Consider the following 288,358-nt stretch of genomic DNA (forward strand, 5'->3'; position numbering starts at 1 on the left):
AAAACCAGGCACAGCTCATCACCCGTCTAACATCATCCCTACCGTGAAGCATGGTGGTGGCAGCATCATGCTATGGGGATGCTTTTCAGTGGCAGGGACTGGGAGACTGGTAAGGATAGAGGGAACATGAATGGAGCCAAATACAGGTAAATCCTTGATGAGAACCTGCTTCAGAATGCAAATGACCTTAGACTGGGGAAAAGATTTACAACAGGACAAGGATCCGAAGCATACAGCCAAAACAATGCTGGAATGGCTTCAGAACAAGAATGTGAAAGTTCTTGAGTGGCCCAGCCAAATAGACTTGAATCCCATTGAAAATCTGTGGAAAGACTTGAAGATTGCTGTTCACCGCTGCTCCCCATCTAATTTAACAGAGTTAGAGAAAATCTGCAAGGAATAATGGGAGAAAATCCCCAAATCCAGATGTGCAAAGCTGATACAGACATACCCAAGATGACTCAAAGCTGTGATCGCCGCCAAAGGTGCTTCTACAAAGTATTGACCCGGTGTGAATACTTAAGTAAATTCTGTATTTTATTTTCAATAAATTAGCAACAATTTCTAAAAACGTGTTTTCACTTTGTCATTATGGGGTATTCTGTGTAGATGGGTGTGAACAAAAATCAATTTAATCAATTTTGAATTCAGGCTGTAACACAACACAATGTGGAATAAGTCAAGAGGTATGAATACTTTCTGAAGGGACTGTTGCTGTAAAATATAGATAGGATCTGTGCTGTCACAAGAAGTCCTGCAGAGGACAGTGTTTCTCCACAAAGGGTCCATGTGAAACACAAGGGATTCTACACAGTGAAATAGTGAAAGCTGTTTGAGAGAAAGCTGTGGGCCAGTGTTTCCAAACTCCAGTCCCCCAGTCAATCATCAAACCTTAAATTAGTTTAATCAGGTGAGTTTGTCTGGGGTTACAACAACAATGTGTGCTGTTGGTGGTACTCGAGGACTGGAGAGATGAAACACTGCATAGGCAATCAAACCATTCCTAATGTCACATATACAGTATCATAAAGAGGGATATATATTAACACTTTAAAAATTATCCTTCCTTCAATGGAGTCTATAGCAGGCTGACTGCAGTGGAGGCTGCTGAGGGGAGGACGGCTCATAAAAATGTCTGGAACGGCGCAAATGGAATGGCATCAAACACATGATTCACTGATTCCGCTCCAGCCATTACCATCAGCCTGTCCTCCCCAATTAAGGTGCCACCAACCTCCTGTGGCTGACTGATTTAGGAGAGAGGAAACACTGGATAGGCTATTAAACCATTCATTGTAACTTCTGGTGGATATTAGCAATAGAACCGACTGGATATAGACCTCCTAAATCAGTCAGCCACAGGAGGCTGGTGGCACCTTAATTGGGGAGGACGGGCTCTTGGTAATGGCTGGAGCAGAATCGGTGGAATGGTATCAAATACATCAAACACGTGGTTTCCATGTGTTTGATGCCATTCCATTTGCTCCGTTCCAGACATTATTATGAGCCGTCCCCCTCAGCAGCCTCCACTGCTGAGTCAGCCTACTATAGATTCCATTGAAGGAAGGATACTTTTTTAAGTGTTAATATATACCTCTTATGATAGTGTAATGTGACATTTAAAAAAATGGGTAGCACTTTATTTGGATATTCCATCTGTAGACACTCTACAGACTATCAGTAACATTTCAACTATCTACTAATCCTAACCCTTATTCTGATCCTAACCTTAGCATGTTTGTTGATAGTATGACTATCTGTAGAGCATCTACATTTACGTCATTTAGCAGACTGTAAAGAGCGACTTACAGTTAGTTTATTTTTCATACTGGCTCCCCTTGGGAATCGAACCCACAACCCTGCCGTTGCAAACGCCATGCTCTACCCTGGACGACAATTGTGCGCCGCCCCATGGGTCTCCCGGTCGCGGCCGGCTACGACAGAGCCTGGATTCGAACCAGGATCTCTAGTGGCACAGCTAGCACTGCGATGCAGTGCCTTAGAGACTTAGACTACAGATGTACTATCCAGACTATCCAAATAAAGTGTGACAACTATGGTGTGACCGTATTGCTTTCCAATTTTACTAATACATTCACAATATAGATGATTGTCACTCTGTGTCAAGTGTGAATCAGGTCTACATCGAGATTCATTTAAAACATTTTTATTGCCATCAGCCCTGGTGTCTGTGTGCGTCTCCTTTAAGTGTTTTAATCACACAGTTGATGACGCTTTCTCGTGCTGTAAACACGGCTGACGGTCAGCTGCGTGGCGGAGACAGCACAAACCAAGGACTCGATGTATTGTATTTACGTAGACTGAGCCATTAAAACGCTGTATTCACATCTCAAGCCTCATATGCCATCTCAAAAACAAAGACGGTGCAGAATCTCCTGTCTGAGGTGCAATGGCTAGAAAGACAGACATTCCTCCTTCATACTATGGTGAGTCGCCACATTCGTCTTTGTTTAACGTCGGTAACCTCAAGTTCTTTCTTCAAGACAACAAAGGGTAGCCTACAACGATTTGCTTCAAACGCTATTCTGACTTTCGTTATTGGGGGGTTCTCGCGCTAGCGCTGATGTACAAAATGTAACATTGAAGCAAGATACAATGTAACAATGTTTTGTCAATGTACCGTTCATAGAAAGCGCTACTTTGTTGCAAAACTGGATGCCGATAATTAATCATGAATGGAGCCTACCAAAATAGATATTGCTTAGCGACAATATTTTTATTTGAAAGTAGGCTACTGGATATAATAATGGCAAGCTATTGTTTCACTCACTCGAATAATGAAATGTTACACAACACAAGTGAAACACTTCAATTACAGTTTGCTATGGAACTCCGCATTTTTTTTTTTGTAGTGTACATAGCTAACCGTATTGGTACAAAATGATAATGTTACAATATTAACACATATTATAGCCTAATGCAAATGATGAAGACTGTTTCCATTTCCCCAACCCTTGACAACATATGCCAGACTTAAAGGTATTATTTTGATGAAGAAAAACATAGTGAATTGCATCTGAAAGACGAACAACAATACTCATAAACAATGTCCATTGTTATTTGGCAAATACAAGGCAAACAATGTAAAAGACAATAGATTTTTCCCTTTGTCCCAAAGTGAGAGTTTTCCCGAATAATAGGCATATAGATATTCAATCTCTGGGAAGATTAGCTGGTCCTCTTTGTTAGGTTGTCTATGAAAATCCGGGACTCGTGCCAGATGCCATAGAAACCACATTACTATAGTGTTTCAAGTGTGAAACTACAGCTTTCATAAGCAGTAACACCGTAATAACACAGTTTACCACAGATTGTCAGACAAAGGAGCACTGATACATAGCTATTGCTTATGTAATTACAGTATAATAGTCAATACACCAAGGGCTTTTTGACTCTTGTCTGTTGTTATTATAGACAGTACATGTCATGGCATCTTGTAAGTAATGGTTTTACATTCATGATCATAGGAGGACGACCCTCATTATAATCAATCATTTCTGTACATGATCAATCATTATAATTAGGGTCAAGCCATCCATATTATTTGTGAATTAGTCACAAGACCAGTAATTCAGCCAGCCCAATCCATGGGTGTCTTTATGTATGTTTAAAATTCTGTCTGTGACAACTGGCAGAGGTATATAGAATTGTCAGTGAGTGACATAGTCAGTCTACTCAGTATGACTTCATGGGAAAGCTGCAGTGTCTCTCATCTCTCCCTACACACTGACCCTGTGTTTCACTCAGTTCCCATGACTCCAGGCCCCTGCCAATCATGTTTGTAGCCTGTCAGCTGGAGGTGAGGATTGGCTGCAGCGAAATAGACTCTCGCTGCCATCTCTTGAGACCTCCAACTGCCCACTCAGGATTCAGCCCACACTTTAACATTGTGGTGAAGCAGAGAAAGCTGTACAGTACAACATTATGTTCTGAACTTCATTATGTTTCAGCATGTATAACGAATAGTGCATGCTTATGGTACACGTGAGCTGATCATGCTGGTGCCAATGCAACATTTTGGTGTTATTGTCAAAAGATTTGGGATAATCTTACGCTCCTCCATCTGAAAATGAAACAAGGCCTTGCCTCTTTAAATGCAGCCTGGGCAGTTGGAGACTTAGCCAGTGAAGCATGGGATGGAGTTGTGCTGACTCCCCATGTTCAGGTCAGCTGCTCTGTCCATGTGGCCTCTCTGGTGCTGTTGCTCAGTCAGCCAGCCTGTCCAAATGGCCTTTCACGGGCAGCTCAGGGCAGGGCTGTCAGGCAGAGAGGGATGCTAGGGGCAAAAACTCCATCGTCCTCGCCAACCTGCCTCTCTAGCAAATGGAAATGCGTGACAATGGTAACACACACACACACACATGCACACTAGTCAATTAAGCACCAATACACATTGATTCAATACACACTTGCAGACATGCTCAATTTGTGCACGTTCCATCACACACCAACATTCACACTTCTAGTGCATTTTCACAGACAAATCAAAATGTTAAATCATACATTTGCACAGTCATAGACCGTCCCTTTATTCATCCTCAACCTATTATAATGGATCCACAGCCAATACTTTACTCACTAATGCATCTTGAATATACCTTTTATGATGTTCAGTCATTCATAAAGGTAGAAAATACTTCATAATCACTCTCTAACAAGTTCGTAAGTGACTGTTTAGATCGAGTCGCGTTCAGCAACAAAAGTGTTGAGCTGGTCACCTTGGTAATTAACACATTTCTCACATTGTCAGATTGCCTGAGCGTGGCATTATCACACCCAGGCAATGCAGACTTTTCGCAGAGGCTGACAAAGAGCTAAGAAAACTTTTTTTCAAAGACTCTCCTCTCCTCACATCTCCTTATAAACTACTGCTGTCGTAGTTCCGATGCCTCATCCCTTCACACAGGAATGGGTGCCATGAATGGCTTTTAGGTGCCTCTGCTACCACACGTAACATGAAGACTGATGATCACTGTGTGGTACTCCTACACACTTTCATTTACTTTTTATGATGCTCCTACTCATTCTTTTGAATGAGGTTATGTTCTTCCCCTGTGAAATGCCGCAGTGCTTTTCTCTGGCTACTACAGTAGGATATCACGGTTCTCTGATGTTTTTAGAGACTACAGAAAGGTATTCACAGTAATGGCAGGCTTGAGTCAGTAAATACTTCCACAAACTCGCTTTGTATCGCGACAGGCAAACATGCACTGCCATTTGTAGACCCTGTGCAAATTGAGCAGAGTTGGCTCTAAATGTCCAGCTATGTCTCCTTGTTACAGGTGACGCTATGCACAGAGGCCTTGGATATCCAATTTGCAGCATGAATACAGTCCCTTTCTGTGTTGGGCTGGTGGGCTAACTGACATTATACAACAAGTGTGTCTAATCTAATCCTGGATGCTGATTGGTTAAAACGGACAATGATTTATTAAACACAACCCAAAGACAAACTGTGTATAGTGAGTGAGACAGCTGCAGTTACAGCACACATAGAAAACAGCTTCAGGTCTTTGTCTTTCGCTGAGTCTCTGCTACTGTGAGGTTGGTGATGAGGACTTTCATTGAGAGTAACACACTGTATTGAATGATTCATGTCTATCAACAGATTCCACACAGATGGATCATTATCCTGAGATGAAAGTCAACTATTGCTGCTCCCTGTGTTATTTATTCTGTATGTGGGGCTGCAGAGGTGAGGGCCTTGCATAACACCTCAGGGATGTGCTGCGTTGCACCGGTTTCTCAGCCAACTCCATGCTGATCTGAATTACAAAATGACTGAGATGAGAAAGAGAGAGTGGTAGAGGCATAAGCTTATGAGAATCCTTTCTCCTGAGGATAAGCACCCCAGTGTTCTTATTGACATTGACCACATTAAGAGGCTGATCCTCCCTCAAGGTCCCAAAACCAATTCTTACTGTCACTTAATCAGTGAAGTCAAGTAAGTCTGATTGCTTTGGGTCCTGTAACACCCCATGCAACCTCAGACAAATTGGCAACGGAGTCGCATTAGAGAATTGTCGTGCTCGACATTGAAGCGCCACTGTATTAGGGAGAGGGTGCAGTCTGAAATGCAATATTTAGTGTGTGAATGACAATAAATAAACATTGTGTGTGTGTGTAGCTAAGTATTTAAGCTGTGGTGCCTCTCCCCGAACCTACACATTACACAAGACGGAGATTAATAAACAGGCGTCATTCCCGCGACTCAACCTTCAAATCCATATAAACCCAAACCAAAGCCTGTTGAGCCTGTCACTGATCCAGCATGAGAGACTAATTTCACAGGAACACAGGGCTGCTACTGACATGCCTGGGGGCCTAGCTGCATTTCCCTCCCATCACACCCTGCTTCATCACACAAGTAGCCAAGGTCACAATCCCCCAAACACTGCTCTCTCTCTCTCTCTCTCTCTCTCTCTCTCTCCTCTCTCTCTCTCTCTCTCCTACCTCTCTCTCTCTCTCTCTCTTCTCTCTCTCTCTCGTCTCTCTCTCTCTCTCTCTCTCTCTCTCTCTACTCTCTCTCTCTCTCTCTCTCTCTCTCTCTCTCTCTCTCTCTCTCTCTCTCTCTCTCTCTCTCTCTCTCTCTCTCTCTCTCTCTCTCTCTCTCTCTCTCTCTCTCTCTCTCTCTCTCTCTCTCTCTCTCTCTCTCTCTTCTGCCTCTCTCTATTCTGCCTCCCTCTCTCTCTCTCAATTCAATTTGCTTTATTGGCATGGGAAACATATGTTAACATTGCCAAAGCAAGTGAAGTAGATAGTAAACAAAAATGAAATTAACAATAAATATTAACAGTAAACATTACACTCAGAAGTTCCAAAAGAATAAAGACATTTCAAATGTCATATTATGTGTATATATACAGTGTTGTAACAATGTGCAAATAGTTAAAGTACAAATAGGAAAATAAATCAACATAAATATGGATTGTATTTACAATGGTGTTTGTTCTTCACTGGTTGCCCTTTTCTTGTGGCAACAGGTCACAAATCTTGCTGCTGTGATGGCACACTGTGGTATTTCACACAGTAGATACGGGAGTTTATCAAAATTTGGTTTGTTTTCAAATTCTTTGTGGATCTGTGTAATCTGAGGGAAATATGTGTCTCTAATATGGTCATACATTTGGCAGGAGGTTAGGAAGTGCAGCTCAGTTTCCACCTCATTTTGTGGGCAGTGTGCACATAGCCTGTCTTCTCTTGAGAGCCAGGTCTGCTTACGGCGGCCTTTCTCAATAGCAAGGCTATGCTCACTGAGTCTGTACATAGTCAAAGCTTTCCTTAAGTTTGGGTCAGTCACAGTGGTCAGGTGTTCTGCCACTGTGTACTCTCTGTTTAGAGCCAAATAGCATTCTAGTTTGCTCAGTTTTTTTGTTAATTCTTTCCAATGTGTCAAGTAATTCTCTTTTTGTTTTCTCATGATTTGGTTGGGTCTAATTGTGTTGTTGTCCTGGGGCTCTGTGGGGTCTGTTTGTGAACAGAGCCCCAGGACCAGCTTGCTTAGGGGACTCTTCTCCAAGTTCATCTCTCTGTAGGTGATGGCTTTGTTATGGAAGGTTTTGGAATCACTTCCTTTTAAGTGGTTATAGAATTTAACAGCTCTTTTCTGGATTTTGATAATTAGCGGGTATCGGCCTAATTCTGCTCTGCATGCATTATTTGGTGTTTTTCGTTGTACACTGAGGATATTTTTGCAGAATTCGGCATGCGGAGTCTCAATTTGGTGTTTGTCCCATTTTGTGAATTATTGGTTGGTGATCGGACCCCAGACCTCACAACCATAAAGGGCAATGGGTTCTATAACTGATTCAAGTATTTTTAGCCAGATCCTAATTGGTATGTCGAATTATATGTTCCTTTTGATGGCATAGAAGGCCCTTCTTGCCTTGTCTCTCAGATCGTTCACAGCTTTGTGGAAGTTACCTGTGGGGCTGATGTTTAGGCCGAGGTATGTATCGTTTTTTGTGTGCTCTAGGGCAACAGTGTCTAGATGGAATTTGTGTTTGTGGTCCTGGCAACTGGACCTTTTTTGGAACACCATTATTTTTGTCTTACTGAGATTTACTGTCAGGGCCCTGGTCTGACAGAATCTGTGCAGAAGATCTAGGTGCTGCTGTAGGCCCTCCTTGGTTGGTGACAGAAGCACCAGATCATCAGCAAACATTAGACATTTGACTTCAGATTCTAGTAGGGTGAGGCCGGGTGCTGCAGACTGTTCTAGTGCCCTCGCCAATTCGTTGATATATATGTTGAAGAGGGTGGGGCTTAAACTGCATCCCTGTCTCACCCCACGGCCCTGTGGAAAGAAATGTGTGTGTTTTTTGCCAATTTTAACCGCACACTTGTTGTTTGTGTATATGGATTTATAATGTCGTATGTTTTTCCCCCAACCCCACTTTCCATCAATTTGTATGGCATACCTTTATGCCAAATTGAGTCAAAAGCTTTTTTTGAAATCAACTAAGCATGAGAAGACTTTGCCTTTGTTTTGTTTTGTTTGTTTGTCAATTAGGGTGTGCAGGGTGAATACGTGGTCTGTCGTACAGTAATTTGGCAAAAATACAATTTGACATTTGCTCAGTACATTGTTTTCACTGAGGAAATGAACTAGTCTGCTGTTAATGATAATGCAGAGGATTTTCCCAAGGTTGCTGTTGACGCATATCCCACGGTAGTTATTGGGGTCAAATCTGTCTCCACTTTTGTGGATTGGGGTGATCAGTCCTTGGTTCCAAATATTGGGGAAGATGCCAGAGCTGAGAGATGATGTTAAAGAGTTTAAGTATAGCCAATTGGAATTTGTGGTCTGTATATTTTATCATTTCATTGAGGATACCATCAACACCACAGGCCTTTTTGGGTTGGAGGGTTTGTATTTTGTCCTGTAGTTCATTCAATATAATTGGAGAATCCAGTGGGTTCTGGTAGTCTTTAATCGTTGATTCTAAGATTTGCATTTGATTATGTATATTTTTTTGCTGTTTGTTGTTTGTTATAGGGCCAAAAAAGATTGGTGAAGTGGTTTACCCATACATCTCAATTTTGGATAGATAGCTCTTCGTGTTGTTGTTTGTTTATTGTTTTCCAATTTTCCCATAAGTGGTTAGAGTATATGGATTCTTCAATTACATTGAGCTGATTTCTGACATGCTGTTCCTTCTTTTTCTGTAGTGTATTTCTGTATTGTTTTAGTGATTCACCGTAGTTAAGGCGTAGACTCAGGTTTTCTGGGTCTCTATGTTTTTGGTTGGATAGGTTTCTCAATTTCTTTCTTAGGTTTTTGCATTCTTCATCAAACCATTTGTCAATGTTGTTACTTTTCTTTGGTTTTCTTTTAGCGATTTTTAGATTTGATCTGGAAGCTGAGAGGTCAAATATACTGTTTAGGTTTTCTACTGCCAAGTTTACACCTTCACTATTGCAGGGGAACGTTTTGTCCAGGAAGTTGTCTAAAAGGGATTGAATTTGTTGTTGCCTAATTTTTTTTTGGTAGGTTTCGACACTACTTTCCTTCCATCTATAGCATTTCTTAATTTTATTCAGTTCCTTTGGCTTTGATGCCTCATGATTGAGTATTGCTCTGTTTAAGTAGACTGTGATTTTGCTGTGGTCTGACAGTGGTGTCAGTGGGCTGACTGTGAACGCTCTGAGAGACTCTGGGTTGAGGTCAGTGATAAAGTAGTCTACAGTACTACTGCCAAGAGATGAGCTATAGGTGTACCTACCATAGGAGTCCCCTCGAAGCCTACCATTGACTATGTACATACCCAGTGTGCGACAGAGCTGCAGGAGTTGTGACCCGTTTTTTGTTGGTTATGTTGTCGTAGTTGTGCCTAGGGGGGCATATGGGGGAGGGAATGCTGTCACCTCCAGGTAGGTGTTTGTCCCCCTGTGTGCTGAGGGTGTCAGGTTCTTGTCCAGTTCTGGCATTTAGTTTGCCACAGACTAGTACATGTCCCTGGGTCTGGAAATGATTAATTTCCCCCTCCAGGATGGAGAAGCTGTCATCGTTAAAGTATGGGGATTCTAGTGGGGGGATAGGTAGCACACAGGAGGACATTTTTCTCTGTTGAGTTCATTTCCTTTTGAATTTCTAGCCAAATGTAAAATGTTCCAGTTTTGATTAATTTAATTGAGTGAGTTAGGTCTGCTCTATAAAAAATTAGCATACCCACTGAGTCCCTTCGCTGTTTCACACCTGGTTGTTTGGTGGATGGGACTACCAGCTCTCTGTAACCTAGAGGGCAACCAGTGGGTCCGTCTCCTCTATACCATGTTTCTTGTACATTTACATTACATTTTCGTCATTTAGCAGACGCTCTTATCCAGAGCGACTTACAATGTCTGTATTTCCGATTTCTTTGGTGAAGTCCAGGTTCCTGCTCTTTAGGCCAAAGGCAGATGACACCTCTTTCTCTCGCTCTCTCAATTCAATTCAATTTGCTTTATTGGCATGACGTAACAATGTACATATTGCCAAAGCTTACTTTGGATATTTACACTATTAACATAATTAAAATAATAATAATCAATATTGTCAATGGGACAACAGTAACAACAATAACCAAGTGTCAAAATAACCATTGAACAATAACAATATAGAGGACATGTGCAGGTTGGTTGGTCTGTCAGACACTGTCCCTCATCTTATGGTAGGCTGCAATGTAGTGCGCTGCCAACCCACAGCTCTCTGCGTCCTCCCCCAACAGGACTAACAGCCTATTCTCATCAGAGATGTCCTTCAAATTTGGGGAAATTACACACTAATTGTTTTATATTTTTGACATTTTGTCAGGAAATGCAGCTCTGTCTCAGGTTCTGCTGTGGTACAGTGGTTGCACAGCCTTTCCTCTACAGGAGCCAGGTTGTCCTGTGTCTACCCTTCTCAATGGTAAGGCTGTGCTCACTGAGCCTGTATTTTGTCAAGGTTTTTCTAAGGTTTTGATCAGTAACCATGGTCAAATAGTTAGCACTGTGTACTGTCGATTTAGGGCCAGATAGCACTGCATTCAATTCAATTTAAGGGTTTTCTCTCTCTCTCTCTCCCTCTCATCTCACTCTCTCTCTCTCTCTCTCTCTCTCTCTCTCTCTCTCTCTCTCTCTCTCTCTCTCTCTCTCTCTCTCTCTCTCCTCTCTCTCTCTCTCTCTCTCTCTCTCTCTCCTCTCTCGCTACCTCTCAATTTCAATTTAAGGGCTTTCTCTCTACTCTGCCCCGCCCTCTCTCTCTCTCTCTCTCTCTCTCTCTCTACTCTGCCTATCTCCCTACTCAACCTCTCTCTCTACTCCACTCAGCCTCTCTCTCTCTCTCTCTCTACTCTGCCCCTCTATCTACCTCTCCCTCTCTCTACTCTGCCCCTCTATCTACCTCTCCCTCTCTCTACTCTGCCCCTCTATCTACCTCTCCCTCTCTCTACTCTGCTCCTCTCTCTACTCTACTCTACTCTGCCCCTCTCTCCCTACCTCTCCCTCTCTCTGCCTCTCTCTCTACTCTGCCTCTCTCTCTCTACTCTGCCCCTCTCTCTCTACTCTGCCTCTCTCTCTCTACTCTGCCCCTCTCTCTCTACTCTGCCCCTCTCTCTCTACTCTGCCCCTCTCTCTCTACTCTGCCCCTCTCTCTACTCTGCCTCTCTCTCTACTCTGCCTCTCTCTCTCTACTCTGCCCCTCTCTCTCTACTCTGCCCCTCTCTCTACTCTGCCCCTCTCTCTACTCTGCCTCTCTCTCTACTCTGCCTCTCTCTCTCTACTCTGCCCCTCTCTCTCTACTCTGCCCCTCTCTCTCTACTCTGCCCCTCTCTCTCTACTCTGCCCCTCTCTCTACTCTGCCTCTCTCTCTACTCTGCCTCTCTCTCTCTACTCTGCCTCTCTCTCTACTCTGCCCCTCTCTCTCTACTCTGCCCCTCTCTCTCTACTCTGCCCCTCTCTCTCTACTCTGCCCCTCTCTCTCTACTCTGCCCCTCTCTCTCTACTCTGCCTCTCTCTCTACTCTGCCCCCCTCTCTACTCTGCCTCTCTCTACTCTGCCCCCCTCTCTCTACTCTGCCTCTCTCTCTCTACTCTGCCCCCCTTTCTCTACTCTGCCTCTCTCTCTACTCTGCCCCTCTCTCTCTACTATGCCCCTCTCTCTCAACTCTGCCCCTCTCTCTCTACACTCTGGCCCTCTCTCTCTACTCTGCCTCTCTCTCTACTCCACTCAGCCTCTCTCTCTCTACTCTACTCTACTCTGCCCCTCTCTCTACCTCTCTCTCTCTCTCTCTCTCTCTACTCTGCCCCTCTCTCTACACTGCCCCCCTCTCTACTCTGCCCCCCTCTCTACTCTGCCTCTCTCTCTCTACTCTGCCCCTCTCTCTCTACTCTGCCCCTCTCTCTCTAATCTGCCCCTCTCTCTCTACTCTGCCCCTCTCTCTCTAATCTGCCCCTCTCTCTCTACTCTGCCCCTCTACTCTGCCTCTCTCTCTACTCTGCCCCTCTACTCTGCCTCTCTCTCTACTCTGCCCTTCTCTCTCTCTCTCTCTACCTCTCTCTCTCTCTCTCCCTCTCTCTACTCTGCCCCCATCTCTCTACTCTGCCTCTCTCTCTACTCTGCCTCTCTACTCTGCCTCTGCCTCTCTACTCTGCCTCTCTCTCTACTCTGCCCCTCTCTCTCTACTCTGCCCCTCTCTCTCTACTCTGCCCCTCTCTCTCTACTCTGCCCCTCTCTCTCTACTCTGCCCCCTCTCTCTACTCTGCCTCTCTCTCTACTCTGCCCCCTCTCTCTACTCTGCCTCTCTCTCTACTCTGCCCCCTCTCTCTCTACTCTGCCTCTCTCTCTACTCTGCCTCTCTCTCTACTCTGCCTCTCTCTCTTCTCTGCCTCTCTCTCTACTCTGCCCCTCTCTCTCTACTCTGCCCCTCTCTCTCTACTCTGCCCCTCTCTCTCTACTCTGCCCCTCTCTCTACTCTGCCCCTCTCTCTCTACTCTGCCTCTCTCTCTACTCTGTCCCCCTCTCTACTCTGCCCCTCTCTCTCTACTCTGCCCCTCTCTCTCTACTCTGCCCCTCTCTCTCTACTCTGCCTCGCTCTCTACTCTGCCTCGCTCTCTACTCTGCCTCTCTGTTTGCTGTAGGCTAGCTGTCAGAGGCTGACACTGAAATGCTAACCCAAACCCCCTAGGGGAGCCCACCCTGTACCCTGCTGCCTCTTTCCCCTACGGAGTGGATGTCAGTGTGGTGTGTTTACAAGGCTGGTAACAGGGGGCTTTTAAATACTACTCATGTCTTAATGTACTAACTCAGTGAGAGTCTACTCCAGATATTCCAGCCAAGTGTTGTTCCGGGGGCTCAGTTGGTTGGAGCATGCTGGTTGTAACATAAAAGTTGTGGGTTTGATACCTGCACGGGCAGAGGATTTATTGGGGAACCTAGTTAAGCTCAGGGAGGACTCAGGAGTTTGTGATATAAGTCCAGACATTTGGAGTTCTTGTCTCTCAAAGGAGAAAAAGCCTAGACAAGGGTTCCTCAACTGGCGGCCCGCGGGTGATTTTTATGTTTTCTGAGCAAATGATAATAAAACATTTTGATATATATATACAGACACACACACACACACACACACACAGTGCTGTGAAAAAGTATTTGCCCCCTTTCTAATTTTCTCTACCTTTGCATATATATACTGTATATAGACTGATCAACAACTACAGGAAGCATTGGGTTGCAGTCATTGCACAAGTTGCAGTCAAAATTTGTAAACTCCGGTTCCCTTTATCTAATATTAGGTTTTGGTTGAAGATCTGATAACATTCCGTATGAAAAGTATGCAAAAATAGAGAAAATCTGAAAGGGGGAAAATACTTTTTCACGGATATACACTACCAGTCAAAGGTTTGGACACGCCTACTCATTCAAGGGTTTTTCTTTATTTTTACTATTTTTTACATTGTAGAATAATAGTGAAGACATCAAAACTATGAAATAACACATATTGAATCATGTAGTAACCAAAAAAGTGTTATACAAATCAAAATATATTTTATATTTAAGATTCTTCAAATAGCCACCCTTTGCCTTGATGACATCTTTGCACACTCTTGGCATTCTCTCAACCAGCTTCATGAGGTAGTCACCTGGAATGCATTTCAATTAACAGGTGTGCCTTCTTAAAAGTTAATTTGTGAAATGTCTTTCCTTCTTAATGCATTTGAGCCAATCAGTTGTGTTGTGACAAGGTAGGGGGGGTATACAGAAGATAGCCCTATTTGGTAAAAGACCAAGTCCATATTATGGCAAGAACAGCTCAAATAAGCAAAGAGAAACGACAGTTCATCATTACTTTAAGACATGAAGGTCAGTCAATACTGAACATTTCAAGAACATTGAAAGTTTCTTCAAGTGCATTCACAAAACCATCAAGCGCTATAATGAAACTGGCTCTCATGAGGACCGCACAAGGAACGGAAGACCCAGAGTTACCTCTGCTGCAGAGGATAAGTTCATTAGATTTACCAGCCTCAGAAATTGCAGACCAAATAAATGTCACAGACACATCTCAACATCAACTGCTCAGAGGGGACTGTGTGAATCAGGCCTTCATGGTCGATTTGCTGCAAAGAAACCACTACTAAAGGACACCAATAATAAGAAGAGACTTGCTTGGGCCAAGAAACACGAGCAATGGACATTAGACCAGTGGAAATTTGTCCTTTGGTGTTTGGAGTCCAAATTGGAGATTTTTGGTTCCAACCGCCGTGTCTTTGTGAGATACGGTGTGGGTGAACGGATGATCTCTGCATGTGTGGTTCCCACCGTAAAGCATGGAGGAGGAGGTGTTATGGTGTGGGGGTGACACTGTCTGTGATTTATTTAGAATTCAAGGCACACTTAACCAGCATTGCTATCACAGCATTCTGCAGCGATACGCCATCGCATCTGGTTTGGGCTTAGTGGGACTATCATTTGTTTTTCAACAGGACAATGACCCAACACACCTCCAGGCTGTGTAAGGGCTATTTTACCAAGAAGGAGAGTGATGGAGTGTTGCATCAGATGACCTGGCCTCAACAATCCCCTGACCTCAACCAAATTGAGATGGTTTGGGACGAGTCGGACCGCAGAATGAAGGAAAAGCAGCCAACAAGTGCTCAGCATATGTGGGAACTCCTTCACGACTGTTGGAAAAGCATTCCAGGTGAAGCTGGTTGAGAGAATGCCAATGCCAGTTTTGATGTCTACACTATTATTCTACAATGTAGAAAATAGTAGAAATAAAGAAAAACCCTTGAATGAGTAGGTGTTCTACAACCTTTGACCGGTTGTGTGTGTGTACAGTGAGGGAAAAAAGTATTTGATCCCCTGCTGATTTTGTACGTTTGCCCACTGACAAAGAAATGATCAGTCTATAATTTTAATGGTAGGTTTATTTGAACAGTGAGAGACAGAATAACAACAAAAAAATCCAGAAAAACGCATGTCAAAAATGTTATAAATTGATTTGCATTTTAACGAGGGAAATAAGTATTTGACCCCTCTGCAAAACATGACTTAGTACTTGGTGGAAAAACCCTTGTTGGTAATTTTTACATTTACATTTTAGTAATTTAGCAGACGCTCTTATCCAGAGCGACTTACAGGAGCAATTAGGGTTAAGTGCCTTGCTCAAGGGCACATCGACAGTTTTTCACCTAGTCGTCTCAGGGATTAGAACCAGCGACCTTTCGGTTACTGGCACAACGCTCTTAACCACTAAGCTACCTGCCGGTAATCACACAGGTCAGACGTTTCTTGTAGTTGGCCACCAGGTTTGCACACATCTCATGAGGGATTTTGTCCCACTCCTCTTTCCAGATTTTCTCCAAGTCATTAAGGTTTCGAGGCTGACGTTTGGCAACTCGAACCTTCAGCTCCCTCCACAGATTTTCTTTGGGATTAAGGTCTGGAGACTGGCTAGGCCACTCCAGGACCTTAATGTGCTTCTTCTTGAGCCACTCCTTTGTTGCCTTGGCCGTGTGTTTTGGGTCATTGTCATGCTGGAATACCCATCCACGACCCATTTTCAATGCCCTGGCTGAGGGAAGGAGGTTCTCACCCAAGATTTGATGGTACATTGCCCCGTCCATCGTCCCGTTGATGCGGTGAAGTTGTCCTGTCCCCTTAGCAAAAAAACACCCCAAAGCATAATGTTTCCACCTCCATGTTTGACGGTGGGGATGGTGTTCTTGTGGTCATAGGCAGCATTCCTCCTCCTCCAAACACGGCGAGTTGAGTTGATGCCAAAGAGCTCGATTTTGGTCTCATCTGACCACAACACTTTCACCCAGTTCTCCTCTGAATCATTCAGATGTTCATTGGCAAACTTAAGACGGCCCTGTATATGTGCTTTCTTAAGCAGGGGGACCTTGCGGGCGCTGCAGGATTTCAGTCCTTCACGGTGTAGTGTGTTACCAATTGTTTTCTTGGTGACTATGGTCCCAGCTGCCTTGAGATCATTGACAAGATCCTCCCGTGTAGTTCTGGGCTGATTCCTCACCATTCTCATGATCATTGCAACTCCACGAGGTGAGATCTTGCATGGAGCCCCAGGCTGAGGGAGATTGACAGTTATTTTGTGTTTCTTCTATTTGCGAATAATCGCACCAACTGCTGTCACCTTCTCACCAAGCTGCTTGGCGATGGTCTTGTAGCCCATTCCAGCCTTGTGTAGGTCTACAATCTTGTCCTTGACATCCTTGGAGAGCTCTTTGGTCTTGGCCATGGTGGAGAGTTTGGAATCTGATTGATTGATTGCTTCTGTGGACAGGTGTCTTTTATACAGGTAACAAGCTGAGATTAGGAGCACTCCCTTTAAGAGTGTGCTCCTAATCTCAGCTCGTTACCTGTATAAAAGACACCTGGGAGCCAGACATTTTTCTGATTGAGAGGGGGTCAAATATTTATTTCCCTCATTAAAATGCAAATCAATTTATAACATTTTTGACATGTGTTTTTCTGGATTTTTTTGTTGTTATTCTGTCTCTCACTGTTCAAATAAACCTACCATTAAAATTATAGACTGATCATTTCTTTGTCAGTGGGCAAACGTACAAAATCAGCAGGGGATCAAATACTTTTTTCCCTCACTGTATATGTGTGTGTGTGTGTGTATGTGTGTGTTACGCACTCCTCTCGGAAGAGGGAACGCAACACCCTGCTACAACTCAACTCTCCGTGCTGTGAAAGAGGTATGGGACTGTAGGTGTGAGTAAGGATGACAAAAGGCAGAGAATACCGTTAACAGGGAATTGATTCCTTCGCACGGTAAGTTTGGGGAAAAGGGGCTGGATGGAACCAAAGCAAAGAAAGTAAATATCAAAGCCCCCTCTCCTACCTTACCTGCCTAACCACTACTTACTTAACTAGCACCACCTGGTGCACTAACCAAAATACAAGGGATGGTCCGCCCAGGTCTTTCCTAGTGTGCATAGACAGTTAACTTCTACGGGTAATGTATGCCCGCGGGCCTCTTGCCTAAGCACTTTCTAGGTGCCTTCCCCTTCCCCCCTTGGGAACAAATGAAACAAAATAACACAAACTGGTTCACAACAAAACCTGAGAAAAAAAACTAACTCAGGACACAAAACATTACAATCAGCTCTCACAGCAACAACTACACAGTACATACCAAATGTCTTAGCAACAACCAACATGCTATAACTCTCAGCCATTCTGGTTCCCCCCCTTCTGAGCAACAGAACTGGGGCTTATATAGCTTCAGAAGGAGTTGGTAATTGGAGACAGCTGCGTCCTGACGAGGGCGCGGGGTCAGCTCTCCAATCATCAATGTTCATTGACCAATCAGCTGCTTGTTGGGGAATTTCAGGAACCCATTTCCTGAAATACATACATGAAAATACACAAACCACAACACAGAAACTGGGGAACGTAACAGTGTGTGTTTGTGTGTGTATATACAGTGGGGAAAAAAAGTATTTAGTCAGCCACCAATTGTGCAAGTTCTCCCACTTAAAAAGATGAGAGAGGCCTGTAATTTTCATCATAGGTACACGTCAACTATGACAGAGAAATTGAGAAAAAAATGTTTTTAATGAATTTATTTGCTAATTATGGTGGAAAATAAGTATTTGGTCACCTACAAACAAGCAAGATTTCTGGCTCTCACAGACCTGTAACTTATTCTTTAAGAGGCTCCTCTGTCCTCCACTCGTTACCTGTATTAATGGCACCTGTTTGAACTTGTTATCAGTATAAAAGACACCTGTCCACAACCTCAAACAGTCACACTCCAAACTCCACTATGGCCAAGACCAAAGAGCTGTCAAAGGACACCAGAAACAAAACTGTAGACCTGCACCAGGCTGGGAAGACTGAATCTGCAATAGGTAAGCAGCTTGGTTTGAAGAAATCAACTGTGGGAGCAATTATTAGGAAATGGAAGACATACAAGACCACTGATAATCTCCCTCGATCTGGGGCTCCACGCAAGATCTCACCCCGTGGGGTCAAAATGATCACAAGAACGGTGAGCAAAAATCCCTGAACCACACGGGGCGTCCTAGTGAATGACCTGCAGAGAGCTGGGACCAAAGTAACAAAGCCTACCATCAGTAACACACTACGCCGCCAGGGACTCAAATCCTGCAGTGCCAGACGTGTCCCCCTGCTTAAGCTAGTACATGTCCAGGCCCGTCTGAAGTTTGCTAGAGTGCATTTGGATGATCCAGAAGAGGATTGGGAGAATGTCATATGGTCAGATGAAACCAAAATAGAACTTTTTGGTAAAAACTCAACTCGTCTTGTTTGGAGGACAAAGAATGCTGAGTTGCATCCAAAGAGCACCATACCTACTGTGAAGCATGGGGGTGGAAACATCATGCTTTGGGGCTGTTTTTCTGCAAAGGGACCAGGACGACTGATCCGTGTAAAGGAAAGAATGAATGGGGCCATGTATCGTGAGATTTTGAGTGAAAACCTCCTTCCATCAGCAAGGGCATTGAAGATTAAACGTGGCTGGGTCTTTTCAGCATGACAATGATCCCAAACACACCGCACGGGCAACAAAGGAGTGGCTTCGTAAGAAGCATTTCAAGGTCCTGGAGAAGCATTTCAAGGTCTCCAGATCTCAACCCCATAGAAAATCTTTGGAGGGAGTTGAAAGTCTGTGTTGCCCAGCGACAGCCCCAAAACATCACTGCTCTAGAGGAGATCTGCATGGAGGAATGGGCCAAAATACCAGCAACAGTGTTTGAAAACCTTGTGAAGACTTACAGAAAACGTTTGACCTGTGTCATTGCCAACAAAGGGTATATAACAAAGTATTGAGAAACTTTTGTTATTGAAACGGGGAGAAAGAGAAAGCGCAGGGAGAAACTGTGATACTGTGCTTATGTTGTATATTAGGACAATAACATACAAAATCCCAATAGGCCTATATCTCAATAAAGAGGTATTTAATAAAGCAATATTCTGCTGTTTTTGTGACCCGAAAAATGTTTTATAACAGACACAAATACATTCAGTCTGGCATCCCTTTGTAGCTTTTTATCAAGCCCTCTCATAGCCCTCTGCCAAGGACATCCAGTTCTACCAATGATAATGACAGAATTCAGTTCAGTACAATGTCACATTTGCAGTGCCCTGAAAGGATCCCTGCATAGAGATCGTCTAGTTGAAGCTGTCTTTATATCTTCAAGTACATCTATTGATTAATCACAGAATTATTGGAATTGGAATGTGGTTGGAGTAAACTATCAATCTGTTCTGGACAGTATGTCACAGTCAATGCTGTCAGGTCAGTTCTGTGGTGTACATTGACCCATAACGTTGTTGCTATGGCAGACTGAGGATGCAAATGTGATTGGAGTATGAGGATTAGTGACAAAGCCTCTGTCTGAACCTGATGTGTAATGCCATACCCAGTCCGCCCTCAACGCCCCAGAGAGTACCTATAATCACCATAATTAATTTGCTGGGCTGAAGTAATCCTATTGTTTATCTCCTACAGAAATGGAAAACATTAAGACATGAGAGATTTGCTGAGCCTGGCCAAACCATGACCATGTTAACCCCTCACTAGCCACGATATCTAGACTACAGCATCTGGCCCCTTTCTACAACACACATGTGTACATGTAGCAAGTGGGGATGTCTGAAACGTACTCCTCAGCCTGAAGTGTCCCCCCGCTAGCTTTTCGTGTGGCGCCGACTGGTAAGATGCTTGAGGAGGGCGGTCACGTGAGCTAGCAAGGCAGATGTCCTTGGTTCGAGCCTCGGTGTGAGCCGAATCAGGAGGAAGCGGTACTCGCTTAGCAAGCAGCGTGACTACAAATGGAGACCCAGCCGCGAGCTGCCCACTGACACGAGCCTACCAGATGAGCTAAATGACTTCTATGCGCGCTTCGAGGCAAGCAACACTGAAGCATGCATGAAAGCCCAGCTGTTCTGGATGACTGTGTGATCACGCTCTCCATAGCCGATGTGAGTAAGACCTTTAGACAGGTCAACAGATTACCAGGATGTGTTCTCCAAGCATGCGCTGACCAACTGTCAAGTGTCTTCACTGACATTTTCAACCTGTCCCTGACCGAGTCTGTAATACCTATATGTTTCAAGCAGACCACCATAGTCCCTGTGCCCAAGGACACTAAGGTAATCTGCCTAAATGACTACCAACCCGTAGCACTCACGTCTGTAGCCATGAAGTGCTTTGAAAGGCTGGTCATGGCTCACATCAACACCATCGTCCCAGAAACCCTAGACCCACTCCAATTTGCATACCGCCCCAACAGATCCACAGATGATGCAATCTCTATTGCACTCCACACTGTCCTTTCCCACCTGGACAAAGGGAACACCTACGTGAGAATGATGTTCATTGACTACAGCTCAGCATTCAACACCATAGTGCCCTCAAAGCTCATCACTAAGCTAAGGACCCTGGGACTAAACACCTCCCTCTGCAACTGGATCCTGGACTTCCTGACAGGCCGCCCCCAGGTGGTAAGGGTAGGCAACAACACATCTGCCACACTGATCCTCAACACGGGGGACCCTCAGGGGTGCGTGCTTAGTCCCCTCCTGTACTCCCTGTTCACCCATGACTGCGTGGCCAAGCACAACTCCAACACCATCATTAAGTTTGCCGACGACACAACGGTGGTAGGCCTGATAACCGACAACGATGAGAGCCTATAAGGAGGAGGGCAGAGACTTGGCAGTGTGGTGCCAGGCCAACAAGCTCTCCCTCAATGTGATCAAGACAAAGGAGATGATCGTGGACTACAGGAAAAGGAGGGCCGAGCACACCCCCATTCTCACCCCCATTCTCAAGTTCCTTGGTGTGCACATCTCCAACAAAATGTCATGGTCCAAACACACCAAGACAGTCGTGAAGAGGGCATGACAACACCTATTCCCCCTCAGGAGACTGAAAATATTTGGCATGGGTCCTCAGATCCTCAAAAAGTTATAAAGCTGCACCATCAAGAGCATCCTGATGGGTTGCATCAACTCCTGGTATGGCAACTGCTCGGCCTCCGACCGCAAGGTGCTACAGAGGGTAGTGCGTACAGCCCAGTACTTCACTGGGGCCAAGCTTCCTGCCATCCAGGACCTCCATACCAGGCGGTGTCAGAGGAAGGCCCTAAAAATTGCCCAAGACTCCAGCCAACCTAGTCATAGACTTTTCTCTCTGCTACCGCACGGCAAGCGGTACCGGTGCGCCAAGTCTAGGTCCAAAAGGCTTCTTAACAGCTTCTACCCCCAAGCCATAATACTGCTGAACAGCTAATCAAATGTCTACCCGGACATTTGCACTGAACCCCGACCCCCCCCCCCCCCCCCTTTTATGCTGCTGCTACTCACTGTTTCTTATCTATTCATAGTCACTTTACCTCTACCTACATGTACAAATTACCTCCAATTATCTCGACTAACCTGTACCCCCGCACATTGACTCGGTACCGGTACACCCTGTATATAGCCTCGCTATTTTATTGTTGCTCTTTTTATTTTTTTATTTCAGTTTATTTAGTAAATATTTTCTTAACCAACAATGCAGTTTTAAGAAAAATAAGAGTTAAGGGCTTGTAAGTAAGCATTTCACGGTAAGGTCTACACCTGTTGTATTCGGCGCATATGACAAATAACATTTGATTTGATTTCATCCTTTGCATATACACACTGCTAACATCCTCATTCCTAAACTCTGTTTGTGGATACATATTACAGACATCAACATATTTGTATGTGCTCTATGTACACAACCTGCATCATCATCCAATTTCTTATGTAACAACGCCTCAACATGAGATGAGCTAACACACAGTAGAGTGCTAGGCACCAGGCAACAGAGCCAACTCACTGACGTTAGCTAACTGCCACAGTATGCCTCGGAGGTATTTTCCAAATGTTGTTGACTACAGCCCTTCACACATCCACTACTCTCACTACACTGGTTAAGTCTAAGAACAGCACAGTCATCAACCAGGGCCGAGTCTACTGGTGGTCCAGTGTTACTGATGAATTTCAGGCCCCCCGGTACTGTATAATGGGACTGAAATCAGTTTTGTGAATCAGAGGAAAGCTGAGGCCTTCTGGGAGGAGGAAAAGGGCAGGCTTCTGTGGTGAGCCAAGCAGTCAGGTATTAAAGCCATGCAGTCAAGTAATAAAGCCAAGCAGTCAGGTAATAAAGCCAAGCAGTCAGGTAATAAAGCCAAGCAGTCAGGTATTAAAGCCATGCAGTCAAGTAATAAAGCCAAGCAGTCAGGTAATAAAGCCAAGCAGTCAGGTAATAAAACCAAGCAGTCAGGTAATAAAGCCAAGCAGTCAGGTAATAAAGCCAAGCAGTCAGGTAATAAAACCAAGCAGTCAGGTAATAAAGCCAAGCAGTCAGGTAATAAAGCCAAGCAGTCAGGTAATAAAGCCAAGCAGTCAGGTAATAAAGCCAAGCAGTCAGGTAATAAAGCCAAGCAGTCAGGTAATAAAGCCAAGCAGTCAGGTAATAAAACCAAGCAGTCAGGTAATACAGCCAAGCAGTCAGGTCTCACAGGTTGTGCCCAATAAGCAAATCCTGGTTTTGCGTGTTTGTATTGATGAGAATCTAGTGCATTTCAGCCACTCATGTTGTTGATTAATGTTCTTAGGTGTTCACTGAGTCCCCTGACAACTTGTGTTTTATGTCCAAGAGAGTATTCAGACAATAGTATGATGAGCCACTCGCTGCTCAGTGCATTAAACGCCATGCTGGTGTCCGCTCTTTACACCCTAACAGTTGGCTGAGGCCCACGGCCCCACATTGGTTCCCCTGTTGGACACAATGTGGTGTTTATCACTGACATGGAGAGTGATATTGCAGGCACTCCTGAAACAATATTCTCCTGCCCCTCGCTGTTGCGCAATCTGTCCTCTCAACATTGGCTTCCCTTCATCTCTGTATGAATTAGCTTCCGCAATCCTCCCCCCCATACAGACCAGTCTGTTTTCACCACGATGGATGACAAAGACCAGGGATCACTCAGTCACTTGAAATGTTCACACCGAGATCAATGAAAATGATTATTTTTCTATTTATATTCTACCTGGCTGCTTGAATCCCGGTCCAACAGATAGTCAGCTCACAACCTCCGGCAGCTTGGACCTCTAATAAGTTCTGATATTAATTAATGTAATGCAACCTGCTGGCCGCTGGTTTGTAGGAACATCCACCGGGATATAAAAACAACAACATGCGCCATGCAGACGTGCTGACACAGATCCAACCAATCTCTTAATGCACAGGACCTGTTTTTTTATATCTACTCTGAATCCATATATTGTAGGAATTGTCAATGGTGAATTTGTTTGGCCATTTGTCATTGGCAGTTAATTGAACTGGCTTTGAAAGTTCTGTTGAAACCATCTATAGGACCATGCTGGTGCAGGTGTCCTGGGGTCCATCCCGACATGTTGCACTCATGTAAGGGAAATGGTAAACATCTGTGTCCGGGTCACACAGATCCTAAGGTGGTTAGATGGTAGTTAAGGACAATGCTGTTGTTTTGCTGCTTTTGCCTGAGGAAATAGATGGTGTTGCTGTCATGACCTTCATATCTTGGAACATGGCAGGCTAAATCACACAGCCATCATAGTACAGTAATTGGTATGTCACTGCATCACTGATGTCTCATATCTTTATAGCACAGATGTGCATTCCGTGTGTCAAACATATCGATGTGGTTTGCCTATTAAAATAACTATGTGCTGTATAAGGAAATAGCTAACACACTAGCCTGGTCCCAGATCTGTTTGTGATGTCTTGTCCTGTGGTCATTGTCATGCAAAACGTGACCAGGCTGTTAACACACCTCTACATCTACGCTCTCCCTTTATCTGAGTTCCAAGGTTGCTGTAGTTTCCTGCTGACTGCACCTGGTCCTGTGACTCTTTGTCCTTGGCTGAGAGATGCAGATTAATCCTAGAAAATCTCCAAGGTCCTGGGCGTCTTTATTTAGAACCAAAACACAACGTCATTGCAGTAGAGAACAATAGACTGGATACTCAGTGGCTTGGAGGAGCACAGTGTCTCTGGCACAGGGGGATATGGGTTCAAGTCCCTTGAATCTGGTACTTTACATTTTGCTTTGGATAAAAGCATCTGCTAAATAATTAATGACCTCCTCCGAATGTGATGCCTGAATATCGGGACAGTGCTGATGGAGACGATGTCTTAAACCGGAAATGATGAACACCACAGCCACGTGATTAATCGTCAACATGAGAGCGGTGCCATGTCTCTGTCTCACTCTCCCTCAGCCAATGACATGAGTGCTCGGTGAGGAGGCCAAGTGCGTAGTACAGTGTCGCCAGTACTGGGTTCTGCCAAGTGGGCTGGATCTCTGAGAGCAGAAGGAGGCCTTCAGAGACAGATGGGAGATAGGCCCACTCATGTTTCTCTGAGAAATTACACTCTCTGTGTGATGATGAATGTGCTCACAGGAACAGTTCATACTGCAACTCCACGGGGGCACCGGCAAGCAGCACACATACAGTACATATACACGTTGGGATTTACACGTGGACACACTCTCACTCACACACTCAAGCAAGCACGAACACATACACATACATGAGGACTATGCACACACACACACACACACACACACACACACACACACACACACACACACACACACACACACACACACAGTAGCTTGGCATCATGTTAGCATCTCAGTACTGCTACACAGGATGCGTCTCAAATGGCCCACCTAATCCCTACATAGTCCACTACTTTTTACTGGTAAAAAGTTGTGCACTATTACAGGAATAGGGTGCCATTTGGAATGAAGACACAGGGAGGAGCTTTGAACTGACCTAGTTGGTGCCCGCCCCCCATCCCAGGCAGTTGGATGTTATGTTTACTGCAGGACCAGACACAATGTTATGTCTACTGGTAGATTTGTTGTTTGTTCTCTCATTGATCACCATTCCCGTCAGTATGGTCATGTGCAGTTACTGTATGCTGCTCGAGGACAGTTTTCAACCCTTTATTTCTGCTCTATAGTCTACATACAATAACTTCTCTTTTGATCTCATGCAGTGCTGTGAAAAAGTATTTGCCCCCTTTCTAATTTTCTCTACTTTTGCATATTTTTGATATTGAATGTTATCAGATCTTCAACCAAAACCTAATATTAGATAAATGGAACCTGAGTGAACAAATACCTACTTATTTCATTTCATAAACAAAGTTATGCAACACCCAATGCCCCTGTGTGAAAAAGTAATTGCCCCTTACACTAATAACTGCTTGTGCCATCTTTAGCTGCAATGACTCCAACCAAACGCTTCCTGTAGTTGTTGATCAGTCTCTCACGTCTCTGTGGTGGAATTTTGTCTCACTCTTCCATGCAGAACTGCTTTAACTCTGCGACATTTGTGGGTTTTCAAGCATGAACTGCTCGTTTCAAGTTCTGCCACATCATCTCAATTGGGATTAGGTCTGGACTTTGACTTGGCCATTCCAAAACTTCAAATGTGTTGCTTTTTAGCCATTTCCATGTAGACTTGATTGTGTGTTTTGGATCATTGTCTTGCTGCATGACCCAGCTGCGCTTCAGCTTCAGCTCACAGACGGATGGCTTGACATTTACCTGTAGAATTCTCTGATACAGAGAATAATTCATGGTTCCTTCTATTAAGGCAAGTCATCCAGGTCCTGAGGCAGCAAAGCATCCCCAAACCATCACACCACTACGACCATGCTTGACCTTTGGTATAAGGGTCTTACTATGGAATGTAGAGTTTGGTTTTTGCCAGGCATAATGGGACCCATGTTGTCCAAAAAGTTAAATTGACTCATCTGTGCATAGAACATTCTTCCAAGAGTCTTGATGATCATCCAGGTGCTTTTTGGCAAACTTGAGTCAACGTTTTGGACGAGATGGGTCCCATTTATGTCTGGCGAAAACCAAACACTGCATTCCACAGTAAGATGTGAGAGACTGATCAGCAACTACAGGAAGCATTTGGCTGCAGTCATTTCAGCTAAAGGTGGCATAACCAGTTATTGAGTGTAAGGGGGCAATAACTTTTTCACACAAGGGAATTGGGTGTTGCATAATTTTGTTTACAAAAAAAAAACACTTGTTTATTTAATTATTTGTAAACTCAGGTTCCCTTTATCAATGTTAGGTTTTGGTTGAAGATCTGATAACATTCAGTATCAAAAATATGCAAAATAGAGAAAATCAGAAAGGGGGCAAATACTTTTTCACTGTCTTATCAATATTATGGGTGCATTCTGGTTATTGGGAATTAATTAAATATTTCCTGTTTCTAAGCTGAGTAGTTCACCAAGGCACAGTTGTGTTGCATGTTGGTTTATGAATTGTATGATCTGCTTCCCTTACAGGTGAGCCACGCAAGTTTGACCCAAGCTTCAGAGGACCTATCCATAACAGGTACTGTACCCACTGGTCAACCCCCACTTCCCTTGCTTGTTAATTTTGACTGTTTCAGCTGAAGAAGCTATAGAGACATTACATTTACATTTTAGTAATTTAGCAGATGCTCTTATCCAGAGCGACTTACACTAGTGAGTGCATACATTTTCATTCGCACTGGTCCCCCGTGAGATTCGAACCCACAACCCTGGTATTGCAAGTGCCATGCTCTACCAACTGAGCCACACGGAACCAGACATGTACAGTAATATGCTGCCATGATGTACGTTCAACAGCCTTGATAGTAAGGCCTAGATTCTTCTTTACAAAAGTGTTGTTTTTCTTTGGCCCAAAGATATGCCTATAGTCATCTTCTCAAACTGACCTAGAATGGAATTGTGCATGCCCCCCCCCCCCCCCCCCCCCCCCCCCCATTAAAATACCTCACTGTTTCATAAGCTTCTTTGCGTGTCACACATTGATCGTTTGTCAGGCAGTGTTAATTGAGAGAGGGGCTGAGGGCTGGAAGCTCTCTTCGCTACATCACACAGATCAATGGCTATTAGTCACATGGTGGGGTGGAGTTAGCCCAATTACACACTCACAAGGAGTTTAGTCTGTAAACTGCAATATAAGTTCCTCTTTTGACCCATTTTCATTTAACCTCTGACTGCTTCCTTGTTGAATGTTTGACCTTATCTGGTCCATTGACCAATGTCATGTTGCTATGTCTTGTTTGCATTTGTTTGAATTTCATTGGCTCTCACTTGAGTATGTCATCTCACAAGGCAACATAGTAAACAAGATTGGTAACTTAGTATGCAGCTGCGTATGTCTTATAACCTTTCAATGTTGTGCTTATTCTCTTTAGACCACTGAAGCGTATCTTTACTTCATACTGTAGAATATATATATTCAAGACCAGTTTCACTGGTGGGAAAGCATGTTCAGGTCCTCCCGAGCGCCTCCATCCCACCCTCTCCATCTCCTCTCCATCCCACTTTCTCCATCTTCTCTCCATCTCCTTTCCATCTCCTCTCCCACCCTCTCCATCTCCTCTCCATCCCACCTTCTCCATCTTCTCTCCATCTCCTTTCCATCTCCTCTCCCACCCTCTCCATCTCCTCTCCATCCCACCTTCTCCATCTTCTCTCCATCTCCTTTCCATCTCCTCTCCCACCCTATCCAGCTCGTATCACTCCTACAGCTGTGTGGATTGAGTGAAGTCACTTTCATGTTTCTCTTGCTTATAGGCGTTTTTAATGACAACTGGGAGAGAACTGACTCCCTCCGGTCATCGCTTTTTTCTTCTCAGAAGCTCACTGCCTAAATGAAGTCCATATCTGTGGTTAACAGTTCTCCAAAGATTAGAGAAAATGGGCACATATTCTAGCTTTCTGACTAATTCCGCCTACCATTATGCTGCTGTACGAGTGCCATATCAATCTGTAAAGTATGTCTGAATAATGTATGAATTGAATAATGTCATTGACAGTGAACAGTGGACTGCACATCTCTTTAGTCAAGGCAGGAAAGTAAAAAACAAAAAAACATTCAAAACCCTCCTGCCTTCCATTGCTATCCCTGTTGGCTCTCCAGACCGTGAGAAACTTCCCTGTGTGTTCCAGCATGTGGGAATCCACTATTTCTCCCCCTTTCTCCCAAACTCTCTCCCTGTTAATTCTCATTATGTGCTGGAGACAGGCGGCCGGTGGTGACACACCAGAATGGCACCCATGCTATTCTGTAGCAGTCATCACCACCACAGCCATGGCAGCCATGTGGAGTCAGCTTTACCAATAATACACTCTGTCACACAGCTTCACATGGCACTGCAAGTATACCAGCCAGTATTCACTGCCTCACAGCATGTAGACTAGCAGCACACACACACACACACACCAACCCAGCAGGGGGAAATAACTTGTTCTAGCCGATTGGTTTTTGGTTCTGATATGGAGGGAGATCTAAGACTCTGGAGGCAGGCCAGGTTTGGAATCAGAATGAGTTTAGACTAGGACAGGAATTTGGCATTGGACCACGTTTGCATTCAGGCTGTGTTTGCTTCTTGGAGATAACAGAAAGAGACGTTGTTGTTTTTTCTCTCCTTTGGCATCTTCCTTTCAGTGTTCACCTTTGAATGACTCAAACGTGGTTATTTGTATTAGCTGTGTAGTGCTAGCTTTGACTTTGCCTTAATTAGGTAGTTTCTAGGCCCAGGGGGGTTGGGAAGAAGACTGTGAAGACTGACCTCACAGTAAGGCAGTGAAGAGGTGTCAGAAGGTCTGCTTCGGAGGCCCCCCCCCTGGATCTCATCGACTAATCACCCATGATTCCTAGCTGACCGCTTGTCCACTGCAGTACCTGACTCGACTCCTAACGAATGCCGAGAAATTCAGTCCACACCATGGCAGCCTCGACAGCTCTTGTTCCTTGCCTTTTGAATTAAATGAAAAAGTAATCCTTCATCTCTTTAATACCGTGTTTTAATATAAGAATGGGCAGTGCCTGAGGCGGCGTAGCTCCACTTCACACTGTATCACATTAGCCATCTCTACAGGAAGCGTCTCTACAGGAAGCGTCTCTACAGGAAGCGTCTCTACAGGAACGTAGTCAGTGTGAAGATGGAGTTCTGCCTCAACTCCCTTTGTCTGGGTTTGTTTTCTAAATGTGGCATAGCCTTTGAAGTCTCAATTCCATAACCATCACGCTATTTGAGTCTCTGCCATCAAATAAATATATTTATTTATTTAACCTTTATTTAACCAGGTAAGTCAATTAAGAACAAATTCTTATTTACAACAGCACAAATACAACAGCAAACAGTCTGTGTGCGTACGTGTAGTAAAACAACATGCTACCTTACAGAAGGCAACGCAAACTAGTGACATCGGGTGACAACTAGAAACAAATACATTGTCTCAACAACCTGTTCATCTATTTGTCCTTTGAACCCCTCCAGGGACTCCACGTCCTGGAGTTAGGTTGGCTTGGAGGGGCTGAGTAATGAAAGGACCCTTTTCCATGCTCGGGACTGTTAGCGTAAAACAAGATTGAAATCTGAGGTTGTATGTGTTTTCATTTTGAGCTAGATGAAATGCAGTTTTCCTAAAATGGCCTTCTAAATAACAATGTTTCAGTGTTTGAGCCTGCGTGTTGCTAGTGATGCACGGCAGCACTGTAGAGATCACAACACCATAGTGCCCACAAAGCTCATCACTAAGCTAAGGACCCTGGGACTAAACACCTCCCTCTGCAACTAGATCCTGGACTTCCTGACGGGCCGCCCCCAGGTGGTAAGGGTAGGCAACAACACATCTGCCACACTGATCCTCAACATCGGGGCCCCTCAGGGGTGCGTGCTTAGTCCACTCCTGTTCACCCAAGACTGCGTGGCCAAGCACGACTCCAACACCATCATTAAGTTTGCTGATGACACAACAGTGGTAGGCCTGATCACCGACAACGATGAGACAGCCTATAGGGAGGGCAGAGACCTGGCAGTGTGGTGCCAGGACAACAACCTCTCCCTCAATGTGAGCAAGACAAAGGAGATGATCGTGGACTACAGGAAATGGAGGGCCGAGCATGCCCCATTAACATCGACAGGGCTGTAGTGGAGCGGGTTGAGAGTTTCATGTTCCTTGGTGTCCACATCACCAACAAACTGTCATGATCCGAACACACCAAGACAATCGTGAAGAGGGCACGACAACACCTTTTCCCCCTCAGGAGACTGAAAATATTTGACATGGGTCCCCAGATCTTCAAAAAGTTCTACAGCTGCACCATCGAGAGCATCCTGACGGGTTGCATCACCGCCTGGTAAGGCAACTGCTCGGCATCCGACCGTAAGACGCTACAGAGGGTAGTGCGTACGGCCCAGTACATCACTGGGGCCAAGCTTCCTGCCATCCAGGACCTATATACTAGGTGGTGTCAGAGGAAGGCCCAAAAAACTGTCAAAGGTTAGAGTAAGGCTGTAAAAATTAAAGGGGTCTGAATACTTTCCGAAGGCACTGTATTTACATTGTTTTTACACTGCTGCTACTCACTTTATTATCTATGCATAATCACTTTACCCCTACCTACATGTACAAATTGCCTCGACTAACCTATACCCCCACACATTGACTCGGTACCGGTACCCCCTGTATATAGTCTCGTTATTGTTATGTAATCTTATTGTGTTACTTTTTATTTAATTTTTTACTTTCGTTTATTTAGCAAATATTTTCTTAACTCTATTTCTTGAACTGCATTGTTGGTTAAGGGCTTGTAAGTAAGCATTTCACGGTAAGGTCTACACCTGTTGTATTCGGCGCATGTGACAAATACAATTTGATTTGATACGCAGCTTGAGTTTCCTGACAAGGTTCTCTACATGGGTGGTGAAGCTCAACTTCTCATACACCCAAACTCCCAGATATTTGTACGTTTTGACTTGCTCTATAGCATGTTCTTCCAAGGTAGTAATTACATGGTTTACAGAGTGTTTAGTATTGGAAAATACCATGCATTTTTGTTTTAGTGGAATTCAGAACAAGCTTACAATCATACAGATTCTGTTAAATTATGTTAAAAGCGGTTTGAGCTTTTTCAAAAGCCAAAGTCAAACTGCTGCCACTTGAATAGAGAACAGTGTCATCCACACAATATGTCTCCCAATGTCATTGATATAGATAGTAAACCACAGGGGACCTAAAATTGATCCTTGAGGCACCTGAGCACAACTCTACGGTGTCCGACTTACAACTCTTGCCTTAGCACACTGGGTTTGAATTGACAGGTAGTTCACAAATCACTCCAGAGCATGACCAGTAATCCCAATACATTTCAGTCTCTGCACCAAGACAGTATGGTCCACAGTGTCAAACGCCTTTTGACAAGTCTATGAATACAGATATACAATGCAGCTTCTTATCCAGGGCACAGTGAATATCATTCAAAACCTTCAAAGTTGCTGTGACAGTGCTGTGGCTAGACCTGAAACCTGATTGCATACCACTCAAAATATTGTTTTCCTGGAGGTAGGCCTTAAGCTGCTTAATGATTAGGGTCCCCTGTAGCTCAGTTGGTAGAGCATGGCGCTTGCAATGCCAGGGTTGTAGGTTCGTTTCCCACGGGGGGCCAGTATGAAAATGTATGCACTCACTAACTGTAAGTCGCTCTGGATAAGAGCGTCTGCTAAATGACTAAAATGTAAATGTAAAAATTAGGGACTCCAATACCTTTGCCAGAAGAGACAATTTAAGTATGATTTACGGTCAGGGGTGTTTGTGGGTAATGGTGTCTTTGACAAGAAGATGCTGATCTGAACAGATGGTCTATGAGTCAGCCATTAGCTGGAGGGGATTTATGGGCAATGTAATTTGAGATGTTCACAATTAATGATGATGTCTCTACTTAATGTAATTCAGATGAGAGTGGTGATAGACTCATTTAATTCAGCAGTGAGAAAGATGTGTATTATAGGTACTGTACTTTTGGATCTCAACCATTTACAGTGCTTTCAGAAAGTATTCACACCCCTTGACTTTTTACGCATTTTGTTATGTTATAGCCTAAATTTACAATGGATTATTTTTTAATTTTTTTTTTTACTGGCCTACACACAATACCCCATAATGTCAAAGTGGAAATATGTTTTTTTACATTTTTACTAAATAATAAAAAATGAAAAGCTGAAATGTCTTGAATCAATAAGTATCCAACCCCTTTGTTATGGCAAGCCTATATTAGTTCAGGAGTTAAAATGTGTTTAACAAGTCACATGATAAGTTGCATGGACTCACTCCGTGTGCAATAATAGTGTTTAACTTGATTTTTGAATGACTACCTATAATAATAATAATAATAAGCCATTTAGCAGACGCTTTTATCCAAAGCGACTTACAGTCATGCGTACATACATTTTTGTGTATGGGTGGTCCCGGGGATCGAACCCACTACCTTGGCGTTACAAGCGCCGTGCTCTACCAGCTGAGCTACAGAGGACCACGACATACCTCATCTCTGTACCCCACACATACAATTATCGGTAAGGTCCCTCAGTCGATCAGTACATTTCAAACACAGATTCAGCCACAAAGACCAGGGAGGTTTTCCAATGCCTCGCAAAGAAGGGCACCTATTGGTAGATGGATAAAAATAAAAAAGCAGACATTGAATATCCCTTTGAGCATGGTGAAGTTATTAATTACACTTTGGATGGGTTATCAATACACCCCGTCACTACAAAGATACAGGCATCCTTCCTAACTCAGTTGCCAGAGAGGAAGGAAACCGCTCAGGGATTTCGCCATGAGGCCAATTGTGACTTTAAAACAGTTACAGAGTTTAATGGCTGTGATAGGAGAAAACTGAAGATGGATCAACAACATTGTAGTTACTTCAGAATACTAACCTTATTGACAGAGTGAAAAGAAGGAAGCCTGTACAGAATACAAATATTCCAAAACATGCATCCTGTTTGCAACAAGGCACTAAAGTAAAACTGCAAACAATGTGGCAAAGAAATTAACTTTATGCCCTGAATACAAAGCGTTATGTTTGGGGAAAATCCAACAAAACACATCACTGAGTACCACTCTTCATATTTTCAAGCATGGTGGTGGCTGCATCATGTAATGGGTATGCTTGTCATGGGCAAGGACTAGGGACCTTTTTATGATAAAAATAAACCGTTTAGAGCTAAGCACAGGCAGAATCCTGAAGGAAAACCTGGTTCAGTCTGCTTTCCAACAGACACTGGTGGACAAATTCACCTTTCAGCAGGACAATAACCTAAAACACAAGGCCAAATATACACTGTAGTTGCTTACCAAGACGGCATTGAATGTTCCTGAGTGGCCTAGTTACAGTTTTGAGTTAAATTGGCTTGAAAACAGAGTATTTTGTGTAGATCGCTGACAAAAAAATGACAAATCCATTTTAATCCTACTTTGTAACACAACAAAATGTAGAAAAAGTCAAGGGTTGTGAATACTTTCTGAAGGCAAGTTAATTGGGAAGGAATCTCAATCGTCTTTAATGTTGAACTCAACAAGCGCCACTTTCACATAACAACTCATTAGCATGGAGTGCTAATGCAGTGGCAATTACCTACAGTATTTATGTAGGACCATAAACATTCTGCTTAATTGCAACAGCACTTTGCAAAACATTCCAGGATAATTTGTGATGCAAAGCTTAAACTGTGCAACGGCATCTAAATCAGTTTAAGAGCCACATTTAGTTTCCTAAATGTTTTTGCATTTCTAGCACGCAATGACTACATCAAGCTTGTGACTACAATCTAGTTGGATGCATTTGCGGTTTGTTTTGTTTTTGTTTTGGATAGGGATGTCAAATGATTAAATATTTGAAAGTAAATCGCAGGATTTGCTGTGATTAATCGGAAATTCCGAATTTTAAGATTTTTATACGAAAAGCATTACAAAATATTGACTTCTTGATTTTGTCCGAAGTAACGGTAAGCAAAATCAGGTAAATTGATAAAGCACACTTTCTCAATGTCAACTTGTTTTGACATTGTATTGTTGTTTTTAGCTGTATAGGTTATGTATTTTGGATGTTTTCAGTGTATTTTGAATGATTTACGACAATGCGATTAATCACGATTAAAAAACAATTAGTGCAATGAAATTACTAAAAGTTAACCAGAGTTAACTGATTAACTCTGACAGCCCTAGTATGGATTACGTTTTGCCCAATAGGAACGGTGAATAATGCTTGTGTACTTCTTTGGAGTAAGAAGTAAGAATAGATGTTTCAGAACACTTCTACATTCATGTGGATGATAACATGATTATGGATAATCTTGAATGAGTCATGAATAATGAGCGAGAAGGTTACAGAGGCACAAAGATCATACCCCCCCCCCCCAAAATGCGAACCCTAATGGTGAGAGGTTAGCATGTTTTGTTGTAGCCTCTGAACGACATCTCACTCATCATTATTCATTATTCATTCGTGATTTTTCTTGATCATCGCATTATTAGGATTCATTTAGAAGTGTTCAAAAACATCTTATCTAGGATCCCCATTAGCAGCTACTCTTCCTGGGTTCCACATGAAACATGACATAATACATAGTACAGAGCATTATTAGTCAAGGACTGAAATACATACATTTGAAACGTCACACATAGCCTACATATCAGTACATACACACAGTATCTAGGTCTAATACATAGTACAGTGCAAATTACAATACAAGATATATCAAATGGCTGTGTCTCTTCACAGTCCCCTTTTGTGCAGTAAGGTGTTATTTTATCTGGGTTTTTTATCTGGTTTTATTGCTAGCTTGAGTTAACTGGGGTGGCAGAGTTCCATGTAGTTATGGCTCTATTTAATACTGTGCATTTCCCAGCCTCTGTTCTGGACCTGGGGACTGTGAAGAGACCTCTGGTTGCATGTCTTGTGTTGTGCCAATGAGTGTCCGAACTGTGTGCCACGTACATCTAAATGCGATACATGCTGCTTTGTTCTGGACCAACTACAATTTACCTATGTCCCTCTTTGCCTCTGATTTTTTTCCCAAATTTTGTTACGTTACAGCCTTATTCTAAAGGATTAAATACTTTTTCCCCTCAGCAATCTACAGACAATACCCCATAATGACAAAGTGAAAACAGGTTTTTAGATGTTTTTTGCAAATTGATTAAAAATAAAAACACAGAAATACCGTATTTACATAAGTATTCAGACCCTTTTCTATGAGACTTGAAATTGAGCTCAGGTGCATCCTGTTTCCATTGATCATCCTTGATGATTCTACAACTTGATTGGAGTCCACCTGTGGTAAATTCAATTGATGATTAGGAAAGGCACACACTTGTCTATATACAGTAAGGTCCCACAGTTGACAGTGCATGTCAGAGCAAAAACCAAGCCATGAGGTCTAAGGAATTGTCTGTAGAGCTCCGAGTCAAGATTGTGTCGAGGCACAGATCTGGGGAAGAGTACCAAAACATTTCTGCAGCATTGAAGGTTCCCAAGAACACAGTGGCCTCCATCATTCTTAAATGGAAGAAGTTTGAAACCACGAAGACTCTTCCTAGAGCTGGCAGCCTGGCCAAACTGAGAAATCGGGAGAGAAGGACCAAGAACCCGATTGTCACTCTGACAAAGCTCTAGAGTTCCTCTGTGGAGGAAGGATAACCATCTCTGCAGCATTCCACCAATCAGGCCTTTATGGTAGTGGCCAGACGGAAGCCACTCCTCAGTAAAAGGCACATGACAGCCCGCTTGGAATTTGCCAAAAGGCTAAAGACTCTCAGACCATGAGAAACAAGATTATCTGGTCTGATGAAACCAAGATTAAACTCTTTGGCCTGAATGCCAAGTGTCACGTCTGGAGGAAACCTGGCACCATCCCTACGGTGAAGTATGGTGGTGGCAGCATCATGCTGTGGCAGTGTTTTTCAGCAGCAGGGACTGGGAGACTTGTCAGGATCGAGGCAAAGATGAACAGAGCAAAGTACAGAGAGATCCTTGATGAAAACCTGCTCCAGAGTGCTCAGGACCTCAGACTGGGGCGAAGGTTCACCTTCCTACAGGACAACGACCCTAAGCACACAGCCAAGACAACGCAGGAGTGGCTTAGGGACCAGTCTCTGAATGTCATTGAGTGGCCCAGCCAGAGCCTGGACTTGAACCCGATCTAACATCTCTGGAGAGACCTGAATATTACTGTGCAGCAACTCTCCCCATCCAACCTGACAGAGCTTGAGAGGATCTGCAGAGAGGAATGGGAGAAACTCCCCAAATACAGGTGTGCCAAGCTTGTAGCGTCATACCCAAGAAGACTCAAGGCTGTAATCGCTGCCAAAGGTGCATCAACAAAGTACTGAGTAAAGGGTCTGAATACTTATGTAAATGTGATATTTCTGTTTATTATATTTGCAAACATTTCTAAAAACCTGCTTTTGCTTTGTCATTATGTGGTATTGTGTGTAGATTGATTAGGGAAAAAAACAATTTAATCAATTTTAGAATAAGACTGTAATGTAATTTCCTTTTGAAAAAGTCAAGGGGTCTGAATTCTTTCCGAATGCACTGTACCCTCAAATAAAAGGTGACATTCTGTACTGTCACCTCATATGAAATATTTGACCTCAAATCCGCAATCTTTAAACGTGTGTATAGCAACGACCAGCACACATCAGCAGTGTGTGTATAGCGCTGTCCGTGTTGCTGAAGCTGCAAAGTACAGTGGGGAAAAAAAGTATTTAGTCAGCCACCAATTGTGCAAGTTCTCCCACTTAAAAAGATGAGAGAGGCCTGTAATTTTCATCATAGGTACACGTCAACTATGACAGACAAAATGAGGGAAAAAAATTCAGAAAATCACATTGTAGGATTTTTAATGAATTTATTTGCAAATTATGGTGGAAAATAAGTATTTGGTCAATAACAAAAGTTTCTCAATACTTTGTTATATACCCTTTGTTGGCAATGACACAGGTCAAACGTTTTCTGTAAGTCTTCACAAGGTTTTCACACACTGTTGCTGGTATTTTGGCCCATTCCTCCATGCAGATCTCCTCTAGAGCAGTGATGTTTTGGGGCTGTCGCTGGGCAACACAGACTTTCAACTCCCTCCAAAGATTTTCTATGGGCTTGAGATCTGGAGACTGGCTAGGCCACTCCAGGACCTTGAAATGCTTCTTACGAAGCCACTCCTTCGTTGCCCGGGCGGTGTGTTTGGGATCATTGTCATGCTGAAAGACCCAGCCACGTTTCATCTTCAATGCCCTTGCTGATGGAAGGAGGTTTTCACTCAAAATCTCACGATACATGGCCCCATTCATTCTTTCCTTTACACGGATCAGTCGTCCTGGTCCCTTTGCAGAAAAACAGCCCCAAAGCATGATGTTTCCACCCCCATGCTTCACAGTAGGTATGGTGTTCTTTGGATGCAACTCAGCATTCTTTGTCCTCCAAACACGACGAGTTGAGTTTTTACCAAAAAGTTATATTTTGGTTTAATCTGACCATATGACATTCTCCCAATCCTCTTCTGGATCATCCAAATGCACTCTAGCAAACTTCAGATGGGCCTGGACATGTACTGGCTTAAGCAGGGGGACAAGTCTGGCACTGCAGGATTTGAGTCCCTGGCGGCGTAGTGTGTTACTGATGGTAGGCTTTGTTACTTTGGTCCCAGCTCTCTGCAGGTCATTCACTAGGTCCCCCCGTGTGGTTCTGGGATTTTTGCTCACCGTTCTTGTGATCACTTTGACCCCACGGGGTGAGATCTTGCGTGGAGCCCCAGATCGAGGGAGATTATCAGTGGTCTTGTATGTCTTACATTTCCTAATAATTGCTCCCACAGTTGATTTCTTCAAACCAAGCTGCTTACCTATTGCAGATTCAGTCTTCCCAGCCTGGTGCAGGTCTACAATTTTGTTTCTGGTGTCCTTTGACAGCTCTTTGGTCTTGGCCATAGTGGAGTTTGGAGTGTGACTGTTTGAGGTTGTGGACAGGTGTCTTTTATACTGATAACAAGTTCAAACAGGTGCCATTAATACAGGTAACGAGTGGAGGACAGAGGAGCCTCTTAAAGAAGAAGTTACAGGTCTGTGAGAGCCAGAAATCTTGCTTGTTTGTAGGTGACCAAATACTTATTTTCCACCATAATTTGCAAATAAATTCATAAAAAATCCTACAATGTGATTTTCTGGAATTTTTTTCCTAAATTTGTCTGTCATTGTTGACGTGTACCTATGATGAAAATTACAGGCCTCTCTCATCTTTTTAAGTGGGAGAACTTGCACAATTGGTGGCTGACTAAATACTTTTTTTTCCCCACTGTAATTACAGCCATTTCTGACTGAAAAGTTCTGTTACCGAAATCCCTAATTTGTTTAGGAAAAACATTCCCTATTCCCTCAAACCTTGCTCTCTTTACGTGACACATGTATGCATCGCATGCACATGACCAATAGGGTCTGACCTATAGCATATCATAATCACATCAATAAATTGGTTATAACAAACTCTGAACACCGTAACACATGTGACAGCAAAATGGATGCAGAGGACCTGACAAATAAACTTGTAACTGGGGTAATGTTTACTGGTTGCGCAGGAGGTAAAGGGGAAGTCAGATGTGTGGAATAAATTTGACTAGTTGTGGAAAATATTGGATATCAAGAAAAATGCGTGCATATTATGCGTATGTGTGCCAAACAGGTGCTGTTAGATCACAGTGTAATTTTTCTGACCGTTTGGAACAATGTAAACAACACAAATAAATTATAAGCGTACCAGAGTCTGTTGTAACGTTTTTTTGTAAAGCCTTTATTACAGCAAAGACTGAAATCAGTTGCGTTCATTCGTGAATGCAATTTCTGAAATGGAAGGGTTTAGGCCTATTTATTGTTTATGCTAATTATTCAATGGTCACTTTATTTTATTTTAAAACTAAAATGCTTGATTGCATTTCACATCATGAATTACTCGTATGCTGTTTGATGACATTAACAAATAAATTATTGATTGATACAGTAGCCTATATAAGTATTGAAATATAGGTAAGTAAGTTACAGTATTAAGACTAAACAGGATGTGCTCTTAGGCCTACAGCTCGATGGTGGTTCTACAAGGCTGCTATACTAAGCCTACTAATGATAAAGACATCTCTTTGTCACTGATTCAGCCGAGGCTGCTCCTCCTCCTTGCTCGGGCAGGCTTCGGCGTTGTCGTCCCCGGAGTACTAGCTGCTGCCGATCTATGTTTCGGTGTTTGTCTTGTTTGGTCTTTATTGTTTACACCTGTTTCCCATTATGTTGTATTGCGTTCCCTTTATCACCCTCTGTTTCTCATTGTGTATTGTGCGTAATTGTTTTTCGTCTTTTCGGCAGTTGCCCATGTGTGCGGGTTGTATTGTTCCTCTCTGTATGAGGTTGCCTTTTGTACTTCGGATTTGCACTGTATCCAGTAATGTATCTGCCAGTAGCTCGGTGTCCTGCCCTTGACTTCGCCTACCGCATACACGTCACATTGACAGAATGACGCACCCCAAGACATGGAGTCAGCAGGAGCGGCGGTGCCAGCTGGATCTATGGAAGAGCGCATAGAACAACAAGCGGCCATGATCCAGGCCCTCGTTACCGCCATGGAACGGGTGGTGAGCACCATGGAGCGATGGGAAAGAGGAGGTTTGCCTACACCTCCTCCGACGATACCACCACCATCAGCTATGCCCATCGCTTCACCTCCGGGGTCCAGTGGGATTCGGCTCTCGCTCCCGAGGGCTTATGATGGCACAGCTGCCGGGTGTCAGGGTTTCCTGCTCCGGGTGGAACTCTACCTGGCAACCATCCACCCGGTGCCCTCGAGATACGAGAGCGTGTCCGCCCTCATCTCCTGTCTGTCCGGCAAGGCGCTGGAGTGGGCCAACGCCGAGTGGGGGGGGAGGATAGACGCTGCTACTGTCAACTACGCAGAGTTCACCCGGCGCTTCAGGGCAGTATTCGATCATCCACCAGAGGGTAAAGCGGCGGGTGAGCGTCTATTCCACCTCAGACAGGGGAAGAGGAGCGCGCAGGAGTTCGCACTGGACTTCCGGACGCTGGCTGCCAATGCGGGATGGAATGAGAGGGCCCTCATCGACCACTACAGATGTAGCCTGAGGCAGGACGTGCATCGGGAATTGGCCTGCAGGGACACCAACCTAAACTTCGATCAACTGGTGGACATGTCGATTCACCTGGACACCCTGTTGGCTACCCGCGGACGTCCGGATTCGGGGCCGTCCATTCCATCCCCCAGCACTTCCGAGCCGACCCCTATGGAGCTCGGAGGTGCTGGTACTAGGAGAGAGACCAGGAGAGAGGCCGTCCCCTGCACCACACACTGCTGGTCGGTGCTGGGAAGGGTCTCCTAGGAATCGAGGCAGTAGGCCGCGCACTGATGAGTCATTCCAGGTGAGTAGGTGCCCAACTCACCCAGAGCTCCCTGTTGCGCATATGTATATTAAAGTTGTGTTTCCCGAGGTTTCTCCTCATTCCCAGCATAAGGCGCTAGTAGATTCAGGCGCAGCTGGGAATTTTATCGATCGCCAGTTCACCTATAAGTTAGGGATTCCTATTGTTCCAGTGGATGTGCCCTTCCCTATCCATGCCCTAGATAGCCGCCCTTTGGGGTCTGGGTTGATTAGGGAGTTCACAGCGCCTCTCAGGATGAAAACGCAGGAGGGCCATGAGGAGATAATTTGTTTGTATTTGATTGACTCTCTTGCGCTTCCCGTGGTGTTGGGGCTTCCCTGGTTGACGTCTCATGACCCCAACATTTCATGGCAACAGAGGGCTCTCAAGGGATGGTCTGATCAGTGTGTCGGGAGGATTGTGAGTGTTTCCGTAGGGGCCACGACGGTGGAAAGTCCGAACCAAGTTCCCACCATGCACATTCCTCCTAAATATGCCGATTTGGCTCTCGCCTTCTGTAAAAACAAGGCGACTCAATTACCACCCCATCGACAGGGGGATTGTGCGATAAACCTCCAAGTAGGCGCTGCACTTCCCCGAAGTCATGTGTATCCTCTGTCTCAGGAGGAGACGGCGGCTATGGAAACATGTGTCGCTGAATCGCTGAAACAGGGATACATACGGCCATCCACTTCCCCTGCGTCCTCGAGTTTCTTTTTTGTGAAGAAGAAAGATGGGGGTTTACGCCCGTGTATCGACTACCGTGGTCTCAATCAGATCACCATCAAATATAGCTATCCTCTCCCTCTGATTGCTAGTATGACGGAGTCATTGCACGGGGCGCGATTCTTCACAAAATTGGATCTCAGGAGCGCGTACAACCTGGTGCGCATTAGGGAGGGAGATGAGTGGAAGACAGCATTCAGTACCACCTCGGGTCACTATGAGTACCTCGTCATGCCATACGGTTTAATGAATGCTCCTTCAGTCTTCCAATCGTTCGTGGATGAGATTTTCCGGGACTTGCATGGACAGGGTGTAGTGGTGTATATTGATGACATTCTAATATACTCCGCTACCCGAGCCGAGCATGTGTCCCTGGTTCGTCGGGTGCTTGGTAGATTGTTGGAGCATGACCTGTATGCAAAGGCGGAGAAATGTCTGTTCTTCCAGGAGTCCATCTCCTTCCTGGGACACCGGTTGTCCGCGTCAGGGGTGGAGATGGAGATTGACCGCGTTTCAGCCGTGCGCAATTGGCAGACTCCCACCACGGTGAAGGAGGTACAGCGGTTCTTGGGTTTTGCCAATTACTACCAGAGGTTTATCCGGGGCTTTGGGCAGGTAGCAGCTCCCATTACCTCCCTGCTAAAGGGGAGTCCGGTGCGTCTGCAGTGGTCGGCTGAGGCGGACAGGGCTTTTAGGCATCTGAAGGACCTGTTTACCTCGGCTCCAGTGCTGGCACATCCGGATCCCTCTTTGGCGTTCCAAGTTGAGGTGGATGCGTCCGAGGCTGGGATCGGTGCTGTACTGTCTCAGCGCTCGGGTACGCCACCTAAACTCCGCCCCTGTGCTTTCTTTTCTAAGAAGCTCAGTCCGGCGGAGCGCAATTATGATGTGGGGGACAGGGAGCTGTTAGCTGTGGTGCAAGCTCTGAAGGTGTGGAGGCATTGGCTTGAGGGGGCTAAACACCCTTTTCTCATTTTGACTGACCATCGTAACCTGGAGTACATCCGGGCGGCGAGGAGGCTGAACCCTCGCCAGGCTAGGTGGGCTATGTTTTTCACCCGATTTGTATTTACGTTCACCTATAGACCAGGGTCACAGAACGCTAAGGCAGACGCCCTGTCCCGACTATATGACACAGAGGAGAGGTCCATTGAGCCCACTCCCATACTTCCGGAGTCTTGTCTGGTGGCACCGGAGGTATGGGAGGTTGATGCGGACATCGAGCGGGCGTTACGTACCGATCCTACTCCCCCACAGTGTCCAGAGGGTCGGAAGTACGTGCCGCTCGAGGTTCATGATCGATTAATATATTGGGCTCACATGTCACCTTCCTCTGGTCATCCTGGTATTGGTCGGACAGTGCACTGCCTTAGTGGAAAGTACTGGTGGCCCACTTTAGCTAAGGACGTGAGGGTTTATGTTTCCTCCTGCTCGGTGTGCGCCCAGTGTAAGGCGCCTAGACACCTACCCAGAAGGAAATTACAACCCCTACCCGTTCCACAACGACCGTGGTCTCACCTCTCGGTGGATTTTCTCACGGACCTTCCCCCCTCCCAGGGGAACACGACGATCTTGGTCGTTGTGGATCGGTTTTCAAAGGCCTGCCGTCTCATTCCTATGCCAGGTCTCCCTACAGCCCTACAAACAGCTGACGCCCTGTTTACACACGTCTTCCGGCACTACGGGGTACCTGAGGATATAGTGTCTGATCGGGGTCCCCAGTTCACCTCTAGAGTCTGGAGGGTGTTTATGGAACGTCTGGGTGTCTCGATTAGCCTTACCTCAGGTTTCACCCCGAGAGTAATGGGCAGGTGGAGAGAGTGAACCAGGATGTGGGTAGGTTTCTGAGGTCCTATTGCCAGGACCGGCAGGGGGAGTGGTCGAGCTATATCCCCTGGGCAAAGATAGCCCAAAACTCACTCCGCCACTCCTCAACTAACCTTACGCATTTTCAGTGTGTGCTAGGTTATCAGCCGGTCCTGGCACCTTGGCATCAGAGCCAGATCAAAGCCCCTGCGGTGGACGAGTGGTTTCGGCGCTCGGAAGAAACCTGGAACGCTGCGCATATCCATCTACAGCGGGCAATCAGGCGGCAAAAGGCGAGCGCCGATCGCCACCGCAGTGAGGGTCTGGCTCTCGACCCGAAACCTGCCCCTACGCCTGCCCTGCCGGAAGCTGGGTCGGCGGTTTTTGGGGCCCTTTAAAGTCCTGAGGAGATTGAACGAGATCTGTTATAGGTTACAACTGCCCATTAATTACCGCATTAACCATGTGTCTCTCCTCAGGCCGGTAGTAGCTGGTCCACTCCAGGAGATTGAGGTACGAGAGGCTCCTCCGCCCCCGTTGGACATCGAGGGGGCTCTGGCGTACTCAGTCCGTTCCATCTTGGATTCAAGGCGTCGGATGGGGGGCCTGCAGTATCTCGTGGAGTGGGAGGGGTACGGTCCGGAGAAACGGTGCTGGGTCCCTAGGAGGGACATCCTAGATCCCTCCATGTTGAGGGATTTCCACCGGAGTCATCCGACTCGCCCAGCTCCGCGTCCTCCTGGCCGTCCCCGAGGCCGGGGTCGGCGCACGGCTGGAGCCGCGCGTCAAGGGGGGGGGTACTGTCATGGATTCAGCCGAGGCTGCTCCTCCTCCTTGCTCGGGAAGGCTTCGGCGTTCGTCGTCCCCGGAGTACTAGCTGCTGCCGATCTATGTTTCTGTGTTTGTCTTGTTTGGTCTTTATTGTTTACACCTGTTTCCCATTATGTTGTATTGTGTTCCCTTTATCACCCTCTGTTTCTCATTGTGTATTGTGCGTAATTGTTTTTAGTCTTTTCGGCAGTTGCCCATGTGTGCGGGTTGTATTGTTCCTCTCTGTATGAGGTTGCCTTTTGTACTTTGGATTTGCACTGTATCCAGTAAAGTATCTGCCAGTAGCTCGGTGTCCTGCCCTTGACTTCGCCTACCGCATACATGTCACATTGACACTCTTATTATTATAATGATGATCATAATAGTAATAATAACAATAAGAAGGAGCTCAAGTAAAATACATGTCACATTGACACTCTTATTATTATAATGATGATCATAATAGTAATAATAACAATAAGAAGGAGCTCAAGTAAAAGGAGGGTTATTATTATTATAAATATAATTATTCTGACAATTTGGAACAATGTAAACAACCCTAAATTAATTATAAATAATACCAGAGGCTGGTCTTACGAAAAAAAAGTATAAAGCCTTTATTACAGTATAGCAAAGATTAAAAACAGCAGAATTTGTCAAATTGCTGCGTGAGACTTGATGCTCACGGAATAAGTAGGCTATTAAACAAACACTCAAACAGGAAACAGAAGCAGGATCTGTCTTATTTCTGTAGATAAATATGGATGAGTTGTAAAGCCAGGCACATTTAACAGTTAGGCTATTGATTATACACTATATATACACATTTATTTATTTATTTATTTCACCTTTATTTAACCAGGTAAGCCAGTTGAGAACAAGTTCTCATTTACAACTGCGACCTGGCCAAGATAAAGCAAAGCAGTGCGATAAAAACAACAACAACACAGAGTTACATATGGGGTAAAAAAACATAAAGTCAAAAAAAATACAACTGAAAATATATATACAGTGTGTGCAAATGTAGCAAGTTATGGAGGTAAGGCAATAAATGTATGTGGACACCACTTCAAATTAGTGGATTCGGCTATTCCAGCCACACCCGTTGCTGACAGGTGTGTAAAATCAAGCACACAGCCATGCAATCTCCCATAGACAAACATTGGCAGTAGAATGGCATTATTGAAGAGCTCAGTGACTTTACTGTTATTGTGAAGTGGAAAGGTTTAGGAGCAACAATGGCTCAGCTGCAAAGGGGTAGGCCACACAAGCTCACAGAACGGGACCGCTGAGTGCTGAAGCGCGTAGCGTGTAAAAATTGTCTGTCCTCGGTTGCAACACTCACTACCGAGTTCCAAACTGCCTCTGGAATCAACGTCAGCACAATAACTGTTCGTTGGGAGCTTCATGAAGTGGGTTTCCATGGCCAAGCAGCCACACACAAGCGTAAGATCACCATGCGCAATGCCAAGCGTTAGTTGGAGTGGTGTAAAAAATCTGGGTTTGGCGGATGCCAGGAGAACGCTGCCTGCCCCAATGCATAGTGCCAACTCTAAAGTTTGGTGGAGGAGGAATAATGGTGTGGGGCTGTTTTTCATGGTTCGGCTAGGCCCCTTAGTTCCAGTGAAGGGAAATCATAACGCTACAGCATACAATTATATTCTATTAGGTTCTGTGCTTCCAGCTTTGTGGCAACAGTTTGGGGAAGGCCCTTTCTGGTTTCAGCATGACAATGCCACTGTGCACAAAAATGGTTTGTCCAGATCAGTGTGGAAGAACTTGACTAGCCTGCACAGAGCCCTGACCTCAACCCCATCGAACACCTTTGGGATGAATTAGAACGCCAACTGCGAGCCAGGCCTAATCGCCCAACATCAGTGCCCGACCTCACTAATGCTCTTGTGGCTGAATGGAAGCAAGTCCCTGCAGCAATGTTCCAACATCTAGTGGAAAGCCTTCCCAGAAGAGTAGAGGCTGTATATGGGAGCAAAGTGTGGGACCAAATCCATATTAATGCCCATGATTTTGGAATAAGAAGTTCGACAAGCAGGTGTCCAGATAATTTTGGTCATATAGTGTAGACCAATTAAGTTGGGGTTTCCTCTCCTCACTTTTCTTAGACAATTAAGGCAAGGGCTATTTTCTCGTCTACTAACTCTGCTGCTGCCTCCGTCGCATTGTTCTCAACACCAATATGCTGGTTAACTTTGCTATTATGCACATAGCAACATGGTCTAGGAAAAGGCGCCAATTTAACAGCGTACTGATGTGTTTCAGAACCGCGGACAGCGACCACTATCCAACACGGGAGAAAGCGCATTTGTTATCAAATAATAATATTTTTATTAGTGTTGCACCATTGTTCTTACATAATATAACCATATACAATTTCAGTAGCACATTTCTTAGACTGATGGACTGTGCCATCCCCACGGCCTCAACAATGGATCAGTCCACTGAGACAGGTGAGAATCAGACAGGTGTCTTGTACACCATGATATTGCTCCTGCTCGACTAAAGAAATCAGTCGACCAACAGCCTATCATTTTACGTTTACATTTGACATTTTAGTCATTTCGCAGATGCTCTCATCCAGAGCGACTTACAGTAGTGAGTGCATACATTTTCATACTTTTGTCATACTGGTCCCTCGTGGGTTAGGCGCCATGCTCTACCAACTGAGCTACACGGGACTATCGACCAAACAATCGACGACTCAACTAAATGGGGTCAGCCCTAAGGCGTCCGCATGCTTCCCAGCCGAAACAGTTCGGAAGAGTTTGTGCATATATTATGACGACATTTTGTGACGTTTTTGTTGGTGTTGGACTTCGGTAAGGTTTTTTTTGGTTGTTCAGGCACACAACATTTTTTCTTGAGGCAAGCTGAAGTCGGTAGCCGAAGTCTACGCCCCTTCGTCAGTGATTGGTCAACAGTAAGGATTCTTCAATAAAGTATTTGTTGTCATTCAAATCAAATCAAATTGTATTGGTCACATACACGTGTTTAACAGATGTTATTGCTAGTGTAGCGAAATGCTTGTGTTTCTAGCTCCGTCAGTGCAGTAATATCTAACAAGTAATATCTAATAATTTCACAACATATACCCAATACACACAAATCTAAGTAAAGCAATGGAATTAAGAATATATAAATATATGGATGAACAATGTCAGAGCGGCATTGACTACAGTACAATAGTATAGAATGCAGTATATACAGTGGCTTCCGACAGTTTTCACCCCCCTTGGCATTTTTCCTATTTTGTTGCCGTACAACCTGGAATTAAAATTGATTTTTGGGGGGTTTGTATCATTTGATTTATACAACATGCCTACCACTTTGAAGATGCAAAATATGTTTTATATTTACCCCCCCCAAAGTCAATACTTTGTAGAGCCACCTTTTGCAGCAATTACAGCTGCAAGTCTCTTGGGGTGTGTCTCTATAAGCTTGGCACATCTAGCCACTGGGATTTTTGCCCATTCTTCAAGGCAAAACTGCTCCAGCTCCTTCAAGTTGGATGGGTTCCGCTGGTGTACAGCAATTGGATTGAAGTCTGGGCTTTGACTAGGCCATTCCAAGACATTTAAATGTTTCCCCTTAAACCACTCAAGTGTTGCTTTAGCAGTATGCTTAGGGTCATTGTCCTGCTGGAAGGTGAACCTCCGTCCCAGTCTCAAATCTCTGGAAGACTGAAACAGGTTTCCCTCAAGAATGTTCCTGTATTTAGCACCATCCATCATTCCTTCAATTCTGACCAGTTTCCCAGTCCCTGCCGATGAAAAACATTGGATGGTGTTCTCAGGATGATGAGAGTTGTTGGGTTTGCGCCAGACATTTTCCTTGATGGCCAAAAAGCTAAATTTTAGTCTCATGTGTTTGGGGAGTCTCCCACATGCCTTTTGGCGAACACCAAACGTGTTTGCTTATTTTCTTCTTTAAACAATGGCTTTTTTCTGGCCCAGCTCTGTGGAGTGTATGGCTTAAAGTGGTCTTGTGGACAGATACTCAAATCTCTGCTGTGGAGCTATGCAGCTCCTTCAGGGTTATCTTTGGTCTCTTTGTTGCCTCTTTGAGAACTGCCCTCCTTGCCTGGTCTGTGAGTTTTGGTGGGCGGCCCTCTCTTGGCAGGTTTGTTGTGGTGCCATATTCTTTAAATTTTTTCATAATGGATTTAATGGTGCTCCGTGGGATGTTCAAAGTTTCAGATATTTTTTTATAACCCAACCCTGATCTGTACTTCTCCACAAATTTGTCCCTGACCTGTTTGGAGAGCTCCTTGGTCTTCATGGTGCCTCTTGCTTGGTGGTGCCCCTTGCTTAGTGGTGTTGCAGACTCTGGGGCCTTTCAGAACAGGTGTATATATACTGAGATCATGTGACAGATCATGTGACACTTAGATTGCACACATGTGGACTTTATTTAACTAATTATGTGACTTCTGAAGGTAATTGGTTGCACCATATCTCATTTAGGGGCTTCATAGCAAAGGGGGTGAATACCACTTTTCCGTTATTTATTTTTTAGAATTTTTTGAAACAAGTAAAAAAAAATATTTCACTTCACCAATTTGGACTATTTTGAGTATATCCATTACATGAAATCCAAATAAAAATCAATTTAAATTACAGGTTGTAATGCAACAAAATAGGAAAAACGCCAAGGGGGATGAATACTTTTGCAAGGCACATATGAGATGAGTAATGCAAGATATGTAAACATTATTAAAGTGACTGGTGTTCCATTTATTTAACGTGGCCAGTGATTTCTAATATATTTATATAGGTAGCAGCCTCTAATATGCTAGGGAAGGCTATTTAACAGTGTGATGGCGTTGAGATAGAAGCTGTTTTTCAGTCTCTCGGTCCCAGCTTTGATGCACCTGTACTGACCTCGCCTTCTGGATGATAGCGGGGTGAACAGGCAGTGGCTCGGGTGGTTGTTGTCCTTGATTATCTTTTTGGCCTTCCTGTGACATCGGGTGCTGTAGGTGACCTGGAGGGCTGGTAGATTGACCGCACCACCCTCTGGAAAGCCCTGCGGTTGCGGGTGGTGCAGGTGCCGTACCAGTTGGTGATACAGCCCGACAGGATGCTCTCAATTTTGCATCTGTAAGGTTTTAGGGTTTTAGGTGCCAAGCCAAATTTCTTCAGTCTCCTGAGGTTGAAGAGGCGCTGTTGCAACTTCTTCACCACACTCTCTGTGTGGGTGGACCATTTCAGTTTGTCAGTGATGTGTAAGCCGAGGAACTTGAAGCTTTCCACCTTCTCCACTGCGGTCCCGTCTAAGTAGATGGAGGGGTGCTCCCTCTGCTGTTTCCTGAAGTCCACGAACATCTCCTTTGTTTTGTTGATGTTGAGTGAGAGGTTATTTTCCTGGCACCATACTCCCAGAGCCCTCACCTCCTGCCTGTAGGCTGTCTCTTCATTGTTGGTAATCAAGCCTACTACTGTTGCGTCGTCTGCTAACTTGATGATTGAGTTGAAGCGTGCTTGGCCACACAGTTATGGGTGAACAGGGAGTACAGGAGGAGGCTGAGCACACACCCTTGTGGGGCCCCAGTGTTGAGGATCAGCGAAGTGGAGGTGTTTTTTCCTACCTTCACCACCTGGGGCGGCCCGTCAGGACGTCCAGGACCCAGTTGCACAGGGCGGGGTTCAGACCCAGGGCCTCGAGCTTAGTGATGAGCTTGGAGGGTACTATGGTGTTGAATGCTGAGCTATAGTCAATGAACAGCATTCTTACATAGGCATTCCTCTTGTCCAGATGGGATAGGGCAGTGTGCAGTGTAATGGCGAGGATCTGTGGATCTATTGGGGCGGTAAGCAAATTGAAGTGGGTCTAGGGTGGCAGGTAAGGTAGAGGTGAGATATGATCCTTGACTAGTCTCTCAAAGCACTTCATGATGACAGAAGTGAGAGCTACGGGGCGATAGTCATTTAGTTCAGTTACCTTTGCTTCCTTGGGTACAGGGACAATGGTGGCCATCTTGAAGCATGTGGGGACAGCAGACTGGGATAGGGAGAGATTGAATATGTCCGTAAACACACCAGCCAGCTGGTCTGCGCATGCTCTGAGGACATGGCTAGGGATGCCATCTGGGCCGGCAGCCTTGCGAGGGTTAACACGCTTAAATGTGTTACTCACGTCAGCCACGGAGAAGGAGAGCCCATAGTCCTTGGTAGCGGGCCGCGTCGGTGGCACTGTATTATCCTCAAAGCGGGTGAAGAAAGTGTTTAGCTTGTTCGGAAGCAAGACGTTGGTGTCCGTGACGTGGCTGGTTTTCCTTTTGAAGTCTGTGATTGTCTTTAGACCCTGCCACATACGTCTCGTGTCTGAGCCGTTGAATTGCGACTCCACTTTGCCCCTATACTGACGTTTTGCCGGTTTGATTGCCTTGCGGATGGAATAACTACACTGTTTGTATTCTGCCATATTCCCAGTCACCTTGCCATGATTAAATGCGGTGGTTGGCGCTTTCAGTTTTGCGCGAATGCTGCCATCTATCCACAGTTTCTGGTTAAGGTAGGTTTTAATAGTCACAGTGGGTACAACATCTCCTATACTTCCTGATAAACTCAGTCACTGTATCAGTATATGCGTCAATATTATTCTCTGAAGCTACCCGGAACATATCCCAGTCCGCGTGATCAAAGCAATCTTGAAGCGTGGATTCCGATTGGTCAGACCAGCGTTGGATAGTCCTTAGCACGGGTACTTCCTGTTTGAGTTTCTTCCTATAGGAATGGAGAAGCAAAATGGAGTCGTGGTCAGATTTGCCGAACGGAGGGTGGGGGGAGGGCCTTGTAGGCATCCCGGAAGTTGGAGTAGTGGTGGTCGAGTGTTTTAGCAGCGCGAGTACTACAGTCGATGTGTTGATAGAACTTCGGCAGCCTTTTCATCAAATTTGCTTTGTTACAATCCCCAGCTACAGTAAATGCAGCCTCAGGATATGTGGTTTCCAGTTTGCATAAAGTCAAGTGAAGTTCTTTGAGGGCCGTCGTGGTATCGGCTTGAGGGGGGATATACATGGCCGTGACTATAACCAAAGAAAATGATCTTGGGCGATAATATGGTCTGCATTTGATTGTGAGGTATTCTAGGTCGGGTGAACAAAAGGACTTGAGTTCCTGTATGTTATCACAATTACACCGTGAGTCGTTAATCATAAAACATACACCTCCGGCTTTCTGCTTCCCAGAGAGATATTTATTCCTGTCTGTGCGATGAACTGAGAACCCAACTGGTTGGACGGACTCGGACAGGATATCCAGAGAGAGCCATGTTTCCGTGAAACAGAGTATGTTACAATCCCTGATGTCTCTCTGGAAAGAAACCCTCGCCCTGAGCTCGTCAACTTTATTATCCAGAGACTGAACATTAGCGAGTAATATACTCGGAAGCGGTGGGTAGTGTGCACGCCCCCTAAGTCGGACTAGAAGACCTCTACGAGTACCTCTCCTCCAAGTCAACAAGAGACAACTCGTTTTCATGCAAATTTTTTCAATGAGAAATACTGCACCAAACATCTTAGTTAGATGTAAAATTGCGCGACTAAGATCTCCTCTGCAAAAAAGTCAAAATTAATGACAGATTTCTTGAGTTATATTAGATTAATTCTGACTATTTTGAGAAAGTATACTGGCTAAAAATGGACAAACAGTTCTATTGCATATTTTTTTTGGTAAAAGGTCTTTTAAGGGAGTATGCGAGCATGCTCGGTTCGCTTAGCCGACTTCGGCTAGGTGCCAGCCGAACTGATGCATGTTGATGCCTTAAGGGGACACCATAAGGTTGAAGTTGTGGAGGGTTTTTGAAGACGGGCCATGGAGGGGCTCTGTGGAGAGCGTAAACTCTGTCGGAGGGGTCTCTGTGGAGATTGTAAAACCTCTGTCAGAGAGGTCTCTGTGGAAAGGGTAAACTCTGTTGGAGGCATCTCTGTGGAGAGGGTAAACCCTGTCGGAGGGGTCTCTGTGGAGATTGTATGACCTCTGGGGCTTTGTCTCATTAGAAATTCAGTGTAGCTCGGAATGTTTTTCTCTGAGCTCACGGTCTTAACATGCCACCTGGTCTGTTCTGCTGGCAAATGCTACTCCCAGCTTAGGAGTTCAAGTAAAAGCCTACTGTCAGGGAGGTATGCCATGGCAAGGGCAGAGCCCTGGGTACTGGTCTCATCTAATCAACTCTCTCTCTTTCTCTCTTTCTCTCTCTCTGATCTCTCGCTCTCTCTTTCTCTCTCTGATCTCTCCTCTCTCTTTCTATTTCTTTCTGTCTCTTTCTCTCTCTCTCGCTCTCTCTCTGATCTCTCCTCTCTCTTTCTCTCTTTCTTTCTGTCTCTTTCTCTCTCTCTCGCTCTCTCTCTCCTCTCTCTTTCTCTCACTTTCTCTCTCTTTCTCTATTTCTCTCTCTTTCTCTCTTTATCTATCTATCTATCTATCTATCTATCTATCTATCTATCTATCTATCTATCTATCTATCTATCTATCTATCTCTCTCTTTTTCTCTTTCTGTCTCTCGTTCTGTCTCTCACTGTCCCTCTCGCTGTCTCTCTCTCTCTCTCTCTCTCTATCTCTTCTCCCCAGGGGCTGCACGGATGTGTTGTGCTGTGTTATCTTCGTCATTGTCATCCTCGGCTACATCGCTCTGGGCACCGTGGGTGAGTTGTCATGTTGCTGCCTATTTCATCAGACAGGTTTCATAACAACACAGCCCGACCTATGGTGATGCTCCAGGTATGTGTGAGTCCCAGTGTCCCACACACATCCCCTTCCCTCTGTTCTACCTAAAAGAAGGATGTGGTCTAAGACCGTGTTTCCCAACCCTGGTCCTCCAGTACCCCCAACAGTACACTATTTCATTGTAGCCCTGGACAAGCACACCTGATTCAACTTGTCAACTAATCATCAATCCCTCAATGAGTTGAATGAGGTGTGTTTGTCAAGGGCTACAATTAAAATGTGTACTGTTGGGGGTACTCGTGTACCAGGGTTGGCAAACACTGATCTAAGCAGATGGAGTGAGGAAAGTTGGTGTGTGTGAGTTCATCTGTGTTCATGTTAGTTAGTTAGTGAGTTTCTGCGTGCCTAGCTCTCATCTAGACAAAGTCTTTGTGTTCCATATATTCCATTGACTGTGTTGCCGTATCGATGCTAGTGTTGTATTTGATCCCATTTTGCATTGAACAACAGAGCCTCTGATTGTGTAGTGTGTGGGAGGTAGAAATATGAGCGCCTGCATTTCCCTAGAGACAGACCCATTCCTTAATGAGTGGGAGTTGGTAACATCAGAGTCTGTTTGGACGTGAGGCTCTTTCTGTTTTCTGAGGTTACTCTATGGCATCTCCCTAATCTGTGCTTCTAATCTCCTGATTGGAGGTTCGTGCATGTTCTCTAGAGATATGGGTGACGTCCTCTGGCCTCCATGCCTTTTTAAGGCATTTAGTTAGAGCAAGTAAACAGAGTGTGTTCCTCTCAGTAGATTGGAATCAATCATGCGAATCTCCTCACACACACACCTCAGTCTGTACATACACACACACAAACACCTCTACACACACACACACACACCTCTACACACACACACACACACACCCTGAGTGAGTCAAATGAAATCAACGGTGATGTCTTCTCTCAAAGTGGAGTCCCTCTCAGACTCCCATTGGCAGTGGAGTCACGTCCGAGTCTGGGCAGAGGAAGGACTCTGTCTGTTGCCCAATTACTTTAAGAGGGCCAGAGCCATGAAAATGGAGGTGACTTCAAATAGACACTGGCATGTCAGCAATTATGTGAATAGCTTTTCATTCTTTCTCCTCCCCTGTGCTCTTCCTCATGCATAACTTCTGTTTCTCATCATCCCGGCTGTGTAAGGCAGGCTAGAAAATAATGTTATTGTCCTCCAAGTTAATTATTTGCTGTTTATGTTTTGAACAGGTTAGAAAAACCTAATGAACACAGAGGATTGCATCGTGAATTGTAGCCTCAAAAGATGCAGACTGGTGGAGAAAGAGTGTTGGAATGATTGGATTACCTTGGCCTTGGTTTTGTTAGTGCTTTTCACTCGTATTATCTCTCTGTATTCTCTAAGCATCTCACACAGACTTTTTCGGTTGTCCTGTAATGGCTGAACAGCCAGCTCTCAGCTTGACACACTAATCTGTTCATATCTGGCTTCTCTGATTGTGATTCATAACATGGATCCCATTTGACCTGCTTCTATACTGATGTAGCTGTGGGCTGAAATTATTATGGTAGTGAATCAAAACAATCCCATAAAGCCCTTTTTACATCAGCAGTTGTCACAAAGTGCTTATACAGAAACCTAAAACCCCAAAGAGCAAGCAATGCAGATGTAGAAGCACGGTGGCTAGGAAAAACTCCCATGAAAGGCAGAAACCTAGAGAGGAACCAGGCTCTGAGGGATGGCCAGTCCTCTTCTGGCTGTGCCGGGTGGAGATTGTAAGAGTACATGGCCATTAAGGCCAGATCGTTCTTCAAGATGTTCAAAAGTTTATAGATGACCAGTAGGGTGAAATAATAATCACAGTGGTTATAGAGGGTGCAAAAGGTCAGCACCTCAGGAGTAAATGTCAGTTGGCCTTTCATAGCCGAGCATTCAGAGGTCGAGACAGCATGTGCGTGTACATTACAGACCGTCAGAATATTTCAATAGATACACAGTCAGGCAGATCCTATCACTCATTCATGTCCAGAGTGATTGACATATGACAGGGCTGTGAATGAGGCTAATGATGTGGCCGTCTGTCTGGTTGCAGCTTGGATCCATGGCGACCCCAGGAAGGTGGTCTACCCCACCGACAGCCACGGACAGTTCTGTGGACAGCAGGGGACCCCCAACACGTAAGTAGAAAGAAAGACCACTATCTGTGTTTGGAAAAAAATGTATTGTATCTACTATGGATAGGTATAGTACTATATGGCTAGCATTCGCATTGCACTTTGGACAGGTGTGGCTTCACATTAATATCATCAAAAAATGTCTGCACTTGGAAGAGATTGTATGCAGCCTGGGAGGTGTGTCAGCTTAAACACTTTGGACACCTCCAATACAGCAGGAACAACGTGCAAAAAATCATACTGCTGAGAAACTGCTTTTCTCTACGATTAATATCCGGCTTCAGTATATGTCAGTTGTATTAGTCTGTAATATTTTTAAAATAGTTTATTTTAAGCTACCCTTCTAGGTACAGCAGGGCTCTCCAACCCTGTTCCTGGAGAGCTACCGTCCTGTAGGTTTTCACTCCAACCCTAATCTAGCACACATGATTCTAATAATTATCAGGTTGAGAAGGTGAATCAGGTTAGTTACAACTGGGGTTAGAGCGAAAACCTGCGGGAGGGTAGCTCTCCAGGAACAGGGTTGGAGAGCTCTGGTGTAAACCTACAGGAAGGTAGCTCTCCAGGAACAGGGTTGGAGCGAAAACCTGCAAGAGGGTGTGGCTCCCGTGTGGCTCAGTTGGTAGAGCATGGCGCTTGCAACACCAGGGTTGTGGGTTCGATTCCCATGGGGGACCAGTACGAAAAATAAGTACAAAAATGTATTCACTCACGGCTGTAAATCGCTCTGGATAAGAGTGTCTGCTAAATGACTAAAATGTGAAAAATGTAAAGGAGGGTAGCTCTCCAGGAACAGGGTTGGAGCAAAAACCTGCAGGAGGGTAGCTCTCTAGGAACAGGGTTGGAGAACTCTGCTTTACAGTAATCCCCCTTTTGTTTATATAGGGCTTTGCTCGGCATGTATGAAAAGTGCTTTATAAAGTAGCATTAACCACCACCACAAGGCTTCCCTGTACCCTGTGTGTTTACACTGTGGGATAATAGCCTCTGTTTGACAGGCAGCTCAATCTGCCATTTGTTTCAAGACAACATTTGTTCTCAGCGTTTTCTAATAAAACTGTTATTGTCTATGTGTTGGGAAAACTAATGACTATTCTCTCCATGTCGCTGTGGTTACAGCAACAAAGCCATATTATTATACTTCAACATATTGCAATGTGCCAATCCTGCCGTTCTTATTAACCTCCAGTGCCCTACAACCCAGGTAAGAGCTGCCTCTTTACGCGTCACACATTATGCTCTTATGTCCCCGCTCATTTTGTCTCGCTTGATTATACAAGGTCAGTGTTCTCTGTTGTTAAGCGTTGATGAATGTTTGGCTCTACCTCTGTTTTCTCAGCTCTGTGTCTCCAAGTGCCCAGACAGATTCGCCACATACCTAGACATGCAGTACAACTACAGGTACAACAACAGCTACTGGGAGTATTACAGGCAGTTCTGCAAGCCGGGCTTCGACAATCCTAGAAAGGTACCGAGACCTGATGCCTCCAGTCCCTTATGGCTTCACTTATCAAGTCCTTGAGTGTTCTGAACTGATGTAATCTGTAGTGGTTATCCATCTATAAGTCAGTAGCGACCAGACTCTTCCTCTTCCGGAATGGCAATGTTATTGGAATCAGTTAGTCATTTAGTTGCTGCATTAGAATATATCTTGTTGTACAGTAATGATATGGAAAAACACATGCCATGATATTGCTTTATAAGTACTAGGCCGGAGAGAGAGAGAGAGAGAGAGAGAGAGAGAGAGAGAGAGAGAGAGAGAGAGAGAGAGAGAGAGAGAGAGAGAGAGAGAGAGAGAGAGAGAGAGAGAGAGAGAGAGAGAGAGAGAGAGAGAGAGAGAGAGAGAGAGAGAGAGAGAGAGAGAGAGAGAGAGAGAGAGAGAGAGAGAGAGAGAGAGAGAGAGAGAGAGAGAGAGAGAGAGAGAGAGAGAGAGAGAGAGAGAGAGAGAGAGAGAGAGGAGAGAGAGAGAGAGAGAGAGAGAGAGAGAGAGAGAGAGAGAGAGAGAGAGAGAGAAGAGAGAGAGAGAGAGAGAGAGAGAGAGAGAGAGAGAGAGAGAGAGAGAGAGAGAGAGAGAGAGAGAGAGAGAGAGAGAGTACTAAAACGACAAATGACTCAGGAAGGGTTCCTACCAGTCTGTAATGTATGACAGTCTTCTGTTATGTACCTATTCAACTCAGCCAAACGCCCACTCTCCTCATGCTCCTTTTGGATAATGGCAAACTCATAGATGTCTTACCAGTCATCCTAACCTATGAGTTGGTATAAAAACTAAACTCTGAGGATTTGACGTCACTGAATGTACATTGTTTGACGTCTTCTTCCTCTCTTGTCTCCTTTAGTCAGTTGCACACGTGTTGAGAGATGAAGACTGCCCATCTATGATAGTGCCAAGCAGACCTTGTAAGTTAATCCAGGTTCTACACATAGCTCCTTCACTATGGTTATGATGACCTAAGATTCAGACTGTCTATTCTAAGACAAGATTCTGTGGGAGGGGAGCGTTATGTGTCAGGGGTTGGGAAAGGGAAAGCGATACATATCAACAGTGTATGACATTTAAACATTATTCTTAGCCATTAAATATTTATTTGTGTTTTTCAGTCCTTCAGAGGTGCTTCCCTGACTTCATCACCAGGAACGGGACGCTAACTGTCGCCAACAAGACAGACTTCAAAGACGGGTTAGGTAAAACGAGGAGCGTGATCGATCTCAGGGACGCTGCCAAGTAAGTCCTGCTCTGCTCAACGTCCCTTTGTTGTAGTCGAAATGTTGTCGAGGCTGTTTGGTGGAAAAACACACCACTGGATTATGTGGATTTTAGAATATTCACATGAACATCTGTCGCCAATTGGATGGAAACCTAGCTATTGCCATCTATTTATTGTGTCTATTTATGGACTGGTAGGCTACCATACAAATTAAATCAGGCTTACTGCCAATGTAATTCATAGCCAATTGAATTCAAGTAAACCAAGACTGCAACAAAATTAACATATTTAGCTACTTTCTGTTTATTAATTATATATCCAGTGCATTCAGAAAGTATTCAGACCCCTTGACTTTTTCCACATTTTGTTACGTTACAGCCTTATTCTAAAATGGATTAAACTGTTTTTTGTCCCTCATCAATCTACACACAATACCCCATAATGACAAAGCAAAAACAGGTTTTTAGAATTTTTTGCAAATGTCAAAAAATAAAATAAATGATATCACATTTACATAAATATTCAGACCCTTTACTCAGTACTTTGTTGAAGCACCTTTGGCAGCGATTACAGCCTTGAGTCTTCTTGGGTATGACACTACAAACTTGGCACACCTGTATTTAGGGAGTTTCTCCCATTCTTCTTTGTCCAATCAATTGAATTTACTACAGGTGGACTACAATCAAGTTGTAGAAACATCTCAAAGATGATCAATGGGAACAGGATGCACCTGAGCTCAATTTCGAGTCTCATAGCAAAGTGTCTGAATACTTATGTAAATAAGGTATTTCTGTTTTTTATTTTTAATACATTTGCTAAAATTTCTAAAAACCTGTTTTCACTTTGTCATTATGGGTTATTGTGTAGATTGATGAGGAAAATAAATAATTTAATCTGTTTTAGAATAAGGATGTAACGTAACAAAATGTGGAAATAGTCAAGGGGTCTGAATACTTTCCGAAGGCATATATAACAGGACAATTAGAAATGCCAGATGGGCTCATTTATTTTACTTGATCACTATTAAATCAGAATAATTAGAGACTGCTCTTCTCGACCATTGATGGCCTGTTAATCCTACCCCCGCAAAACTACAGTATGTGAACTTTCCTCCACATCTAAATGTGATGAGTTTCCGGAATATTTCAGAACATTAGGCTGGGTATCAGTCAAGCAAGACCTGATGAGAAGTTTGATATGTGCCTTAGCCTACTACGCAAAGGCATATGGATTTATTTTCCCTGGTTGACACAGACATGCTCAGGAAAGTGATATCACAATTTAAGCCCTCTTGATCCTATCCCCACCACCTTCTACAAAACAGTTTTTAATTGCATATCTGAAGAAGTGCAGGCTATTGTTAATCACTCCCTGTTTACAGGCACTTTCCCCACTGCACTAAAAACTGCTATTGTGAAACCCCTTCTGAAGAAAGGTAATCTAGATTCTTCAGCTTTTAGCAATTTTCGGCCAATCTCCAACATTCCTTTATTAAGCAAAATTCTGGAGAAATTGGTGTTCAAACAGCTAAAATATTTTTTTTAGTGCCAACTGTATATTAGAAAAATTCCAATCTGGTTTTCGTGCCCACCACAGGACAGAGACAGCCTTAGTTAAAGTGGTAAATGATCTTAGAGCCAACACAGATGCCAAGCAGCTCTCTGTCCTTGTACTCTTAGATTTAACATTTACATTACATTACATTTACGTCATTTAGCAGACGCTCTTATCCAGAGCAACTTACAAATTGGTGCATTAACCTTATGATAGCCAGTGGGACAACCATTTTACAATTTTTTTAAATATATTTTTATACTTTTTTAAATTTTTACAGTATATTTTAAATTTTCATTTGTTTTATATATATATATATATATTTTTTTTTATTTAAGTTCTGCATTCAACACTGTTGACCATGATGTCCTTCTGGACAGACTGGAGAGGTGGGTTGGCCTCTCCGGTCCAGTTCTAAATTGGTTTAGGATCTATTTAACCGGTCAAGAGTTTTTTGTCATCATTGGTGAACATAACTCAGAGAAAATACAGTGAGGGGAAAAAAGTATTTGATCCCCTGCTGATTTTGTACGTTTGCCCACTGACAAAGAAATGATCAGTCTATCATTTTAATTGTAGGTTTATTTGAACAGTGAGAGACAGAATAACAACAAAAAAATTCAGAAAAACACATGTCAAAAATGTTATAAATTGATTTGCATATTAATGAGGGAAATAAGTATTGCACTGGCTGCCTGTGAGTTTAATAATTACTTTTAAGATTATTCTATTGGTTTTTAAATCAATCCACAATTGTGCACCCCAATACATGTCAGACATGCTTTTAAGTTATGTACCCAGTAGGTCCCTCAGGTCCTCTGGTACTGACCTTTTAACTATCCCAAAGCCTAGGACCAAGAGGCATGGAGAGGCAGCCTTTAGTTACTATGCCCCCAGCCTGTGGAATAGCCTGCCAGAGAACCTGAGGGGGGCCGAAACTGTGGATATATTTAAAATAGATCTTAAAACACTTAAAACAATATTTTTAGCTTTGCATTTCCTCAGGGTACTTTTTAGTTGTTCAGTTTGTGTCATTATTTTGTCTTTTAACTTATGTTTGTTGTGTAGTAAATATTTCAGCTTTTATTTTCATAGTTTTTTCATAGTTTTTTTCTGTAAATCACATTGCGTTGCATTCCATGTCTGAAATGTGCTGTATATATAAAGCTTGATTTGATTTGATAGTTGGAATTTCTGTCCAAGTAAGTCCTGCTCTCCTCAACGTCCCTTTGTTGTCGTGGAAATCCTGTCGAGGCCGAGGGAGACTGTTGTGTAAGTGCAAGACCTATTACGGGTGGTGGTATCACATGGTTGAATATTTTTGACCAGCAGACCCGAAAGATTAACGCTGCACAAATCTGTTCACTGAGGCATCATTGATGTTTTGGATCACATTCCAATGATAAAACTGGGGGGACAAGAATGTGTCCCACCAGTCCACAGTGAAAGTTGCGCCCCTGATTGAAACTATTATATTGTCATAGGGATTCCACCCTTGAACCCAGAGTCAACTGGACAGCTATTGTAGGGTAGGAAAACTGGGCGATGAGACTCATGCCCAGTAGCGTGTGGAGTGTGGATCATTCATGCACATTGAAAGCCATCTATGCATGTCTGCATGAAAATACAACGTATGCTGTAGCTTCAGAGTACTACAGTTAAGTGACTTTCTTCATGCTTATGCATGTCAGTCTATAAAACGTTCAATACGTTTGGATTAACTGGTGGGACTGATTTAGAGGAGCAATTAAGACAGATGCAGGGTCTTGATAGTTCTGTGTCAATGAGTTGCCATCATTAGTGCATCAAATTCCATGGTTGCAGTGATTTAATCCCGTTTGCCTTTGAAACAAGGAATTGATGACCAGTTTAATGCTTTTCCTTCATTGCCAAGTTATCGCCATGCAGCAAGGAGTGGAAAGGTCTCAAACTAATTACAGTATTTCAACCTTAACCGTGACCTTCTGTAGCCCCAAGTTCACTTTCTGCAAACTAACCTGGGCTCCCGAGTGGCGCAGCGGTCTAAGGCACTGCATCTCAGTGCTTGAGGCGTCACTACAGACCCCCTGGTTCGATTCCAGGCTGTATCACAACCGGCCGTGATTGGGAGTCCCATAGGGCAGCGCACAATTGGCCCAGTGTCACGTCACCCCCTGGCTTTCATCAATGTGTTCCTTCTTTCTTATCATAATGTTTGCAAATATTTCATTTAGTAAAACTAGATAAGAGCACCCTCAGCGTCAGATTAGTGCAGTAATTAGCGTTATTACCACAGTAATTACCACAAGTTATATATAGCTCTTAGGCCTACCTCTGACTTTCATAGACTATCTGAACACAAATGGAGTTTCATAGCTGAAAATGAAGGTGGCACTTATGTCCTTGTCATGAGGTGAAACTGTTTTGAAGACAGTTTCTGACAGTGTGTTCTTTGCTTCTGACAGAGCAGGGATGATGTCCTCTAGCCTATCCCTCCCTCAGAGTCTCTGAACCAGAAATATTTATCTCCGAGCCTGAAGGCACCAGACTCAGTGGCACTTACTTTGTCTGCTGTCCTTCTGCCTTGATATTATGACTGCTCTATTGATATCCTTATTGTTGACTAGTCGTCTAATGTCATCTGCATTGTTTTGACTGGTATGCTATTGTTTTGACTGGTATGCTATTATTTTGACAGGTGTAATGCTATTGTTTTGACAGGTGTAATGCTATTGTTTTGACAGGTTTAATGCTATTGTTTTGACAGGTTTAATGTTTTTGTTATGACAGGTGTAATGATATTGTTTTGGCTGGTATGCTGCTGTTATGACAGGTGTAATGCTGTCTTTCATCTCACCCAAACGTTAAACTTTGTATGACCTCAGCCACTGTTGTTAAGGGTGACAGCTCCTCCATTTCCCATTTTAAAAATTACAGCAATTTTAAAGGCCAGTTTTTGTAATCTCTCATCTTTTCGCCTGGTGGTGAACCACTCAGGCATGGCTGGGCTCATCTCACCCTCACATGTGATTTGTCCACCCCAGTGCCTTTCCCATATTTCCCCCTGAATGTCAAGCACTTCAACAAGCTGTCCAAGGACAGAGCATTTCAGGCCAATTACACTTCCTACCACCAAACACTTCAACATAGCATCTATTATTTTGCTTTCGACTGGAGGTTTGGCCAAACTCCATCTGTTAAAGCCAGGTCTGTGGAACGCATTAGACACATTAGCACGGCACTTATGGTTTAATTAGTACTAATGACTGAGATCAGTGACTCCGTTTTCGTAACGACAAAATTACTTAAGTAAATTGTATTATGTGCTATTATAGAGATTTTTATAGAAATATGATGGTCTAGATTAAATGAACGCCTAGAGTGAGCAGATAGAGTGAGCAGACAGAGGTTGGTCCTCGACTCAGAAGGTAATCTGCACAGCTTCAGGGGAAGGTTGGTTCTAGTCTCATGCTACTGCTGTCCACCAGTCCTTTAGAGGCTGAGAATCTAGTGAGCAGAAGCATTGGGGAATACAGTGTATTCGGAATGAATTCAGACCCCTAGACTTTTTCCACATTTTATGTTACAGCCTTATTCTAAAATGGATTAAATTGTTGTTGTTTTTTCCCTCATCAATCATCACACAATACCCCATAAAGACAATGCAAAAATTTTGCTAATTTAATAATAATAAAAATAACATATTCAGACCCTTTACTCAGTACTTTGTTGAAGCACCTTTGGCAGCAATTACAGCCTCGAGTCTTCTTAGGTATGACGCTACAAGCTTGGCACACCTGTATTTGGGGAGTTTCTTCCATTCTTCTCTGCAGACCCTCTCAAGCTCTGTCAGGTTGGATGGGGAGCGTCGCTGGACAGCTATTTTCAGGTCTCTCCAGAGATGTTTGATCGGGTTAAAGTCCGGGCTTTGGCTGGGCCACTCAATGACATTCAGAGACTGGTCCCTAAGCCACTCCTGCGTTTTCTTGGCTGTGTGCTTAGGGTTGTTGTCCTGTTTGAAGGTGAACCTTCACCCTGACTGAGGTCCTGAGCGCTCTGGAGCAGATTTTCATCAAGGACCTCTCTGTACTTTCCTCCGTTCACCTTTTCCTCCATCCTGACTAGTTTCCCAGTCCCTGCTGCTGAAAAACATATCCACAGCATGATGCTGCCACCACCATGCTTCTCCATAGGGATGGTGCCAGGTTTCCTCCAGACGTGACGCTTGGCATTCAGGCCAAATAGTTCAGTCTTGGTTTCATCAGACCAGAGAATCTTGTTTCTCATGGTCTGAGAGTCCTTTAACTCCAAGTGGGCTGTCATGTGCCTTTTACTGAGGAGAGGCTTCCGTCTGGCCACTCTACAATAAAGGCCTGATTGGTGGAGTGCTGCAGAGATGGTTGTCCTTCTGGAAGGTTCTCCCATCTCCACAGAGGAACTGTGGAGCTCTGTCAGAGTGACCATCGTGTTCTTGGTCACCTCCCTGATCAGGATTCTTCTCCCCCAATTGCTCAGTTTGGCCGCGCGTCCAGCACAGTTTAGAGTATTTTTAATACATTTTCATACATTTCTTTCTATCAACCTGTTTTCGCTTTGTCATTATGGGGTATTGTGTGTAGATTGATAAAAAAAAAAAAAAAAACCACTTCCATTATAGAATAAGGCTGTAACGTGATAACATTTGGAAAAAGTCAAGGGGTCTTAATACTTTCCAAATGCACTGTACCTTGGTTCAGATATCTACTACTTAATTTATGAACAATATAACTTGTGTTTAATGTTGTCAGTTTACCAATGCAATAATGAGGAATCACAAAGCCAGTTATTTGCATGATTTTACAGAACCTCTGTAGTTACAGTGGGTCTACAGTGGATATCTGATCCAAGTATGTGATTTTTGCTATCACCTCTTTCTCCAGCTTGTACATTGAACCGTTACCATACCCTGCTTGTTCATGTCGTTTTGACAGAAAGAGATGCAAGGAATAATTAATAATCCAGACCCATTTGTATGTCTTTGTCCTGTTCTAATCAGAAGATGCATTGTTGTAGAGTAGTAACCTGCTGCTTCCTAGCACTTTGATAACGCTGATGTTGACTTGTGACATTTTATAAGGGAGGCCTGCCTACAACCTGTACTGTCTCCCAGGGTTGTACAGCCCCCTCATAAGCTGTGTGTACAAGCGAGTCACTGTAACACAACACAGGTCAGTATAGGCCAATGTTTCTCCCTCTCAGTGGACATGTTCCCCCTCTCTCTCTTTCTCCCTTCATCTCCATCTCTCTCTCTCTTTCTATCTACCTTTTTTTTTTTTACCCACAATTCTCCTTACCCCACTATCTATCCCACTCCCATTCTTCCTCTGTCACAGTGGCATTACCAGTCTGCTAGATGCCAAGGAGGTTGGCATGAAGATCTTTGAGGATTACGCCAGCTCCTGGTACTGGATTTTAATGTAAGACACGCATTTCTGTGCGTCTGTTTGCCTGTGAGGGAGTGCGTGTGTGTGTGCCATATGTGTGTTTTACTGTGGTTTTCACTCTGACATAAAGGTGTGTTTGTGTGTTTCTAGAGGTCTGGTGATAACCATGGTGGTCAGCCTGGCTTTTATCCTGCTGCTACGGTTCACAGCCGGAGTTCTCCTGTGGCTCATCATCTTTGGAGTCATCGCTGTGGTGGGCTATGGTTAGTAATACAATACAATACAGTACACTCTCTGCTGCTACTCTCTGTTTATTATCTATGCATAGTCACTTTACCTCTACCTACATGTACATATTACCTCAATTACCTTGACTAACCTGTGCCCCCGCACATTGACTCTGAACCGGTACCCCCTGTATATAGCCTCACTACTGTTATTTTACTGCTGCTCTTTAATTATTATTATTTTTTATATTTTTTTTTTTTACTGATCTATTTTTTACTTAACACTTATTTTTCTTAAAACTGCATTGTTGGTTAAGGGCTCGTAAGTAAGCATTTCACTGTAAGGTCTACACCTGTTGTATTCGGCGCATGTGACAAATAACATTCAATTTGATTTGATTTAATCAACAGCAACTTTAGCTTCAGTAAAAGAGCCTAATGCCGTCTTTAGTCTGAGTACAGTACCCACACTCCACCAGCCCATACTGTACTTAAGGTAAACATACCGCTACTGTATATAGATTTGTGGGAGACAGTGTCCACATCTTTTAACATCCAACTGTCACCAACACCTCTGTTGTCATAGCAAACCAAATGTAGCAGATATAAAGGAACTGTATCGTAACTTCTCACATCTCTCTCTTTTCTCTCCTCTCTCTCTTCTCTCTCTCTCTGCCTCTCTCTTTCTCTTCTCTCTCTTTCTCTCTCTCTCTATCGCTCTCTCTCTCAGGGATCTGGCACTGCTACTGGGAGTTCAGTACACTGAGAGGGAATCCACACAGTGATGGTGATGTAGCCATCTCTGACATGGGCTTTCAGACGGACTTCAGGGTTTACCTGCAGCTCAGTCAGACCTGGCTCATCTTGAGTGAGTGACCATATCCACTACCCCCTATTAGCTCAGTCAGACCTGGCTCATCTTGAGTGAGTGACCATATCCGCTACCCCCTATTAGCTCAGTCAGACCTGGCTCACCTTCAGTGAATGACAATTCACTGCCCCCCTATTTAAGCACAGGTGATACCAGCCTAGCGCAAGGCTGCCACAACTCAGTTGGTGCAGAGTCTCTAAGTTGCTAGGGGAAGCAGTTTGGTGCAAGACATGTCTGCTGGTTTTCTTCTTATTTGTCAATTAGCAAAATAATTAGAGCTGGGAAACCATTGGGTTTCCTGTTAACTGTATTTTATTTATTTATTTTATTTAACCTTTACTTTATCAGGGAGTCATACTGAGACCAATATCTATTTTACAGATGAGCCCTGAATTTACATAGAATACACACATCAAAATATAAATACAAAATGAAACCTGATATTGTTTAAATGAATTGGACAAACCCCAGGAGACGCTGTGGCCTGAGAGGATCGATTTTTGTCCACCTCTGCTGTAAAGGAATATAGATGTTTCTACTCAATAGTAATCATTTGTATTGCAGTGATCTCCCTGTCAGTCATTGAGGCAGTCATCATAGTAATCCTGATATTCCTGAGGAGGAGAGTATGCATCGCCATCGCTCTGCTGAAGGAGGGGAGCAGGTGAGTGGCAGTCTTCTGTCAGGAGAGTAAGTCTGACCTCTTGTTGTGTCACTTCGAATGAACCCAGCGTCTGTGAGCTCGGTGTTGGAACATGAACCAAACTTTTAACTATTATTTTTTCACACTTTCTCTCCCCTCTCTTTCTCTCTCTTTTCTCCAGGGCCATTGGTTACATCATGTCCACTCTCTTCTACCCGATCATCACTTTTGTGCTGCTGTCCATCTGCATAGCATACTGGGCAGTCGTCGCTGTGTATCCTCTCTATGTTGGTTTTCTCAGCCTCGTCCTCACTGTGTGTGGACACTTTACCCATTGTAGCTACACATGTGAAGCATCCTGAACTGTCATCAATGGCATCATAGAGATAAAGACTGGAATTGAATTGAACCTGATGAAACTGCTGAACCCTTAGTGGAAATCCCAATGTAGATGGCTCATAGGCAGGCACACATTTTGTTACTTATCACTGCTTCCATTCTTCTGTGTTGCCCTTGACTGGTTTTGCCCTCAGCTTCTTAGCGTCATCTGGCGATGCTGTCTACAAGGTCATGTCGACGCAGGACAAATGCATGTATGCCAACCTCACCTGTGATCCAGAGGTTGGCTTTTCTCTCTACTGTCTTCCTCATTGTCACGTTGACGTTATTGCTGTATTGCAAACTCCTAGAATACTGTATGTTATTGGCCTTGAAACCCTGAGTTAGAGCAGCTTAATGAAATTCTGCTCAGTGTGCTTGGCAGCAGTACACATCATACAGCTTTGAATAGCTAGCCAGTGACAACATCTGTGAACTCTGGCTACATTTGGTCTTTCATGACTAATTAAATCTGAAATGGTACCCTATTCCCAATATGGAGAATAGGGTACCATAGTAAACTCTGGCCAGAGGTAATGCACTGTATAGGGAATAGGGTGCCATTTCCTTCTAACCCAATAACTTTCCACTCTCTCTCCCCAGACGTTCAGTCAGACCAACGTGACCACGGTGTGCCCGGGCTCCCAGTGCACCTTTGCCTTCTACGGCGGCGAGAGCCTCTACCACCACTACATCTTTGTGCTGCAGCTGTGCAACCTGCTGGTGTTCCTGTGGCTGGTCAACTTCACCATCGCCCTGGGACAGTGCACCCTGGCTGGGGCCTTCGCTTCCTACTACTGGGCCCTGAAGAAGCCCCAAGATATACCATCATGCCCCCTGTTCTCCTCCTTTAGCAGGGCTGTACGGTAGGCTGACTCAGTCATATGGGGTTTTAACGCATAGGGAAGATGACGATGGTGTTGAGTTGTACACTGAACAAAAATATAAACGTAACATGAAAAGTGTTGGTCCCATGTTTCATGAGCTGAAATAAAAGATCCCAGATATGTTCCATACGCACAAAAAGTGTATTTATCTCGAATTTTGTGCATACATTTGTTTACATCCCTGTTAGTGAGCATTTCTCGTTTGCTAAAATAATCCATCCACCTGACAGGTGTGGCATATCATTAAGCTGATTAAACAGCATGATAAAGCACGATAAAAGGCCACTCTAAAATGTGCAGTTTTGTCACACAACACAATGCCACAGATGTCTCAAGTTTTGAGGGAGCGTATTGGCATGCTGACTGCAGGAATGTCCACCAGAGCTGTTGCCAGAGAATTGAATGTTCATTTCTCTACCTTAAGCTGCCTCCAACGTGAATTTGAATTTGGCAGTACGTCCAACTGGCCTCACAACCGCAGACCACGTGTATGGCGTTGTGTGGGTGAGCGGTTTGTTGATGTCAACGTTGTGAACAGAGTGCCCCATGGTGGCGGTGGTGTTATGGTATGGGCAGGCATAAGCTACAGACAGCGAACACAATTGCATTTTATCGGTGGCAATTTGAATGCACAGAGATACCGTGACGAGGTCCTGAGGCCCATTATCGTGCTATTCATCCGCCGCCATCACCTCATGTTTCAGCATGGTAATGCACTGCCCCATGTCGCACGGATCTGTACACAATTCCTGGAAGTTGAAAATGTCCCAGTTCTTCCATGCCCTGCATACTCACCAGACATGTCACCCATTGAGCATGTTTGGGATGCTCTGGATCGATGTGTACGACAGCGTGTTCCAGTTCCCGCCAATATCCAGCGACTTCACACAGCCATTGAAGTGGTGTAGGATAACATTCCACAGGCCACAATCAACAGCCTGATCAACTCTATGCGAAGGAGATGTGTCGCGCTGCATGAGGCAAATGGTGTTCACACCAAATACTGACTGGATTTCTGATCCACGCCCCTGCCTTTTTTTAAGGTATCTGTGACCAACAGATGCATATCTGTATTCCCAGTCATGTGAAATCCATAGATTAGGGCCTAATTTATTTATTTCAATTGACTGATTTCCTCAGTAAAATCTTTGAAATTGTTGCATATTGCATTTGTATTTTTGTTCAATATAGTTTATAATGGCACATCTTGCTTGGAGAGTAATCATAGTACTGCACTATAAAGCTATTTCAGATTCTCCATTAAGCATGCCTTTAAGTCCAGGACTAGACATAATCTGTGTCCAGGAAACTGGTCCTAAGTGTGTTGTGGTGTTTACACCAATGATGGGAAGGGGGAAGTGTGTGTGTGTGTATAGTGGATGTATAAGCTATATTTTTAATTGGTAATACAGTGTATTATGTATCTCCCAGGTACCACACAGGCTCTCTGGCGTTTGGCTCTCTGATCCTGGCCTTAGTGCAGATGTTCCGCATCGTTCTAGAGTATCTGGATCACAAACTCAAAGGTGGGTTTTCTGCTCGTACTAAACCCACTGGCTTTTATATGTTTATGTACAGTACTGTATATTTATATGCCATCTTTTCATGAAGATGATCATCATGTATTTTCAGGTGCTCACAATGCTTTTGCCCGCTTCCTGATTTGCTGTCTCAAATGCTGCTTCTGGTGCCTGGAACATTTCATCAAGTTCATGAACAGGAATGCCTACATCATGGTGAGTCTGGGTAGTTTCAGTCAAAATATCTTTCAAAACCATCCATCCAGTACCTTTGAGTCATTTCAGTAGTTAGCACACCGATTACTGTTGTGATCAGGCTATTTGATAACCATCTCACAGAAAGTGTTGGAATCGTGAATAACATGGTCTTACTTTTTGAATTTCTCACCCTAGATTGCGATATATGGAAAGAGCTTCTGCACTTCGGCCAAGGATGCTTTCTTCCTGCTGATGAGGAACGTAGTAAGGTAAGGCAAAGTCTTTGTATCGGATCGTTTGATTGTCTGTCCCTCAGACAGTTTTTGTGTCTGTCTGTCTGTCTGACTGTCTGTCATGGGTGGTGACTGTTTCTCTCTGGGCCTCTGGGCTTCTCCTCCAATGAGTTGTCTCCTCTGTAGGGTGGCAGTGCTGGATAAGGTGACAGACTTTCTGCTCCTCTTGGGAAAAGTGCTTATTTCAGGGAGTGTTGGTGAGTTCCCTTTCCCACACACTGGTGATAACCCTGTTGTATGTTTAACTACGAGGGCTGAAGTTAAAATTACTCAATGCATGAACAAGACTAAACAAACAACACAAACACGGGAAAATAGTCCTCCAGAACCCTCGACAGATGCGTTCTCTATAAAGACAATGTCCATAGATACTATGTTACACCAATTGTACATTTGTCAGTGTATGCTCAAGTTGTTATTTTGTTATTAAGGTGTCTGATTTTTTTCCCCCAGGTGTTCTAGCATTCTTCTTCTTCACCCGTAAGATTCCATTTATTCAAGAGGAGGTGCCATCACTAAATTACTACTGGGTCCCCCTACTGGTAAGAAATAGACTTACATCATATGAGTCAGCATTGCTTGTTAATAAATGCGCCCACCTACGTAGGTTCTGTTTGCTTCTAGCTGAGTTCGGCTAGGCAAAGCGACATCTGTGCTCTCATACTCCATAAAGACCTTTGCTTGAAAAACTTGAAAAAAACTGCAATATTACTATTGTTCGTCCCTTGTTGAGCCACCGTAGCAACAACATAGCCATATTTACTTCCTCAAAATAGTCTGAATTAATCTAAGATAAATCAAGAAATCTGTCATACATTTTTTTGTTTTTGCCGAGGAGGTCTTAGTCGCACAATTGTACATCTAGCTAAGATGTTTGGTGCAGTATTTCTGAAGTGAAAAAATGTGCAGGAAAACTAGTCATCTCTCGTTGAATGACAACAAACACTTCATGTTCCCACTCCTACTAGGAGTAGTACTATTGACTATTGACCAATCAACTTAACTTCGACTTGCCTCAAGAAAAAATGTGTGCACGAACAGCTGAAAAAAAAACGTACCGAAGACCAAAAAGATAAAAAACGTCATGAAATGTAGTGATAATATATGCGCAAACTGTTTCGACTGGGAAGCCTATGGTAAGCTTTAGTGTGCTTACTGACTTGGACTCTTCTGTCATTGTCAGACGGTGATATTTGGATCCTACCTGATCGCCCATGGCTTCTTCAACGTCTATGCTATGTGTGTGGACACCTTATTCCTTTGTTTCTGTAAGTACACCATTCATCTCTTTAAATACAGCCCAGGCTGGGGTGTGAGGGTGTTTATATGATACACAGTGAGTACACTACAGGGTTTGTGTTGGAACTGACAGCAGCTTTGTGAGCGAATTAAATGGTTTTCCATTATTTCATCATGTGACTCTCTATTATATAATTAGCTATGTATGTTTTTTTGTGCATAAGACAGAAAAAGGTTATTGCGCTGGGTGATTATTTATTTTTTACACTACTGTCATTGTTTTGCTAATTAAATCATTTCATTTCTATTGCATGTTCTTGCAGTGAAGACTATGAAAATATTAGAATTGTATAGGGCCTGTGCTTTATGCATTACATGTGTCAAACCTTACCTCCACTGCACACTAATCACTGAACCAGATGGCTATAATGCACTGACCATTTTGGCTGACTGAAACCAATATCAACTTTTTTTCCTAATTCCTTTCCCTGCTTGACTTTCTAAATCGTTTGACTCTAACTCCTCTCTTTCTCTCTCTGCTTTCCTACCTACACATTTTCTCCTCCTCCTCCTTGTCTCCTCCTCCTCCTCTCCTCCTCTTCTCATCCTCCTCCTCCCCCTCCTTGTCTCCTCCTCCTCCTCTCCTCCTCCTCCTCCTCCGCCTCCTCGTCTCCTCCTCCTCCTCTTCTCCTCCTCCTCTGTGGCAATGCTTCCTCTTCCGTTGGTCCTGGTTCAGGTGAAGACCTGGAGAGGAACGACGGCTCGCCCCTCAAGCCCTTCTACATGTCCCCTCAACTGCACAGGATCCTCCGCAGAGAGCGGGGCTCCAAGCTCTACGCTGCCTCCTGAGAAGCCACAACACTGAACCTCTTTCCCCTGATAGGCCACAACACTGAACCTCTTTCTCCTGATAGGCCAGAACACTGAACCTCTGTCTCCTGACAGGCCAGAACACTGAACCTCTGCCTCCTGATATGCCAGAACACTGAACCTCTGTCTCCTGATAGGCCAACACACTGAACCTCTGTCTCCTGATAGGCCAGCACACTGAACCTCTGTCTCCTGATAGCCAGAATGCTGACACACTGAAGCACTGACCCATTCACCGTCTGTGTGTGGGAGTGATTGTGGTCTGGAGGATACTAGATCAGGGCCTTATGGCTGGGCTGGACTCATGAATGGAGGTGACCTGACTGGTCCAGGACTGACCAGGAAAGCCTTGGCAGGACCCAAGAGGGTGGTGAATGTGGGCGGGGTTTAGAAAGAGGCGGAGCTCTATTCAACTTCCTCCCTCTCACCGCCGCTGATACTTCTGATATTTGCCTTTTTTTCTCTACCGTGCTTCTGTCCGTTTCTCTGCCGTGCCGACACTCTGCTGACCTCTGCCTTACTTAGAGAGCGCTGCAGCAGCCATTAGCCCCATACACTGCAAGAGGCACACACACTGCAGAAGGAGATCTGTGTTTCGGATGCAATTGGTGTACTTTTGAAGATGGTAAAAAAAATAACATTCTGGAGTTGTGGGGTGATGCAGGGCAAGGTCGCCCCCTTGTGACACTACTGTGTTTGTGCAATGGTTCCATGTACTGTAATGTAAGGTCATGTGTACGGTGAGGTTGCCCTTCGTCACTGATCTTGGGTCAGCTTAGCATTTTCCTCAACCATGGTTAAGGTTAGGATTGGGGGAGGGGAAGCTGATCCTAGATCTGTACCTAGGGGAAACTTCACCCCAGAGCTATTTTTAGGCGCTCTCATATGTGGGAAAATAACCCTGAGGTGACTTTTCTGTCTAGCATGATTATTTTAATGGCTGTTTAGGCTTAACATTGTTTGAAGAGGCACCTTTAGTCCACCATATTTATTGACACTGTTACAGACACTGTTACAGAGTCCAGGGCACAAGCACACTGCTCCAAACTTAACGTGCAATGCTACAGATAGATAAACTGAACACACTCCTAAATTCAGACATTTGAAGGATGTTTTGGTTTTACACTGTAAGGTGGAACACTGGATATTGGTTTTACACTGGATATACTGTAAGTGACAGTTCTAATGTAGGCTGAGGGAGGTCAAGACTTCTGAACACATTTTATGCTTATGGTGAATGATTTGAATGGACCCTGACACCTTTCAGGGATTCCGACTGCAGTTGCTAGTAAATGTGCCTAGTTCTACATGGAGAAATATTCCTATTTATTGTTGTGTGGTTTTACGATTTTATGCTGAGAACCTTTGAAATACCGTTTATAAAAGGATGTTAAAGCCATTTTTGGTATTTTTATATGGAATAGTGCAGACGTGCAGTAGTGCTGTTTTTAATACTAGGTACTGTAACACACATCTGTTTGCAGGATATTTAATGTTTTTGTACAGGATAACTCTTTTTGTATCGATGACTCCATGAACATGTGAAATCTTTTTTTGAAATAAATGTGAATGGTTTCATTATAGCACATTTTCTAGGCAATTCATATCTAATTTGTATATTTTATTTGTATATCTTATTTAAGGGTTGATGACATTTAAGTTGACCGTTGGTTTGGGGTATTATAGTTTTTGGGGTAGGCCTGTTGTCAAACAGTGGGTTTGAGGAAATCAAAGGTGGCTTGGTTGTGATCAAGAGGGCTTTTATGAAACAGTGATTTGAGGGTAAGTATCTAACATTGGGTTTGGTATTTCAAATGGATTTGAAGGAATTTACAATAACAGTGAGTTTGGGGTATATGACTGTGTTTGAGAATGTTTTATATTGTTCTAATTCTATACTGTTATTTGAATATTCCCCATGTAATGTTAATGGGGCGCTGCCACTGATGCCATAGAATGTTGTAGTGTCATGTAAATGCAACAAAATGCAGAAACCGCAATGGCCCAACTCTCTAAACACATGGGGGTACGCAACAGAGTTTCTGTGGTATGTGACTGGCTATGTGTTTCTGTCCCCAGTGGTGGATCTGGAGGTGAACAACGGCTCTGCAGCCAGTTCAATCTACATGAGCAGCATCCTGAGACACAACCTCAACAAGAAGACCAACAAGAGGAGGAGAGAAGAGAGGAGAAGAGAGGAACGGATACAGGGTGACTGGAGGAGTACGGATAGACAGAGGAGAAGAGAGGAACGGATACAGGGTGACTGGAGGAGTACGGATAGACAGAGGCAGGAAAGGTGAAGGTGATAGGGAAGACACCAGTGCATGATCAAGTAGAGATGGAGGACAATACTAATCCGGGTCCATATTGCTCCTGATGCCATTGTTATTATGCGTTTTGGACATAATAATATGGGAATTTTCATATCTTGCCATACAGTACTTGATGTACTAACAAACCATCACCTTAAAGAGATTCTCCGGTACTTTTGTATACTTTTTAGACAGTAGTTCTGAAAGTAGCGTTCACGAGCCAAAGGTGGTCCGCAAAAGAATTGGCATATAAATGGCATATATTATCATAAATGGCATATATTATTATATTATAAAAATTGTGAACTACGTCACGTGTGCAGATTTGTGCACCACGTCATTGCTATCTCTCTGCTCTGCTGTGGGTGCATGATGAGCCTCTTGCTAACAGTCACTCATATGGCGAGGGGCTGAAGCTCATTTGTTGAACTCCACTTGCTAGGGGGCTGGCCCACGTGGGGGAAAAGGGCGCAGCACAGCTTCCAGAAAAACTGTCAAACTAGGGATTTTGTGGATAACTGAGCATAAACAGTAATTAGGCTCATATATTATGCATGTATTCAGATTGACACATTCAGCCCAAAGCAGGAGGTTTAAAAAATACTTAGTAGTTGCCAAAGTTCCAGAGCATGTCTTTAAATGCACAATGTCATACCAATGACAACAGTATGGTTAGCATAACTGTGGCCAAATCATGCGTTTAAAGGCAACTGCAAGACATTGTTGATTTTGCCAATGTACTGTACAGCACTTACTTGAGTGAACAATGAAGTATATATTTTTATAACAATATGTTGCTCCACATATTACCCAGCAGGCACTTGTAACTATGTATGCAGTGACTCAAACCAGCCACAAGGTGGTACTAGAAATATTCAGAAAACTCCCAAGAGGTTACACCAAGTCAGCTGATTGAACGGCTGCTCTGGTTAATACTGGACATGAAATGTCCATAGTTCCCATGTATAATTATGCTCTTCAAGCTCCTTGGAGCACTAACTTTTATTTTCTCATATTGAGAAAGCTATTTGCCATACATTGTCCATTGTGCTAATTTCTCTGTCTCAACCCTCTAACGTTTCCAATTGTGAGTATGTAATAGCCCTACAATTGAAATGTTGAGTGCCCTTCTCTATAAGCATGCTGAAAGTCTGTTGTTAATTTGTTTACAAAAAAAAAATCAAACAGTTTGCTAAGAGCTGGAAGCAAGCTGATAGGTCTGCTGTTAGAACCAGTAAAGACCACTCTTGGGTAGCGGAATTACTTTGGTTTCCCTCCAGGCCTGAGGACAAAGACTTTCCTCTAGGCTCAGATTGAAGATATGTGGTCCTCTGTAGCTCAGCTGGTCGAGCACGGCGCTTGTAACGCCAAGGTAGTGGGTTCGATCCCCGGGACCACCCATACACAAAAATGTATGCACGCATGACTAAGTCGCTTTGGATAAAAGCGTCTGCTAAATGGCTTATTATTATTATTATTATAATGTTAAATTCTAATCTCCCTACCATCATATCTAAGCCAATATGACATCAATGTCGATGAAAATTCGCAAATCGACTTGGAGGTACACAACACACTCCTCACCTCTTGTCATGAGCCGTCCGGCCGTTACCGAGAACCACTCTACCGGATTTTTGACAGGGTCGTTGGCATTTGGGTCATCAGACAATTATTCTAGACGTCGAACTAAAACGAGGCTACAGCTTCCATAAGGTGACCGTTAGACTTAGATCCATTTGGACTGAGTAAGTTTGTAGGTGCTACAGCTTGTATTAAATTCACAATTTATCGCTCTCACGTGCAGATATCTGCCCAATAAAAAAAACGGTGCTACCTTTTTGTAGCATTTCTGACAATGCTAGCATATTTTCAGACAAATCTCAAAGTTCTAAAACTGGGTCTAGCAACTCGGTTGCTGCGCAACAGTAGCAGCTAGCTAGTAGAAGGCTAGTAACTGTAGCTAGCTAGCTTACACCGGTTGGATGAGAAGCAAACGGAAGGTAGCTAGCTAGCTAGCTAGGTATATAGGTATATTTTGCTATGGAAGGTTTTTCATATGGCTGAAGTCATCTGTGTAAACTGCTGACCTGGACACTTGCGTGTAATCAGAATACAAACAAATAAGCTAGCGAACATCCTTGGCTGCTATTATAGCCAGTTAGATACCAAACTTTGGGAAGTTTGGGAAACATCCATGCTGCTAATTTATAATACATGCACACACCAGACAGACAAGTCACCGCTATAAGATCCAGAGCAAATTCTAGCCCTTACCTTATGCATTCATTCAGTACGCTTCCTCTGTCAATGCAATTTTCTTCTTGTCAATGTGTTCCCAAAAACTTGAAGTCGCCATCCACAAGTAAAAGGTAGCAGGGGTGCGGGTTGCAACATCATAATGATCATTGCTTGCTTGCGCGACCTGTGCGCAATCAAAAAAAAACGCCATGCTTGCTAACTTGTTTAGCTATCTGATAAACACGATTTGATTTTTTTTTACCAAACGAGGATTAAACGTTCAATCTGTATTGAGTAAATGAACAAAAACAGTTTGGAATGATGAACACGTGCTGTCATCACCAGACTGTCCATTAAAATAGAGTGTCAAGTTAATGCATGTATAATAGGGTTCGTAGCGTAATGGTTAGTGTCACCACTCTGGGATTTGAAGGTCCAGGGTTCGCCTACCAGAGGGATAATTTGACCATTAACTTTAGTTTATATTTTTTGACACCCCTTTCCCTGCGCACACACGCACGCACGGTGTGTGCTTATTGGCCCCGTGTAGCTCAGTTGGTAGAGCATGGCGCTTGCAACGCCAGGGTTGTGGGTTCGTTTCCCACGGGGGGCCAGTATGAAAAAATGTATGCACTCACTAACTGTAAGTCGCTCTGGATAAGAGCGTCTGCTAAATGACTAAAATGTCAAATGTAATTAGGGGTCTCTTAAAAGAGCCTTTGGTTTCGTTGGGCATTGTTGAGTGGCAAGGGACAGGGAGTGTGACGTGTACTTGTGCGCTCGTCTTGCTACCATGGAGGAGAGAACAGTGGAAAGTCCAGCCACAGACACTGTAGACCAGCCACAGATGTGTGCTCTGACCGGAGTTGGACAGCTGTGTACAGCATTACTAAGAACATTTGTAGCTAAAGGATTTTAAAGCCCCTATCCAATGTCAGATTTGTAAATGTGTATTCTTAAAAGTGTTTTGTACTTACATCATTTAGCAGACGCTCTGGAGCGACTTACAGGAGCAATTAGGGTTAAGTGCCTTGCTTAAGGGCACATAGACAGATTTTTCACCTAGTCAGTTTGGGGATTAGAACCAGCGACCTTTCGGTTACTGACACAATGCTCTTACCCACTAAGCTACCTGCCACCAGCTACCTACTTGTTTAATGACTTTGTATTTTACTGGGGGTTTTCAGCAGTTTGTCATTTTGTCAGTGTTTGTATAATGAGTTACCAAAATGAATGTACATTTGATTGTAAATTGTATATAATAACTCACTATTGTTTACAGATAATGTAGTACTAGGCCTTTCTTCACTAAACTTTAAAGTACATTTTCATGTAAATAGTTAGAGATTATTTTGTGTATTTTTCCACAGAGCTTTCTCGATTGTCTCGATTTGTTTAACACTTTTTTGGTTACGACAAGATTCCACGTGTGTTATTTCATAGTTTTGATGTCTTCACTATTATTCTACAATGTAGAAAATAGTAAAAATAAAGAACAGCCCTTGAATGAGTAGGTGTGTCCAAACCTTTGACTGGTACTGTCATATATACACTGTCATATTTTTAAAAAAATGACATGTATTGTTAAAATAAAGGTTTAAGGAAATACAGGCAGGCACCATGTTACTGCAAGACAAAACAGATCACTCAATCAAGCCTGATGGTGTTGTAAGTATGGAGCAAAGTTTGCTTTAATATAATACAAAAAAGCTTGAGAAGGTAATGGAATGGGGTAATGTCTTAGTGTGGGTTGGGGAGAATGCAATACATTACCTTGTATGCGGTACATATAACATTATGTCGGGGCACCCCCTCTAAGAGTATGAATGAGGTTGTTTGAGAAGGTTAGAATCCTCAGCAACCGGCCTACACATTGTTGGAAGTACAATAGACCAACATAGCTTCTGTAGTAGGTCAAAGCTGTGTGCCGGAAAACCTTGGTAGAGCATGGGTGAAGTACGCATTGTAGGGGTCATGTACATTTCCTTTCTTTTTCGGCTTTCGACCAATGCCTATGTTTCACTTAAAACAGTCTTTGGTTTTTAATCAGATAACATTTTGAATGGATTATGACAGGCTCACACTGCAATGCTTTCTTGTCACCCTATGTTGCCATGAATTAACATCCCACTTCAATGCAATGATGCCAATAAGCTATTTATGGCTATCTTAACTGTATGACCCATTGTACCAGATGAGATGACAAAAGAATATACAGTGTGTAGAGTCATTTATCTTTCTGGTACTTACTGGCCAGCTTGTTTTCATGTAATAGGGTACGTTTTCAAACATCAGATAAGACTGAGGTAAAAAAAGAGGAATCCCTCCCTGTATGGGGAGTGAGTTATTTTGGTTTACCACAGTCAACAAGTAGAGCCAAGTAAAAGCTCATGGTGAGTTAGTGTGTGCCTTAGTTTCACCTCTACCGCTCAAGGACAACGCATGGACGGATCACTAACAGCACAGTGATAAGATGCTAAAAGGCTATTGGATAGAGAATAAAATACCGATTTCATTTCAAAGATCTATGACTGATGCATACAGTATGTATACTGTAGCGCCACTCCAATCATAGAGTCCTATCTTGGTTTTGAAATGTATAAAAAAATATCTATGCTTTCTTTTAAAAAACATTGAGATTGTAGGAATGTTTGTGCTGTATGTGTGCATATTATTAAATTACAAATATGGTCACCTGTTAGAATAGAGAACACATATTGAGGTACAATGCCCTTTAAGTCCCATCATGAGACAGCTTACTAGTCTGTTTCTTGTGTAACTTGCTCTTTATTAACTATTCATATGCTAATAATTAGGTTATTAAGGATTGGCCAGTAATACATTACTTAATGTTTGAATAAGAACACTTAAATGAAGGCCTAACATATGGCTAATTAGACCTAATAAAGGCATTATAAGCTGCTTATATACACACTTAGAAACGGCAAATTAGTGGCTAATACTTGTACCTTCAAATAAAGTGTTATTCAAACATTAGAAGTCATGTAAACTGGCCAATCCTTAATAACCTCATTATTGGCTACAATAAAGGCATATTAATACCCCCCCCCCCCCCCCCCCCCCCCCCCACCCCCCCCCCCCCACACACACAAAATGTAATTTATTACATTGACTGAACACATTTTAACTTTTTGCTTTGCCGCATACATTTGTGGTAGTTTACTGTTGGTTGTTGATGTGAGTAGAAAACAGTCACTATTTTTTATCAAATCATTTTGTCAATATATATTTATTTTCTTCACCACATACAATAAATAAATTAAACAACAATAGTTAAAATACTGATGTACAAATAATTCGTAATTTAAGATAAACTTCACAATGGTTTGTCAAAGGCAGTCTAGTTTCCCACTTTAGATCAAAGACCAGCATCAAACTGTGACACCTTGCAATAAGAACACAAAGGCCCCGCACACACTCTGCTTGTTCAACTGCTGTACAACGTACTTGACACAATAGTTGTGATACAACTCATATTTTCTGTGATACGACAGAGAGTCTGCCTGCACAAAAATGTTTAGGCAAACCATTCTGTGGTGTCTCCACAATGCTTGTGTAATTATTTCTTTTTTAACCTTTTATGAAAATCTCTTTGTTGTATCACAACCTTTGTGCCAAGTGCATTGTTTTACAACTTAAGTGTGTATGGGGCCAGAGAAACACACAAATCCACCAGATAACATCTCAGTCACCTTTCAGACACAAAACAAGTTTTTCACAGATATGTTGAAGTATTCTAACATGGAACTTAGTGTAACTTAGCAATGTTACAATGAATTAAACCTGCTAGACTGAGGTGTGTGTGTGTGTGTGTGTGTGTGTGTGTGTGTGTGTGGGGGGGGGGCTCAGGCCTGGGTCACAGGCTGGGAGGTCATGGTGTGGAGGGACAGCAGGGGCTGGAACAGCTTACACTGAGGAGAGTGCACTAGAGAGAGAGAGAGAGAGAGAGAGAGAGAGAGGGAGAGAGAGAGTTGATTAGATGAGACCAGTACCCAGGGCTCTGCCCTTGCCATGGCATACCTCCCTGACAGTAACGAGAGAGAGCGAGGACTAGCATGAGATGCTCAAATAATATTATAATAATGTTACAATAACGCTTTAATAATGTTATAGGGCACATACAGCTCTGGTCTAATAGGACACTACATAGGGCTCTGGTCTAATAGGACACTACATACAGCTCTGGTCTAATAGGACACTACATAGGGCTCTGATCTAATAGGACACTACATAGGGCTCTGGTCTATAGGGCACTACATACAGCTCTGGTCTAATAGGACACTACATAGGGCTCTGGTCTAATAGGACACTACATAGGGCTCTGGTCTATAGGGCACTACATACAGCTCTGGTCTAATAGGACACTACATAGGGCTCTGGTCTAATAGGACACTACATAGGGCTCTGGTCTAATAGGACACTAGATAGGGCTCTGGTCTAATAGGATACTACATAGGGCTCTGGTCTAATAGGACACTACATAGGGCTCTGGTCTAATAGGACACTACATAGGGCTCTGGTCTATAGGGCACTACATAGGGTTCTGGTCTAATAGGACACTACATAGGGCTCTGGTCTAATAGGACACTACATACAGCTCTGGTCTAATAGGACACTACATACAGCTCTGGTCTAATAGGACACTACATAGGGCTCTGGTCTAATAGGACACTACATACAGCTCTGGTCTAATAGGACACTACATAGGGCTCTGGTCTAATAGGACACTACATACAGCTCTGGTCTAATAGGACACTACATAGGGCTCTGGTCTAATAGGACACTACATAGGGCTCTGGTCTATAGGGCACTACATACAGCTCTGGTCTAATAGGACACTACATAGGGCTCTGGTCTAATAGGACACTACATAGGGCTCTGGTCTAATAGGACACTACATAGGGCTCTGGTCTAATAGGACACTACATAGGGCTCTGGTCTAATAGGACACTACATAGGGCTCTGGTCTAATAGGACACTACATAGGGCTTTGGTCTAATAGGACACTACATAGGGCTCTGGTCTAATAGGACACTGCATAGGGCTCTGGTCTATAGGGCACTACATAGGGCTCTGGTCTAATAGGACACTACATAGGGCTCTGGTCTATAGGGCACTACATAAGGCTCTGGTCTAATAGGACACTACATACAGCTCTGGTCTAATAGGACACTACATAGGGCTCTGGTCTAATAGGACACTACATAGGGCTCTGGTCTAATAGGACACTAGATAGGGCTCTGGTCTAATAGGACACTACATAGGGCTCTGGTCTAATAGGACACTACATAGGGCTCTGGTCTAATAGGACACTACATACAGCTCTGGTCTAATAGGACACTACATAGGGCTCTGGTCTAATAGGACACTACATAGGGCTCTGGTCTAATAGGACACTACATAGGGCTCTGGTCTAATAGGACACTACATAGGGCTCTGGTCTATAGGGCACTACATAGGGCTCTGGTCTAATAGGACACTACATAGGGCTCTGGTCTAATAGGACACTACATAGGGCTCTGGTCTAATAGGACACTACATACAGCTCTGGTCTAATAGGACACTACATAGGGCTCTGGTCTAATAGGACACTACATAGGGCTCTTGTCTAATAGGACACTACATAGGACTCTGGTCTAATAGGACACTACATACAGCTCTGGTCTAATAGGACACTACATAGGGCTCTTGTCTAATAGGACACTACATAGGGCTCTGGTCTAATAGGACACTAGATAGGGCTCTGGTCTAATAGGACACTACATAGGGCTCTGGTCTAATAGGACACTACATAGGGCTCTGGTCTAATAGGACACTACATACAGCTCTGGTCTAATAGGACACTACATAGGGCTCTGGTCTAATAGGACACTACATAGGGCTCTGGTCTAATAGGACACTACATAGGGCTCTGGTCTAATAGGACACTACATAGGGCTCTGGTCTATAGGGCACTACATAGGGCTCTGGTCTAATAGGACACTACATAGGGCTCTGGTCTAATAGGACACTACATAGGGCTCTGGTCTAATAGGACACTACATAGGGCTCTGGTCTAATAGGACACTACATACAGCTCTGGTCTAATAGGACACTACATAGGGCTCTGGTCTAATAGGACACTACATAGGGCTCTTGTCTAATAGGACACTACATAGGACTCTGGTCTAATAGGACACTACATACAGCTCTGGTCTAATAGGACACTACATAGGGCTCTTGTCTAATAGGACACTACATAGGGCTCTAGTCTAATAGGACACTACATAGGGCTCTGGTCTAATAGGACACTACATAGGGCTCTGGTCTAATAGGACACTACATACAGCTCTGGTCTAATAGGACACTACATAGGGCTCTTGTCTAATAGGACACTACATAGGGCTCTGGTCTAATAGGACACTACATAGGGCTCTGGTCTAATAGGACACTACATACAGCTCTGGTCTAATAGGACACTACATAGGGCTCTTGTCTAATAGAACACTACATAGGGCTCTGGTCTAATAGGACACTACATAGGGCTCTGGTCTAATAGGACACTAGATAGGGCTCTGGTCTATAGGACACTACATAGGGCTCTGGTCTAATAGGACACTACATAGGGCTCTGGTCTAATAGGACACTACATAGGGCTCTGGTCTAATAGGACACTACATAGGGCTCTGGTCTATAGGGCACTACATAGGGCTGTGGTCTATAGGGCACTACATAGGGCTCTGGTCTAATAGGACACTACATAGGGCTCTGGTCTATAGGGCACTACATAGGGCTCTGGTCCAATAGGACACTACATAGGGCTCTGGTCTAATAGGACACTACATAGGGCTCTGGTCTATAGGGCACTACATAGGGCTCTGGTCTAATAGGACACTACATAGGGCTCTGGTCTAATAGGACACTACATAGGGCTCTGGTCTAATAGGACACTAGATAGGGCTCTGGTCTAATAGGACACTAGATAGGGCTCTGGTCTAATAGGACACTACATAGGGCTCTGGTCTAATAGGACACTACATAGGGCTCTGGTCTAATAGGACACTACATAGGGCTCTGGTCTAATAGGACACTTCATAGGGCTATGGTCTAATAGGACACTACATACAGCTCTGGTCTAATAGGACACTAGATAGGGCTCTGGTCTAATAGGACACTAGATAGGGCTCTGGTCTAATAGGACACTACATAGGGCTCTGGTCTAATAGGACACTACATAGGGCTCTGGTCTAATAGGACACTACATAGGGCTCTGGTCTAATAGGACACTTCATAGGGCTATGGTCTAATAGGACACTACATACAGCTCTGGTCTAATAGGACACTACATACAGCTCTGGTCTAATAGGACACTACATAGGGCTCTTGTCTAATAGGACACTACATAGGGCTCTGGTCTATAGGGCACTACATAGTGCTCTGGTCTAATAGGACACTACATAGGGCTCTGGTCTAATAGGACACTACATAGGGCTCTGGTCTAATAGGACACTACATAGGGCTCTGGTCTAATAGGACACTACATACAGCTCTGGTCTATAGGGCACTACATAGGGCTCTGGTCTAATAGGACACTACATAGGGCTCTGGTCTATAGGGCACTACATAGGGCTCTGGTCTAATAGGACACTACATACAGCTCTGGTCTAATAGGACACTACATAGGGCTCTGGTCTAATAGGACACTACATAGGGCTCTGGTCTAATAGGACACTACATAGGGCTCTGGTCTAATAGGACACTACATACAGCTCTGGTCTATAGGGCACTACATAGGGCTCATGTCTAATAGGACACTACATAGGGCTCTGGTCTATAGGGCACTACATAGGGCTCTGGTCTAATAGGACACTACATAGGGCTCTGGTCTAATAGGACACTACATAGGGCTCTGGTCTAATAGGACACTACATAGGGCTCTGGTCTAATAGGACACTACATAGGGCTCTGGTCTATAGGGCACTACATACAGCTCTGGTCTAATAGGACACTACATAGGGCTCTGGTCTATAGGGCACTACATAGGGCTCTGGTCTATAGGGCACTACATAGGGCTCTGGTCTATAGGGCACTACATAGGGCTCTGGTCTATAGGGCACTACATAGGGCTCTGGTCTAATAGGACACTACATAGGGCTCTGGTCTAATAGGACACTACATAGGACTCTGGTCTATAGGGCACTACATAGGGCTCTGGTCTAATAGGACACTACATAGGGCTCTGGTCTATAGGGCACTACATAGGGCTCTTGTCTTATAGGGCATTACCTAGGGCTCTGGTCCCCCCCCCCCCCCCCCCTCCCCAACCCCCCTTAGCACCACCTTCACCAAATCCTGATGAGTCCAAATAACCAGTGACGGAAAACCAAAGCACCGGAACGACTGTTGCTCATTAGTCATTGCATCCCACAGTCTTTTGACATACATTACAATACAATTTTTGTTAAGTAGTCTGTCAACGAGAGATGGCTGTTCCTATAACTCTAAACCAGGGGTAGGCAACTAGATTCAGCCGTGGGTAGATTTTTGTCGGAGCGGAATGTCGGGGGGCCGGAACATAATTACAATCATTTGTACACTGCAAATTGACCATTTGGGCCGTCTTACTGGTATGCACTGTATCTCTACAGCCTAATGTGCGTCCCAAATTGCTCCCTGTTTACTTTACAGTGCACTACTTTTCACCTGGGTCCATAGCTGCCAAAAGGTAGTGCACTATAAAGGGAATAGGGTGCCATTTGGGATTCAGCCCATCTCTCCACTTACCATCTATGTAGGAGTGCAGCACAGTGAGCATGGATCCTTCTGGGGTGCCGTAGCCTGTGTACTGCAGCTCCTCTGGGGCTGGGGTGGGCTGGGAGTGGCAGCCGGGCTGCAGGGAGGACAGGGGGGTGTCTGAGGAGTGCTTCTTATGGCGTGCTCTGCAGTTCTGGAACCAAACCTGGATAGGATATAGAAAGTGCCATGTTTTTAGTACCAGCATTCAATAGTGACACACTTAATTGATGTGTGTTAATTAAAGGGGCAATCTGGGTTTCAAACAGCAACAAAGTGGTCACCTCATAACTTGTTTTGGTGAACAGATGTACCAATCCCAGATTGCTGTTTTTGAGAAAATGTCGGAAAATCAAGTTTTTTTTTAACACAACAAATCCTCATAAAGATTACAAATGTACTTTAGAAATGCAGTTATATCCTATCCTGATTGTGAGGCATGCGTTGATTCAAACTGTGTATGAATATCTAACCCAGGGATGGGCAACTTTGATGGGGGTGGGGCCACAGTGGCTCGCGGGTCTGCTTACCCATGCGAGCAAAAAATTGTTGCTCCTCTTGACAGCGGAAAGAGAAAATTGATGTTTGAGAGTTAATTTCCTGCAATTCTACACAAAAATTGAATTTATCTGCGCCGTGGGCCGCCAGTTACCCATCCCTGATCTAACCTGTATGACTCTCCTACTCAGGCCTGTCTGCTCTGCCAGCTTCTGCAGGGTCTGGGCATTTGGGTTGTTGTCCTGGGCAAACTGGGCCTGCATCACCTGGAGTGGTCATAAGGTAACTGAGGTCAATCACAGGTCAATCACATGAGGTCATCCATATGTTAATCACTTTCCCTGAACCCCTTGGCTGGGAACAGTCAGACAAGGCTTGGTGACATCTGCAGGGGCAGGATTTAAGCTCCCAGGAAGGATTTGAAAATGAACAAACCTTGGGTATTAATTCATATTGAACAATATGATGAACCTTGGTATTCAGCTTTATCGCAATGCTATTGATCTGGGGATGGTCTGCCAGGTAAGTTTGGGGGATATGTGATGCTCACCTGTAATTGGTCAGCGGTGAAGCTGGTGCGCGCTCTCTTCGACGGCTTGGGCTGATTCACTTCCTGTTCTGTTGGCATTGCCCCCTCTAGGTTCACACCACTTCCTGAAATGAGATGATTGCTCTTCTTAATTAATGAGCTCATAATCAGGCTACTCGACATGCAAGCCGTAGACATCACACTGGGCACAGATATCAATTCACGTTGGTTCAACGTCATTTCATTGAAATTACGTGGAAACAACGTTGATTCAAGCATTGTGTTCCCAGTGGGATTAATATGAAATCTCGACATCTATGCACTTAATGGCTTCTTATCTGTGAAATGGGAAGTTACTTTTGTTCCATATCAGAGACAATGGGCTGTATTTTTTGTATCAATTGACATAATTTAATTATTATCAAATGTCAAGGGGCTTTGTCTTAAGGTTTATGCATTTTACAGTATAGTAAAAGTATACATAGTGCCACAAAAAGTATTCACACCCCTTGACTTTTAACACATTTTGTTGTGTTACAGCCTGAATTTAAAATGGATTAAAGTGAGATGTTTTGTCACTGGCCTACACACAGTAGCTGGTAATGTCAAACTGGAATTATGTTTTTCAAATTTTTTACAAATTTTATGCAAAATGAAAAGCTAAAATGTCTTGAGTCAATAAGTATTAAAAAACCTTTGTTATGGCAAGCCTAAATAAATTCAGGAGTAAAAATGTGCTTAAGTCACACAATAAGTTGCATGGACTCTGTGTGCAATAATAGTGTTTAACATGGTTTTTGAATGACTACCTCAGAGGTACCCCACACATAAAATTATCTGTAACGTCCCTCAGTCGAGCAGTGAATTTCAAACACAGATTCAACCACAAAGACCAGGGAGGTTTTCCAATGCTTTGCAAAGAAGGGCAACTATTGGTAGATGAGTAAAATAAAAAAAGGCAGACATTTAATATCCCTTTGAGCTGTTAATTACAATTTGGATGGTGTATCAATACATCCAGTCACTACAAAGATACAGGCATCCTTCCTAACTAATTTACCGGAGAGGAAGGAAACCGCTCATGGATTTCACCATGAAGCCAATAGTGACTTTAAAACAGTTACAGAGTTTATTGGCTGTGATAGGAGAAAATGGAGGATGGATCAACAACATTGTAGTTATTCCACAATACTAAACTAATTGACAGAGGGAAAAGAAGGAAGCCAGTACAGAATAAAAATATTCCAAAACATGCATCCTGTTTGCAACAAGGCACTAAAGTAATACTGCAATGGATGGTGTTGAATGGAGTTGAAGGATGGGACTAATAACAAATAACAACAAATAATAACAAGATAACTAATAATGTAAGCATACTGTGTCCATAATAAGTATATAGGTTGTATGTTGGGAGCTTTTGGGAAAGAGCACAGTTAGAAAGATATGGCATATAGAAGCAAACCGGATGGACATCATGAAAATTATCGGAGAGGTTGAGAGTAGAAGAAGTTCAGGAGCAAAAACAAATAAAATAGAATTATTGTAAAATTGACTGTGTCCATAAAATGTAGATAGTAAGTATAAGCTGGAAGTAGAGGCCTAAGCATTGTTGTTCACTAATTTACCCCAAGTAGGGAAAGGATGGCGGGGTTGAAAAGTAATAAAGGGGAGTATATATATAAAAGAACATGGGGGATTGGAAGTGATGCAGACAATTACATTGATGGAAGTTACAATCTATCTGCAATATTAAGCTGATCTACCCCCCCCCCCCCCCCCAAAAATAAATAAAGTAGTACTGCAATACCAAACCTTTTTTGATGTGCTCAGAGGACCGTTATTAGCATGTCTTAACCACTCCTATAAAAATGTAGATTATCAGATACTCAACAAGGTCTGATTTCATTATTACTGAAACAGGACTCAAGTGGTAAATATTAACATCCAGTCCATTAAAATAATTGGAGGCCCTTACACTTCAGTGCTGTGATGCAAAAATTATATTAAAATGCATAGCGCATAGAATTAAAAAGCTATTGTCGGATATTATTAATCCTAATCAGACAGGTTTTTTTACATGGACGATACAATGGAAATAATTGTCACGCCCTGACTCAGGGGACTCGTATATGTTGAGTCAGGGTGTGTATATTCTTTGTTGCGTATATTCTATGTGGTGTTATTCTAGTATGTGTATATCTATGTTGGCCTGTGTGGTTCCCAATCAGAGGCAGCTGTCGCTCGTTGTCTCTGATTGGGGATCATACTTAGGCAGCCTATTGGCACTGTCTAGTTGTGGGATCTTGTTCCTGGTAAGGTTAGTTGTGTGTCTACCTTAGGACTTCACCTTTCGTTTCCTTTGTTGTTTTGTCGTGTGTTTATACAGTAGTTTAATAAACATGTACGCATATCACGCTGTGCCTTGGTCTGACCCGTCATTCAACGAACGTGACAATAATAGAATAGGACTGGAGACAATAGAACACTATGAACAATCTGAGAAACCAGGCCTGGTATTCATAGCTGACTTTGAAAAGGCTTTTGATAAAGTATGACTGGAATTTATATATAAATGCCTGGAATATTTCCATTTTGGAGAATCCCTTATACAGTGGGTTAAAGTTATGTATATTAACCCTAGGTGTAAAATAGTCAATAATGGCTACTTCTCAGAAAGTATTACACCGTCAAGTGGAGTAAAACAAGGTTGTCCACTATCGGCATATCTATTTATTATGGTCATTGAAATGTTAGCTATTAAAATATGATCCAACAATAATATCAAGAGGCTACAAATCCAGGGCTTAAAAACAAAGGTGTCATTGTATGCTGATGATTCATGTTTTCTTTTAAATCCAAAATTTTGATCCCTCCACAGCCTCATAGAGGATCTAGATAATTTTTCTAACCTCTCTTGATTACAACCACATTATGATAATTGTACTATATTACATATTGGATTACAAAAAAATTCAAATTGTCACCAGCAAAGCACCCACATAACACCTCCTCCTCCATACTTTACGGTGGGAAATACACATGCGGAGATCATCCGTTCACCCACACTGCATCTCACAAAGACACGGCGGTTGGAACCAAAAATCTCAAATTTCGACTCCAGAGCAAAGGACAAATTTCCACCGGTCTACTGTCTATTGCTTGTGTTTTTGGGACCAAGCAAGTCTCTTCTTCTTATTGGTGTCCTTTAGCAGTGGTTTCTTTGCAGCAATTTGACCATGAAGGCCTCTGAAGAGTTGATGTTGAGATGTGTCTGTTACTTGAACTCCTTGAAGCATTTATTTGGGCTGCAATTTCTGAGGCTGGTAACTCTAATGAACTTATCCTCTGCAGCAGAAGTAACTCTGGGTCTTCCTTTCCTGTGGCGGTCCTCATGAGAGCCAGTTTCATCATAGCGCTTGATGGTTTATGCGACTGCACTTGAAGAAATGTTCCGTTTTGACTGACCTTCATGTCTTAAAGTAATGATGGACTGTCGTTTCTCTTTGCTTATTTGAGCTGTTCTTGCCATAATATGGACTTGGTCTTTTACCAAATAGGGCTATCTTCTGTATAGCCCCCCTACCTGGTCACAACACAACTGATTGGCTCAAACACATTAAGAAGGAAAGATATTCCACAAAGTCATTTAAGAAGGCACATCTGTTAATTGAAATGCATTCCAGGTGACTACCTCATGAAGCTGGTTGAGAGAATGCCAAGAGTGTGCAAAGCTGTCATCAAGGCAAAGGGTGGCTACTTTGAAGAATCTCAAATATAAAATATATTTGATTTATTATGTGTTATTTCATAGTTTTGATGTCTTCACTATTATTCTACAGTGAAGAAAATAGTAAAAATAAAGAAAAACCCTTGAATGAGTAGGTGTTCCAAAACTTTTGACCGGTAGCCCCTTGACATTTTTCCTATTTTGGATCCGCCAAACCCAGATTCATCCGTCGGACTGCTAGAAGCGTGATTCATCATTCCAGAGAACGCGTTTCCACTGGTCCAGAGTCCAATGGCGGCGAGCTTTACACCACTCCAGCCGACGCTTGGCATTGCGCATGGTGACCTTAGGCTGTGCGGCTGTGCGGCCATGGAAACCCATTTCATGAAGCTCCTGACGGACAGTTATTGTGCAGATGTTGCTTCCAGAGGCAGTTTGGAACTCGGTAGTGAGCGTTGCAACTAAGGACAGACCTTGTGTGGCCTACCACTTTACGGCTGAGCCGTTGTTGCTCCTAGACGTTTCCACTTCACAATAACAGCACTTACAGTTGACCGGGGCAGCTCTAGCAGGACAGAAACGTGACAAACTGTCTTGTTGGGAAGGTGGCATCCTATGACGGTGCCACGTTGAAAGTCACTGAGCTCTTCAGTAAAGCCATTCTATTGTCAATGTTTGTCTATGGAGATTACATGGCTGTGCTTGATTTTATACACCTGTCAGCACCTGTCAATGCTGCAGAAATGTTTTAGTACCCTTCCTCAGATCTGTGCCTCGACACAATCCTGTGCCTCAACATAATCCTGTCTCGGAGCTCTACGGACACTTCCTTCAACCTCATGGCTTGGTTTTTGCTCTGACATGCACTGTCAACTGTGGGACCTTATATAGACAGGTGTGTGCCTTTCCAAATCATGTCCAATCAATTGAATTTACCACAGGTGGACTCCAATTAAGTTGTAGAAACATCTCAAGGATGATCAATGGAAACAGGATGCACCTGAGCTCAATTTCGAGTCTCATAGCAAACGATCTGAATACTTATGTAAATAAGGTATTTATGTTTTTTATTTTTAATACATTTGCTAACATTTCTAAAAATCTGTTTTCGCTTTGTCATTATGATGTATTGTGTTTAGATGGGTGAGGAAAAAAAATATATTCAATCCATTTTGAATTCAGGCTGTAACACAACAAAATGTGGAATAAGTCAAGGGGTATGAATACTTTCTGAAGGCACTGTATATCGTATGATCACTTTGACCAGAAAATATTAATCAAAGACAATCAAAGACATTGACAAATTGATTAATTGTATTGTTGTTTTTTTCTCTGTGGTTTCCAGAACATATTAACAAACATAAGCGAATAAGCAGTGTTAAAAGATTGGGAGCTTCTGGTGCAGTAGTCCTCCTGACATCACAAGAAGCATTCATTCATTCAGGAACAGGTGCAAATATCCGAAATTTAAGAAACACTTAAAACAATATCTATTGTGTTACTTATTTAGGCTCCACTTGACCTATGTCGATAATAAATAATAATTTGTTTAGGTTTTAATTGATAAATATTGCTGCAGATTATGATGAGTTTATAGATTTATTTTCGCTCACCATTCAGGTCCCTATATCAGCAGAAGTTGTGGATTTGTGTTACTCCAGTGCAGAACGCTCACCTTTCTCCAGGGCACATTTCAGGTTGTCCAGCATACAGTCGTAATGGACACGACACAGCACCTTCTCCTCCACCAGGGCAAACTCTTCCCCCGTAGACAACTGCCTCTTACAGGAGAAACAGGCGAAACACGCCAGGTGGTACACGTTTCCCTTCGCCCGGCGGACCCAGTCCGTAGAGTGTATATTTCGGCCGCAGCACGCGCACCATGTTCCATATCTTCTGCAATAAATACAGGTTTCAAAAGTCAGGTAAATAACTGCCCTGTTGGTTAGATGGCGGATGAATAGTGGAATTAAATGCAACATGTAATAGGACAACAAAAATAGCATATTGATAATGAAGCTGCAACATGATATCCAATCTTGTAAATTACGTGTTACAAATAAATTATGATGATAATATGATAATAATAATAATAATAATAATAATAATAATAATAATAATAATAATAATAATAATAATAATAGTAAGAAGAAGAAGAATGATAATTATAATAATATGTTCATTTATTGGTTTATTATACAGGAAAAATATTGAATGGTAGGCTATATAAATGCCAAAAATTATATTTAAAAAACACTTTTGATTTTATTTGATATGCATGAAGGATTCAAAAACAATTTGAAATACCTAAAGTAGTCAAATTTGCAGAAGACCTCTTTGTCTTTGATGTAACAACTTGTATGACTGCCAAGCGATGTTTGGCAAACGCTACAGGAGAGACAACGCACATGCCAGCACAAGTCGTTAACCTATGAAAAAACATACGATAATGAAATAACATAAGAATATTCAGACATGATTTAGTAGTAATGCGAGTGCTACAATATATTGTTGTACAGTAAGTCGACTAAAATCGAATACAAAAAGCACAAGCTGTGCACAAAAATGAGCACCCCAACAAAATGTAAAATGTTGCCACAAGATGAAACCACATATTTTACCTTCAGCAGGTATTTATCCACAATTTCCTCACTGCAACTTGCACAAACAGTTCTACCCAACAGAGGTGCAGATGCCATCGCCCGCAGCGACGGGGAGGATGAGCCGAGGGAGCATAAATCTTCATCCAAAACTTCAACTGTTGTGCCCTGAATAGAACAATGTACCGCGGTTAGGATGCATGCTGTGCCGAATCCTATAGCCTTTATAACCTACACGTGCATAGCGAAAACTTTGGCGCACATTACGCATTCGTGCCAATGTAGTTGCGCGGGAATTAGACACTCCGGTTATCGGGTTCATTCCAATAAAAACATTTTAGCGAAAGGCCTATTTTAGAGATGTTGACAGGCGCATGCGGTTAAAACAAAACAAACAAACATCTCTCCATATGTAAAAAGGAATTTAATGTGAGTAGCCTTAATGGTGAATTTCTAAGAAAACTAATATTTGTTTAGTTTTAGTTTTCAAATTATTCATTAGATCAAATTATGAAATGTTACCATTAATTTCTCTCCTACCATCACTGCACCTGCTGATAACCTCTGCGTCGCCTTTGCAATCTTCACATATGACGACAAGCTATACATGGCATGGGAGGAACAAGGGTTTTGGTCTGTCAAACAGGGTTTTTTGGTCTACATCCCATAACTATCATCCTCATCACCATTTCACCATGACAACCCCAGCGATTATCAAAATGACATTTAAAAAGGGAAGGATAGTCATTAGTTACAAAAACAGGCGACACGAGGTAATAGTTATCCAATATGCATTATTCTCTTGAGATTTGCATTTGGGGTTTCTGAACTGCTAAGCACAATGGTTGACTCCCTAACATATCAATTTCGCATGTCAATCAAAACCAGCCCGAGGTCGACAGGGAAAGGGAATTGATGTATTTAATAACACCAATTAAAAGCCTAAGTTTAACACAAACGTTTGTCCAGGGCAACCTAAAGGTGAAGAGGTCTTATTAACTATTTGAGTCTTAATTGCTGAATATTTAGGAAGTGAAAACACTGAACTTGCTGCTATATAAGACTGCCAATATAATATTGAGAGGTATAATTGGTAAGGTAATTTCAAGCAGTTTCATTTCAACCCCTTTTGTTATAATTTTGCGCCCCTTTTCCATAATAAACCTATAGCTATATCTGTTTCATAATAAACCTATAGCTATATATGTTTCATAATAAACCTATAGCTACAGTGAGTGAAAAAAGTATTTGATCCCCTGCTGATTTTGTACGTTTGCCCAATGACAAAGACATGATCAGTCTATAATTTTAATGGTAGGTTTATTTGAACAGTGAGAGACAGAATAACAACAAAAAAATCCATAAAAACGCATGTCAAAAATGTTATAAATTGATTAGCATTTTAATGACGGAAATAAGTATTTGACCCCTCTGCAAAACATGACTTAGAACATGGTGGCAAAACCCTTGTTGGCAATCACAGAGGTCAGACGTTTCTTGTAGTTGGCCACCAGGTTTGCACACATCTCAGGAGGGATTTTGTTCCACTCCTCTTTGCAGATCTTCTCCAAGTCATTAAGGTTTCGAGGCTGACGTTTGGCAACTCAAACCTTCAGCTCCCTCCACAGATTTTCTATGGGATTAAGGTCTGGAGACTGGCCTGTCCACTCCAGGACCTTAATGTGCTTCTTCTTGAGCCACTCCTTTGTTGCCTTGGCCGTGTGTTTTGGGTCATTGTCATGCTGGAATACCCATCCACGACCCATTTTCAATGCCCTGGCTGAGGGAAGGAGGTTCTCACCTAAGATTTGACGGTACATTGCCCCGTCCATCGTCCCTTTGATGCGGTAAAGTTGTCCTGTCCCCTTAGCAGAAAAACACCCCCAAAGCATAATGTTTCCACCTCCATGTTTGACGGTGGGGATGGTGTTCTTGGGGTCATAGGCGGCATTCCTCCTCCTCCAAACACAGAGAGTTGAGTTGATGCCAAAGAGCTCAATTTTGGTCTCATCTGACCACAACACTTTCACCCAGTTCTCCTCTGAATCATTCAGATGTTCATTGGCAAACTTCAGACGGCCCTGTATATGTGCTTTCTTGAGCAGGGGGACCTTGCGGGCGCTGCAGGATTTCAGTCCTTCACGGTGTAGTGTGTTACCAAATGTTTTCTTGGTGACTATGGTCCCAGCTGCCTTGAGATCCTCCCGTGTAGTTCTGGGCTGATTCCTCACCGTTCTCATGATCATTGCAACTCCACGAGGTGAGATCTTGTATGGAGCCCCAGGCCGAGGGAGATTGACAGTTCTTTTGTGTTTCTTCCATTTGCGAATAATCGCACCAACTGTTGTCACCTTCTCACCAAGCTGCTTGGCGATGGTCTTGTAGCCCATTCCAGCCTTGTGTAGGTCTACAATCTTGTCCCTGACATCCTTGGAGAGCTCTTTGGTCTTGGCCATGGTGGAGAGTTTGGAATCTGATTGATTGATTGCTTCTGTGGACAGGTGTCTTTTATACAGGTAACAAACTGAGATTAGGAGCACTCCCTTTAAGAGTGTGCTCCTAATCTCAGCTCGTTACCTGTATAAAAGACACCTGGGAAACAGAAATCTTTCTGATTGAGAGGGGGTCAAATACTTATTTCCCTCATTAAAATGCAAATCAATTTCTAACATTTTTGACATGCGTTTTTCTGGATTCTTTTGTTGTTATTCTGTCTCTCACTGTTCAAATAAACCTACCATTAAAATTATAGACTGATCATTTCTTTGTCAGTGGGCAAACGTACAAAATCAGCAGGGGATTAAATACTTGTTTCCCTCACTGTATATCTGTTTCATAATAAACCTATATCTGTTTCATAATAAACCTATAGCTATATCTGTTTCATAATAAACCTATATATGGTTCATAATAAACCTATAGCTATATCTGTTTCATAATAAACCTATATATGTTTCATAATAAACCTATAGCTATATCTGTTTCATAATAAACCTATAGCTATATCTGTTTCATAATAAACCTATAGCTATATCTGTTTCATAATAACCTTATTGCTATATATGTTTCATAATAAACCTAAATATGTTTTATAATAAACCTATAGCTAGATATGTTTCATAATAAACCTATAGTTATATCTTTTTCATAATAAACCTATAGCTATATCTTTGCAAGCTGCCCTGAAATGATTGCACAATTCTTGTTCCGAGGAAAGCAGAATAATCTTTGACACACATCATCTCTCTTTGAAGTAGGCATATAAAAAAGATAGAACTTACCCCATCTTTAGACATCAACATGGATCCGTTTTCATTCTCATCAACAACGTTGCAACATTCCTGTTTCTTTTCACTTTTCCAGTGCATTTCAGTTATGACTATGAGCAAATGCGCAAAACAACCCAAAAATAGTAACTTTTTGACAGTTGCAAATGCTCAATAGCCTATCCCTTTTAAGTTAAATGAGATGATAAGTTAATTCCTTTTGTCTCCAACTCCGAGTTACTTCTGGCAGTAGGCTATACCAAGCCAGGAGATTTCGTTTTCTTGAGGGCGGAACATAAATCATATTTTCCTGTGTGCTTTGGCCGCGCCTCCCTGACAAACATTCACTATCGTTATAGGCCTGTGGGAGGATGCCAAACAATGGCATAAAATTAACCATAGTGGGGTCTTGAAATTGGAGTAATTGTTCTTCAGTATTTTATATCTGTTAAACCATTTAAGTGTATGCCGAAGGGTTTCTTTAAATGAAATCACTTACGATAAAACATTTTTAAAGGGAAATGGGACAGAACATTTCGACCATAACTATAGGCCAGGCAATAGGCGAATTTGATTTCAAAGCACCGGCATTTGACAATACAACAGTTATTCAAATTAAGATGGCTATATTTTTCCATTGGTAATGATAGGCTGGTTGTATAGTGTCTGAATATTCTTTACTAAAAAGACGCACCAAAATGTCACCTTTTGATCAAGCCTGTATCTCATGTTTTTTTAAACAAATGAAATCTCACAAGATATTGGAATAGTAATTATGCACAAGGCTTGCTAGGATGTTGAGGGGTTTTTCGTATAGTCGATTGTCATTTTACAATCAAATTCTGCATATAGTTTAGGCTACCATCACATTGTAAAGAAATGCAATCTACATTTTCCCCTTAACATCTGTTCCGCTCAAACTGACCTCTAAAGTATTCTGCAGATTTTTTTTTTTTCCTGAAGTAGGAAGGTTCATCTTTCCGTTTGAAGTCATTGGCATATATAACCTTCAGTGAAACAAATGTTTAATGTTCAACTATGATCTATCCAGCTGTATGTCAGAATACACTACATGACCAAAAGTATGTGGACACCTGCTCGTCGAACAGCTCATTCCAAAGTCATGGGCATTAATATGGAATTGGTCTCTCCTTTCCTGCTATAATAGCCTCCACTCTTCTGGGAAGGCTTTCCATTAGATGTTGGAACATTCAGACACAAGACCATTAGTGAGGTCATGCACTGATGTTGGGCAATTAGGCCTGGCTCACAGTTGGCGTTCCAATTAATCCCAAAGGTGATTAATGGGGTTGAGGTCAGGGCTCTGTGCAGGCCAGTCAAGTTCTTCCACACCAATCTCGACAAACCATTTCTGTATGGCACTCGCTTTGTGCACGGGGTCATTGTCATGCTGAAACAGGAAAGGACCTTTCCCAAACTGTTGCCACAAAGTTGGTAGCACAGAATCGTCTAGAATGTCATTGTATGCTGTAGCGTTAAGATTTCCCTTCGATGGAACTAAGTGGCCTAGCCCGAACCATGAAAAACAGCCCCAGACCATTATTCCTTCTCCACCAAACTTTACAGTTGGCATTATGCGTTGGGGCAGGTAGTGTTCTCGTGGCATCTGCCAAACCCAGATTCGTACATCAGACTGCCAGATGGTGACGCGTGATTCATCACTCCAGAGAATGCATTTCCACTGCTCCAGAGTCCAATGGCGCGAGCTTTACACCACTCCAGCCAACGCTTGGCATTGCGCATGGTGATCTTAGGCTTGTGTGCGGCTGTTCGGCCATGGAAACCCATTTCATGAAGCTCCCGACGATCAGTTCTTGTGCTGACAGTTCTTCCAGAGGCAGTTTGGAACTCGGTAGTGAGTGTTGCAACCGAGGACAGACGATCTTTACACGCTTCAGCACTCGGTGGTCCCGTTCTGTGACCTTGTGTGGTCTATCACTTTACGGCTGAGCCGTTGTTGCTCCTAGACGTTTCCACTTCACAATAACAGCACTTACAGTTGACCGGGGCAGCTCTATCAGGGCAGAAATTTGACAAACTGACTTGTTGGAAAGGTGGCATCCTATGACGGTGCCACATTAAAAGTCACTGACCTCTTCAGTAAGGCCATTCTACTGCCAATGTTTGTCTATGGAGATTGCATGGCTGTGTGCTTGATTTTACACACCTGTCAGCAACGGGTGTGGCTGAAATAGCCAAATCCTCTAATTTGAAGGGGTGTCTACATACTTTTGTATATACAGTGCATTCGGAAAGTGCATTCACTTTTTCAAAAAAATGTTTTACCTTACAGACTTATTCTAAAATGGATTAAATGAAAAAATGTTCCTCAACAATCTACACACAATACCCCATAATGACAAAGCGAAAATGTTTTTTTGGAAATTTTTGCAAATGTTTTCAAAATAAAAAACGGAAATACCTTATTTATATAAGTATTCAGACTCTTTGCTATGAGACTCGAAATTGAGCTCAGGTACATTTTGTTTCCATTGATCATCCTTGAGATGTTCCAACAATTTGATTGGAGTCCACCTGTGGTAAATTCAATTGATTGGACATGATTTGGAAGGCACACACCTGTCTCCCGAGTGGCGCAGTGGTCTAAGGCGCAGTGGTCTAAGGCAGTGCAGGCTGTGCCACTAGAGATCCTGGTTCGAATCCAGGCTCTGTTGTAGCCGGCCGTGACCGGGAGACCCATGGGGCGGCGCGCAATTGGCCCAGCGTCGTCCAGGGTAGGGGAGGGAATGGCCGGCAGGGATGTAGCTCAGTTGACAGAGCATGGTGTTTGCAACGCCAGGGTTGTGGGTTCGATTCCCACAGAGGGTATGAAAAAAATAATAATGTAAGTCGCTCTGGATAAGAGCGTCTGCTAAATGACGTAAATGTAATGTAAATGTATATAAGGTCCCACAGTTGACAGTGCATGTCAGAGCAAAAACCAAGGCATGAGATCAAAGGAATTGTCGGTAGAGTGCCGAGACAGGATTGTGTCGAGACACAGATCTGGGGAAGGGTACCAAAACATTTCTGCAGCATTGAAGGTCCCCAGGAACACAGTGGCCTCCATCAGTCTTAAATAGAAGAAGATTGGAACCACCAAGACTCTTCCTAGAGCTGGCCGCCCGGCGAAACTGACAAAGAACCCGATGGTCACTCTGACAGAGCTCCAGAGTTCCTCTGTGGAGATGGGAGTACCTTCCAGAAGGACAGCCATCTCTGCAGCACTCCACCAATCAGGCCTTTATGATAGAGTGGCCAGACGGAAGCCACTCCTCAGTAAAAGGCACATGACAGCCCGCTTGTTGTTTGCCAAAAGGCACCTAAATGACTCTCAGACCATGAGAAACAAGATTCTCTTGTCTGATGAAACCAAGATTGAACTCTTTGGCCTGAATGCCAAGCGTCACGTCTGAAGGAAACCAGGCACTGCTCATCACCCGGCCAATACCATCCCTACAGTGAAGCATGGTGGTGGCAGTATCTTGCTGTGGGGATGTTTGTCAGCAGCAGGGACTGGGAGACTAGTCAGGATCGAGGGAAAGATGAATGGCGTAAAGTACAGAGAGATCCTTGATGAAAACCTGCTCCAGAGCTCTCAGGACCTCAGACTGGGAGCGAAGGTTAATCTTCCAACAGGACAACGACCCTAAGCACACAGCCAAGAAAACGCAGGAGTGACTTCGGGACAAGCCTCTGAATGTCCTTGAGTGGCCCAGCCAGAGCCCGGACTTGAAACTGATCGAACATCTCTGGAGAGACCTGAACATTTCTAAAAACCTGTTTTTGCTTTGTCATTATGGGGTATTGTCTGTAGATTGATGAGGGGGAAAAAATATTTAATCCATTTTAGAATAAGGCTGTAACATAACAAAATGTGGAAAAAGTGAAGGGGTCTGAATACTTTCTGAATGCACTGTAGTTGCAGAGGACATCGAGATGAGCACAGTAAAAAGGAAGACCCAAAGGAATTGACAACCATTCGAAAAATGGAAATCACTTGCAAACCTCTTGAGCAATGAGGCAGTGATATGCTGTAAAAGACGCACAGGCTAAAAATCAAACCAAATCAAATTATATTTGTCACATACTGTCACGCCCTGACATAGAGATCTCTAGTTGGTTTGGTCAGGGTGTGAATATCTATGTGTAGATCTATGTTATCTCTTTCTATGTTGGCCTGGTGTGGTTCCCAATCAGAGGCAGCTGTCGATCGTTGTCTCTGATTGGGGATCTTACTTAGGTAGCCATTTTGCCTACCTATGTTGTGGGATTTTGTTTCTGGTTTGGCTTGTTTATGTGTAGCCCATTAGAACTTCACGTTACGTTGCTTTTGTTGTTTTGTCGGTGTTTCTATAATAAACGACTATGTATGCATACCACGCTGCACCTTGGTCCAATCCTTTACTCAACGAACATGACAGAAGATCCCACTAACAACGGACCAAGCAGCGTGAACAGGAAGAGCAGACAACATGGACATGGGAGGATATTTTGGACGGTAAGGGATCCTGGACTTGGGAAGAGATCCAGGCAGGTATGGATCGCCTTCCTTGGGAGCAGACGGAGACAGCGAGGGAGGAGAAACGGCGACTCAAAAGGTCCCGATCACTAAGGAAGCCCGAGAGGCAGCCCCAAGAACATTTGGGGGGGGGGCACACGGGGTGGTTGGCAAAGCAGCAGGAGGCCCTGAAAGACCTGCAGGTCAGCACTCTGAGAGAGGAGACCACCACCTTACGGGGGCTGATAGAGAAGAGGGAGCAGGAGCTCTCCATTCAGAAGGAGGCGCTGCAGGAGGCCCACAGGGAGAAGGAGTCAGTGGATGCACGGAGAGAGGAGCTGGCTAGGCAACAGGAGGAGCTGAGAGAGGAATTAACCCTAAAGAAAATGAGAATGCAGTCCTTAGAGCAGAGGCTGGCGGAGCAAGGTTTCAGAGTAGAACCAACTCCCCGCACTCGTGTTAAGGAGCGTGGGACCATACAGGCACCCTGTTATGCTGTGATACGCACTGTATCTCCTGTGCGCATTCACAGCCCGGTGCGCTTGGTGCCCGCACCCGCTCTTGCCGGGCTAAAATGAACGTTCAGCCAGGACAGGTTGTTCCTGCCCCTCGCACCAAACCAGTGGTGCGTGTCCCCAGCCTGGTATGATACGGTCCATGCCTGCTCCTCGCACCAAACCAGTGATGCGTGTCTCCAGTCTGGTACGGCCCGTGCCTGCTCCTCGCACCAAACCAGTGGTGCGTGTCTCCAGCCCGGTACGCCCCGTACCTGCTCCCTGCACCAAACCAGTGATGCGTGTCTCCAGTCCTGTAAGGCCCGTACCTGCTCCTCGCACCAAACCAGTGGTGCGTGTTGCCAGCCCGGTACGCCCCGTACCTACTCCCCGCACCAAACCAGTGGTTGGTTCGCATAGAGTGCGTTCGTAAATTCACTCTGGCCATCTACTCCGATTTCAGAGCACTCTTGTCTGAGTGTGCCAGAGTGCAGAATAACTGATGAATTTACGAACGCTCAACACCCGTTGAATATGGCCGGTGTCGGTAAACGTGGCAAAAAGGCTAAATTAAATTGTTTCCAACAGCGCAGTTAGTCACCAATGCTCTGGATAACATGAAAACAGCCTAACCAGCTCTGCAAGGACGAATAAAATGGTCAGAGTGAGGTGTTCTCTCATTTGTGTTTTGAAGTAGCTAGCAAGCTAGCCAATATTAGCCAGTTAGCTTGGGTGCTTGTCTGCCGTTGTGAGGTCAGAATGCTTGGATCAACCCTGCTCCTCGACCAGATCGTCCAGTGTGCGCTCTGAACGCTCCGAGAGCGAAACACAGAATTTACGACCGGACAATCTGACAATGCTCTGAATTTACTCTGGCACTCCAGATTGAATTTACGAACACATACATAGTTATCGTTATAGTTATTAGCTTGGTGGATGGCCTAGGCCTTAACTCTGACACAACACAACTAACGTAATTATCACAACAGAACTAGCCTACTAGTAAGTCTAGCTAACGTTAGCGAACATGAATGAAATATGTGTAAAATTAGACTTATACACTTATATTTGTTTCCTTGACTTGTATACTCTATAAATTGTCAATTAATTTATGGGCTTCAGTAGGGAAGTAAAGCTGAAGTCGAATCCATCACTTCTGTTGTTTGGCTGTGCCCATAGCGACATTCGAAAATGAGGTGGATACCATGGCATTGTTGAATACTTGTTTCTGATTGGCTTGAAGGGCATTCTAGAGCGTGCATTATTTAAGTGATAATGCCAGAGAAGCCGGTGTTTGGAAGATATATTGGCGCAGGTGTTTGTTTCAGTATGATATGTTAGATTAAATAATAAAGACAGACACAAATGTCAAGTTCAATAGCCGTGTTCAAGTATTGTACAAGTCCCTACATATGGAGTCCGGAAAACAGCGCAGCTAGTCGATTACCTATCAACTAGACTCCCTAACATCATCCTTTTCAATAAAAAGTGTAAACGTAACAGCACAACCTTAAGTTCTTAACAGTCAAGTCATAACAAATGAAAATACATTAAATGTTATTTTCACTTCAGTTGTCGGCTTCCTTTTTAAAATATATATATTTTTTATAACAGAGGACAGTTTAACACAGTCCCTTGCTTACAGAGTAAGCGTGCCCGGTGCCTTACACAGCCGACCCACCCGTGAGTAAGTGTGGGCTCTGACAGGGGTAGGACTAGGGCCAGGAGCTGGAGAGCTTGGTGGGGGAGAAGCCTCAGTCGCAGTTGGCTCATGTCTCAGTTCTGCGCCCTTAGGCCTGGACTGTGATCTTGCTCATCTAGGTGAGTGTATGGCGTGTTCTGGTTTGTTGTCTGCTCTGCCACAGATCCACCAGATTGTGACGATAGAGGGAGCCACCGTCATCCACCAGGTAAGAACGTGGTGCAACTCTCTGTAGACACGTGCTCAGTCTCCAAAGTCCTGTGTGGTCTCCCGGCAGCGGTTTCATCCTTATCGTTTCCTCCAGCTCTGGTAGGTCTCGAGCAGTCCGGTCGTAGAAGCACTTAGCAAGCTGTTTTCTGTGGCGCAGTTTGTCTGTGACGCCAACCATGACGCAGGGCTCAAGTAACTTGTTGGTTACGGGGATGGTAGTCTTCAGACGTCTGACAGAAGGCGTTGCGCTGGGCTGCTGTCCATGTTTTCGGTGGGTGCGTTCCTCCACTGTAAGATGGCTTTCCAGGGGTCGTTGCTGTCACGCAAAGTCTTACGTAACAGTTTTTTTGCAATCTTGACAGATGATTCTGCCTTGCCATTTGCCTTTGGGTGCTTTGGAGAGGAAGTCATGTGGTCAAACTCCCATTCTGAGGCGAAACGCTTGAACTGTGTCGTGAATTGTGGGCCGTGGTCCGTGATGACTTTGTCAGGTTGGCCATGCCTTGCAAACTGTGCCTTGCAGCGCTTTATGACTGCAAGGCACAGTTTGCAAGGCATGGCCAACCTGACAAAGTCATCACGGACCACGGCCCACAATTCACGACACAGTTCAAGCGTTTCGCCTCAGAATGGGAGTTTGACCACATGAAGTCAGAGTAGTGATAAACGATGAGAAGATAGTCCTTTTGTCTGTGGCTGAATAAGTCTGTGCTGATGATTTGCCAGGTGCTTGTGGGCAGTTCATGCGACATCATGGTTTCCTTTTGCTGTTCATTAGTGTACTCGTTGCATGTGGTACAGCTGCTGACAAAGTCTTTAATTTCTGCCTGCATGTATGGCCAGTATAATGTTTCGCATGCCTGGCGGTAACATGAGTCACCTCCAACGTGACTGGAGTGTATGTGGGGATAATGACCTTCTGACCTCTGAACAAATTGTCATTTTGCACGCTGATCTCGTCTCGAAAGGTCCAGAATTATCTCACTGTGAAAGGTGTCTCCTCTTTCAACCTGTGAGAACCATGAACTTCAGTGACTGTAGGTGTTCGTCCTTGTCAGTGTGTTACCTGATATGGGCTAGGCAGTGATCTGTGATGTTCAAGTAGTCTTGCTGATTGATCTGTTGAACATCTTGTTGTTCCTGCTGTAGAGAACAGATGGCATGCCGCTGATAGGCAGTGCCTCTGCCTGTACATTGTGCTGTTGCCCTGCTCAGTGTGTCGCTGATGTACATCTCTGGTCCCGGCTTGTAGACGACCTTCAGGCTGTAGTTTTGCAGAGTCAGGAGCATGCTTTGAAGCCTCTTGGGCGCATTGAGGAGAGGTTTACTGATTATGGCATATGGTGACCAGCTCTCGACCAGATACAGTTGAAGTCGGAAGTTTACATACACCTTAGCCAAATACATTTAAACTCAGTTTTTCATAATTCCTGACATTTAATCCTAGTAAAAATTCCCTGTCTTAGGTCAGTTAGGATCACCACTTCATTTTAAGAATGTGAAATGTCAGAATAATAGTAGAGAGAATGATTTATTTCAGCTTTTGTTTCTTTCATCACATTCCAAGTGGGTCAGAAGTTTACCTACACTCAATTAGTGTTTGGTAGCATTGCCTTTAAATTGTTTAACCTGGGTCAAACATTTCCGGTAGCCTTCCACAAGCTTCCCACAATAAGTTGGGTGAATTTTGGCCCATTCCTCCTGACAGAGCTGGGGTAACTGAGTCAGGTTTGTAGGCCTCCTTGCTCGCACATGCTTTTTCAGTTCTGCCCACAAATGTTCTATAGGCTTGAGGTCAGGGCTTTGTGATGGCCACTCCAATACCTTGACTTTGTTGTCCTTAAGCCATTTTGCCACTACTTTGGAAGTATGCTTGGGGTCATTGTTCATTTGGAAGACCCATTTGCGACCAAGCTTTAACTTCCTGACTGATGTCTTGAGATGTTGCTTCAATACATCCACATAATTTTCCTTCCTCATGATGCCATCTATTTTGAGAAGTGCACCAGTACCTCCTGCAGCAAGGCACACCCACAGCATGATGCTGCCATCCCCGTGCTTCACGGTTGGGATGGTGTTCTACGGCTTGCAAGCAACCCCCTTTTTCCTCCAAACATAACTATGGTCATTATGGCCAAACAGTTCTATTTTTGTTTCATCAGACCAGAGGACATTTCTCCAAAAAGTACGATCTTTGTCCCCATGTGCAGTTGCAAACCGTAGTCTGGCTATTTTTGTCGGTTTTGGAGCAGTGGCTTCTTCCTTGCTGAGCGGCCTTTCAGGCTATGTCGATATAGGACTTGTTTTACTGTGGATATAGATACTTCTGTACCTGTTTCCTCCAGCATCTTCACAAGGTCCTTTGCTGTTGTTCTGGGATTGATTTGCACTTTTCGCCCCAAAGTACGTTAATCTCTAGGAGACAGAACGCGTCTCCTTCCTGAGCGGTATGACGGCTGCGTGGTCCTGTGGTGTTTATACTTGTGTACCTCCCGAGTGGCGCAGTGGTCTAAGGCACTGCATCGCAGTGCTAGCTGTGCCACTAGAGATCCTGGTTCGAATCCAGGCTCTGTCGTAGCCGGCCGCGACCGGGAGACCCATGGGGCGGCGCACAATTGGCCCAGCGTCGTCCAGGGTAGGGAAGGGAATGGCCGGCAGGGATGTAGCTCAGTTGGTAGAGCATGGCGTTTGCAACGCCAGGGTTGTGGGTTCGATTCCCACGGGGGGCCAGTATGAAAAATAAAAAATTAATAATGTATGCACTCACTAACTGTAAGTCGCTCTGGATAAGAGAGTCTGCTAAATGACTAAAATGTAAAATGTAAATGTGTACTATTGTTTGTACAGATGAACGTGGTACCTTCAGGCGTTTGGAAATTGCTCCCAAGGATGAACCAGACTTGTGGAGGTCTACAATTATGTTTCTGAGGTCTTGGCTGATTTCTTTTGATTTTCCCATGATGTCAAGCAAAGAGGCACTGAGTTTGAAGGTAGGCCTTGAAATACATCCACAGGTACACCTCCAATTGACAAAAATGATGTCAATTAGCCTATTAGAAGCTTCTAAAGCCAAGTCAACTTAGTGTATGTAAACTTCTGACCCACTGGAATTGTGATACGGTGAATTATAAGTGAAATAATCTGTCTGTAAATTTTTTTTGGAAAAATGACTTGTGTCATGCACAAAGTAGATGTCCTAACCGACTTGCCATCTAGTCAGTTGGATCAGTCACAGATGTCATGTGGACATCGGTCTCATACAGTACTTGTCCAGCTGGGCCTTCACAGCCTCTTTTATTGCAATGAGCACATTGTGAGGAGCACACTGGACTGGAGTGACGCTCTCATCCAATTCAAAGTGTACCTCCCCAGGTACTGATTCAACGGGCCTGTTGAATACATCGTCATATCTGCTGAGTAGATGTTCTTTGGACAGGGGTCCATGCTAGACATGCTCCACGATGTGCAGGTCATTTGGTACGGTGAACTGCATCAGTCCCAGGCGTTCGCATGTAGAGCCTGAGAGGAGAGGATGTTGACTGGTTTTCACGTTCTCAAACTCCAGCTTGTGTTTGTGTCCCCGAATAACACATTCGGTCTCAAAGATGCCCATAGAGCTCATTAGCTCCCCTGCGTACAGCTTTAATCTAGTATCGCTGGGCAAGAGATGTGTGTCAGGTGCCAGATCAATTTTGTCTTTGTGGCTCATTATGTTGCACGTAGCACTGGAATCCACATTGTTGCAGCTTGTTGTGTAATCGTAGTGTCATAAACCATTTCTTCCCTCGTGAGTGTACAGCCCCAATGGATTCATGCATGTAAATGTCACTTTCACTGTTCTGCTCTGAACACTGAGTAACATCATCAACACAGTGAATCTTGCCCTCACTTGTCCTTCTTTTTCTTTTGCAGCTTCCAAAAACGAACCGCTCGTAAATGACGTTCCAGGCAGGTTTGAAGTAATTCTCCAATTCATCCAGAAGAGCCTTTGCATCACACTGTTGTCTTGCTGTGAGGGTGAGATTGTGCCGGTAGATATACCTGCATTCGCTGCCCATTAAGCTCCTCAGAGTTGCCGCTTGGACCTCGTTGGGTTTTTCATGTAGACCGGTCGCCAGCGCATAGTCCTCGAATTCATCCCTGAAGTTGTCCCAATTATTATTCCAGTCCCCTGTGAGAACCATGGGTTTTGGTGGCGGAATGTTCACTGCCATAGCAATGGAATCTGAGCTCTCTTTGCCTTCAGTCATCGAGGCAGGTAGTTATGCTAGGTAGCCAGCTAACAACGAGTTGATCAGTGGTGTGACTAAGGTTAGCAGTAGACAACGGCGTGTGTTTGCATATGGAACATAACTGCGCCCATACTGTACTTAGCTACAAAAATAAATAAAAACATGTGGTTTTCGAGCCACTTCTGATTCCATGTTTCAGTATAATTGTCACGCCTTGACTCAGGGGACTCTTATATGTTGAGTCAGGGTGTGTATATTCTTTGTTGTGTATGTTCTATGTTGTATATTCTAGTATGTTTAGTTATATGTTGGCCGGTGTGGTTCCCAATCAGAGGCAGCTGTCCCTCGTTGTCTCTGATTGGGGACCATACTTAGGCAGCCTATTGGCACTATTGAGTTATGGGATCTTGTTCCTTGTAAGATATGTTGTGTGTGCTACCTTGGACTTCACGTTTAATTTGTTGTTTTGTCGTGGTGTTTATAAGTTAATAAACATGTACGTATATCACGCTGCGCCTTGGTCTGACCCGTCATTAAACGAACGTGACAATAATATGTTAGATTAAAGAATAAAGACAGACACAAATGTCAAGTTCAATAGCCATGTTTAAGTATTGTTCAAGTCCCTACACATGGTGTCCGGGGAACAGCCCAGCTAGTCAATTACCTATTAACTAGACTCCATAACAGTGTTGTTCATCGATGGGCCGGCAAACCGTACCAATATATCCTCGAAATATCGGCTTCGAGGGCATTATCACTTTTATACAACGGGTTACCAACATAATCAAATGATGATTGACATATTTTCATTAAAAACATTATTTTGATGAATTTATTCATACTATTTTATCCTTCCACAAGTTGGAATGACAGCAAACTAGCTGCATTTCGTGTTTTTCTATTGACATTTCCATTGTATATATCCATACAAATTATGTTGATTCATGATTTTGACTGGCTGAGAAAAGCTGCCAGCCTGTCTGTCTCCTCCTGACTCGTTCATTACCATAGGACAGCTGGAGATCGAATTTCAATATTGAAACATTGTTGCAAATGTTCCACGAGTTCCACCTGTCACCACAGGGCGGCAGAGAACGCCCTAGAGCAGGGGTGTCAAACGTCCGGCCCGCGGGCCGGATCAGGCCCGCAAACGGGTTTAATCCGGCCCGCGAGATGATTTTGTAAAGTATAAAAATGAGCTGCAATTTTTCAATAAAAGAAACTGCTGTTCCAATTGTGTCCACTGGATGGCGCAATAGCAATTGTGTTAAGCAAGCAAACTGTTTATACCGGGGCAGAGCAAATAGGTCAAGCAAGTGCAGCCAGTCCGGATGAGCTACTTTGTTTTGCCCGTGATATTTATTACTGCTTCTACTTTTAACATTATGTGCTTTGGCACCCTCATTGCCCCAATATGTCTCTGTCAAAAAAAGAGAAAAGTGGACGCAGAGTGCAGAGTGTTCCAAGAAAAATTGTCATCCTTCTATTTATTCACGGAATTGAATGGGAAAGCTGTATGTTTGGTGTGTTCACAGCATGTTGCAGTGCTGAAAGAATATAACCTTCGTCGCCACTATGTGAGTCTTCATGCCGACAAATATGACAACTTTCAAGGACAGCGGAGAAGAGAGAAGGTGAATGAACTGTTGGCGGGTCTGAAGAAACAGCAGTCTGTGTTTACTCACAGCCGAGACATCAGTGACGCTGCAGTGAAAGCTAGCTACCTCATTGCTAATGAAATCGCAGTGGCTTCAAAACCATTTAGTGAGGGTGAATTTGTAAAAACATGCATGATGAAGGCTTCTACTTTTAACATTATGTGCTTTGGCACCCTCATTGCCCCAATATGTCTCTGTCAAAAAAAGAGAAAAGTGGACGCAGAGTGCAGAGTGTTCCAAGAAAAATTGTCATCCTTCTATTTATTCACGGAATTGAATGGGAAAGCTGTATGTTTGGTGTGTTCACAGCATGTTGCAGTGCTGAAAGAATATAACCTTCGTCGCCACTATGTGAGTCTTCATGCCGACAAATATGACAACTTTCAAGGACAGCGGAGAAGAGAGAAGGTGAATGAACTGTTGGCGGGTCTGAAGAAACAGCAGTCTGTGTTTACTCACAGCCGAGACATCAGTGACGCTGCAGTGAAAGCTAGCTACCTCATTGCTAATGAAATCGCAGTGGCTTCAAAACCATTTAGTGAGGGTGAATTTGTAAAAACATGCATGATGAAGGCTTCTACTTTTAACATTATGTGCTTTGGCACCCTCATTGCCCCAATATGTCTCTGTCAAAAAAAGAGAAAAGTGGACGCAGAGTGCAGAGTGTTCCAAGAAAAATTGTCATCCTTCTATTTATTCACGGAATTGAATGGGAAAGCTGTATGTTTGGTGTGTTCACAGCATGTTGCAGTGCTGAAAGAATATAACCTTCGTCGCCACTATGTGAGTCTTCATGCCGACAAATATGACAACTTTCAAGGACAGCGGAGAAGAGAGAAGGTGAATGAACTGTTGGCGGGTCTGAAGAAACAGCAGTCTGTGTTTACTCACAGCCGAGACATCAGTGACGCTGCAGTGAAAGCTAGCTACCTCATTGCTAATGAAATCGCAGTGGCTTCAAAACCATTTAGTGAGGGTGAATTTGTAAAAACATGCATGATGAAGGCAGCGGAGATTGTGTGCCCTGAAAAGCACCAGGCTTTTGCAAATATCAGCCTGACAAGAAACACAGTTGCAGACAGGATTTCCGATCTTTCAGTGGATTTGGACAGCCAGTTGAAGCAAAAAGTAAAGTCATTTATTGCGTTTTCGGTTGCAATTGATGAAAGCACGGACATTACAGATGTTGCACAACTGGCCATTTTCATCCGCAGAGTTTGATGACACATTGACCGTCACCGAGGAGTTCGTGGAGTTGGTGCCGATGACAGATACAACGACAGCAGCTGATATTTTCACTGCACTCGTCAGCGCGCTGGACAGGGTCGGAGTGGACTGGTCCCGCGCTGTCAGCCTGGCTACAGATGGTGCGCCCTCAATGATCGGGAAAAAAGCAGGCGTTGTGACAAAGTTCAGAGAGAAAGTGCAATCTGCAAATGGAGGACGTGATTTTTGGACTTTTCACTGTATTTTGCACCAGGAGGCTTTGTGTTGCAAGTCATTAAAGATGGATAACGTCATGAAGGTGGTTATTATTTTTATTATATTATTATTATATTATTATATTATATTATTATTATATTATTATTATTATATTATCCAAACTGTTAATTTCATCCGATCCAGAAGCCTGAATCAATGTCAGTTTGACAGCCTTCTCAGAGAGAAAGACCACATCTATGGCCTGCCATACCACACTGAGGTAAGATGGTTAAGCCGAGGTGCTGTGCTGAGGCGTTTCTTTGATTTACGAGAAGAAATTGAACAGTTCATGGAAGAAAAGGGCAAACCAGTGTTAGAATTTCATTCCGCAGAATGGATGCAGGACCTTGCATTTATTGTGGATGTTACAGAGCACCTGAATAACTTGAACAAACAGCTGCAAGGGTGCAACAAAGTTACCACGCAGTATTATGACAGCATTTGTTCTTTCAAGTTGAAGCTGTCATTGTGGGAGACGCAACTCGCCGGTGGTGATGCAGCTCACTTCCCCTGTCTGAAAAATGTGTGCGCGACCCAACATGTGGCAGACATGAAGCGGTTCAAAGATAAAATAACGGGACTGTTAAGGGAGTTTGAGCAACGCTTTCAGATTTTTGGTGAACTGGAGAAAGACTTCAACGTTTTTTGTTCGCCATTAACCGTGAATCCCTCTGATCTGCCCGTCAGCATCCAACTTGAAATAATATACTTGCAGTGTGACTCGGATTTGAAGGGCAAATTTGCCGCAGCTGGCTTGGACACATTTTATCAGAATCTCTTGCCAGGTTACCCCAACTTGACAGCCCTCGCTGCAAAACTGTTGTGCATGTTTGGAACCACATATCTTTGTGAGCAAGTTCTCTGTAATGAGCATAAATAAAACAAAGCTGCGCTCAAGGCTCACGCACAAGCACTTGAATCACATCCTGATGTTGGCTGCCACTCAGGATGTGACGCCTGATATTGATGCGCTGGTGAAAGCTAAAAGATGCCAGGTATCAGGAGTCAAATAAACTATGCAACCCCACTTAAAGTGCTGCATGAGACACCCTGATATAGTTCTGTGATCTGTGATATACTTCTGTGAATCACTGAGGCATTGTGTGTTTGTGTGTTGTTTGTCCTCAGAATTTCAAATAGCTTGAGGTGTTTTATGATTAATAGTGATGTTGTGCTTTTGGACACACTGTCCTCAGGCTCCAGCTTTATGTTTATATGTTTTTATGTTGATGTGCTATTGTTTTTAATTGATTTTATTTTATTTGTATATTTAACCTATTCTTGACTCTGTGGTTCTTGCACTTGTTTGGGGAACAGGATTTCATTATTTGTATCTACATTTCTGCCTGAGAAATGACACCCTGATATAGTTCTGTGATCTGTGAAACAGTTCTGTGAATCACTGAGGCATTGTGTGTTTGTGTGTTCTTTTTCTTTAGAATTTTCAAATAAACTTGAGGTGTTTTATGATTAATAGTGATGTTGTGCTTGTACTATTTTGGACACACTGTCCTCAGGCTCCAGCTTTATGTTTTATGTTGATAGTATTAAAACAAAGAAAACAATCTGAAGTTGTTGTTTTTAAGTTATATATACCATGATTTTACCGGTCCGGCCCACTTGGGAATAGATTTTCCTCCATGTGGCCCCTGAGCTAAAATGAGTTTGACACCCCTGCCCTAGAGACTACTATGACACTCTCAGGTGTTTTCTATTACTAATTATAATTCCCTTTTAATGAGAGGTGTGTTTTCTGTTATCTTTTGCAGAAGCTTGATTTGTTTGCCGTGTGCTTGGTCTCCTGAGTGAGTTCGAGTCTTAGTGTTTGTTTTTTTCCCAGTTTTACTTTGTACCTTCTGTTGATCTTTTTCCAGTGACATTTTTTCTAAACCACTGGTTCCTCGTCTGGTTCTCTTCTCTGCTCCTGGGTTCTACCTCACCACATCACAGAAGTAGCTAGCAAGTTTACTAGAGAACAACAGTAGTTGCCACGGTAACCAAATAAACAGACTAGTTTAGCTAACTAAACTATCAGTCCTAGCTTGCCATTATGAAAATCGAATTCAACAATGCCAATAATGTTTTCAATTCCACTTTTGCTTTCAAAAGCAGCTCAAATATAGAACATGTAAGAATGAACTATAGCCATTGAATTCCACCATGCAAATATACTGTGCATTATAGGGAATTATACAACGGGTCGGTCTAATCCTGGATTGGTTAAAACAGCATTCCAGCCGGTGTCTATTCCACAAGTTACCACCAGCTAAATTTATGACGTTGAAATGCCTATTTACTCTGTTCCATCTGACTGCACAATCCACTGTCTCATCAGCTCAGCCAGGCAATTTATAATAATAATAATAATAATAATATGCCATTTAGCAGACGCTTTTATCCAAAGCGACTTACAGTCATGCGTGCATACATTTTTGTTTTGTTTTTGTGGTCCCGGGGATCGAACCCACTACCTTACCGTTACAAGCGCCGTGCTCTACCAGCTGAGCTACAGAGGACCACCATATACTAGATCCACACTGTAAAAAGCATCTAGACATTATCTCACATTTCTTTTAGACTAGCATTTGGTTTTCAACAGCGGAGATTTATAATAACCTTGCTGTCTGTCTCTCCGACATTTGCAACAGTGTTTCAATATTGAAATTCGATCTCCAGCTGTCCTATGGTAATGAACATCTCGGGAGTCGGGACGAGACAAACAGGCTGGCAGCTTTTCTCAGCCAGTCGAAATCATGAACCAGTATCATTTTTATGGATATATATAGACAAAGAAATGTCAATAGAAAAACACGAAATCCAGCTTGTTTTCTGTCATTCCAGCATCAGTTCGAAATGATTGGGCTAGCTGTGTAGTTGGCTATCTCTTCTGAACAGTGGAGAGAGAGCAAATGTTCTATGCCAGGCGAAATCAGACATCATTAACTCATTGTTATGGATGTATCCCAAAACAATTGATATATAACAGCTTAAACAAACACAAATGCAGCTACTTTTCTGTTATTCTGTTTGTTTCACGTGACTGTGTTGGCTAACTAGCAAGCAACGGATAAGAATGTTGCCAGCAATCATGACAACGGAAGATTTAGAATGAACGACTGGGTCGCATCCATAGATTTTGAACAAAAATATTTAACGACTGGGTCGTGTCTCTGGCAACCGAACCGATAGAACGAACGACCAGCCGGCTTGGGTAGCAACCCTAGATTTGTGTCGGGACTACAGCTCATGGAAGGATGAATAAATCCATGTAAATACGTTTTTTATGAAAATACGGTGCATTCGGAAAGTATTCAGACCCCTTGACTTTTTCCAAACTGTGTTACGTTACAGCCTTATTTTAAAATGTATTAAAACAAAAATTCCCCTCATCAATATACACACAATACCCCATAATGACAAAGCAAAAACAGTTTTTTCTTTTTTTTTATGCTTATTTATAAAACATTTAAAATAGATGACTTCGGTCATAAGTTAAACGGTGTTTCCTCCGACAAATTGGTGCAGCTGGCTTGGCGGGTCATGTTTCGGAGGACGCTTGACTCGCCCTTCACCTCTCCCGAGCCCGTTGGGGAGTTGCAGCGATTAGACAAGATCGAATGACGAAATTGGGGAGAAAAATTACGTAAATAAAAAATTATTAAAAAAACTAAATAAAAAAGGGGGAAATAACAAATTTACAAAAGTATTCAAACCCTTTACTCAGTACTTTGTTGAAGCACCTTTGGCAGCGATTACAGCCTCGCGTCTTCTTGGGTATGACGCTACAAGCTTGGCACACCTGAATTTGGGGAGTTTCTCCCATTCTTCTCTGCAGATCCTCTCAAGCTCTGTCAGGTTGGATGGGGAGCATCGCTGCACAGCTATTTTCAGGTCTCTCCAGAGATGTTCGATCGAGTTCAAGTCCGGACTCTAGCTGGGCCACTCAAGGACATACAGAGACTTGTCCCGAAGCCACTCCTGCATTGTCTTGGCTGTGTGCTTAGGGTCGTTGTCCTGTTGGAAGGTGAACCTTCACCCCAGTCTGAGGACCTGAGCGCTCTGGAGCAGGTTTTCATCAAAGATCTCTCTGTATTTTGCTCCATCTTTCCCTCGATCCTGACTAGTCTCCCAGTCCCTGCCGCTGAAAAACATCCCCACAGCATGATGCTGCCACCACCATGCTTCACCGTAGAGATGGTGCCAAGTTTTTTACATATTACTTATCTATCTTCCAAGCAGCTGTATCATTGCCAAGAAAGGCATAAAAGAAAAGCACAATGGCTAGATTTACGTAAGGTGCCTATCTCCAGTTTTATCTCGGTATTTAAATTAATTTCTGCTGTGATCAAGTTAGCCCTAACAACTTGCTGACAGATGCCGGTAACACTTTCTTAACTTTGTGAATTTGAATTATTCTCCTACTATATTTGACCTGCAGAGACCATCGGTAACTTCATATCCTAATATGGGCAAACAGTTGTGCATCCAAACATACTGGAGATTTAGTTTTTGTCTTGGCAGCGTTCCTCTCTGTCCGTCCCTGACTCTATACCTCCAGTAGCTGTGTCATGTCATTGGAGGAACAAGGGGGTCACAAGGTGTTTCCCCTCTCCCTACTCAGTTTCCAGACGTGATGCTTCGCATTCAGGCCAAATAGTTAAATCTTGGTTTCATCAGACCAGAGAATCTTGTTTCTCATGGTCTTCGTCCTTTAAGTGCCTTTTGGCAAACTCCAAGTGGGCTGTCATGTGCCTTTTACTGATGAGTGGCTTCCAACTGGCCACTCTACCATAAAGGCCTGATTGATGTAGTGCTTCAGAGATGGTTGTCCTTCTGAAAGGTTTTCCCATCTCCAAAGAGGAACTCTGAAGCTCTGTCAGAGTGACCATCAGGTTCTTGGTCACCTCCCTGACCAAGATCCTTCTCCCCCGATAACTCAGTTTGGCCGGGCAGCCATCTCTAGGAAGAGTCTTGGTGGTTCCACATTTCTTCGTTTTAAGAATGTTATTGGGGACCTTCAATGCTGCAGAGATTTTTGGTACCCTTCCCCAGATCTGTGCCTCGACACAATCCTCTTTCGGAACTAAACAGACAATTCCTTCGACCTCATGGCTTGGTTTTTGCTCTGACATGCACTGTCAACTGTGGGACCTTATATAGATAGGTGTGTGCCTTTCCAAATCATGTCCAATCAATTTAATTTACCACAGGTGGATTCCAATCAAGTTGTAGAAACATCTCAAGGATTATCAATGGAAACAGGATGCACCTGAGCTCAATTTCGAATACTTACATTTGCTAATATTTCTAAAAACCAGTTTTCGCTTTGTCATTATGGGGTATTGTGTGTAGATTGATGAGGAAAATGTTTTATTTAATCAATTTTAGAATAAGGCTGTAACGTAACAAAATGTGGGAAAAGTCAAGGGGTCTGAATACTTTCCGAATGCACTGTAGCTGTCAATGGGCCACACATTAGTCAATACTCGTGCATCTCCATAACATATAAATTAACAAAGAACCTAGTAATGGACCATGGTAACACTTTATTATAAGGTACACATATTAGCTACTCATTTGTAGTTTATAAGTGTGTATACAAGTAGTTAATAGGGCTTAATTATGCCATGTTGGACATTTGTTAGGCATTCATTAAAGGTTTTCTTGTTCAATTATTATAAGTCATGTGTTACTGGCCAATCCTCAATAACATCATTGTTAACAATAAACGAATATAATATTTAATAAAGAGCAAGTTACACAAGAAACATACTTTTCCTCCTCTAAGAGGGAGTTTTATTCAAGGTAAAAACAGCAACAACAACAAGAACAAAATATCAAACAAGAACAATTTATTTGTAAATGTTGAATGAAAAAATGACCTATAGGAAAGGAAAACCTGTTGCAATAAAATGAACATAGAACAGAACACCATGGAAAAAAGAAACATTTTCTCTTCTGTATTTTTAATACATTTGCAAACATTTTTCGCTTTGTCAGTATGGGGTATTGTGTGTAGATGATGAGGGGAAAAAATTATTTGATCCATTTTAGAATAAGGCTGTAATGTAACAAAATGTGAAAAAAAAGTAAAGGGGTCTGAATACATTCTGAATGGACTGTATGTCAATCATTATTTGAATATGTTTGTAACCCGTTTTATAAAAGTGATAATGCCCTCGAAGCCGGTGTGTGGAGGATATATTGGCACGTTTTGCCGGCCCTCGACTTTGGCTCGGGCCTAACAACACCCATGCCAATATATCCTCCAAACACCGGCTTCGAGGGCATTATCACTTAAATAATGCACGCTCTAGAATGCCCTTCAAGCCAATCAGAAACAAATATTCAACAATGTCATCGTATAAGTAAAGGATAATCAATGAGGGGCTATGCGTTCTATGGAAAATAATGAATGATGTGGAAGGTGTGTTCCACGACGTGCTAGCAGAGTGGAACTAACCTTCCATGGAGTTGCATTATTTTCCAGAGAACGCATAGAGGCCGGAGTTGATTATCGCTTTCATACCATGGCTATAATTTAACACATTTGCCAGTAGAAAAGCTACAGTATTTGCCATGGTAACCAAACAAACAGACTTGCTAGTTTAGCTAACCAAACCATCAGACCTAGCTTGCAACAATACTGTTTTCAATTCGACTTTTGCTTTCAAAAGCAGCTCAAACAAAACATGTAAAAATGAACTATAGCCACTGAATTCTACCGTGAAAATATACTGTGTGTTATAGGGAAATAATGCACGCTCTAGAATGCCCTTCAAGCCAATCAGAAAGGAGTATTCAAAAATGCCATGGTATAATGCTTAAGTAAAATCATAGAACTCTCAAACAACAAACAAACAAGCAGAACATGAAAGATCTCTGATCACAACATTCTACTGAAGCAATACAAAACAAATATACTAATGTATGGTTTTAGGTTTTGTTTGGTCCTTAGTATAACTATAGAGGTCACATCATTGTCACACGCAAAAACAAAATATCAGTGTAGTAATTCATTTGAGATTCCACAAAGAATTTCATTGAAATAAAACATTGTCATATGTCAATAGTTTTATTAAGGGGTTTTGAACAGATAATAATTCAGCTTTAGCAAACTAAGATCAAGGCGCATGATTTGGAATTTGGGACATCATCGATATGAGAAACAACAAGCATTGGCCCCAAATTAGTCTCCTAAAATCCCATAATTTGCTACTTTCACATACTCAACCGTTGATTTCTTTCAACCTTTAGGGCTGCAACTACTCATTTGCTTAATAGAAATTAGGCTAAATTTGGGTGATTTACAATCGACACAACGACCTTGGCGTGAACTTTTCTCCTTGCTGTGAATGGGCCCTCGTTGAGGCTCAAGGGGGCCTTGTGTTAGCTGGTGGCCGATGAGGGATTCAGTTGAAATCACGGCAGTGAAAGTAACATTGGCAAGAGGACCCTGATTGCATTGGGACAGCATGCGAGGGGAAAAAGTGCCCTTATCAGCCAGTAATGGCCCACTTGACAATCACACAGGCACAAAACTGCTCTATTTAACACTGATTGCAAAGACTGGTTGCCTCCCCCATCCCCAAACTGCATGACTCTTCTAGATCTCCCTGCCACCCCCCCTCCCCAAGCTTAAAGGCAAGCCCCCCCCTCATAATAACCCCACATCTATTTGCAGCCTAATTGTTATTTTAAGACTTTTATTAGGCGTTTATTTCCAGGGAAATGTTGGCCTTGATTACACTGTTCAGTATGGGCATTGGAGGTATTCATACACACACTATACCTCTCGATTCCACCAGCTTGACGAGAGGGGAATGTCTGTATGTCTGTCTAACTGTTTGTCTGTCTGTCTGTCTGTCTCTCTGTCTGACTGTCTGTCTGTCTGTCTGTCTGTCTGTCTGTCTGTCTGTCTGTCTGTCTGTCTGTCTGTCTGTCTGTCTGTCTGTCTGTCTGTCTGTCTGTCTGTCTGTCTGTCTGTCTGTCTGTCTGTCTGTCTGACTATGATTCCTGCTCCTGCATTAGCCTTGAAGTTAGAGAATAGGTCCAGTAACAGCAGGCTTGCTGGTTTGAATCCCAGGGCTGAATGGTAAAACTCTGGCGGGAATGAGCTGGCAACCAAAGAGCTGCTGGCATCAGAATATTAAGTGCCACCTATTGCCATTGTACCCTACTGCCCTATTCACCTACTGCTGTTGAGCCCTTGACCAAGGCATTTAACCCCTAACCTAGGCTAATCCAGGGGTTCTGCTCTGTGGACAAATAAATAAAATTGACAAATAAATAAATAATATTTTATTGTATTCTCAATAAATCCTGTAATGTAAGTATACATAGATATTATTTATCCTAGCTAGGATCACACTTGGATAAACTGATCAGTTGATTTATTATGTATTATTTCCTATAGTATATTAAACATAAATACATAATTCCTGATAATAGATGTTTTATTTATTTACTAATATTACAGTAATACATTCATGACCAAATTGTTTACAATTATTGATAAATAGGTTAGTAACTATTAAGTAATGGTTTATAAGCCATTTTAGGCCTCCTGTAGCTCAGTTGGTAGAGCATGTCACTTGCAACGCCAGGGTTGTGGGTCCAATTCCCACGGGGGGCCATTATGAAAAATGTATGCACTCACTAACTGTAAGTGGCTCTGGATAAGAGCGTCTGCTAAATGACTAAAATGTAAAATAAGCAGTCCTTCTAATATAGTGATCCCTAGTTGTATGTATTTAAATTAGTAATATGTACCCATTGATTCTCGAAGAATATCACTTATAAATGCCTAGTTCAACTTTCTAACCCCATCAGAACCCAAAATGTAAGCTTGATTTATTCCAATGTTTGTAAACAATGCAAATGTAAACAAACACCATGTAGCCTCAAAACATGGTTCAAACTAATTTTGATATCATGGATGGTCAGTCCATACACTGAAACAGGGATTTCACTTTGTTATTGTTTCAACAGCTGATTGCCGCTTTATCTGACATGTGCTCTGACAGCGTTTGTACACATACAGTATCATACCACTGAGAATGGTTTACTTTTTTAATCATCCTCTTGACTGACATTTCATGATATACTATATACTGATAATTTGGTAGGATATCCTTTTACAGTACTTGTAAATACATTTACATTTACTTTTGCAGATGCACAATTGAGAGCATCAACCACCCGAGCCACTGCCTGTTCACCCCGCTATCATCCAGAAGGCTAGATCAGTACAGGTGCATCAAAGCTGGGACCGAGAGACTGAAAAACAGCTTATATCTCAAGGCCATCAGACTGTTAAACAGCCATCACTAGCACATTAGAGGCTTCTGCCAATAGACATAAGACTAGAAATCACTGGCCACTTTAAGAAATGGAACACTAGCCACTTTAATAATGTTTACATGTCTTGCATTACTCATCTCATATGTATATACTGTATTCTATACTATTCTACTGTATCTTAGTCCATGCCGCTCTGACATCGCTCGTCCATATATGTATATATTCTTAATTCATTCCTTACTTACATTTGTGTGTATTGGGTATATGTTGTGAAATTGTTACATATTACTTGCTAGATATTACTGCACTGTCAGAGCTAGAAGTACAAGCATTTTGCTACACCCGCAATAACATCTGCTAAACACATGTAAGTAACCAATAAAATTTTATTTGAGTCATTTAGGAGACGCTCTTAGGGTTAAGAGCCTTGCACATCAACAGATTTTTCACCTATTTTTCACCTAGTCTGCTCTGGGATTTGAACCAGCAACCTTTCGGTTACTGGCCCAGCATTCATAACCGCTAGGCTACCTGCCACACATACTCAGTAACTATTTAAACTATCTTATAATTATGAGATTACGATAAATCACTACTCTGTGTTCTCAAAAAGAACAACAGTTGAAATAGCTTGATATCGAATGTAAACTCTGCAAAAAAAGAAACGTCCCCTTTTCAGGACCCTGTCTTTCAAAGATAATAAGTAAAAATCCAAATAACTTCACAGATCTTCATTGTAAAGGGTTTAAACACTGTTTCCCATGCTTGTTCAATGAACCATAAACAATTAATGAACATGCACCTGTGGAACGGTCGTTAAGACACTAACAGCTTACAGACGGTAGGCAATTAAGGTCACAGTTATGAAAACTTAGGACACTAAAGAGGCCTTTCTACTGACTCTGAAAACACCAAAAGAAAGATGCCCAGGGTCCCTGCTCATCTGCGTGAATGTGCCTTAGGCATGCTGCAAGGAGGCATGAGGACTGCAGATGTGGCCAGGGCAATAAATTGCAATGTCCATACTGTGAGACGCCTAAGACAGCGCTACAGGGAGACAGGACGGACAGCTGAACGTCCTCGCAGTGGCAGACCACGTGTAACAACACCTGCACAGGATCGGTACATCTGAACATCACACCTGCGGTACAGGTACAGGATGGCAACAACAACTGCCCGAGTTACACCAGAAATGCACAATCCCTCCATCAGTGCTCAGACTGTCCGCAATAGGCTGAGAGAGGCTGGACTGAGGGCTTGTAGGCCTGTTGTAAGGCAGGTCCTCACCAGACATCACTGGCAACAACGTCGCCTATGGGCACAAACCCACCGTTGCTGAACCAGACAGGACTGGCAAAAAGTGCTCTTCCCTGACGAGTCGCGGTTTTGTCTCACCAGGTGTGATGGTCGGATTCGCGTTTATCGTCGAAGGAATGAGTGTTACACTGAGGCCTGTACTCTGGAGCGGGATCGATTTGGAGGTGGAGGGTCCGTCATGGACTGGGGCGGTGTGTCACAGAATCATCGGACTGAGCTTGTTGTCATTGCAGGCAATCTCAACGCTGTGCGTTACAGGGAAGACATCCTCCTCCCTCATGTGGTACCCTTCCTGCAGGCTCATCCTGACATGACCCTCCAGCATGACAATGCCACCAGCCATACTGCTCGTTATGTGCGTGATTTCCTGCAAGACAGAAATGTCAGTGTTCTGCCATGGCCAGCGGAGAGCCTGGATCTCTGTAGCTCAGCTGGTAGAGCACGGCGCTTGTAACGCCAAGGTAGTGGGTTCGATCCCCGGGACCACCCATACACAAAAAATGTATGCACGCATGACTGTAAGTCGCTTTGGATAAAAGCGTCTGCTAAATGGCATATTATTATTATTATTTATCTCAATCCCATTGAGCACGTCTGGGACCTGTTGGATCGGAGGTTGAGGGCTAGGGCCATTCCCCCCAGAAATGTCTGGGAACTTGCAGGTGCCTTGGTGGAAGAGTGGGGTAACATCTCACAGCAAGAACTGGCAAATCTAGTGCAGTCCATGAGGAGGAGATGCACTGCAGTACTTAATTCAGCTGCTGGCCACACCAGATACTGACTGTTACTTTTGATTTTGACCCCCCCCCCCTTTGTTCAGGGACACATTATTCAATTTCTGTTAATCATGTCTGTGGAACTTGTTCAGTTTATGTCTTAGTTGTTGAATCTTGTTATGTTCACACAAATATTTACATGTTAAGTTTGCTGAAAATAAATGCAGTTGACAGTGAGAGGACGTTTCTTTTTTTGCTGAGTTGATATATTTCAATGTCCTTGAGACATAATTAAATGAAAATTAATTGAATTATTAGCGCAATTATTAGCATATATGGTATTAGAATAATACAGTGCCTTGCAAAAGTATTCACCCCACTTGGCGTTTTTTCCTATTTTGTTGTATTACAACCTGTAATTTAAATGGATTTTCATTTGGATTTCATGTAATGAACATACACAAAATAGTCCAAATTGGTGAAGTGAAATGAAAAAAATTACTTGTTTCAAATAATTATACAAAATAAATAATGGAAAAGTGGTAAGTGCATATGTATTCACCCCCTTTGCTATGAAGCCCCTAAATAAGATCTGGTGCAACCAATTACCTTCAGAAGTCACATAATTAGTTAAATAAAGTCCACCTGTGGGCAATCTAGGTGTCACATGATCTGTCCCATGATCTCAGTATATATACACCTGTTCTGAAAGGCCCCAGAGTCTGCAACACCACTAAGCAAGGGGCACCACCAAGCAAGAGGCACCATGAAGACCAAGGAGCTCTCCAAACAGGTCAGGATAAAGTTGTGGAGAAGTACAGATCAGGGTTGGGTTATAAAAAAATATCAGAAACTTTGAACATCCCACGGAGCACCATTAAATCCATTATTTAAAAATTGAAAGAATATGGCACCACAACAAACCTGCCAAGAGAGGGCCGCCCACCAAAACTCACGGACCAGGAAAGGAGGGCATTAATCAGAGAGGCAACAAAGAGACCAAAGATAACCCTGAAGGAGCTGCAAAGCTCCACAGAGGAGATTGGAGTATCTGTCCATAGGACCACTTTAAGCCGTACACTCCACAGAGCTGGGCATTACGGAAGAGTGGCCAGAAAAAAGCCATTGCTTCAAGAAAAAAATAAGCAAACACATTTGGTGTTCGCCAAAAGGCATGTGGGAGACTCCCCAAACATATGGAAGAAGGTACTCTAGTCAGATGAGACTAAAAATCAGCTCTTTGGCCATCAAGGAAAACTCTATGTCTGGCGCAAACTCAACACCTCTCATCACCCCGAGAACACCATCCCCACAGTGAAGCATGGTGGTGGCAGCATCATGCTGTGGGGATGTTTTTCATTGGCAGGGACTGGGAAACTGGTCAGAATTGAAGGAATGATGGATGGCGCTAAATACAGGGAAATTCTTGAGGGAAACCTGTTTCAGTCTTCCAGAGATTTGAGACTGGGACGGAGGTTCACCTTCCAGCAGGACAATGACCCTAGGCATACTGCTAAAGCAACACTTGAGTGGTTTGAGTGGGGCCCCGTGTAGCTCAGTTGGTAGAGCATGGCGCTTGCAACGCCAGCGTTGTGGGTTCAACTCCCACGGGGGACCAGTATTAAAAAATTTATGCACTCACTAACTGTAAGTCGCTCTGGATAAGAGCGTCTGCTAAATGACAAAAAATGTTTAAGGGAAAACATTTAAATGTCTTGGAATGGACTAGTCAAAGCCCAGACCTCAATTCAATTGAGAATCTGTGGTATGACTTCAAGATTGCTGTACACCAGCGGAACCCATCCAATTTGAAGGAGCTGGGGCAGTTTTGCCTTCAAGAATGGGAAAAAATCCCAGAGGCTAGATGTGCCAAGCTTATAGAGACATACCCCAAGAGACTTGCAGCTGTAATTGCTGCAAAAGGTGGCTCTACAAAGTATTGACTTTGGGGGGGTGAATAGTTATGCACGCTCAAGTTTTCAGTTTTTTTGTCTTATTTCTAGTTTGTAAAAAAAAAAAAAATTGCATCTTCAAAATCAAATGATACAACCCCCCAAAAAATCCATTTTAATTCGAGGTTCCAGGAAAAATGCCAAGGGGGATGAATACTTTCGACGAGCCACTGTATGAATATATATTTAGTCTTGTGTATATAATACAAGAGTATGGGTTGTGAGGGTGAAGGAGATGCTGAACTCAGAAGACATGCCATTGCTCTTCACCTCTGGACAGACTGACCCAACAATTCTGCCTGGCTCATTTCTAACACCCCCCCCCCCCCCCCCCCCCCCCCCCCCACCACTGGGCTAAAGATGGACCAGCCCATCTGGCATACTCATTGCTAGATGGGATACAGCTAACCCTAACCCTTTTTCTAACTTTAACATAATTGTCCTAACTTGCTACGTTAATTATCCTAACCTGCTGTGTAAATTCTCCTAACCTGCTACAATAAGTCAATTCTGGTCAGTTCTGACCCGAATAAAAACCATCTGGCATTTGCCAGTATTGCCCTAAGGTCAGTCCATCTTGCCTAGAGGGCTGCAGAATGTGCAGGCTCCTGTCTCAACTTAGCACTAAAACACCTTGTTCATGTAATCAATAACAGGGTTGGGGTCAACACCATTTCAATTCCAGTCAATTTAGTACACTGAAATTCCAATTTTCTTCAATGCTTTTCAATTAGGAGAATTTGGATTAATTTCTTAATTGACTGGAATTTAAATGAAATTGACCCCAACCCTGATCAATAATCATCAAGACCGTGATCGTCTGAATCATTAGCACTATGCTTGAATAAAATTTAACGATCCAACACTGCGGCCCCTATATGGTCAGTAGGGGGAACACTGTCATAATTCCACAAACATCCTTACAAAGACCTATGGCTCTCTCTACTGATCAACTTCTGCACTGCATAGGAATCTTCAGCAAACAGTTGCTCACTGACATTAGCAAGAAGCATCTTTTGAGGACCAGTAACTGTTCCCGAGCAAAGACTGGCAACCTTGACCTAAAGCCCCGTTTATACCTTGTGCTAACATGTGTCATATGATCTGATCTTATCCACATTCTGATTGTGCCCACATTTTTAGACAGGTGTAGATGATTAAGATATGCATTGTGACCTGATTGTGATCAGATCTTCCTGACCTCGGGAGGTAGTCAGGCACGCATTGTGTCTGAATCTCTTACAAGTGTAAACCGATCTGGACTCCAGCACTCCAAAATCATTGTCAGGTGGCACCATCAAAATGGGTCTTTAAATAAACAAATATTATTTTGGAAGAAATACCTGTCAAATAATTAGCATACAGGTAACAATGTGGACACAGTGGATTGATAAGAGACATATTTTAGTACCATGTGTAGACTGATGTCTGAAAATGTGGGCACAATCAGAATGTGGACAAGATCAAGGCATTTCAGTGCCAGGTATAAATTAGGCTAAAGAGACAGACATACACGGTCTGGCAGAAGTAAATGTGTAGCATGCTGTGACACCTGTAAAGCTTGTGCCCTCAAACCCCTGCAATTTATCCAGAATGCCGCAGCCCGCCTGGTGTACAATCTTCCCAAGTTCTCCCATGTCACCCTGCTCCTCCACACACTCCATGCTTCCAGTCAAAGCTCCCATCCACTACAAGACCATGGTACTTGCCTACGGTGCAGCAAGAGGAACTGCTTCTCCCTACCTTCAGGCTATGCTCAAACCCTACACCCCAATCTAAGTACTCCGTTCTACCACCTCTGGTCTATTGGCCCTCCCACCCCTATGGAGTCCAAGCTCTTCTCTGTCCTGACACTGCAATGGTGGAACCAGCTTCCCCCTGAAGCTAGGACAGCAGAGTCACTGCCTATCTTCCGAAAACATCTGAAACCCTACCTCTTCAAATAGTATTTTACTGTAAATAATCCCACAGCCCCCCCCCCCCCCCCCCTTCCAAAAAATGTATTTTGTTAACAAATGCTCGCACTTGACTTTTTCCCACCCTACTAAATGACTAAAAGGTAAGAAAACTTCCAATAACAGTATTTATTTTATATTCCTATATTACACCTATGTAGAATGTACCATAAATGTGGAGCTCTGCAACCTGCTATGTCTGCATACCATAGCATTACAGTAGGCCTGCCTAAATGTTGTCTAATTCGTCACTGTGAGGATTTGGGGTTATTTCCTATATCATGGGGCTGTTAGTAATTGTGGTAGTCAGTGTATCTGGTCTCTCATCTCCAGCAGAGGGACACATTGAGTGGGTCTTGGTGGTAGACCGACACTAGAGCATGAGTTCAACGCTATAATAATAATAAAATAAAACATGGAATAGAATAGAATCTAGGGCCAAGAATTTTGATACTTTCTATATTAGAATCGAATAGAAAACAGATCCTGCTGAAACAGAAAAATAATAATTGTAGCCTACTGTAGTTCTAAGTGGAGACCAGCCTCCTCGATAGCATCGTAACGTGACTTTCCATAGCAACGGTGAATGTCATTCAGTTCCACTGAGGAAGAAGTGTAGCAAGTAGTCAGCGATCACCCGTGTGTTGCGAGCCGGGCATTCGAATAGGGAAATGTTTTATCGTCTTGTTCTATGAAACAGTATCTGCATGTATTTGAGCAGAGCAGACAGTCTTCCGACCCGGAGCGCTCCGTTTATTATAAAATACTGCATCCCGAAATCATGAGCCACCTGAACGTAGGGTAGGTGCCATTCTTTTGACATTTTCTACAGATTGATGTATACTAGTGATGATAGAGGTGTTAGGGTAGTCTACAGCTGGTAATCATAGGCTACTTCTTGAGAATTGAAAATGTATAGCTTAATATTTGCGTTTGGAAAACATATACTTTTTATTAATAGGTTATTTGGCTCTTCTGTTTAGCACGGAGAAAAGCTTTGCCTTCTAATGCAACTGAGTTAAGTATGGAATATTGCCCAATATAAAAGTTGTCATGCACTTTATTGATAGTTAATGACAGTTTTAATCTGAGATTTCCTAAAACCAAATAATTGGACCACTCAGAATAGCTTGGGGTAGCAGCCTACTTTAGTGTTTAGGACGTCCCAAATGATACCCTATTCCCTACATAGTGCACTACTTCTAACCAGAGCTCTATGGATAGAGTGCCATTTGGGTCGAATCCTAAGTCTCTTGGACATGCTCGGATGACCCTATTCCTATGAAAAGTCCATACCGATGGCCTATAGCGCAGAAGAGAAAGACACGGTCACAAAAGCGTGATTGGGTTCCGTCTAATTCATACAGTAGCCTAACCAGACACTGGTAATAGAGCTGATAGCGTGAGGATACTGTTGCCCCACTGACAAACACTCTAGGAAATCAAATCTGTGTTGGAAAGAGCTGGGCAGAATTGAAGTTGAACATATCCTACTGGGCACACACTGGTTGAATCAACGTTGTTTTCACGTCATTTAAATGAAAGTACTTTGAACCAACGTGGAATAGACGTTGAATTGACGTCTGTGCCCAGTAGGATTCGTGGGTAAACCACCTGACACCATGGTAGCCTAGTTGATAAGAAAAACAACATGGAACAGTTTGTTGTTGTTGTTGTTACTAATGGTGCAGGTCACTCATTGGCCTACATTTAGGCTAGATTGTAATTAAATTCAGCAGACTTACTATTTTACATGAAGAGGTGATACAGAATGTGAATCACTACAATTCATTAGATGGGTTGTTTTCTTTAGACATATGGGCACCAGTCACAATCCAATTTACTGAAAAAGAACAAATTAGACACATTCAATTGATACAATTTGTATGATGTTTTCACAATGTTTTCTGTCATAATGTAATATACTTGATTTCTCTCTTTAGACTACTTTAAAACAGTCTGACAGACAAACACCTTAATGGATACTTCAACAACACCAGGATCAGAAGACATCTCCAGAGAGCTGGCCTGGTATGTCAAGAACACCAGTTGTTAATGCTCATCAGCAACATTCCCCTCAAAGTTTGTATTAGTTGATGATGATGTAGCTATGGTTCAGGGCGTTACCTGTGGCTTGAAGCCACACATAAGCCTTGGACTAGAGCTAATGATGATGATGGTGATGATGATTGTGGCGATTATGACAGTGTTGATGACAGAAGTGTATGGGACACAGAATGTGGTGGATATAACTATTATGATAAAATAGTAAAACTCTTCTTTTGAGGACCGTCCTGGCTGATAGTAACACTTTCTGATGTGTCACCAGGAGTGGGCGGATAGTCCCAGACAATGAGTTCAGACACAAGGTGATGCAGAGAGCCCACCGGGGACATGTGAGGGAATGCCTGGCCCAGGCCATCTTCCACAAGGTGCTGGACATGGAGATGAGAGGGGGAGTAGGGTGAAGTTGGCCCTAAATGCTGATCCTGGGTCAGTTCTGCAATCCCCCCACTAGTGGTTAAGCTTAGGATTGGGGGAGGGGAAGCTGATCCCAGATCTGTACCTAGGGGAAACTTCACCCCGGACCGGTGAGAGGGACATGGGTTCAGGAGGCCACAACATTTTAGAACATTCAGATATAGAAATATGTTTTGTAGAACATAAATACCTCTCTGACATTTAGAGAAAAGTATCATGTCAACTCTACTCATGACATTTCTGTGCTACTCGACTCATGACATAGAAATGAGTAGAGCTGACCTGATACTTATCTCTACTTGTCAGAGGCATTTCTGTTCTACATAACATATTTCTATCTGAACGTTCAGTACGTTGTGCTCTACTGAATGTGACCCTGTCCTAGTGACAATGATCCCACTGCTCTGATTGGTGGGTTGTGCCTGCCTCTGTGTAAACATTGTCCTCCTGTGTCCTTCCATCCTATCCAGTGTCTCCATCAGATCGAAATCAAGAGGTTGGAGGATTTTGCCCGGAGGGAGAGAGTGCATAAAATCAAGGTGCATCATTTGAATATAAATATTCTGTATTCCCTGTGACCGAAAGGTCGCTGGTTCTAATCCCCGAGCCGACTAGGTGAAAAATCTGTCGATGTGCCCTTGAGCAAGGCACTTAACCCTAATTGCTCCTGTAAGTCGCTCTGGATAAGAGCGTCTGCTAAATGACAAAAAAATAAAAAAAATAAAAATCAGGGAACAGGATTGCTGTAAATAGCAGATACATTCCATTACAGCTGCGCCATTGTAGATTTGAACAACAAGTTTCTCCATGAAGTTAAACACAGACTGCACATCTCGCCCACATAACTGACAACTGCAAGCAGACTGGTGGCACCATAGGTCCCAGAGTGGGGGGACAATTTTTTACCCCCTGGGGCCCGGGGGGATGAAAACCCTGTCAAACTGCTGCAACCTTATACTTGTTCATATGAATTATATTTAGACTAGATTAGGAGTGGGATTTCCTCTACCCAGACACAGAGACAACTGATAGAGTGGCTCCCAAATGGCGCAGTGGTCTAAGGCACTGCACCTCAGTGCTTAAGGATTGGGGCGGCAGGTAGCTTAGTGGTTAAGAGCGTTGTGCCAGTAACTGAAAGGTCGCTGGTTCTAATCCCCGAGCCGACTAGGTGAAAAATATGTCGATGTGCCCTTGAGCAAGGCACTTAACCCTAATTGCTCCTGTAAGTCACTCTGGATAAGAGCATCTGCTAAATGAAAAAAAACAACAACAAAAAAATATTGACGCGTCACTACAGACCCCCTGGTTCGATTCCAGGCTGTATCACAACCGGCTGTGATTGGGAGTCCCATAGGCCGGCGCACAATTGGCCCAGCGTCGTCCGGTGTAGGTCGTCATTGTAAATAAGAATTTGTTTTTATCTGACTTGCCTTGTTAAATAAAGGTTAAAAATAGACAATAGAACTCACAGGGCTGAGCTTGCTTTATGCATGTTTGCATCATGCAGGCCTATGCAACTGTAGGCCTTACAAAAAAATTTACTCACATCTGTCATCACTATTATGTTGATTGATTAATTCCAGTTAATAATTTTGGATTGAAAACGTATAGGGAGCCTAGCCAGCCCAATTTGGAATATAAACCAAATTTGATCACATTCACATTTTCTCCTGACACACAAATAGACTATAAATGCATAAAGTTACCAATTAGTTACCCTGACCAAATGGACAGGGCACATAGGCTGTATGCATCTGCTCTTATTAGTAGCCTACAGTTGATCAGACTGAAAGATAGTCTCGTTTTCATCCCATACAGCATGTCAGATCTCTAATGTTTAGGTGTAGCCTAGGCTGCTGCAACATTTATGTACTGAGTTTTTGCTTGTGTCTGTCCGGAGTGATTATGTGTTATCGTCTTTACTAAATAAATACCGGAGGAAAGTGGAAAGCCTACTTGAGCATGCGCGAAAAATTGCGCCGCGTCAACTGCTCTCTTTAATCTAACTTTTAATGGATGATGCGATGGAAGCTTTTGAATTGATTTCGACATCCCAGAAAAAGACAGTAGACAGTTCCATATGTTCAGCAAGTAAAGCATCGTAACGTGCAATTACCACTGCAAGCTCCTTGTATAGTTGCACTTGTTAGCGGAACTTTCCCTCTTGTCGTGTGCTCTAAAAGCCCATTCTTGCATGCCCAAAAATGCAGTGGTGTCGATAAGCCGCTTGAGAACATCCCTGTTTCTTCTTACTTTCTCGTTGTGTGGTGCAGTTTGAATACACAGACCTTCCTCATGATCGATGCGGCTTTTTCCCAGAAGCTTGAATCTGATGTGGGCATTTATATGCTCCCTGCTTTTGTTTTGGCGTTTAGCTGAATGATCGATGTTCTTCAGATCCCTCTTTCTCCCAAGGCTGACTTTCCAAAAAGCAGGCAATGCCAGCAATACAGGCGGCTTGATGAAAGGCTCCTTGTTAACCAGCTATACTTTTAATACCAATTGGTATTGAACACCCTCACCTTTTAATCAGCACAACCCCAATACAACACACTAGGTTTATTCGCTGATCCTAATCCTATGATTGGATGGACAACATGTCAGTTCATACTGCAAAAGCGTTGATTGGTTGGAGGTTGTCCTCCAGAAGTGGTCATAATTACCATGTAGGTCTATGGAAGTGGGTGAAGCCTACGAGCCTCCTAGGTTTTGTGTTGAAGTCAATGTACCCAGAGGAGGACAGAAGCTAGCTGTCCTCCAGCTACACCATGGTGCTACCCCAGAGAGTGCTGTTGAAGTTACTATAGACCTTAATTGCAAAACACTGTGTTTTAATCAATCATTTGGTGACATATGAATATATTTAGTATAGTTTTATCTAAAAAGGATAACTTTTTTAGTGTTTCACTATTTTTATTTTTTATGACATTTCACTGAGGAGGATGATCCTCCCCTTCCTTCTCTGAGGAGCCTCCACTGGTGCCAGGTCTTAATGGCTGAATAAATAAAGGCCTGCCCGGGTTTCCTGGCTTTGATTATTGTATTTACTAGAAGTTAGATCTCGCTTATTGTTGAAACTCGGCAAACATACATATCACAAGCATGTTGGGGCTTGTTCATTCCTTACTATGCGAAGTTGCCAAAAATACTTCAAATATCATAAAAAGCACTTGGTTAAACATAGTTAATGTGTACATGGATGTACCGAAGAGCATGTTTGAAATCCTCAAACATTCACATATGAGCTTTTAAATGTTGTAGGAAAAGTATACTTTTAAGTAACATATCCTGTGTCTTTTACACTGTATGCTTGATCCACCTAGTCTGAATGACACAGCTCTTCGCTGTGTAGTCACGTGGGTCGCGTCAACCACGCTATCATGCACCAATCATTTGAATACAAATGTTGATATTTGTTTGGCATTTTGATATTTGATACTAGGTAGCTTAAGACCCCTTGACTTTTTCCACATTTTGTTACGTTACAGCCTTATTCTAAAATTGATTAAATAAAACAATTTCCTCATCAATCTATACGCAATACCCCATAATGACAAAGTGAAAACAGTTTTTTAGAGAAAACAGAAATACCTTATTTACATAAGTATTCAGACCCTTTGCTATGAGACTCGAAATTGAGCTCAGGTGCATCCTGTTTCCATTGATCATCCTTGAGATGTTTCTACAACTTGATTGGAGACCACCTGTGGTAAATTCAATTGATTGGACATGATTTGGAAATGCACACACCTGTCTATATAAGGTCCCACAGTTGACAGTGCATGTCAGAGCAAAAACCAAGCCATGAGGTTGATGGAATTGTCCGTAGAGCTCAGAGACAGGATTGTGCCGAGGCACAGATCTGGGGAAGGGTACCAAAAAATGTCTGCAGCATTGAAGGTCCCCAAGAACACAGTGGCCTCCATCATTCTTAAATGGAATAAGTTTGGAACCACCAAGACTCTTCCTAGAACTGGCCGCCCGGCCAAACTGAGCAATCGGGGAAGAAGGGCCTTGGTCAGGAAGGTGACCAAGAACCCGATGGTCACTCTGACAGACCTCCAGAGTTCCTCTGTGGAGATGGGAGAACCTTCCAGAAAGACAACCATCTCTGCAGCCCTCCACCAATCAGGATTTTATGGTAGACGAACAGAAGCCACTCCTCAGTAAAAGGCACATGACAGCCCGCTTAGAGTTTGCCAAAAGGCACCTAAAGACTCTCAGACCATGAGAAACAATATTCTTTGGTCTGATGACACCAAGATTGAACTCTTTAGCCTGAATGCCAAGCGTCACGTCTGGAGGAAACCTGCCACCATCCCTACGGTGAAGCATGGTGGTGGCAGCATCATGCTGTGGGGATGTTTTTCAGCGGCAGGGACTGGGAGACTAGTCAGGATCGATGGAAAGATGAACGGAGCAAAGTACCGAGAGATCCTTGATGAAAACCTGCTCCAGAGCACTCAGGACCTCAGACTGGGGCGAAGGTTCACTTTCCATCAGGACAACGACCCTAAGCACAACACAGGAGTGGCTTCGGGACAAGTCTCAATGTCCTTGAGTGTCCCAGCCACAACCTGGACTTGAACCCGATCGAACATCTCTGGAGAGACCTGAAAATAGCTGTGCAGCAACGCTCCCCATCCAACCTGACAGAGCTTGAGAGGATCTGCAGAGAACAATGGGAGAAACTCGCCAAATACAGGTGTGCCAACCTTGTAGCGTCATACCCAAGAAGACTCGAGGCTGTAATCGCTGCCAAAGGTGCTTCAACAATGTACTGAGTAAAAGTTCTGAATACTTATGTAAATGTGATAGTTGAGTTTTTTGCTTTGTCATGGGGTATTTTGTGTAGATTGATGAGAGAAAAACTATTTATTCAATTTTAGAATAAGGCTGTAACGTAACAACATATGGAAAAAGTCAAGGGGTCTGAATACTATCTTTATAACAGCTACATGAATACATAACATCCATCATAGGCAGCCTTAAAGATGATGAACAAAGCATAAGTTACCTATATTTCTGTGAAATTGTTAATAGAAGCATAGTATATGCTCTGTCTACGTATCTATGGTACACTATCAAAATCATGTTAATAAGATAGTTAATCATGTTAATAAGATAGTTAATAAGATAGTTGATCATGTTAATAAGATAGTTAATCATGTCAATAAGATAGTTAATCATGTTGGTAAGATAGTTCATCATGTTAATAAGACAGTTGATCATGTTGATAAGATAGTTAATCATGTTGATAAGATAGTTAATCATGTTAATAAGACAGTTAATCATGTTGATAAGATAGTTAATCATGTTAATAAGATAGAGTTATACATGCTATTGCGTCATAAGTGGTGTAAAAGGTGCTACTGAGTGTTGCTTATGGGCTTGGGGGAAACCATCTCCTGCTGCGTGTTGGACCTGTCTGAGCTTTTCTCATTCTCCTTTACGCTTTGTAATTGTGATGAGAAATGAGATGGCTGTTGGAGTTGAGTGGTAACATGATTTTTTGGTCTCATGTGTGTTTGTATTCTAATGGTTGCCAGTATTTTTGGACTATCATTTTATAAACATAAATTCTCTCTACCGTAGGTAGTTCTTCCTCAAAATTGGTTTAACCTCTTAAGAATCTGACCCTTTTTTCTCAATTTTCACCTAAAATGACGTACCCAAATCTAACTGCCTGTAGCTCAGGACCTGAAGCAAGGATATGCATATTCTTGTTATCATTTGAAAGGAAACACTTTGAAGTTTGTGGAAATGTGAAATTAATGTAGGAGAATATAACATATTAGATCTGGTAAAAGATAATACAAACAAAAAAACATGCGTTTTTATTTTATTAAATTTTTTATCATCTTTGGAATGCAAGAGAAAGGCCACAATATAATATTGCAGTTTAGGCGCAATTTAGATTTTGGCCACTAGATGGCAGCAGTGTGTGTGCAGAATTTCAGATTGATCCAGTTAAGCATTGCAATACTGGACTATTTTCTATCAAGTCTGCCCAAATCTGCCGAATTGGTCAATTGATTCATTTTCGAGTACATAACTATAGAGAACATACAAAAATGATATGGTAATACAAAATGTACGTTTATACACTCCCAGGAATGTCATACATGATGGATCATTAGCTTATACGATAACTTTCACACATCTAGATGGCCGGGCGGGGTGGGTTTGGAGCCAGAGACAGCAGGGGTTCAAACTGTAGAACCCAGTTCCAACATTTGAATATAAAAATGGATTTTATCAAACAAAACTATGCTACATTTTATCCCTTCGGATAACAAATCAGAGCAAGATTACTGAATGTAACCACATTATTTACCTTCAGAGGTGAATGTATCAAACCAGTTGCCGTGATACGTTTTTTGTTGTTGTGCACTCTCCTCAAACAATAGCATCGTATTTTTTCACTGTAATAGCTACTGTAAATTGGACAGTGCAGTTAGATTAACAATAATTTAAGCTTTCTGCCCATATAAGACATGTCTATGTCCTGGAAAGTTTGCTGTTACTTACAACAGTCATGCTAATCACATTAGCGTACGTTAGCTCAATCGTCCCGTATACGGGACACCGATCCCGTAGTGTGATGAGGTGTGAATGACAGAGTCAGGCGCAGGAGGTAAAACACCGAAATCAAGAGTTTATTCAGTGTACAATAATGTAGCGTATATAGCGACAGAACGAAACTAACACAAAGGGAAAATCAACCTTGAGACAAGTAAAGAGTAGCTCAACCGAGCTACTCACTCCCACAATGAACAATCACTCACAAAGGACAAGGGGGCAGAGGGAACACTTATACACAGACTAATGACGGAATGAGTACCAGGTGTGTGATTGACAAAACAAGACAAGACAAGACAAATGGAGTGATGATAAATGGAGCGGTAGTGGCTAGTAAGCCGGTGACGACGAACGCCGAAACCTGCCCGAGCAAGGAGGAGGGGCAGCCTCGGCTGAATTCGTGACACGTAGAGGTTAACAAATAGTTCATTAACATTCTAAATGAACAATTTTGTACTGAATACTTAACATATTACGTTGTTTTGCTCTCCTGTGTTCCTTGTTAAGTTTATGTTATTTTGTCCAACCCAATCACAAAATCACTCAACAATTATTTAACTATACTTTCTCGTTTGTTTATCTGTATTGCTTTTTGTTTGTTTATTTCATGCATGTTGAACATCTGAATGTGATATACATTATACCATTCGCCTTCAATTGGCACGTACAGAATATTAAAATGAGTCTCTCTCTGAAATGAAGTTTATTGTCCAATCATTGGGTTTATTTTATTTTGTTGTATGGTTCCTCATGACGTTCTATTTGGATATGATGATACTATTAGTGTCGGTTGACATGTAAAGTGTATTAATTGCAAGCTTCACATCTCTGTCTCCTTCCCACGCCTAACCCAAGCCAAGTCTGTGCAGGAGAAACTAGCGGAGGCCATTTTGAAGGAGGCCCAGAGTCACTCAGAACCAGAGCTGAGTGACACAAGCACTGAGACAGAGGAAGACCCCACTGAGAAAACCCAACAACAGGACACCACTGGTGCAAGTTTCAGTCATTTGTCCTTAACACCTATGCATTATGTTTAGTGTGTAACAACATTTCATCGGTCACTCACCTCCTCACCCATTTTTTTCTCTAGGTGCGTATCCGGAGAAAATTATGGCTTTTACTCTGCAGCGTCAGATCAGTACAGAGGAGGTGAAGTGTGACTCACAGAGTGCTTCCGAGGAACAAGGAGAAGTCAGCACTGAGCTGAAGAAAGAGGAGGAAGATGATGCACCAGAGTCTGAACAGAAAACTGAAGAGGCCAGTGAGGTGACAGACAGAAGAGACAGACAGCAAAATAGAAACAGAGGCTGAAAAAACTGAGGACAGAAGGGCAGAAGATGAGACTGTGGAGCTTCAGGCAGACGAGCCAGCAAAAGCGAGTGATTCTGTAACTAGTGTAGAAGAGCAGCAGGAGGAGAAAACCACCATGGAGCCTGACAAACCACCATGGAGCCTGACAAACCACCATGGAGCCTGACAAACCACCATGGAGCCTGACAAACCACCATGGAGCCTGACAAACCACCATGGAGCCTGACAAACCACCATGGAGCCTGACAAACCACCATGGAGCCTGACAAACCACCATGGAGCCTGACATACCACCATGGAGCCTGACATACCACCATGGAGCCAGAAAAGGAGGCAGAGGAGACAAAAAGCACCAAGGACGATGAGTCGTCTGCACCAGAAGAACCAGAGAGCAAGACCGAGATAGAAACAGCTGTGACGAATGGGGCAGGGGCTGAGGTGGTTGAGAGTGAATCAGTAGAGATGAAGGCAGAGCCCACAGCAGAGTCGGAATCCCTCAGCCATAAAGATACGTCTATAACTAACAAAGACAGGCAGGGAGATGAGGAGGAGGACATGGTTGGAGGCACAGAGACAGAAGTCAAAGGAGAGAATTCAAACAGCACGTCAGAGAAAAGTGGAGATACCACTGTCTGTGCTGGGAGATGAGAAGAGTGAGGATGAGCCCGGAAGACAAACCTGAGAGTGACACAGGACAGGCTACGATGGAAGACAGATCAGAAAAATAATCTGGTAAGGATGAAGTTGGAGTAGCGACTACTACAGAGGATAAGGCAAGTGATAAGGTAGAAGATGAGATTGGCCAAACTGAAGTAGAGGAAGTAAAAGATGGAGAAAAGACTGGAGATGATAAGGAAGAGAAAAAGGAGGAGATTGAGGAAGCAAAGACTGGAGAAGTTGAAGAGAAAGTCAGTGAGGGTAAGGTAGACGAAAGTGTGAACGATGGGGAGGATAACGCAGAAGAGGGGACAGAGGGTGGAGAAAATGCTGAAGGGAACAAGGCAGAGGAGGGAGAAACAGATGAAGGAAATAAGGCAGAGGGAGAAACAGATGAAGAAATAAGGCAGCAGAAGTAGAAGATATGGTGGAGAGTGAAGAGAAGGTTGGGCAGGCAGAAAAGGAAGAAAATGTTGGAGAAGAAATTGTGAACGAGGGCAAGCTAGAAAGTGGGGAAATGGTTGAAGAAGATAAAGCAGATGAAGGAGAAGACAAGGCAACAACTGATGTCAAAGATAATGCGGATGAGAAAGATGAATCTGACAAAGAGAGTGACTCAGCTCCAATTGCTGGAGACAGCACTGAGGCCAGAGAGACCCTAGTCAACAGGGAAGAAACAGAGAGAAAATACTGTGAGGTAGATGCTTAGAATGGAGAGACAGCTGCAGACTCTACGGCTCAGAGTGAAACCTCAAGAGAGGAGATAGAGTCCACAAGCCAAGACACCAAAGGTAAGAACGATACAGAAGTAGAGGACAGGGCTGATGAAAAGGACATGGAGGCAGAAACAAAGACGGATGAACTAGACAAGGTGGAGACAGAGGAAAATGCTGAAGACCAGGAGGAGGCAAGTGACAAGTGAAGACAGCAAAGTAGATCAGGATGCAGACACCGAGGACAAAGAATCTAAGGCAGAGGAAGTGTCTCCCGAGTGGCGCAGTGGTCTATCGCAGTGCTAGCTGTGCCACTAGAGATCCTGGTTCGAATCCAGGCTCTGTCGTAGCTGGCCGTGACCGGGAGACCCATGGGGCGGCGCGCAATTGGCCCAGCGTCGTCCAGGGTAGGGGAGGGAATGGCCAGCAGGGATGTAGCTCAGTTGATAGAGCATGGCGTTTGCAACGCCAGGGTTGTGGGTTCGATTCCCACAGGGGGTATGAAAAAAAAAGAATGTATGCACTAACTAACTGTAAGTCGCTCTGGATAAGAGCGTCTGCTAAATGACGTAAATGTAAAGGAAGCTAACAGAGATAGCCCTGCTGGTTCACATGTAGGAGACCCAGAGCCAGTAAACACTGGGGTTAAATCCAAAGAGAAGGCTACGTTAGAGAATGCTGAGAAGGAGACTGAGAATCTCAAGGAATCTGAGGAGTCTCAAGAGCAATCTGAACAAAAAACTCAGTCAAAGGACGGAATTGACGATTATATACTTGAGAGTGAAGATAAAGACCCAGGTACAAACACAGAGAACTTGGATGAAGGCAAAGAGAAAGTAGACAATGATAAGACAGAGGTGACTGTTGTTTCTGCAGAGTCACAAGCTCAAGCTTCAGAACCCAGAGCTATGGATTTAGAAGATACTACAGAGACTGAATCAGATCTGAAGGAAAAATAACCTAAAAGGTACGACGACTCCACAGAAAGGGCAAGCAAGCCATCTGAAGAAGGAGCCAGCATTGTGCTCAAACCTCAGTCAGAAACACCACAAAAAGAAAGCATTGCATCTGGTAAAGAAGCTAATGTACTTGAGGAAGGAAGTGTTACTGATGAGGAACATGCTGTAACTCTAGATACCTTGGAGAAAGAAAATAGGGTTATTGTAACTAACTGGGTGAACGTACATCAATCCTCAAAGTTCTTCGAGACATTCATAGACCCTCCAGATTACCTTACTTCTGATAATACAATCAGTGAGTCTAATTCGAATGTCAGGTCTATAGAGTCAGCACACGTGACCGAGCTTTCTATACCAGAGAGTCCTACCAAAACGATAAAGACACCGGACCCGAAACCGGACGATCACTATACCAACGCTTTGGAGAGGAGCGCAGCCGATGAAGGCAGAGGTGACACCATTGTTGAGAGTGCAGTTAATGAACTTAAAGAGTCAGGCTCAACAACAAAAGATGAAAATGAGTCAAACGGTAATAACAAGGTGGAAGTGATCCAATCAGATCTCAGGAGTACTCACTCAAGAGAAGATGAACCCAGTGAAACAGGGCCAACCAAAGACTTTCTGGAGCCGAAAAAAGAAACAGAAGTCACTGTCTTTACACTGTCTATTGAACCTGAACACAGCAGCGGAGAAGCCACAGCCGGGCCAGAGGAGAAGGGTCAACGTTCTTCAGAGGAGCTTAAAGAAACGACAGGGATGTCTGAGGCTAACAAGGATCTGAAAGACATTTCCAAAACTGACGTTGAAAGCATTCAGTGCTCTAACCATTTAGCTTCCAGTGGCAGGCCTGAAAATATCAGTGAGAATTCAGCAGAGACTGAAGAAACCAAAGACAAGTCGGGGTTGGATGAGCAACAAAGAACAGTGGAAGAGATAACAGCCCCGACAACACTTTCCAAAAATGGAGATGAAACACAGGAGCAGTCTGAGAGTTCAGAGATTCACTCTGAATCTGAGCCTACTGTCACAACGTCAAGAGAACCAGAAGACATTAAAGATACGAAGGAACCGAGTGAGGAAGAGGCTGCAGAGGTTACAGAAAGCAGGAGTGGAGACAACAAAGATCTACAGCTGATTGACCAGCTGAGCACCTTCTCAGTGGAAGACTCTTCACTGTTTGTCCACACCTCGTACCCTCTGTTGACAACTGCACTGACTGACAGTAACTGTTAGAAAGCAACAGCTTGGCACAAGGGTAAGTTGCACAGTTGTTCCATTTCTAAATATCTGAGATTTGTTGATATCTGAAAAAGAAAGTAAGATAACACATACAGTGCCTTCAGAAAGTATTCACACCCTTTGACTTATTCCACATACGTGTTAGAATCAGTTTTGGCAACGGTTTTGGATAAGTCTCTAAGAGCTTTGCACGCCTGGATTGTACAATATTTGTACATTATTCTTTTTTAAATTCTTCAAGATCTGTCAAGTTGGTTGTTGATCATTGCTAGACAGCCATTTTCAAGTCTTGACATAGATTTTCAAAAAGATTTACGTCAAAGCTAACTCGACCATTCAGGAACATTCAATGTCGTCTTGGTAAGCAACTCCAGTGTGTATATGGCCTTGTGTTTTAGGTGAATTTGTCTCTCAGTGTCTGTTGGAAAGCAGACTGAACCAGGTTTTCCTCCAGGATTTTTCCTGTGCTTAGCTTAATTCTGTTTCTTTTTATCCTAAAAAAACTCCATAGTCCTTGCCAATGACAGGTATACCCATAACATGATGCAGCCACCACCATGCTTGAAAATACAGTATGAAGGGTGGTACTTAGTGATGTGTTGAGTTGGATTTGCCCCAAACATAACGCTTTGTTTTTCAGGAGTACATTTCTTTGCCACATTTTTTGCAGTTTTACTTTAGTGCCTTATTGCAAACAGGATGCATGTTTTGGAATATTTGTATTCTGTACAAGCTTCCTTCTTTTCACTCTGTTATTAAGGTTAGTATTGTGGAGTAACTACAATGTTGTTGATCCATCCTCAGTTTTCTCCTATCACAGCCATTAAACTCTGTAACTGTTTTAAAGTCACCATTGGCCTCATGGTGAAATCCCTGAATGGTTTCCTTCCCCTCCGGCAACTGAGTTAGGAAGGACGCCTGTATCTTTGTAGTGACTGGGTGTATTGATACACCATCCAATGTGTAATTAATACATTCACCATGCTCAAAGTGATATTATATGTCTACTTTTTTATTTTTTACCTATCTACCAATAGGTGTACTTCTTTGTGAGGCATTTGAAAACCTCCCTGGTCTTTGTGGTTGAATTTGTGTTTGAAATTCACTGCTCGACTGAGGGACGTTACAGATAATGGTATGTGTGGGTACAGAGATGAGGTAGTCATTCAAAAATTATGTTAAACACTATTATTGCACACAGAGTGAGTCCATGCAACTTATGTGACTTGTTAAGCAAATATTTACTCCTGAACTTATTTAAGCTTGCCATAACAAAGGGGTTGAATACTTATTGACTCAAGACATTTCAACTTTTCATTTTTATTTAATTTGTAATATGGGGTATTGTGTGTGTAGGCCACTGGCACACAATCTCAATTTAATCCATTTTAAATTCATACTGAAAAGTCAAGGGGTGGGAATACTTTCTGAAGGCACTGTAAGCCTATTATTTTGAATGAAGTTTGCTCTATCTATTTTACAGCACTTGAGATAATCAGATGACTGCAGGATGACCTGGAAGGACATTCTTTGTGATCACATTCTTTCCAGAGTCACATTCTCATTGGATGATATTGCTGTAACGGTTCTCATGAGATTATACCGCTGTAACAGTTTCTCCACAATTGTGAATACATTTTTATGTTTACTAAGATATTTAATGGTTGACCCTTTTTACCAACAAAGGCTAGGTCATGAAAATGAGTGTTTTCATAAAGGTTTTGATAGTAGCATATATGTTTGCAGCCTTCCGTTTTATAGGGGACCTCTATGCGGACGACACCATTTTGTATACATCTGGCCTTGTGTTAACAAACCTCCAAACGAGCTTCAACGCCATACAACACTCCTCCCGTAGCCTCCAACTGCTCTTAAATACTAGTAAAACTAAATGAATGCTCTTCAACCTAACGCTGCTTGCATCCGCCCACCCGACTAGAATCACTACTCTCGGCGGGTCTGACCTAGAGTATGTGGACAACTACAAATACCTAGGTGTCTGGTTAGACTGTAAACTCTCCTTCCAGACTCACATTAAGCATCTCCAATCAAAAGTTAGATGTAGAATCGCCTTCCTATTTCACAACAAAGCCTCCTTCACTCATGCTGCCAAACATGCCCTCGTAAAACTGACTATCCTACCGATCCTTGACTTCGGCGATGTCATTTACAAAATAGCCTCCAACACTCTACTCAGCAAATTGGATGTAGTCTATCACAGTGCCATCCGTTTTGTCACCAAAGCCCCCTATACTACCCACCATTGTGACCTGTACGCTCTTGTTGGCTGGCCCTCACTACATATTCGTCGCCAAACCCACTGGCTCCAGGTCATCTATAAATCACTGCTAGGCAAATCCCCGTCTTAACTTAGCTCACTGGTCACCATAGCAACACCCACCTGTAGTCTGCGCTCCAGCAGGTATATCTCACTGGTCATCCCCAAAGCCAAAACCTCCTTTGGCCGCCATTCCTTCTAGTTCTCTGCTGCCAATGACTGGAACGAACTACAAAAATCTCTGAAGCTGGAGACTATCTCCCTCACTATTATCTCCCTCACTAACTTTAAGCGTCAGTTGTCAGAGCAGTTTACCGATCAATGCACCTGCACACAGCCATTCTGAAATTAGCCCATCCAACTACCTCATCCCCATATTGTTATTTATTTTGCTAATTTGCACCCCAGTATCTCTATTTGCACATCATCTTTTGCACATCTATCATTCCAGTGTTAATACGAAATAGTAACTATTTTGCACTATGGCCTATTTATTGCCTTACCTCCATAATTTACTACATTCGCACACACTGTATATATATATATTTTGTTGTATTTTTGACTTTATGTTTTGTTTACTCCATATGTAACTCTGTGTTGTTGTTTTTATCGCACAGCTTTGCTTTATCTTGGCCAGGTCGCAGTTGTAAATGAGAACTTGTTCTCAACTGGCTTACCTGGTTAAATAAAGGTGAAATAAATTAATAAATAAAGGGGACAAACAGTGATGCCTTGTCTGCTGGAGGTATCAAGCACAGTCTGTCACCAGCCCCCCTGTAAACAGATACCCCTCCACTCACGCTGTAGAAATAATTAAATAATTAATAGTTGTTCAGCCTCGTGCAGGTCAGCTTGCCCCCAAAAAACCTTAACACACTTCGCAGGGCACATCTGTGTGATGATTGGTTTGGAAAAAAATTAAAAATAAACACTTCAAGCCACCCCTGACTTAAGAGCCAATTTATTCTTGATCCGAAAATGTGGTCGGAGGCCCCGTATGGATGGTGTGATGAAATCGCGTAGCCTCTGGAGGCACACAGAGGCCAAATTGAGCTCCGTACCGCATCGCGGTGTGCCTCTCAGATTTTGTAACAATGCGGAGAGCTCCGTATAGTTCCGAATTGACATGATTGGCTGATGGTGGGTGAGGGCGGGAGGTCCTGTATAAACACAAACTCACTTCCTTGACAACTTCCTTCACAACAGCGCTGTGCTGCTCGGCGAAGCGCAAGAACTATGAATACCCTGACTTCTGCAGAGGCCATATCACCTTAAATGCTGCATGGCCAAGGTGGACGTCGGATTGACCATGCAGCGCCTTTAAAGCACAACATTTTTGTGTTGATCACAGAGACCTTATTGGATGATAGTTTTGCACAGGAGAGAAAATACATTGGTTTACACAAGCTAGGTTTCCATCCAATTGGCGACAGATTTTCCTGCGAATATTCAATATGCAGATTTTCCCACCAGAGATGTTTCCATCAAATTGACTTGTTGCGGATAAAAGGCTGTGCGTGATGACGTAGTGCACATAAAAATATATTTTGCAGTTAAATTCCCATGTACCTAATAAAAAATAGAAGTTAAATGGGTTTCCATCACAATTTCAACTATTCTGATGGTTTTGCCACAACAATATTTGCATCATATAGCGAATGTGCCCACTCTGGCCTTGGCACATGCGCCAACAGCTCGCAGATACCTTGTAGGAAGGCTACCTACATGATTATTATGGATGAGTGCAAGATTATTTTTATTTGTCAAACGGCAGCCAAGCATTGATCATCATGTCACCAGAATAAGACCCTCGATATTTATTGGAAAGGAACATCAAGCTCACGACCGTGCACATTCACCAACCTGAGATGTTCATCATAACTTATTTAATCTGTAGCTTAATAAACTCCATGCTTTCCCGAGTTGTAGTGGGAGGACCACGCAACATGTGACATCATCGCGTGACTCCAAGCGTACTTTGATACAATGGTTATTATGTCATAAAGATGTTTCCACTGCCATTTCTCGCATAATACATTTTATCAACACAAAAAGATCCCACCTTGTCTAGCGTATTTTGTTTTGTCAACGTTTGGAAAGTTTACCGACAAATTAGTTGTTTCCATCAGGCCTGTTGTGACATTTTTTTATACTCGCATAAAAAGGTTGCGAAGGAAACCTGGTTACAGACGTAATTACACAGACAATGTTCTTTATTTATACTGAACAAAAATATTAAAGCAACATGCAACAATTTCAAAGATTCTACTGAGTTACAGTTCATATAAGGAAATCAGTCAATTGAAATAAATTCATTAGGCCCTAATCTATGGATTTCACATGATGGGGAATACAGATATGCATCTGTTGGTCACAGATACCTTTAAAAAAAAAGTAGGGGCGTGGATCAGAAAACCAGTCAGTATATGGTGTGACCACCATTTGCCTCATGCAGCGCAATACATCTCCTTCGCATAGAGTTGATCAGGTTGTTGATTGTGGCCTGTGGAATGTTGTCCCACACCACTTCAATGGCTGTGTGAAGTCGCTGGATATTGGCGGGAACTGGAACACGCTGTCGTACACATCGATCCAGAGCATCCCAAACATGCTCAATGGGTGACATGTCTGGTGAGTATGCAGGGCATGGAAGAACTGGGACATTTTCAACTTCCAGGAATTGTGTACAGATCCTTGCAACATGGGGCCATGCATTATCATGCTGAAACGTGGTGATGGCGGCGGATGAATGGCACGACAATGGGCCTCAGGATCTCGTCACGGTATCTCTGTGCATTCAAATTGCCATCGATAAAATGCAATTGTGTTCGTTGTCCGTAGCTTATGCCTGCCCATACCATAACCCCACCACCACCATTAGGCACTCCGTTAACAACGTTGACATCAGCAAACTGCTCGCCCACACAACGCCATACACGTGGTCTGCAATTTTGAGGCCTTTTGGACGTACTGACAAATTCTCTAAAAACGACATTGGAGGTGGCTTATGGTACAGAAATTAACAATCAATTCTCTGGCAACTGCTCTGGTGTACATACCTGCAGTCAGCATGCCAATTGCACGCTCCCTCAAAACTTGAGACATCTGTGGCATTGTGTGGTGTGACAAAACTGCACATTTTAGCATGGCCTTTTATTGTCCCCAGCACAAGGTGCACCTGTGTACTGATCTGATCATGCTGTTTAATCAGCTTCTTGATATGTCACACCTGTCAGGTGGATGGATTATTTTAGCAAAGGAGAAATGCTCACTAACAGAGTGAGAAATAAGCGTTTTGTGTGTATAGAACATTTTTGGGATCTTTTATTCAGCTCATGAAACTTGGAACCAACACTTTACATGTTGCGTTTATAGTTTTGCTCAACGTATATTCAGAAAGAAGATTTGAGATAGATTTCCGTATTTTACATTGTGATAACTTTTGTGATAAAGTTCTACAACTTTATATGACTATCTAATGTCAGAAATTGTATCTCTGCAATTGTGACGAGGTGTGAATGAAGGAGTCAGGCGCAGGAGGTAAAATACCGAAGTCCAGAGTTTAATCCGTTTACATAAATCAAACGCCCAAAGCGTCAAACTAAACTATACAAGTGAAAAATCCACCTTGGCAATAACACAGTGAAATGTAGCTCAACCGAGCTACACGCTCTCACAACAAAACAATCACTCACAAAGACAAGGGGAACAGAGGGAACACTTATACACATACTAATTAGGGGAATGAGCACCAGGTGTGTGTGATTGACAAGACATGACAAGTGGAGTGATGAGAATGGGATCGGCAGTAGCTAGTACTCCGGTGACGACGAACGCCGAAGCTTGCCCGAACCAGGAGGGGGGGCAGCGTCGGCGGAAGTCGTGACAGCAATTCCATGCAATTTCAACCATCTCAGTTCCAGTCAGTTAAGGAATCACATTTTATTCCTTTGGAGGATTTTTAAATCCAATTGAAATGGACATGCATTGAAATATAATTCACCCAATGCATTTGAAAACATTGTATGTCATACATAGAACATACAACAAATAGCTACATAACTACACATACAGTAATAACAGTTGGTGAAATTATGAAATGTCCTAGGTAGGAAACAGTTTGTGTCAAAAAATATGTTGCTGCACACACTTTTAAGGCTGTGTTTACACAGATATCCCAATTCTGATATTTTATCCACCAATTGGTCTTTTGACCAATCATATCAGATATTTTGCCAATGATTGGACAAAAAAATCTGAATTTGCCTGCCTGTGTAAACGCAGCCTAATACCTCTACTTCTAAATATTCTTGGATAATTGATTTCTTCATATGCCATTCATTATGAATCATGTATTTTGTTTTGTTTGGTTAGGATGCATCTTGTTTATCACTGTCAAATCCAATAGAATGAAACTCAATGATTTCTCTTATTTTATTGAAAATAAAAAGCACAAATTGCCTAAGCATTCTGACGCTTAAATATGTTTTTACTGAATAGACTATACAGGTGGTATACTATGAAACATTCTCAAAAACCCCAAAATGCCTCTTATCTGAAGAATATTTACAAGATATAAAAACCACAAAAATCTACTCAAACAGTTCAACACCATAAACACAGAACATGGTAAATAGCTTTAGGAAATACACATAACGATATAGCTTATACTTTTTTTTTTAACCCAAAGTGAACACTCAAGACTAGATCAACCAATATGTCTATGTGATAAACTTAGAAATAAGGTTATGGCTTTATGACCTACAATAATAGTGCATAGTGGAGCTGGAAGACTTCCCATGTGCGTTAGTTGCTGTCCTCGAAGCTGCCGTTGCTGCAGCAGTTGGAGTGGAAGCGCATGGTGCTCATAGGGTCTGACACGTACCCTGAAGGAGATAGGACACAGAGGTCAGGGGTTAGGGGTTAGGGGTGATCCACAGCCTGTTCCTTTCCCAACACACACCAACACCAGCTTTGATGTACATTCTACCCAACTGGCTGTAATCCATTTCAAATGATGAAGTTCTATAATACCGGTAAAGGCTTGATGAGTATCTTCATTAATATGCTTTTTACCATTTCGGTCAATAGGTGGAAACTGCATATTCCTCCTCAGTTCGTCCAGAGACGGACCTTGGGAACCACGTCGTCCCTCGCTGAAAATAAAACATACATGAGCTGTTATAAGGTTGAATATAGTGATTCTGTTTACATAAACAACTACTACATAATACGACAATCTGCATCAAATAGTACAGACACATTTTGTATAATGATCTCATTAAATAATTAAAAATTGAAGAGGCGGAGTTAGATGAGGCAGGTGTAAACACATCTCTGATGTCCTCTGATGAATCTAGCATGACCCCCTGTGTAACAGCCCAGGACCTAATAACCACACTCTCTCACTTTTACATCTAGTATAAACAAAATGGATGAAACATTCGATTAACTGCCAGTCTGCCAGGACATTTCTAACCGACAGACACTTCAGCAGTAGAGAACACACACACACAGATCTAACTCCAGTTACTGTGTCCCTGGAGACCGTTGCCAGGCTCACTCTCTACTCCCTTTTCTCTCCAACCACACACTCACACATACTCACACATACACACACACACACAGATACACACACACTCACACATACACACTCACACATACACACTCACACACAGGCTTACAGGGCTGGTCACCAGTGGAGTCTTTAGTCCTTAGTCAGAATGCCATGTATGTTTTATTGCATTTGCTTGCCTTTGTTTTCCCTGACTCGTATCCGGGCAACTACACCTCTAACTGTTGCAGTAAAGCGTCTCTAGTGTTGTACACGTTATTGCTCAAACAGTGGGTCAAGGCGGGTGCTATCGCTGCAACAAAGCACACATTTACAGGCCCAGACATGATGTCCATGGAATTCCTACTAGTACTGGCCTTCACACTCAACTTGGTTATGCTTAGCAATCCAGTTTATAGGGCACAGAGCACAGAAACAGAGGTCAACGTGCCCTAATAGAAAATATAAACTTTTCAAACAGTGAAACTCTCTAATCCACTCTCTCGGTATTGTGGTCATCTGTGTGTGGAGAAGACTATATGATACACTAGCCTGGTCCAAGATCAGTTTGTGCTGTGTAGACAACTCCTATGGTCATTATCAACACCAGGCAACGCCAGATGTGGGACCAGGCTAGTGATGCCCTACCTCTGAGTCCAGACTGCGTAGGCACGGGCGTTGAGGGCGTACTCCAGTTCAAAGCGGGAGCGGAGGGCGGCCACGTGACTCCGACCAGGACTGCCCCTCGCCAGGCAGTCAGAGGAGCCAGCGGGGGACAGGGACCCGCTGCTGTTACTGGAAGCCGGGGACATCAACTGTGGATCACACACATACACACACACACACACACGTATGACATTATCATCAACAAGTATCACATGGACAGACAGGAAAGCCATAAGCTAGGAATCTGTGAACTTCTGAAAATGTAAGCAGCATTTTATATTTATATGTTTATTCCCACCATTGTGTAGATTCACATGCTATAGAAAAACACCATACCTCCACATTGCATAGGCATTCCTCTAGTGTGGCCAGCACCTCAGAGAACTCAGGTCTATCCTGATTCAGAGGAGATAAAATAGCATTATTTTACCTCTAAACACTAAACATAAAAAAGACACACACACACAGCTGTGCTTTCTCGGTCTGTCTGTCTGTGTGGTCATGTGGATCTACCCACGCATGAATCAAAGGTGAACTCTGCTTCAAAAGCAGCCTTTCCATTCTACTTCACTGTAAGACAACAAACACAGAGCCATATCCTACTTCACTGTAAGAGGACAAACACAGAGTCATATCCTACTTCACTGTAAGAGAACAAACACAGAGCCATATCCTACTTCACTGTAAGAGAACAAACACAGAGCCATATCCTACTTCACTGTAAGACAACAAACACAGAGCCATATCCTACTTCACTGTAAGAGAACAAACACAGAGCCATATCCTACTTCACTGTAAGAGAACAAACACAGAGCCATATCCTACTTCACTGTAAGAGAACAAACACAGAGACAGATCCTACTTCACTGTAAGAAGACAAACACAGAGCCATATCCTACTTCACTGTAAGAGAACAAACACAGAGCCAGATCCTACTTCACTGTAAGAGAACAAACACAGAGCCATATCCTACTTCACTGTAAGAGAACAAACACAGAGCCATATCCTACTTCACTGTAAGAGAACAAACACAGAGCCAGATCCTACTTCACTGTAAGAGAACAAACACAGAGCCAGATCCTACTTCACTGTAAGAGAACAAACACAGAGCCATATCCTACTTCACTGTAAGAGAACAAACACAGAGCCATATCCTACTTCACTGTAAGAGGACAAACACAGAGTCATATCCTACTTCACTGTAAGAGGACAAACACAGAGCCATATCCTACTTCACTGTAAGAGGACAAACACAGAGACAGATCCTACTTCACTGTAAGAGAACAAACACAGAGCCAGATCCTACTTCACTGTAAGAAGACAAACACAGAGCCAGATCCTACTTCACTGTAAGAGGACAAACACAGAGCCAGATCCTACGTCACTGTAAGAGGACAAACACAGAGCCATATCCTACTTCACTGTAAGAGGACAAACACAGAGACAGATCCTACTTCACTGTAAGAGGACAAACACAGAGACAGATCCTACTTCACTGTAAGAGGACAAACACAGAGCCAGAGTAGACCTACTCACTAATACATTGGTCATGGTCTGTGTGCTGTTTTCATTTAACATTCCCAGGAAGTATCTGAATTGTGCTTCTTGGGAGCGTCTATTATTAAAATGTACAAAATTCTACAACCTTCTCAACAGCTAAGAGGTTTCAAATCTATATTGATAATAATCATCTTAGATTGCAACATTCATTCACATCTTTCTAGATTTTAAACATGAAAGTCAGATAGTCTGTGGAAACCTATAACTGTTGGGACCATGTGTACATGGTAACCTATAGGTGCATGTGGATTCTGACCCCAGCGGGAACTTAAATGAAAACACTCAGCCTTGACACGGTTTCAGATTGGGTAGACTGTGGCTGTGTGGAGTCATGCAACAACCCAGCACCTTGGGAATACGGTTCCATTCAATATAGGTTTAATTATACGCTCCAAGACCCCAGTGCTAGCATCTGACCTCAGCGTTGACTCTGGTGTAAACACCTCTACAGGTCTACACAAGTACAGTGAACTTAGCTCACATGAACTTAGCATAGTTAGCACATGGACATAGCTCACATGGACATGAACTAGCAACGCGCATGCCCTGCCCACCTGAGGATCTGTCTTTTTCAGCCATCTATTTCCTGTGTTTGAGGGGTGCAAAATCCACTTGTGACTTAAATCTATCTGAATTGATTGCTTTCATTTTACTCCTTCGACTCTTTCGTACTATTGCTCGTTTTTCCCCGTTAACGTTATGACCTCCGGAATGTTTGTAATCACCTGTCAAACACACCACGGTAATGGCTGAAATGGGCTCAATGAAATACAGTACATTGTCTTTCCATTAAGTCTATAAGAACGATAGAGCTTTGTCTGGGATTTAATGCATCGTCTCGACACTAACGTCACAAGAAAAATAGATAACTTTATTTTCATGTGTGTTCATGTTTTGGGAATTTTTAAAAGTAATAATTTAATACAGTTGAAATGTATACAAATAAGTTGCGCTGAAATGAAAGCAACTTCCGAAAATGAACATTCGGATTATAGTGATATGTCTGATCTCGCAAACAATGTAAAGTATGTTTAGATGGGTGTAATCTAGAGCCAAGCGTGTTGATTTAGAATCCGAGGGTATCCTGCTATTGACACACTTGATGAATTATGAAAGAGAACGTGACAACAACAATAATTAATGTGGCAGTCTAGACAGCACAGGTGAGCGCAGGTAGGGTAGACAGAGAAAGTGTTTGGCGGTTGCAGCCCTGTTCCACCCCTTTATGTTAATTTATTCATACGTAGCACTTAGCTCACATCAGCCGTATCATACTTACTTAGCACATGAACTTAGCTCACATGAATTTAGCTCATATGAACTTAGCATATGTAGCACTCAGCTCACATGAACGTAGCATCCTTAGCACATGAACTTAGCACATTAACTTAGCTCATATGAACTTAGCATACGTAGCACTTAGCTCACATGAACGTAGCATACCTAGCACATGAACTTAGCTCATATGAACTTAGCTCATATGAACTTAGCATACATAGCACTTAGCTCATATGTTTAGGGGTCTTTTACGCTCTAAGGAATCAAGGGGCTATCTATTGTAGGAGGACACTGACCTCTGGACAGACATTCCAGCCCCTCATTAGCATGGCAGAGATGGGTTTGGGTATGGAGTAGCCAATAGGAGGCCGGATGTGGTGGTAGGCCATGTCTGCAGCTGCTGCAGCTTTGATGAGGAGAGGGAGAATCCAACATATGTGACATGCTTGAAACAATTCAATACTCACTCATTGATTCACATTCTCCCAAAACAGTATCAGATTGGTGTGTTTGTATTCATGCAGGGATTACCAGGTTTCAGGTGGGCAAAGGGGATCTCTCCAGTGAGCAGCTCCCACAGACACAGGGCATAGCTGAACATGTCTGCCTTGACAGTATAGCGGGTACACTGGGTGAATATCTCTGGGGCCATCCAGCGCAGGTTCTGTACACCAACACAAGAGTCCAATTAGCAACGCAAAACACTCTGGCTACCATGGACAAATGGTTCCTCAGCGAAGGCTTCACCCCAGGGAGCATAATGCACACACACACGCACACGTGTTTAATTAACCTTGTGGGGACACACAATTTATAACCATTCAAAATACTATTTTCCCTAACCCTAATCCCAAAACCTAACCTTAACCCTAAACCTAATTATAACCCTACCTTAACCCTAAACCCCCTAGAAATAGCATTTGACCTTGTGGGGACAAATGTTGTTGTTTGTTTACTATTTTTGTGGGGACTTCTGGTCCCAACAAGTATAGTTAAACACATCCACATCCACGCACACGCACACGCACACACACACACACACACACACACACACACACACACACACACACACACACACACACACACACACACACACACACACACACACAGTACGGTGACCCAGGAAGTTGGACTAACCCCTGGCTGCTTGGTCATATTGTCCACAACCTCGGATAACAGAAATCTGGATTCTAAAGAGGAAATAAAAGGGTTTCAAGATTCTAATAATGAGGTTAGTGAGGCAGCCATTTTTATTTCAATATCAAATCATTTCTGTGTAATTTAGTACCCTACTGTAATAGTTTCCCATTAAAATGGTAAAAAATGTCTCAAGCAAGAATTTTGTTAGGACAGTCTTGGAGTGGTCTGAGTCGGGAGGGATATGTAATCTGAAAACTAGCTGTTATCGGGCCTTTATGGCTAATTCACTATAGGAAATGGCTACTTTATCTACTGTAATCTATGTCTTCATTATACTGTATGTTTATATTTTGCTGCTTACCTCCAAAATCAGCCACCACAGCATGCCCGTCCTCATAGAGTAGAATGTTGTGACTAAAAGTAGCACATTTCATTATTGGAAGAATAACTAAAAACACTTAAATTCACATAGTCACTATAGCTTCAATTCAACATCTATACCTCTCATTATGCCCAGTATCACTTCCCCACAAAACACACAAGCACCCAATTCATCACCCCACCCCCACACACAAAACCCCACTGACCCCCACCCTCCACTGACCTGTTGAGATCCCTGTGGATGATGGGCTGAGTGAGGTTGTGCAGGTACTCCATGCCCTTGGCCACGTCGATGGCGATGATGAGTTTGGACTGCAGGTCGATGATCCTGTCCGTTGACACATCATTACACATCATTAGAGGAACAACACCAACACTAAGTAACACAGATCGATGCTCCCTGGCCCTGCCAATCAACTGATACCACGGTACACAGCAGTAGATCAATTAGTCAGCTCATAGACTGTTAGACTTCATCTAAACGCAGAGTAACACTTAGTATAGATCAATGTTGGTAAGTGTGAGAAACGGATGTAAAGACACTACCAGGAAATAAGACATGAAACAGTTAACAACAATTGTTTTATGGCCACAATCTGCACATTTTCAAGTACACTAATTTATTTCCATAAAAAAAACTGGATGATGGATTGACAACAGCACTAAACATTTAACCTACATATCAATTAAAAAGTTTAGGTAACGCTTTAATGTAGGTGTCCTTATGAATAAAGCCTTTATAACAGCTATATAACACATTATAACATTCATAAGCTGTCATAATTAGTTTGAAATAGTTATGAGTAACGCATGAGATGTTATAAAACCGGTTATAATGACTCGCTGACACAAGTTCTCTATAACTTTTGATTGGGTCCTTTTGTGTCAGCGATTCATATAGCTGAAATTTAATGGGCAGTTTGGAGATCCAATTAAATGTTATTGAGAGCTCTTGTGCCAGCTAATCAGTTGACATTAAAGCATTATGACAACAGGATGAACAGTCATTTCTATCACCAGTTCTAACTCGTTTTTATAACATCTCATGTCATTACTCATTAATATTTAAAACTACTTATGACAGCTTATGACAAGTGTTATAATGTGTTATATAGCTGTTATAAAGGCTTTATGAATGCATTCATAAGGACACCTACAGTAGTGTTACGAAAGTTTAAATGTGAGAGAGATATACTGTTAGGAATTCCCTGCCGGTGACTGTTACCTCACAACCCTGAGTTGCACACTCCCTCGCACCCCATTCCCCACGACCGGAGCCTGAGAGTCTAGGGGGGACCATAAACCTGCCTCTCAAACTCTCTCTGACCTGTGTGACCTGTGCCCTGATAGGTTGCTGGACACCTGCCCATGCTATTGACTATACAGGTCACACAATACTGTCAGTCTCCCTCAAGCAGTGTCAGAGAGCAACAGCTCTGTCTCTGCCCATCAACAACTGGACTAACTTATATCTCTGTCTGGACTTGTGGGATGGTGTGCGTGCCCAATGTTGAGTTGTGTGACAATATATATTGTTCTTAATAGTTAGTTGTTTATTGTTGTTGCATTATGTATGTTGCCTCTGTATAGCTTGTAACATGTAAACATGTTCAGTGATTATATGTCATTTATACAGTCCTTTATTACTTTTATTATTCTCGTCATATCATATGTACAGTATATTCATTGTCTTTCATTTCCTTCTACAGAACCACTACTATTCCTCTACCTTTCCCACTGTTCATCCCCATGTTCATCTTCCTCAGTGCGTTTAAATAAAGTTCCTGTGTGTTAACTGTTGGGCTGCTTTATTCCCCTTTAACAGGGGGCGGTGTCAGTGAGTCACAGACCAGTAAGATACAGTGGGGAAAAAAAGTATTTAGTCAGCCACCAATTGTGCAAGTTCTCCCACTTAAAAAGATGAGAGAGGCCTGTAATTTTCATCATAGTTACACGTCAACTATGACAGACAAAATGAGGGGAAAAAAATCCAGAAAATCACATTGTAGGATTTTTTATGAATTTATTTGCAAATTATGGTGGAAAATAAGTATTTGGTCAATAACAAAAGTTTCTCAATACTTTGTTATATACCCTTTGTTGGCAATGACACAGGTCAAACGTTTTCTGTAAGTCTTCACAAGGTTATCACACACTGTTGCTGGTATTTTGGCCCATTCCTCCATGCAGATCTCCTCTAGAGCAGTGATGTTTTGGGGCTGTCGCTGGGCAACACGGACTTTCAACTCCCTCCAAATATTTTCTATGGCGTTGAGATCTGGAGACTGGCTAGGCCATTCCAGGACCTTGAAATGCTTCATACGAAGCCACTCCTTCGTTGCCCGGGCGGTGTGTTTGGGATCATTGTCATGCTGAAAGACCCAGCCACGTTTCATCTTCAATGCCCTTGCTGATGGAAGGAGGTTTTCACTCAAAGTCTCACGATACATGGCCCCATTCATTCTTTCCTTTACACGGATCAGTCGTCCTGGTCCCTTTGCAGAAAAACAGCCCCAAAGCATGATGTTTCCACCCCCATGCTTCACAGTAGGTATGGTGTTCTTTGGATGCAACTCAGCATTCTTTGTCCTCCAAACACGACGAGTTGAGTTTTTACCAAAAAGTTATATTTTGGTTTCATCTGACCATATGACATTCTCCCAATCCTCTTCTGGATCATCCAAATGCACTCTAGCAAACTTCAGACGGGCCTGGACATGTACTGGCTTAAGCAGGGGGATACGTCTGGAACTGCAGGATTTGAGTCCCTGGCGGCGTAGTGTGTTACTGATGGTAGGCTTTGTTACTTTGGTCCCAGCTCTCTGCAGGTCATTCACTAGGTCCCCCCGAGTGGTTCTGCTCACCGTTCTTGTGATCATTTTGACCCCACGGGGTGAGATCTTGCGTGGAGCCCCAGATCGAGGGAGATTATCAGTGGTCTTGTATGTCTTCCATTTCCTAATAATTGCTCCCACAGTTGATTTCTTCAAACCAAGCTGCTTACCTATTGCAGATTCAGTCTTCCCAGCCTGGTGCAGGTCTACAATTGTGTTTCTGGTGTCCTTTGACAGCTCTTTGGTCTTGGCCATAGTGGAGTTTGGAGTGTGACTGTTTGAGGTTGTGGACAGGTGTCTTTTATACTGATAACAAGTTCAAACAGGTGCCATTAATACAGGTAACGAGTGGAGGACAGAGGAGCCTCTTAAAGAAGAAGTTACAGGTCTGTGAGAGCCAGAAATCTTGCTTGTTTGTAGGTGACTAAATACTTATTTTCCACCATAATTTGCAAATAAATTCATAAAAAATCCTACAATGTGATTTTCTGGAGAAAGAAAATCTCAATTTGTTTGTCATAGTTGACGTGTACCTATGATGAAAATTACAGGCCTCTCTCATCTTTTTAAGTGGGAGAACTTGCACAATTGGTGGCTGACTAAATACTTTTTTCCCCCACTGTACGTAGAGCCAGGAAGGAGAAAGAAAAAGGACGTAACAACAAACTGATCTACCCCTCAGCCTCTCAATGTGTCTAAACAACAGATCCAGAAGAGATACAGTGGGGGAAAAAAGTATTTAGTCAGCCACCAATTGTGCAAGTTCTCCCACTTAAAAAGAGGAGAGAGGCCTGTAATTTTCATCATAGGTACACGTCAACTATGACAGACAAAATGAGAAAAAAAAATCCAGAAAATCACATTGTAGGATTTTTTATGAATTTATTTGCAAATTATGGTGGAAAATAAGTATTTGGTCAATAACAAAAGTTTCTCAATACTTTGTTGTATACCCTTTGTTGGCAATGACACAGGTCAAACGTTTTCTGTAAGTCTTCACAAGGTTTTCACACACTGTTGCTGGTATTTTGGCCCATTCCTCCATGCAGATCTCCTCTAGAGCAGTGATGTTTTGGGGCTGTCGCTGGGCAACACGGACTTTCAACTCCCTCCAAAGATTTTCTATGGGGTTGAGATCTGGAGACTGGCTAGGCCACTCCAGGACCTTGAAATGCTTCTTACGAAGCCACTCCTTCGTTGCCCGGGCGGTGTGTTTGGGATCATTGTCATGCTGAAAGACCCAGCCACGTTTCATCTTCAATGCCCTTGCTGATGGAAGGAGGTTTTCACTCAAAATCTCACGATACATGGCCCCATTCATTCTTTCCTTTACACGGATCAGTCGTCCTGGTCCCTTTGCAGAAAAACAGCCCCAAAGCATGATGTTTCCACCCCCATGCTTCACAGTAGGTATGGTGTTCTTTGGATGCAACTCAGCATTCTTTGTCCTCCAAACACGACGAGTTGAGTTTTTACCAAAAAGTTATATTTTGGTTTCATCTGACCATATGACATTCTCCCTATCCTCTTCTGGATCATCCAAATGCACTCTAGCAAACTTCAGACGGGCCTTGACATGTACTGGCTTAAGCAGGGGGACACGTCTGCACTGCAGGATTTGAGTCCCTGGCGGCGTAGTGTGTTACTGATGGTAGGCTTTGTTACTTTGGTCCCAGCTCTCTGCAGGTCATTCACTAGGTCCCCCCGTGTGGTTCTGGGATTTTTGCTCACCGTTCTTGTGATCATTTTGACCCCACGGGGTGAGATCTTGCGTGGAGCCCCAGATCGAGGGAGATTATCAGTGGTCTTGTATGTCTTCCATTTCCTAATAATTGCTCCCACAGTTGATTTCTTCAAACCAAGCTGCTTACCTATTGCAGATTCAGTCTTCCCAGCCTGGTGCAGGTCTACAATTTTGTTTCTGGTGTCCTTTGACAGCTCTTTGGTCTTGGCCATAGTGGAGTTTGGAGTGTGACTGTTTGAGGTTGTGGACAGGTGTCTTTTATACTGATAACAAGTTCAAACAGGTGCCATTAATACAGGTAACGAGTGGAGGACAGAGGAGCCTCTTAAAGAAGAAGTTACAGGTCTGTGAGAGCCAGAAATCTTGCTTGTTTGTAGGTGACCAAATACTTATTTTCCACCATAATTTGCAAATAAATTCATAAAAAATCCTACAATGTGATTTTCTGGATTTTTTTTCTCAAATTGTCTGTCATAGTTGACGTGTAACTATGATGAAAATTACAGGCCTCTCTCATCTTTTTAAGTGGGAGAACTTGCACAATTGGTGGCTGACTAAATACTTTTTTTCCCCACTGTAGCACATATGTACAAGATGTAAAAATGAGATGCACACAGATACAACACAGCTAGCACGCAAAGCAGGGGAAGAACTGCCAGTCTTCATTCAATTGGACGACCACCAACTTCATATCTCATTGTGTAGAGCAGAATTCTACAACAACCAGACAAGAAATTGAAGCTGAAACAGATTACCATTGACTACAGAGAAAAAATCCCATCAGATCGCTCTAACAAACCAGTATACCAGTGTTCAAGTGTTTCTACTTCATAAGAAATATGAGGCTGGTCTCTGCTCAGTTTGGACTATTGATGGTTTGGATCATTGGCTCCTGGGGTTGGTTGAGTAACAAATGCATCCTCTATGACAAGTCAATCAGTCACTGGGTTACCCCTCACAGCTACTGCTCACATGTCTGCGACCTCAAACTCAACCTCTCCATCATCCCATCTCACTACCAGTTCCTCTGGCTCAACGTCAGGAGTGGATCTGTCCTGCAGTCTGGAGCCCTCTCTAGGTTCTATCCTCTACTGACACTTTCTATAAAGGGCTGTCTGCCGACCATTCTCCCTGGCACCTTCAAGGGGCTCTCCTGTGTGAAGAAATGGTCTTTGTCCTGCAGTAAGTTCATCACTTCCAGTTCATCCCTTCCATCCAACACATTTACTGACCTGACTAGCTTGGAGGAACTGGAAATGATAACTACAGGCTTTCTGTGATGGCACCGGACGCATTTGGGAGGGATCCCTCTTCTGAAAAAACTCTCAGTCTACAGCGGCACAGAGGAATTGTCTGATTTTGTTATGTAGGATAGTCAATATGTCACAGTCATTAACTAACCTGTACTTTAGGTCAGAGGAGATAGCCATTTTAAGACACCAGAACTGCTCTGACACGAACGGAGCTGTTCTTGAGCTTCCTCAATTCTATAGTCTTCAATAAGTTATTTTTTCTTTCCCTAATGCACGCCAGTTAGAAAAAGGAGCATTTAGATGCTTCGAAAACATCTCATTGCTCACTTTGCCCAATGAGCTACAGACACAGTTTATGCAGTCTGGAATTTGGAGACTGCTTGAATTACATTTTTTCAATGAGAAAAGCATTTCCTTTGAGTCTGTTTGTAAAACAGTTTTAAGACTTTCGCTTACAAAACTTTATATATGAAAACATGAAACTGGGAACTACTCAGCGTCTGCAGTGAGAAAATGTCAGGGGGTTCAGGTGCTTAGCATCTACTTTCCTGCTGGTGTTAAGGCCAGTGTTAATCTGAGCTTGATCCATGATTTGAAGAATGTCACCGAAAAGAGCGTTTCTGTTCATTTCACTGATATCCTCTCTGAGCCCCCTGATTTAAATGTGCTTTGTGACACTCAGAAGAGTCCTGTCACATGGTTGAAACAAATTCAAATCCCAAACATCACCTCAGAGCAGTTCTGTTGCTTGATCAATCTGAAATGGCTGGATTTAAGATTCAATTATATCACCACTATTGTGGACTTTACATTTAAGGGACTTGGTGAATTGAGGTTCCTAAACCTAGGGAGTAACAACATCTCTCAGATTACAGAGAACAGTTTCTTTGGCCTGCAAAGTTTAGAGATTTTAACACTGTTCAATAATCCAATCATGCAAATTGCAGCATTTGCGTTCATCCACCTCACTTCGCTGACAAATTTAGATTTAGGGTACATTCACCATCCATCCAGCCAGTGGGAGAAACATGTGAGTGTGAATCTGACGCACATATTCGCTTGAGTCTTCCCTCAAGCGCTGACTCACATGAATATAAGCTCCTGGTGTCCTCTCAACATCACCGTCGGCAGCGACAGCACCCCAAAACCAGGCTTCACCCTGCAGCTCTTCACTCCATTGAATGTGATCTTCCAGGACTGCTGGAGACCATTCTTCCAGTCTGTTGTCAACCTCAGGGCTGTAACAGGACATCTTCTGTGTGGGTCTCACTTCATCGCAAAGTACTTCCTCTCTCCGCAGGAGTTTGAGTTTGAGTTGGTTCTCTCACCATACTTTGTGAGAGAACCAGCTGTGGACATGACTAACCTGAAGAGGCTTGTGCAGCTGAGGCATCTGAAGCTGACAGGAGTGGACCTCATCGTGCAGCCAGCACTGGGCATCATGTTCCACAACCTAACCAGGCTGGAGAGCCTGAGCCTAATGGAATGTAGGATCCTCCCTCTGGAGGAGGAGCTGAGCAGAGACCTGCACTACCTCATTTTGATTCAAGTCCAAGCCCGAGAGGAGTTTAGCATGTTAGAGAGCTTTCCAGAGCCTCTGACCAGCCTGAGGTATATGGAGTTCTTCAGTCCTCGCCTGCACTGCAGCTGTGACAACGCCTGGCTGGACAACTGGGCCAGGAGACAGAGACAAGTCCAGGTATTTTTTTGGCTAAAGGGGGAGTTGGAGTTGACATGCAAAAATGAAGATGGCGTCCAGAACTTCCACAGGTACTCTGCGGCCCACTGTTCCCTGGACATGGGCTTTGCCCTGTTCCTCTGCACCTCCCTGGGCCTGCTCCTCTTCATACTGGCTGTGCTGCTCCATCAGCTGGCCGGGGACTACCTACTGGCCTTCTGCCACCCACATCACACGTGGCTGGCTGGAAGAGGCCGTGCGGAGGCCCAACCCCAGGGGTCATCACCGCTTCGATGCCTTTGTGTCTTACAGCGGGAGAGACGAGAACTGGGTGGTGGAGCAGCTGTTGCCGGGCCTGGAGCAGAGGGGGCCTCCCTTCCTTTCTCTCTGTCTACACAGCAGGGACTTCCAGCTGGGGAAGGACATCGTGGACAACATCATAGACAGCCTCTACGGCAGCCGCCACACCATGTGTGTGGGGAGTCATCACTACCTGCGCAGTAACTGGTGCTCCCTGGAGCTGCGGCTGGCCACCCTGTGTCTGCTGGTGGACCACAGGGATAACCTCATCCTGGTCTTCCTGGAGGACATCCCCCCATGTAAGCTGTCTGCCCACCACCACCTGGCAAGGCTGGTCAAGACCAGGACCTATCTGGACTGGCCCCAGGACCTGGCCCTGCAGCCTGCCTCCTGGGACCGTCTGTAGACTAAAGTGGCTCCTCCTGAACCAGATCCCAGACAGTAACACAACACACAGATACCCACTTGGGCAGCAGGTAGCCTAGCGGTTAAGAGCATTGGGCCAGTAACCGAATGATCGCAGGTTCGAATCCCAGAGCTGACTAGATGAGAAATCTGTCAATGTGCCCTTGAGCAAAGTACTTAACCCTAATTGCTCGAGGGTCACTGTCAATAATGGCTGATTCCTGGCTGTGACACCACCCTCCGAGGGTGTCTCAGGGGGAGTGGGATATGCAAAAAACTAATTTCCAATTCACATGCGTACAGTGCCTTCAGAAAGTATTAATACCCCTTGACTTATTCCACATTTTGTTGTGTTACAGCCTGAATTACAAATGGATTCAATTGTTTTTTTTCGCACCCATATAGACACAAAATCCCATAATAACAAAGTGAAAACATGTTTTTAGAAATGTTTGCAAATTTACTGAAAATGAAATACAGAAATATCTAATTTACTTAAGTATTCACACCCCTGAGTCAATACTTTGTAGAAGCACCTTTGGCAGCGATTACAGCTGTGAGTCTTTCTGTGTAAGGCTCTAAGAGCCTTCTACACCTGGATTGAGCAACATTTGCCCATTATTCTATTAACAATTATTCAAATTGGTTGTTGATCATGCTAGACAACAATTTTCAGGTCGTGCCATATATTTTCAAGTAGATTTAAGTCAAAACTGTAAGTCGGCAACTCAGGAACATTCACTGTCTTCTTGGTAAGCAACTCCATTGTAGATTTGACCTTGTGTTTTAGGTTATTGTCCTGCTGAAATTTGAATTCATCTCCCAGCGTCAGGTGGAAAGCAGACTGAACCAGGTTTTCCTCTAGGATTTTGCCTGTACTTAACTCCATTCCGTTTCTTGCCCCCCCCCCACCCCCAGTCCTTAATGATTACAAGCATACCCTTAACATGATGCAGCCACCACTATGCTTCAAAATATGGAGAGTAATACTCAGTAATGTGTTGTATTGGATTTGCCCCAAACATAACACTTGGTATTGGGCGGCAGGTAGCTTAGTGGTTAAGAGCGTTGTGCCAGTAATCGAAAGGTCGCTGGTTCTAATCCCCGAGCCGACTAGGTGAAAAATCTGTCGATGTGCCCTTGCGCAAGGCACTTAACCCTAATTGCTCTGGATAAGAGCGTCTGCTAAATGACTAAAATGTAAATGTATTCAGGACAAAATGTTAATTGCTTTGCCACATTTTTTGCAGTATTACTTTAGTGCCTTGTTGCAAACAGGATGCATGTTTTGGAATATTTGTATTCTGTACAGGCTTCCTTATTTTCACTCTGTCAATTAGGTTAGTATTGTGGAGTAACTACGATGTTGTTTTCTCTTATCACAGCCTTTAAACTCTAACTGTTTTAAAGTCACCATTGGCCTCATGGTGAAATCCCTGAGCGGTTTCCTTCCTCTCTGGCAACTGAGTTAGGAAGGACGCCTGTATCTTTGTAGTGACTGGGTGTATTGACACACCATGCTCAAAGGGATATTCAATGTCTGCTTTTGTATTTTTACCCATCTACCAATAGGTGCCATTCTTTTCGAGGCATTGGAAAACCTCTCTGGTCTTTGTGGTTGAATCTGTGTTTGAAATTCACTGCTCGATTGAGGGACCTTACAGATAATGGTTTGGTGGGGTACAGAGATGAGTCATTCAGAAATCATGTTAAACATTATTATTGCACACAGAGTTAGTTCATGCAACTTATTATGGGACTTGTTAAGCACATTTTTACTCCTGAACTTATTTAAGCTTTCCATAACAAAGGGGTTGAATACTTATTGACTCAAGACATTTCAGCTTTTCATTTTTTATTAATTTAAAAAATATTCTACAAACATAATTCAATTTTGGGCCTCCCGAGTGGCGCAGCAGTTTAAGGCACTGCATTGCAGTGCTAGAGACGTCACTACAGACCTGGGTTCGATCCCGGGCTGTATCACAACCGGCCGTGATCGGGAGTCCCATAGGACGGCGCACAATTGGCCCAGCATCGTCTGGGTTAGGGGAGGGTTTGGCCAGGGGGGCTTTACGCCCATTGGGGAGTTGCAGCGATGAGATAAAAATACAATAAATAAATAAAACCATTATTCCACTTTGACATTATAGGATATTGCGTGTAGGCCAGTGACGAAAAAACTCAATTTAATCTATTTTAAATTCAGGCTGTAACACAACAAAATGTAGAAAAATTCAAGGGGTGTGAATACTTTCTGAAGACACTGTATAATACACACTTGTACATACAGTATGTGAAACAGGACAGATGTAAGCACCCACCTAATTATTATTTGTATTATTATAATGACTTATCAACAAGATTATTACTTCCTCCTACGTAACTAACTGTATCACAACAGAAGTATTTTACAGAAGAGAAAATGTTTCTTTTTTTCCATGTTGTTCTGTTCTATGTTCCTTTTATTGCAACAGGTTTTCCTTTCCTATAGGTCATTTTTTCATTCAACATTTACAAATAAATTGTTCTTGTTTGATATTTTGTTCTTGTTGTTGTTGCTGTTTTTACCTTGAATAAAACTCCCTCTTAGAGGAGGAAAAGTATGTTTCTTGTGTAACTTGCTCTTTATTAAATATTATATTAGTTTATTGTTAACAATGATGTTATTGAGGATTGGCCAGTAACACATTTTATAATAATTGAACAAGAAAACCTTTAATGAATGCCTAACAAATGTCTAACATGGCATAATTAAGCCCTATTAACTACTTGTATACACACTTATAAACTACAAATGAGTAGCTAATATGTGTACCTTATAATAAAGTGTTACCATGGTCCATTACTAGGTTCTTTGTTAATTTATATGTTGTGGAGATGCACGAGTATTGACTAATGTGTGGCCCATTGACAGCTACAGTGCATTCGGAAAGTATTCAGACCCCTTGACCTTTCCCACATTTTGTTACGTTACAGCCTTATTCTAAAATTGATTAAATAAAACATTTTCCTCATCAATCTACACACAATACCCCATAATGGCAAAGCGAAAACTGGTTTTTAGAAATATTAGCAAATGTAAGTATTCAGACCCTTTGCTATGAGACTCGATATTGAGCTCAGGTGCATCCTGTTTCCATTGATCATCCTTGAGATGTTTCTACAACGTGATTGGAGTCCAACTGTGGTAAATTCAATTGATTGGACCTGATTTGGAAAGGCACACACCTGTCTATATAAGGTCTCACAGTTGACAGTGCATGTTAGAGCAAAAAACCAAGCCATGAGGTCGAAGGAATTGTCCGTAGAGTGCAGAGACAGGATTGTGTCGAGGCACAGATCTGGGGAAGGGTACCAAAAAATTTCTGCAGCATTGAAGGTCCCCAAGAACACAGTGGCCTCCATCATTCTTAAATGGAAGAAGTTTGGAACCACCAAGACTCTTCCTAGAGCTGGCCACCTGGCTAAACTGAGCAATCGGGGGAGAAGGGCCTTGGTCAGGGAGGTGACCAAGAACCCGATGGTCACTCTGACAGAGCTCCAGAGTTTCTCTGTGGAGATAGGAGAACCTTCCAGAAGGACAACCATCTCTGCAGCACTCCACCAATCAGGTCTTTATGGTAGAGTGGCCAGACGGAAGCTACTCCTCAGTAAAAGGCACATGACAGCCCGCTTGGGAGTTTGCCAAAAGGTACCTAAAGAACTCTGACCATGAGAAACAAGATTCTCTGATCTGATGAAACCAAGATTGAACTCTTTGGCCTGAATGCCAAGCGTCACATCTGGAGGAAACCTGGCACCATCCCTACGTTGAAGCATGGTGGTGGCAGCATCATGTTATGGGGATGTTTTTCAGCGGCAGGAACTTGGAGACTAGTCAGGATCAACGGAAAGATGAACAGAGCAAAGTACAGAGAGATCCTTGATGAAAACCTGCTCCACAGAGAGCTCAGGACCTCAGACTGGGGCGAAGGTTCACCTTCCAACAGGACAACAACCCTAAGTACACAGCCAAGACAACGCAGGAGTGGCTTCGGGACAAGTTTTTGAATGTCCTTGAGTGGCCCAGCCAGAGCCCGGATTTGAACCTGATTGAACATCTCTGGAGAGACCTGAAAGTAGCTGTGCAGTGATGCTCCCCATCCAACCTGACAGAGCTTGAGAGGATCTGCAGAGAAGAATGGGGGAAACTCCCCAAATACAGGTGTGCCAAGCTTGTAGCGTCATACCCAAGAAGACTCTAGGCTGTAATCGCTGCCAAAGGTGCTTCAAAAAAGTACGGAGTAAAGGGTCTGAAAATTAGCAAACATTTCTAAAAACCTGTTTATGCTTTGTCATCATGGGGTATTGTGTGTAGATTAATGAGGGGAAAAAACAATTTAATCCATTTTAGAATAAGGCTGTAAAGTAACAAAATGTGGAAAAAGTAAATGGTCTGAATACTTTCCGAATGCACTGTATATGTTTAGACAGAGTAAAAGTACAGTGGTCCATTGACAGGTCTAAGATCAGTTCAGAACCACCTCTTCTGTTCCTGGCCATTGACAGCGCTCTATGTGTCAATGGCCAGGAACAGGAACGCTATATAGTATGCTAACTATTCTAGCTAACTAACTGGCTGAATAAGTTGACGACGGACTCGCTCAAGCTGTCGGGACTAACCCACAACGTTAGACACGGACACGAATGATCTGCTTGGCGTGTTGACACACTGGTGGTTTGTTGTGGCCGAGTATTGGTGCTAAACCGTGTTGTTGGAGTCCGACATGCTAGCTGGCTGTGGCGTCTTATGACTAGGTGCCCTGGACGATTTTCACGGAAGAATACTGTACCAAGTTAGCTAGCTGAATAAACTAAGTTAATCTATTCCTAGAAAACATTGAACCGCTGTAGTTTACAACAATTATAGTTTCTGAGGTGGAAGTTGGGAGAGTTATATTTGGGTGTTGTGGTGAGGGAGGCCCCGCTCTCTCCTTTCCCAGATGTTTAGTTCATTTCATTCCGATCTCCTTTGCATTATTGTAGCCATTTTCTGTAGCCTGTCAACTATGCCTCTGTCTATCCCTGTTCTCTCCTCTCCGCACAGGCTATACAAACGCCTCACACTGCGTGGCTGCTGCCTCTCTAACCTGGTGGTCCCTGCACGCACCACCCACGTGGAGTTCCAGGTCTCAGGCAGCCTCTGGAACTGCCGTTCTACTGCCAACAAGGCAGAGTTCATCTCAGCCTATGCTACCCTCCAGTCCCTCGACTTCTTGGCGCTGACAGAAACATGGATTACCACTGAAAACACTGCTACTCTTACTGCTCTCTCCTCGTCTGACCATGTGTTCTCGCATACCCCGAGAGCATCTGGTCAGCGGGGTGGTGGCACAGGAATCCTCATCTCTCCCAAGTGGACATTCTCTATTTTTCCCCTGACCCATCTGTCTATCTCCTCATTTGAATTCCATGCTGTCACAGTCACTAGCCCATTTAAGCTTAACATCCTTGTCATTTATCGCCCTCCAGGTTCCCTTGGAGAGTTCATCAATGAGCTTGACGCCTTGATAAGTTCCTTTCCTGAGGATGGCTCACCCCTCACAGTTCTCGGGGACTTCAACCTCCCTACGTCTACCTTTGACTCATTTCTCTCTGCCTCCTTCTTTCCACTCCTCTCCTCTTTTGATCTCACCCTCTCACCGTCCCCCCCTACTCACAAGGCAGGCAATACGCTTGACCTCATCTTTACTAGATGCTGTTCTTCTACTAATCTCACTGCAACTCCCCTCCATGTCTCCGACCACTACTTTGTATCCTTTTCTCTCTCGCTCTCCTCCAACACTACTCACTCTGCCCCTACTCAGATGGTAATGCGCCGTCGCAACCTTCGCTCTCTCTCTCCCGCTACTCTCTCCTCTTCCATCCTATCATCTCTTCCCTCTGCTCAATCCTTCTACCTCCAATCTCCTGATTCTGCCTCCTCAACCCTCCTCTCCTCCCTTTCTGCATCCTTTGACTCTCTATGTCCCGGCCGGCTCGGTCCTCCCCTCCAGCTCCGTGGCTTGATGACTCATTGCGAACTCACAGAACAGGGCTCCGGGCAGCCGAGCGGAAATGGAGGAAAACTAGACTCACTGCGGACCTGGCATCTTTTCACTCCCTCCTCTCTACATTTTCTTCATCTGTTTCTGCTGCTAAAGCCACTTTCTACTACTCTAAATTCCAAGCATCTGCCTCTAACCCTAGGAAACTCCTTGCCACCTTCTCCTCCCTGCTGAATCCTCCTCCCCCTCCCCCCTCCTCCCTCTCTGTGGATGACTTCGTCAACTATTTTGAAAAGAAGGTTGACGACATCCGATCCTCGTTTGTTAAGTCAAATGACACTGCTGGTCCTGCTCACACTGCCCTACCCTATGCTTTGACTTATTTCTCCCCTCTCTCTCCAGATAAAATCTTGCGACTTGTGACAGCCGGCCGCCCAACAACCTGCCCGCTTGACCCTATCCCCTACTCTCTTCTCCAGACCATCTCCGGTAACCTTCTCCCTTACCTCACCTCGCTCATCAACTCATCCTTGACCGCTGGCTATGTCCCTTCCGTCTTCAAGAGAGCGAGAGTTGCACCCCTTCTCAAAAAACCAACACTCAATCCCTCTGATGTCAACAACTACAGACCAATATCCCTTCTTTCTTTTCTCTCCAAAACTCTTGAGCGTGCCGTCTTTAGCCAACTCTCTTGCTATCTCTCTCAGAATGACCTTCTTGATCCAAACCAGTCAGGTTTCAAGACTGGTCATTCAACTGAGACTGCTCTTCTCTGTGTCACGGAGGCTCTCCGCACTGCTAAAGCTAACTCTCTCTCCTCTGCTCTTGTCCTTCTAGACCTGTCTGCTGCCTTTGATACTGTGAACCATCAGATCCTCCTCTCCACCCTCTCCAAGCTGGGCATCTCCGGCGCGGCTCACTCTTGGATTGCGTCCTACCTGACCGGTCGCTCCTACCAAGTGGCGTGGCGAGAAGCTGTCTCCGCACCACGTGCTCTCACCACTGGTGTCCCCCAGGGCTCAGTTCTAGGCCCTCTCCTATTCTCGCTATACACCAAGTCACTTGGCTCTGTCATATCCTCACATGGCCTCTCCTATCATTGCTATGCAGACGACACACAACTAATATTCTCCTTTCCCCCTTCTGATAACCAGGTGGTGAATCGCATCTCTGCATGTCTGGCAGACATATCAGTGTGGATGACAGATCACCACCTCAAGCTGAACCTTGGCAAGACGGAGCTGCTCTTCCTCCCGGGGAAGGACTGCCCGTTCCATGATCTCACCATCACGGTTGACAACTCCGTTGTGTCCTCCTCCCAGAGTGCGAAGAGCCTTGGCGTGACCCTGTACAACACCCTGTCGTTCTCCGCTAACATCAAGGCGGTGACCCGATCCTGTAGGTTCATGCTCTACAACATTCGGAGAGTACGACCCTGCCTTACACAGGAAGCGGCACAGGTCCTAATCCAGGCACTTGTCATCTCCCGTCTGGATTACTGCAACTCGCTGTTGGCTGGGCTCCCTGCCTGTGCCATTAAACCCCTACAACTCATCCAGAATGCCGCAGCCCGTCTGGTGTTCAACCTTCCCAAGTTCTCTCACGTCACCCCGCTCCTCCGCACACTCCACTGGCTTCCAGTTGAGGCTCGCATCTGCTACAAGACCATGGTGCTTGCCTACGGAGCTGTGAGGGGAACGGCACCTCCGTACCTTCAGGCTCTGATCAGTCCCTACACCCAAACGAGGGCATTGCGTTCATCCACCTCTGGCCTGCTGGCCCCCCTACCTCTGCGGAAGCACACTTCCCGCTCAGCCCAGTCAAAACTGTTCGCTGCTCTGGCACCCCAATGGTGGAACAAGCTCCCTCACGACGCCAGGACAGCGGAGTCACTCACCACCTTCCGGAGACACTTGAAACCCCACCTCTTTAAGGAATACCTGGGATAGGATAAAGTAATCCTTCTACCCCCCCCCCCCCCCAGAATGTGTAAAGTGGTTATCCCACTGGCTATAAGGTGAATGCACCAATTTGTAAGTCGCTCTGGATAAGAGCGTCTGCTAAATGACGTAAATGTAAATGCTATAAAGACAGTAACAGTGCAGTCCATTGAGAGGTCTGAGATCTGCTCAGGGCCTCACCTCTTCTGCTCGTGCAGCAGGGAGAACAGGGAGCCCCCAGAGACATATTGGGTGGCGATGGCGAACTGGCTGGGGTCGTCCAGACACGCCCCCACAAACTGGATGACACAGGGGTGGTTGAGACGACACAGGATGGACACCTCCCTGCAGAACATGTCCACGTCTGACTTGGAGCAGTACGTGTTGGCCCGATACCTATAGAGAGGAGAATTAAAGTTAGTTCCTATTTAATTCATTTGTGTCTCAGAATTGTATTTAATATTTTAGTAGTTCGTATTTAAGTCATTTGTATTTTAGCATTTTATGTTGTATTTTAGTCCTTTGTATTTACATTCATTTTGCGAGCCAAGAGCAATGCTAACCAATGTTAGAGATGTTAATCCTTAGACTTACCTACCTTTTGATGGCAACGACCTGGTTCTTACACTTGCCTCTATAGACCTTTCCAAAGGAGCCTGTGGGTAGAAAATATATTATACTATTCAATATAGTCTGTATGTGCAAAAAGCATGTTGTTAAGGAAAACAGTATAGGGTTGAATCTGTCCGTAATACCTGAGCCAATGATCTCATTGAACTCCAGGTCAGAGAGCTGCAGTTGGAAGCTTGAGTGGAGGCTGGCCCGGAGGAGAAGAACATCTGCCTTTTCTAAAGAGAGATAATAAAATGTTCAAGGTCATTTGAGTCTTATTTTGAATCAAGTGATCAATGATCAAGAAATGTGTCAAAAACAAACAGATATCAGGTAGGCTAAACTAGGAAAATATATAATTGACCATCAGTCAGTCCGCAGATTATCATTAGCCTGGTGTTTACTATATTGATTACCAGATCATAATTAAAAGACACACCGAGTCCAGGGCTGTCCCCGACAAAAAAAAATGTTGGTCGACCAAGAGTCGTCTGTTCGTTCGACCAATCAATTGGTCAAAATGTTTAAACGTGTATATTTCCATATGGTGGTGGCAGCATCATGCTGTGGGGATGTTTTTCAGCGACAGGGACTGGGAGACTAGTCAGGATCGAGGGAAAGATGAACGGAGCAAAGTACAGGGAGATCCTTGATGAAAATCTGCCCCAGACGCTCACGACCTCAGACTGGGGCGAAGGTAACCTGCCAACAGGACAACGACCCTAAGCACACAGCCAAGACAACGCAGGAGAGGCTTCGGGACAAGTCTCTAAATGTCCTTGAATGTCCCAGCCAGAGCCCGGACTTGAACCCGATCGAACATCTCTGGAGAGACCTGAAAATAGCTGTGCAGCGACGCTCCCAATACTACCTGACAGAGCTTGAGAGGATCTGCAGATAAGAATGGGAGAAACTCCCCAAATACAGGTGTACCAAGTTTATAGCATCATACCCAAGAAGACTCGAGGCTGTAATCGATGACAAAGGTGCTTCAACAAAGTACTGAGTAAAGGGTCTGAATACTTACAGTACCCGTCAAAGGTTTCGACACACCTACTCATTCAAGGGTTTTTCTTTATTTTTGCTATTTTCTACATTGTAGAATAATAGTGAAGACATCAAAACTATGAAGTAACACATTTGGAATCATGTAGTAACCAAAAAAGTGTTAAACAAATCAAAATATATGTTATATTTGAGATTCTTCAAAGTAGCCACCCTTTGCCTTGATGACAGCTTTGCACACTCTTGGCATTCTCTCAACCAGCTTCACCTGGAATGCTTTTCCAACAGTCTTGAAGGAGTTCCCACATATGCTGAGCACTTGTTGGCTGCTTTTCCTTTACTCTGCGGTCCAACTCTTCCCAAACCATCTCTATTGGGTTGAGGTCTGGTGATTGTGGAGGCCAGGTCATCTGATGCAGCATTCCATCACTCTCCTTCTTGGTCAAATAGCCCTTACACAGCCTGGAAGTGTGTTGGGTCATTGTCTTGTTGAAAAACAAATGTTAGTCCCACTAAGCACAAACCAGATGGGATGGCGTATCGCTAAATAATTATGTGGTAGCCATGCTGGTTAAGTGTGCCTTGAATTCTAAATACCACCAGCAAAGCACCCCCACACCATCACACCTCCTCCTCCATGCTTCACGGTGGGAACTACACGTTTGGAGATAATCCGTTTACCTACTCTGCGTCTCACAAAGACACGGCGGTTTGAACCAAAAATCTCAAATTTGGACTCATCAGACCAAAGGACAGATTTCCACTGGTCTAATATCCATTGCTTGTGTTTCTTGGCCCAAGCAAGTCTCTTCTTCTTATTGGTGTCCTTTAGTAGTGGTTTCTTTGCAGCAATTCGACCATGAATGCTTGAGATGAGATGTGTCTTTTACTTGAACTCTGTGAAGCATATATTTGGGCTGCAATCTGAGATGCAGTTAACTCTAATGAACTTATCCTCTGCAGCAGAGGTAACTCTGGGTCTTCCTTTCTTGTGGCGGTCCTCATAAGAGCCAGTTTCATCATAGCGCTTGATGGTTTTTGCGACTACACTTGAAGAAACTTTCAAAGTTCTTGAAATGTTCCTGATAGACTGACCTTCATGTCTTAAAGTAATGATGGACTGTCGTTTCTCTTTGCTTATGTGAGCTGTTCTTGCCACAATATGGACTTGGTCTTTTACCAAATAGGGCTATCTTCTGTATACCACCCCTACCTTGTCACAACACAACTGATTGGCTCAAACGCATTAAGAAGGAAACAAATTCCACAAATTAACTTTTAAGAAGGCACACCTGTTAATTGAAATGCATTCCAGGTGACTACCTCATGAAGCTGGTTGAGAGAATGCCAAGAGTGTGCAAAGCTGTCATCAAGGCAAAGGGTGGCTACTAAAATATAAAATATATTTTGATTTGTGTAACACTTTTTTGGTTACTACATAATTCCATATATTCTACTATGTAGAAAATAGTACAAATAAAGAAAAACCCTTGAATGAGTAGGTGTGTTCAGACTTTTGACTGGTACTGTATGTAAATGTTATATTTCAGTTTTTTATTTGTAATATATTTGCAAAAAAATCAAAAAAACTATTTTGCTTTGTCATTATGGGGTATTGTGTGTTGATTGATGAGGCGGAAAAAACGATTTTATCCATATTAGAATAAGGCTGTAATGTAACAAAATGTGGAAATTGTCAAGGGGTCTGAATACTTTCCGAATGTACTGTAAATACATAATTTCTGACCGAAAAGTTCTGTTACCAAACTCCCTCGTTTGTTTAGGAAAAACATTCCATATTCCCTCAACCGCTTTACGTCACACATGTATGCATCGCATGCACGTGACCAAAGACCTATTCTCACGGGACTAGTATTATTAGAGAACATCGGTTATCTAATTATTACTCCAGAATGTCCGCTATTCCAGAGTAAGATTCGGACGGCATTAGTTTTTCCCCTGTAATTTGAATTTTTAAAAATAAATACATTGACAGTTATGACGGAAGCCTGGATGTTTAAATTCTAGGTATGAAGATACAGTATTTCAACATGTCCAGGTGATAGGGACACACTGATAACTCAAGCTTGGTTCCCAAGTTTCTAAACCATACCAAACCATCTTTGGTATATTATCGCCATAATATTTGAATTGAGGAAGTGTGATCATAATCATTAGGCTATTTTAGCGATCAACAGTACATCCTACATGCCCCCCAGCCTTCAGATGTGAGCAATTTCACTTGAGATGCGTTTTAAGGCTTTGGATGAGAAAATGAAATTTCAAACGTTTAGGTCAGTTGTATGCTGCTTTGCGATCTATTAACAGCAAGGGTTGCATTAAATAGGCTCAATAATTGTTTTTTACGGATGCGTTTGCCAATATTATATTCATACGCACAAAACATATAAACAAAAGCATTCACTGGGAAAGTTGCTAGGCTACATGTAGGCCGTTCATATATAGTTTATACGCAGCACTTAGTTCAATTTATCCAATCAGTTATTGATTTCTTGCGCAAACCGCGAGCAACACCTGTCAAACTCAGACCTTTCTTTCAAAACACAAGGATGTCGATTCGCACGGGACTAGGATTATCAGAGGACCTTGGAGTTCGCAAAAAAGCAGTAGGTTATTCTGGCTGGAATTGTTACTCACCTGCATGTAAAAATTACTGACATGGCAGATTGGTATGGGACCAAAATTACAGATGTGGTGTTTTGTGCTCATGCACATAGTTACATTGCCCAACCTCCCCTAGTAAAACTAATCAAGTCCGAATAGGGCACAATAGGGTTTGACCTATAGCATATCATAATCACATAAAATGGTATAACAAACTCTGAACACTGTAACCCATGTGACAGCAAAATGGATGCAGATGACCTGACAAATAAACTTGAAATGGGGAATGTTTACTGGTTGCGCAGGAGGTAAAGGGGAAGACAGATGTGTAGAATACATTTTACTAGTTGGTGGAAAATACTGGCGATCAAGAAAAATAAGGTATGGAGCAAGCACTGCGTCATATTATGTGCGCCAAACAGGTGCTTTATACAATACAATGTAATTTTCCTGACCATTTGGAACAATGTAAACACTCAATAAATTATAAGCGTCCAGAGAGTCTGTTGTAACGTTTTTTTTAAGCCTTTATTACAGCAAAGACTAAAAACAGGCATTCATTCGTGAATGCCATTTCCGAATTGGAACGTTTTATTTATTGTTTAAGCGAATTATTCAAAGCTCGCTTTATTTTATATGAAAACTAAAATGCTTGATTGCATTTCAAATCAGAAATGACTGGTATGCTGTGGCCTAAGTAAGTTATACGGTATTAAGACTAAACAGGATGTGCTCTTAGGCCTACAGCTCAATGTTGGTTATACAAGGCTGCTATACTAAGCCTACTAATGACAATAACATTACTTATGATCATAATAATAATAATAACAATAAGAGGAGATCAAGAAAAAGGAGCGTTATTATTATTATAAATATTATTTTCCAGACAATTTGGAACAGTTTAAACAACAGTAAATAAATTATAAATAATACCAGACAGGCTGTTCTACCAAAAAAAAAGTGTAAAGCCTTTATTACAGCAAAGCAAAGATTAAAAACAGCCGAATTTGTGGAATTGTTTAGTTGACATGTCGTTGCATGAGGCTTGGTGCTCACGGAATCAGTAGGCTATTAAACTCAAACAGGCAACAGAAGCAGGATCTGTATTATTTCTGTAGATATATTGATGATTTATAAACCAGGCACATTTAACAGTTAGGCTGTTGAATATAGACCTAATTAAGTTGGGGTTTCCTCTCTCCTCACTTTTCTTAGACAATAAGGCGAGGGCTGTTTTCTCATCTCCTGTCACGGTTTCGGCCGAGGCTGCCTCTCTTCCTTGCTCGGGCAGGCTTCGGCGTTCGTCGTCTCCGGAATACTAGCTGCCACCGTTGCATGTTTCTATGTTCGTTTGCTTTTGTCTGATTGTTGTTACACCTGTTATCGTTTAGTGTCATTAGTGTCCTATAAGTTCTCGTTGTGTTTGTCAAGTGTTGTGTGTGATTGTTTTACTGTCGTGCGGTTGGCTAGTATTTCTACTGTTTGCTCGGTTGAGCTATTCTCCATAGTGTTTGGAGTGTTTTGTCGCACCTGTTAGTGCGCCCGTTTGTTTTCGCCTACGTGCGGAGTTCTCGCCTCAGGGCATTTATTCGTGCTTGTGTTTTGTGCATCTACTAAAGTCTTTTGGACTAACGTTCTGCGTCCTGCGCCTGATTCCACCACCACACCCACCTACAGCTACACTGACATCTCCTCATTCTGCTGCTGCCTCCGCCACATTGTTCTCAACACCAATATACTGGTTAACTTTGCTATTATGCACATAGCAACATGGTCTAGGAAAAGGCGCCAATTAAACAGCGCATTGATGTGTTTCTGAACCGCGGACAGCGACCACTATCCAACGAGGGAGAAAGCGCATTTGTTATAAAATAATATTATTTGTATTAGTTTTGAGTCATTGTTCTTATGTAATATAACCATATACAATTTCAGTAGTGTAACAGTGTTGCTTCTGTCCCTCTCCTCGGCCCAACCTGGGCTTGAACCAGGGACCCTCTGCACACATCGACAACAGTCACCCTCGAAGCATCATTACCCATCGCTCCACAAAAGCCGCGGCCCTTTCAGAGCAAGGGAAACAACTACTTTAAGGTCTCAGAGCGAGTGACGTCACCGACTGAAACGCTACTAGCGCACCGCTAACTAGCTAGCCATTTCACACCGGTTACAGTAGCACACGTCTTAGACTGATGGACTGTGCCATCCCAAAGGCCTCCACAATAGATCAGTCCACTCAGACAGGCGCCAATCAGACAGGTGTCTTATACACCATGATTACTTATTTTTTGGCTACTGCTGGACTAAAGAAATCTCGGTCGACCAACAGCCTATCGACCAAACAATCGACCAGTCGACTAAATGGGGTCAGCCCTACCTGAGTCACATAGCAACAGTAACCAGTGAGTTTTTTCTCTCTTTTTTTTGTTGTAGTTTCTTTTACATTGGCCTGTTGTTTGCTATTGTCGATTACCATATCATCATATATAGGAGACACACACTAATAAGTCCCATAGCAACAGTAACCAGTGTCAGTATGACAGTGATGTGAAGTGCTGCTTGGATGATGCGTGTCATGTACTTCGCTTCACTCCAGTACCTTTAGTCATGCTTTTGATCTTGCCCAGGGGAGACGGCACAGACACGTAGGACCCATCTGAAAGAGTAGTGACAAGATAAACAGGATTAAGAAAATGCCCCATGTTTCTGCTCAATCTTTATTCCTTTTTAGAAAATCACATATACAGTGTTGTTTGTATTCAGCAATCTTGGTGAGGTGTTATCTTGCACTTTGAACATTACACCTGTTAATAATCAACATTCTCTCCTCTGTAGGCCTATTATTTAACATTTACTTGTGTTGTATTCAATCATCTTGGTGAGGTGTTATCTTTGAACATTACTAATGTTAATAGTCAACATCCTCTCCTTTATTGGCCTCTCCTAAAGACACATAGCATTAGATGTACAGTATATTGCATAGCAAAGACATACAGTATAGCATCAAAAATAGAATATTAGTTCTCTCAATTGTCTTTGCTTAATTTCTTACATCCTCTCTCCTTGGCTCCTTAAAACGTATTGGAGAAAATCTGAGGTATCTCCCCTCTCACCTTCTCCCCCAATGTGTTTTGAGAAGGCAGTAAGTAGAGAGAACACAAGGAATCAAGCAAATACAATTGAGATTCACCCTATGAGATGGCCCTAGATGCTAGAGCCTTGAGGTCAAAGTGCACCAGTGACCCCCACCTCTCCCACTCACCTCCGCCAGGCTGAGAGTACTCATTACAGGGGGAGTCGTCCAGGGGACGCTTGTAGTGTTTGAGCAGAGTGACGATGGTATCATGACCTGGGGTAGGGACACCGGGACAGGGTCACAGATACAGGGATACACAGACAGGGTTGTTACGGTGGCATTCACTATAAACTAACCCATTATTACCGCATTATACCCATCTACCAAAGTCACCATTAGTAGTTGTACTACTACTAATACTACATGTACACTACCAGTCAAGAGTTTGGAAACACCTACTCATTCAAGGGTTTTTCTTAATTTTTACTATGTTTTACATTGTAGAATAATAGTGAAGACATCAAAACTATGAAATAACACATATGGAATCATGTAGTAAACAAAAAAGTGTTAAACAAATCAAAGTATATTTATATTTGAGAATCTTCAAATAGCAACCCTTTGCCTTGATGACAGCTTTGCACACTCTTGGCATTCTCTCAACCAGCTTCATGTGGTAGTCACCTAGAATGCATTTCAATTAACAGGTGTGCCTTCTTAAAAGTTAATTTGTGGAATTTCAATTTCAATCCTGCCTGATCTGTCTATCTGAGACCTGGATTACGGAACAGGATCCCGACTCCGTTGTGGAGCTACACAATCGTTAGAATGGACCAAAACATCAACTCTGGTAAGAGAAAAGGTGGTGGAGTTTGTGCATTCATCAACGAGAAATATTGCAATCCTGCCCATATTACAACTAAGCACCAGGGCTGTACTAAAGACATTGAACTCCTTGCTCTTAACCTACGGCCATACTACCTGCCACTGGAAATAAATCAGGTCCTACTATTTATTGTTTACATAGCCCCCTCCGCTGATACCCATATAACTGCCGACTTGATTCATGACCTTGTATCCCAGGCTGAGACAGAGTCACCTGAAGCAGAAAAGCTGATCTGACTTTAACATGTGTAATCTATCTGAACATTTACCATCATATCAGCAATATGTTACATGTCCTACCCGTCTGGACCTCTGTTATGGTAACATCCCAGTGGGGTATTTTTCCAAGGCACTACCCAATGTTGGGGGTTCGGATCATAACATGGTTCAGCTCATCCCAGTCTACAAACCGCGTTTGCAGCGAGAGAAGACTAAAAGGTGGAGATGAACAGCTGGACTCCTGAAGCTACAGAAGCCCTCCAGGACTGTTCTGAGTCCCCTGACTGGGCGGCCCTGACGGACAGCTCCCATGACCTGGAAGAGAGTCCCCTGACTGGGCGGCCCTGACGGACAGCTCCCATGACCTGGAAGAGAGTCCCCTGACTGGGCGGCCCTGACGGACAGCTCCGATGACCTGGAAGAGAGTCCCCTGACTGGGCGGCCCTGACGGACAGCTCCGATGACCTGGAAGAGAGTCCCCTGACTGGGCGGCCCTGACGGACAGCTCCGATGACCTGGAAGAGAGTCCCCTGACTGGGCGGCCCTGACGGACAGCTCCGATGACCTGGAAGAGAGTCCCCTGACTGGGCGGCCCTGACGGACAGCTCCGATGACCTGGAAGAGAGTCCCCTGACTGGGCGGCCCTGACGGACAGCTCCGATGACCTGGAAGAGAGTCCCCTGACTGGGCGGCCCTGACGGACAGCTCCGATGACCTGGAAGAGAGTCCCCTGACTGGGCGGCCCTGACGGACAGCTCCGATGACCTGGAAGAGAGTCCCCTGACTGGGCGGCCCTGACGGACAGCTCCGATGACCTGGAAGAGAGTCCCCTGACTGGGCGGCCCTGACGGACAGCTCCGATGACCTGGAAGAGGCAACAGATACCGTCTCGGAGTACATCCGTTTCTGTGAGGATCTCGTTATTCCCAAAAAGAAAGTCAACATCTTCCCCAATAATAAACTGTGGGTAACTCTGGAATTAAAAGAGCTCCTCAACCAGAAAAAAAAACTAGTGTTTAAATCAGGTGGCAGTAAAGAGGAAAGGAAAAACATTGAGAGGCGACTCAAAAACAAAATCAAGGAGTGCAAGGCAGCATACAAAGAGAAATTAGAAAACCTTTTCAATCACAAGGCCAGTAGGAAAGCCTGGCAAGGGCTACAAACCATCATAGGATACAAACCAAAGAGACATTGTATGACTGTTGAAAATGACCTTGCTTTTGCTAATGATTTAACAGTTTATATTGTAGGTTTGACATGTGTGATTTTACATCGCAGCAGAAAGTGGCCTTGGACAGTATAGACAGCATACCAGCTGTTGATATACAGATCTCTGTGAATGACGTCAAGCAATCCTTTCAACGTGTCAACCCACGGAGATCATATGGTCCAAACGGCGTCAGCAGCAAGGTACTTCAGGCATGCGCAGACCAGCTCGCATTACCATTCCAGAAGCTGTTCCAGCTGTCACTGGACAGTGGGATAATTCCAGATTTATGGAAGTCGCTGATTGTCCAAGTACCCAAAAACAACAGGCCAAAAGAATGAACGATTTACGCCCTGTAGCCTTGACATCTGTACCTATGAAATGTTTTGAAAAAATAATTCACAAAACATTTCTCTCTGGTCTCTCCTCCCGATAAGATCCAAACCAATTAGCCTACTGTGCCTCCAGGGGTGTTGATGATGCGTTACTGGTAATGCTGAATAACATCTACAAACATTTAGAAAAGGCAAATAGCCTAGTGAAAATGGTTTTCATTGACATCAGTAGCGCGTTTAAAACCATCCAACCCCACCTACTGGTGGATAAACTGGTGTCAATGAATACTGTGAAGCGTACTCAACAAGTGAAGTTTAACTCTGCCATCTCTACATCTAGAACGGTGAATACGGGAGCCCCTCAAGGTTACGTACTTTCACCGATACTGGACACACTGTACACAAATTATTGGCAAGCCTCTAACTCAGCCCCAAATTATTTAAATATGCAGATGACACCCAGACCAAGCCTCTCTTCAAGGTTTTGACAGAGAAACGGCAAAAATTCATCCAGTTGCGCGCAGATAACTTTCTTGAAATAAACGTTAAGAAAACAAAAGAGATGGAAATTGATTTCAGAAGGAACAAAACTCACAACCCCCTACGAAGATCAATGGGGAATCAGTTGATAGAGTGACCACATATAAATACCTGGGAATCGAAATAGACAATAAACTGAAATGCAATGACTGTGCCTTTGCAAAGATAAAGAAATTTTTAACGCAAACTGAACCATTTTAATGTTGACCGCCATATCTTACAAATGTTCTATAAATCTGTCCTGCAGAGTGCGCTGTCCTTTGGTCTGATATGTGTGTTTGGAAACATGCGAGTGCAAGACCAAGTCAAACTTCAGAGCTTGATCAAGACGGCGGGAAGGCTAATTGGTATAGATCAAGAATCAGCCACCAACCTGCACACAAAACTCATCCTCCTAAAACTTGAAAGTATTTTACAGGACAGTACTCATCCCCTTCACTCAAAACTCAGTCACAGCAGCAGCCGGACAAGGGGAAAGAGACTTCTTCAAAATAAAATAAAAAAATATAGATATGGGGACTCTTTTATTCTAACAGCCATTAGGCTGTATAATCGATAGTCTGTTGGTCCCTCGAGTATACAGCATATTGCACTTTCACTTTAAATGTGTAGTTATAGCACTTTTAATGAATTATATTGTGTAGTTTCTGTGTGTTCATGTTTTTTGTACCATCCTTTTAAGCACATGACCAAATGAATTTTCCCCTGGTGGGATAATAAAGTTGATCTGAATCTGAGTACTACTACTACTACTACCTCTGCTGGGTAGTACTACAGTCACTACTACTACAGTCACTACTACTACAACAGTCACTACTACTTCTACTACTACTACCTCTGCTGGGTAGTACTACAGTCACTACTACAACAGTCACTACTACTTCTACTACTACTACTACTGCTGGGTAGTACTACAGTCACTACTACAACAGTCACTACTACTTCTACTACTACTACCTCTGCTGGGTAGTACTACAGTCACTACTAATACTCAAACTCTTCACTATTTATTCTACTGAGACAGGGGTAGGGTGACAGTGTGGGAGACTAAACAGCCAGACTACACTTAATTACAAACAGTTACTCAGAGTACTGTACTATCAAGGTTTCCTAGCAACACCACCGCCACAACTCTGAAAGTGACAAAACATCTCCTCACAATTCAAGCAAAGTCAATCATCTGTGAAAAAGAGATCGTACAAATGTCATAATCTTAATGTTTTCAGCTCTATTTCGTGTTGCTACAAAAGCTAGCTTTTCTGAGATACAGGTTTGTCCTTGGCCTCTCATTGGACAGACCGATCTGTCCATCACTGACTAACCTTTCTCATAGGCCCACATGAGGCAGGTTTGCTCCTCCTTCTCCCCACTGGACCGGCTGGGGTCACAGGCCACCAGGTTCATATCTGCCCCGCTGTCCAATAGGAACTGGACCAGACGTATGTGGCCGTGGAAACATGCACTGTGCAGACCTACAGAGACAGTGACAGGGTTCAAAGGTTATTAGCCCAAGCAGTCAGATCAACCGCTCTTCTCCCATTCATATGGACCTTATTTGTGTTGAAGTCCTTGCTAATTGTCAGTCATTTTTTATGTATGACTATTGCTGCAAAACGAATCTCCTTCTGGGATTACAAAGTTGGAACTTGACCTTATTGAGTGCTCTCGGCTGGTTTAGATATTATTTGTAGGGCCAAGAGTTTTTCCTCTTCAGTTCTGGTCAACAAAAACTCCTGGCCTCAGTCATACTTCATCATTAGGGTCAGTATATTGTTCTGATCACGTAACCTGGCCAGGGAAAACCTCCTGGCCCTAGATTAGGTAACGAGGAGAAATAGCCACCTGTGTGTCCGTCTCGACCCTGATGGTTGATGCTCATGGCATTCTGACCGAGCAGGCACTTGACCATCTCCAGACTCTTCCCATAGGTGCAGGCACTGTGGAGAGAGGTAGACACTGCTGTTACCTTGGACCTGTACAGCCAGAGAAGTTAACTCATAGGGGTACACTAGGGTTATTACCTGTGAAAGGCGGTCTCACTAAATATATTCTCCTTGGACAGACTCTCTGTGCCTGACAGCTGCACAATCTCCTTCACCACCTCAAACTTGCCATTGTAGCAGGCTCTGTGGAACACAGGGGCAATGACTTGCAGATACAGCTAGACACATAAGGAGATTATAGTAGCTTTTATCAGTCTCAGTGAATAAGACCAGGAACCATATGTATAAAATAAATTAAAATAGTATTTCTGTAAACAACAGGTGTAGACTAACAGTGAAATGCTTACTTACAGGCCCTTCCCAACAATGCAGAGAGAAAAATATAGAAAAAATAATAACACAAGGAATAAATACACAATGAGTAACGATAACTTTGCTATATACACGGGGTACCAGTACCGAGTCGATGTGCAGGGGTATGAGGTAGATATGGGCATGGGTAAAGTGACTAAGCAACAAGATAGATAATAAACAGTAGCAGCAGTATATGTGATGAGTCAAAAGAGTTACTGCAAAAGAGGGTCAATGCAGATATTCCGGGTAGCTATTTGGTTAACTATTTAGAAGTCTTATGGTTTGGGGGTAGAAGATGTTCAGGGTCTTGTTGGTTCCAGACTTGGTGCATTGGTACTGCTTGCCGTGCTGTAGCAAAGAGTACAGTCTATGACTTGGATGGCTGGATTCTTTGACAATTTTTAGGGCCTTCCTCTGACCGCCTGGTATAGAGGTCCTGGATGGCAGGGAGCTCGGCCCCAGTGATGTACTGAGCCGTACGCACTACCCTCTGTAGCACCTTGCAGTTGGATGCCAAGCAGTTGCCATACCAAGCGGTGATGCAGCCAATCAAGGTGCTCTCAATGGTGCAGCTGTAGACCTTTTTGAGGATCTGAGGGCCCATGCCAACATTTTTCTGCCTCCTGAGGGTGAAGAGGCGTTGTCGTGCCTTTTTCACGACTGTGTTGGTGTGTGTGGATCATGTAAATCCCTTAGTGATCAAGTGTCTCAGAGTAGGAGCACTGATTTAGGATCAGTTTTGCCTTTCAGTTTAGATCACAATGAATAACAGTTACATTGACAGTGGGGGGGGACCAGATTCTAGATTTGCACTCCAACTCTGAGACACCTGAGACATACAGCCCCAGTAGAGTTCAATCTACTGCTGCATGCCTCAGAGGGTACTCACATGAGCCAGTGATATCATTCTCTGTCTATTCCCACCGTGTTGTACTCTAAATGGTTTCACCCCAGATGTTCTTATCATTATGATGTACTGTATCATTAGTTAACTCACAGGTGGAGAGGGGTGTCTCCGTAGATGTTGACGGAGTGAGGCTGCAGCTCAAAGTTGCCCTGCAACAGGAAGCGGACCACTTCATGGTGGCCGAAACGGGCACAGAAGTGGAGCGGGACGTGGTCCTCGTTGTCCTGAGCATTCACTGTGGAGGAAGAAGGACTGAGTTGTTTTCTCGTTGGGCAACTTTAAAGAAGCTAGTCATTTCCTTACTAAAACCATTTACAACTTTGAACACTTGGCTGAATCCATTATGTGATGTCATTGTGTGACTTGTAGATAAACATGATGGTAAGTACCGGTAGACCATAATGAACATCAGGTCCACTTTGCAGTTACATCTTAATGTTCCCCACTCAAGCGCACGTCCCATCAAGATAAACAGTATATCACCTGAACCGAGGATTGTATTTTTTGACAATGTCTGTATTGAGAGCATGTTTACAGACACAGTGAAACTCAAGCATGTACCATGTAGCTCCCAGACCTACTGCACTAACTCTCACCTTCAGTCTTGCTCCCCTCTGCCAGCAGCAGTTTGACGACGCTGAGGAAGCCCTTGGCGGCTGCCAGGTGTAACGGTCTGTCTCCCACCTCCCCGCTCACATTTACATCCGCCCCAAACTTCAACAACAGTTTAGCCACCTGAGAGATTCACATTTACATTTTAGACATTTAGCAGACGCTCTTATCCAGAGCGACTTACAATTAGTGCATTCATCTTAAAATAGCTAGGTGAGAAAACAACACATCACAATCGTACATCACAATTTGGGAGGGGAGGGGGGCGTCGAGTGAGCCTAGAGAGTTATGTAAGATACTCTGCAAAGAGGTAGGGTTTCAGACATTTTGGGACGATGGGCAGGAACTCCGACGTCATGACTTTAGGGAGAAGCTTGTTCCACCATTGGGGTGCCAGGACAGAGATCAGCTTTGACTGGGCTGAGCGGGAGCTGCCTTCCCATAGGGGTGGGAGGGCCAAGAGACCAGAGGTGGCGGAACGGAGTGTGCGGGTTGGGATGCAGGGTTTGAGCATAGCCTGAAGGTAAGGAGGGGCAGTTCCTCTTGCTGCTCCGTAGGCAAGCACAAGGGTCTTGAAGATGATGCGAGGTTCGACTGGAAGCCAGTGGAGTGTGCGGAAGAGCGGGGTGACATGGGAGAACTCAAATTGTATTGGTCACATACACATATTTAGCAGATGTTATTGCGGGTATAGTGAAACGCTTGTGACTGCAAAGTTGCTTAGGAGCTAGAAGCAGAGCTGCCATGTCTGTCGGAGCCATCTTACTCATCCTTAGGAAGGTTGAACACCAGGCGGGCTGCAGCATTCTGGATAAGTTGAAGGGATTTGATGGCACAAGCGAGGAGCCCAGCGAACAGAGAGTTGCAGTAGTCTAGACGGGAGATGACAAGTTCCTGGATTAGGACCTGTGCCACTTCCTGTGTGAGGAAAGGTTGTTCTCTACAATGTTGTAGAGATTTAACCTGCAGGAGCTAGTCACTGCTTTGATGTTTGCAGAGAACGACAGGGTGTTGTCCAGGGTCACACCAAGGTTATTTGCACTCTGGAGGGGGGACAGCATGGAGTTGTCAACCGTGATGGAGAGGTCTTGGAGCGAGCAGGCTTTCCCCGGGAGGAAGCGCAGCTCCGTTTTGTCGAGGTTGAGCTTGAGGTGGTGGGCCACCATCCAAGCTGAGATGTCTGCCAGGCACGCAAAGATGTGTGTCGCCATCTGGGTGTCAGGGGAAGGAGAAGAGTAGTTGATAGGAGAGCCCATGTGAGGATATGACAGAGCCGAGTGACTTGTAAAGAGAAAAGAGGAGAGGGCCTAGAAGCGAGCCCTGGGGGACACCAGTAGTGAGAGCACGTGGTGCAGACACAGATCCTCTCCACGCCACCTGGTAGGTGTGGCCTGCCAGGCAGGATGCAATCCAGGAATGTGCAGAGGTTGTCCAACCCTGAGAGGGTGGTAGAGGAGTATCTGATGGTTCACGGTCTCGAAGGCAGTGGGTAGGTAAGGGAAGGGAAAGTCAGTTGCACAACTGAATGCATTCAACCGAAATGTGTCTTCTGCTTTTAACCCAGCTCCTCTGAATCAGAGAGGTGTGGCGGGCTGCCTGAATCGAACGTCCACGTCATCAGCACCCAGGGAGCAGTTGTTCTTGGGGGTTAACTGCCTTGCCGGCTCGGGGATTCAAACCAGTGACCTTTCGGTTACGGCCCAATGCTTTTAACTGCAAGGATACCTGGAGGTTGAGAACAGAAGAGAGAGAGTCAGCTATGGCAGAGTGGAGAACCTCTGTGACACAGAGGAGAGTAGTCTCAGTTGAGTGAACCACGTTGAAGCCCGACTGGTTAGGGTTTTGAAGATGGTTCTGAGAGAGATAACAAGAGAGTTGGTCAGAGACAGAACGCTCAAGTGTTTTCGAAAGAAAAGAGAGAAGAGATAGAGGTCTGTATCTTTTGACGTCAGATTAATCGACTGTTGTTTTCTTGAGGAGGGGAGCGACTCTGGCAATCTTGAAATCAGAGGGGACACAGCCAGTGGAAAGGGATGAGTTGATGAGGGAAGTGAGGAATGGAAGAAAGGCCTCCAGAGATGGTCTGGAGAAGGGAGGATGAGATGGGGTCAAGTGGGCAGGTTTTTGGGCGGCCAGTCATCCCTAGTCGCAAGATTTTATCTGGAGAGAGAGGGTAGAAAGAGGTCAAGGTGTAGGGTAGTTCTGTCTGAGTGGGACCAGTGGACTCAATAGGCTGAGTGAATGAGAAGCGGATGTCGAATAAGGATGGAGGAGAAAGTGGAGACGAGTTTCCCAGGGTTGGAGGTAGAAGCTTGAAATTTAGAGTGATAGAAAGTGTCTTTAACAGTGGATACAGAGGAAGAGACGGTAGAGTGAAGGGAGTGGATGATAGGTCGTTTCCGCTCAGCTGCCCGCAGCCCTGTTCTGTTAGCACGCAGTGAGTCACTCAGCCGCGGAGTGGGAGGGGAAGGAAAGTGGACAGTGGGAGTCAAAGGAGGCGGAAAGGGAGGAGAGTAGGGTCGAAGAGGCAGAGTCAGGAGACAGGAGGGAGAAGGATTTAGCAGAAGGGAGAGAGGATATGATAGAAGAGGAGATAGTAGTGGGAGAGAGAGAGTGAAGATTGCAGTGGCGCATGACCATCTGGGTAGGAGCTGAGTGGGTAGTGTTGGAGGAGAGAGGGAGAGAGAAGGAAACAAAGTAGTGATCAGAAACCTGTAGGGGGGTTGCAGTGAGATTAGTCTGTCTGTCTTGTGAATGGGAGATGACTGGGAAAGGCTGAGATCAAAAGAGGAAAGGAGTGGAAAGAAAGAGGGGGAAATAAATTAATTGAAGTCAGGTGTCGGGGGGTTAAAGTCGTCCAGTACAATGAGTGGTAAGCCATGGTTGGGAAATTAGCTTATCAAGGTGTCAAGCTCATTGAGGAACTCTCCAACAGCACCTGGTGGGGGATATATGACAACAATGTTAAACTTGATTGGACAAGTGACAGTGACTGCATTGAATTAGAGTGAGGAGATAGACAGGTGAGAGAGTGGGAAAATAGAAAATATCCACTTAGGAGAAATTAGTAGCCTTGTGCCACCACCGCAACGACCAGATGCTCTTGGACAATGAGAGAACAAATAGTCAAAGGACGAGAGAGCAGCTGGAGTAGCAGTGTTCTCTGGTGTAATCCATGTTTCTGTCAGGGCCAAAAATTGTAGGGACTGAAGGGGTAGATACACTACTGGTCAAAAGTTTTAGAACACCTACTCATTCAAGGGTTTTTCTTTATTTTTTACTATTTTCGACATTGTAGAATAATAGTGAAGACATCAAAACAATGAAATAACACGTGGAATCATGTAGTAACCAAAAAAGTGTTAAACAAATCAAAATATATTTTTTATTTGAGATTCTTCAAATAGCCACCCTTAGCCTTGATGACAGCTTTGCACATTCTTAGCGTTCTCTCAACCAGCTTCACCTGGAATGCTTTTCCAACAGTCTTGAAGGGGTTCCCACATATGCTGAGCACTTGTTGGCTGCTTTTCCTTCACTCTGCGGTCCTCATCACAAACCATCTCAATTTGGTTGAGGTCAGGGGATTGTGGAGGCCAGGTCATCTGATGCAGCAATCCATCACTCTCCTTCTTGGTAAAATAGCCCTTACACAGCCTGGAGGTGTGTTGGGTCATTGTCCTGTTGAAAAACAAATGATAGTCCCACTAAGCCCAAACCAGATGGGATGGCAAATCGCTGCAGAATGCTGTGGTAGCCATGTTGGTTAAGTGTGCCTTGAATTCTAAATAAATCAGTGTCACCAGCAAAGCACCCCCACACCATAACACCTCCTCCTCCATGCTTTACGGTGGGAAATACACATGCGGACATCATCCGCTCACCCACACCGCGTCTCACAAAGACACGGTGGTTGGAACCAAAGATCTCCAATTTGGACTCCAGACCAAAGGACAAATTTCCACCGGTCTAATGTCTATTGCTCGTGTTTCTTGACCATGAAGGCCTGATTCACACAGTCTCCTCTGAAGAGTTGATGTTGAGATGTGTCTGTTACTTGAACTCTGTGAAGCATATATTTGGGCTGCAATCTGAGATGCAGTTAACTCTAATGAACTTATGCTCTGCAGTAGAGGTAATCTGGGTCTTCCATTCCTGTGGCGGTCCTCATGAGAGCCAGTTTCATCATAGCGCTTGATGGTTTTTGCGACTGCACTTGAAGAAACTTTCAAAGTTCTTGAAATGTTACATATTGACTGATATTCATGTCTTAAAGTAATGATGGACTGTCGTTTCTCTTTGCTTACTTGAGCTGTTCTTGCCATAATATGGACTTGGTCTTTTTCCAAATAGGGCTATCTTCTGTATACCACCCCTACCTTATCACAACACAACTGATTGGCTCAAACGCATTTGGAAGGAAAGAAATTCACAAATTAACTTTTAACAAGGCACACCTATTAATTGAAATGCATTCCAGGTGACTACCTCATGAAGCTGGTTGAGAGAATGACAGGAGTGTGCAAAGCTGTCATCAATGCAAAGGGTGGCTACTTTGAAGAATCTCAAATCTCAAATATAGAGATTAACTCATGTCACGATCGTCGAAAGGAGGAGACCAAAGCGCAGCGTGTTGAGCGAACATCGTTGACTTTATTAATAAGAAACCACGATCAAAAAACAACAAACCAAATATGCCGAAAGTGAAGTCCAATACTGATATAGACTAACAGCAACAAGGAAACAAAAACCCACAAAACCAAGGTGAAACCACACAGTATAAATATGGCTCCCAATCAGAGATAACGAGCCGACAGCTGACACTCGTTACCTCCGATTGGGAGTCATATGACTAATCAACATAAAACCCAAACATAGAAATGAAACAACTAGGTCCCACATAGAAATACACCCAAAAGAAAATGACAACCCTGGCTCACAACTAAGAGTCCCGGAGCCAGAACGTCACAGTACCCCCCCCTAAAGGCGCGGACTGCGACCGCGCCTCACAACCCCACAATAGGGGAGGGCTGGGTGGGTGTTGCTCCCCGGAGGCGGTTCCGGCTCCGGGCTTGACCACCACCCCACTATAGTTACTACCCGCTTTCTTAACCTCCTCCCAATGACCACCCTCCACTTAAACCCACCTGGATTAATGGGCAGCACCGGACTAAGAGGCAGCACCAGGCTAAGGGACAGCACCGGACTAAGGGGCAGCACTGGACTAAGGGGCAGCACTGGACTAAGGGGCAGCACCTGACTAAATGGCGGATCCTGGCTGGCTGGCTCTGGCGGATCCTGGCTGGACGGCTCTGGCGGATCCTGGCTGGACGGCTCATGGCTGGCTGACGGATCTGGCTGCTCATGGCTGGCTGACGGATCTGGCTGCTCATGGCTGGCTGACGGATCTGGCCGCTCATGGCTGGCGGAAGGCTCTGGCTGATCCCGTCTGGCGGAAGGCTCTGGCTGCTCCTGTCTGGCGGAAGGCTCTGGCTGATCCGGTCTGACGGAAGGCTCTGGCTGCTCCTGTCTGGCGGAAGGCTCTGGCTGATCCTGTCTGGCGGAAGGCTCTGGCTGATCCTGTCTGGCGGAAGGCTCTGGCTGATCCTGTCTGGCGGAAGGCTCTGGCTGATCCTGTCTGGCGGAAGGCTCTGGCTGATCCTGTCTGGCGGAAGGCTCTGGCTGATCCTGTCTGGCGGAGAGCTCTAGCGGCTCCGGTCTGGCGGACGGCTCTGAAGGCTCATGGCAGACGGGCGGCTTTGCAGGCTCAGTACAGACGGGCAGTTCAGACGGCGTTGGGCAGACGGACAGTTCAGACGGCGTTGGGCAGACGGGCAGTTCAGACGGCGTTGGGCAGACGGGCAGTTCAGGCGCCGTTGGGCAGACGGGCAGTTCAGACGGCGTTGGGCAGACGGGCAGTTCAGACGGCGTTGGGCAGACGGGCAGTTCAGGCGCCGTTGGGCAGACGGGCAGTTCAGACGGCGTTGGGCAGACGGGCAGTTCAGACGGCGTTGGGCAGACGGGCAGTTCAGGCGCCGTTGGGCAGACGGCAGACTCTGGCCGTCTGAGGCGCACCGTAGGCCTGGTGCGTGGTGCCGGAACTGGAGGTACCGGGCTGAGGACACGCATCTCAGGGCTAGTGCGGGGAGAAGCAACAGGGCATGCTTGGCCCTGGGGACGCACCGTAGGCCTGATGCGTGGTGCCGGAACTGGAGGTACCGGGCTGAGGACACGCATCTCAGGGCTAGTGCGGGAAGCAGCAACAGGGCATGCTGGACCCTGGGGACGCACATAAGGCCTAGTGCGGAGAGCAGGAACAGGCCGGGCTGGGCTGGCGACGCGCACCGTATCCCTGGTGCGAGAGGCCGGAACAGGCCGGGCCGGGCTGGCGAAGCGCACCGTATCCCTGGTGCGTGGAGTAGGAACAGGCCGGGCTGGGCTGGCGACGCGCACCGTATCCCTGGTGCGAGTGGCCGGAACAGGCCGGGCCGGGCTGGCGAAGCGCACCGTATCCCTGGTGCGTGGAGTAGGAACAGGCCGGGCTGAGCTGGCGACGCGCACCGTATCCCTGGTGCGAGTGGCCGGAACAGGCCGGGCCGGGCTGGCGAAGCGCACCCTATCCCTGGTGCGTGGAGCAGGAACAGGCCGGGCTGGGCTGGCGACGCGCACCGCATCCCTGGTGCGAGTGGCCGGAACAGGCCGGGTCGGGCTGGCGTAGCACACCGTGGACCTGGTGCTTGGAGTAGGAACAGGCCGGTCCGTACCGGGAACACACACCACTGGCCTCAACCGAGGATCATGAACGGGCCGGACCGGAATGGCAACACACATCAGTCCTTCACGCCGTGCCACAAACACTTCCCTCCCTCTACTCGCCAATGGCTCCCGTACTCCGTTAGCCTTCTCTCCTTTTCTCCCTGTGGCAGCCTCCTGCTGCCCAGCCGCCCAAGCCATGTGCCCCCCCCAAAAAACTTTTTGGGGTTGCCTCCCGTCCTTCCGACGATGGCCCTGCCGATGCCGTTGCTCCTCTCCTGCCAGGTTCTCCCCCTTCATCGCCCTCCGGTACCGGACGGCCTCCTCCTGGGTAATATGTCCCCAGCCGAGGAGGACATCCACCAACGTTCTCTCCTGACCCGGCGCCTCCTCCCATGTCCAGACCCTTTGCTCCTGGACGCGCTGCTTGGTCCTTTTGTGGTGGGTTTTTCTGTCACGATCGTCGAAAGGAGGAGACCAAAGCGCAGCGTGTTGAGCGAACATCGTTGACTTTATTAATAAGAAACCACGATCAAAAAACAACAAACCAAATATGACGAAAGTGAAGTTCAATACTGATATAGACTAACAGCAACAAGGAAACAAAAACCCACAAAACCAAGGTGAAACCACACAGTATAAATATGGCTCCCAATCAGAGATAACGAGCCGACAGCTGACACTCGTTACCTCCGATTGGGAGTCATATGACTAATCAACATAAAACCCAAACATAGAAATGAAACAACTAGGTCCCACATAGAAATACACCCAAAAGAAAATGACAACCCTGGCTCACAACTAAGAGTCCCGGAGCCAGAACGTCACAACTCATCCTTATTGACTGCAGATTGGCAGTTCCAAACGCTGCTGGAGACTAGGAATTCCACATTGGTTGTGCACGCAGGGTACACTAAATTAGAAGGTTTGCATACACGGGCTGGTGAGCATCTGTAAAACCTACAGGGAGAGGAGCGAACTGGGAGAGAAAACACACACATAGTTGCCAAAGCTACAAAAGAGCAAAATGATATCATCAGAGAATAACTAGGTAAGATACTCAAGTGAGAGAGTGGTGTAGAGTGGTGGGGGACATCCATGTACTCAATCTACATCAAGATTGTGGGAGATGGAGAGACCTAGCTCTGGTCCGGGGCATTAGTGCGCGTTCTTCTACTAACAGAGCAGAGGCAACTCGTTGTTTTTGTCACGTGATGGGAGCAGAGCTTGGAGAGACCCAGACGAGACAGACTTGACATGGAAGTGGAACTGGGCCTGGGGGGTTACTGTAATAGACACTGTACGGCTAGGTCCCAAACAGCACTCTATTCCCTATAGCCCATAGTGCTCTGGTCCAAAACTAGTGCACTATGAAAGCAATAGGAAGCCATTTGGGACGCAGACTAGATCTCTGGTGACAAGAAAAAGGGATGAACAGATTTCAACACATCCCCTGCTTGGCAGAAGGTAAAGAGGGATATCTTGGATGAAGCTACCTACACTGTTATATTAGGACAAAACTTTTAAACCATTACCTGGTCATGGCCATAGTAAGCAGCAATGTGCAGAGGAGTAAAGAACACAGCATCCTGGACGTTGACATAGGCTCCGTGCTGGAGAAGGATATCCACTGCCTAAGAATGACAACATGTAGGCTATATTACAGGACATATTATTATCATATCATCACATCACTAAATCTCTTGTTGGAACACCCATTGTTGCTGACGCCAGCAGAACGATTCATAAATATGAATAGTACTGTACAGAATGTGAGGTAATGTCTGAGACTGGTATAAACAGGGGCAGTGAGGATTTATTTATTTTTAAACCCAAAAAAACAGAGGCAGTGCCCACCTCATGGTGCCCAGCGATGGTGGCGATATGCAGGGCGGTGAGGGCACCGTACCCAACTTGCTGGATGTCTGCCCCTCCGTGGAGCATTGCCGTCACCAGCTCAGCATTGTCCTGGGAGGACACACAACTACTGTCAATCACGTAGGTTTGTTTTCACTTTAACACTTGAGGAGAATTGTATTCCTTTATTCCTTGTGTCCTCTCACAAAACACACTGGGGAAGATAAGCTTCCTCCCGTCTGACCTTCTCTTCAGGCATTTTGAGGAGGTAAGGAATCAGGGAAATACAGATGACGTTCACCCCAAGTCATCAGCACCTTGATTAAGCCGAGACCTCAAAATAGACACATCTGTAATACTGATCCTGTGTGCCTCAGGACTAGATGAACTGTCTCTAGTCCTTAGCATGAGAGCAAAACAGAACATATCACACTGTTCATAGAACAATGTGTGCATTGTGATGCGACTTGCGCTCCACCATGTGGTAAAACCATGGAATGTCTCCAATTCATTTAACAATAAAGGCCAATCCACAGCAACATTCTTATAACGTTCAGCAAATCCCAATATAATCACACATCATAAACAGTAACCTACTCACTACAGACATATCTTTGTAACTATATCAATAACACTGTCTTCAAATGAATGCATTTTCCATCTCTTTCCTCATTTTTGTGTGCGCATAAAAAAAAATATATATATATTTATGAAGGGAACAGGTGTCTAACCATTCTCTCACCTTATAGACAGCCAGGTGTAGAGCAGTGAACCCATTCCTGGTAAGCCTGGATGGACGTAGGCCTTTCAACATCAGAGTCCGTATGTGGACTTTATTCCCTGGAGAAAACCATATACTAGCCTGGCATCAGATCTGTCTGTGGTATATTGTCTCTGTTCCTAGATCTATATTTAAGCAATAAGGCCCGAGGGGGTGTGGTATATGGCCAATATACCACTCTGCATGACGCAACGTGGAGTGCCTGGACACAGCCCTTAGCCGTGGTATAGTGGCCATATCCCACAAACCGTGAGGTGCCTTATTGCTATTATAAGCTGGTTACTAACGGAATTAGAATAGTAAAAATAAATGTTTTGTCATACCCGTGGCATACGGTCTCATATACCACGGCTTTCAGCCAATCAGCACTCAGGGCTTGAACCACCCAGTTTATATTGCTGGTTAGACAGCATAAACAGATCTGGGACCAGGCTAACAAAACAATGGAGCACAATCAAAGCTAATGAGCTCATGGGCGTCAAGCCAAGAGTGCAGCAGCAAATGTAACACTTTAATGTTTTGGTAAGAGGTTATTAATAGTAATAATCGTACATACCGTCACACATGCAGCAGAGATGCAACAGGGACAGCCCGCTCTCTGTCCGGTAATTCAAGTTCACTTTCTGGAAAGCTTCATCAGAGCTGAGCCATCCAAATACAACATACTGATGTAAGTCCAGCGTACAAATGTGTAATTACAATAGCTATTACACTGTCCTTCCTTTACACCATGATTAGGACACTGATGTAAAACATATAATCCATTTAATATAACATATAGCAACAGTAATAATCGACCCAGAAGACATTTGGACAATGTCTAGAACTATATGGAGACTGGGCATGAGTCAGTATCATAACATTTCTGTGATGTTATATCATGACATGTGAAAGACTGAACAGGGATGAATGCATCACTTTAACCACAGAGAGCTACTGTTACCTGAAGTCACTATCATAACATTCTGTGTCACCTTATGACATTACAACATGACACATGGAAGAATGAATAGGGAATAAATGTCTGGCTTTTATCACAGAGAGCCTCTGTTACCTGAAGACCTGTTTGAGGTCTATCAGCTCGCTGTCTTTGATGCGTAGGTCATCCTCCAGCCTCTCGATGATCACGGAGTATGACTCGCTCACCTTCTTCTTCCACTCATCTTCAGAAAGGGAGTTAGGCAAGATAAGCATAGGTATAGCATCATTTACTGAGTTATTAGCCTGATTGCGACTGAGGTACTGTAATTTTAAAAAGCTGAAACGCTTTCCATAGGTTACACACTGAAATGGATTTAGTACATCTACAGACTGCATTTCCCATCACTTGTATTTTCCAATGTTAAATAATGTAACTTCTCTATATCCTAGTTTAAATACCAAAGGAAGTGGGAAAATGGCAGCAAAAGTTACTCCCACCCTATTGGACATACATTTTCCAAAGCGAAGCTTCTTAATAGGCTTCTATAGTACATATTTAGACCCCGACATATACTCTCAGGCAGCACAAAACACTGAAAGAGAACAAGCCATTACCTGTACACGTCTGAGTTGGTCTTGATTTATAATTACCCATCGAACCTCTTTTTTCTTCCTGTGTACGTTGTATAGTTTGGTGGAACAGAGGAGTGAAGCAGTAACACTATCCCTATCTCAGTCACAATAGAGTAGGACCAGATAGAAGAGGGATCATGGCAGAGGGCTAAAAATAACATCTCTAAGAGGAATGCCTGGCCGCTATGACAACTGATCTGTGTGTGTGTTGCTCTTTTCAAACAGCAGGTGGCCATTAGCTTACATTGTCTTGCACAAGCCGTCGGTCAGTTTTCACATTTTGAAGTTGTCAACTGCTTGATGGCCTGAAAACGAAACAATGTAGTCAGAATGGCAAGGACACTGTCTTAGCGTTTAACTACTGACAGCTTGATCACAGAAGAGTACTACTGTACCTTGCAGTGATTAAGTAAAAGCATTTGAAGAATGGGGACCTGTGGAATTTTATTTTTATTTATTTAACCTTTATTTAACTAGGCAAGTCAGTTAAGAACAAATTCTTATTTACAATGACGGCCTACACCGGCCAAACCCGGACGACGCTGGGCCAATTGTGCGTTGCCCTATGGGACTCCCAATCACGGCCGGTTGTGATACAGCCTGGAATCGAACCAGGGGGTCTGTAGTGACGCCTTAAGCACTGAGATGCAGTGCCTTAGACCGCTGCGCCACTCATGGACGCCAATTGAATGGCATCCATGTTGCTAAGCCTTCCAGTTCATCGCTACATCACAAAGCTGCCACAGACCATGCCCCAGTCCAATTTGACATAATGGTCCGTGTGGTGGATATCTGACATTCTCTCTGGGGAAACCTATAGGGATGACATCATTGCCAGCATGACATCATTGACTACTTGCTTGCCGATAGGCCACTACCTATACCTAACTCTGCATAGGATGTAAAGAGCTGTCCCTTACACTTGTGTTCAAAAATAGAGCAGAGCACCAGTGGAATGCACACAGAAATAGAATCAGAACTGATGGGGGTGATGCCCCATACCAGCTTAGAACAATGAAGAGACACACAACTTTCAAATATTTTTTGAAATATTTTCAGTCATTGTTACAAAATGGATTGTCATTACCATTTAATTTCCCCATAGACACATTTTTAAATACCACAAAAATATAAAATCTTTGCAACAAAACAAAAAAATCTACATCCAAAATATCAAACAGCTGATCCAACCTTTCCCACCTGTTAATCATTAACATGAACGCCATCAACTACCCACCACATTCGATTCCTTTTTCAGTTCAAGTTAACACACAATCATTCCTATCATGATTACAAAGGAACAATGGTATTACAATCAATATTAGCCTAGTTATCACTATAGTTCACAGTCAGCTCCATTTCTTCTTCTCCACGTCCTCCATGAGTCTCTTCCTGTACTTGAGCATCTTCTCCAGGTGTTTAGATTGCAGGGCCTCCTGTAGAGACATCAGCTTGGTGCCAAGAGGCAGTGTGACAGTGGATACGCCTGGCTGCAGTGCCTGCACCATCTCCAGAGTCAGGGAGAACGAGTCACGCATATCCGGGCACACAGGGAACAGACAGGCGTTCCACAGACTACAACTCGATGTGTCTCCAGAGAACCTCAGGCTCTCAGGGCTCAGGCCCCACTTCGCCAGGCACTCCACCAAACTTGCCCCGAACAGGTTCAACCCCTCCATATTTGCAGGGGCCCCCACAGCCTTTTTGAGGTTGTCCTCGATGCCGAAGGCGACGGTGACGAAACCTGTTTGGCCCTGGCGGTTCACGCAGAGGGAGTGTATGAAGGTTCCATCGGGCACCTTTAGGCCCGCGCCTACCCAACAGCCGCTGAGGATGGTCCGCCCACCCACGTGGGCGCCGGCCTCGAGCCTACAGTACTCTACCACCGAGCCTGGAGTTAAAGAGGAGCCGGGCTTCAAGTCACTGAGCATCTCACAGCAGACCTTAAAGCTGAAGTTTTGGTTGCAACCTAGCACCTTGTATAGGCCCAGCTCGCTCCTCAGGCACGGGTCCTCGCTGAGGTAGAAGAGGTACTCGGTGGTGGTGCCGATGTGGTAGAACTTGGAGTGGTTGAGGGCCACCACATTGAGCGGGGTTCCCTTGAGGCGGTGGAAGATCTTCTGACGCATCTCCACCAGGCTGCTCTCCTGCTTGGTGACGTTGGCTGTGTTGTTGGTGTACGCCACCGTGGCTTGGGGACCCAGGGCCTGAAGGAAGTCCCCATAGGCATCTATCTCGCAGCCCAAAGGACGCACCTCTCTGAACAGACTAAGTAAAGACATCACAGTCTGGTAGTCCACATAATATGTACTGTCTGTGTAGACAAACTCTGCATCACTCAGCAGAGACACACAGTTATCCTCGTTCTTACACACAGCACCGTTGTCATGCATCTTCTTGACGCTAGGTTTGTGCAGAAAATGGAGGCAGGTCCTGTATTCCATGAAGGCCAATCCAGACTTCTCCTGCTGGTCCAGCACAAACACTCCGTGTGTGGTTCCAATGGAGATGGGGGAGGGATGGGCTAGGGCAGTGAACCCAGACCTGTCAAACCTGATACTCTCATCCTCTGCTATGCTGTAGAGCTCTATGCAATCCGCACTGGTCACCAGCACACCCGGTTTCATGTGCGAGGGGAAATTGACAAACACGGCCAGTTTGAGCTCCAGCATCTGGTACAGAGGATCTCCCAGAGGCATGGGGGTGAAGATTTTCCCCAGGGCACTGGCATTGGGCAAGCGCTGGCTGAATCCCCCTAGGAAAATCAAAGCAATTTGAAAACAGTCAATAACAATCATGCCATTTAGCAGACATTTTTATCCAAAGTGTCTTCCAGTAGACTTACAGTAGTGCTTGCATACCATTTTTCAATAATATAGGCCTGTCTTACATTTATATCACTTTTACATAATTTCCAACTAATATACGGTTTTAAAATGTTATATTCACACAGTAAATCATGACTTAAGTGTAGATGAATGAGTGATTATACCTGCATGAATTAGGAGGACCCTGTATCCACCCAAAGCCTTCCCATAGATGTCTTCCAGCTGTTGTAGGGAGTGCAGTGTCGCGCCTCCATTTCCTGAGAGCGAAGTTCAATTCAGTCAAAGTGAAATGCTTCAACGAAATCAGGGGCTGTATGTACCAAGCATCTCAGAGTAGGCTTGCTGATCTAGGATCAGGTCCTCCTTGTCCATGTAATATTTTTCAATGTGATCTTAAAAGCAAAACTGAAAATGTGTAAATGTACCTATACTCTTCTATCATGTGTAATTGTCCTATGTTTATTGTACTATTTTACTCTGAGACACTTAATATCGGAATATTTAAATCAGAAACAGAACAATAATATAGGTTATCCTCACCTATTTTGGCTCCTGGTGGATCTGAGAACACGTGATAAGGAATGCCAAGTGGGATCTCTTTCCTCTCAAGTTTCTCTGAGATCTGAAGCTCATATGCTTCTCTCTGGTCATCATCCACAGCAGTTAACACAACTAGATCCCAAAACTCTCCAGGTTGCACCTGCTTACCTAAATGACAAAAAAACATGGCTGTGTTTAGACAGGCAGCCCAATTCAGATCTTTTACCAATTATTTGCATATCTGATACCTATCTGGTCTCATCCCTAATGTGTAAACAGCAACAACATAAAACACATGGAATCTGATCTTTTGACTTCCAATTTAAAGCACCATCCTACATATATGACCTCTGTCTGGACGTTCAGATCACATTTCTTTTTTACTCTTGAAGTGTTGTTGTTGTTATTGTTGTTTTGCACATGACCTGCCGTTACCATGACAACCACCCAACAATTTAATTGAACAGTGATAGGAAATGAGCATGGCATCTGTGGGCTACTTCAGAGCCTACATCAGAGTGAATGTGCAAATCTGATGTGGGTCACACATAAAACTGAGTGTGGACAGTCAGAAAAAAAAGATTGGATATAGAAAGAAAATCTGATTTGAGTTCTTAGGGTGTGCAATATATGACACACATATATTAGCTTCTGTGGGATTGTTCGACATTGAAGCCGACAGTGCAGGCGACTGCCGACTGACTGATCTACAAATCACCTTGCATCATAAATAACAACTCATTATTATTTGTAGATCAGTCAGTCAGAATTGATCCCTGAAACATCACAGTTTTGATGCTCTCCAACACAACATGGCGAGTGACTAGCCTAGCCCTTGATCATGACTCTCAGTTCCATTGCGTTACACATAAGAGTCATTGGACGAAGGTGTCTTCTGTACGGGGGAGTTTTTTCAAGAGCCCTGACGCTTGGTCTGAACATTAACACACATCGCTTGCGGTACGGTTTTGGAAGGACCTTATCTTTCATATCAGCTAGAAATAATTTTCAAAAAACTAAAATGTTAAATTGATACACATTAGTGTTCCCACACAGACATATCTCCATGCTACAGCACGTGTTAACGGATGACAGACGGAAGACAGAGGGACGACCTGTGCTAATTAGCTTTCTAGCATGCTCGGAACACCTGTGTGTAAAGGAAGAAGGCCGCCAGAACTGTGTTGTCACTGAAAAATACTGTTGGCTGCAATGGCGATTAAGCCGGTTAAAACAGTGCACAGCAGTGGAGGCTGGTGGGAGGAGCTATAGGAGGACAGGCTCATTGTAAGGCTGGAATATAATTAATTGAATGGTATCAAACATATGGTAACCACATGTTTGACTCCTTTCCATTGATTCCATTCCAGCCATTACAATGAGTCCGTCTTCCTATAGCTCCTCCCACCCGTGTACAGTAAGTGTATGTTTTGATGTGATATGAAAGTAAAGGGCTTTATGTTTCTAGAACCGTATCGCAATTAAGAATCGATTCACCTCTGAAAATAACATATATGGAGTAATGATAGGCTCCTTAAGAGTATGACTAACCTATGCAGCCAATCAATCAATCAAATTTAACAGCAAAAGCTTTAGGTCAGGTAAATTAAACTTTTGCATTGAAGCTTTAAGTATGAATAGTTACAACAAGCTACACATAGAGATCCTATTAAATTAGTATTTTAATTCCTAATTCTATAAGGCTACACTTACCACGTAAAGTATCGAATCTTTGAAGTTTCTCACTTGTTGCGATTTGCAACTTCTTACTTCCTTGTTCGTTCATTCTCCTGGCTCAAAGTCAAGTGGTCTAATAATGGATACCAAATGGGGCCGCAGAATGAGTTACATAACATTAGCGTCATTCACCTTTTAGCTTGTAAAACAAAAAAAGTCTATACACTTCTTGTGGATATGGATTGAAATGCTGTGACTAAGCTACTGTAGTGTTGTTGCCTGCCTCATTTCCGGGTTTGGTCACATGGTTATTTAGTATGCATGATGGTCATGGCTACAATGTATCACTGCAACGTTGTCGAACTCTGCAAAACGAGCAAGGCGGCCAAAAGGAGCCGTTCTGTCAAGTAACAAATTATTGAATAGATTTAGTGAAACAAAAGGCTTTGGCTACAACAAGTCATTTTATGATTGGTGGTTCTTCTCTTCACCTGTGGTTTTGTAGGCATGATGCCAGTTGGGCTAGTGTGGGACTTGTGGTGGTTGTAGAAATGTGTGTGCTAAATGTTCAATGATGAACGCAGACATAGCCTAGTGTCAGATAAACATTTATTTTCAACATTTAGTCATCCGTTCGTTTCTTTCAGACGTTTAAATAGCACATAACCCCGTTATATATATACAGCTAGTTGTCGATATTGACATTGGCCAAAAGTTTATGATAACACCTATTTTATTTGGCAGCAAAGCGAGAAACGCACGCTCAACACACCATGCTTGCTGTCTGCCGCCTCCGCACAACGCAAACCTTTGCAAATGTGCATATTAACTGTAGCCATGACAACATTAAAACCTTGCTGTTCACAGAGACGGCAGCACTGCACAGTGAGTAGCTTAGTTTTATAATAAATCTAATTATTTGATGAAATAGCAAAATATTTTACAATCAACTCATTGCAGACTATGTTTTACCTGCTAACTTTTGGTTTTATTAACTTTGTTATTTGTTTAGTTTTTTTAAACAAATGTGGCTAGGCTACTATTGTAATATGACTATTAGCCTATGTAATATGCCTCTTCAAATCAGAGGGGAAATGTGAAGACCCATGAAGAAATGGATTCACTTGATGCCCAGAGGAAATACCTGGTGACCTGCTCAGAGTCCCTTATATTGAGCCATGGTCAGGGACCAGGTTTGGACCTGGAGGAGAAAGAGTCTGACCCTCAACAAGTTGTTATGGTCAATCTGAGCCGCTTACTGCTGAAAAACCTGGATAATTTGGGAAGTTGCAGGTCACTAACAGTATGCATTTTGGCGGACAATTTTATATCCAAGATAGATGCTCTCATCACATGTGTGCATATAGTGAAGTTGGATCTTAAAGGAAATCAGGTACTTTTTATTTAATTAAGGCCTAACCTTTATATAACCAGGAAATGCCATTGATGTCAGAAGACCTCTTTCCGAGGGAGACCTGGATAGGACTCAATTCACATGATTTGAGTGGTATATCTTATTCCTTTGCTATACCTGATTGCTACTGTCTGTATCTGATTGTAGAAAACCATTTATATTCTGTATCATACTAAACATCATGGTTAATACTGTATCTTGCTCTCTTTTTTTGAGTTTTGCATTCAGAATATGAAATGTGAGCGTGATGTATTCTAGCTCTGGTCCAGGGTGTTACTGCTACTCCTTAGTAGAGGAACGGGCAGTAAAGCCCTGGACCAGAACTAGATAGATGTATTCCATCTGTCTTTCAGATAACCCAACTCCCCGGCGTAGTGTTCTGGGACAGCCTGAGACGACTCCAGCTTCTCCATCTACATGACAACAACATGGGGACTAGAAAGAACATTGAGGGGTTGTCAGGCTGTCCTAACCTTACGGCGTTGACCCTCTACGACACACCGCTCAGCCTAAAGGGAAACTACAGACACTGCATCATCAACAGCATCTGGTCACTGAAGGCTCTGGATAACTATGTGGTCTCTGACGAGGAGATCATTGAAAACTGGATTCTCCCTCTGCATTTCAAACCCCTCTATCCTAATTTTTACTTGAACCTCTATCCAACAGCTAAGACGGTTTGTAGGCCTTCTTGTGCTCCTTAATGTCATTTGCAATCTGTGTTTCCCATGTTATGTCCATGGTGTATCCTCCATAATTTTTCAATAAACTTTTAAATTGTCTCATCCAGGGGCCTTATCAGAGTGAAATGAGAGCAATCCATAAGATTATATCAGAGGTCAATAGGATCCAGTCCGTTTATTCTCCAACGTTGATCATCCAACGATGGATCAGGGGACATCTGACCAGAAAAAGGCTTGGGTAAAGCATTTACTGTTGCCATACTGTTCATTGAAAATTGACACAAGTATTCCAATGTACCCATTGATTCTTGAAGAATATAACTGTCGTAACTGAACCCAAAATATAAGCTTGCTTTACTCCAATGTTTGTAAAGAAAGTAAATGTGAACAAACACTGTATAGCCTCAAAACATGGTTAAAACTATAATGTTGATATCATGGATGGTCAGTCCTTTGAGAGTAATTACATTTCTCCAGTCCCATCCCTCAGCTTTTTACCGAAACAGTGGCGGGGAGCCCACTGTTATTGTTTCACTTCTGATTGTCCCTTTAAAGAATTGATTTATATAGGAAACCAAATCCTTGTATAGGAGATCATTTTCCTATAGATCATTGACTGCAGACAATCACCTCTCTTTCCTTGTGTATTCTGTGTCATCGTGTTTCACTGAAATGTTATCTGTTTTTATTCTGTCAGACTTGTCCCTGCTGTGCCGAGCCGTAAGAGGTTCAGCCTCAGAATCCATCTGCCTCCCATCCCCTCTGTGGAGACAGACAGTCAACAGACCCAGGGGGAGACATGGGTCAAAGAGTGCATAGCTGAACAGCACCTGCAGGTTTGGACCCCCCAATAATTTCATTATACCCTGTAATGTAGCTCAGTGTCAACCGTCTCCGAGTGGGAATGCTGATCTAGGATCAGTTTTGCCTTTTAGATCATAATAAATAAGATTACATGAACAGGGTGTACCTGATTGTAGATCAGTACTCCTACTCTGAGACACTTGATACTCCTAGAATGAAACACCCACTCAATCCAGCTCTTATGGCCTCCATTAATCCACTTTAATTTGCAGACATGGATGAAATGGGTCTTGTATAAGTTCTCTGAATACTGTCATTGTGGAACCATTTAAAAATAAACAACTAGGAAAACATCTGATATTATTTGTAGAGTTTCTGTTTAAGTAAATAACATTTTCCAATATTTTTCAGAGGCACGAGGAGCGAGATGCGAAAATCAAGAGTTTGTATGTGAATCTGAAGAAATTGGTGCAGGCTGGTAGCCCAGAGGTAAAATGAATCAAGTTAACGTGTTTCTGTGACAGCTATTTTCGTTTTCCCATGCAATATATGTAATAACATGTGAACTAAATAAGTGTTTTTTCTGTTTGGCAGGTTTTACAAGAGGTGGTGACAAGCCAGGTGTCTTTAGAGGCCAAGAAACAGAAAGACATCAGTCCTCCGCATAACACCCCTCAGAACAGTAAGACCCTGAGGTCCAGCAGAGCCAAGCACAGTGAGGGGGAAAGAGGTAGGCTGCGTCTCAAATGGCACACTATTCCCTATATAGTGCACTACTTTTGACCAAGGCCCTATATAGGGAATAGGGTGCCATTTGGTATGCAGATGTAAGAGTAACATTACAGACTCAAACTCCAGTATGACCATTCTAATCATCACAACACTGTTGTTATTGGAGTATATTTGTGATGATCTTCTCTGTCTCTGATCAGACTTCACTGCTACAGAGGAGTTCTATGAAGAGAAGCTTGGGAAAATGTGTTTCCGCCTCATCGGCTTCAAGGCTCTGATCCACCAGGTCGAGCCTGTCAGCGACATGCTCATCTCCCGGCAACAGGGGGGACAGGACATCCGCAGCGCCATCCGCCTGTTCCACACACAGCGTCCCGAGCCACCCAAGCTGCCTCACCCTCGGCCGCCCCTAATCAACGTCGAGAAGCGTCTGATGGGTCGCTGCCTCGGCTCCATCAGCCTAGCCCCCTTCCAGGTGATTAAGCGGGCCTACCGGATGAGGGAGCAGGCCGAGGCCCTGCAGAGGAGGGCCCAGCAGGTGGCCCGTTCCCAGGCTCGGAGGGAGGGCGCCCAGGGCCAGCGCCACGGCCTCCTGGAGGCCCGCAGGAAGGAGGTGCTCCAGGTGAGAGAGAAGGAGCAGGAGGAGGTGGAGGGGGCCCTGGCCCTGCTGAGAGCCAGCCGGGACAGGGAGATGCAGGAGGTCAGGCAGAGACACGCTGTGTTCCTGGAGGAGAAGAGGAGGCGGGCGTCGGAACGGGCCATGGTTGTTGCTTTCAGCAGGCAGCATGCGTTTCTGTCCAAGACGGTCAACAGGCATGCTGTGCGGCAGAGGCAGAGTCACACCCAGCAGGAGAGGAGTGACATGGTTGCCAGCAGCAAGCAGCAGGCCAGGATTCAGAGGGAACTCATAATGGGGTGCATAGAGGACAGGTACTGTACTTTATAAAGCCTAAATACTGTAGCTGCTTCATGTGACATAGAGATGATATAACATACCCTTTTTTCCACCACCTATTTAGCATGGCATGCTTATTGATCATTTGAGCGGCATCTATGAAGGCCTTATAAAGGGTTTATGAAGGCTTCATAAAGCCTTGGAAGTTGTTCTTTTAAACTGGGACCATTCTCATAATGTTTTCTGTTTCGTATTACAGGCAACAGTCTCTAAAGGAGGAGGCCATTACATCCAGAGTGAACAGAGACACTTATCTGGCCACGAAGCACACCTACCAACTCCTCCGAGCCCAGGAGAGAGTGGCCAGTGTGAAGGCCAGCCATGCCAAGATGGAGGTCCTGCATCCTGTACCGGTCAACCAGACTGCCTGATCACCACCTCTGGTCCCCCTGTATCCCTCTACCATGCTTCTCAAGAGTTAAATGCTATGAACCGTTTTTGGGGGGCTATTTGTTTATCTTTAATTCTGTTTATGAAACCACAAGGAGTAAGGAATGTGAGGATTCCGGGAGGATGAACAAGAGAGAGGTCAAACCAAGGTCTATAGTGTTTATTGTTTGAGTGAAATCACAGCGATTCATTCACCTCATGGCTTCTACTCATGTTGAAATCCTTTTTTTTTTTTTTTAAAGCAAACCATTTGGATCTCTTTCTGAGATTAGTCTCTCAAATCAAAGTGCTATCACAATTACAGTAAATGTACATCTTGACTACAGTTTTGAAAGGTTGACTACGAACATGATTTAATGAGGTAGAAAATATCCTACCAGTATTTTAAAACAAGCTGCATCTAAATGCTCAGGCATGAACTAGTCTGCTTTTTTAAAATCCATAGTTCGGTAGCTAGAGACAAGGCAGAACATGTACAAGCATGTCAGACTCAACTGCAGCACAACAAACCAATTTGCATACTTATCTCATGTTCATAGGGCTACTAACTGTTTAATGCCCAGATAAGATCTAACATTTAATACAGAGCTTAGTATTGCACATTTTAGAAAGACGAGGTGAGGTCTAAATAGCCTGGTCCCAGATATGTTTGTGCTGTTTATCCAAGTCATATGGTAATTGTCATGCCAAACTGAGACCAGGCTAAGTTCTGGCAGTCTAAGAGTAAGTAACCTATAGTGTGGAAATGTACACTGGAATATCACATCAAAGATCGTAACAATAACAGTAACAACAATAAGTCCTTTGACTAATCCCACATTTGAAAATCCCACATTTTAGAAATGCATTAGTTCTGATTTCCTTGGCATTTAGAGTCGATTTGGGGAGGAGGGGGATATCCCAGAACTGGCTCTCCTAGATCTCCTAAGGAGGAGAGGGGTGGATAGGGTAAGCTGTTCCCCAGTGCAGAAAGGGTTTAAAGGGAATGAGCTATCCTAGTTCTCTCCAAGTGCACATAAGGGTAGGGGTGCTGGGCCAGCAGGACAGTACCATTCTGTTGCAGGGCAGAGGGGTGCTGGGCGATACCATTCTGTCACATGGCATAGGGGTGCAGGGAGGCCAGGACGATACCATTCTGTCACATGGCAGAGGGGTGCAGGGAGGCCAGGCTGTCTCTATTCTCCTCCAGGTACTTGTTGCAGGAGTGGAAGGTGCCGTAGAAGCTGGAGGAAAGGCCTGCGATGTCGTTGGAGATGTAGGGGAGGACTCCCGGCGTGGCCTGGTTGTAGTAGGAGATCTGAGGTAAAACACACAGAGACAATGAGAGCAGTGGCCAAAAAAAATGTTATATAATAGTTATGACTGAAAACAATGTAGAAGTACTATCTATCTAGATGTAATGTATATCAAAATATCAAATTACTCTCCTCTTGCTATGTAACTACTGTAGAAAAATAAATTAAAAAATGTATATAAAATGTGTGTAAAAGGTACATGTAACAACAAAAGAAAAAGCTGTAAAAACAACGTTTATTTTTGTCCTCCGAAGAGGGGGGGTGGTGGATGGGCCCCCCAAATGTATTTGTATATACAGTGAGGGAAAAAAAGTATTTGATCCCCTGCTGATTTTGTACGTTTGCTCACTGACAAATAAATGATCGGTCTATAATTTTAATGGTAGGTTTATTTGAACTGTGAGAGACAGAATAACAACAACAAAATCCAGAAAAACGCATGTCAAAAATGTTATAAATTGATATGCATTTTAATGAGGGAAATAAGTATTTGACCCCCTCTCAATCAGAAAGATTTCTGGCTCCCAGGTGTCTTTTATACAGGTAACGAGCTGAGATTAGGAGCACACTCTTAAAGGGAGTGCTCCTAATCTCAGTTTGTTACCTGTATAAAAGACACCTGTCCACAGAAGCAATCAATCATTCAGATTCCAAAGTCTCCACCATAGCCAAGACCAAAGAGCTCTCCAAGGATGTCAAGGACAAGATTGTAGACCTACACAAGGCTGGAATGGGCTACAAGACCATCGCCAAGCAGCTTGGTGAGAAGGTGACAACAGTTGGTGCGATTATTCGCAAATGGAAGAAACACAAAATAACTGTCAATCTCCCTCAGCCTGGGGCTCCATGCAAGATCTCACCTCGTGGAGTTGCAATGATCATGAGAATGGTGAGGAATCAGCCCAGAACTACACGGGAGGATCTTGTCAATGATCTCAAGGCAGCTGGGACCATAGTCACCAAGAAAACAATTGGCAACACACTACGCCGTGAAGGACTGAAATCCTGCATCCACCACTTCTTTCCACACTCAGTTTACATGATAAGGTGGGATGAAGAAAGTCACTGAGCTAGCTGGTCCCAGATCTGTTTCTACTGTCTTACCAACTACGGTTGCTGTCATGTTTGACATGACAACAACCATAGAAGTCGGCTTTACAGCACAAACAGATCTGGACCAGGCAAGCTTTTCGTTTAGCTAGCGAAGAGCCCCATTGGCCCACCTTGGTGACAGCGTTGGACTCCTCCCAGATACTGAATCCGGCACAGAGCACCTCCCCCCGGGTGTAGTCCTTAGAGGCAGGGTGGGTCGGCAGGGTGACAGAGCGCAGGGCAATCAGGTACGGGTCCCTGAGAGGGACAGAAGAGGCAGATCGCACCATTAGAGCGTGATTAAAGATGTGGAATTGGGCAGGATGATAGATACAGTACTGTGGGACACAACCAGACCTGGGTAAGTTAGGGTGCATTGAGAACAGAAAAAGAATGCAGTGCCATTGGAAAGTAGGAAGGATTGTTGAGTCATTGGGGAACAGTGACCAAGCAAAAAATAAAGCATATTGGTGAAGTCAGGATGCTGATGGATGGATGACAGGCAGGCAATGTTACCTGGAGTCACAGGGCTTCCTCCTAGAGGCCAGGAGGATGAAGTCCTGGCCCTTCCCCCCTTTACTGACACACGGAGTGGCTACGCGGTAGATAGTGTCATCCTCATCTGCCTGGATGATCACATCACACTGTCTACATTGGACGAAAGGGTAAAGGCACACTGTGAAATGGAGGTTTCAATCCAAATGGAGGTTTCAAAAGGATTATAGTAACTACTTTGTGATTGGTTGTGACCACTTGTGGCTGTGTTCTGACTAGCTGTGACTTTGTTGTGACTAGCTCTAACTAGTTGTGACTACTTGTGGCTGTGTTCTGACTAGCTGTGACTTTGTTGTGACTAGCTCTAACTAGTTGTGACTACTTGTGGCTGTGTTATGACTAGCAGTGACTGTTGTGGCTACATCAGTTGTGAATAGTTGTGGCTGTGTTACCCACTGGTAATGCCTGTCCCACTCATGTCTCCTGCGCAGGTCTGAGAGCAGATGGAAGGCCTGTTCAGCAGGGACGGTGACATGAGTCTCCACCTTAAAACACAGGATCTGGTTCTCCTCCAGCGTGTACAGACTGACCTGGGAACAGATCAGGAAGGAGGGGGTTAAACCATGGAAATGACTATAGGATCTTTACGGGTTAAAGCACAGTCTATTCCTTTACTACCACAGATATCATATATTATTGACATTTACTGCTATTTTGTGGAAATGTTTTATGTAGCTAGCAGCTTTAAGAAAGACGGTTGACTTGGTCCACATTGCTTCCTCCCAACTTAATCAAATCAACGTGTGGGCCGAATTTGGGGGGAAAAACTGACTGTGCAATAGAAAGTAATGATTTGATTAGACAGTGGGGAGGAGGAGAGGGGAGACATGCAATTCTTCAACATCATTCTAATGAATAATATCAATGGCATTCAATCATATTCTTACACTGTTCTACACCCTGTACTAACCTTATTTTTCTCAGAGCTTAACATCCAGTTGCTTCGAGCAGCCATTATTTTCAGTGCAGACACATTGTTGTAGCTGAGATACATCTGGGGGAAATAAAGTTTGGATTCAGAATCTGAAGAACGATTTTTTTTTCAAAACAAGCACAGGCCAGCACACAGGGAGGCAGTAGAGAGTTAAATCTGTTACCAAACCCCAACACAACACATGTAATCTAGGAGTAGTAGTAGGTTGTGGTCCGTTTGTGTGTGTGTGTGTGTGTGTGTGTGTGTTACCTGGTTGCTGATGTCCCAGGGCACAGACAGAGGAACCTCTGTTTGCTTGCAGGAGATGATGTACTTTCTGTAAACAGACAGTGTATAGTGATGTCAAAACAGATGAAAATGTGTTATGACTCAATGGTTTGGTTTACTGTTTACAAACTAATTCAGGGGTATCACTCAATCAACCCGATTTAATGTGGCCTAGCATGATGTCTTAATAAAAAATAATATACTGTATATCATTTATTTTTAGAGGGGGGGGGGGGGGGCTCAATCTACTGAAGGGGGAAAATGAGTTTGACACCCCTGCACTAACTGATAGAAATGGGGAATAGCACCTCACCTGTCCAGACGGATCTTCTTCCTAGCGATAGCCTCTTGATAGCGTCTCTTCCCATCCTGACAATTAAATAAACAAGTGAAATGGGCTTTCACAGTTCTGCACCGACATTGGATGAGCAGAGGCATGTATCTCTTAACATTACAAAATCAACAACCATATGGCATTTCTCAATATACATTGACCTCCATAAACACACACACACACACACACACACTCTATCGCTCTCACTCACACACACATACTCCACAGGTCTAACAGCCTGTTCTTCTGAGGTCATCTGCAGAACTCACCACAGGTTCGGGTCGTATCCGGGGCAATGTGCGTGGCTTCCTGTCCTTGTCCAGCACCTCAAAGGTCATGAAGGCGCTGTTGATGTGGCGCAACACACCCGCACCCTGGTAGGCCTCTGCACACACACCCACCTCCATACTGGAACACACACACCCACATACAACTAATATCATACAAACATAAAAGGTTGCCATACCACTTTCCCATTCATTGTTTGTTGCCAGTAAATATCCCTCAAAGCTGAAACTCACTCTCGGGTTGAGTTCATTAGGGCTCACCGTAGCAACAAAAACGAAATCTACGTTTTTCAACAGAAATGAAAACCAGCGGTTATTCTTGGACAGCGGTTGAGAACAAGCGGTTCTCATTTTCTTCAGTTTGGTGCCTAATGAATAAGACCCTATTATTAGGACTCACCTGTGCTTGAAGGCATTGTTAACAATGGCCTTTAGCACCAGCCGGTCCCCAATGTGAGACGGGCCCCGGAAGTGGAACATGTCTATGGTCCTCAGAGTGGGGTGAGCGTTACACAGACGACTGGAAAGTAAGAGTGAGATGAGATACAGAGAGAGAATGAAGGAAATATAGAGAGTATATTAGACTAAGAGCTCAACCTGGTTTTGATCATCTACTCATTCTACTAAATATACTGAACAAAAATATAAACGCACCATGCAACAATTTCAAAGATTTTACTGAGTTACAGTTCATATAAGGAAATCAGTCAATTTAAATCAATTAAGTCCTAACCTATGGATTTCACATGACTGGGCAGGGGTGCAGCCATGGGTGGGCCTGGGAGGCCCACCCACTGGGGAGCCAGTCCCAGCCAAACAGAATGAGTTTTTCCCAACAAAAGAGCTTTATTACAGACAGAAATACTCCTCAGCACCCCCCCCCCCCCCCCCCCCCCCCCCCCCCCCACCCCACCCAGACGATCCCACAGGTGAAGAAGCCGAATGTGGAGGTCCTGTGCTGGCGTGGTTACACGTGGTCTGCAGTTGTGAGGCCGGTTGGATGTACTGCCAAATTCTCTAAAACGACGTTGGAGGCAGCTTATGGTAGAGAAATTACCATTAAATTCTCTGCCAACAGCTCTGGTGGACATTACTGCTGTCAGCATGCCAATTACACGCTCCCTCAAAACTTGAGACATCTGTGGCATTGTGTTGTGTGACAAAACTGCACTTATTTTTTTTGTTTAATCAGCTTCTTGATATGCCACACCTTTCAGGTGGATGGATTATTTTGGCAAAGGAGAAATGCTCACTAACATGGATATAAACAAATTTGTGCACAAAATGTAAAATAAATAAGCTTTGTGTGCGTATGGAAAATGTCTGGGATTTTTTATTTCAGCTCATGAAACATGGGACCAACACTTTACATGTTGTGTTTATATTTTTGTTCAGTGTATATTAAAGGCCCAGTGCAGTCAAAAACAAGATTTTTCTGTGTTTTATATATATTTCCACACTGTGAGGTTGGAATAATACTGTGAACTTGTGAGAAATGATGATAATGCCCTTTTAGAGTAAGAGCTGTTTGTTAAGAAAACTGTTTGATGGGATGGAATTCTGGCCTGCCTAAATTAGTTAATAGACCAATAAGAAAGAGTTCTAAACCTAGTTTTCAGTTTCCCCCACCCCACTCAGACAGTCCTAGCAAAAGTCTTGCTTGAGAAATTGATCTTTGCTAAGAAGCTAGTTCTGTTTATTTTTGAAAAAAATCACAATAAGGTACTTAATTGTTACCCAGAAATGATTGGATATTGAGATAAAAACATCTGCATTGGGCCGTTAATATATACTAACTATCTCCATATTCTGTCACAGTAAGAAACCTGATTATCTCTATGAGAAGGACAGGCTACTGACACACAGGCTACAGACAGACACTCACCATGCTGCGATGGTGGCCACGTTCTCCATCCAGGCCATGATCTGACCCCCGAAGGTACTGACTTGGTGGTTGGCATGGGGAGGCAGCACAAGCTCCACGCTCTCCACCCGCGTCCGCTCGGCTGACACCGCACCCTGGTACTCCTGGCACTCTCCTGTTGACACGCACGCACGCACACAAACACACACACACACACACGCACACGCATGCACACACACACACACACACACACACTAGAGGGTAATACTGCTGTTCACCAGGCTGGGCACGGGTGTGACTGCCACTGATTTCACTTCACATTAGAGATAAGTGTGACTTGGACATCTGAGGCATCCTGTGACATATAAAGGCTATAAATAGGGCCTTATAAGATGTAACTAGGGCCTTATAGGGCCTTATAAGATGTAACTAGGGCCTTATAGGGTCCTTATAAGCTGTAACTACCTTCACATCATTTAGCATTCACATCATCTTATCCAGAACGACTTACAGGAGCAATTAAGGTTAAATGCCTTGCTCACAGGAATGTCGGCAGATTTTTCACCTAGTCAGCTCTGGGATTCGAACCAGCAACCTTTCAGTTACTGGCCCAACACTCTTAACCACTATAATACCTAGTTGAGCTTTGTGTTGATAGTAAAATACCTAGTTCAGCTGTGTGTTGACAGTGTGATACCTTGTTGAGCTGTGTGTTGACAGTATAATACCTAGTTCAGCTGTGTGTTGACAGTGGGATACCTTGTTGAGCTGTGTGTTGACAGTATAATATCTAGTTGAGCTGTGTATTGACAGTATAATACCTAATTGAGCTGTGTGTTGATAGTAAAATACCTAGTTGAGCTGTGTGTTGATAGTATAATACTAGTTGAGCTGTATGTTGACAGTATAATACCTAGTTGAGCTGTGTGTTGACAGTATAATACTAGTTGAGCTGTGTGTTGACAGTATAATACCTAGTTGAGCTGTGTGTTTCAGTGTGTTGACAGCATAATACCTAGTTGAGCTGTGTGTTGACAGTATAATACCTAGTTGAGCTGTGTGTTGACAGCATAATACCTAGTTGAGCTGTGTGTTGACAGTATAATACCTAGTTGAGCTGTGTGTTGACAGTATAATACCTAGTTGAGCTGTGTGTTGACAGTATAATACTAGTTGAGCTGCGTGTTGACAGTATAATACCTAGTTGAGCTGTGTGTTTCAGTGTGTTGACAGCATAATACCTAGTTGAGCTGTGTGTTGACAGTATAATACCTAGTTGAGCTGTGTGTTGACAGCATAATACCTAGTTGAGCTGTGTGTTGACAGTATAATACCTAGTTGAGCTGTGTGTTGACAGCATAATATCTAGTTGAGCTGTGTGTTGACAGTATAATACCTAGTTGAGCTGTGTGTTGATAGTAAAATACCTAGTTGAGCTGTGTGTTGACAGTATAATACCTAGTTGAGCTGTGTGTTGACAGTATAATACCTAGTTGAGCTGTGTGTTGACAGTATAATACCTAGTTGAGCTGTGTGTTGACAGTATAATACCTAGTTGAGCTGTGTGTTGACAGTAAAATACCTAGTTGAGCTGTGTGTTGACAGTATAATACTTAGTTGAGCTGTGTGTTGACAGTATAATACCTAGTTGAGCTGTGTGTTGACAGTATAATACCTAGTTGAGCTGTGTGTTGACAGTAAAATACCTAGTTGAGCTGTGTGTTGACAGTATAATACCTAGTTGAGCTGTGTGTTGACAGTATAATACTAGTTGAGCTGTGTGTTGACAGTATAATACCTAGTTGAGCTGTGTGTTTCAGTGTGTTGACAGCATAATACCTAGTTGAGCTGTGTGTTGACAGTATAATACCTAGTTGAGCTGTGTGTTGACAGCATAATACCTAGTTGAGCTGTGTGTTGACAGTATAATACCTAGTTGAGCTGTGTGTTGACAGCATAATACCTAGTTGAGCTGTGTTGCTGCTCAGTAGGTCTGTTATGATCTCAGCATGGGTCAGTCTCATCCTCCTCCTCTCTGCCGCGATGCTGTACTCCATCTGCTCTGTCTGCGTCCGCGGAATCACCTGCTTCAGCTGCACCTGCACGCACACACACACACACACATACCCACACACACACACACACACAGTGTTGGTGTGTGTGCCCTCCTATTGAAGCATGACATATTGATGTGGTTGATATGTCTAACACTGTCAAACCAAGATGGGTGCCCTCTCTCTCTTTCTCGCTCTTCAGCCCTCACCTTCCCCTCCTCAGTGCGTCGCGCCACAAAGGTGGCAAAGGCATTGCACACGTTCCACTGGCAGCTACTGAACAGGTCCTCACAGCTCACCGCGATGCCCACCTGCGGATAGTGCCCACATGGCATCACATCATGACACCAGGCAGAGTGTCAGACATATTGTTACATAAAGTTCAAGTCGGAAGTTTACATACACTTAGGTTGGAGTCATTAAAACTCGTTTTTCAACCACTCCACAAATTTCTTGTTAACAAACTATAGTTTTGGCAAGTCGGTTAAGACATCTACTTTGTGCATGAGAAGGAATTTTTCAAACAATTGTTTACAGACAGATTATTTCAATTATAATTCACTGTATCACAATTCCAGTGGGTTAGAAGTTTACATACACTAAGTTGACTGTACCTTTAAACAGCTTGGAAAATTCCAGAAAATGATGTCATGGCTTTAGAAGCTTCTGATAGGCTAATTGACATCATTTGAGTCAATTGGAGGTGTACCTGTGGATGAATTTCAAGGCCTACCTCCAAACTCAGTGCCTCTTTGCTTGACATCATGGGAAAATCAAAAGAAATCAGCCAAGACCTCAGAAAGAAAATTGTAGACCTCCACAAGTCTGGTTCATCCTTGGGAGCAATTTCCAAATGCCTGAAGGTACCACGTTCATCTGTACAAACAATAGTACGCAAGTATAAACACCATGGGGCCACGCAGCCGTCATACCGCTCAGGAAGGAGACACGATCTGTCTCCTAGAGATGAACGTACTTTGGTGTGAAAAGTGCAAATCAATCCCAGAACAACAGCAAAAGACCTTGTGAAGATGCTGGAGGAAACAAGTACAAAATATTCTATATCCACAGTAAAACGAGTCCTATATCGACATAAACTGAAAGGCCGCTCAGCAAGGAGGAAGCCACTGCTCCAAAACCGCCATAAAAAAGCCAGTCTACGGTTTGCAATTGCACATGGGGACAAAGATCGTACTTTTTGGAGAAATGTCCTCTGGTCTGATGAAACAAAAATAGAACTGTTTGGCCATAATGACCATCGTTATGTTTGGAGGAAAAAGGGGTATGCTTGCAAGCCGAAGAACACCATCCCAACCGTGAAGCACGGGGGTGGCAGCATCATGCTGTTAGGGTGCTTTGCTGCAGGAGGGACTGGTGCACTTCACAAAATAGATGGCATCATGAGGAAGGAAAATTATGTGGATATATTGAAGCAACATCTCAAGACATCAGTCAGGAAGTTAAAGCTTGGTCGCAAATGGGTCTTCCAAATGGACAATGACCCCAAGCATACTTGCAAAGTTGTGGCAAAATGGCTTAAGGACAACAAAGTCAAGGTATTGGAGTGGCCATCACAAAGCCCTGACCTCAATCCTATAGGAATTGTGTGGGCAGAACTGAAAAAGCGTGTGCAAGCAAGGAGGCCTACAAACCTGACTCAGTTACAACAGCTCTGTCAGGAGGAATGGGCCACAATTCACCCAACTTATTGTGGGAAGCTTGTGGAAGGCTACCTGAAACGTTTGACCCAAGTTAAACAATTTAAAGGCAATGCTACCAAATACTAATTGAGTGCTACACCGGCTCTGACGCTCGTCGAATGTGGCAGGGCTTGAAAACTATTATAGACTACAAAGGGAAGCACAGCCGCGAGCTGCTCAGTGACACAAGACTTCCAGACGAGCTAAACCACTTCTATACTCACTTCGAGGCAAGCAACACTGAACCATGCATGAGAGCACCAGCTGTTCCGGATGACTATGTGATCACACTCTCCGTAGCCGATGTAAGTAAGACTTTTAAGCAGGTCAACATTTACAAGGCCGCAGGGCCAGATGGATTACCAGGACGTGTACGCCGAGCATCCACTGATCAACTGGCAAGTGTCTTCACTGACATTTTCAACATGACCCTGACTGAGTCTGTAATACCAACATGTTTCAAGCAGACCACCATAGTCCCCGTGCCCAAGGACACTAAGATAACCTGCCTAAATGACTACCGACCCGTAGCACTGACGTCTGTAGCCATGAAGTGCTTTGAAAGGCTGGTCATGGCTCACATCAACACCATTATCCCAGAAACCCTAGACCCACTCCAATTTGCATACCGCCCCAGCAGATCCACAGATGATGCAATCTCTATTGCACTCCACACTGCCCTTTCCCACCTGGACAAGAGGAACACCTACGTGAGAATGCTATTAATTGACTACAGCTCAGCATTCAACACCATAGTGCCCTCAAAGCTCATCACTAAGCTAAGGATCCTGGGACTAAACACCTCCCTCCGCAACTGGATCCTTGACTTCCTGACGGGCCGCCCCCAGGTGGTAAGGGTAGGAAACAACACATCTGCCACACTGATCCTCAACACGGGGGCCCCTCAGGGGTGCGTGCTCAGTCCCCTCCTGTACTCCCTGTTCACCCATGACTGCATGGCCAGGCACGACTCCAACACCATCATTAAGTTTGCCGACGACACAACAGTGGTAGGCCTGATCACCGACAACGATGAGACAGCCTATAGGGAGGAGGTCAGAGACCTGGCCGTGTGGTGCCAGGATAACAACCTCTCCCTCAACGTGACCAAGACAAAGGAGATGATTGTGGACTACAGGAAAAAAAAGTGGACTGAGCACGCCCCCATTCTCATCGACGGGGCTGTAGTGGAACAGGTTGAGAGCTTCAAGTTCCTTGGTGTCCACATCATCCATGGTCCAAACACACCAAGACAGTCGTGAAGAGGGCACGACAAAGCCTATTCCCCCTCAGGAGACTGAAAATATTTGCCATGGGTCCTCAGATCCTCAAAAAATTCTACAGCTGCACCATCGAGAGCATCCTGACTGGTTGCATCACCGCCTGGTATGGCAACTGTTCGGCCTCCGACCGCAAGGCACTACAGAGGGTAGTGCGTACGGCCCAGTACATCACTAGGGCCAAGCTTCCTGCCATCCAGGACCTCTATACCAGGCGGTGTCAGAGGAAAGCCCTCAAAATTGTCAAAGACTCCAGCCACCCTAGTTATAGACTGTTCTCTCTGCTACCGCACGGCAATTGGTACCGGAGTGCCAAGTCTAGGTCCAAAAGACTTCTTAACAGCTTCTACCGCCAAGCCATAAGACTCCTGAACAGCTAATCATGGCTACCCAGAATATTTGCACTGCCCCACCACCCCCACCCCCCACCCCATCTTTTTATGCTGCTGCTACTCTGTTAATTATTTATGCATAGTCACTTTAACTCTACCCACATGTACATATTACTTCAACTACCTCAACTAGCCGGTGCCCCCGCACATTGACTCTGCACCGGTACCCCCCTGTAGATATAGCCTCCCTACTGTTATTTTATTTTACTTCCACTCTTTTTTTCTCAACACTTTTTTGTTGTTGTTTTATTTTACTTTTTTATAAAAAATAAATGCACTGTTGGTTAAGGGCTGTAAGTAAGCATTCGGCGCATGTGGACAATTAAATTTGATTTGATTTGATTTGTATGTAAACTTCTAACCCACTGGGTAAGTCGCTCTGGATAAGAGCGTCTGCTAAATGACTAAAAATATTTTTTTAAATTGCAATGTGATGAAATAAATAAATCACTCTACTATTATTCTGACATTTCACATTCTTAAAATAAAGTGGTGATCCTAACTGACCTAAGACAGGGAATTTTTACTCGGATTAAATGTCAGGAATTGTGAAAAACTGAGTTTAAACGTATTTGGCTAAGGTGTATGTAAACTTCCGACTTCAACTGTACATATATTACTAAGGTTGGGTCCCAAATGGCAACCTCTGTTCCCTATATTGTGCATAATTTTTTACAAGATCCCTCATTGAACGCTGTTCACTTTAATAATGTTTACATACTGTTTTACCCACTTTATATGTACATACTGCTGTACACACCATTCACATATATTTAATTATATTGCTCATTCTCAGGTCTTAATACTTGTTCTTTTCTTCTTTCTTTTGAGGGGGAGGAGGATTATGTGTGTATTGTTATTGTATTGCTAGATATTGCTGCATTGTTGGAGCTAAAAAAAAACATAAGCATTTCGCTGCACTTGCGATAACATCTGCAAAACCGTGTACGCGACCAATAAACTTTGATTTGATTTCAAGTAGTGTACTATATAGAGAATAGATTACCATTTGGTGAATTAAATGGGACTAGATTCTACAGTAAAGAACACAGGTTGTAAACAGGGATCATCTATTATGGAACAGCCTTGTGTATCATTTCTCTCCCCGACATACATTATAAATGATTTCAAAACAAAAATTCCATAGATTAAATATTTACTACACAAAGATCAAAGATGGTGTCCCCACAAACCTCCATGCTGGATGTGAAGGCTCTGTTGACTTTTGCCTTGATGTTAACAACCTGTCCGACTCTGCGTGCAAACAAACAAACATTTATATGATCAACATTGGACAGTGGTTACAGTGTAAACAGAAGAACACCAGCCCCTCCTTTCTGTGGCTAAGCTAAAGGCTATAAGTCACTGTAAATATACTGAAAAGGTCTGTTTCAGGAAGTGAAATACATACCCTATAGTGTGCTCAAAGTGGATGTCGTCAACAGAGGCAGTAATACAGGGAGACCCAGCGTGTCTTTCAGCTGTGACAACATAGAGGTCCATAAACATCACATGTACAGTACATACAGTGGGGGGAAAAAGTATTTAGTCAGCCACCAATTGTGCAAGTTCTCCCACTTAAAAAGATGAGAGAGGCCTGTAATTTTCATCATAGGTACATGTCAACTATGACAGACAAAATTAGAAAAAAAAATCCAAAAAATCACATTGTAGGATTTTTAATGAATTGATTTGCAAATTATGGTGGAAAATAAGTATTTGGTCACCTACAAACAAGCAAGATTTCTGGCTCTCGCAGACCTGTAACTTCTTCTTTAAGAGGCTCCAATGTCCTCCACTCGTTACCTGTATTAATGGCACCTGTTTGAACTTGTTATCAGTATAAAAGACACTGGCATAGTGTACCTATGATGAAAATTACAGGCCTCTCTCATCTTTTTAAGTGGGAGAACTTGCACAATTGGTGGCTGACTAAATACTTTTTTCCCCCACTGTATATGCCTTCTCGGCTGACAGGACTCCATAGCTGTTGATCTCAATCCACGTCTTGGAGGGCTGCAGTCAGAGGCTGCGTCCCAAATTACACTTTATTTCCTATAAGTGTACTATTTTTGGCCAGAGCCCCAGGTTGGGACTTGGGAGGGACCACTTTTCTTTAGAGGTCATCCTATGAGGTTAAGGTCATAGCTCACCAGACAGGCAGGCTGTGGAGTCCATCCACTTGAGCAGCTGTCCCACACTGAGCTCTCCACAGTGGTTGGTGTGGCAGGGCATCACGATCTGGCTCATCTTGACCTCCGTGGGGTTCCTGTACACCTCGCCACTCTCCAGGATGAAGAGGGGGTCCTCCATGGGGTCCCGGTCGCCCTTCTCACACGACATGATTCTGTACTGGACAGGGAGGGGGGGGTTGGGGGGGCACAGGGGAAAAGTAGAAGTCAAAGTTTATTACAGTACATGAAAGGGATAGTCTCAATCTAGTGTGTCATGGTCATGGAACACTATACAGTATAACAATTTATTGTACACTGTTTCATCTCTTTAAAAGGTGCTGCTAGGTTGGTTTTAGAATACAAACAACAAAGAATATTGTAGTTATTCGAGCTCTTTGAATAAATTATATTATTTCATTATGCCAAGGTCTTAATGGCACCCTATTCATCACATTCGAGGAAGTCCTAATCTAGTTACAATGAAAACTAATTCAGAACAAAACAGATTATTTCACAGTCTGAGCTAGGCCTACTTGGCTCACAGAAGGATTGAGGTGAACAACAGGCAATTCCCACCCTAACTGCTTTGTTTATACAATGGGTCTCATGGAAATATCAAAATAACTTCTAAAAGGAGTAATCATTGGTCACATCTCTGAAACAAATAACTAAACATTTTGTTCCTCTATTTTGTGCTATTTTTTCTGTTTTTGTGCCTTCAAATAATACTTTATTCGCTCAAGCAGCACAGTCATTTTGGACCAGAGCCACTGCCCCAACAAAATATTTATTGTGCTTCACAAAACAAGGTGCTTTACTAGGGAATAATCTGCAGCTCACTTTGTCATCTGACAGATTGCTTAAAACCACTATTTTCCCCCCTCGACAAACTAATAATACTGTATTATAATACCCTTAGTGAATTGGATAGGAAACTGGACAGACTCACAGTCAGTAGACTACACATAAGGTTGAAACGAAATCAACTTCAAGAAATAGAAACGAAATCAACTTCAAGAAATAGACTACAGTGTATTCTTCTATCACGGCTAAAATAGAATGTTGTCGTTAATCCATTCGTATTATCAACTGTCTGTTCCAGCTGTCTGTTGACATGACCTGGTCACCTGTCTCGTGCTTGCCGGGCATGCGACATAGCGGAGCAGTAGCAGTGACGTCCAATAGACTGCTTTACTGTACTGACGGGATTCGTCCAGTTATTCGGTTATTATCTCACACTCATGAGATAGCTAGACTACTAGGCTATACGCGTGGTGGAATGAGTCACTCACTAAGGGAATAGATTGACAGAGTAAAACGTGACAGAGTAAAAACAATGATTAGGCAATCGCTTTTAAACGTTTTACATAATTTCCCAAGACAATAAAATAGACTTACCCAAAGTTAACTTTTCTGCTGACGGTCAGGTGACATTTGCATGAATTAATAAGTAAAACAAAACGTCAGTCTCGTGAAGAAAAGTCTGCACACCACCCCCTCTCTGTCCATTCCTTCATTCTTCCGACGCAACTGTGTGGCATAAATGTCATCATGTGTATAAACCCGGGACGACTGTAACACCGCCCAGCCATCTTGGTACTCCTCCTCCGTTGGAAAAAAAAAAAGATTTTGGAAGCTATAGAAATGTATTTACTAATGTCTACATTCGTTTTTGACACGTTTATTGTATTACAGACCTTAATGCATACTTTTAAATACATTATGTGAGCTAAACATTTTTTTTTTTAATTTTTTTTTTTTTAAAATCCTTCCAGTATTTTTTTCAGAGAGTACTAATGTTACTGTCCCCACTACAAAATATATATATATATGTTATTTTGTCCTTGAAACATTTAATTGAAATACTGAAGAATTCCATTCATTCCTATGGAGGACTGCTACTAATGGAGAGTGCCAATATGGCCGACCAGTTGCTTCCAAGCCTTTCAACTGCCAATACATAGTGTCAGCAATCAAGGGTTTATATACATCACTGGTGGCATGACGCCGCTAAACAGAGCAGACACACCTCCTGTTGGTGGAGTTGGGGGACCAATTTAACTTAAACTTTTTAAGGTGGAACTTTAATGTGGAAATGGTCCATTAATAGTACTAAATATTTAAAGCTGAGATCTGCATGAAAAAGCGCCAACGGTCGCCCCAGGGTATTTAAAAAATTGTTTTAAACGGGGCAGAGGAGCATCCTGCAGCATGGTAGAAATATTTTATAGTAGGCTAAATACTCTGCTGTTGTATTGGGCTTGCAATGAGTTGCAATGACGTTTGAGAGAAAAAAAACAACGGTGTTCGTTGTTTAAAGTAGCATCTTTGTTGTTGTTGTTGTTGTTGTTATATCGCAAACGGATCTTGGAAATGGTTCATAATTCTAAAGTGAATATTTACATTCATCTACTGAGAAATAAACCAAACAAACAGGTGCGAGTTGGCAGCTATAATGCGCTTGCATTGATTGGGGAAATCCAATAATTGGGGAAAGTCCATGCAAGGCTTGATCCAGCGCCCCTGCGGAAATTGAGCAAGTACATTACCATCCTGTGCCATAGGTCCACACCTCTTGGCAGACCTCTGTCCAAGGGAGGTAACACTATTCCTCCTTTCTCATACACAACCCAATGTGAACAGGGACATTTTAGGGATTACCATACTTCTATCACCAGCGATTGAGAGTGAACAACCCGAATGGGGCTTAATCCAGATCCAATGACCATGTACTGAATGAGCTGTGCCATAAAGGTTCAGATCTATTGCCTGAGATGGCATATAATAATAATAATAATAATAAGCCATTTAGCAGACACTTTTATCCAAAGCGACTTACAGTCATGTGTGCATACATTTTTACGTATGGGTGGTCGCTGGGATCGAACCCACTACCCTGGCGTTACAAGCGCCGTGCTCTACCAACTGAGCTACAGAGGACCACTATGGCAAATATTATATATTATTATAACGAGGCTGTAGTAGCATAGACACACGTGATCACGCTTTCTTACCTGTTTAGTCTGGAAGGAAAGTAGGACCTATCCTACAAATACATGTCCCCCTCACATTCTGAAATTGAATTTTTGTCCCCCCCAGTTGTATCATTGGAATGTGATACAAAACGAGGCAACTGTGTGCTTTAGGACCATGCGGATGCGTCTGATCGGTCAGGTAGGCTGTTTGGAGTGTTTATCCGACTGGATAAAAAAATAAAAAAATATTATTATGCCCCCCCCCCCCCCCCCCCTTCTAAAACCAAAGTTGTGCCCCTGTACAGGCCTATACCCCAATGTCCCCTGACAGATAACTCATATAGTCTATAGTGAATTTAAGGTTACAGGTTGAGAACCAAGAGATTTGTCCTTTTATTTTTTTTTAACACAATGTTTACAGAACGAGTGCTGCACTATGGCAGGTTTGTCCTGTCACAACTTACCCCATTAAGTTAAGATTCGTTCATAACCAAGTGGGAAGGTGGTAATTACTAGTTGTGAAGTTGTAAATACCAGTTCAAATCAAATCAAATTGTATTTGTCACATGCGCCGAATACAACAGGTGTAGACCTTAACGTGAAATGCTTACTTACAAGCCCTTACAACAATGCAGTTCAATAAATAGAGTTAAGAAAATATTTACTAAATAAACTAAAGTAAAAAAATAAAATCAAAAAGTAACACAAGAAAATTACATAAAAATAACGAGGCTATATAGGGTACCAAGTCAAAGTTGAGAAACGCTGTTTGACTAATGGCCAACAAGCTGCATCAACCATAAGATAAAAGTAAAGCTATCATGCTTTTAAACCAATGATAGTGTTGAAAAACCATATTAATAGATTTATTTTTTATAAATAAGGTTTGCTGTTATTTTTAACTGCCGAAAATCTTGTTATCGAGATAATTTCCTTAGTAGGCGACGTCAGAGGTCAGCATGTGGGAGAAGTCGGAGCTCAGGGATGGATGAGGAGTTACCCACTTGTAATTACCAGTTGGAGGGGCATTCAAGTTCATTTTTCCCAGTCATATGTGGTAAATACCACCTTCCCAGTTGGTTATGAATGCAACTCGGCTTTCGAGTTGAACTGCATTCTCGTATCTGGAGGCCTATTTGGTTTACATAAATTCACCGGCCGATCAGGTATGAGATGTGAGTTGTCAATGAGAACAAAAATAGGTTAAACAAAAAATATATATACTTTCAGCTAACTAGTTTGAGTCTAATCGGATTCAAACAAAATGAGAAGACAATGTTTTAACGATTGTGGAGAAATGATCAACTGTATGGGTATGTGAGGCTACAGTAGGATAGCTTTTAATTTGCAAAGTACCAGAAACAGAAGGCTAATGACAATACAATTGGTAGCAATGTGATAACAGGACATTCTAATTGAACGTTTTAGGATACAATACTCCTTTTCAGCCAGACGCGTGACAGAGCGTGTAGCTTGTTTACCTACGGGGCTTCTTCACAGTCAACAGTTTTCAGGGACCCGTGAACCTATTCCATATCAACAACCAATAAAATGTCTCTTTTTACTTGCAGTTTTCTTAAAGGGGAAGATGCTGCTACTTCAGTTCAAATCAAATCAAATTGTATTGGTCACATACACTTGTTTAGCAGATGTTATTGCGGGTGTAGCGAAATGCTTGTGCTTCTAGCTCCGACAGTGCAGTAATATCTAACAAGTAATATCTAACAATTTCACAACATATATATATATTTTTTTATTTTTTTATTTCACCTTTATTTAACCAGGTAAACCAGTTGAGAACAGGTTCTCATTTACAACTGCGACCTGGCCAAGATAAAGCAAAGCAGTGCAATAAAAACAACACAGAGTTACATATGGGGTAAAAAAACATAAAGTCAAAAATACAACAGAAAATATATATACAGTGTATATACCCAATACACACAAATCTAAGTAAGGAATGAATTAAGAATATATACATATATGGATGAGCGATGTCAGAGCGGCATGGACTAAGATACAGTAGAATAGTATAGAATACAGTATATACATATGAGATGAGTAATGCAAGACATGTAAACATGATTAAAGTGGCTAGTGTTCCATTTCTTAAAGTGGCCAGTGATTTCTAGTCTTATGTCTATAGGCAGCAGCCTCTAATGTGCTAGTGATGGCTGTTTAACAGTCTGATTGCCTTGAGATATAAGCTGTTTTTCAGTCTCTCGGTCCCAGCTTTGATGCACCTGTACTGACCTCGCCTTCTGGATGATAGCGGGGTGAACAGGCAGTGGCTCGGGTGGTTGATGTCCTTGATGATCTTTTTGGCCTTCCTGTGACATCGGGTGCCGTACGTGTCCTTGAGGGTGGGTAGTTTGCCCCCGGTAATGCATTGTGCACCCTCTGGAGAGCCTTGCGGTTGCGGGTGGTGCTGTTGCCGTACAAGGCGGTGATACAGCCCGACAGGATGCTCTCAATTGTGCATCTGTAAATGTTTAGGTGCCAAGCCACATTTCTTTAGCCTCCTGAGGTTGAAGATGCTCTGTTGCACCTTCTTCACCACACCGTCTGTGTGGGTGGTCCATTTCAGTTTGTCAGTAATGTGTACGCCAAGGAACTTGAAGCTTTCCACCTTCTCCACTGCGGTCCCGTCGATGTGCATAGGGGGGTGCACCCTCTGCTGTTTCAGATCTAATACTCTTGAATAGTAAATTATAAACATTAGACTAGATGGAAACAGGTGGTAGCCTACACCTATGATAAAAACCATAACATAAATAACCTACTTCTTGGGAAAAAACCTTTGCATTTCACAATAGTCTATGGACTGTGACATTTCAACCACAGAAATGAAACAGAATATGGGTTAACATTAGCAAAACCAGCTAGGCTACAATGAAAATACACAAAATGTTCTATTTGCTTATGTCCTATGGATAAAGTATAATTTAGGCTCATTGAGAGGGCTAAAACGGAAGTGCTTGTCTAGATGATACCACTCAATGTTGAAGATATTGTGCCTTTTATTCTAACTTTGCATGATAATAAACGTTGGGATATGTAAAGTAGACGGCCTACTGTAACAACCACCTCCAATTGGCAACAGAAAAGCGTGACATAACGTTAAGGCAGGGCTATATGGAATTCCTGTACGCTCATTGGTGAAAAAAGTTGCCAGTCAATTTAGCACTATCCCCTTCTCCTTGACCAGGCTCGGTTGAGAAGTGCGGTAGGAGTGCGAGAGAGGTTCGCGGCGGTGGCTGACTGATGGTCGGACAGATGAAATAGCGAAAATAGAGAAAGAGAAGGCGGGCGTTCTCCCTCACAAAATCATGTTCCCTAAAGGCAAAGGGTCCGTTGTGCCGTCGGATGGGCAAGCACGGGAAAAGTAAGTTTTCAAACATATTTCATACCTAATGCATATTGTACCCCCCGCTCCTCGGCTTTGTGGTTTGCCGGACAGCGAATTTCCTCTTACCGAGGGGGATGGAATTGAATGAACCGCCTTGTCTGCTCGCCATTCGTTCCCGATTCTGACTTCGGCTTTATACTCTTCCTTGGCCTCATTACTGAACGTAAATGGTTGCTTTTATTTTCAGTTCAGCGTCTGTAAACTATATCTATAGATTTTGTTTGTGGAAAAATGAGTATCGTGAACAAATGCACCTTCCAATTTGCTTTATGTATTTTTTCTGTTACATTAATTGATTAAAAGGTTGCTTCCCCAATGTTTCGGTTACTACTTCGTTTGAGTTCGCCGCTACGAAGGTCGTCTCCAACACTCATTTATCGACCTATAATTACGCGTTTTCTTCTTGGTTACAATGTTTCCAATTTGAAGTGTTTGGAAAGCCATCGTGCGAAAATACCATTTGGAGTCGGTGTTCCATGCAAAACGTTGAATGAAAATTCAGGGGTGTATTCATCCCGCCGATTCTGTTGCAAAACGTTTCTTAAACTGAAGTGAACCAAATGGGGCGGGACCTACCAGAATTTCTCCAATAGAAACTCTAGTTTTAGTTGAAAAACGGAACTGCAACTGTTTGGACAAATGATTACACCCCTGGTCTGTCGATCATGTGCCCCAAAGTGCAAGACATCTTAGTTGATTAGAGACCCAAACACCCATTAGGCCTAATTAATTTACCTCCGTTTGTGTAGGCTAATATGTCTGCGTTGAAATGGAGTCAAATAAGGCTAATTTAGAGTAGCCTAAAATACTTGCTTTTTATGCCATAATATTATTCAAACTGTTTTTTATTTATTTCACAGGTTAGCTTTATACGTCTATGAATATTTGTTACACATAGGAGCACAGAAGTCCGCACAGACCTTTTTATCAGAGGTGAGTATCTTACTACTAACTGGATATCAGTCCTATCCATGTGACCATACTTCAACAACAAACTAATTCCCATTTTGAATCAATAAATGTCATAGTTTTTTTTGTTAAAGTAGGCCCTATTGTTCATGCACAATTTTTTTATTCACCCCTTTTCCAGATCCGATGGGAAAAGAACATCACACTCGGGGAACCCCCTGGGTTCCTACACTCTTGGTGGTGGTAAGTGTTCCGTATGTCAATCAGTGGAGGCTGCTGAGGGAGGACGGCTCATAATAATGGCTGGAATGGAGTCAATGGAATGGCATCAAACGCGATTTCCATGTGTTTGATGCCATTCCGTTGATTCCATTCCAGCCATTATTATGAGCCATCCTCCCCTCAGCAGCCTCCACTGATGTCAATACACCATATTGTATCATGTACATTATTCCGTTGCTCCACGAGCTGTGTGTCTTGTCCACAGTGTATTTTGGGACCTGTATTGCGCCGCACCAGAGAGAAGAGAGACGTGTGACCACTCCAGTGAAGCGAAGGCCTTCCATGATTACGTGAGTTCTGCTCCTCCTCATAAGACTTGCTGCTGCACATGTTGCTGGGGTTCTGCTGAAGAGCCTGGGCCCGTATTCATAACGCGTCTGAGTGCTGATGTAGGATCAGGTCCCTCTGTCCATATAATCGTATTCATTATGATCTTAAAGGGAAATCTGATCCTAGATCAGCACTCCTACTCTGAGACACTTTATGAATACAGGCCCTGGTTTCCTTTGAGCCTACATGAATGTAGAATGAGAGCGCACCCAGATGAGCAGAATAATAAATAAAGACATGTTTTGCTATGAGTACCTGTTTTTCTCAGGTGTTGGAAAGCAAACTTATGCAATGAGTACTTTCCTCTGCTGTGAGATCTAGACCTACTACATAGAGACCCATCTTCCTTGTTACCCCTTGTATGGTTTTGATGCCTTGGGTAGTGGTGATAGAGGTATCTTGGGCCATACCTTCTAATCTTAATTTAAATGGGCCCCAGTTGTACTCTCCTGCATATAGCTGGTGTGTTGCTCCTGCTCTCCTCTCTGGGTAGTGTACAGAGTATGTCAGAGCAGTAGGGCAGGATGTTTCAGAGCCGTGTGTGTGTAGCTATTTATCAGGCTTCGTGGACTTCAGGTGTGTGTGATGTAGGCTATAGTTTGTCAGGGTGTCTCGGCAGCATCCTATAGCTGTCCATCCAGCTGTCATCTTGCCCTGACGATGACCCTCCGACAGTACAGAGCTTAAAGGCTTCTGGGAAAACGGTGCTTACGTCAGCATGTCCTGAGCCAGACATGTCTGATCTGATGTGGACTCCCCCCTCCCTGTTTCTCCACCGTGCTGCAGCACTCACCTCTCACTACCTCTCATTTCATCACCCAGAGGAAAAATACTGACCCATGTTTCCTGTGATTCAGACCAGGGTGTTGTTCATTAGGGCACCAAACAGAAGAAGAAAAGACTGAAACAGGGAGGTATTACCTGGACCTGTCCAAAAAGAAACGCTCATTTTTGTTTTTGGTTGCAAAGTGTTTTCTATTGCGTGCTCCAATGGACATGACCCTGCTCTCTGTTTGTTGTGTCCAGTCACTGTTGTGCAATGTTCGTAAGCAGAGTTTGAGCAAAATGGGTTCAGATTCTCAATTATCTCGAATGGTAGTGGCCAAGAGTAAAAAAAAAAAAAACGAAAGATGAACCTGTCCCCATCTTGTGCTACCATGTTTTTTCCTGAACTTACAGGATGGTAGTAGCCTACTCCAATGGAACTCAAATTCATAGAGCTTGTAGTTTTCAATATATTTCCACAGCGCTTGTGGCCTGTCACTAAACCTGGCTGTTGCATATTGACCATTTGCATATTGTCTTTGCATGTTCAGAACACTATGCACTTGGGGAAATGGCTTTAGTCTCCCCATCATCACTCCTATCTCATACTACTGCTGGACAGGTCAGAGGTCAGACTTCCCCAGGACAGGTAGTCCAACCTGGGAGTGTCCAAATAGCCTCCATTCTTCCTCTTTCTGTTTTCTTCATCTGTTATGTTTTTTCACTAGGAACCAAAAATTGACAAACAGGAAGGGACTATCCTGAAGTTGTCCAATGAGAAACGCTCGTTTTCATTGCAAAACCTCTTCTGTTGCAAAAAACAAATGTTTTGCTATGGTGTGCACTAATGAGTACACCCTTCACTGACCTAAGAAGACAAGATAGGAGCCAGTACCATAGCAGAAGCCCACTGAGGGATGTACTTTCACCTGTACAGTGCTGCAGGCCACTAAGACCAGCCCAGACAAAGGAAAACATACTAGTTGGAGAGGAGGCCACTGTAGACTTGAGATCCACCCATTGTGGGGTTGACATCCCAGGAAGGGGTTAAAGCGGGGATGTTGGGCCTTGCTCTTGCCAGAGAGGGTTGTCAAGGCAACAATAGCCCTCCTGATCTGGCAGGTGACCTGGGAGCCAGTAGGAGGAGGCACACAATGGAGCCTCCTTAGCTAGCTAGCTAACAACCATACATCTTTAGCGTTAGGCTAGTGCTAGCCAACAGAAATTGACAGCTTTTTGACACAGAGACGTGCTGTGATTGTGAAGGAGAGCAGTAGGGTGTGCAAATGAATAGGCTTGTTTGGCTTTTGAATACATTTGTTGATATGTCAATGAAACTAGTCAACTGTGTTATGTCTGTGGCGGTATCGAGAGATGGGATCCCTGTGTATTGATGTTGGTTCTTCCTGTGTTCACCTTAGGCTAGTACAAATACACATGGACATTCTGTCTTTGTTTGCGTGGGCCCAGACTTCCTCCTCTCCCTCTCTCTCTCATTTTCCTTTCTCTTATCTTTCTCTCTCCTCCTCCCTCCCTCTCTCTCTCGATCTCTACTTCTCTCCACCCCCTATCTCTCTTCTATATCTTTCCCTCTCTCTCTCCCCCAGTCTCGCTCTCTTTCTCTCCCCCCTTTCAATTCGAAGAGCTTTATTGGCATGGGAAACATATGTTGACATTGCCAAAGCAAGTGGAATAGACCGTAAACAAAAGTGAAATAAACTATCAGAAATGAACAGTAAACGTTACTCACAAGTTTTAAAAGAATAGAGACATTTCAAATGTTATATTATTGGCTATGTACAGTGTTGTAACAAAGTGCAAATATTTGAAGTACAAAGGGGAAAATAAATAAACTGATAAATATAGGTTGTTTTTACAATGGTGTTTGTGCTCCACAAATCTGGATTTGTTGTCAAATTCATCTCTCTGTAGGTGAGGGCTTTGTTATGGGTGGTTGTAGAATTTAATTGCTCTTTTCTGGATTTTGATAATTAGCGGGTATCGGCCTAATTCTGCTCTGCATGCATTATTTGGTGTTTTACGTTGTACATAGGATGTTTTTGCAGAATTCTGCATGCAGAGTCTCAATTTGGTGTTTGTTCCATTTTGGGAATTTTTGGTTGGTGAGTGGACCCCAGACCTCATAACCGTTGAGGGCAATGGGTTCTATAACTCATTCAAGTGTTTTTAGCCAGATCCTAATTGGGATGTCAAATTTTATGTTCCTTTTGATGGTGTAGAAGGCTGTTCTTCCCTTGTCTCTTCACGGCTTTGTGGAAGTTACTTGTGGTGTTGATGTTTAGGCCGAGGTATGTATCGTTTTTTGTGTCCTCTAGGGCAACAGTTTCTAGGTGGAATTTGTATTTGTGGTCCTGGCAACTGGACATTATTTTTGTCTTACTGAGATTAACTGTCAGGTCCCAAGTCTGCCAGAATCTATGCAGAAGATCTAGGTGCTGCTGTAGAACCTCCTTGGTTGGGGACAGAAGCACCAGATCATCAGCAAACAGTAGACATTTGACTTCAGAGTCTAATAGGGTGAGGCCTCTCAAGTGCTCTCCTTCTCTCCACCCCCCCGTCTCTCTTCTGTCAGTCTCTCCCTCCCTCCCTCCAGGGCCAGTAGTCCCATGGCTCTGTCTTTGTCTCTGCAGGCTGTGCGTGGGGGGAGGTGGCTGGCTGGGCTGTAGGTGGGGGGGAGGTGACTGGCTGGCTGGCTTGGCTGTATATGGGGGGGCTGTCTGGGCTGCTAGCATGCAGGGAAGCAGTGCTGCATCACGGCTCGTAAAGCGCAGACCCTCCTTCCCTGGCATATTCACGCTGGGTCTGACAGATGCTCCCCTGGGAATCCCGTCGCCATGGTGTCAGCCGCTGATTGATGGCTGTCAGGGAACTAAGGGACAGATTGGAAAAGGGGAGGGGGGAGAGGCCACTGTAGCATATGTCCAGCAACCAAGGGAGGAGCAGAGGGAATACGGAGAGAGGGGAGGGGGGGAAGGAGGGAGGGAGGCAGAGATGAGGAGGAGGAGGGAAGGGGAGGGAGGAAGAGTCCACTAGCATATGTCCAGCAACCAAGGGAGGAGCGGAGGGAGGGAGGCAGAGAGGAGGAGAAGGAAGAGGGGAGGAGGAAAGGGGAAGGAAGGAGGGAGGGAGGGAGGGAGAGGCCACTGTAGCATATGTCCAGCAACCAAGGGAGGAGCAGAGGGCATACGGAGGGAGGGGAAGGTGGGGGGAGGAGGAGAGGGGAAGGAGGGAGGGATGGGGGGCACTGTTAAATATGCCCAGCAACCAAGGGAGGACAGAGGGAATACGGAGGGAGGGGAAGGTGGGGGGAGGAGGAGAGGGGAAGGAGGGAGGGAGGGATGGAGGGGAGGGGGGCGCTGTTAAATATGCCCAGCAACCAAGGGAGGAGCAGAGGGAATACAGAGAGACATAAGAGCGTCTGCTAAATGACTAAAATGTAAATGTAAGATGCTCTCAATGGTGCAGCTGTAGAACTTTTTGCCAAATCTTTTCAACCTCCTGAGGGGGAAGAGACACTGTCGTGCCTTCTTCACTACTGTGTGCATGTGTGTGGACCATTTTAAGTCCTTAGTGATTGGACACCAAGGAACTTCTCTCAACCCGCTCCACTACAGCCCTGTGGATGTGGATGGGGGCGTTTGTCTGTTTTTGTACAACAACAGCGGCTGTGACCTACCCTTTCATAACCCCTCTTTAATGACTCTGTATGGCCTTTCTCTTAAATACACACACTGACCCAGAGGCGTTGGTCTAGTCTGTCATAAAGAAGCCCCCGCTCCACCCCACTCCTCAGGCCCCCAGGCAGCAGAGTATGACATCTGCCCCCTCCTTTACTAAAGTATCTGGTAGTCCTGGCCCTCCTCCCGCAGCAGAACAGCGGCTCCGGCCCAAATGACACTCTATTCTCTATATAGTGCCGGCACTGGTCAAAAGTAGTGCACTATATAGGGCAGTGGTCACCAACCTTTTCTGAGTCAAAACGTAAGCCTAGAAAATAACACTAGAGCTTACATTAAGATAAACACTGGCAACACACTGGTGTGTGATGGAAAAAGGCAATTTTTAAGGAGTAAGGTAGTGTACTGGACTTGGTTTTATATAGTATAGATCAGAGTTGGGGTGAATTCCATTTAAATTCAGTCAGTTCTAGAAGGAAATGAATAAATAAAAAATTCTCATAGAGAAGCATTGAGGAAAATTGGAATTGCAATTTCAGTTTACTTCCTGAATTGAATAAATTGAAATGGAATTGAACCCCAGCCCTGGAATAGATATTGAGGAAAATTGTTATGGAACGTAACTATGACTGTTAATGATTTCGAAGGTATCATTCTTAGAGAGGATTGTGGGTTGATCACACTATTCTATGACAACAATACTAGTCTCCCATAGCTGTGTATAGCTCTGTAGGCTCAATACAGGAGTGGTAGTATTGGATTCCCCCTGAACATAGCTAACTGTTGTCTGTGCGTTCCAGTAACAGGCTGGGTGATTCCTGGCTGGCTCCCTCCGGCCTCACTTCTCTCCCTGCTGTGGTATTTCAGTGGCCCTGCAGGGCCCGGCCTAGATAGAATTAGGAAGGGGTGCAGTGAGTCGATATACCAGGGACCATGGCTATATCGACTCGTGATGTCTGAGGAGGTCTACTGCTTTAGAGAGGCAGGTGTGTGTGAAGGATAGAGTAAGGTGTGTGTGAGCCTGTGTGTGGCTTTATTTTCTCAAGATGTGTGTGTGTGTGTGTGTGTGTGTGCATGCCTTTGTTTTCAAGGTGTGTGTGTGTGTGAGCGTGCGTATGCATAAAGGCGTACCTTATACCGTTATTCCCCTACTTACGACAGCTCTATTAGTCTCAACCGCCATCAATCTATAGCCATGGATACCAGATACTAATGTCAGTCTGTCCTGTAGGCATTAGCCTCTGGTCAAAGGCTCCTACTAAAGAAGAGCGAAAGCGTGTGACCAAAGCAAATGGCCCATTAGTGAATTATGGCTGTGGTCGAGACAGGAAATGGCCTAGCAGGGAGATCCTGCTGTGCCTGAGCACTTTGAAGTGAATGAGTGAATCCCACAGATTCTTATCAAATCTACTGGGCCCCTGCTGGATCAGCACATTTGGCTGTGAAATTAGATTCCAACTCTGTCAAACTTTTGAGTGTGTGTGTGTGCGCGCGCTATCTGTTGTTTAGCATTCCATCTATCTAATGGCTATGCTGTCTATGATTCCAGACATGTTGAATAACATATGTTGAAAGGTTTTATAACCCTACAAATGCTTACAAAGCAAACAGTTAGATCTGCAACCCGTATTTCAGATGCAACCCCTCTAACCGGTGTTTGTTTTGTTTCCAGAGTGCGGCTGCAGCCCCCAGTCCTGTGATGGGGGGGATTCCCCCTGGGGGGGGGATTCCCCCTGGAGAGGGGATGCCCGGTGGACCCATGCCCCCTGGATTCTTCCAGGTCAGTGTTTCCTACCTCTCACACATCCCTCCATCTACACTCTATGGCAGGGGTAGGCAACTAGATTCAGCTGCGGGACGATTTATTTAGGTGCGAATTGAACATAATTGTAATCATTTGTACACAGCCCAAAAATATAACAATCATTTCATACCTTGAGACACGATCAAATTTGTTGCTTAATTTCTGGACACTATCTTTCCCCTGCTGAATTCCTGGTGATTTTAGTGTATTTTAATTGTTTTAACTAAAATGTTGTGGTTTTGGCCTGCAGGCCGCCTGTTGCTGACCCCTGCTCTATGGTTCCCAATTCTTTCCTTTCAGAGGACCACCATATCTCTTTATTATCATTTTATAGGGGAGGGGGGGGGGGGGGGGGGGGGGGGGGGGGGGGATGTGTGGACCACCTGAAGTACCTTCCCTGACCACAAGTGGTCCCAGGACCATAGGTTGGAGACCACTGCTTTATTAGCTGAATCCTAACTTAAGATCCACAAGCAAGAAAAACTGACTTCAATTTCTGCTGAACTCCATTGATGTCAATAAAGCATCGATAAGTTACTGTATGTGTGATTCTCAAGTAAAGAGTTTAGCCTGTATGTGCGTGCATGAGCCACACTATTGTGCAACTTTCCTCACTCTCATCTGCTCTGCTGTCTCTCTGTTCTACCGCCCTGCTGACGTGCCTTCCACATCTGTACCCGTTGTGTGTGTGTGTGTCAATGATGCTCTGCTCTGCTGTGGTCTGTAGTCTAGTTCCTGCTCTGAGCATGTGGCTATAGCCCAAATGGCACCCTATTCGCTACATAGCACACTAATTGTTCTTGTCAAAAGTAGGGTGCCATTTTGGATGCAGCCCGTGTTTTTAGTAGACATCAGAAAATAATTTGTCTGTCTACCCATTCAGTGTACTGTAGTGAAACCGGGCGGTGCATTTGGGCCCTTAATCGAGAAATGGAAAGGTGCTGTAACACCTGCCGTAAATCAATACCCCATGAGGATAAACTCTTGGCAGCTTTCCCTCTGTAGTGAAGTCAAACCACTCACTTCTGTTTCTTTAGGTAGGCATGTTGTCTATAGGATTGGTCATAGATGTTTGTGTTTTGAAAACCAGAGAAGTAATTACAGTATATGTAGCCCAACTCACTGTAGGCATGGCTGTGTGTGTGTGTGTGTGTGAGAGAGCGAAAGAGACTTACACATGCATACATACACACGCACAGAGATCTCCCTTTATCAGAGTCATTTGAATATGTAAGTGGTTTTAATTAAGCCACCCTGTTAACAGCCGCATTGGCCCACAGTGACAGTGTTTGGGGGCGGCTGCCGTAAAGCTAATTGCATAGGGCTTAATTGATGCTGTGGTAATTGGCAGAGGGGGAAATTGCCAGTGATGACAAGCTGGAGGCTGGCTGCTGTTCTGACTGGCAGGCATCAGAGCACACATTCTCTCTCGCTCTCTCTCTCTCTCCTACTACTGCGGAGTGAATAATCAACAGATATACCGCGCAGCTTTTTGTATTTGCACAGCAGCCTCTCACTCTTCTCTGCTCAGCTCAGTAATCCTCCTTTCTCTTCTCTCCTTCCCGCCGTCTGTCGCTCTCTCGGTCTCTCTGTGACGCCACAGGGTCCTCCTGGTCCCCAGGGCTCTCCTCACCCCCAGCCTCCTCTCCCTAACAGTATGATGGGACCACAAAGCCAGGTACTGCTGCTCTCTCCTCTGGATGTGTCCCAAGTCACACCCTAATCTATATATGTGTATTGCATTTGACCTGGGCCCTGGTGGAAAGTAGTGCACTATATAGAAAATAGGATGTCATTTAAATTGGGACGCAACCTCTGTCTCTCTGTTGGAACTCTGTTTCTCTATGTGCTTTCCTATTTGGAAGACTACTGTTATTTCACCCCCATGGCTCCTCATGCTATCTCTGTCTGTACGCTTCCGCATCTGTCATTCAGCTTGACGCTTTTGGATGCAGCGCAGAAACGTCTTTTTAAAACAAAGTGGGATATAGGAAACCGTTATTATAGGTGTTTATACACATGTTATAGATATTACAAGTGAAGCAACTACCTCCTTATGGATGGTTGCAATGGTTGTTTCTTCAGTTTAATTGTGTTGACGTTATGTTGTGACGAAACACTAATGAATGTAAATGAATTGTTTGTTTGTAGTCTTTCATGAACCCACGCTTCGCCACAGGCCAACGAGGTCCTCCTATCCGGATGGGCAACCAGGTAAACAAATTACAGTACCCCGCATTCTCCACCACCATCACCATATAGTACTATCATCAGTCTACCCAGCACTACTACTGTTGTTTTAACAAAGGGATTTACCTCCGTATGAGTTGCTGTTGGGATAACTTGTCTTGGCATCATGATTGTCAGTGTTCCTCCTTCCCTCTTTCCCCTGTCTGTCTCGTAGCCTCCTGGCGGTGGCCCCGGCCCCCATCTCATGCTCCAAAACATGGATCACACACGACCACAAGGCCATCCTAACTTGGGACCGATGCAGAGAATGAGTGGGCCTCGAGGCTTGGGCCCTATGGGTCCAGGACCCCAGGTAGACTGCTATGTCCCCATTATCTCCCATTCTGTCAGACTAGTAGTGTTACACACCAATCTATAAGTAGCCATTATCTCTCAGCAGTTTACAAAATGCCTGTAGTCTTTCGCAGACTAGCCCCCTCATTATTGAAACTGCCTGCCCAACATCACCCATCCAGTCTCTCTCGGTTCTTGGCCTTGGTTCTTTCTGGTTATGGTAGTCTGATTCTTAGCTATCGTTGCAGAACTTTGGTGGTGGGATGCGGCCTCCACACAACGCCATGGGCCCTGGGATGCCAGGAGTGAACATGATGTGAGCCTTCTCTCTATCACTCCCTTTCCACATGATGCATCTCCAGTGTGTGTTGTTTTCTAACTGGGGTTTCTCTCACCACGATGCAGGGGCCCAGGCCCAGGTGCTGGACGACCATGGCCCAATCCGAACAACGGCAACTCGGTGAGTCCAATTTCCCCTCTAGACACACACACATACTATATACACTGAGTGTACAAAACATTAGGAACACCTTCCTAATATTGAGTTGCACCCCCCTTTGCCCTCAGAACAGGCTCAATTCGTCGGGGCATGAACTCTACAAGGTGTCGAAAGCGTTCCACGGGGATGCTGGCCCATGTTAAAAATCCTTCTTTAACCTGTCTCCTCCCCTTCATCTACACTGATTTTGAAGTGGATTTAACAAGTGACAGCAATAAGGGGTCATAGCTTTCACCTGGTCAGACTGTCATGGAAAGAGCAGGTGTTCCTAATGTTTTGTACACACACACACACCATGATGTTGTCGGTTCAGATTGCAGCAGTCTGTCTGTCCTCTCTCAGTAAGAGCTCTGGAGGCCTAATGCATTACCAAGTTCCCCAGTCCTGGATGTAATTGAAGTATTATGTATCCCAGGCTACGTCCTAAATGGTACCCTATTCCCTTTATAGTGCACTACAGAACCCATAGGACTCGTGTTAAAATAAGTGCACTATATAGGGAATAGGGTGCGGGACACACCCCAAGCTTCCATGTAAGCTAGATACCGATTAGGCTGCTGATGTTAGAGCGATGCTAAAATGATGAATGATGGCATTTTGAGAGGTGAACACCGATTTTAGATTCCCTGTTCCTGGTCTGAAATGTTTCTGTTGTGATTGTTTCAGATACCTTACTCATCACCTTCTCCTGGAGCATACGGGGTAAGGACACTCCCTGACGATCACACACTTCAGTCAGACGCCAATATATTATTGTTATTGTCCTGGTGTTTGTAGAATTTGACCTGATACAGATACATTGCTAGTGTTGTAATTTACTGTTGAATTATAAATGGTTTGTGTTCTTCTGCCACTCTCTGCAGGGAGGTTCTGGAGGAGGGGGACCCCCTGGAACACCCATTATACCTAGCCCTGCTGGTAGGTACCCCATAGTCCAGTATTAAACATGTATGCACTCACTAACTGTAAGTCGCTCTGGATAAGAGCGTCTGCTAAATGACTGAAATGCGAAAAATAGTCCACCTAGGGGAAAACGTCATCTTCAATGACTGCGTTTGCCATCTTGGCTGTTCTCATTGCCTGAAGTACACTTGTCTATTGATTATCGTCATAATAATTGAGATTTGATTGATAATCAACCACTTTTCAGACTCTAACAACTCTGGCGACAACCTCTACACCATGATCAACACTGGACCTGGCAACCGATCAAATGTGAGTCTCCTTCTCGTACCAGATATTTTGTAGTAGTCGCATTGTTTCATGATTCTTCATCGCCAGATGATGTGTCTTATAATCATATCTTAAAAGTTAACTACTCTTCCATAATGAAACTGTGTTGCATCCCAAATGGCACCCCATTCCCTACATAGTGCACTATGGGCCCTGGACAAAAGTAGTTCACTATATAGGGTGCCATTTGGGACATTACCTGGCCTAGTCTGTTGTGATAGTGGTGCCTGTCCTTTTGATGTGTAGTAAGGCAGTGCTTGTCTCCTGCTACAGTTCCCTATGGGCCCTGGCTCTGACGGACCCCTGGGGGCCATGGCAGGCATGGAACCACACCACATGAATGGATCGCTAAGTAAAGCACTGCACTCTACTCTGCCAATGTTACAACACAACATAGTCCTCTAGATCCTCAAGTGCCGATTCAGGTTGAGTTCAGTTTAGAACAGTATTGACTAACTAGTGCATGACTAGTTGGGAATAATAGTTGCTGACTCAGACAATCTGAACGTAGGCTACCTCAACTATGGTGTCCCAAATGGCACCCTAATCCCCATGTAGTGCACTACTTTTGACCAAGGCCCATAGGGTTCTGGTGAAAAGTAGTGCACTATATAGGGAATGGGGTGCCATTTGGGATGCACACAGTACAGTGTAGTAGACCAAGCAGTAATGTGAAGCAAGCAGACATTCTCAGCAATAGTGCTAGGCTGTAGCATAAATATGGCCAATGATGCAGTGAACGCTTTCGTCGGGCACCTTTTGCATTATTATTTCAAGAAAGAATCTAACGTTTTAATTTGTGTTCATAGACTATAAACATTTTATTTTTTAGGCTCTGGTGATATGGACGGAATCAACAAGGTGAATACTATAACATGGCTATACACATAAATTACTATCAAAACATGACAAATCATTTGGACTCTGAAGCTGTCTTAAAAGTTCAACTAAATTGTGCAATACATTTGTTTGAACTTCTTGTTTAGCCTGCTCTTGCCAACTCCATTGCTGTCAATGTCAAGAGTGACAATGAGTTGGCAGGATGGCACTTACACTACTTGTTGTTGCCTCTTTACTTAGTCTCTTTCCTGCCCCCTCGCAGAACTCTCCAAACCATCTAAGTGGCATTAGTAACCCTCCTGGAACCCCGAGGGACGGTGACGAGTTGGGCGGGAACTTCCTGCACTCCTTTCAGAGTGAGAATGTAAGGCCCCTCCCCCACCATGCAATAGAAAACGTTTTAATGTTTTTTTTTAGTGTAGGAGAGGATGGAATTATTTGTCAAAATTGTAAGTAGTGTTGAAGAAAACGTTTTAAAATGGATTACAATTTATTGTTTCCTAATGAACAAGATCAGGTAGTCACTATGTTTCAGTCCGTTTTCTTCCATTTGGTGCCTAATGAACACAACAAGATGAGGTCACTGTTGCCAGTAATGAAGCTTTGAAGAAGCCTATAGTGCCTATAGGGCAGCATTTACTCTACACTAAAGCAACAGTCATGGCACATTGACACTCAAGGGAAGCCACAGTGACAGAATCATTGACCCTACAGTGGCAGTGTAGTGTGGGGGCACGGGGCAGTTGCCAAGTAACAGTTTTTTGGCTAGTGAGGAAGTGCATTTCCTGTCTACGGTTGCAGTATGTGGTCTATTGTTTGTTGTGTGGCATGCCATAACAGCAAGCTCTCCTGATTTTAACTCTTTGTCGTCTGTGCCCCTCAGCAGTACTCCCCTACCATGACGATGAGTGTGTGACATCCCCCTCCATCTGCCATCACTCAGAGGATCCGAGCTCATAACAGGACATGGCCAAAACACATCAGCACAGAACCAGGGACAGGCGCCATTTTGGTTCCATGCAATTCCAGAATGCTGATATACACATTTTCAAAATGGCGACTTCTTGCGCCTCTTCGCTCCAAATGAAGGACAGTTCTTCATTCATCACCACCCCAAGTGTGACGAAACCAGCTACTGAAACTACTGCATACATGCCAAGTTTTTTTTAATTCTTTGCAGAAATGATTATCCCCCCCGAGCAAAGAAAATGGTTGACCTCTTTTGCTTTTATTATTGCTTTGTGGTGCAAGATGTTCAGTCATCTTATGTTTCAGCTTATAGCCACCTAAAACACTGATGTGCATTAAGCATTGTGAACTAGGAAAAACTCTTTTTTGTTTTCATATTTCAGGTCCCTCGTTCAGCCACGTAGTATGTGTCACAAAACGAGTCTAAAAACAGGTGTCTGAATCTGCCTTTAACTCTGTGACAACTCCTTTAAATGACTTTGTCCCAATGTACTATTTAGCCACATTTTAAAGGGGAAGTGATGTGATCTAATGTGATCGAACCTTTAACAGTTTAAGTGCTCAGTGGGTTTTTAAAATGTAAAATTGGATCCCATTCAATGCGTCAACAGAATCTCATCGATAGGGAATGTTTTGTGGGTTCTGTTTTTGTCGATGAGGAGAGCAATCTTATTCTGCACTGGTTTTATTAAGCTTTTTATTTTAACAGTCTCACTGCTGTTCTTGTTCTCTGTCAAGGGGGAAAGCAAACTTGGGCTAAACCATGGGTTTGGAAACAACAGGGGTGCATGAATGCTGAGATCTGTGTACAACATACTACCTAGAGCTGCTCCAGTCCACGTGTGACGTGTTTAACCCCTTCCCTGCCTGTGCTTAACACTCTGTGCCCCTTTTCTCACCATGGTTGTAGCCGTGTTTTCCTACTGTTCCATGACGAAGACGTGATGATGAAGGAGTTAAACCCATTGTATCATTGGTAGTTCTGTTTTTCTTCTTCTGTCCAGGTATTCATTGTTTGTTCTTTTTTGCCCTCTTATTGCTGTTTTTTATATTTTGATACCAATGTGACTATGTATATTGACCCAGTTATTTTGAGATTAGTCCAACGCTTTCTAAACAAATTCTAGTAGGTATTATCATAAACTTAGTGGCAGTCTTGTAAATGTGATAAACCTTTATTCATTTTCTGTGAATATTAAGCGTTATACACCTCTGTCCTAGGTTGCCTTTATTAGCTGTTTTTTTTGTGTTTTTTTTTTATTGAGGAAAGAGTGCTTGTTAATATAATTTTACAATGACTTGTCTGTTTTTCTTTTTTCCTGTTTTGCCACTCTACACAGTAAGTAGGGTCATTTGGATAGGATCATTCTCTAGTTGAGGATTAGCAGGCACCCATACAATCTCTCTCTCTCACCACACACGTAAATAGATCTCTCGCACTCGCTGAACTCGCAAATGCTTTCATCTACTGCTACCCCTGACTACCACAAAGTGGGGAAGTGTCCAAAAGAAGAACCAGTAACACAACAAATATAAACTAATTTGTGCATATAAAATATTTTTTTTAAAATTCAAGTACACATCAAATATGACAGAAGAGAAGAGGAGTCTTGCATACAAACTGGAGAGACAGGAAGTGACTGGTGCTGATGACCTCTAGTCCAGGGGCTGCATCCCAAATGGTACCCTTTTCCTTATTTATTGTACTACTTTCGACAAGGACCCATGGGGCCCTATGTAGTTTGAGCACCCCTGATGTAGGGAATTGTGTGCCATTTGGGACGCCGACCCTGTGTCCCTTAGATTTTTGTCTGACCACTTTCATCCATTGGATTAGGGCCTTCCATCTACCTTACAGCACACAACAAACAGATTGGTGGTACAGAACATCTCTCTGCTCCGGTAAGTGTGGGGAAACAAGTGTCTGTATCGAGGTCCCAGACTAGCCAGTACCAGCCCTCTTCCATCTCCCTGCTGCCTCTGGACCCAGCAGGCCCAGGGTCACAGTACACACCAGCCTGAAGCGGGCAGGACACACCATCCTCGCTCAGCGCCTTGACCAGACCACCACAGCAGAGGGCACTATAGCCTACCGCTTCCAGCCAAGACAACAGGAAGTCCTGCAGCATCTGATGGACCAGGCCGCAGGGGAACCGCTCTGCCAGGCCGGGCTGAGACCTGCAGAGGAGTACATGGGAGTGTCTCAATAGTGTAAAATAGGTTAATCTCTGTCTTGTCTGGTTCGTATACACAGGGATATGAAAACAGTGTAGGTAAATACAACAAGGCAGTTGTCCACCAGGAATTTGCTTTTGCCTGTCCGGTTTCTTCTACATCGGTAAATGAGATGAGACAAAGGCAATTTAAAGGATTGCAATGTGCCCAGGGAGAGGGGTAACAGGGTGTTGCCTAAAGCAGGGCTGTTCAACAGTGATAAGTTACTTTTGTTTCTAAACTGGGTGGTTTGAGCCCTAAATGCTGATTGGCTGAAAGCCATGGTATATAAGACCTTACACCACAGGTATGACCCCAAAAATATTTTTTACTGTTCTAATTACGTTTAACTAGTTTATAATAGCAATAAAGCACCTCTGGGGTTTGTGGAATATGGCCAATATACCACGGCTAAGGGCTGTATCCAGGCACGTTGTATCATGCATAAGAACAGCCCTTAGCCGTGGTATAATGGCCATGTACCACACCCCCTCGGGCATTATTGCTCAAGTATAGCTATAGTACATTCTGAAAGTTTTTCAGACCCCTTCACTTTTTCTACATTTTGTTACGTTACAGCCGTATTCTAAAATGGACTTTTTTTTTATGTCCCTCATCAATCTACACACAATACCCCATAATGACAAAGCAAAAACAGGTTTTTAGAAATGTTCAGGTCTCTCCAGAGATGATAATAATAATATGCCATTTAGCAGACGCTTTAATCCAAAGCGACTTACAATCATGCGTGCATAATTTTTTTTTTTGTGTATGGGTGGTCCCGGTGATCGAAACCACTACCTTGGCGTTACAAGCGCCGTGCTCTACCAGCTGAGCTACAGAGGACCAGATGTTTAATCGGGTTCAAGTCCGGGCTCTGGCTGGGCCACTCAAGGACATTCAGAGACTTGTCCCGAAGTCACTCCTGTGTTGTCTTGGCTGTGTGCTTAGGGTCGTTGTCCTGTTGGATGATGAACCTTCGCCCCAGTCTGAGGTCCTGAGCGCTCTGGGGCTGGTTTTCATCAAGGATCTCTCTGTAAATTGCGCAGTTCATATTTCCCTCGATCCTGACTAGTCTCCCAGTCCCTGCCGCTGACAAACATCCCCACAGCATGATACAGCCACCACCATGCTTCACCGTAGGGATGGTATTGGCCAGGTGATGAGCGGTGCCTGGTTTCCTCCAGACGTGACGCTTGGCATTCAGGCCAAAGAGTTCAATCTTGATTTCATCAGACCAGAGAATCTTGTTTCTCATGGTCAGAGTCCTTTAGGTGCCTTTTGGCAAACTCCAAGCGGGCTGTCATGTGGCTTCCGTCTGGCCACTATATCATAAAGGCCTGATTGGTGGAGTGCTGCAGAGATGGTTGTTCTTCTGGAAGGTTCTCCCATCTCCACAGAGGAACTCTGGAGCTCTGTCAGAGTGACCATTGGGTTCTGGTCACCTCCCTGACCAAGGCCCTGACTGCTCAGTTTGGCCAGGCAGCCAACTCTAGGAAGAGTCTTGGTGGTTCCAAACTTCTTCCATTTAAGAATGATAGGGCCACTGTGTTCTTGGGGACCTTCAATGCTGAAGAAATGTTTTGGTACCTTTCCCCAGATCTGTGCCTCGACACAATCATGTCTCAGAGCTCTATGGACAATTCCTTTGACCTCATGGCTTGGTTTTTGCTCTGTCATGCACTGTCAACTGTGGGACCTTATATAGACAGGTGTGTGCCTTTCCAACTCATGTCCAATCAATTGAATTTACCACAGGTGGACTCCAATCAAGTTGTAGAAACATCTCAAAGATGATCAATGGAAACAGGATGCACCTGAGCTCAATTTCGAGTCTCATAGCAAAGGGTCTGAATACTTATGTAAATAAGGTTTTTTTTTTTTCTTTTTAATAAATTGGCAAAAATGTATAAAAACCTGTTTTTGCTTTGTCATTATGGGGTATTGTGTGTAGATTGATGAGGAAAACCTTATTTTATTAAATTAAATGCTGTAACGTAACAAAATGTGGAATAGGTGAAGGGGTCTGAATACTTTCCGATTGCCCCTTCAGACTGATGAGCCCCATTGCCTGGGGGTTAGCGTGGGCAGTAGCCTGGCTCTGAGCTGGCCTGAAGGACAGTCTACGGAGCAACACAGCGGACACACCCTTTGGTGGTAACAATTTCAATACTAAACATACAGTAGATACACTAAGACATTCATTATGTACTTTCTCTTTCAAGCCTGAACACAAAAATTCTAATGTATCCAGTACCAATATCATAGGTGTCTACGATATTGTCAACATTGTCGTTCTCCTTCACAGTAGTTATGTTTGTTTGGAGCCCTGTACCTCCTTCTCTCTCTCACTGAGGCAGTGGCTGAAACCTTTCTGCCTCCGCTCTGCTTTTGTTCTCTTGATTTGTCCATTGCTAAACGGTAGTGGCAATACGTCTTGATTTACAATGCAAAATATCTCTGATCCAGCTATGCAAATAGTGCTCCATCTAGTAGAGCTTACCCAATAGAGAGCTCAGCCACTCACTACAGTTGATTTGATGGTTCTGCTGAGAGGTTTTGCTCTTCCCTGAGTAAGGTTGGCTCTGCTGTGATGGTGGTGTATGGACAGGAGAAATCGTACCACTCATACTCATTCCCTCCTCCTTCTAATGTGCTGTCTTTGCATTGCCGTTGCTACTCAGCCCACCTCACCTTGTAGCACTGCCAAGCCCCTGTCCCTGTACACAGTATTTACAGGCAAACCAACATAACCCTCTGTATGCATTCTGCACACTGAGCAAGCCCATTGCTCTACTACGCTCAGGGCTGGATTCCAATCCAAAATGTCATCCACTTGCCCCAGCTATTATCCACTTCTCTCCCTCTCTCCGATTGTGAATCAAATCAAATCAAATCAAATTTTATTGGTCACATGCGCCGAATACAACAGGTGCAGACATTACAGTGAAATGCTTACTTACAGCCCTTAACCAACAGTGCATTTATTTTAAACAAAAAAGTAAGAATAAAACAACAACAAAAAAGTGTTGAGAAAAAAAGAGCAGAAGTAAAATAAAGTGACAGTAGGGAGGCTATATATACAGTAAAATAAAGTGACAGTAGGGAGGCTATATATACAGGGGGGTACCGTTGCATAGTCAATGTGCGGGGGCACCGGCTAGTTGAGGTAGTTGAGGTAATATGTACATGTGGGTAGAGTTAAAGTGACTATGCATAAATACTTAACAGAGTAGCAGCAGCGTAAAAAGGATGGGGTGGGGGGGCAGTGCAAATAGTCCGGGTAGCCATGATTAGCTGTTCAGGAGTCTTATGGCTTGGGGGTAGAAGCTGTTGAGAAGTCTTTTGGACCTAGACTTGGCACTCCGGTACCGCTTGCCGTGCGGTAGCAGAGAGAACAGTCTATGACTAGGGTGGCTGGAGTCTTTGACAATTTTGAGGGCCTTCCTCTGACACCGCCTGGTATAGAGGTCCTGGATGGCAGGGAGCTTTGCCCCAGTGATGTACTGGGCCGTACGCACTACCCTCTGTAGTGCCTTGCGGTCAGAGGCCAAGCAGTTGCCATACCAGGCGGTGATGCAACCAGTCAGGATGCTCTCGATGGTGCAGCTGTAGAATTTTTTGAGGATCTGAGGACCCATGCCAAATCTTTTTAGTCTCCTGAGGGGGAATAGGCTTTGTCGTGCCCTCTTCACGACTGTCTTGGTGTGCTTGGACCATGATAGTTCGTTGGTGATGTGGACACCAAGGAACTTGAAGCTCTCAACCTGTTCCACTACAGCCCCGTCGATGAGAATGGGGGCGTGCTCAGTCCTCTTTTTTTTCCTGTAGTCCACAATCATCTCCTTTGTCTTGGTCACGTTGAGGGAGAGGTTGTTGTCCTGGCACCACACGGCCAGATCTCTGACCTCCTCCCTATAGGCTGTCTCATCGTTGTCGGTGATCAGGCCTACCACTGTTGTGTCGTCGGCAAACTTAATGATGGTGTTGGAGTCGTGCCTGGCCATGCAGTCATGGGTGAACAGAGAGTACAGGAGGGGACTGAGCACGCACCCCTGAGGGGCCCCCGTGTTGAGGATCAGTGTGGCAGATGTGTTGTTACCTACCCTTACCACCTGGGGGCGGCCCGTCAGGAAGTCCAGGATCCAGTTGCAGAGGGAGGTGTTTAGTCCCAGGATCCTTAGCTTAGTGATGAGCTTAGAGGGCACTATGGTGTTGAATGCTGAGCTGTAGTCAATGAATAGCATTCTCACGTAGGTGTTCCTCTTGTCCAGGTGGGAAAGGGCAGTGTGGAGTGCGATAGAGATTGCATCATCTGTGGATCTGTTGGGGCGGTATGCAAATTGGAGTGGGTCTAGGGTTTCTGGGATTATGCTGTTGATGTGAGCCATGACCAGTCTTTCAAAGCACTTCATGGCTACAGACGTCAGTGCTACGGGTCGGTAGTCATTTAGGCAGGTTATCTTAGAGTTCTTGGGCACGGGGACTATGGTGGTCTGCTTGAAACATGTTGGTATTACAGACTCAGTCAGGGACATGTTGAAAATGTCAGTGAAGACACTTGCCAGTTGGTCAGCACATGCTCGGAGTACACGTCCTGGTAATCCGTCTGGCCCTGCGGCCTTGTGAATGTTGACCTGCTTAAAAGTCTTACTCACATCGGCTACGGAGAGCGTGATCACATAGTCGTCCGGAACAGCTGGTGCTCTCGTGCATGCTTCAGTGTTGCTTGCCTCGAAGCGAGCATAGAAGTGGTTTAGCTCGTCTGGTAGGCTTGTGTCACTGGGCAGCTCGCGGCTGTGCTTCCCTTTGTAGTCTGTAATAGTTTTCAAGCCCTGCCACATCCGACGAGCGTCAGAGCCAGTGTAGTATGATTCAATCTTAGACCTGTATTGACTCTTTGCCTGTTTGATGGTTCGTCGGAGGTCATAGCGGGATTTCTTATAAGCGTCCGGGTTAGAGTCCCGTTCCTTGAAAGCGGCAGCTCTACCCTTTAGCTCAGTGCGGATGTTTCCTGTAATCCATGGCTTCTGGTTGGGGTATGTACGTACGGTCACTGTGGGGACGACATCATCGATGCACTTATTGATGAAGCCAGTGACTGATGTGGTGTACTCCTCAATGCTGTCTGAAGAATCCCGGAACATGTTCCAGTCTGTGCTAGCAAAACAGTCCTGTAGCTTAGCATCTGCGTCATCTGACCACTTTTTTATTAGCCGAATCACTGGTGCTTCCTGCTTCAGTTTTTGCTTATAAGCAGGAATCAGGAGGATAGAGTTATGGTCAGATTTGCCAAATGGAGGGCGAGGGAGAGCTTTGTATGCGTCTTTGTGTGTGGAGTAAAGGTGGTCTAGAGTTTTTTCCCCTCTGGTTGCACATTTAACATGCTGGTAGAAATGAGGTAGAACGGATTTAAGTTTCCCTGCATTAAAGTCCCCGGCTACTAGGAGCGCTGCATCTGGATGAGCGTTTTCCTGTTGATTAATGGCCTTGTACAACTCATTCAGTGCAATCTTAATGCCAGCATTGGTTTGTGGTGGTAAATAGACAGCTATGAAAAATATAGATGAAAACTCTCTTGGTAAATAGTGTGGTCTACAGCTTATCATAAGATACTCTACCTCAGGCGAGCAAAACCTCGAGACTTCCTTAGTATTTGATTTTGTGCACCAGCTGTTGTTTACAAATATACACAGACCGCCACCCTTTGTCTTACCAGAGTCTGCAGTTCTGTCCTGTCGATGTAGCGTATAGCCCGCTAGCTGAATGTTGTCATTGTTGTCGTTCAGCCACGACTCCGTGAAACATAAGACATAACGACTGGATAGCTGTAGGGGTTGGGAGATAATATGTCATTAGCTGTAGGGATTGGGAGATAATATGTCATTAGCTGTAGGGATTGGGGGATAATGGTCAATAGCTGTAGAGATTGGGAGATAATGTGTCCATAGCTGTAGGGACTGGGGGATAATGTGTCATTAGCTGTAGGAATTGGGGGATAATGGTCAATAGCTGTAGAGATTGGGAGATAATGTGTCCATAGCTGTAGGGACTGGGGGATAATGTGTCATTAGCTGTAGGAATTGGGGGATAATTTGTCATTAGCTTCACATTGCCATCTGGTGGTCTATGTAGAGTTCCATATAGCTCTCTCCTATTCAATTATTTCAGATTAGCTAAGGGGGGAAACAGTTTGGAGGGAAGGAAACGTTTTTTCCCCCTGATTGGAAATGTCTAACAGACATCTAGCATGTTGGCTCCTGCCCGACAATAGGAACTAGGCCTGAACTGCTCCAGTGAATCCAGTGGTTGTTCTCACAGTCTGAATCCCAAATGGCACCCTATTCGATTTTTGTAAGCGGGGCCATTTACATTGTGCCTTTTTATATATATGTGTGTGTTTATGTCTTCCGAGTTGAGGCTTTCATAGGGATAACATACACTGCATGCAGATTATTTACTTTTCTTATAAAACAGGTGGACATGTCTGGGCTAAAGTTCCTGCTGTCTTTGTTCTGTTTATGTGGTCTTGGTTGCGTTCCAGGCAGACTACACTGCAGACGTTGCATCAACCATGATGTATTTAGCTGATATGTTAAATACCTATCCAGGCTTTATTAGATCTTGCAGGAGTCTGCAATGTAGTCAGCCAGGAACGTGGCCATTCTCTCTTTTTTTTTTACTACTGGGGTGGTGACCTGTTCAATAACAAAAAGGGGTGAGGCACGGTCTGCGTTCCATGTAGTGCACTATATAGGGAATAGGGTGCCATTTGGGACAGGTTCAAGGTGAAGCGCAGTACTACAAGTCATGTGATGATGTGCAGATAGATTGAGAAGAAAAACAACTTCCCTATTTTACGTCTCAGCTTCTGCTACAGCAGGAAGTCAATCATCTCTATTCAGGCTACTTGTGAGTAATCTGAAAAATCAATCATATCATGAAAACATAAACAATTAAACTAGATTAACAACGATCCCAAGGGCAATATCTATTCATGAAGAGTTATTAATAAACAGGAATATCATCACAACACGCTCTAAATGCTCCTAAATTATTTAGCAAAAAAATACTTTCAATTCATCAAGTTACAATGGCCAGAGGTTTTCACTGTAATGATCATGTAAAAAGCAGTTGCATGCCAAAGTAAATATGAACATTCAAGTTTCAATGTCACCTGCACAAGTACAGTGAAATGCATTTCTTGCAGGTGCTAAACCCAACGCAGTAATCAATATGATACTAAAATAACATAAGGTGGAGCAAAAACACATGAGAAATATAAATAAGAACAGGAGAATGTAAGAAGCTATATACAGGGTCAGTTCCAGGGTCAGTAGCTATATACAGGGTCAGTTCCAGGGTCAGTAGCTATATACAGGGTCAGTTCCAGGGTCAGTAGCTACAGTGGGGAGAACAAGTATTTGATACACTGCCTATTTTGCAGGTTTTCCTACTTACAAAGCATGTGGAGGTCTGTAATTTGTATCATAGGTACACTTCAACTGTGAGAGACGGAATCTAAAACAAAAATCCAGAAAATCACATTGTATGATTTTTAAGTAATTAATTTGCATTTTATTGCATGACATAAGTATTTGATCACCTACCAACCAGTAAGAATTCCGGCTCTCACAGACCTGTTAGTTTTTCTTTAAGAAGCCCTCCTGTTCTCCACTCATTACCTGTATTAACTGCACCTGTTTGAACTCGTTACCTGTATAAAAGACACCTGTCCACACACTCAATCAAACAGACTCCAACCTCTCCACAATGGCCAAGACCAGAGAGCTGTGTAAGGACATCAGGGATAAAATTGTAGACCTGCACAAGGCTGGGATGGGCTACAGGACAATAGGCAAGCAGCTTGGTGAGAAGGCAACAACTGTTGGAGCAATTATTAGAAAATGGAAGAAGTTCAAGATGATGGTCAATCACCCTCGGTCTGGGGCTCCATGCAAGTTCTCACCTCGTGGGGCATCAATGATCATGAGGAAGGTGAGGGATCAGCCCAGAACTACACGGCAGGACCTGGTCAATGACCTGAAGAGAGCTGGGACCACAGTCTCAAAGAAAACCATTAGTAACACACTACGCCGTCATGGATTAAAATCCTGTAGCGCACGCAAGGTCCCCCTGCTCAAGCCAGCTCATGTCCAGGCCCATCTGAAGTTTGCCAATGACCATCTGGATGATCCAGAGGAGGAATGGGAGAAGGTCATGTGGTCTGATGAGACAAAAATAGAGCTTTTTGGTCTAAACTCCACTCGCCGTGTTTGGAGGAATAAGAAGGATGAGTACAACCCCAAGAACACCATCCCAACCGTGAAGCATGGAGGTGGAAACATCATTCTTTGGGGATGCTTTTCTGCAAAGGGGACAGGACGACTGCACCGTATTGAGGGGAGGATGGATGGGGCCATGTATCGCGAGATCTTGGCCAACAACCTCCTTCCCTCAGTAAGAGCATTGAAGATGGGTCGTGGCTGGGTCTTCCAGCATGACAACGACCCGAAACACACAGCCAGGGCAACTAAGGAGTGGCTCCGTAAGAAGCATCTCAAGGTCCTGGAGTGGCCTAACAGGTCTCCAGACCTGAACCCAATAGAAAATCTTTGGAGGGAGCTGAAAGTCCGTATTGCCCAGCGACAGCCCCGAAACCTGGATCTGGAGAAGGTCTGTATGGAGGAGTGGGCCAAAATCCCTGCTGCAGTGTGTGCAAACCTGGTCAAGACCTACAGGAAACGTATGATCTCTGTAATTGCAAACAAAGGTTTCTGTACCAAATATTAAGTTCTGCTTTTCTGATATATCAAATACTTATGTCATGCAATAAAATGCAAATTAATTACTTAAAAATCATACAATATGATTTTCCGGATTTTTGTTTTAGATTCCGTCTCTCACAGTTGAAGTGTACCTATGATAAAAATTACAGACCTCTACATGCTTTGTAAGTAGGAAAACCTGCAAAATCGGCAGTGTATCAAATACTTGTTCTCCCCACTGTATATACAGGGGCAGTTCCAATACCATATTTACAATGTGCAGGGACACTGGAGTGATAGAGGCAGATATGTATAGGGGTAAGGTGACTAGGCATCAGAATGTATGATAAACAGAGTAGCAACAGCGTAAATGAAGATTGTATGTGAGTGTGTGTGTGTGTAGAGTCGGTATAGATGTGTGTGCATGTTATGTGTGTGTTGGAATGTCAGTGTGTGTGAGTGTGTAGGGCCCTGTGAGTGTGCATGGACGTCCAACTCAGATAGTCAGTGTAGCCATTTTGTTAGCTATTTAGCAGTCTCATGGCATGGGGATAGAAGCTGTTCAGGAGCCTGTTGGTGTCAGACTTGATGCACCGGTACCGCTTGCCATGAGGAAGCAGAGAGAACAGTTTATGGCGTGGGTGGCTGGAGTCTTTAACGATTTTCGGGCCTTCCTTTCACATCACCTAATAGACAATGTATCAAGGGAATGGTTACAGATATGCCAGTGCAATCGCTGTATGGCTATCACACATCCAATAGGCTTACTTTTGAGAAAATCTTCATGTTATGCAAAATACAAGATCCAGTGCGAATATATATAAATAATATACCACAGGGCTTGTTTCACATTCAGCCATTCAAAGGTATGATATTGTGATATTATAATTCTGTAATTACAATGTAATAAATCTGACCTGAACCTGGTTAAAATGGTTAAAATAGTACATGAATTAACATCCTCCTATACTTCCTATGAACACTTCCTGGTTTGACCAACACACCCATCCTGATTGGAGGGTCTCTCCATGTGGTTACAGAGGTTTGATCTGTATCCATCACTAACAGACACAGAGAAAGTCTCCAAACTCAAAGGTGGACAATGGGATCCCATTACGCTGAATCACACAAACAATATGGGCAACAACAAAAAGTTTACATAACAAAATATTTACTGGTGAACTCCGAACTGTATTTCTCAACAGCAACAGATGTTCCTTTCTCTAATAAGGCAAAAGAGCACAGGTCTCATAAGACTTTCTCTCTATGGTTATACCTGTGTAACAGCATGTCAACACTCTTGGCTGTGTTCCAAATATCCTTTCCCTAATTCTGGAAAACGACTGAGTCAAGATGTGTGCGTGTGAGGCAGAAAGCAAAGAATGCTTTGGTTCCAAAAAAAGAGGTGCACCTAGATTTCTCTTTATCATCTCTCCTCTGCACGCCACCAGTTTTGCGTATGCAGCAAACATTACATTTGCACTGTCTAGTCTTTTTACTATCTCCTTATTTCTTATGTCTTAACCTAACTCTTAACTTTCTTAACTCTCCTTACCTTATAAATGACCTTTCCTGCCTTCAGCACATAAAGCCTCTCTGGAATAGCACCATATTTAGTAGCTGCGGTGTCGGTCATTTAATCCACTACGATGGGGCACAGGGGGTCCTCTTTGACCAGGAACTGTGCTGCAGATGCTGCAGAAGGATTACTGTTATACTATTCCAGGTATTCCTTAAAGAGGTAGGGTTTCAAGTGTCTCCGGAAGGTGGTCAGTGACTCCGCTGTCCTGGCGTCGTGGGGGAGCTTGTTCCACCTTCAGCACATAAAGCCTCTTTGTGTATATATATACAATAGAAAGTTTAATACAACCGATTGCACTCAATGAGCTGTATTAGGACATAAGTAATTAGGAAAACGCTCATCCAGAGGCAGCGCTCCTAGTGGCCGGGGACTTTAATGCAGGGAAACTTAAATCCGTTCTACCAGCATGTTAAATGTGCAACCAGAGGGAAAGAAAACTCTAGACCACCTTTACTCCACACACAGAGATGCGTACAAAGCTCTCCCTCGCCCTCCATTTGGCAAATCTGACCATAACTCTATCCTCTTGATTCCTGCTTATAAGCAAAAACTAAAGCAGGAAGTACCAGTGACTCGGTTAATAAGGAAGTGGTCAGATGATGCAGATACTAAGCTATAGGACTGTTTTGCTAGCACAGACTGGAATATGTTCCGGGATTCTTCCGATAGCATTGAGGAGTACACCACATCAGTCACTGGCTTCATCAACAAGTGCATCGATGACGTCGTCCCCACAGTGACCGTACGTACAGTCTGGTTCATCCTTGGGAGCAATTTCCAAACGCCTGAACGTACCACGTTCATCTGTACAAACAATAGTACACAAGTATAAACACCATGGGACCACGCAGCCGTCATACCTCTCAGGAAGGAGACACGTTCTGTCTCCTAGAGATGAATGTACTTTGGTGCGAAAAGTGCAAATCAATCCCAGAACAACAGCAAAGGACCTTGTGAAGATGCTGGAGGAAACAGGTACAAAAGTATCTATATCCACAGTAAAACTAGTCCTATATTGACATAATCTGAAAGGCCGCTCAGCAAGGAAGAAGCCACTGCTCCAAAACCGCCATAAAAAAGCCAGACTACGGTTTGCAAGTGCACATGGGGACAAAGATTGTACTTTTTGGAGAAATGTCCTTTGGTCTGATGAAACAAAAATATAACTGTTTGGCCATAATGACCATCGTTATATTTGGAGGAAAAAGGGGAATGCTTGCAAGCCTAAGAACACCATCCCAACCGTGAAACACGGGGGTGGCAGCATCATGCTATGGGGGTGCTTTGCTGCAGGAGGGACTGGTGCACCTCACAAAATAGAATGCTGTGGATATATTGAAGTAACATCTCAAGACATCAGTCAGGAAGTTAAAGCTTGGTCGCAAATGGGTCTTCCAAATGGACAATGACCCCAAGCATACTTCCAAAGTTGTGTTAAAATGGCTTAAGGACAACAAAGTCAAGGTATTGGAGTGGCCATTACAAAGCCCTGACCTCAATCCTATAGAAAATGTGTGGGCAGAACTGAAAAAGCGTGTGCGAGCAAGGAGGCCTACAAACCTGACTCAGTTACACCAGCTCTGTCAGGAGGAATGGGCCAAAATTCACCCAACTTATTGTGGGAAGCTTGTGGAAGGCTACCCGAAACGTTTGACCCAAGTTAAACTATTTAATGGCAATGCTACCAAATACTAATTGAGTGTATGTAAACTTCTGACCCACTGGGAATGTGATGAAAGAAATAAAAGCTGAAATAAATCATTCTCTCTACTATTATTCTGACATTTCATATTCTTAAAATAAAGTGGTGATCCTAACTGACCTAAGACAGGGAATTTGTACTAGGCTTAAATGTCTGGAATTGTGAAAAACTGAGTTTAAATGTATTTGGCTAATGTATATGCAAACTTCCGACTTCAACTGTACATACCCCAACCAGAAGTCATGGATTGCAGGCAACATCCGCACTGAGCTAAAGGGTAGAGCTGCCGCTTTCAAGGAGCGGGACTCTAACCCGGACGCTTATAAGAAATCCCACTATGCCCTCTGACAAACCATCAAACAGGCAAAGAGTCAATACAGGACTAAGATTGAATCATACTACACCGGCTCTGACACTTGTCGGATGTGGCATGGCTTGAAAACTATTACAGACTACAAAGGGAAGCACAGCCGCGAGCTGCCCAGTGACACAAACCTACCAGATGAGCTAAATCACTTCTATGCTCGCTTCGAGGCAAGCAACACTGAAGCATGCATGAGAGTATCAGCTGTTCCGGATGACTATGTGATCACACTCTCCGTAGCCGATGTAAGTAAGACTTTTAAGCAGGTCAACATTTACAAGGCCGCAGGGCCAGATGGATTACCAGGACGTGTACGCCGAGCATCCACTGATCAACTGGCAAGTGTCTTCACTGACATTTTCAACATGACCCTGACTGAGTCTGTAATACCAACATGTTTCAAGCAGACCACCATAGTCCCTGTGCCCAAGAACACTAAGATAACCTGCCTAAATGACTACTGACCCGTAGCACTCACATCTGTAGCCATGAAGTGCTTTGAAAGGCTGGTCATGGCTCACATCAACACCATTATCCCAGATACCCACTCCAATTTGCATACCGCCCCAACAGATCCACAGATGATGCAATCTCTATTGCACTCCACACTGCCCTTTCCCACCTGGTCAAGAGGAACACCTATGTGAGAATGCTATTCATTGACTACAGCTCAGCGTTCAACACCATAGTGCCCTCAAAGCACATCACTAAGCTAAGGACCCTGGGACTAAACACCTCCCTCTGCAATTGGATCCTGGACTTCCTGATGGGCCGTCCCCCATGTTGTAAGGGTAGGTAACAACACATATGCCACGCTGATCCTCAACACGGGGGCACCTCAGGGGTGCGTGCTCAGTCCCCTCCTGTACTCCCTGTTCACCCATGACTGCACGGCCAGGCACAACTGCAACACCATCATTAAGTTTGCCGACGACACAACAGTGGTAGGCCTGATCACCGACAACGATGAGACAGCCTATAGGGAGGAGGTCAGAGACCTGGCCGTGTGGTGCCAGGATAATAACCTCTCCCTCAACATGATCAAGACAAAGGAGAGGATTGTGGACTAAAGGAAAAAAAAGAGGACTGAGCACGCCCCCATTCTCATCGACGGGGCTGTAGTGGAACAGGTTGAGAGCTTCAAGTTCCTTGGTGTCCACATCACCAACAAACTATTATGGTCCAAACACACCAAGACAGTCGTGAAGAGGGCACGGCAAAGCCTATTCCCCCACATGAGACTGAAAAGATTTGGCATAGGTCCTCAGATCCTCAAAAAGTTCTACAGCTGCACCATCGAGAGCATCCTGACTGGTTGCATCACCGCCTGGTATGGCAACTGCTCAGCCTCTGACCGCAAGGCACTACAGAGGGTAGTGCGTACGGCCCAATACATCACTAGGGCCAAGCTTCCTGCCATCCAGGACCTCTATACCAGGCAGTGTCAGAGGAAGGCCCTAAAAATTATCAAAGACTCCAGCCACCCTAGTCATAGACTGTTCTCTCTGCTACCGCACGGCAAGCGACACCTCTAGAGCGCCAAGTCTAGGTCCAAAAGGCTTCTTAACAACTTCTACTCCCAAGCCATAAGACTCCTGAACAGCTAATCATGGCTACCTGGACTATTTGCAACCCACCCCCCTCTTTTGCGCTGCTGCTACTCTGTTTATTATTTATGCATAGTCACTTTAACTCTACCCACATATACATATTACCTCAACTAACCGGTGCCCCCGCACATTGACTCTGTACCGGTACCCCCTGTATATAGCCTCCCTACTGTTATTTTATTTCACTGCTGCTCTTTAATTTTTTTATTAACACTTGTTTTATTTTCTTAAAAACTGCATTGTTGGTTAAGGGCTTGTAAGTAAGCATTTCACTGTAATGTCTACACCTGTTGTATTCGGCGCATGTGGCAAATAACATTTGATTCGATTTGATTATAAAAAAGCCACAATCCCTTATTCTGATTTTTTTTTTTTGTCATTTCGCAGACGCTCTTATCCAGAGCGATTTACAGATTTGTTTTATAATATAATTTCTCCAGGTTTAGGCTGGATTATGTGGGGATCTATTTTCTTATAACTAGATGTGATGCCTAGCTTAGAAAGAATGCATTAATGATTAAACATAATAGGTTTGTACTGTACTGATATAAATTGTTTAACATAACAAGCTGTGATTCATGTGAGGAATGTTAGGGAGTAGGGTGAGACAGACTTGTGATTCTCACAGACACATACACACTGCCTCTTTGTTAAACCGCGCTCAAGGACATGTGTTCTGTTACAGTGGAGAGGAACAGACTATGTCTGAAGTTGCAAAACAACTAAACACCTGGCAACAGTGAAGCGCCAAGGGACTGGGACCAGCCTGTGCACCAACGATAGGCTGAGTAAGTCTAAACCACGCTCAGTCTCTACTCTGATTGGCCAGCAGGGAGCGGGAACTATCTCTGTCAGAGTATTTGGAGAAGAACTTAGAACAATGGATCAGTTCTCTGTCTTCCCTGCGTGGTATTTCAGTGGACCCGTATATACGAACATCATATTTACCATTGAAGTGTTTTGCATTAATTAAAATACTAGTCTATTTTAGAAGACGTGTATTGACCTCTTTTGTTCCTAATACCAGATTTGAATTGACGCAACTTAACAATTGGTGACCCCGACGTGATCTGGTAGAAGGGACTTCACTGGGTATTGTCCGGCCCATTGGACATCTCTGTCATTGGACGGTGTGTTTCACAAAGAGTCCGGACTACTAAAAACAGGTAAGCAGACACCTATTGTTATATAACTAAAGTTCTGCACATTGGCTTTATCCAAATTAATTTTGTGAAACACCTGTTTGATGTAAGTGAACTAAATTATGAAACTATTATGAGTAGATAAGCACAATATTGTGACATGCAAACCTGTGGTGAATGTGATGTTAAACCATGGTACCATAGAGTATTTGTTCTACCGGCAAGGTCCGTAACTGCGGGGGTACGGCTAGGTTCGGAGAAAATACTGAAATCTATCGGCAAGGTCCGTAACTGCGAGGGTACGGCTAGGTTCGAAGATACAGGGAATAATTGACTTAAGTAATTGCTATCGGCAAGGTTCGTAACTACGTGGGTACGGCTAGGTTCGAAGAATTACACCGGCAAGGTCCGTAACTTCGAGGGTACGGCTAGGTTCGGGAAATTTTAGATAGTGTTGCGCTATCGGCAAGGTCCGTAACTAGTACGGCTAGGATCGTAGGAGCACTTTAAAGTACACTATAGTGTTGCGCTTCGGCAGGGAGCTGTACTTGGGGGTACCGCCCAGATCGGAGGAGCACTTTAAAGTATAGGGTGTCGTATGCATGAGAGTGTGAATGATCCCAGTGTAATAAAAGAGTGTTTGCAGACAAAATAAAAGAGGGAATGCGGGTTACTAAAATTAATAAACCTGTATACCTTGATAGAAAACTAATTAGGAATTAAAGACGTCTGTGGCTGTCCAAACTGTATAATTTGTGAATAACTGTTGGGTTTGTGGTTGCTTAAACCGTATAACCCGTTAATAACAATTGGGAACATAAAGGTAAAATAATGAATAACTAGTATGACTAAACTGAAACGTTTGAACTGATATAATTGAACTGTAACGTTTGATGTTTGACATAGCATAATACTGGTTTTAAATAATTAAATTGAAGCTATTTGGTTTATTATTTAATTTAACGGTTGATGTTTGACCCTGCAAAATACTGGTTAAATAATTAGACTGAAATAATTAGGTTTATCATTGAAATATAAGGTAGAGAATATTTACATTTGCATTTTTGGTCATTTAGCAGACGCTCTTTTCCAGAGCGACTTGCAGGAGCAATTGGGGTTGGGTGCCTTGCTCGAGGGCACATCGGCAGATTTTTCGCCTGGTCGGCTTGGGGATTGGAACCGGCGACCTCTCGGTTGCTGGCACGGTGCTCTTGGTTACTGGGCTACCTGCCGCCCCATATGAGTTTAAGGTTGTGCCGTTGTTTGATCATGTGATGGGGTTTGATGGGTGATCGGACCATCGGACCATGGTTATGGAAGTAATGTATAAATAGTGGAGAGCCAATAGGGGGCTCCATTGAACTATTATGTTTTGTTTGGCATTTCGGTGGCATAAGGTGAGGTCTGTGTGTATGAGTGAATTCGGCGGCTGGTATGGGTGAAGGGAGAGAGAGCATTATTTTGTGTTACTGAATGAGGTGAGAGTTAAATTACTGAGAATAGAGAAGTATTATGGACACTCCGTAATAAATAAACTGAACCAAACATGACGTTACTACAGCAATAGAGGATGGTTAATGTTGTTACGTTAGTTTTTAAACCCGATGATAGAGGTAAATGCAGAACGCTGTTTGAGAGTGTGTTTTATTTTTGCTACTAGGGGATTTAGCGTTTGAGATGAAAGGGCTGGCTAGTAGGGAGTGATGACGTGGCTGGTTGTGCGACATGGAAGTGGTTGTTTGGCGTGCTTTGAAAGCATCGCGGAATGTGTGGGGTGACTGGCAATGTATGGAGAGGGTCCCTGGTTCGAACACAGGTAGGGACAGTGGGTAAAGCTTTCGCATTGGGGCTATAGACCTAGATTACTATGTGGATTGAGAAATGTGAAAGGTTGAATTAGATAGCTTAAGTAGAAGTATTCTAGAAAGGTCTATGAAAATATGTTACAAGGTCCCCGCGCCTTCCCCGTAGTTCAAAAATGATAGGGATATGAATTAAATGTGTGCTGGTAAATTATAGCCAGTATTTGTTTTATTAATTAGGGCCTAATCAGAGAGAACAGTTAAAGAAATTGAATAGCGAACTGAAATGGCGATAGAGCTGTGAAAATTGAGTTGAGGACAAAGGAGAATAATTTATGGCTCTGGTCAGCGAAAAAAAAATAGAGACAGTCAAGCGAGTTGGGTTGAGCTGTGGGATTTCAAGTAGAGGTCTAGATACTTGACTGAAAGGCAGTGCTTTGATCAATTCTAATTGTTATTACTTTATTCGATAGGTTGCTTAACACCAGTGGTGTATGCAAATAGTTGGTAAATTTTAGAACGATAATTTATTTTTGTTACGGGGACCAGGGGATGCAAGTGGCTTTGGCTGTTGTGCTGGGGGAATAGCGCCAGCCTGTGGTGGGTTCTGGATTTGTTAAATAAACAAACTTATATTTTAAACTAAAGTAATGCAATAGGCTACAATTATAACATTATCACAAAAAGGCACAATTTAATGAGAAATAGTTATTACAATTATTATTAATAGTTATTACAGTTATTATAATTGATCCAGTAATGATAGGAGGATAGTAGAGGAAAGGCAAGGGATTAAATCTCATTTAGGGAAAGAAGAAGAGTATGAAGATATATTAGGGAGAAAATACCATTAACTGAGAGAACATTTGATGTAACCGTGATTGAATTGGCTAAAAAATGAAATATGACATTTACAGGGGGGACAGGAACAATAGAAGGGGAGACAGATTTTCCTAGGGGGTTGATCAAATAATTGATAATGGATCATTTGAGATGAGATCACATGTAGCAGATTTAGGGTAATCAATTAAATAATCATTGTATACTCGAGAATTTTGAGTGGTTTTATGGATTAGTTATGAGGAACTAGATTGATACAAACAATTATTGATGGGTTAGGACTGGGGATATCTGTATCATGTTTTGTGTGTACTACCATCTTTAGATTATAACCAGGAGAAAGAGATTAGCTTATCTCATTGGAATGTTGCCCAGGGCTAGGGGGAGCAGTAGTGAAGTTAGGCAGTATTTAAGTGGGGCCTGGCTATTTGTGGCTGTTGTTTTTCAAATTGGGTTTTTCAAACAAAAAACAACACACCTAGTATGATGTTTATAAAGCCTTGTTGTTTCATTTTGGGGGGTTTTCAGCAGTTCAAGGGTGATAAGTCTTGGAGGAGCACGCACCGTAAATTTTGTGTAGTTTTTCGGTTTTGGCTGAGTTTGGGGTATATATGATTTCTTATGAGAATGAATGTCATGAGGACTTAATGAACACTTGGGATAAGTAACATTTATGAAATATTTAGAATAATGGTCATGTTTGGTATACTATGGGATGGAACAGTTCGTTGAATAATTTCAATTGCCTCTGAACACCTTCTGGTGTTAATTAATCATCCACACTAGTAAATTCTAGAGGACTTTAAGATAGTTTATTTTACTAAGTTGAGGGTAATTTATAATACTGTGAAAAGTGTGAAGAAGATTATAATTTGGTAATAATATATATGATTTGAACCATAAAATAACAGAAGAGAGAGAGAGAGCTTTCCCTGAATGAGGGATACCTGTTGCTAGTCAATTGTACTAATCTTGGATTACTTTTACGGGATAGAAGTAAATTGAGGTATTATCAAATGTTGTCATTTAAATTTCATTTTTAGTATGCTTTAATAAACAACAAGTTGGTATTTGAAACTAAATTAATGGAATGAGCTGCAGTAATCAGAGGAAGGCACAATCTAATGCGAAACAGCTATTACCTAGAACATTTATTTAGTAATGAGATCAGGAAGATAGGAGCAATAAAGAAGCAAGGGACAGTCTCAAAAATAAATAAGGGATGGCAATTGGATGATAAATTACCAATATTAACTAAGTGATTGTTTAGGTAGGTGGTAATATTGACACATGGGCAAAACATGTGTCAAAAGGGGGATGGTAGGATTAAATAATAAATATATACGAAGGAGAGGACAAAATACTAAAAAAAAAAATAATAATAATAATATTTTTAGATACAGTCTAGAAATAAAATAAAAAAAGTCAGAAATAGAAATTGAGAGCTGAACATGTGTGAAGATAGTTTATTAACCACACCCGTATGTCAGAGGTTTTGTGCTCCACAGGTGAACTAAAGGAGAAGGTGACCCACTCTATCTAACCAGGTGACTGGTGAGCATCCAGTCCCTAAAGAAGAAAAACTGGAAGCAGGCCTGTTGGGAAGGGCCCTATCAGGTTATATTGGTCACTGCCTTTGCCATTAGAATAGCTGAAAGAGCCACTTGGGTCAACGTTACCCACTGCAAAAAGGTAGGCCCACATGCCAACACCGTTGAACACACACAGAGTTAAAGAGAAGAACTGGAACCAATAGGGTCTGGGGGTAAACTCTGTTAACGAAGATCCCCTACCCCGACCTTTCATCACTGTGGGGTGTTTATAGAGGTGTGAGTATGGGGTAGTACCAAGCAGAAAGACTGAGGACAGGAGAGGGTTGGCGGTTTTGGGGAATATGGATAACTTGAGTTGCATCATAGTCTCAGCAATGGTCTTGATATGACGACCAACAACGATTTATTGGCTGGACTAGGGATGCAACAGAAGGGATCTTTTGAACAGTTATCCGCCTTCTCACTCTTATGACTTAGTAAAAAGAGGTTGGCTCTAGATCAGGCAGAAAGGGGTGGTGTCTATAGAATGTTAAGCCATTGTTGTATGTTTATCCCTAACAATACCAGTCCTGACTAGTTGGTTTAGATAAACTATCAGCTGAAATGAAGAGCATGGCTGAAATGGAGGGAAACGGACTGTTCTCCTGGTTGGGTGATTGGTTTGGCAAGTATTCAACTATTGGTGGTTACTGGATTTCTGAATCTAGTAGTTGTGTTTCTAATATTAATGTGCTGTACTGCCTGTGTAATTCCTTGTTTGAGAAAGCCTGTTACAGATGTCGTGCATACGGCTGGTATGATACCCCTCCTAGGGGCTCAAGAAGGAGATGCAGACACTGAGATGGGGTTGGCAAAGGATGACCCTTGGTTTGCTATTGGTGAGGTGGTGGAGTGAAACCCTAGAGGGTGTCTAAAGGGGGCCAAAGTTTACTTCCCTGTTTGTGTTTTATGTTTTAATAATCTTGTGTTTTGTGTTCTATTAATCGTGTGTATTATGCTTTATTAATCAAGTTAACCATTGTGAATGTTTATCTTTCCTTATGTGAAGGTTTGAAGTTCCTGGGTGGCTGGTAGCCAACCTAGTACAAGTTGGGTGTAGATGGAAGGACTGAAGGCCTTTTTATTATCATTATTGCCTATTAATAAAAGTGTGATTCTTTTTGTTTATATTGTATTTTAATGAGTGACACCCTAGAGGGTGTCAATAGGGGGAATCCTAAATTTCCCTGAAATTTCTTATTTTGGGTTTTCTTATTTTGGGTTCACACCCAGTGGGTGTGAAAAGGCGGATTGTGGGGATCTATTTTCTTATAACCAGATGTGATGCCTAGCTTAGAAAGAATGCATTAATGATTAAACACATAATAGGTTTGTACTGTACTGATATAAATTGTTTAACATAACAAGCTGTGATTCATGTGAGGAATGTTAGGGAGTAGGGTGAGACAGACTTGTGATTCTCACAGACACATACACACTGCCTCTTTGTTAAACCGCGCTCAAGGACATGTGTTCTGCTACAGTGGAGAGGAACAGACTATGTCTGAAGTTGCAAAACAACTAAACACCTGGCAACAGTGAAGCGCCAAGTGCTGGGACCAGCCTGTGCGCCAACGATAGGCTGAGTAAGTCTAAACCACGCTCAGTCTCTACTCTGATTGGCCAGCAGGGAGCGGGAACTATCTCTGTCAGAGTATTTGGAGAAGAACTTAGAACAATGGATCAGTTCTCTGTCTGCCCTGCGTGGTATTTCAGTGGACCCGTATATATGAACATCATATTTACCATTGAAGTGTTTTGCATTAATTAAAATACTAGTCTATTTTAGAAGACGTGTATTGACCTCTTTTGTTCCTAATACCAGATTTGAATTGACGCAACTTAACAATTACAAAGCCATCATCACATAGTCTGTATGGTTTCGTGCTACTCATTTCACCAATAACCTCATCCCCAGGCTAGGCGGAAATAACCTAACGTAGGAGGCGTAAGAGAATAGCCTGAGCGGAGTTCCTACCTCCGGTTTTCAGGGGAAAAGGAAGCTAGGTTGAAAATAGCTGTATCCCTGAAAAAACGGAACCAAAGATTTTAAAAACTAACCCAAGCTAGACCAGAGCCTGTCGTTTCCAATGGGAGCAAATTAATCATAGTGGGCAGAACAAGCAAGGAGGTAGGCAGAGCCAAGCACGAGCTAGCGAGATCCTATTGGTGTGTTCTAGCATTTATTTGCATATTTCCGTTCGGGAACGCCTACTCTGTGAAGTGCGCGTGTGCAATAACTCAATTCACCTTTGCAGTCCTTCTAAACAACATCCTTTTTTGAAACTTTGGCAAAGGGTAAAGTCTACAAAACGCAGTCCACTCTGTTCTTTACAGATTCTAGTTTTGGAAACAGAAAACTGTATGGAGATCAAATGTTTCATTTGATGAGAAAATTAGCAGAATGTTGGCCAATATCCATCACGCTCCATCTTCTCCCACTGCTGGCCACTGGGCTTCCTCTCATCACCATATTTGGTAGTGAGTGGAAACTCACAACCAGATGCTTCACATTTATACATCTGGTAAAATATCGGGCTCCTTGTGCTATCTGTGCCGGAACATCTGGTTGTTGGCATCTCCGCTAAGGACAAGGTGGAAGTGTCTAAGATTATTTGACCAATGACCACTGGTCCCTCTTGAATGCGCCTCGGCAATGTAGACCACCAGGAAGTCTGCCACATCACTGAAGTCCTTGACGAGTTGCTTGAACTTGTCTGGCAGACAAAAAAGCACAGAATAAATTATAGTAGCCTCGTATTTAGAACGGAAATGATTGAAATTGGCATACTGCAGTATACTTCAGAGTTGTTCCGCCTCAAAGCACATGAAAGAAGAATTAGACACCCACCATCTCAGATTAGTTCTTTATGTTTGACAAGTAGTATGAAGCTGCGGCTTGGAGTATTGTTTAATAATACTATGTCATGTTTTCTCATTGAATTTGGTGATGTTTTTCTCCCCCTTCAGAGAAATTTGCCATTGAAGTAGCTTTCATTTCCCCCCATAAATCAGTGTGAAAGTACAAGGTTGCCCAGGTTTAGTCCAAATAGGATGTTGGTTACTATATTTATTTAATATTATGAATCCTATAAATTGAAATGGACAATTTGGGTGCAATCAATTAGCTTAATTTCTCAAACAAAATAATGTTGCAGGAATGCTTATCTTACCTGTTTCTAACTACAGAAACAATTTCAGAACAATCTGAGATGATGGTTGTCATGACTTGCTGAAAAGAAATGGAAGGACTATGAGCAGTCAACTCACCTTTCAAATACGGGCCGTCTTGCAATCCAATGTAACCACAGGTGAATCGGGAGCCTTGTTGCCCACAAAAGCTTCTTAAGCGAGATCAGTCCACATGTGCCACAATTCATTGACATAAAAGTCGGTCCCCAATCTTCATACTTGAACTTCGGGTTCTGGGTCATCGTTACACTTTCACCCTTTTTTATGATAGTTTTTTTGGTCAAACTTGGTAAAATCAAATTCAGAATTGTCAGAAACATACATTGGATAAGCGCAAAACAACAGAAACGTGCCGTTGACAGATAAATGAACAATTTCCATATTAAAATCATCAATAGCCTATGCGTGCGTGCGACCGACTGGCATCGTTTCCTACTCTATTCTATGGCAGCAGAGTGTAATATATTAAAACAAACACTCTCCAAAGACGCTAGATAAAGCTACACATTTCACAAGCTAGTTTTTCTTGGAGCAGGGACGTGGTATCGTATCTGAAGATTATGCCTTTGTTAAATGTTTTTCATGACGAAATGGAATGTTGGTTGTTCAGGTCTGAAGGGGGGGATGTTTTATGATGTTATTTGAAATGTGCCGCTTGGAGGGTGACGCCCGAGGGGAGACTGGTGATTGGCCAGAAGAGGGGGTAACCCTTATTTTGGTAGTGTCTATATAAGAAGGGTTTTGGACAATAAACCCCAGAGTGGTTATTATAATTCGAGGCAACTACTCTCCAGACGACGCGTGTCTGTAATTTATGCTGTAACCTCGTGGTATGAATAAAAACTTCTGACACGATGCAACATAGATGGACTCTTTTGTTGACAGCAATGATGACCACCATTCATCATATACGACATAATGGCGCCCAACGTGGGGCTGGTTTTGCGTCTCTTCCTTGTTTCAGTCAACCGCCGGCCTAACTCTCTCTGAAGCATGGCCGAAAAAGGGTGAGTGTGTTCTTACCGCTTCGGAGTTTGTTAGATTGGATATGACTTGTGTACATTGAAGGGATGTTCCATTTCGACCTGGCCTCGGTGGTGTTATTGCTGGTCGACTGGAGTCTGCTAAAATTTATTCCATCAAAAACGGCAGTTAATTGGAATGTAGAGCATTAAACGGTAGGATTTAAGTATTGAACGTGTATAATTCATTGGTAACGGGTGACAATGGATTAGTAGAGAATAATGTTGGGAGACGTCTGCATAATTAGGGCACCGGGGGATCTGGAAAAGCCCTCGAATCGAGGCGATTCTTTAGGAATGGGCCATAAAATCCTTGCAACGCGTTATGTGGTGTATGGTTAATTCTGGGAATTATTAAGCTGGACGAATTATATGCATGTTATATACTCATTGTATGGTTGACGAACTATAATGCTTGGGGTAACCTCTCTATGATTATCCAGAACTTACGGCAACACAAAGTTAGAAGGAGATATTATTGATAATCATGGACAATGATTGGGCCGCGGTGCGGGGTGTTCATTTGTATAGCTAGTAGGCTGCAGTTGGCTAGAGGCTGAAGCTAAGGCTGGGTTGTTTCAGGCCACGTGGTACATCGTGGCTAAATGCTAATGTTAATGCTTAAGGCTAAATGCTAACTGTGTTTTGTGTCATGGTGTACCTTAGGCTAAGCTAAATGCTAATGCTACATGCTAATTGTGTTGCGTGCTACATGCTAACGGATATCCTTAGAGATTCCATTGCGATGGATTAAAGTCTCTTAAACTTGTCACTGTCTGTAAGTCAGGTTGTATGTTTTGTGAGCGCTGTTAAATGTTGTTTGACTATAAGGGGGAAATGGGAAATTACAGCTGGCTGTTATTCTTTCTGGTTGGGGAGAGAGAGTAGAGAATCATTCTTTCACGGTGAAAAGGTATTTTTGAATGGATGTGCGCATGCGTTTAATTTTGCGACACTACACTACAGAAAGGGGAGTTTATGGCACGAGATTAGGGAACGTTTTGTTTTACGGCACTAAACGACACCACGAGGGGATGCTAAAACTCAAGCATGAGGTTAAAATGATATTTGCGCATGCGTGGAATTCTGTAAAACAACACATTGGTTAAACTGCAGGGGGAGACAGAGGAACACAGACGACGGAACAAATACGCATAAAGAGATTTTAACACGATGATTCTAGTTTAAACTGCGATTGGTTAAAGATGAAACTTGTTTTGTAGCCTATTGAATTTATAAATTAAATATAGGATAACGGATTATAATAGATTGAATTAAATAATTAAATGACGGATTAAAAGCAAAATGTTTTTGGGCGATCTATAATTAGTCCTGAGTTAAAGTCTTAGAGCGAATGTAGAACGAACGAATATTGAATGGTTGGAAATACTCAGTGATGACATTAACTACTAAACGTTGTTCTTGTGTCTTTGTCCCTTGTCATGAGAGACAGGAGAGAGGGGGAGCGAGGAGATACAGGAAGTGATCACGTGACGTGGCAGAGGATCAAGTCAAAAAGGTTTTGGTACTGATTATGGTTACAAAATCTTTCCCTAACAGGATATGTGATGTTATGACCATTTCGCATAAGCTTGGCAAACTGATTCATTAAAAATTGCATTTTGGGGGCTATGTGCATCACTGGGGTTTAATTACAGTTGGGTTGGGAATCAAGGACTGACATTATTCTTTAAATTTAAGATAATTAGGTGCTTATAGTGCAAGGGCCTATAGAGCAAGGGGGTTTATGGGGATTGTAGTAGAGCAAGGGGTTAAAGGCTTTGTTTATGGGTATTTTAGTCTGAAGATGACTAACTTGCATTTACTGGCAGTTGATGGGTTGTGGTAAGATATACTCAACCCTAATTGATAAGTTGGTGACATAGGATATAGGAATAAAATTGGGTTTAATTATTCAGGATTTATTTGGGGTTGTTAGGGTTATATTAATAATTTAAGGGGGGAAGCCTATATAACTTATATAGTCTAAAATAGGATAGTTCACAATAAAGGAATATAAAAGGGTGTTACAATGGGGAAAAAGATATCAGGACTATGAAAGTCATTACACGGGTTGAAATAGGGGTAATCCTTTAATTAAAGTGTTGCTAGGTTATCCGGCAAGTGAAACAAAAGTTGCCCTTCATTCTCAAACAGAAATTGATAAAATATGTCAGCGATAAGATAGGTTTAAAAAGTAGAGCTTAGGGATGTTTATTCTCAGCGTACAATGATCATCCAGGAGTGATTATTGCATCAGAAATATAGATAATAGATAGGGTACCCGCAGAAACAACGATGAAGATGAATCCAGAAGACGGAAGAAAATGAGATGTCTGGAACGTGAAGGAGAAGAGGATGATGTTGATGAGAGGTCATGGGTGGAGGTGACTCTGTGATCAGAGGGAAGTGGCAAGAGAGGAAAGAAGAAATGGATACTAGAGATTTGATCTCTGATGAAAGTTGAAGGTACAAGAGCAAAGAAGAAATGGAGAAGTGGAAGAAGTAACACGACTGGATGAAGACCGCAAGAATTGAAGGAGAAGAATAATACAGTGAGGCCAAAGGAAAGGCCACTGGTAAGAAGATGATATTTCAAGAACAGAACTTAGAAGATAACCTTTTGAAGAATACTGATATGTCAACGACGAGAAGGAACAGGACCAAGAAGACTGCTGAGAGAATCCCAAGAACAGGAGAAAACAACAGAGGAAGATGAAGGAGAAAAAGATCACCTGTTCTAGAAGAGATGAAGGGGGGTGCATTGCTGAGAGCATCGATTAGAGAAGAAGAGGAAATAGCTAACAGTTGAAACAACTGACAATTAGAAGGGATAGTGAATAGGGGAAAACTTATCTGGGTTCAGCCTAAAGAGGTTAAACATCTCACTAATTGATAACGAATTAGGATAGGGATTTGAGGTAGTAAAATAGTTAATTACTCTTAAGATACTAATATTAGAAGAAACTGTTATGGCAGTGTTGGGAAGAGATGCATGGTTTAAATTGAATTGTACAATAAGATGTACACTAGACTGTTTATTAAGACAATCTGTCTGAAAAGTTAAAAGGGGTGATTATTATTCTGGGTTACATTCTTACATTAAGGAATTTCAGGCTAGGCTAAAAGGTGGTTAGTCGTTTTGCCAAGTCTGTGTGTAATGAGTCAGAAGCAGGTGGGGAACTTTCCCAATCACATAGTCTAAACATTTGATGGTAGGGGATTTTGTGAAAATCAGGGGAAAAGGTTTTAAAGGTTATGAGAGAAAAGATTAGATTAAAATAAGTTAGGAGTAGATTAGGGTTGAAGGAACTCTGAGACAGTAAGCTAAGTTTTAACGTTAGTAGTAAGAGAGAGAGAGAACAGTAATGAATGACACTTTAGAATAGGAAGATCAAGGTAATTGTGGGTACCTTTTGTTATAATCAGAAGGTTTAAAGTTTAGAGGTAGAACTGAAAGGGGGAAAAAGTGACACTAGTGGTGATGGATGGAAGTACAAGGAAAGAGTTCAAAGTCTTAGGGGAAAACTGGGGGAAAACTAGGAGTAAATAAGGACATTAACACTTCAGTCTATTAGAACAACAGGGAGAAGCAATTTAACTCTTTCAACATTGATAGGTATTAAAGTCATAAATATATTGCATTTGATTATAAGGGAACCAATACAGCACCAATTTTAGGGGGAAAAATACTTATTAGGGTTTAGGATGGGGACGTTTCTCTCATATGGAGAGATAATTATGGAGAATAAGTATTGTTATCAGGACCAGGAGTAAAAGGAGGTATAGTTTAGAAGAGGGTTAGGAGTGACTGTTCACTTATGTTGCGTAATATTATAGAGAAAGGTTAGGGAGAATATATGTGTACTTATCTAGTGCAAGCATTAGAAGTTGTTCCGGTTAAGAATTATGGGTTAAAGGGCTATGTAATTTGTAAGGTGACGCCTATAATGGAAGATTTGAAGTCTGTAGAAGTTTCCACAGTCACAGAGGGAGTTAAGGATAAGTTTATTACAGTAGTCACTCCAACAGTGAATAATACACATAGGATATGGGTAGCTTTTCCACTAGAAGGAATTAAGGGTTTTAATTCATCAACTAAATCAACGACGGTAATGGTGACTTTGGAAAGAAATTAATGACTCAGGAGTTTATGTTACGGATGGAGAGGGCTGTCAATGATAGTACGAATAGGATTAAAATAGGAGAGCAGATAGAAACAATATAGATTAATCTGAAATGGAGAATAGAGATTAATCATGGAAGCTGCAGGATGGGGTCTTTTGATTTTGATGACAGAGGGGGGGGGGGGCATCTGATCAGTGCTGCTCGTTCCTCTGTTGTGAAAATTAGAGATAGATTAACTCATTCTGTAAGAATCAGTGAGGAATCTTGAGGGTTGATGTCTGTTGGGGATGCCAGCCCAAGACGTGTTAGACGGTCGCGCGGCCTCTGGCAGGTGTGGGTCAGGGTTATGCTTTGTCATGACTGTGGTATCGGCAACAGTCATTGACAGATAAAATAATGTAGTTGTCAGAACAGTGGTTTAAGCCTAGGGTTAGGTGGAATTGGGTTAAGTGAATTAATATGGGAATTGTTAAATGGGAAAAGAATATCAGGTAACAATGGAATCCTGAAGTATTCAGGTGAAATATTGAGGGATAAAAGTTGTTTTTGTTCTAATAAAACATATGAGGTAAAGGGTGTGTTTATGGGAAGATCAGATTGGGATGTTAGATGATAATGTTGGATAAGCATGAACATAAGGTTAGAGATGACAAATATAATGTAATTTTTAATATACCAGGTAGTAAGAAGAGTAGGACTTTGATGGTTAAAAGATTAGCTTTTGCTTATGACTATGGGGAATTTTAGAGATATTGGGTGGGTTTGTGATGATAAAATATATATTCTTACATTATGAATTAACAGGATTTGGTTACATGTCAACGTTGAAGCTTCCATATGAGGTTTTACCATTATAAGAGGGATAGCATTGGACACAGCTAACTCTAGGGTTAAAAGGGTGACATGGCGACATGTCATAGTCTTCAAGCCTATCATTGAAGAATAAGTCTAAGGGAGTAGGGGGGACTTTATTCATGGTATGGTGTAACATTTGGGAAGATAATATTGATAAATATTAGTTATACTTTGAGTCCAGATAGTTCAGATAATATCACTAGGGTTATAGATGCATTATAAGGGATGTGTTTGGGAGATCTGAGAGGATGCAAGATCAATTAGGCCAGTAGGGGCAGTGATGGGTCAGATTTTAGTTTAAGCTTTGATAACATTGTGTGATGTTTGTACTGACTTTTGAGAAAGTTATGAGATTGAGATAGGTTGGAGAAGTGGTGCCTGGAGACAACACTCAGATGCCGGTGTTGACTGTTCCGGATCTGGACGAAGACGGACGAGGGGGTCTAGATGGACTACTGAATGGATAAATATCCTTTTTGATTATTTGATCATTTTATTTTTATTGTTTCAAGGAAAACATTTTTTTAGTATGATTTTAGTATGATTTATGAATCAAGGGGGGGATAGGTTAATGTGATTCATACATCATTTATAGGTCATTTTTATATTCTTAAATTGATGTTGAGGTTTAATTTGAAAATGTTGTTTTGCAAAAGATACTGTTTGGTCGTTTATTTTCTTGTCATTTCAGAAGCATTTGGGAGAACATGTGGAGATTGGAATACTCAAACAAAGACAATATGACTGGAGGAGATGAAACAAGGAGGGTGTGGCTGATTCCATCATCAACAAGTACATTGGAAGAGGACACTACAGGGAGATGAAGTGTAGTGGACTACATTCCAGTGTTGGCAATGAAATATAGACATGTGTAATACATAATTGTGTCATATTCTTAGGTATTGATTTTAGTAGAATGATGTTTGATGTTATTGAATGCAGATGAGGATCTTAGATGCTTTTGTTTATTTCGATGGGGTTTAGGGACAGAAGGTCTAGGAAGGGAGAGATTCATTGTACGATTCGATGGGTTGACCAGCCGTACAATGGATATTTATGGATAGGATTTTGTTTACATGTGTATTTAATTACATCATAGTTTCAAATGCATTTACATGAGTTATGAGGTTATCTGGAGTACCGACGGTGGTTGCCTGGGGCAGAGGGACCGTGAGAGAATTTTACTGTCTTGATTGATATGGATGGATGGCTGCTGGACAGGTTTTTCGCTCTCACACTCCATAAAGATTTATTCATAATTCATAGTAATGTATTCATACTTCATAAACAGTTGTTCATATGTCATAGTAAGGTATTCTCACTTCATATGGCATAGTAATGTATTCACACTTCATAAACAGGTATTTCATAGAAAGGTATTTACACTCTAGAGGAGAATGTGTTTGGTTTAATGTTAAAGATACTCAATAAGATAAATGGTTAATAGTCATAATCTTATTCTGTTTGTTTTCGAGACGTTTATGTCGTCTCGAAAGGGGGGAATATCGTATCTGAAGATTATGCCTTTGTTAAATGTTTTTCATGACGAAATGGAATGTTGGTTGTTCAGGTCTGAAGGGGGGGATGTTTTATGATGTTATTTGAAATGTGCCGCTTGGAGGGTGACGCCCGAGGGGAGACTGGTGATTGGCCAGAAGAGGGGGTAACCCTTATTTTGGTAGTGTCTATATAAGAAGGGTTTTGGACAATAAACCCCAGAGTGGTTATTATAATTCGAGGCAACTACTCTCCAGACGACGCGTGTCTGTAATTTATGCTGTAACCTCGTGGTATGAATAAAAACTTCTGACACGATGCAACATAGATGGACTCTTTTGTTGACAGCAATGATGACCACCATTCATCATATACGACAGTGGCCAAAGACAGTTTTAGCATGGGCGTTCATAACCAAGTGGGAAGTGAGAATTTACCACATAGGACTGGGAACTGTCCACTTGAACGGCCCAAACTGGTAATTAATAGTGGGAAACTCCTCTATCATCCTGAGCTCCCACTTCTCGCACATGCTGACCTCTGAAGTCACTTACTAAGAAAATGACCTCGATAACAGCATTTTTGGCAGTTAAATGCAACAACAAAACATAATTTATAAAAAGCTACATATTAATATATATTTTTTAACACTATAATGTGTTTACAAGCATGACTGCTGTAATTTTAGTTGATGGTTTATGCAGCTTGTTGGCCATTAGTCAAACGGCGTCTCTTAATGAGTTCAAAGCACATTAATGCGTCCAACTGGTATTTACTAGAATGCATCCGACTGATTTCACAACTGGTAAATTCCCACCTCCCACTTAGTTACAAACACAGCATTATTGGGCAGTTTCCCATTGCGAAAAATTGTCAAGGTTCTTGTCTGTGTAAGTGGGAGTTCCCTCCTCTCGCGTGACCATCTTTGAGCACGCTTTCCCGCGTGAGCACACGCAAGAAAGCATGCTAACACGAGAGAGGGAACGCAGACTACTGTCAGGGCCCAGGTCTGACAGAATCTGTGCAGAAGATCTAGGTGCTGCTGTAGGCCCTCCTTGGTTGGGGGCAGAAGCACCAGATCATCAGGTTAGAGTCTATGGATTATTCAATTTCATTGAGCTGATTTCTGACTGTGCTGTTCCTTCTTTTTCCGTAGTGTATTTCTGTATTTTTTTGTGATTCACCATAGTGAAGGCATAGACTCAGGTTTTCTGGGTCTCTATGTTTTTGGTTGACTGTGATTTTGCTGTGATCTGATAGGGGTGTTAGTGGGCTGACTGTGAATGCTCTGAGAGACTCTGGGTTGAGATCAGTGATAAAGTAATCTACAGCCCTACTGCCAAGGGATGAGCTGTAGGTGGACCTACCATAGGAGTCTCCTTGAAGCCTACCATTGACTATGTACAGACCCAGCGTGCGACAGAGCTGCAGGAGTTGTGACCCATTTATGTTGGTTATTTTGTCATAGTTGTGTCTAGGGGGGCATATTTGGGAGGAAATACTGTCACCTCCAGGTAGGTGTTTGTCCTCCTGTGTGCTGAGAGTGTCTGGTTCTTGTCCAGTTCTGGCATTTAGGTCGCCATAGACTAGTACATGTCCCTGGGCGTGGAAAGGGTTGGTCGCCCCCACTAGGATGGAGAAGCTGTCATCGTTAAAGCATGGGGATTCTATTGGGGGATATAGGTAGCACCCATGAGGACATTTTTCTCTGTTGAGATAATTTCCTTATTAATTTCAAGCCAGATGTAAAATGTTCCTGTTTTGACTAATTTAATAGAGTGGGTTAGGTCTGCTCTATACCAAATTAGCATACCCCCTGAGTCTCTTCCCTGTTTCACACCTGGTAATTTGGTGGATGGGACTACCAGCTCTCTGTAACCTAGAGGGCAACCAGTGGGTCCGTCTCCTCTATACCATGTTTCTTGTAGGATGGAAATGTCTGTATTTCCAATTTATTTGATGAAGTCTGGGTTCCTGCGCTTTAGGCCAAAGTCAGATGACCTCAGACCTTGTATAGTCCAGGATGAGATTGTAAAAACGTTGTGCTCCATAGTGGCTAGTGTTGTTTTCATGTGGTTTAGGCCCGGACCATTAAAGTAGGTGTGAGCAGAGCATGTTGAGCATCTGATACATACCTCTTTGGTGGCAGGATGGGGCTTGGGTGGGTGTATTAGTGGGGGTTGGGCCTGTTGCTCTGCTCACGGCCTGGGCATATGTGCGGCTGTCATGTTGAGGTCCTTGCTGCAGGAGTGGGGGGCATTGGTGGGGCAGAAGGGGCATAGGTATGATCTGGGGGGGGCCTATATAGGGTGTGGCCAGGATTTGTTTGGGGTGGTCTCAGCTGGTTGGGGTGTGTCTGGTGAATATTTATTTTTTTTATTTTTATTTTTTTCACCTTTATTTAACCAGGTAAGCCAGTTGAGAACAGGTTCTCATTTACAACTGCGACCTGGCCAAGATAAAGCAAAGTAGTGCAATAAAAACAACACAGAGTTACATATGGGGTAAAAAAAACATAAAGTCAGAAATACAACAGAAAATATATATACAGTGTGTGCAAATGTAGCAAGTTATGGAGGTAAGGCAATAAATAGGCTATAGTGCAGAATAATTACAATAGTATTAACACTGGAATGCTAGATGTGCAAGAGATGATGTGCAAATAGAGATACTGGGGTGCAAAAGAGCAAAATAAATAACAATATAGGGATGAGGTAGTTGGGTGGGCTAATTTCAGATGGGCTGTGTACAGGTGCAGTGATCGGTAAGGTGCTCTGACAACTGATGCTTAAAGTTATTGAGGGAGATAAGAGTCTCCAGCTTCAGAGATTTTTGCAATTCGTTCCAGTCATTGGCAGCAGAGAACTGGAAGGAATGGCGGCCAAAGGAGGTGTTGGCTTTGGGAATGACCAGTGAGATATACCTGCTGGAGCGCAGACTACGGGTGGGTGCTGCTATGGTGACCAATGAGCTAAGATAAGGCGGGGATTTGCCTAGCAGTGATTTATAGATGGCCTGGAGCCAGTGGGTTTGACGACGAACATGTAGTGAGGACCAGCCAACAAGAGCGTACAGGTCACAGTGGTGGGTAGTGTATGGGGCTTTGGAGACAAAACGGATGGCACTGTGATAGACTACATCCAATTTGCTGAGTAGAGTGTTGGAGGCTATTTTGTAAATGACATCGCCGAAGTCAAGGATCGGTAGGATAGTCAGTTTTACGAGGGCATGTTTGGCAGCATGAGTGAAGGAGGCTTTGTTGCGAAATAGGAAGCCGATTCTAGATTTAACTTTGGATTGGAGATTCTTTATGTGAGTCTGGAAGTTGAGTTTACAGTCTAACCAGACACCTAGATATTTGTAGTTGTCCACATACTCTAGGTCAGACCCGTCGAGAGTGGTGATTCTAGTCGGGTGGGCGGGTGCTAGCAGCGTTCGATTGAAAAGCATGCATTTAGTTTTACTAGTGTTTAAGAGCAGTTGAAGGCTACTGAAGGATTGTTGTATGGCATTGAAGCTCGTTTGGAGGTTTGTTAACACAGTGTCCAATGCAGGGCCAGATGTATACAAAAAGGTGTAGTCTGCGTAGAGGTGGATCTGAGAGTCACCAGCAGCAAGAGCGACATCATTGGTATACACGGAGAAAAGTGTCGGCCCAAGAATTGAACCCTGTGGCACCCCCATAGAGACTGCCATAGGTCCAGACAACAGGCCCTCCGATTTGACACACTGAACTCTATCTGAGAAGTAGTTGGTGAACCAGGCGAGGCAGTCATTTGAGAAACCAAGGCTATTTAGTCTGCCAATAAGAATGCGGTGGTTGACAGAGTCGAAAGCCTTGGCCAGGTCGATGAAGACGGCTGCACAGTACTGTGTATTATCAATCGTGGTTATAATATCGTTTAGGACCTTGAGCGTGGCTGAAGTGCACCCGTGACCAGCTCGGAAACCGGATTGCATAGCGGAGAAGGTACGGTGGTATTCGAAATGGTCGGTGATCTGTTTGTTAACTTGGCTTTCGAATACTTTCGAAAGGCAGGGCAGGATGGATATAGGTCTGTAGCAGTTTGGATCTAGAGTGTCACCCCCTTTGAAGAGGGGGATGACCGCGGCAGCTTTCCAATCTCTGGGGATCTCAGACGTTATGAAAGAGAGGTTGAACAGACTAGTAATAGGGGTTGCGACAATTTCGGCGGCTAGTTTTAGAAAGAAAGGGTCCAGATTGTCTAGCCCAGCTGATTTGTAGGGGTCCAGATTTTGCAGCGCTTTCAAAACATCAGCTGTCTGAATTTGTGTGAAGGAGAAGCGGGGGGGGGCATGGGCAAGTTGCAGCAGAGGGTGCAGAGTTGGTGGCCGGGTTAGTGGTAGCCAGATGGAAAGCATGGCCAGCTGTAGCAAAATGCTTGTTGAAATTCTCGATTATTGTAGATTTATCGGTGGTGATAGTGTTTCCTAGCCTCAGTGCAGTGGGCAGCTGGGAGGAAGTGCTCTTATTCTCCATGGACTTTACAGTGTCCCAAAACTTTTTGGAGTTAGTGCTACAGGATGCAAATTTCTGTTTGAAAAAGTTAGCCTTTGCTTTCCTGACTGCTTGTGTATATTGGTTCCTAACTTCCCTGAAAAGTTGCATATCGCGGGGGCTATTTGATGCTAATGCTGTACGCCACAGGATGTTTTTGTGCTGGTCAAGGGCAGTCAAGTCTGAGGAGAACCAGGGGCTATATCGGTTCTTAGTTCTGTATGTTTTGAATGGGGCATGTTTATTTAAGATTGAGAGGAAATTACTTTTAAGGAACAACCAGGCATCCTCTACTGACGGAATGAGATCTATATCCATCCAGGATACCTGGGCCAGGTCAATTAGGAAGGCCTCCTCGCTAAAGTGTTTTAGGGAGCGTTTGACAGTGATGAGGGGTGGTCGTTTGACCGCAGACCCGTTACGGACGCAGGCAATAAGGCAGTGATCGCTGAGATCCTGGTTGAAGACAGCTGAGGTGTATTTAGAGGGTATGTTAGTCAGGATGATATCTATGAGGGTACCCATGTTTAAGGATTTAGGGTTGTACCTGGTAGGTTCGTTGATAATTTGCGTGAGGTTGACGGCATCTAGCTTGGATTGTAGGATGGCTGGGGTATTAAGCATATCCCAATTTAGGTCACCAAGCAGTACAAACTCAGAGGATAAATGGGGGGCAATCAATTCACATATGGTGTCCAGGGCACAGCTGGGGGCTGAGGGGGGTCTGTAGCAAGCGGCAACAGTGAGAGACTTATTTCTGGAAAGGTGGATTTTTAGAAGTAGAAGCTCAAACTGTTTGGGCACAGACCTGGATAGTATGATAGAGCTCTGCAGGCTATCTCTACAGTAGATTGCAACTCCACCCCCTTTGGCAGTTCTATCTAGACGGAAAATGTTATAGTTGGGGATGGAAATTTCAGAATTTTTGGTGGCCTTCCTGAGCCAGGATTCAGACACTGCTAGAACATCAGGGTTGGCAGAGTGTGCTAACGCAGTGAATAACTCAAACTTAGGAAGTAGACTTCTGATATTTATGTGCAAGAAACCAAGACTTTTGCGATTACAGAAGTCATCAAATGATAGTTCCTGGGGAGTAGGAGTGATACTGGGGGCTACAGGCCCTGGGTTAGCCTCTACATCACCAGAGGAACAGAGGAGGACTAGAATAAGGATACGGCTAAAGGCTTTAAGAACTGGTCTTCTAGTGCGTTGGGTACATAGAATAAAGGGGGCAGATTTCCGGGTGTTATAGAAAAGATTCAGGGCATTATGTACAGACAAGGATATGGAAGGATATGAGTAAAGTGGAGGTAAACCTAAGCGTTGGGTAACAATGAAAGAGATAGTATCTCTAGAGGCATCAATTGAGTCGGTCTCTGAGTGTATGGGCGGAGGGACAAAGGAGCTAACTAAGGCAGGTTTAGCTAGGCTGGGGGGTCTACAGTGATATAGTACAATTAGAAATAACCGAAACAACAATAAACTAACCATGTTTGGGCTGAGGCTAAACATAAACAGAATGTAGTACCGTAAAAAGGAACAGTCCAGCAGATATCAGCTGTATAGCTGAGTTATCATAAGGTCCGGTGGTGAAGCGCTAGTGAGTAAGAGGCCACGGCTAGCGTGTGCTACGTCCGTTTTGTTGTAGCCAGGTGGTAGCGATGAATCCGGAGTTAAAGGTCCAGTGAATTCAGTGATTCCGGCGGAAAAACTGATATGTTCTGGGTCGATAACGCGCTGTGCAGACTGGCCGAATATCCGGTGATCAATGTCCAGTGATTAAAAATTAATCCCGCGGAAAAAAAATCCAATATTCTGGGTGCAACACCGCTAGCTGTGGCTAATAGCAAGTAGCTAGTTCAGTAGCTAGTTCAGTTTAGTGAGTAAGAGGCCACGGATAACGTGTGCTAACGGGCCAGGGCTAACAGATGGATGGAATCTTCGTGGTTAACGTCGTAACCACATCAGACGATTTCGTCGGCAGACCAGTCGTGTAGGATCGGCGGGGCTCCGTGTCAACACTAGGTGGTCCCGTCCGGTTGATAGAGAGGTAGATAGCCGGGAGATGGGCCTAGCTCGGGATGATTAGCCAGACCACAGCGTCCGTTTTGTTGTTGTTGTAGCCAGCTGGTAGCGATGAATCCGGAGTTAAAGGTCCAGAGAATCAGTGATTCCGGCAGAAAAACTGATATGTTCTGGGTCGATAACGCGCTGTGCAGACTGGCCGAATATCCGGTGATCAATGTCCAGTGATTAAAATTAATCCCGCGGAAAAAATCCAATGATCTGGGTGAAACACCGCTAGCTGTGGCTAATAGCAAGTAGCTAGTTAGCTGGCTAGCTAGTTTCAACTGGAGATTCTAGATTCTAGATAAAAGGTAAGTCAATAATAGAATCCGTTCCACATTGAGTGAGGCGGGTTGCAGGAAAGTATATTTTGTAGAAGGATGAAAAGTCTGATAGGGAAATATGTACGAAAAATACAAAAAAACAGGGTATTTACAGGCTATTTACAGACACACGACAGAAACAGGACTGCACTACTTCGCCATCTTGGATTTGATCTGATGCTGTGGTCTGGGTGTAGGTCCTCTTGGCGTGGGTTCTCTCGGGGCAGGTCCTCCGGGAGGGGGTCTTGCAGGTCTGGGAGGGTGTTTCACTGGTCTGGGCGGGGTGTCCGTTGCTCTGTTGCTCCTGTGTGATCTGCTGGGGCTGCGGTTGAGGGTGATGTCCTTCAGGGTCCTAGCAAAAGTTGGGACTGCTGCCTTGTAGAGGTGGACCTGGTCGTAAAGGCTGTTCAAGTCCAGGGTGGGGTGGTAGGCCAGGTAGACATTAGGTTTTGAGGCACAGTCCATGGATATGCTTGCATTCACCTGCTGTATGGTGGCAATCTCTTTTCGTGGCAGCAGGGTGGATATTATTATTATAGGTAACCACTTGTGCGTTGGAGAAAGTGGAAGAAGCTTTTTCAATCACTCCCTTGAGTGCTGTGGCCACCCTTCTGAGCCCTCAGGTTGTTTGTGCCCCTGTGAATTATGATGTGGCTGGGGAACATCTCCTTCTAGCTCTCACTCTCTCTCTCTCAATTCAATTCAATTCAATTTCAATTCAATTTAAGGGATTTATTGGCATGGGAAACATATGTTAACATTGGCAAAGCAAGTGAAGTAGATAGTAAACTAAAGTGAAATAAACAACAAATATTAACAGTAAACATTACACTCAGAAGTTCCAAAAGAATAAAGACATTTCAAATGTCATATTATGTATATAATAATAATATGCCATTTAGCAGACGCTTTTATCCAAAGCGACTTACAGTCATGCGTGCATACATTTTTTTTGTGTATGGGTGGTCCCGGGGATCAAACCCACTACCTTGGCGTTACAAGCGCCGTGCTCTACCAGCTGAGCTACAGAGGACCACAATATATATATACAGTGTTGTAACAATGTGCAAATAGTTAAAGTACAAATGGGAAAATAAATGAACATAAATATGGGTTGTATTTACAATGGTGTTTGTTCTTCACTGGTTGCCCTTTTCTTGTGGCAACAGGTCACAAATCTTGCTGCTGTGATGGCACATTGTGGTTTTTCACGCAGGGAGTTTATCAAAATTGGGTTTGTTTTCTAATTCTTTGTGGATCTCTGTAATCTGAGGGAAATATGTGTCTCTAATATGGTCATACATTTGGCAGGAGGTTAGGAAGTGCAGCTCAGTTTCCACTTCATTTTGTGGGCAGTGTGCACATAGCCTGTCTTCTCTTGAGAGCCAGGTCTGCCTACGGCGGCCTTTCTCAATAGCAAGGCTATGCTCATTGAGTCTGTTCATAGTCAAAGCTTTCCTTAAGTTTGGGTCAGTCACAGTGGTCAGGTATTCTGCCACTGTGTACTCTCTGTTTATAGCCAAATAGCATTCTAGTTTGCTGTTCTTTTGTTAATTCTTTCCAATGTGTCAAATAATTCTCTTTTTGTTTTCTCATGATTTGGTTGGGTCTAATTGTCTCTCTCTCTCTCCCTCTCTCTCTCTCTCTCTCTCTCTCTCTCTCTCTCTCTCTCTCTCTCTCTCTCTCTCTCTCTCTCTCTCTCTCTCTCTCTCTCTCTCTCTCTCTCTCTCTCTCTCTCTCTCTCTCTCTCTCTCCGTGTGTGTGTTGACCACTGAATATACTGAATCCTCCACTAGATGTCACTACTTAGCCGTACTGTACTGATATTCATACAGTATCTCCTCTTGTCGTCAACCAATAGCGATTTTGTTAGTACATTTTTACATTAAAATGTTAGTCATTTAGGCCTACCGCCATTTCTATGAAATGAATATGCTCGAATAGCTATTGAAAGGCTATTCATATCAAGATTATTATATATCACATTGTTATTTTATTTTAAGCAGCATGTGCAATCATGCCTAGGCCTATCCATAGGCATAGGCCTATATAGTTAAATTAATACATTTTACTAACACATGCATACTTTTATTGAGGTGATTATTGTTCATTTGGATGGACTTGAATAGTTCTATAATGTTCTTGAATAGGCTTTGTTCACACAGGCTGTCTTTTTATTAATCTTTATTAAATCATCAACGATTGTTAAACTTTTTATGGTTTGCTTAAAAATAATGTAATTATACATACATCAGAATGTAAACCAGAGGTAGCATACATTACAATTACATGTAATGTAGGCCTATAGCTATAGAACGAACAATACGCATGGGTCTAATATTTAATTGTTTTATTCTTTGTTACCCCGATATGTGACCTGATAGGCTATTTGTCTCTTTCATATAAAATAAATGTTCCCTCATTCCTAATCGATTCCTAACTGAAGTTTGCGCTATAAAAATGCATGTAGTCCTAAAGGTTCTCAGTGATAGGCTATTCGCTCATAATTTCCTTGGCACCTGTCCATGATCTGCTGTTACGTTAACTTCTAAGCACATCAGTTTGCTCACCCGTAAAACGACTCTCCACGATCGATATCTTCATATCCTACCTACCCTTGGACCTCGGACAGTCATGCCTGCATTGGTGCGGACAGAGACGCATTGACTCGGATACTGCCGACTCAGTGGATGCATCAGATGTCAGTCAAAGGGAAGATGTTGAGAATTGACACTTAAAAAAGTCTTTAAAATTTACTTTGGTTAAGACACGCTTTTCTCCGCATTTGGCCGAAGATGCTGATGTACACCGAGTCCGACCGTAGGGGCCTACATATTCTTCCTTTTGACCGCTCATTAGTCTTATAAGGTAGGTGTCATCAAGAGAATGTAGATCACTCACTTCTTGCATATTTTGTATTTATCATCACTAAATATTCCATGTTATTTGGCAATTCGGAAGAACGTGCGTAAAAAAACATCCGTTCAAGTTTAGGAGATGGTTTGATGTGTCTTCAAATCTTTTAAAGGGGATATGTATTTTTCTCTCCCGAACACAGGTAAACGTGAACACAGAGAATGCACACCGGGAACACTGAAATTCCAATGCATAAATCCTCAGCTCTGTTCGGAATGGTGAGTCACCGCCAAACACCAGCGTTTTCAGACTTCACGGGGCTGACTCTCTCCATGTACAGCAGTATGTCGGACTTCTGCGCCAGACGCATCGGGAACGATGGTTTTGGAACCCAGACCTGCCGGAGCCCATTTCACAACCCCAGTCACTGTCCGAGTCCGAAGCGGCTCACCACGCCAGAGGAGCGCTATGGATGTCAAGAGAAAGGCCATCTGACAGCCAAAGCTACCCGCGCGTGCTTCTCTCTCTCCCCGGAACAAGGTAAAACTAAACCTAAGATTTAACGCGCCCATTGACGTTGCTCTGTATCACAGAATGCATTTGAATAATATCTAGATGTTTAAAGTATGAAAAATGTACGCACTCACTAACTGTAAGTCGCTCTTTAAAAGAGCGTGTGCTAAATGACTAAAATGTAAGTGTAAAGAAACACTTCTGTGCTTTAAACATGCTTTCATATGCGTTCTAAATCTAAACGTATCATACCAATATTGGGGAAAGCAGTAACACAATTACTAACATAATTTGCAAATTTTTATGATAACAGGGAAACTATTTTTTAGAAGTGTATCAATTAGATCATGTTATTGTCATTCCAGTCCTCTGATAATATTTTCAATTAGGCCACATATCCATCCGTTTACTGTGAAATGGTGCCAGTTTCTATCTAGTTGGCTACATATGGCATCCTTAAGTGCACTGTCGTCTTCCGATTTGATCCAGATGTACTGTATATTTAGTTGACAGATCCGTGTTTGCAGTTGTGGATTCTACTGTTGATAACACCCTCATTAATAAAGTGCAGAGGTCACTGATGTATAGACCTGGTCTTAATAAAGAGCATAACAATGAAAGTCATCTCAGTGACACAGTGCAGCCATGTGAAGTGATTAAAGTGATACATGTGGAGTAACAGCCAAAGAACGGAGCACTTTGACTTCCGCCCTATGGATAATCAACAGATGGGACTGCACTCACTTTAGAGAAAGTGCCAAGTTCTGTAGAAGGACTGATTGAGGAGGACAGATGAGGACATCTCTGGAGTTTATGAGTGGATAGCATTTATTAAGCTGTTATAGATCACACAATTGGATAGGTACAAACCAACTTTATTAGAAACATTATATTTGTAAATAATTTATGTAACCTATTAGCACACATTTATTTTAAGAAATAACATTTAAGAGTAAATTAATGAGTAAATATTTTAAGAAATAACATCTAAGAGTAAATTAATGAGTAAATATTTTAGAAATAGATTTTTAAAGTAAATGTCCTTTGTTTGGTGAATTACCTCAACCCCATGTGGTAGTGTCATTTCAACTTCAGCATTATTGAAAATAACCATTCCTCAAGGCTTTTCTATAATCTCATTTGTAACATCCTCACTCAGGTTTGTAGGGGACCATACATTTGCTTCTACATTTGTTTGTGTTGGCTACTGGTATGAAATCAATAGTGCTTCATGTAGTGGAGGTGGTATGTACAGTAGCAACAAGTAACCTTGTCTGGGACCTCAATACTTGTCATAGCTCTTATATCTAATGCCTAAGCTTTAACTCAGTCGGCTAACATGATGATGGTGAGTTGTGCAGACGGTCTGATACCCTTCAGTTAGTTACATATGCATACTGTCTGCCTCAGAGCTACACTATACAGATAGGATTATTTGTACTGTCTGTCATGTGTCGAAGAAGGACTTTTAATTATCTAAAATTATAGAATTGTTCAAATTTGTTGAAAATAAAATTATGTTATTTTGTTTGATATTCCCATTTATTTAATCATAAATAATTTTTGTCCTTCACTGCGAATCCTGTCCAGGCCTTGAGTGCAGTGACTAGTCTGCAGCCCCTTTCAGACCCATTGATTGCCTGCTTGTCTTGAAACAATGGTCATATATATATTTTTTTTCTACATTGTGGAATAATAGTGAAGACATCAAAACTATTAAATAACACATATGGAATCATGTAGTAACCAAAAAAGTGTTAAACAAATCAAAATATATTTTATATTTGAGATTCTTCAAAGTAGCCACCCTTTGCCTTGATGACAGCTTTGCACACTCTTGGCATTCTCTCAACCAGCTTCATGAGGTAGTCACGTGGAATGCATTTCAATTAACAGGTGTGCCTTCTTAAAAGTTAATTTGTGGAATTTCTTTCCTTCTTAATGCGTTTGAGCCAATCAGTTGTGCTGTGACAAGGTAGGGGTGGTATACAGAAGATAGCCCTATTTGGTGAAAGACCAAGTCCATATTATGGCAAGAACAGCTCCAATAAGCAAAGAGAAACGACAGTCCATCATTCCTTTAAGACATGAAGGTCAGTCAATCCAGAACATTTCAAGAACTTTGAAAGTTTCTTCAAGTGCAGTTGCAAAAACCATCAAGCGCTATGATGAAACTGTCTCTCATGAGGACCGCCACAGGAAAGGAAGACCCAGAGTTACCTCTGCTGCAGAGGATAAGTTAATTAGAGTTAATTGCACCTCAGATTGCAGCCCAAATAAATCCTTCACAGAGTTCAAGTAACATACACACCTCAACATCAACTGTTCAGAGGAGACTGTGTAAATCAGGCCTTCATAGTCTAATTGCTGCAAAGAAACCACTACTAAAGGACACCAATAAGAAGAAGAGACTTGCTTGAGCCAAGAAACACGAGCAATGGACATTAGACCGGTGGAAATCAGGCCTTTGGTCTTTGGTCTGATAAGTCCAAATTTGAGATCTTTGGTTCCAACCGCCATGTCTTTGTGAGACGCAGAGTAGGTGAACGGATGATCTCTGCATGTGTGGTTCCCACCGTGAAGCATGGAGGAGGAGGTGTGATGGTGTGGGGGTGCTTTGTTGGTGACACTGTCTGTGATTTATTTAGAATTCAAGGCACACTTAACCAGCATGGCTACTACAGCGTTATGCAGCGATACGCCATCCCATCTGGTTTGCGCTTAGTGGGACTGTCATTTGTTTTTCAACAGGACAATGACCCAACACACCTCCAGGCTGTGTAAGGGCTATTTGACCAAGAAGTAGAGTGATGGAGTGCTGCATCAGATGGCCTGGCCTCCACAATCACCCAACCTTAACCCAATTGAGATGGTTTGGGATGAGTTGGACTGCATAGTGAAGGAAAAACAGCCAACAAGTGCTCAGCATATCTGGGAAATCCTTCAAGACTGTTGGAAAAGCATTCCAGGTGAAGCTGGTTGAGAGAATGTCAAGAGTGTGCAAAACTGTCATCAAGGCAAAGGGTGGCTACTTTGAAGAATCTCAAATATAACATTTTTTAACACTTTTTTGGTTACTACATGATTCCATATGTGTTATTTCATAGTTTTGATGTCTTCACTATTATTCTACAATGTAGAAAATAGTAAAAATAATGAAGAACCCTTGAATGAGTAGGTGTTCTAAAACTTTTGACCGGTAGTGTATATAGATAGATAGATAGATATATAGATAGATAGATAGATATATATATAGATAGATAGATAGATAGATAGATAGATAGATAGATAGATAGATAGATAGATAGATAGATAGATAGATAGATAGATAGATAGATAGATAGATAGATAGATAGATAGATAGATAGATAGATAGATAGATAGATAGATAGATAGATAGATAGATAGATAGATAGATAGATAGATAGATAGATAGATAGATAGATAGATATACACTATTGTATACAAACCCAGACTATATGGGGGAAAAGCCTGTTCTACTTTCTGACAGCCTCGGCTACTTTCCATCCTGTTGAGAAGAGATGATAGTGTATTGTTGTGCAGGACGGAGAGAGAGAAAGAGGGTGGAGGTAGTTACTCGCTCGTCCTAATTTATGATGATACAAAACCCAGTTTTATATTAGCAATCATCTTTCACAAAAAGAGGCTCAAAAGATTTTATTATTGTTTTTCCTGGCCAAACACAAAACATATGTCTCTGAATGTGTCTCAGCGTTTATGAGGAGGACCGACTCTTTTGAGCTGAGCACCATTGTGCCCTCACCATCGTCCCAGACCAATATGAATCATGGCATTGTCTTTACGATGCTTTTGAATTGGCTTTTTTGTTGTGAATGTGGGAATGCCATGATTACGGTCTGTGCAGATGAATATTCAGGAGATACATTTATAGTCCTTTTCTCATTTTCCTGAAAGTAATTCATAGGATTGTTCAATGTTGTGCATTTAGAGATATTTATGAAAGGTAAACATGCCCACAAAGTAATGCTCTTTTTAGATTGTATATTCAAACTAGAAAGGGTAATTTTCGTTAAGAAAAATGTTGTGCTTGCTTCAGCTGTCCAAAGCTTTTTTTGTGGCAGTGGAAGAAGTTAAGATGTTTAATTGTTAGAGGCTTTAAAAAAATGAAGGCTAGCGTAGTAGCAGAAGGCTAGCATAGTGGCAGAAGGCTAGCGTAGTAGTAGAAGGCTAGCGTAGTAGTAGAAGGCTAGCGTAGTAATAGAAGGCTAGTGTAGTAGTAGAAGGCTAGCGTAGTAGTAGAAGGCTAGCGTAGTAATAGAAGGCTAGCATAGTGGCAGAAGGCTAGCGTAGTAGTAGAAGGCTAGCGTAGTAGTAGAAGGCTAGCGTAGTAGTAGAAGGCTAGCGTAGTAATAGAAGGCTAGCGTAGTAGTAGAAGGCTAGCGTAGTAGTAGAAGGCTAGTGTAGTAGTAGAAGGCTAGCGTAGTAATAGAAGGTAGCGTAGTAGTAGAAGGCTAGCGTAGTGGCAGAAGGCTAGCGTAGTAATAGAAGGTAGCGTAGTAGTAGAAGGCTAGCGTAGTGGCAGAAGGCTAGCGTAGTAATAGAAGGTAGCGTAGTAGTAGAAGGCTAGCGTAGTGGCAGAAGGCTAGCGTAGTAATAGAAGGTAGCGTAGTAGTAGAAGGCTAGCGTAGTAGTAGAAGGCTAGCGTAGTAGTAGAAGGCTAGTGTAGTAGTAGAAGGCTAGCGTAGTAGTAGAAGGCTAGCGTAGTAATAGAAGGTAGCGTAGTAGTAGAAGGCTAGCGTAGTGGCAGAAGGCTAGCGTAGTAATAGAAGGTAGCGTAGTAGTAGAAGGCTAGCGTAGTGGCAGAAGGCTAGCGTAGTAATAGAAGGTAGCGTAGTAGTAGAAGGCTAGCATAGTGGCAGAAGGCTAGCGTAGTAATAGAAGGTAGCGTAGTAGTAGAAGGCTAGCGTAGTAGCAGAAGGCTAGCGTAGTAATAGAAGGTAGCGTAGTAGTAGAAGGCTAGCGTAGTAGCAGAAGGCTAGCGTAGTAGCAGAAGGCTAGCGTAGTAGTAGAAGGCTAGTGTAGTAGTAGAAGGCTAGCGTAGTAGTAGAAGGCTAGCGTAGTAGTAGAAGGCTAGCGTAGTAGTAGAAGGCTAGCGTAGTAGCAGAAGGCTAGCGTAGTAGCAGAAGGCTAGCGTAGTAGTAGAAGGCTAGCGTAGTAGCAGAAGGCTAGCGTAGTAGCAGAAGGTAGCGTAGTAGCAGAAGGCTAGCGTAGTATTAGAAGGTAGCGTAGTAGCAGAAGGCTAGCGTAGTAATAGAAGGCTAGTGTAGTAGTAGAAGTTAGCGTAGTAGTAGAAGGTAGCGTAGTAGTAGAAGGCTAGCGTAGTATTAGAAGGTAGCGTAGTAGTAGAAGGCTAGCGTAGTAATAGAAGGCTAGTGTAGTAGTAGAAGTTAGCGTAGTAGTAGAAGGTAGCGTAGTAGTAGAAGGCTAGCGTAGTATTAGAAGGTAGCGTAGTAGTAGAAGGCTAGCGTAGTATTAGAAGTTAGCGTAGTAGTAGAAGGCTAGCGTGGTAGTAGAAGGCTAGCGTAGTAGTAGAAGTTAGCGTAGTAGTAGAAGGCTAGCGTAGTAGCAGAAGGCTAGCGTAGTAGCAGAAGGCTAGCGTGGTAGTAGAAGGCTAGCGTAGTAGTAGAAGTTAGCGTAGTAGTAGAAGGCTAGCGTAGTAGCAGAAGGTAGCGTAGTAGCAGAAGGCTAGTGTAGTAGTAGAAGTTAGCGTAGTAGTAGAAGGCTAGCGTAGTAGCAGAAGGTAGCGTAGTAGCAGAAGGCTAGCGTAGTATTAGAAGGTAGCGTAGTAGTAGAAGGCTAGCGTAGTATTAGAAGGTAGCGTAGTAGTAGAAGGCTAGCGTGGTAGTAGAAGGCTAGCGTAGTAGTAGAAGTTAGCGTAGTAGTAGAAGGCTAGCGTAGTAGCAGAAGGTAGCGTAGTAGCAGAAGGCTAGCGTAGTATTAGAAGGTAGCGTAGTAGTAGAAGTAGTGACCGTATTATCAATAGTAGTGGGATAGGAGCCTTAGTTAGTGGGTAACATTGAGTAATATTAGTTGTATGGCATGTTTTTTTTGTAGGATCACAATTGTCTTACTTTGGACATGCATGTGTGCCACCATTCAAAACATGCTGGTCCTATTGTACAGCACTTGTATAAACAATTTGCTTTTATGTCAACAGGGAGTCATATTGAGACCCAGGTCTCTTTTACAAATGAGCCCTACAGAATACCAAAAAGACACATATTAAGTAAGACATTTTATAAATAAAAAGTAATACAATCAATTAAACAGTTTCCCCAGTTTCCGCTACAGTTTCCCCAACCCATCAAGACATCAGAAGTCCATTACAAAAAAGAATGTACACTCCTCCATGAACAGGTCTTCCACCAATGCTCTGAAATGACCGAAAGGTACTAGGTGATCTAATCAGGTAGCGTATCCGTGACAATCTCAGAGTGTCCTAAAATGTATTCTATGTATTTGGCGTGTAAAAACTAAAGGCCGTTTTGCCTAGATCGTTAATGTTTGAATAGTTTTTCAGAATAGCTTTCCGTGTTGTTTTTTTGTTGCCTTTACGGAGTTCAGCCTCTTCCTTAGGGTAGGGCCTCAGCACTAACCGTTATGCTCAGGTTGTGGTGTGTTTTAAATAGACAGTACATGTAAATGATCTATTTGGTTCATAAGGCTTTACTATCATGCTTAATTTCAGGCTGATCTTATTTCATACCCCTCTCTCTCTGGATGAGACTATAGGGTCTGACGTGGAATGTTGGATGATTATTTTAGATTTATGCCATAGAGCTTCTCTCTGCGGGGAAGTGAGACAATGGTTTTAGAGTAAAAAGCATACATTTATCAAACATGTATTCAGGGTGAACTTTCCAGTTCTGTTTCAGTCTTTTATCCAATATATTAAACTTACAGTGGGGAAAAAAAGTATTTAGTCAGCCACCAATTGTGCAAGTTCTCCCACTTAAAAAGATGAGAGAGGCCTGTATTTTTCATCATAGGTACACCTCAACTATGACAGACAAATTGAGAAAATCTTTTCCAGAAATTCACATTGTAGGATTTTTTATGAATTTATTTGCAAATTATGGTGGAAAATAAGTATTTGGTCACCTACAAACAAGCAAGATTTCTGGCTCTCACAGACCTGTAACTTCTTCTTTAAGAGGCTCCTCTGTCCTACACTCGTTACCTGTATTAATGGCACCTGTTTGAACTTGTTATCCGTATAAAAGACACCTGTCCACAACCTCAAACAGTCACACTCCACTATGGCCAAGACCAAAGAGCTGTCAAAGGACACCAGAAACAAAATTGTATTGGGAGAATGTCATATGGTCAGATGAAACCAAAATATAAATTTTGGGTAAAAACCCAACTCGTCGTGTTTGGAGGACAAAGAATGCTGAGTTGCATCCAAAGAACACCATACCTACTGTGAAGCATGGGGGTGGAAACATCATGCTTTTGGGCTGTTTTTCTGCAAAGGGACCAGGACGACTGATCCGTGTAAAGGAAAGAATGAATGGGGCTATGTATCGTGAGATTTTGAGTGAAAACCTCCTTCCATCAGCAAGGGCATTGAAGATGAAACGTGGCTGGGTCTTTCAGCATGACAATGATCCCAAACACACCGCCCGGGCAACGAAGGAGTGGC

At 43.4% G+C, this 288,358-nt stretch overlaps 7 protein-coding genes, 1 long non-coding RNA gene and 2 pseudogenes across 16 annotated transcripts in view; 6 read left to right on the plus strand and 4 right to left on the minus strand.

Annotated features, from left to right (window-relative positions):
* Nucleotides 1-2,219: 2,219 nt before the first annotated feature.
* On the plus strand, nucleotides 2,220-75,625 carry LOC311137316 (choline transporter-like protein 5-B). 2 transcript variants are annotated; one of them, XM_084171753.1, is made up of 22 exons: nucleotides 2,220-2,447; nucleotides 26,879-26,927; nucleotides 52,777-52,850; nucleotides 54,966-55,050; nucleotides 56,167-56,251; nucleotides 56,387-56,515; nucleotides 57,387-57,447; nucleotides 57,649-57,772; nucleotides 64,661-64,744; nucleotides 64,862-64,974; nucleotides 65,669-65,806; nucleotides 66,374-66,473; nucleotides 66,634-66,726; nucleotides 66,986-67,073; nucleotides 67,434-67,696; nucleotides 69,149-69,243; nucleotides 69,350-69,453; nucleotides 69,631-69,704; nucleotides 69,855-69,925; nucleotides 70,182-70,270; nucleotides 70,912-70,996; nucleotides 73,917-75,625. In XM_084171753.1, exons 1-22 carry the CDS (start codon nucleotides 2,411-2,413, stop codon nucleotides 74,138-74,140), a joined length of 2,265 nt encoding a protein of 754 aa, XP_084027879.1. In that variant the 5' UTR covers nucleotides 2,220-2,410; the 3' UTR covers nucleotides 74,141-75,625. The 2 variants fall into 2 exon arrangements, with proteins under 2 accessions (XP_084027879.1, XP_084027878.1); XM_084171752.1 differs by lacking the exon at nucleotides 73,917-75,625 and adding an exon at nucleotides 71,704-73,420.
* Nucleotides 75,626-80,256: 4,631 nt separating this feature from the next.
* On the minus strand, nucleotides 80,257-95,905 carry LOC311136894 (LIM/homeobox protein Lhx8-like; the record flags this gene model as incomplete). The annotated part of the gene is made up of 8 exons (XM_084171208.1): nucleotides 80,257-80,336; nucleotides 85,175-85,349; nucleotides 85,852-85,947; nucleotides 86,232-86,335; nucleotides 91,613-91,833; nucleotides 92,245-92,366; nucleotides 92,559-92,705; nucleotides 95,819-95,905. 8 exons carry the CDS (start codon nucleotides 95,903-95,905, stop codon nucleotides 80,257-80,259), a joined length of 1,032 nt encoding a protein of 343 aa, XP_084027334.1.
* A 31,422-nt stretch (nucleotides 95,906-127,327) lies between these two features.
* On the plus strand, nucleotides 127,328-139,285 carry LOC311137582 (annotated as a pseudogene). Its single transcript has 6 exons — nucleotides 127,328-127,380; nucleotides 127,679-127,808; nucleotides 135,231-135,402; nucleotides 135,503-135,857; nucleotides 136,049-137,360; nucleotides 137,675-139,285. The product of its transcript is annotated as an uncharacterized misc_RNA (transcript).
* Nucleotides 139,286-146,310: 7,025 nt separating this feature from the next.
* On the minus strand, nucleotides 146,311-198,888 carry tnni3k (TNNI3 interacting kinase). Its single transcript, XM_084172092.1, has 29 exons — nucleotides 198,678-198,888; nucleotides 196,965-197,132; nucleotides 196,589-196,681; nucleotides 194,949-196,351; nucleotides 193,579-193,636; nucleotides 193,097-193,205; nucleotides 192,599-192,684; nucleotides 192,004-192,101; nucleotides 191,262-191,372; nucleotides 190,940-191,038; nucleotides 182,636-182,774; nucleotides 182,130-182,274; nucleotides 180,857-180,961; nucleotides 180,678-180,772; nucleotides 180,158-180,307; nucleotides 175,836-175,922; nucleotides 175,173-175,229; nucleotides 169,087-169,179; nucleotides 168,930-168,987; nucleotides 168,533-168,727; nucleotides 152,372-152,476; nucleotides 152,129-152,181; nucleotides 151,765-151,817; nucleotides 151,159-151,291; nucleotides 150,924-151,033; nucleotides 148,126-148,185; nucleotides 147,772-147,938; nucleotides 146,646-146,725; nucleotides 146,311-146,455 (listed from the first exon to the last, which is right to left on the minus strand). The coding sequence occupies exons 1-29, from the start codon at nucleotides 198,748-198,750 to the stop codon at nucleotides 146,376-146,378; spliced, it is 4,263 nt and encodes a 1,420-aa protein (XP_084028218.1). The 5' UTR covers nucleotides 198,751-198,888; the 3' UTR covers nucleotides 146,311-146,375.
* On the plus strand, nucleotides 157,566-160,402 carry LOC311136990 (annotated as a pseudogene). The gene is made up of 2 exons: nucleotides 157,566-158,403; nucleotides 158,662-160,402. The product of its transcript is annotated as an uncharacterized misc_RNA (transcript).
* Nucleotides 198,889-199,755: 867 nt separating the features above from the next.
* Nucleotides 199,756-203,600, plus strand: lrriq3 (leucine-rich repeats and IQ motif containing 3; the record flags this gene model as incomplete). The annotated part of the gene is made up of 8 exons (XM_084172093.1): nucleotides 199,756-200,034; nucleotides 200,409-200,732; nucleotides 200,846-200,976; nucleotides 201,436-201,574; nucleotides 201,954-202,031; nucleotides 202,137-202,272; nucleotides 202,475-203,204; nucleotides 203,429-203,600. 8 exons carry the CDS (start codon nucleotides 199,756-199,758, stop codon nucleotides 203,598-203,600), a joined length of 1,989 nt encoding a protein of 662 aa, XP_084028219.1.
* Nucleotides 203,601-203,764: 164 nt separating this feature from the next.
* Nucleotides 203,765-219,420, minus strand: acot11b (acyl-CoA thioesterase 11b). Of its 3 annotated transcripts, none has more exons than XM_084172170.1 (16): nucleotides 219,246-219,420; nucleotides 217,827-218,025; nucleotides 217,085-217,154; nucleotides 216,867-216,927; nucleotides 212,511-212,612; nucleotides 212,211-212,340; nucleotides 210,269-210,422; nucleotides 208,784-208,903; nucleotides 208,366-208,504; nucleotides 208,076-208,131; nucleotides 207,745-207,811; nucleotides 207,472-207,555; nucleotides 206,958-207,091; nucleotides 206,523-206,654; nucleotides 206,138-206,264; nucleotides 203,765-204,916 (listed from the first exon to the last, which is right to left on the minus strand). In XM_084172170.1, the coding sequence occupies exons 2-16, from the start codon at nucleotides 218,014-218,016 to the stop codon at nucleotides 204,758-204,760; spliced, it is 1,725 nt and encodes a 574-aa protein (XP_084028296.1). In that variant the 5' UTR covers nucleotides 218,017-218,025; nucleotides 219,246-219,420; the 3' UTR covers nucleotides 203,765-204,757. The 3 variants fall into 3 exon arrangements, with proteins under 3 accessions (XP_084028296.1, XP_084028294.1, XP_084028295.1); XM_084172168.1 differs by having other exon boundaries at nucleotides 212,211-212,346; nucleotides 219,246-219,417; XM_084172169.1 differs by having other exon boundaries at nucleotides 212,211-212,346; nucleotides 217,827-218,020; nucleotides 219,246-219,335.
* A 4,618-nt stretch (nucleotides 219,421-224,038) lies between these two features.
* Nucleotides 224,039-239,381, plus strand: ssbp3b (single stranded DNA binding protein 3b). 4 transcript variants are annotated; one of them, XM_084172223.1, is made up of 17 exons: nucleotides 224,045-224,207; nucleotides 225,092-225,164; nucleotides 225,322-225,383; nucleotides 225,628-225,712; nucleotides 231,888-231,995; nucleotides 233,623-233,697; nucleotides 234,171-234,233; nucleotides 234,424-234,561; nucleotides 234,791-234,858; nucleotides 234,948-235,002; nucleotides 235,708-235,743; nucleotides 235,905-235,959; nucleotides 236,192-236,256; nucleotides 236,548-236,626; nucleotides 237,107-237,135; nucleotides 237,377-237,478; nucleotides 237,998-239,381. In XM_084172223.1, exons 1-17 carry the CDS (start codon nucleotides 224,152-224,154, stop codon nucleotides 238,028-238,030), a joined length of 1,182 nt encoding a protein of 393 aa, XP_084028349.1. In that variant the 5' UTR covers nucleotides 224,045-224,151; the 3' UTR covers nucleotides 238,031-239,381. The 4 variants fall into 4 exon arrangements, with proteins under 4 accessions (XP_084028347.1, XP_084028349.1, XP_084028346.1 ...); XM_084172220.1 differs by having other exon boundaries at nucleotides 224,053-224,207; nucleotides 238,001-239,381; XM_084172221.1 differs by lacking the exon at nucleotides 233,623-233,697 and having other exon boundaries at nucleotides 224,039-224,207.
* Nucleotides 239,382-250,126: 10,745 nt separating this feature from the next.
* On the minus strand, nucleotides 250,127-263,133 carry dio1 (iodothyronine deiodinase 1; the record flags this gene model as incomplete). Its single annotated transcript, XM_084172094.1, is given in 5 exon segments — nucleotides 250,127-250,183; nucleotides 250,621-250,701; nucleotides 250,705-250,760; nucleotides 262,327-262,499; nucleotides 263,111-263,133. Coding segments are annotated over 5 exon segments (390 nt in total).
* Nucleotides 263,134-279,924: 16,791 nt separating this feature from the next.
* Nucleotides 279,925-288,358, plus strand: part of LOC311137121 — a 17,481-nt gene continuing 9,047 nt past the window's right edge. Inside the window, exons 1-2 of the long non-coding RNA XR_014613915.1 lie at nucleotides 279,925-280,170; nucleotides 280,361-280,698. This is a non-coding gene — a long non-coding RNA (uncharacterized lncRNA). The remainder of the gene's footprint in view (nucleotides 280,171-280,360; nucleotides 280,699-288,358) is intronic.

The sequence above is a fragment of the Coregonus lavaretus genome (assembly GCF_964263955.1).
Source record: "Coregonus lavaretus genome assembly, chromosome: 11".
In the NCBI taxonomy this organism is placed as follows: Eukaryota; Metazoa; Chordata; class Actinopteri; order Salmoniformes; family Salmonidae; genus Coregonus; species Coregonus lavaretus.

Excerpts from the sequence above, each read along its gene's own strand:
- acot11b (XM_084172168.1), bottom strand. The coding sequence starts at position 218,016 with ATGTCGTGTGAGAAGGGCGACCGGGACCCCATGGAGGACCCCCTCTTC. Across the intron at positions 210,423-212,210 it reads CAGCAACACAGCTCAACTAG|GAGAGTGCCAGGAGTACCAG; the intron begins GTATTATGCTGT and ends GCGTGTCAACAG. Across the intron at positions 207,092-207,471 it reads TAAGCTCTGAGAAAAATAAG|GTCAGTCTGTACACGCTGGA; the intron begins GTTAGTACAGGG and ends ATCTGTTCCCAG.
- LOC311137316 (XM_084171753.1), top strand. The coding sequence starts at position 2,411 with ATGGCTAGAAAGACAGACATTCCTCCTTCATACTATG. Across the intron at positions 55,051-56,166 it reads CAGCAGGGGACCCCCAACAC|CAACAAAGCCATATTATTAT; the intron begins GTAAGTAGAAAG and ends CTGTGGTTACAG. Across the intron at positions 69,926-70,181 it reads GCTTATTTCAGGGAGTGTTG|GTGTTCTAGCATTCTTCTTC; the intron begins GTGAGTTCCCTT and ends TTTTTCCCCCAG.
- ssbp3b (XM_084172223.1), top strand. The coding sequence starts at position 224,152 with ATGTTCCCTAAAGGCAAAGGGTCCGTTGTGCCGTCGGATGGGCAAGCA. Across the intron at positions 236,257-236,547 it reads GACCTGGCAACCGATCAAAT|TTCCCTATGGGCCCTGGCTC; the intron begins GTGAGTCTCCTT and ends CTCCTGCTACAG. Across the intron at positions 237,136-237,376 it reads ATATGGACGGAATCAACAAG|AACTCTCCAAACCATCTAAG; the intron begins GTGAATACTATA and ends GCCCCCTCGCAG.
- tnni3k (XM_084172092.1), bottom strand. The coding sequence starts at position 198,750 with ATGAACGAACAAGGAAGTAAGAAGTTGCAAATCGCAACAAGTGAGAAA. Across the intron at positions 182,275-182,635 it reads AGAGGGGAGCAAGACTGAAG|TGAATGCTCAGGACAACGAG; the intron begins GTGAGAGTTAGT and ends CTTCCTCCACAG. Across the intron at positions 148,186-150,923 it reads GCTGGAATGTCTGTCCAGAG|GATAGACCTGAGTTCTCTGA; the intron begins GTCAGTGTCCTC and ends CCTCTGAATCAG.